The following is a 288,358-nucleotide window of genomic DNA, read 5'->3' on the forward strand; positions in this document are numbered from 1 at the left end:
AGGTGGAAAGATTTATCAGTAATTGGTTTCTTTATGTTTAATTAGTCAAAGCAGAATGTAGGGACTTGTTGTTTTTTTTAATTTCATTATTAGTTAGGGAACAGTACAGTTAGTTAGGGTCACTGTCACAATTGTCTGTCTTTTAGTGAGTAATTATCTTATAACTGTTTCTTCCATTTTAGAACAAAAAAAAGACATCCATGTCAAATGTAAAATCTTGCAGTGCAAGAAGAACCGAATGAATTAACAGTTATGTAACTAATAGAATAAACAACTGAAGCGTAACTGTGCACAGTTTAGGTAACTGTGGACAAATAATACAAATACGAAATGTAAATCATTCAGGAGGGTTCGATGACAAGAGAGGAATAGTAATATAAATAACTGAAGACATTGTTAAACAAAATTATGAATCTGAATCGATCTGTACAGGAAAGCTTTCCTTTTTCATATTATTTCTATTAAATGCTGAGTGTAATAAATCAAACAACGAGATGCATTCCTGTGTTTTCTAGTAGACTTCTCCTAACAGGTCGAGACAAGTTGCTCACATTGGAACGACGAACACAAAGAAGAGTGTGCCAAAGAACGAGATAACAGAACCAGAAATCAACACAAATTCCAGTATTATGACGCATACAACCACAAAACAGAGAGCCACAAAACACGAACTCCGTGGAGATTCTCCACGACAGAGGTAATCATTATAACAAATAATTCTTCATTTCCATTATAAAAAAATAATGCAATGTTGGTGCATAGTAACGGCTGACAGTCCTCAAGATTATAAGACAACAAACAGAGAACAGAACACCTTTCCTCAGTGACAAGTAGCAAGACCAGGGTTCGAAACCCTACAGCACTATAGTGTCGCCGAGAAACACAACAAGACTAAATACAAGCTATGGCCGAAGCCATTGAATGCAAACTAGTAGTCAGAGGAGCCAACCCTCGCATTTGCTAACCTATTGGCTGACTACATTAAAAGAACAGAGAGGAAAGACTACAGTCGGGGTATTCATAGCAGAGAACGAGCCTACCCGGTCCATTGACGGAGTCTGGGCCATGAATCGCTCCATAACCAAAACCCCAACCTGCAACAGTAGCAATAGAAGCCAGTCAGTGAACCTTTACCAGAAAACGAGGGCGTAAAACAATAGAATACAGTGGAGATGGAAGTGTTGATTGACTTACCAAGGGATAGTGAGCGCCGGTGGCTCAGGTTCGAACCTAGGTCGCGAATACAACAGAAACCCTGCTCACAAGGAGCAAAAACGTTAGCATCACTGAAGAAATTGAGCATATAAGTATAGCAAGGAGAAGAGAACTCACCTAGTTGAGAATCGGTCGAAACCAAGCCCAGGATCTGTCGTGAACGTGACCTGGAAACAAGAACATCGAATAGCAAGTTAAATCCGGAAAGCAACCACAGTGAACCAATATAAAGACAGTTGAAAGAAATGACAGAGACAGCAGCATCCATGGAGCAAAGTATTAACCAGGTAGAAGAAATTACAACCAGAGGCGGACAAGGCGCCATTCTACAACAAACCATCGTTGCACACAAACCCTCTTCGCAGACCAAACCCTCACTGTAATCACTATGCAGAGCAAGAAACAAAAGTGACCGAATGCCGAATGCCAAGGGTTTTGCCAAGTTCAACGAGCGGGAAACAAGAATCGAGGTGAGTACAGCTAAGTCGTCACATTAAGAGCTGCCATAAATGCTTCCAGCAAACGTCGAGAAATATCGGTTGATTAGTGTTTGATTAGTGTTTAATCATAAGGCAAATGATCCCGCATTATTGTTAATAACACATTGTTAATCATAACGCCGGAATAATATCAATAATAGTCATAAACCAAAGTACGGGCTGGTCCCATCAAAAATTGATTCAGACCCATGGTATTTATGTTGAATATGTTTTATTTAAATGAGGAATTAAACCATTCTAGATCTATCTTAACTCTAGACCTATCAAGCACCGAGAGGGATAAATAAAATCTCATGAGATGCAAACCTCTTTTAAAGTGAAAAGAGATTTCATTCCTCTTTGAGCTTCGTAGATCTAGAGTTAAGATGGCTCTAGGCCGGTTTAACTATTATCACGATGATATGTATGTTTGTTTTGAAAGAAGACTTCCAAAATTTTGATTAATTATCAATATTTTTTATGTAGATGATAAGGATTTGACCTCCACAAAATAATCCAAAATATTCTTAGTTAGTAGTCAACATCTAGAATATAAAGTTAAGGTTTATCTAAAAAATAGTGATGTCTTTTATGTCCATTTAGTTATGCCAATAGGTATAAGGGAATGTCTATTTTGGAATATGGCTTCCACAATTTTAATTTAATTATCAATAAATAATTATTAAGTAGATGATAGGGATTTATTTATCCACAAAGTAGTTATTTATTTTTTATTTTTTATTTTTTAATTAAATTGATTAATTAAAAAAAATGTCACATGAAGTGAGTTGTAGTTTTTTGGACATGTGGTATTGATAAGTCGCAATGATTGGCCATGTTTTTTTCCCCGAGGAAAAATCACAATTTTTTATTAATTGAGAAAATTACATGTTGTAGATACCAAACAGACATATGGAGAGAGTTGGTCATGGCTTTCAAAATAAATATATGTCTGTACAAAATTACCCAAGTGGGTATACAGTTAGCTGTTCAGAAATAGATGTATACAAAGATATATAGAGCATAATATAATATTCTGATAGTATCTGCAAAAAATAAGACTGTATTAGGGCCTATCAACCCCCTAAAAATTCTGTTCTATATATGGTCCTGGTAATGTTCAGCCTCCCTCTATTCTTGTATTAGCCATAAACCCCTAGGCTGAACCGTGACCTCCTTGGATAATTGGTCGACAGTCTGATTACATTCCCTGTAAATGTGATGACAAGAAATATAATCAAAATGTGATTTTAAAAGCATGACTTCATCTAATATATTCTTGAGTGAGTGTACATGACATGCATATGTGTTATTGAACCAGTTTATAATGATTTTGGGGTCCCAAAAAATCTGAAGGTGTCTGCAATCATGTTCCAATGCAAAATGAAGCAAATGTCTAAGAGTGATGAGTTCAACAAAGTTATTTGTGCCAGCCCCCAAGCCCATCTGGATGCGATAAAAGTGATTGTTAGATAGATGCAGTGATTCCCCCACCCCAAACACCCTGCCTCGCCCCACCCCGCCCCATATCCTTGTTCTTGTGCAAATCCATCTAAGTATGCCAAGGGTATTGCCCATGTTATTGTAAGAAAGACTATTTATAAATTAAAGTAAGAATACATTTCCATAGTTATATATATATATATATATATATATATAAGAATACATTTCCATAATTAAAGATGTTATTATATATATATATATATATATATTGAAAATAATACCAAGGAGAGGTGTTACTAGGCATTCATCATTTTTACCTTACTAGACACATGAATGAATTTTGTTTTGATGACATTTATGAGTTATATTAATGTCATGGGTGGAAGAGATACTTAAAAGTGGTGTACCGTGTACTTTCTCTAATATTAAAGTCACTTGTATTTTATAAAGTGGCCTTATGTGTAAAGTACATAGTTCACTTTTCTAATATTAAAGTGAGTTGAGAAAATCAGTTTATGAGAAAAATAAAAAAATATACAACTTGAAAAAGATACTAGGAGGGTTTTAAGTGATGGGGCCAATGTGTGAAGGGGGTCATTTGGGTAAAGTGATCTCAACTACACATCTTGAAATTTGGATATTTAATCTCAACCATTGAATCCTAGGGTTAGGGATTCAATCTTTTGAAAAAAACAAAAGGAGAAAAGAGAGGTTCATTCTTCACTTGACACTTGAGAGAGCAAGAAGAGAGGATAAAATGAGAACTTCAAGGATGGTTTACAGTAAGATATGGAGAGCACGAGTTTCTAGGAGGAGGTAGACATTGGAGACACACTTTTCGAGGAGACAAGCACATAAATCAAGGGGCCAATTAGCACAAAATTCGAGGCAAACAACAACACATAAATTGAGGGAAGAGGCACAAGTTTCAAGGCTCTTGTGCACAAATTTTGAGGACAGTTCCTACCTTGAATAAGCCCAAATTTTGAGGCAGACATTTTAAGTTTACTGCTACAGGGAGCGCAAATTTCCTGGAGGTTTCCTAGCATGAAAATCGAGGGACAACAATGACCTACAATACAGAAATTGAGGCACCTTCAGGCACTAATTTTGAGGCATTCACAACACATAAATTGAGGTCAAGTTTTCACTAATATCTAGGCAGATTCAAAATTGATATCGAGGCAAAATTTATGGGCCTGAAATTTGTAAAATATCGAAATTATTTCAGTGGGCACAAATTTCCAGAAATTGAATTTAATGCTTCAGCTGAAGGAGATAAGTATTGTGGTTATTTTTATGTACTTAGACTAATTTTCTCAAGCAATGAAATGATCCTTTGAAGACCGGTTTTTCCCAAAAGGTTGTGGGGTTTTTTCTGGGGTCACCTTGACCAAAAATAAGTGTCTCTCATGCTTGAATTCTTTCCTATATTTAGCTTTAATTTCAATTGATATGAAATGTGAAAAATAGTAGAACTACTCTTTGAATGTTTACAAATAATGCATTCTGAAATTTATATTAGCATGATAAAACATGTGAGTTGGGTCAAATGAACACATGCAAAATTGTAAACTAGGGATAGGGTTCAAATCATTAATTTTCTACATGGTATCAGATCTTAGTTGAGCCAAGTTGAGGCTAAGGTCTTCATTTTTAGTCAGCTGATAAAGAGGGCAACAAGCTACCAAAGTCTTCAAATAGTGAACCATACCTTTGAAACTTTGCCAAAAACCCAAAGACTTTAGCAATTCAAAGGGAGAAAGGTTCTAGATTCCAAATTTGCTTCATTTGGTTGGTTGTGGGGTCATGGATACTGGGTCGAGAGTAGAGGAAACATTGATGAGGGTTGAAAAATTTGGCCCATGGAAGGAGAAGATTATTCTTTTACTGGAGTAGATGGAAGTGTGGGATACTGTACAAGCACCGACTGGAATATGAGAATTATTTTGCTTCGATAAAAGGAGCATCATCAGATCCCTTCCTTTTCTCAACAATTTTGAATCTATAGTCTTTCCTATAATTCACTTCTTTTCCACTTCTCTAACATACCTTTACAACTTTTCCCTGAAATTTAGATCTTTCTTTAGATTTAGACCTCCCACTTAAGGACTTATTTATATTTATATTTATATTTAGGTATCATCCTCTTTTATACAAGTCACGTGTTTTCTATTTTTCCATGCTTTTCCATCTCATCTTATGTAATAATAAGGATGATACTATTTCATCAAAACTTAAAGTAGTTGCATTACTACCTATGTCAATAACTATACTATCCCACAAATCTTGTCAATAACATAACAAAATGTTGCACTTATCTTAATCTAAAATTTTAGTATGAACAACAAATAGTTGACATACCACAATATTGAACTCATTAAAATGCTCTATCATTGATCTCCATCTTTCATTCTTAGCTTATATAGTTTTTTCTACAAGAGTAATTTGTTCACCAGGGATTTAGACTAATACAAAGCCCTTAACTTGTTCCACAAAGTATTTGTTGTAGCTTTTCCTTAAGCATTCAATAATATTGAATATGAAAGAGACAATCATACTGTTATCTTTTCATTTTAATCTATCTTGGTCTAGTCTTCTGTGGACATCCCCATAGGTGCATTACCCAAATCCACAATGATCCACTAATCTTTGTCCACTAATAAATATTCAATTTTGAGCTTCCACAACATTTTTTTTTTTTTGTTGAACTTATTGAACTTTGTATTTAAGCTACTTGTCATTTCCTCTCACACACACATGTTAACATAGATATTTTACCATGTAAACCCAAATTGATAAAACTAGAAAGATTTTTTAATATATTCTTCTTTACAATATTAGAATAGAATATTTATATCTAGCAACATCCATAAATTACCACCAACCCATTTACTTTGGGTTAGAATATATTGATAGTTCCTTTACCAAAATTACAAACCATAGGCTAAACAACTAGCCACCACAAAACAATTAAAAGTGAAAATCATGTGTTGAAAACTACCAAAAACAAACACACAAAACTACCCAAAATCCTTTTCAAGGGTGCTTCCCTTGAATCCCATCATAAGGAGGCTTCGCCCCCACTTCCCCTTGACCCCATCGCTATGCCAAACACAACATACAATAAATAGAGATAATCACACAAAGAATATAACACATACCTAATACATGTGGCTTGATGTACACTTTCACATCCATTTAAAATAGACATTGTGGAGTAATCACATTGAAACTAAGTTTCTTTTTATCAAGTTCTTTTTCTACTCTTCTTTTTGGTTTTCACCACATATTTGTTTCCTAATCTAGATTCTAATTTAGAGCCACCAACCTCCCCAAAGCTCCTAACTCATTTTCTATAACAACCATGAGAGGTCATGTTGCAAGAGATATGGCGACTTTTTCTTCTAGCCAGGGAAAATTTTAAGGATGGAAATTTATCTAAAATTTTAGAAATTGTGGTGAATATTGCTAGTCCCTAATATGAAAACTATAAACTGTTTGACGATATTTTTATAAAAAATTCAAATTTCTAATAATCTTATATATTCTCTATAGATGTTTTGGTGATTTTTAGGGTATGATAATTTTATACTATAAAATTTAGGTGAATCATTTTTAGAAAAATGGAGATTGGTGGATCCTACGAATATTAGCCCAAAATTTTCCCTACTTCTGGCCTTCTAAACCTCTCTTCTATTAAATCCTGAAGGTTGTTACAAATGAACTCATTTTCCATTGCTAGGATTCTATGATTTCCTTCTTAAGTCATTTCCTCAACATTGTCACTTCCCATGAGAACCATAAACAAAGGTTGTTATACAAAAATTATATATATAATTCCATGGATACTCCACTAGAATAGCTCGTCATAATATATATTATGATATTCTGAAATATTTTATTATGTAGGTTTAATTCCTTAAAAATAAATTTATTATCAATAGCTTATTGCTCAAATTTATGAAAATAACTAAAACTAAAATATTTCAGAACAAGAAAATCAACAAACTGAACACACAAATTAACATCATATGTGACAATGGAAGCCTGATATAGGAGAAAACCTAGCTAGAAGGTGAGGTCTATTCTCTATTGTCTTTTCTTCACTTATGAAATGCAATTTCAAAGGAAAGGGAACTCACTACAGAGTTACCTTTGACACTATGGCCTATTTAGAGACTAAGTAATATTCTTCCTCCTCTACTATGCTCTCAAATCTCAGCCCTAAATGCTCTATTGAATTATAGAGCACGTACCACACTAAAAGAATGGAACCCCTTCTCCACCTAATGTCCTAGTATTTAACATAGCCTAACAATTTCCTAAGGTTATGTATTTTACATCCGTTGACTCTCAATTAGTGTTATGGATTTTTACCTTCTCGAATATTCTTGAAAATAACACCTGTCAAACCTGACACATGAGTAATTATGGTTAACATGCTATCTACTCCATACCATAGCGGTCAACAGGGAAGGTCAATTTATGGGGGGCGTAAATTTCAAATATGAACTTTGATGGAGATGATTTTCACACCATTGGGAAGATATTGATGTGCAAAATAACTTTGTGAGGTTTAGAGACATTCTTACAAATTTTTGATACCTAAAATTGCCATTTGATGCCTCAAACTATCTTTAGAAGGTTTCATACCTCAAACCTCCAAATTGGGACTTGCCATTAAAATGGGCCTTGTAAGCCAATTACTCTAGGTTTTCCCCTTAAAAAGTACCAAGATAGATAAAATATATAATGATCCATTCTAGATCAATTGCTAATAATTTGTACATTGTTCCACAATATGTAAGTGTACTACCATGTTATAAAAAAGGGACATTGTGGTAATTTTTGCTTATTGGAAAATGAATATAAAAAGATGAATAACATGAGCATGAGAAAGGTATGCAAGTGAGAATCCCCAGCTATGTGGGAAGAATTGAGAAGTGACTTGACACACAATGAGGTTGACTAATTTAAACTTTTCCTACATCTATAAAGACATGGTAGTGAAGAGAAAAATTAGAATACGTTATGACACGTGTTATGGTGTTCTAACCTAGTAAGTATGATGGAAAAATTATGGGATCTTGTCTATCAAGAAGATTGGTAGGGGAGTGCTTGTCGAGCACATAGAATAACAAGTTCTTTGTTGCTTATTAAGTGTTTCCTCCAAGTGTGCAAGAATTGTGTTTTTTTTTTTTTTCTAGTGCATAGGATAGGAGAGTGTAATGATGAGCGAGTTGCGGGCTTATGCTAGTGAGAGTGGACATTTCCCTTGTTAGTTCATATAATCAACTCAAGGTTGGAAATTGGACATAGCTTGCACATAGTTGTGGATAACCACTCCTCCATAGAAATTCCATATGTTTGAAAATTCCTTGCAAATAACATGTTGTACTTCACTTATAGTCATGAACACTTGGCAGTTATACCTTTAATTTATTATGCTCTAGCAAAGAATGTATTCAGTGTTCACCTCTATATCATGAATTTATAATTCTAAGTTAATACATTTTTAAATTGCATGCTTGGCTATACTTTCTAGGTGTACCAGGGCATATTAGTATAATAAGGGTGAACACTATGAATCCATGGAGAAGTAAAAACAAAATGATCAAGAATTTTCTATGCAACACTTTTGCGTATATATATAAAGTCATCTAATTAAGGACCCCTCTAAGGAATGAGAAATTATTTTCAAGTGGCATTTTGAGTTGCTTAAAAATGAAACTACCCATGTTTATTATGAATATTAAAAATTTAATAGATTTGTCTAAGTCCTATTCTATCTGAAGTAGAAAAATGCCATTCCATCTATATGTCCTTCCATTTCAATTGTAATGAAAGCACTAACATTGTCTTTTAGATAAAAAAGAATTATTAAATTTCCAAAGTGCTATTCAAACTCAGGAAGAAAATAATAATAATGAAAGAGCGCAAAAATCATAAAACTCGTATGTTTAATCGATGTGTTAAGACATATATACTAAATAATATTAAGTGATTAAATAAGTATATAGCTAAATGATTAGAAAGTGCTATTATCCACTCCATTGAAGAAAATGAAGCCATTAAATAAGTGTAGAGATATATGATTAGTAAAAAAAAAGTTATTAAAATAAATAAAGTGAATAAATAAATGATTAAGTGAATACAAATTTTTCTAAATATCATTTGTTGTATGATGAAAGATTAAAGAAAAACTTATGTCAATTGTTTTACTAGAAAAGTATAAATCACTACAATGAAATAACAAAGACAAAGAGGACCAAGATAAAAAAGAGAACTTAAAGATCAAATAAACCATACTATCTTTTATTTTCTAAATTCCTTTAATGAAAGTGAAAAGAGAAGTAAACAAAGGGAAATGCTATCAAAAAGAAAAGTCATCTACTTTTGATAAAAACATGCATACGAGGTAAATAGAGGTTTATTTGCTAAGAGCACGTAACTACCTATACAAATTAGCAATCTTTAAGCTTACAAGAAAACTCTTGTGGTGGAAGTATCACAAAAAGTAAAAAGTAAAAACTCTTGTGGTGGAAGTATCACAAAAAGTAAAAAGTAAAGAACACAAAATGGGAATTCACCCAAAAACTTGATATATCGTGTAAATAAATACATCAAAGTTGATGAAACTTTGGAAAGAAATACATCCATCTCCTACATCAAGGATGAAGAATGGAAGATTAAGCCCCTTTTGTTAAACTCATCCCAAAGACGGGCCCACTATATGTTTTTTCAAAACAGTTTTTGATAACGTGGCGGGCGCAGCTGAATACCGGACCCCAGCGATTTTGAAAACCGCTAGGCCCCCTGACTGCATTCAGCTTATGGGTTTAGTCCGATGCATGTGGGATAAATATCCCGGACCTGCCAAACAAGAAAACGCATGTGTCAAAGACGAGCGCCTCAGATCAACAGGGAACGAAGACATGAAATTTCTGTAATTAGAGGAGCTGGCAGAACACCTAGTAGCTACAGGATTCTAAGAGGTCATCTCCGATTTGAAGTCACGGCAGATCATTTCCAGATTTTCAGGGATTTAATCAAAATCTTCCGGTAGTATTTGAGCATTCAGGTATACGGGTTGCACAGTATTCAGCAGTTGTGAAAATTTTCCAGATCTGAAGGAAATCGTTTCTTTTTATTTCTTGATTTGCTATAATTAATTACAGATTTGTCTATTTTGAATTGATAGAATGAATCATCAACCAAAAAAACTAGTAATAGCTTAGGGATTGTAATATCTATAAATAAATAATATCATTTGTAATGTAAAAGGGTTAGCTTTGGGTTAAGGAATTTGTAATCTAATTCTCTGAGCTCTTTGTTTTTAGTAGATTGAATTAAAGAATTTTTGTTTCAGCACATGACAAAATTGTTTTCTTTGTGAGTATGCCTTTCTGTAATTGTTATAATATGTTTCACCTCAACATTGTTTAAATGGTATGGTATGAAATCCTGGAGAGGCTAAGTTGAGGGCCAGCTTCCTTTCATTCCTGGGAATTGTTATATTCAACACCGAGACTGAGTAGGAATAGGTTGTTTCTATTATTCCTGTGCATGGTTATATTCTTTCCCAAGTCTCATATAGTTAGTTCTGATATGTTCTGTTGTTGAGCCATTGAATGCCATTCCATGTGCTTTCTGATATGTTCTTTTGTTGAGCCATTGAATGCCATTCCATATGCTTTCTATGTGCTTTCTCTCTATATTAGATAGCATATTCAAGTTGGATTTGAAGTTGTATGACATATTCTTGTAGTCTTTTTTCATCATCATCATCCTCGGCTTATGGTATTGTTAGGGTTGAAAGCAGACTCTTTAGTTGAACTTCTAAAGGGATAGGGTTTCATATCTTGAAGCAACATGAGTTTGATTCATAGCCACTATCTCTCAACAAATCCATTCATTTGACGTCTTGGCACAGTGTCCTTGCCAGAGACTTTCTTCAAGGACCAACAAGATGATCTAGCGATCATGCTAGAGATTCTATGTAAGATATAAAGCCAATTTATTTTTATTTAGTCCTAGTATGCTTCCCCTAAATTAATTGAAAGTTTGAATGCTAAGCAAATTGATCATAAGAAGTTGTAGTTACACTTATAATCTATTGTCGTGAAGAAACATATAAATGAAATAGTGAATTCGATGTTCATTGGATACAATATATTAATCACCACTCATTAATTGAAGCCATAGGAATCAAGGTCAAAAGCTATAGAAAAATTTTGGCTGCAAAAATGATAAAAAAGATGTGATAAGTTTTCATGACATTCACAGGCTTATGTGACGGATAGGATTTATGCCATTAAAGAAGTGCTTTAGAAAGTGTTGACAATGAGTTGTATTGTGTTTTAAATCCTAGATATGAAACCCTTAGGCTTGAAGACCTCTCAATATTGCAAGAATTCAAGGGCATGTTTATAGAAGATGAGTAGAAGGAGCACTTACGACTTGTTTTAAAGATGTTTAGAAAACACATGTTACATGCAAAATTAAGCCAAAGTAAAATTTGTGAAAATTGTTGTAGTTAATATGATATTTATCCAATCTATCATTTTAAAGATTATTTATCTCAACAAAAATGTTTACTGTAAATACCGAATAAAAACACTAGTGCAATATTCACCAATTAAAATTTGTGGGAATTGAAAAAAACACACACATAAAAATAGGCACCAAGAATTTTGGAAAAATTGTCCTTGGAAAAATCTCAATGTGGAGAAAACTAGTTTTGCAGATGAGGGTTTTATTATTCTATAGAAAATATGTGATTGAAAATTATTACAACTACTTGTCGTAAACTGGCAAAGCTCCAGCAAATAATTTTCTCCAACTACTAAAACATCAAAAAATACTTAAAAGGAACTCGGCCTCCCTTTGTAAGATAACTTGACCTAGTCTAAGAAATTGCCATTCCTCTTGTGCAAGCATATGGACTCCACACATGTGGCCTCTGCTGAAGGAAATATGGCCTCACAACCCATGGAAAAATCTACCTCCTTTGGCAAACAACTAGCCCTAAACTATCAACCTTCCTTGGAAGAAATTCAACCCCAATAATAGTCTCACTCTCCCACATGTGTGAAATCTAGAAACTTGGCCCTCAAGAAAACCCTTGAGCACTAGAAGAATATACTAACCTCCTACAATCAAATCACACTAGTAATCTCTCCTCATCTGGATCTAAAAATTTAGAAGAGAATCGATGAAGAAATTCTCTAGAAATGCTTCTCACTCAATAATTGTTGAACCCTTGCTGGTGTCCCATGCTATTACTATGCTTCAAATTAGTCGTCATGATCTCCAATATGCCCATTGACTTCCTCTTACAATCTCGTTGAGAAATCAATGACCAATATTGTTAGGTCTCTATAATACTAGTGTACTCCCCTTATTGTTATCGTTAATGTAATCCCCTATTGTTATGATTGTGCCCATGTATGTTGCATATTGTTATTTTTGTGCCCCAAAGAAGCCCACTATTGCTATTGTTGTGCCCTTACGTTCTTATTATTATGTCGGCTCTTTTTATATTGTGACCCCTTAGACTCCTATATATACCAAGGAAGTCTTATCATTTGTATCATCCAAGAATTGTTCATTTTTGTGATGTAAATGAGGTTTCCCCCTCAAAGAGGTTATTTCTTAAGTCATTGATCTATCTTTTCTCCTATTTTATGAGCTAGTTGCATAACATTTGGTATCAAAGCTTTGGATTCTAGGGTTTCGCTGCTTCGAACACATCATCTTGGAATTTTTGCTATAATTTTTTTTTCTATGAGGCTTCAAAAGATAAAAATTTTGACCACATGGAATGGAAATCTTGGTGAACTTGTTGTAAAATTTTCAGATCTTGTAGAAGTTAGGGGTTTTGCAGGCTCCATAATTCAATCTCAAACATGTGACCTTAGGAAAATCGTTATAACTTTCTCTCCAAGCATCAGATTCAAGTTTTGTAAAAAGTGAATGAAAGTGCACAAGTTGTAGTCTTTCATGTATCATTTTTAGGTATGAAGTTCAAAACAGTGACACGTGGAATTTCATACAAGTTCATTCAACTGAACTAGTCTATAATCAGGTCATCATGGGAGATTGGGCATAACTCTTTCTTAAAGAATCCAATCTCAGTCTGACTTATGCGGTTCGAAGTAAGACTGAGAAGGTTACCATAGGACAAAGTTTCATACCTTGGAGATATGAAATTATAGAGATATGATGATTTCAATATTGTGCTCCTAAAAAGCAAGAAAAAGTTGTGTATTTCTTTATATTTTGAATAGCTTTTCTTTGAAAAATCAGTTTGAAGTGATTAAAAGGGCATATTGAAGTATAGATATCATTATTTAGTTCTACAATGCCTCTAAAACAAAATAATTATACACCCATTAAGCCTTCATGAAGATGTACTATGACATATGAAGAGGAAGAATTGCAACATGATATATCAAAATTACGGGACCAAGTGTAACAAATTTTGCTCTCACAAAGAGCAACCAAAGGTGAACTAAAAGGGGACATGGATGGATTAAAAGGGGACATGGATGGCTTAAAAGGGGACATGGATGGTTTAAAAGAAAAAATAAAAGGTTTGAAGGATGGTTTAAAAGTAAACATGGAAGCAATGATGAATGTCAAGATGGAAGGGTTGACAAAGTTGTTGCATGAAAGGCTTCCCAGTTGTGACAAGGTAATCTATGAAAATCATGATGAGGACAAAATGAATATGAATTATGATTTTAGAGCTCCAATGTTGGGTTTAAGATCCACCACATTCCAAATATCAATATGAGGAAGCTTGATGGCAAGGATATGAGTGGTGAAGTAAAATTATAAGTGTGGACACAATCAAATTCCTTTAGCCTGATAATGGGTCTAGCGACAACAGATACATTCTATGGAATATTTCCTTAGGTTAGAACCAATTAAGAGGACCTACCTCTTGGTACGCTTATCCCGTTTGATGATGTCTTTGCTTGCTCTCTCCAACTATCTCTCGCTTCCTTCTTCAAGCACCTGAAACAAGTAAACAACAACAAACAACAACCGTGATAATAGACAAATTGTAATTCAACCTACTTAACGAGTCAAGAAACATTAAGCCATGAATATGTAATATTACAAAACATGTAGGAAATCAATCGAGAGTTGCATATATTAATATCAAAGAGATATTACAACCATTGTCTTGATGTTGCGGTTCCCCTCTGACAAGACCAGGTTCCCACACACTTCTGCTAGCATTTCATGATGGCCTCAATCAAAAATAGTTTTAAGGCTCTTCCTTTTAGGCTTTACTCCAAACAAATCACACTTCTCCCTCACACAACTAGATAGCTACAACTTAGAATAGCTTGCTATTTACTCCAAACCAAAATAGCACTAGCACACCAACATTAACACTTCAACACTAGCTTGTGCTTGGGAAAAAGGGAGGTTTATGTAGCATGAATGGATGGGAGATGGATCCTCTTCTCATGGGAGAAAGTCTTATCCCTTGAGGTAGTTCCATCATTATAGGGGAAAGGAATCGAAATTGACATCCCCGACCCCATCTGGCCAAACCATTTACCAGACTTCTATTACGAAGCTTGTAGAGTTGGAAGCTTCGACTCTTTATTTAAAAAAATTTCCATAAGAGGATCGGCGTGACTGGAACAAAGCTCAGTCGCTCTAGTTGGCGCTAGGTTTAGTGTTAATCCCTGCATATCGGCGTGAGGAAGACAAGGGCCATTAGCGTCGTTCTTGTAAATTGGGCAAAACAGAAGTTTCAGGGGAAATGGTGCAAAAGGGAATTGTTCTGCTCATGAAGAGGGACACAATGGGAGTTTCTTAATGAATGGAAAGCATGTACGGTTCACTATAGATGTCCTCCAGGATCAAGGAACAGGGAGTACAAGGATAGTGACAAAATGTTGTGTAATAGATGCCCCCTAAAGCGTGAAGGCCGAACTAGAGTGAGGGATGAAATTCTTTATGAATCAGTGCAGGGAACCATAGTCTGCCGTTGGAAAACCTACAAGAAAGTACATATACATATACATAACTGAGAACTCTGTCAAATGATACATGAATCGTGGCATGGACGCAGCCATCCAGAGAATGATCATGTAAATGGATCCAAGTATGGGCGCAACCATCCGTCAAAGAGGATCATAATGAAACCAAGGTATGGTCGCAACCATCCAAAAATGAGAAGGATCACATATGATAACTCATGGTATGGTCGCAACCATCCATCTGAAAGAGACATGTATATCAACATAACCATGTCACATCACTTTGCAACCTGGACTTGTGTGAGCTGAGTCCAGGGTCTTGCGCTCCAACACGACCTGATCAAAGTACAAATTCTAACATTCGAATAGATGTGTTGACGTCAAACATGCTAGAAAGTCACTTGATTACCAGTTAATGATGTAAATTGTTAACAAGCGCAAGAGAAACCACCAATAATGACAATGGTCCTCAAGGTACTAGCAACACAATCCACGGAATGTGAATAGAGGAACTGAAGTCGAACACCCGTGAAATCACTCAATCGAAAGCCAATGATGTCGAGTGTGAAGAACTTGCTATTAGGGCATGCAATCTCTAAGGTACTGGAAGGGAGTCTCTTAGTCAACTTCTCAGATAATGAGCTGAAGTCGGCGGGAAATGACCGTGTTGAAGGAGGGCCATAATGTTTCCCACATCATCAACACGAGATGAAAGGATGCAAAATGATTGTGGATGATACAGAGAATCAAAGGTAAGCGTAGCTGCAGAAGGACAACCCTTGAACATATCGGCGACACGACTGTAAGTTTGGCAGCTTTCGGATCCATAGGATCAGTGGTCATGATGACGTGGTAGAGATCAAATGAAAGGCAAAAATGATTGACCCAACCCAGGAAGGTCAACGATACAAAGGAGGATATTCCAACCCAACATGAAGCAGAAAGTGTCATGTTCAAGAGTGAGTTGTCGACACAACTGATTAGATTTCCAAATTTTCCCCACCATTCCTCGTAGGTACCCCAATTATTTTTTAATCGCAAGCTTGAAGGGGATAGCATATGCTTGCACTATAAGTTCAATCTTCGGATGAATCTAACCTAGTAAGTTTAACGAGCCCTAGGAAGGATAAGCTCATGTTTGTCATGGTGATGAATCCGATGTTGTTTAACCTTTTAACGAGTCTGACAAAGTTGTAACTCAGTATCTTTTTCATGTTTAAAGAGCTTGAAAAAGACACGTAAAATAAAACTCCACATGGTCCCTTTTCGTACATTTGTGTCTCTCGAGCCCAAAAAGGTAGAAAATGATACTTGAGAGAACCACTTGACCTTTTTTGTAAATAGTGCATCCCAGTCTGGAAAAGGGGTAAACGTATACTGGGCACATGACGTTTCACATCTGTTAACGAGTTCAAAACGACAAGAGCTCGACTATCTTTTCACTTTTAAAGGGTCGGAAAAGAGCTTGAAAGCGGACCCCCCATTTTTATTCTCTTTAACGAGTCAAAAAGGGAAAAATACTCGGCAATCGTTTCATTTTTTTACGAGTCAGAAAAGAGCTCAAAGGTGACTCGTCCTAGAGGAATGAGTGGTATAAAGGGTAGCAACTGGTTCCGATAATGGTAGAACTGCTCAAAACATGTAATGGTTAAGAGGTTGGCTAATAAAAACTGCTCATTGTTGTGGTCCCTCAGGAAAGGAAAAACAACCAAGTGAAAGCATATGATCGTCCAAAGAGATGGTGGTGATGGAATGAAACAACCAAGGCTCATATAGTAGAAATTCGCTGAAAAACAATAATCACGAGACATAAATTGGGCATAGGTTCATTTTTACACAAGCTTGAACCATGGAGAACTCTGCTTGGATTCGGTTTCATGTTTACACAAGCTTGAAACGAAAAACTATGCTTGCTATAAGTTTGCATGCCCCCAGCATAATGAATCAATCAAGGTACATGCCCCCAAAGCTTCATTTTAGTCAACTAGATGGATGGAATGAAAGTTCAATTTCGAGATCTTGGAAAGACTCGACTAGGATTTTATGAGATATTAATCAAAGACTTGATTTGGAAAAGGGAGTTGCTTCATTTTTTAATGTGGTTGAAACAGTAAAAGAACTATCCTCAGACCCTTGTTTCATTTTTTAATGAGCTTGACACAGGACAAAGAACTATGCTCACAACTCCTTGTTTCATTTTTTAATGAGGTTGGCACAAGACTAGGAACTATCCTCACGACTCCTTATTTCATTTTTTAACGAGGTTGACACAGGAAAAAACTATCCTCACAATCTGATCATGGACCATACAAGAACATGGTTCCCAAAAGGTCTTCACTAGATGGAAGAACCATGCTCTGGGAAGAATACATGTCATTTGGTACCAAAGACAAATCGGGTTCCAATGCCCCCAATACACTACTATACCATCTGTGTGAAGCAGATGTGGAGACAGAACAGGTAGCCACATAATTGACCTATGGTGGCAAGGGTATTGCTTGCAAACAAGAGCTTATAAGGGACGATGGTTGCAAAGGAGGTGCTTGGTGACTAGTAAACAACAATTGGTCAATGGCAACTATTCTCCCTTCATGCGGAAAACAAACCACATAGAAAAGTGAAGAACAAGAGCTCCCATGACATAAACATAGTCGCGTAAGGAGAAGATTGAAATCTAACAGACCTTGGACTACCATCACGTCTATATAGATGATCTTTCCTCCCAAAGTAATAGGGAACTATGGAAGGACCCCTAAGGGTTGACTAGTTCCTCTGTTGAAAGCCAACAGATTTTGAGTGACAGGCACAATCTGTGGGGAACCCAAAGCTTTCCAAGTGGTATAAGACATGATGCTGGCAGACGCGCCTTCATCTAATATAGTGCCATGTACTACCATATGATAGGCTTGTACTGTGCTCTGGAAAGGCACATAAGATGGGAGGTGGAAAGTAGTCAATTGACTCTAATCAAAAGAAATGACAGAACTACTTGGTGGGGGTATCATATGATTGCCCCCATTCCCTACAGAAGAAGGAGAAGGACTCTCCTGAACAACTGGGATGGGAGGGTCACATTCATGAGAATCTGAGGAAACGAGAAGAACATGAGCAGTATGATCACCACTCTCTTCTGGAACAGAGTGATCAACTGAAGGCGGAGACAAGTCGACACTCTTTTTGACCAATGGTTGGTCGAGAACAGACACAAGAGAGTCATGTTCAGGAAGAGTAGGATGGGAAAGAGATGAATCCAAGTCAATATCTTTACCAACCGAGAGAGGGTTTGAAGAAAGCCTCTGATAACCAACAAGAAGTTGGGTTTGAGGAGCTGTAAGGTTTTCCAAAAGTTTGGAAGCTTTATCCATAAGAGGACAAAGGTGAAGAAGATGCTCTCCTTCACATAACCTACGGGGGAATCTAATCTTCCCTTTCTTCTTACCATTTCTAACCGAAGGTTCAACATCGACATGATCTCCAGAGGTCGATGGGGACGGTTGATCTAGATTTTGAGACCATACCTCTAAGACTCCGGGAATTCCAGGATAGTCTCGAAGGAGATGGTCACCCTTACACAGCCTACAAGGGAATTTTACCTTCCGCGAAGGATTAGAAGGTTTGTTGACGGGGGGGTGCATTTGGAGTAATAGTTGCACGGTTGGCCTCTCGCTTATTTGACTTCTTCTTCTTTGTCTTCTTCTTCTTCTTGTTAGCCTCCTGGTTATTGGATTTCAAACTTTCACCAAGCGAAGTAGAAGAGGAGGATGAAGAAATGGGGGAAGAAGGTGAGGGGTCAACCTTAGAATCATTGTGACATGATTCGAATGAAGGAGATGGCAGGGCAGGAGTTGGGACACTCGGGACCACCGAGGTCGAAAATAACTAGACAGGTAAACCAATGGTTAACGCAGGGAGGGACAACGTTGCCATATAAGGAGCATCAACATTTCCAAAAGAAGGAAAAGGACCAGGATTCCCATCCGAGGGGAACCCTTGAAAGGTAGACACTGGGAATGTTGCCATTCGAATCGACTCTCTAAAGAATCACTAAGGAAGATAACTTTAACCAGGAATATTTTGTGGGCAGTTAATTTTTAAGACACTGAAACAAAACTTTGCCTTTTCATATTTTAAGAGTCAAGAAAAGGACAAAAGGTGACTCTAGTCACTTTCAGAATTAACGAGCTTGAAAGGACAAGTGCTCGATGATCTTTTCAAATTTAAAGAGTCAGTAAAGATCAAAAATGACTACTCAGGGTACTCTAGGCATAAAGGATTACTAAGTAACCGTGAACTGCAGAATACCTCCTGGAAAGCCAAGAAGTATGGGCATGCAATCTCCCTAAATGTTGTGTTCGGTGTATCACATTTACAAGGCGGAAAACTCGGCTTCCTATGGATAAAGGATTGCAGACCTAGTGGGGTCTCCCTTTATATACACGACGGTACGGGGAACACAAATCCGTACTAGTGTTGTTTAATGCCGAAGCGAACGACGGCTACTAGGTTTAAAGGCGTCGGAACACGTCTCTAGCCTAGACCACTAAATGTGAGCGTTAAGTTTCGATGCTTCCTTAGGTTAATTCAATACATTTTAACGGTTGATCTTGAATTAGGTTTCAATTTCAAGGCCATACCATTGTCATCTGACAAAACTCCTACATGTAGCTATATGAGAAAAGAGATCTTTGTCTTCGATGAAAGTTAACACTAATTTGAGAGATAGCGAACACAAAACCAATGCAATAATCAAAGACTGAAATCTTTCACTAATATATGTCCTAAATGCACTTAATTTTCCCTTAACAACAAAATAAGTTCCATTTCATTTCCATACCTATGATGATGCAATTCTAGCTTCTCAATAACGCTACTAATGCAATATTTTCACTTAAGTAAACTAGAATGATGTTCTTCTTTTCATAAAATGCAAAATGAATCTTTCACATAAAGCACTTTAATGAAAATTTTCACAATTCCAAACAAACAAGCATCAATCAAATCCAAAGCATGATAAATGGAATTAAAAACAACTTCTTCCCTAAATCGAACAAAGCAAACCCATAAATGCTTCAATCGAGAAACCAAGAAATGTAATCTATGCTTGGAAAGAGAAAAGAGACACTCGAAATAAGAGAACAAACGAGACTCTTTCACTCATTCAATTGAAAACAAATCATCCTAGTCACTTCTGGGCGGAAGAAGAGAGTCGTAGGGTCAAGACACACTGGCACTGGAATGGGAGAAATTCTGATTTTTTTTAACCTCAAAGACCGGAGTAGCTTTTAGGCAAAAGTCGCGCTGATCGACCCGACCGACACGACTTTCAAGCTAAAAATAGCACTAATAAGCCTAATTGGCATGACTGTTTGGACAAAAATAGCGTTGATTGAGGGATTCAAAGAAAAAAAAAAAAGAACTTCACACAGGGCTAGACTTAACACATCATAGGTTGGGCTAAACCAAGCAAGCACACAAACCAAGCTAAATGAAGCTCTCTAGTCAGGGAGAAGACGATCTAAAAGGCTTATAAGGTCGAAATCATGAGAGAAAAACACACTGGCCAAGATTGGGGACAAACCCTAATCTTCACTTACAGGCATCGACGCGACTACCTAACTAACAACGAGCACCATAGGCTGGTTGATGCAACTGTTCCTCAGTAAATCGCGCTGATCAGCGTGACTATTAGTGGATTAAGCGTACTGATTGAGGGAGCCAAGAAAAAAATAAAAAACTTTGAAACAAGGACCAAATTTGCTACTATGAATTTCAAACTCAGGCCAGTAAGCAGGACAGAACCAAAGGAAAAAAGTGGAACTAGAAAATTTCACACAAAATCACGAAATCCAGGACAAACAAAAGGATTGGTTCCCCAGTGAAGTCGCCAATTTTTGGTGAAGTAAAATTATAAGTGCGGACACAAACAAATTCATGTAGCCCGATAATGGGTCTAGCCATAACAGATACATTCTTTGGAAGATTTCCTTATGTTAGAACCAATTAAGAGGGCCTTCCTCTTAGTACGCTTATCCCTTTTGATGATGTCCTTGAATGTTCGCTCCAACTATCTCTTGCTTCCTTCTTCAAGCACCTGAAACAATTAAACAACAACAAACAACAACCGTGATAATAGACAAATTGTAATTCAACCTACTTAATGAGTCAAGAAACATTAAGCCATGAATATGTAAGATTACAAAACATGTAGGAAATCAATCCATAGTTGCATATATTACTATCAAAGAGAGATTACAACCATTGTCTTGATGTTGCGGTTCTCCTATGACAAGACCAGGTTCCCACACACTTCTGCTATCATTCCATGATGGCCTCAATCAACAATAGTTTTAAGGCTCTTCCTTTTATGCTTCACTCCAAACCAAATCACACTTCTCCCTCACACAACTAGATAGCTACAACTTAGAATAACTTGTTGTTTACTCCAAACCAAAATAGCACTAGCACGCCAACATTAACACTTCAACACTAGCTTGTGCTTGGGAAAAGAGCGGTTTATATAGCATGAATGGATGGGAGATGGATACTCTTCTCATGGGATAAAGTTTTATTCCTTGAGATAGTTCCATCATTATAGGGGAAAGGAACCCAAATTGACATCCTCGACCCCATCCGGCCAAACCCTTTACCAGACTTCCATTATGAAGCTTCTAAAGCTGGAAGCTTCGGCTCTTTATTAAAAAAAATTCCATAAGAGGACCGGCACAACTGGAACAAAGCTCTATCACTCCATTCGGTGCTAGGGTTAGTGTTAATCCATGCATTTTTGTGTGAGGAAGACAAGGGCCGTTAGAGTCGGTCTTATAAATTGGGCAAAACAGAAGTTTCAAGGGAAATGCTACAAAAGGGAATTGTTCTGCTCATGAAGAGGGACATAGTGGGAGTTTCTTCACCAATGGAAAGCATGTAGGGTTCACTGTAGAGGTCCTTTAGGATCAACGAACGGGCAGTACAAGGACAGTGACAAAATGTTGTGTAACAATATGGTAACATGGATACTACAGATGGAGCAATATTTTGATCTCCATGATGTGCAACACACATAAAAGGTATGCATTACATATTTATATTGAGAACCCAATCAGTTTGTATGGTATCAATGGCTTTGTTCTCGTAAACCACTTGTCACTTATTCAACTTTTATAAAGTAAATGATAGCACATTATGAGGATACAAAGAGCAACAATTTCTTTAGCCAAAGAATAACATCCAACATGAGGTTTGCCTTTGGGAAGTTGATTCATTGGAGAACACATTCAAGGTGGAAAGAAAAGTTGAAAGAAAAATTATGACAACAAAGAATTCTACCACTCACAACTATAAATATGGAAGTGTTGTTTCTCCTATACTTCCACAACCTACATGGTTGACACCACAACAATTGGAGGAAAAAAGAGAAAAAGGGTCTTGTTATAATTGTGATATAAAATACACTAAAAGTCATAAGTGTGCTAAGAAGAAATTATTTTACATAGATTGTGAAGAGGAGGAAGAAAAGGAACAAGAAACAACAAAATATGAGGATATGCACCAAGAACCAACCCCGAAGAAAGAAGAAATGAATCCGACTATATCTTGTAAAGCATTGGCAAGAATTACCACTCCTCAAACTCTCAAGATAAAAGGATATATCAAGAAAAAAAGGTAATATTGTTCATTAATTTGGGTAGTACCCATAATTTTATTCATTATAAGATAGGCAAGGAATTGAATTTCTTCCTATATCCAACACTAGTGTGTCAAGTGATGGTTGAAAATGGAGGAACTATAAATTGCTTTGGAAAGTGCCATAATGTCAATCTAACCATGGGGGAATACGTATTGAATTGTCCAATGTTTTCCATTACAATGGGGGGTTTTGATGTTATACTAGGAGTCCAATGGTTACAATCTTTTGGGACGGTATATTTTAATTTTCAATAACTTTTCTTGAAATTTTTTTGGGAAGGAAAAGAAGTTGAATTAAGGGGTATTGCAGGGAAAATGGGAAAGATAATCAAATCTAATGGCATGAAAAAACTTCTAAAGAAAGAATAATGGGGCGTAATTACACAATAATGCTCACTAGAGGTTCAAACATTGAAATATTCTATTTCTCCAAATCTCCAAAATGCCTTGGACATTTATTCCAAGGTATTTGAGACTCCTAAAGGCCTCCCACCTATTCGTGATCATGATCATGGTATACATTTGATTCCAAGAAGTGTTCCTCCAAACATCAGGCCTTACATATATCCCTATTCCCAAAAGAGTGAAATTGAATGTATGATTATAGAAATGCTAGAGGCCAATATAATTCAACCTAGTCAAAATTCTTTCTCTGCTCCAACAATATTGGTGCAAAAGAAGGATGGATCATGGTGTATGTGTCTGGATTATAGGGAGCTCAACAAGCTCACTATTAAAGATAAATTTCCCATTCCTAATATTGATGAATTCTTAGATGAATTACATGGAGCAATTTAATTCACCAAGCTCGATCTTCATGCATGATATCATCAAATTAGAATGAAGACTAGAGACATTCCTAAAACAACATTCAGAACTCATGAGGGTCATTATGAATTTTTGGTCACACCTTTTGGCCTTACTAATGCGCCTTCCACATTTCAAGGTTTGATGAATTCCATTTTCGAATCCTTCCTTAGAAAATTTTTGTTAGTGTTTTTTGATGATATACTAATTTATAACAAGTCTTGGAAGGATCATGTTCAACATGTTGAGAGGGTGCTCAAACTATTGGAGGAGAAAAAATTATATGAAAAAACCTCCAAATGTTTCCTTGGAGTACAAGAGGTGGGATATTTGGGGCATATTGTATCTCATGAGGGTGTTAAGGTACACCCTAACAAAATTAATCCATTAAGGAATAGAAAATCCCCACAACCATGAAGCATCTTTGAGGATTTCTCGGTTTGACTGGGTATTATCGCAAATTTGTTAAGAATTATGGGATAATAACATCAAGTCTAACAACATTACTAAAGAAACATGCATTCTCTTGGAATCCAAAAGAAACTAAGGCCTTTGAACATCAATGTGTCAAGCATCGATCTTAGCTATGCTAGACTTCACAAAAACATTTATTGTGTAATGTGATGCCTCGAGAAATGAAAATGGTGTTGTCTTAATGCAAGAAGGAAGACCCATTTAGTTTGAAAGTCGTCCAATCAAAGGAAAGTATTTACATAAACCTATTTATGAGAAGGAAATGTTGGCAATACTACATGAACTAAAGCAATGGTGACCTTACCTAATGGGAAGACGCTTCAAGGTAAAAAAATATCATGATAATCTTAGATACTTTTTGGAACAAAGATTATCTTTAGAAGAGCAACAAAAATGGGTCACAAAGATGTTGGATTATGACTTTGAAATCATCTACAAAAAAGGGAATCAAAATGTTGTTGCAGATGCACTCTCAAGAAAGGATGAGGATGTGGAAGCATTGCTTTGTGTCATTTACATTATCCAACTTGTTTGGATAACCAAAGCAAGGGATGAATGGAAGAATGAGAGAGGTGTGGAAACTCATACAAAATTTACAACAATATCTCAGTGCATCTAATACATTTAGCTAGAAAAATGATTCATTGTGGTACAAAGATTGCTTATATCTTTGTAAGAATTCCCAACTCAAACAAAAGATTCTTTTGGAAATGCACACATCCTCATTAGGAGGGCACTCAATATTTTTAAAAACTTAGCACAAGGTCAAGAAGGCATTTTTTGGGGATGACCTTAAATCTAATATTCAGAAGTTTGTGGCAGAATTTTTAGTTTGCCAACAAAATAAAGTTGAGACAATTAAGGCCTCAAGTTTGTTACAACCTTTAGCCATTCCAAGTCAGCGTTGGGAGGAGGTCTCAATGGATTTTATCACAATTTTACTAAATAATGAAAGAGTGTCATGATGATGGTAGTTGGTAGACTTACCAAGTATGCACACTTTTGGGCATTATCTCATAATTTTAAAGCCAATATAGTTGCTAATGCATTTATGGAAAAAATTCAAAAGCTACATGGAAAACCAAATATTATTGTAAGTGACAGAGATCCCATTTTCACTAGAAATTTTTGGATGGAATTAATTTCTTGTTTTGGTACTCAATTAGCTCATAACTCATCTTATCATCCTTAATTTGACGAGCAATCTGAGATAGTGAACGCATGTTTGGAAGGATATCTTCATTACTTTTTATCCAATAAACAAACACAATGGGTCAAGTGGTTACCTCTATCTGAATGGTGGTATAACACTTCCTTCCATACTGCAGCAAAAATGACCCCATTTATAACACTTTATGGATATCATCCACCATCCATCACATCATATTTAAGAGAAAATTATGAGGTTCAAGTAGTGGAAGATTATATTGAGCATCAACAACAAGTTCTCCTACTCTTAAAGGATAACCTCACTCCCGCACAATATCAATTGAAACAACAAGCATATCAGTATCGCAATGAAATAAGTTTTAATGTAGGTGAATGGGTATTTTTATGGCTACAACCATACAAAAAAATGTACCTCAAGCAAGCTAAGAAAGATAATAAATTATCACCCAAGTACTATGGTCCTTACAAGGTGTTGCAAAAAATTGGTACCATGGCATACAAATCAGAGTTTCTCGCATCTTCTTGAGTACACCCAGTTTCCATGTTTCATACTTAAAGAAGGTTATCGGTGAGAAGCTCCCAATTCAAATAGTGTTTCCAGAACTTGACAAAGAAAGAAACGTCATATTTGACCCTGAAGCACTCATAGAAACAAGAACACGACAACTATGAAATAGATTAATTTCAGAGTATCTTATTAAGTTGAAGAACTTACCCGCTGAAGATTCCACATGGGAGGATGAAAATTTTATACAAAAACATCTAGAACTACTCAAACATTGAGGACAACACCTTTTTGAAGGAGAGGGGCATGTTAGGTCTCTATAATACCAATGTACTCCCCTTATTGTTATTGTTAGTGTAGCCCCCTATTGTTATGGTTGTGCCCATGTATCCCCCCTATTGTTATTGTTGTGCCCCATAGAAACCCACTATTGTTATTGTTGTGCCCTTACATTATTATTGTTATGTAGGCTCTGATTATATTGTGACCCCTTAGACTCCTATATATACCAAGAAGGTCTTACCATTTGTATCATCCAAGAATTGTTTATTTATGTGATGTAAAACAGGTTTCCCTTTCAAAGAGGTTATTTCTCAAGTCGTTGATCTATCTTTTCTCCTATTTTATGAGTTGGTTGCATAACAAAGATGTAATTATGATCGATGGCTAAGATCATTTTGACTCCATCAAATCGCTTTTCTAGAAGTCACTAGAGGGAAATTGACTTGTCATAATTAATACTAATTAATTAACTTGTTTTCCTAAGTTAGACATAGGAAAATAATTAAAAATTAGTTGATAATCTAATTAAGACATTTTCCCTTAGAAAAAATAAAATAGGCTTAGAGATAATTTATCCTCTTATGCTTTTAACCTCATTGACACCTCCTGAGACTAGAATACTTGTTTGAGCTACATAAACTAGCAAAATTTATCAAAACATTTTCCATAGTATGGAATTATTAGAGATGAAGAAAGCACATAAGTTAGTCGAAAAAGATAAATGCAATCATGGATTTCTCTTTTAGAATTATGTCATGTTATATCATAGGCATAAAGAACCCAATAATGATGGTAGACAAATAAAATGTAAGGAATGATATTTTAAAATCTAGTATAACAATATTTTAAAAAAATCTTTGAAATTTATTTATCTTGTAACAATATGTATTTAGAATATAGATTTATTTTAAATAGTTATAGATTCCAAAAATACTAAATGCCTTAATACTCCATAGATTTATTTTAGATAGTTATAGATTCCAAAAATACTAAATGCCTCAATACTCTATAGATTTAATTTTCCATAAATTTAATTTTCACTTGATTTATAAAACTAAATCAATAAAAATAGTAATAAAATTAAAATGCTAAAAATAGTAATAAAATTAAAAGTGCATTTTAAGATTCTCTATAATTTTTTATTTTACAAAATATACCGCATTTTTTATTAATTTGGAAATCAAAACACTATTAATTATAAAACGCAATTTAAACATTGTAATGAAAACTTGAATATACCATAAAAATTTGATTATTGAACACCAATATAAAAAAATTAAATCAAAACAATTACTGGCACATTTTAAAGACTCTAAGACTCCAGTATACTAGTGCACAAATTCTCAAATCAAAACAATAACTACAACTTGAAGATTTAATGAAATATCATTCACAATACTTTATCTTTACAGTGCAATCGATAATATTATAATGCATATTCACCAACTAAAATAAATTTCTTTAAAAATACCTAATTATCTTTTAAAAAATACATAAATGCAATGTAATGGTTAAAAAAATTATGAAAAAAACGCTAGATATCTCTTTATATATGTGTTCTGCGAGGTAATACATTTACGCACCAAATATAAAATCACATTTAAAATAAAATTGTAGTATACTTGTAATTAAAACTTAAGACTTGATTTTTTTTATCTGAAGGGAAATAATTATTTAAAAATAATAATTTGATAATTTTTTAAAATAAAAATATTATAATATATTCTCTTATTAATATTTTGAGTTTATCAAAATAATAATAATAATAAAATTATTATTATTATTAGTTAAGGTAAAATTGACTTAGAGTTATGGTACTCGTGTTGAATATGTTTTATTTAAAAAGGGAATTAAACCATTCTAGATCTATTTTAACTCGAGACCTACCAAGCACCGAGAGGGATAAATAAAATCCCTTGAGATGCAAAGCTTTTTTAGAGTGAAAAGAGATTTCATTCATCTTTCAGCTTCGTAGATCTAGAGTTAAGATGGCTCTAGGTTGGTTTAATTATTATCACGATGATATGTATGTTTGTTTTGAAAGAAGGCTTCCAAAATTTTGATTTAACTATCAATAATTTTTATGTAGATGATAGGTATTTGACCTCCACAAAATAATCCAAAATATTCTTAGTTAGTAGTCAACATCTAGAATATAAAGTTAAAATTTATCTAAAAAATAGTGATGTCTTTTATGTCCATTTAGTTATGCCAATAGGCATAAGGGCATGTCTATTTTGGAATATGGCTTCCACAATTTTAATTTAATTATCAATAAATAATTATTAAGTAGATGAAGGGGATTTATTTATCTACAAAGTAGTTATTTCTTTTTTACCTTTTTAATTAAATTGATTAATTAAAAAAATGTCATATGAAGTGAGTTATAGTTTTTTGGACATGTGGTATTGATAAGTCGCAACGATTGGCCATGTTATGGTAAGAAAGACTATTTATAAATTAAAGTGGAAATAAATTTTCATAGTTAAAGATCTTTTATATATATATATATATATATATATATATATATATATATATATCTTACCAAGGAGAGATGTTACTAGGAATTCATCCTTTTTACCTTAGTAGACACATTAATGACTTTTGTCTTGATGACATTTATGAGAGATACTTAAAAGTGGTGTACCAAGTACTTTTTCTAATATTAAAGTCACTTATACTTTATAAATTGACTTTATGTGTAAAATACATAGTTCACTTTTCTAATATTAAAGTGAGATGTGAAAATTAGTTTACGAGAAAAATAGAAAAAATATACAACTTGAAAAAGGTATTAGGAGGTTTTTAAGTAATGGGGCCAATGTGTGAAGGGGGTCATTTGGGAAAAGTGATCTCAACGACACATCTTGAAATTTGGAGATTAAATTTCAACCATTGAATCCTAGGGTTAAGGATTCAATCTTTTCAAAAAAACAAAGGGAGAAAAGAGAGACCCATTCTTCACTTGACACTTGAGAAAGCAAGAAGAGAGGATAAAATGAGAACTTCAAGGAAGGTTTGCAGTAAGAGAAGGAGGGCACGAGTTTCTAGGAGAAGGTAGACATTGGAGACACGATTTTCGAGGGGATAAGCATATAAATCAAGGGACAATTAGCACAAAATTTGAGGCAAACAACAACACATAAATCGAGGGAAGAGACATGAGTTTCAAGGTTCTTGTGCACAAATATCGAGGACAGTTCCTAACTTGATTAGGCCTGAATTTCGAGGCCTAGATTTTAGGTTTGCTGCTACAAGCAGTGCAAATTTCGAGGAGGTTCTTGGCATGAAAATCTAGGGACAACAATCACCTACAACGCAAAGATCGAGGCACCTTCAGGCACAAATTTTGAGGCATTCACAACACATAAATCGAGGTCGAGTTTGCACTGATATCTAGGCAGATTCAACATTGATATCAAGGTAGAATTTATTGGCATGAAATTTGTAAAATATCAAAATTATTTCACTAGGCACAAATTTCCAAAAATCGAATTTAATGCTTCCACTAAAGGAGATAAGTATTGTGGTTATTTTTTATGTACTTAGACTAATTTTCTCAAGCAATAAAATCAACCTTTGAAGACCGGTTTTTCCCAAAAGGATGTGGGGTTTTTTCCGAGGTCACCTTGACCAAAAATAAGTGTCTCTCATGCTTGAATGCTTGCCTAAATTTAGTTTTAATTTCAACTGATATGAAATGTGAAAAATAGTAGAAGTACTCTTTGAATGTTTACAAATAATGCATTCTGAAATTTATATTAGCATGACAAAACATGTGAGTTAGGTCAATGCAAAATTGTAAACTGGGGTTAGGGCATAGATCAGTAATTTTCTACATGGTATCAGATCTTAGTTGAGCCAAGTTGAGGCTAAGATCTTGATTTTCAGACAGCTAATAAAGAGGGAAACAAACTACCAAAGTTTTTAAACAGTGAACCATACCTTTGAAACTTTGCCAAAAACTCAAAGACTTTAGCAGTTCAGAGGGAGAGAGGTTCTAGCTTCCAGATTTGCTTCATTTGGTTGGTTGTGAGTTCATGGATACTGAGCTAGGAGTAGAGGAAATATTGATGGGGGTTGTAAACTTTGGCCCATGGAAGGAAAGGATTATGCTTTTACTGGAGGAGGTGGAAGTGTGGGATATTGTACAAGCAATTGTACAAGCACCCATTGATCCAACTCTATTGGTAGAGTTTACCAAGAAAAACGTGAAGGTAAAGAGGATCCATCTAGATTCCATCAAGGATCATTTGTTCCCTCATGTTTCAGGTATGAGATATGCATATAAGATGTGGGAGTCCTTGGTCTCTTTGCACCAGAGTTCGAATGAGAATAGGAAGATGTTGTTGAGACAAAAATTACGAACACCAAGAATGAAAATGTGACATCTTTCCTCACTAGAGTCTCACAAGTGAAAGATGAGTTAGTTTCTATTGGAGAGACTATTCTAGAGGAGTAGTTGGTACACATTTCTTTAGAGGGGTTCACTGAGAAATGGGATAGTTTTATCCATAGCTTGGTGGTTACAGGGCATTTTCTTGGTTGGAGAAGGATGTGGGGCGATTTCCTATAGGAGGAGATCAGGAGAAGCATGCGCAGTGGAAACAAGAGTGGTGGGAGAGGTGAGGAGGAGAATATTGCTCTTGCGGCAAAAGGAAAGAGGACAAAGAATATCAAGAAAGGGTATTCTAGTGGAGCAAAGTAGGATAAGGGGAAGAAGAAGGCTAAGGAGAAGGAAATGAGCAAAGTGAAATGTTTTGCTTGTGGGAAGATGGGTCACTATGCAGTTCAGTGTCCCAACAAGAAGGGTAAGAAGAAATAAGGAGTTGCAGCTACAACAAATTTGGATGAGTTTGTGGCTATGTTTGATTCAGAGTGTGCTTTGGTGGTGAGTTTAGACACTCATGTCACATCTTCCCGTGCATGGTTCATAGACAGTGGAGCATCCTGCCATATGATTGGAGTTAGAGAGCACTTCATGAGCCTTTTGGTGGATGGAATTGACTTAGAGGTTGTGCTTGGTGACAACTCCAAAGTCAAGGCAGAAGGTATGGGGACAATATCATTTCAAAGGGAGTCATTACCTCTTATGAAGGTGAATTTTTTTCTTTATGTTGTAGGGTAGGAGAAGAGTTTGATATCAGTTTCCATCTTGGAGGACAAGGGGTATGAGGTATTTTTCTAAAAGGGAGAAGTGGTGTTGTATCCTAGAGGATCCAGTATCGAGTCTGCTTGTGTGATTTGATCTCATAGTGGGAGACTATATAGACTCATGTTTCAGCCTCTTTGCGCTATGGTGTCACAGACCAGTAACAATGGTTTGTATGGGTTGTGGCATAGGAAGATAGCCCACTTGCACCATGGAGCTTTCAGGGTGTTTAGGGAGATGGTTACCAATTTGCCAAACTTCAACACTGGTCATCATGATGTGTGCAGGGGATGTGCTTTGGGAAAGTACACCAAGACATCTTTCCAAAGCAGTGACAACAAAGTTGCAGATGTCCTTGATTTGATTAATTCTGATGTATGTGGTCCTATGTCCCATATCTCATTGAGCAGATATGAGTAATATGTGACTTTCATTGAGGACCACTCCAAGTGGACTTGGATTTACTTTCTAAAGACCAAGGATGAGGTATTCTAGTGATTCCAAGAGTTTAAGGCTCTTGTGGAGAACCAGACAAGGAGTAAGATTAGACAATGGGGGTGAGTACACTTCCATAGAGATGAGAGACTTTTGTGGGAGCGTCGACATAAAGAGGGAGCTCATTGTGCCTTATAAACCTCAGCAGAATGGGGTGGAAAAGAGGAAGAATAAGACCATTGTGGGTGCAGCTAGAGCGACGTTGCATGATCAGAGTTTACCTTTCTTCTTGTGGGTTGATTTAGTTAACATTGTTGTTTATTTGCAGAAAAGGAGCCCACACAGAGTCTTGGGGAGAAATACTCCTTACGAGATATATACCATCAAGAAGTAGGAAGTTGGGCACATTAGGATATTTGTGTGCCTTACATATTCACATGTCTCTGAGGAGAAGAAGACGAAACTACAACCCACAACAAAGAGATGTATACTGATGGGTTACAGTGAGATCAATAGATCCTACTGCATATACCTTCCTTCATAGAGGAAGATTGTCTTGAGGCAGGATGTGATATTTGAGGAGGAGAGGGATTTGAGGAGGTATCGAGAGATTGATCAAGTAGAACAACAAAATTTTCAACAGGGGGCCACACCATAGGTTTCAGGAGCATCATGTGGTACATCAGGATCAGGAGGTTCACCTTCTTCAGGGGTGACAAGTCCAAAGAGCATAATTTTTCTTGGTACCCTATCACCTGGTGTAGGTTCATCAGGCACAATATCTTAGAGTTTAGGATCTCCTTTGGTTAATTCAAAGCCTTCCTTGTCGGGAGGAGAGGCACTAAATTAGTTTTTTCCCATACCTCCACAGGAGACTGCTGTAGGGAAGAGGAAGCCAAGATGGCTTCAGGAGACCCTAAATAAGGCTCAGGAGGTAGTGGTCAATGAGGGAGAGAAAATCACGAGAGAGGTTGGGTGGCTTCATTGCAGATGTTGTAGAGACAAAGCCAACTAGTTTTGAGGAGGTCGCTAGACATCAGATTTGGAGGGATTCCATGATGGAGGAGTATGCCTCTATCATGAAGAATGATGTCTGGGAGGTAGTACCACATCCTGATCAAAAGTCAGTTGTGACTTCCAAGTGGCTCTACAAGATCAAGCATGCTATAGATGGAAGCGTTGAGAAGTTCAAAGCTTTATTTGTGGCATGAGGGTTCTCACAGGTAGAGGGAGTTGACTATGAGGAGACCTTTGCATTGGTTGCTCATTATACTTCCATTAGAGTAGTGATATCTATAACAACTGAGATGGGATGGAGAATTCAACAGATGGATGTGAAAACTGCCTTTCTCAATGGTGTTATACAGGAGGAGGTGTACATTGAGCAGCCTGAGGGCTTTGAGTTGCATGGGAGTGAGTCTCATATGTGTAGGCTAAAAAAAGCCTTATATGGACTAAAGCAGGCACCAAGGGCATGGTATGAGAGGATAGATGCTTACTTGCAATAGATGGATTTTCAGAAGAGTGATGCAAATCCAAACTTATACATTATTTTGGTCGATGATGATCCACTCATTCTGGTACTGTATATGGATGGCTTGTTTATTACAAGGGAGGACAGTCACATCTAGCATTGCAAGAGAGATCTTGCTTTAGATTTTGATATGACTGATGTGGGATTGATGCATTACTTCTTGGGGATGGAGGCTTGGCATGAGGATGGGCATATCTTTGTGGGTCGGGGCAAGTATGCAGGAGATATCTTGACGAGATTTCATATGGATGGTTGTAGGCCTATGGCTACTCCTATGGTCTCCAATTAGAAGAAGTTGCATGATGTTGATTCCAAGCTAGTAGATCCAACCTTATATCATTAGTTGATTGATTCATTGATGTATATAGTCAATACTAGACCAAATATTTGTTTTGTAGTCAATAAATTGAGTTAGTTTATGATAGAACCCAAGAGAGTACACTGGGTGGCTGCAAAACATGTGTTGAGATACTTGCACACAATGGATTATGGGTTGGATTATGTTAGATGTGATGGGGTGAGATTGATCGGTTGCATGGACTTAGATTGGGCTGGCAGTGTCAATGACCAGAAGAGCACTTACTAATGTTGTTTATCATTGGGATCGACAGTTGTGTCATGGCTTAATAGGAAACAAAAATTAGTGGCATTGAGCAACACATAGGAAGAGTACATGGAATCTAGTCACGCGGGATGTGAGGCATTATGGCTTTGCAAGATGTTTCATGGACTATTTGGTCAGACACTAAGACCAACTACAATTTACTGTGACAACTAGAGTTGTATTAAACTCTTCGAGAATCTAGTGTTTCATGATTGGTAAAAAAATATAGAGATCAGATACCACTTCATCAGAGATTGGGTTCAGCGAGAGGATGTGAAGCTTGAGTATATATGATCAACGTGGATATTGGTGGACACCCACCTATTCCACTTGGACCCCCACCATTGTTTCTTTCAATTTTTCAGTTTCCTTAATTGTAGCATAGTTTACTATTTTTGGTAGTTTTTTGGGTCCTAAACTTCTAGAGCCATTTTGAGGCCCTAAATGATGTTTTTTTGGAAAATTATCAGTGGAAAATACAAATTTTCAAATTGATATTCATTATTAATAGTTGTATTCCTCAGATAGATCTTTCTAACAAGGTATCATACCTGTCAAACGAAGATCGTATACCAAAGCTACGACCCGGGGAAGTTGATGTACCAATTTACCCCAACGGGGCCCATAGTTTGGCGTTTCATCTTCGAGGGTTAGGTTTATGGATGTTTGGGGTTTTCCATTGTTTATCAATAATAAATAGGCCCTCAAGCCTAATTGTAACATAGTTGAGAGACATGTAGCTGCTACATCTCTTCTCAGAGATAAGCTACTATCGCTCGAGCTAGTCTTATTTTCATTCTGTTTGTAAGCATATTTCAGTATTTGATATTAATGAAATGAAGTGTTATTTCTGCTGCATCTTTGTATTTATGTTTATATCTATAATTTGTTGCATTCTTGTTTAAATTTGGATCAGTGGTATCAGAGCGGTCTGCTCTTTCTCTGTTTTTCTTTGCATGTCCCCAATGAGGTCGGGATATAAGGAGTTAGGGCTTGAACTGGTCGAACCTTTGCAAGACTAGCCTCGCAAATCCCGATGGCCTCCCATGGGGGAAGAAAAGAAATACGAGGGAGCAGGAGATCCTATCAAAATATTTCTTGAGGAGGCCCTCGAGAAACAAAGGAACGCGATGATGGATAACTTTGCCCAGATCCTTCAACGGTTGCCCACCAGTGGCGCATCCACATCCAACAACCACTTTGGAGGCGCCACTCCTTTTAAGGTACAAGTAAACTTTGACATTCCCATATTTGAGGGCCAAATAGATGCAAACACTGTAGATAAGTGGTTAAATCTACTAGAAGGATATTTTTCTGTTCATGATTTTTTCAGCCGGGAAAAGATTACTTTTGCATTTCTCAAAGCTTCCCCCCACGTCAAGGACTAGTGGGAAACCTATTGTGAGCAGAAGGATGAAAGTACGCCCTCATTTTTTTTTAGCTACATCCACTTGGAATTTGTTTCACGATGCCATCAAGGAGAAGTACTACCTTGTCGCGGCCTATGAGGATAAATACATAAATTGGGCCACGCTACGGTAGGGAAGGGACCAAGACGTTCTAGAGTTTACCAATGTTTTTCATACCCTTCGCATGAAGTTGGGTATCAAGGATTCTGAGAAATGTTTGGCACTCAAGTACCGTAGCTACCTACACAGGTACATCTAGGATGAGATGAAGTTCCTGGACATCTCCTCACTAGCAACAATGTACCAATACGCTGTCAAGATCAAGCAAAAGCTTAAATAGGAAAGAGAGACTTTGGATCTGTGAATCTGAAGCAAGGGAAAGGTGCCCCCAAACTACAGAACAAAGGACAAAGCCAAGGCAGGATGACCCAAAACAACCCGCCAAAGCTGCAAGAAAAGAACAACACCGCGAAGCTGAAGAAGGACACGAGAAAGTGGTGTGAGTTTCATAAGAGCTCCACTCACAACACAAGTGAGTGTTGGGCCAAGCTGTCATTGGTGCATGAGTTGAAGGCTTCTGAATCATATGCATGTTCTGACTCTAAGTCAGAAACCGACAAGAGGAATGAAAAAGGGAAGAAGAGTATCGATGTAGAGCCCAACGCCACCGTTTCCACCATGAAGATTCAAAAGGAGGAACTTGAAGATCCATAGGAGGAGGAGGGCCTCTTTCACTCCCAGATGTGGGTAAAGGGTTCCCCGTTACAATTCATTATTGACACTGGGAACCAAAATACCATCATTTTAGTAGAGGTTGTGAAGCGGTTGGGTTTACCGACCATAACACACCCACAATCATACACCATCGGGTGGTTTCACCAAGGATGGGATCTTCATGTTAGCCAACAGTGTTGCCTTCCACACAGCATCAAGCCCTTCACATATGAGGTATTATGTGACGTTGCTCCTCTTGATGTTTGTGATGTATTATTAGGCCAACCATACTTGTGGAAGAGACATGTTGTGTATGAGTCAAGGCCTCACGCTGTTATTGTTACCTTGGGAAATAAGTTGTAAAGGATACCAGAGGTAGCACCACCTACCACCATCTCTTTGGTTACTGCAAAAAAATGTAGTACGCTCATTTCTAAAACCAAGAAATTTGTTTTCCTAATGATACACCCTCAGGGAAAGAATAAGATGTTGGCCACGACCTCCAGATAGGGCCCCTCTGCATGAAAACAATAGATGGACAAGGTCATGGAGGAGTACGAGGACATTTTCACCTCTCCCGCAGGGGTGCCTCTATACTGTTAGGTCAAGCACTCCATCGATTTTACCCCAGGTGCGTCATTTCCCAATGGACCAATCTATCGACGCTCTGTTATGGAGAACAATGAAATCAAGACGCCAATTCAGGAGCTGTTCTAGAAAGGTCACGTCCGATTGATTTCATCACCCTGTGGGAGCCCGATCGTGTTGGTATAGAAGAAGGATGTGTTGGGTATGGAGCCTGATTATCTTCTTTATTTAGAGGTATCACCACATTTAACCCCAGTTCATAACCCGTAATATTTGTGCTGCAAGGGGGGTTCAGGGGGTGGGGGGCAGTTGCAATATTTGGGAGCCCCCCTGGCAGGGGATCGGGGGCGCCCCCGAAGCTAAAAATAGATGTAAAATTGCATTGTAAATGTTGTAATTTCGTAGTCAATCTCAGTTTTTCATTAGGTGGAGATCTGACGGTAGAAGTTATGTTTAATTTAGGGTTTTTTTCCTAGAAGGAAACCCCTCACTATATATGAGGGAATTGTATTGCGTCTATGTAGATTTGTATTCTGAGTGAGAAAGAGAGAGGAGATTGTGTGAGAGTGAAGATGAAATTACAGCAGATCTGTTGTAGGTTGTATCTCTTCAGTTTGTTGGATAATATAAAAGGAAGGACTGGCTATTTCCCGTGGACGTAGACCAAATTGGGTGAACCACATATATCTGTGTCTCTCTTGTTTTATGTGTTTTATGTGTTTATATGTTTGCAATATATTTTATGTGTTCCATTGCTCTGTAATATATAATTTTCTAACATGATGGGACTTGGAGACTTTGTATTGACTATCGAGCGTTGAACAAGATCATTGTCTGGAATAGGTACCCGATCCCACAAATTGATGACCTTTTGGACCAACTTAATGGGGCCAAATATTTTAGCAAGATCGACTTGAAGTCTAGATATCACTAGGTACCAATCGAACCCTCTGATGTGTGGAACACTGCCTTCAAAGCCAAGGAGGGCCTTTTCGAATGGCTGGTTATGCCTTTCGGGTTGACAAATGCTCCTACAACCTTCATGAGGTTGATGGATGACATCTTGTGGCCATTCACTAACTCATTTATATTGGTATACTTGGATGACATCCTGATATTTAGCCAGAGTTGGGAAGAGCACCTCCACCACATCTGACAGGTTCTGCAAACACAACGGCAACACAAGCTGTGTGCCAATTTGGAGAAATGAACTTTTAGCATGACCGAGGTTCAGTAGCTAGGATACATTATTAATGAACCGGGTGCATGTGGAACCAGCCAAGATACAAGTCATTTGGGATTGGCTAGCCCCAACCACTTTGATAGAGCTTCGCAGCTTTCTGTGTCTTACCAATTTCTACCGCAAGTTCCTGTTGGGGTTCTCTCATATCACTTGGCCCTTGAGTCAAGTCACCAAGGGAGGAGTGAAAGAATTTTTTTTTTGGTATGAATCTCAACAGAAGGAGTTTGCAGAATTGAAACATCGCCTCTGCTCTACACCAGTGCTCACATTACTAGACTTGCAACAACCATTTGAGATAGGGACAAATGCCTTTGACTATGCTATTGGGGCAACCCTTACTCAACAAGGGCATTCAGTGGCATATCACAGTGAGACACTTTCAGATACAGTCCGAAAGTATCCCACTTATGACAAAGAGATGTATTCCATTGTGCAGGCTTGTCGATAATGAAAGCGTTACATTTTGGGGATGGAAACAATCATCCACATAGACCACCGAACTCTGCAGTTCATAAAGATGTAAGGGAAGTTGCAAAATGATCGCCATCAGAAGTGGTCCACATACCTGTAACAGTTCCATTTGAATATCAAGTACAAGAAGGACAACACCAATAATGTTGCAGGTTGCCTCAACTGACCACCGATCATGGCGTTAACCACCGTGTTCAACTCTTATGGGCGCGAGACTTCTGATTAGCCACTTCTCTACAAAATCAACTCAAAATTTGGCCACAAATACTATACGCTCTTGGAGGGTCAATAAGTTCAAGATTTTCACCTCCAAGATGCACTGTTATGCCACCTGGGACACCTTTGTGTTCCTTCAAGCGAGGGTGCTAAGATGATTTGGGAAGCACACTACAGTCACATCGTTGGGCATTTCAGGGTCGAGAAAATAGTGGAAGTACTGCAGAAGTATTTCTATTGGCTGAATCTTCGACAGGATGTCGGGAAGTACATCAGATCCTGCACTACCTGCACCTTTGCCAAACCAACCATCAAGAAGCAAGACCTCTATACTCCACTTCCTACCCCTATTCGACCTTGGGAATCCATATCCATGGATTGTTGAAAATAGCAACTAGAAATGCTAAAAATAGAAGTGCTAAAAATAGCACTGTTATAAATAGCAGCGTGGTTACTAGTGCTAGATTGAGCAACAGGGAATGAAAAATGGAAGTGCTAAAAATAACATTCTATTTTTAGCAGTTCAAGATGGATTTCTATTTTAGTCAGTCCCTGGACTAAAAATAGGAAGTAAAATTCGAATTTGAACTTAACAGCTATTTGAAAATTAATTAACTAATTCTCCATGAGTTAATTAGTTGTGAAAAATCAAACATGAAGTCTATGTGAGGACATGCAACAACTTCTCTATTAATTGAGGAATTTATCCATCAGTTAAAGAGATAAGGATGAGTTCTAATTTGAGTAGTAATTAGTTGGCTCAATTAATTGAGTCAAGTCTAGTTATAATTGATTTAAACAATTTGTTTAAATTAAGTAAGTTCAATTAGTTAATGCTTGCTAGCATATAACTGCTGTACTTCAGATAACTGAAGATTCTCTCATGAATAACTCATGCATGTCAGTTCAGACAGAGACCCAGTTGAGATCAAAGAAGGGACAGTGTACTATCAGTTGGATGAATATTTTTCCTATAAAGGAATCTCATCCATGATGAGGATTTATCTCCTTTAGGACTGTGTAGTTGGATCAGAGGTTAGTGAGTGTGTGAAGAGGCCAATTCACACAAGTGGTTGCACTAGACCCCAATCAGAATTGCGCAAAGAAACATGAGGCTTGGAGGGCAGACCAGAGGTTAGATAGAGGCCTTTGATTGTCTATGAGCAACAAAGGTATTGCAGAGAGAGCAGGATAGCTTTTGAGCTGATTCTTTTTGTAATACTGGTGATATTTCCACTTGTATGATAATACAGAGTTGGGGTTTTAGGTTGAGGCTTTCCCTAGGTAAATTCTTCTGTGTTATGTGTGTTTCATTTCTCCATATCAGTTATATGTGTTCTTATTGATGTTGCTCATGTTCAATTAAGCTTCTGCTAAATTGGTTGTAGAAGTAGATCAAGTATTTTTCATTAGTATATTGCATTATCAGGTGATCTACATTGGGAATTTCTACATGGTATCAGAGCACAGGTAATCAAGGAAGAACAATATACAAGAAGGGAGAAGTTGAAATTTGTGATTCCTGAATATAGAAATTGAGTTCCTATCACATCTCTATTTCACCTATGGTGTTCAATGGTTTAAGACTCGAATATGCCCTTCATGGCAGTGCAAATTATATAGTGTGGAAGGATCGCATGGAAGCAGTACTAGAGGATAACAGTCTAAAGGAATTCATTGATCAAGAAGTCCCCAAGCCGACTGGTGCTGTTGAATTGGATGAATGGAAGAAATGTGTGGCTAGAGCAAGGAGAATCCTTTTGGAGGGAGTTCGACATCACATAGTCTTGAGTCTCCATGGGAAGGAGACAACATTTTCAATGTGGAAAACATTGAAAGATCTATATCAAAATAGCAGTGATCAGAGGAAGCTGGCACTGAAAGACAAGCTTTGAAAGATCAAGTGTGAAAAGGGCGACACGATCTCTATGTATCTAAACAAGCTCACCACATGTAGGGATGAGCTTGGAAGTGTAGGGATCATGACAACTGATGATGACATGGTGAGTCTTGCACTCCTCGGTCTTCCTAAGAGTTGGCATAGCTACCAGGACTCAGTTAATGGAAGAGAGAAACTGCCAGATTGGGAATGACTTTGGTCGGATTTGATGCAGGAGGAGATAAGAAGAAGCACCAGAGATGGTTCTTCATCCATGGAGGATGAAGAAAACTGTGCCTTAGCAAGTAAGGCGAAGAAGGGGAAGGAGAAGGATTCTCTTTCCCAATCTAGTTCTTCCCATGGAGGGAAGAAGTTTGACAAATCGAAAGTGCGATGCTTTCGTTGTCATGAGGTGGGCCATTTTGCTACAAATTGTCCACTGAGGAAATCCAAGAAGGGATTCATGGAAGGATCAGAAGGTAAGGCACCGGCCTCACAGTTTGAGTTGGATTTCACATTGTTCGCATGCATGGTTTCATCCATGGTGGGAAGTGGTTGGTTTCTTAATAGTGGAGCTTCTTTCCACATGGCCGACGATAAGAGTTTGTTCAGTACTTTGGAGGAGAAAGATCTCCAGATACTCATAGCGATGGGTAATGATGAAAAGTATAGTGTCTCAAGTGTAGGCACGATTATTTTTCAGAGGGAGCATGGAGCTCGCCTTACCTTGACTGATGTCAAGTATGTACCAGGACTGAAGAGAAACTTGGTGTCAATCACGATGCTGGAAAACAGAGGCTATGATTTAGTCTTTAGTAAGGGAAAGGTTTTCCTTAGACACATCATCACTAGACAGGTTAAGCAGATCGGTTCACGGGTCAAGAACCTGTATGTTCTTGAGGTTCAAGATGCATGCAAAGCCTTGAGGAGCAAGGCAACTGATGGAGAGTTGGTGGTTGAGAGAGAGAGTACATTACCTCTCAACGTGCAGCACCAGAAGAAGTCTCAGATGATTGTGGAGGAGCCACGATTGATGAAGCAGCTTCAAGAAGTTGTGGAGCAGCCACAACTAGAGAAGCTGAGAGGATATCGAGTAGAGACATCTACTCATGCAGAGATCTCCAGTAGGGGGAAACTTCAAGCCAGGTGGGCAGAGGGATCACATGCAGCCATACCTCTAGGTAGGAGGTGGGGCGATGTGGAGTGATCCTTAGGAGGAGGGGTAGGATCCTTGAGGTACCCAACCTCTTTGATTCGACTTTTCTACAGGAGCCCCGACGAGGTGTAGTAGGACTGACTGATTTTGTAGACACAGATGTGGATGGAGCGACAGATAGAGCTACAGTGCAGGAGTCCCAGGACTGTGTAGAGCTAGCAGGTTGCAACAATGCGAGAGGCACAGGAGTGTTGCACTAGTGCAGGATGGCACAGAGAGGTGTGCAACGATGTGAGATGCATGGAGTGATGCAACAACTCAGAGGTCAGAGAGGGAGCACTTGTCAGTAGCAGGTAGAGCTTCAGCATCAGAGTATGTTTCTAGCCCAGCAGAGAGGTCAGTGGAATATTTTTTGTTCCGAGAGTTGCTGGAGCAACCACACTTGGTAGAAGTGTTGCATGCAGAACATTCCAAAGGTACAGGATCAGGTTCGAGTTGAATGCCTTTCTTGTTGAGAGGGAGTGTTGAAAAGAGCAACAAGAAATGCTAACAATAGAACTGCTATAAATAGCAGCTTGGGTACTAGTGATGGATTGAGCAACAGGGAATGAAAAATCGAAGTGCTAAAAATAACATTCTAGTTTTAGCAGTTCAAGATGGATTCCTATTTTAGTCAGTCCCTGGACTAAAAATAGGAAGTAAAATTCGAATTTGAACTTAACAGCTGTTTGAAAATAAATCAATTAATTCTCCATGAGTTAATTAGTTGTGAAAAATCAAACATGAAGTCTATGTGAGGACATGTAATAGTTTCTCTATTAATTGAGGAATTTATCCATCAGTTAAAGAGATAAGGATGAGTTATAATTTGAGTAGTAATTAGTTGACTCAGTTAACTAAGTCAAGTCAAGTTATAATTGATTTAAAAAGTTTGCTTAAATTAAGTTCAATTAGTTAATGCATGCTAGCATATAACTGCTGTACTTCAGATAACTGAAGATTCTCTCATGAATAACTCATGCATGTCAATTCAGACAGAGACCCAGTTGAGATCAGAGAAGGGACAGTGTATTATCAGTTGGATGAATATTTTTCCTATAAAGGAAGCTCATCCATGATGAGGATTTATCTCCTTCAAGACTGCGTAGTTGGATCAGAGGTTAGTGAGTGTGTGAAAAGGCCAATTCACACAAGTGGCTGCACTGGACCCCAATTAGAATTGCGCAAAGAAATAGGAGGCTTGGAGGGCAGACTAGAGGTTATATATAGGCCTTTGACTGTCTATGAGCAGCAAAGGTATTGCAGAGAGAACATGATAGCTTTTGAGCTGAATCCTTTTGTAATACTGGCTATAATTCCACTTGTATGATAATACAAAGTTGGGGTTTTAGGCTGAGGCTTTCCTCGGGTAAATTCTTCTGTGTTATGTGTGTTTTATTTCTCCATATCAGTTATATGTGTTCTTATTGATGTTGCTCATGTTCGATTAAGCTTCCGCTAAATTGGTTATAAAAGTAGATCAAGTATTTTTCTTTAGTATATTACATTATCAGGTGATCTACAGTGGGAATTTCTACATGCATTACATGTCGGGCCTTCCTTCTACTAAGCATGGTAATGATTGTGTTTTTTTGGTCATCGACAGATTCTTGAAGATGGCCATTATGGCGGCCTGTAAGACAAATGTCATAGCAGAAGCCAGTGCTAAACTCTTCTTTGAACGAGTGTGGGTACACTTTGGGATCCCACAGTCTATCATCTCAGATTGAGACAACAGGTTCCTCTGTACATTTTGGTCTAGTCTCTGGTTGATGTTGGACACCAAGCTCACTAAGTCCACATCTTTCCATCCCCAAACTGATGGCCAGACCGAAGTCATCAACAGGATGACTGTACACATTTTGTGCATGTACAACTCAAAGCATCCATGCACATGGGATGAGAGCCTCCCCTATGTCCAACACAACTATAACGGTCTCTCCACAACTCGACTGGCCACAACCCTTTTCAGGTGGGCTTGGGATTCTAAACACTATGTCCCATTGATGTGGCCATAACATTTGCAGCTACTCAGGCAGATTTGGCTCATGTCCAGTCTGAAGCCGACAAGGCAAACAACTTCATTGATCACATTCACCACATCTTCCAACAAGTCCATGACATTCTGGAGAAATAAAATGCCAAGTACAAGCAGCGACATGATCAACATCGGGTGCCAAACAAGTTTCAGGTGGGTGACAAAGTCTAGTTGCATTTGTAGAAGGAATGCCTTACCGGAGCCTATCGGAAACTCAGACCACTCTAATATGGTCCTTACACGATTGCCAAGGTTGTGGCAATGAATTTGAGCTCAACATTTCCCCATTCCTTGGCCTGCACCCAATGTTCAATGTGGACCACCTTCGACCATACTTCCCACCATTGCTGGACACATCAGACATTGCAAAACAACTCACACCTACAGAGTTAAATCCAGACTACATGGAACAAGCCACAACTGATCGGATCATGGAAACTAAGATCAAGAACACCCGACAACAAAGAATCCAACTATATCGAGTTGTCAAAACGGGCCAACTCCTTCACTCGGGAAAGTGGCTCACCAGGGACCAAGTTCAACAGAAGTTTCCTCATCTCATGGAGGAACTCAACGTGATGGGGACTATTGCTTCCTAAGGGGGGAGGAATAATCTAGGCAGATATTGGTGGCCACCCACATATTCCACTTGGACCCCCACCATTGTTTCTTTTAGTTTTTCAGTTTCCTTAATTGTATCACAATTTACTATTTTTGGCAGTTTTTCAGGCCCTGAACTTCCAAAGCCGTTTTGAGGCCCTAAACGATGTTTTTTGGGAAAATCATAGTGAGAAAATAACAAATTTCAACTTGGTATTAGTTGTCAATAGTTGTAGTCCTTAGATATATCTTTCTAACAAGGTATCATACACGCCAAACAGAGATTGTATGCCAAAAGTACGATCCCGTGAAGTTGATGTACCAATTTACCCCAACGAGGCCCATAGTTTGGTGTTTCATCTTCGAGGGTTAGGTTTTTGGATGTTTGGGGTTTTCCATTGTTTCTCAATAATAAATAGGCCCTCAAGCCTCATTGTAGCATAGTTGAGAGACATGTAGCCGTCACATCTCTTCTAAGAAATAAGCTACCATCGCCCGAGCTAGTCTTATTTCCATTTTGCTGGTAAGCATATTTTAGTGTTTGATATTAATGAAATGAAGTGTTATTTCTGTTGCATCTTTGTATTTATGGTTATATCTATAATTTGTTACGTTCTTGTTTAAATCTAGATCAATATATCCATTGATGAGCAAGTAGTAGACATTCTTACCAAGTCTTTATCGAGAGGTAAGGATGTATTTTTCAGAGATAGGATGGGAGTGGTGAACAACACCTTCCTCAATAAGAGGGAGTGTTGACAACAATACCAAGGAGAGGTGTTACTAGACATTTATCCCTTTTACCCTAGTAGACACATCAGTGACTTTTGTCTTTATGACATTTATGAGTTATATTAATGTCAATGGTGGAAGAGATACTTAAAAGTGGTGTACCATGTGCATTTTCTAATATTAAAGTTACTTGTACATTATAAAGTGACTTTATGTGTAAAGTACATAGTTCACTTTTCTAATATGAAAGTGAGTTGATAAAATCACTTTATGAGAAAAATAGAAAAATGTATACGACTTGAAAAAGGTACTGGGAGGCTTTTAAGTAATGCAGCTGGTGTGTGAGGGGGGTTATTTGGTAAAAGTGATTTCAACCACGCATCTTGAAATTTGGAGATTAAATCTCAAACATCGAATCCTAGGGTTAGAGATTCAATATTTTCAAAAAACAAAAGAAGAAAATGGAGGCTCATTCTTCACTTGACACTTAAGAGAGCAAGAGGAGAGGAGAAAAGGAGAACTTGAAGGAGGGTTTGCAGCTAGAGAAGGAGAGAAAGAGTTTCTAGGAGGAGGCAGCGATTGGAGACATGATTTTCGAAGAGACAGGCACAAGTTTCGAGGCTCATGTGCAAGAATTTCGAGGACTATTCCTTCCTTGATTGGGCCTAAATTTTGAGGTAGAGATTTTGGGTTTGCTGCTACATGCAACATAGATTTTGAGGAGGTTTCATGGCACAAAAAATGAGGGACAACAGTCACCTCTAGTACAAAATCGAGGCACCTTCAGGCACGAATTTTGAGGCATTCATAACACAGAAATCAAGGTTGAGTTTGCACTGATATCTAGGCAGATTTGACACAGAGGCAAAATTTCTGGGCATGAAATTTGTCAAATCTGGAAATTATTTCAGTGGGCACAAATTTCTAGAAATTGAATTTAATGCTTCGGTTGAAGGAGATAAGTATTGTGGTTATTTTTTATGTACTTAGACTAATTTTCTCAAGCAATAAAATTGTCTTTTGAAGACGGGTTTTTCCCAAAACATTGTGGGGTATGGGTTGACTCAAATGAACAAATGCAAAATTGTAAACTTAAGTTAATAATAAAACATTAATAAAATAATTGTATTTAAATAATTTTTTAATAATAAAATGTTAATAAATTAATTATAATAACTTAACATACATACTCTAACCCTCTAATTTTAAACCAAAAACTTCTTAAAAAAAACACATAATCTAACTATTAAACTAACCCAAACTATATAACTCATTCATTAAATATGTTTAACTCATCCATTAATTTTAGTAGTTGTCTATAATGAGACTTTTTGGAAGCCTTTCCGGTGGGTTTTTCCTCAAAATCCAGTAGCAATTTATTGGAATCGCAAGTTTGATAGTTAGTTTTTGCACAATCAAAGCCTCCTGGGGTTTTCCAAGGTGCTGAATCCAAATATGAAGTTAAAAAACCATTTTAACTCCAACAAATCAAGATTTAACCTCAATTTCTTCCGCCTGATTCCGCCACCGAAATCTCAAAAAAATCACATTATAGACAACTCCTTAATTTTATTTATAATTAATAATAATAATAATAATTTAAATTTAAATTATATTTTATCTAATTTTTTTTATATGTTTGAACAAAGATATTAAACGAAAAGTTAACAGTTACATAATGACACAAAGGGGCCACGTATTTTGCAATTTGTGTTGAAGCTCTCCGATTTTTTCACGTGAATCTCTCTCCACCTCTTCTCGTGCAGACTGCTCTGCCGTTAACCGCTCTTCAAATATTTCTTCAACCATACGGAATTTTTGACGTGCAGACTGCTCGGCTTCCAACCGCTGTCCAATCTTCTGTTCAACCAAACGGAAATTTTCACGTGAATCTCTTTCAACTTGTTCTCGTGCACACTGCTCCGCTGCCAACCGCTGTTCAAATTTCTCCTCAACAAAAAATATTTTTTGTTCAATTTTCTGTTCAAGCGTACATATTTTTTCACGTGAATCTCTCTCGCCCTGTTCTCGTGCAGATTGCTCGGCTTCCAACCGCCCTCCAAATTTCTCTTCAACCTCCCGGTTTTTTTCACGTGAATTTCTATCAACCTGTTCTCGTGCACACTGCTCCGCTGCCCAGCGCTGTTCAAATTTCTCTTCAAACAAACGGAAAATTTCACGTGAATCTCTCTCAACCTGTTCTCGTGCACTCTGCTCGGCTGCCAACTGCCGTCCAAAGTTCTCTTCAAGCATGCACATTTTTTTACGTGAATCACTCTCAACCTGTTCTCGTGCAGACTGCTCGGCTTCCAACCGCCGTCCAAAGTTCTCTTCAACCTCCCGGATTTTCTCACGTGAATTTCTCTCAACCTCTTCTCGTGCAGATTGTTCAGCTGCCAACTGCCGCCCAAACTTCTCGTCAATCTCCCGGATTTTTTCATGTGAATCTCTCTGAACCTGTTCTCGCGCAGATTGCTCTGCTGCCAACTGCCGTCCAAAATTCTCTTCCACCTCCCGGAGTTTGTCACGTGAATCTCTCTCAACCTGTTCTCGTGCACACTGCTCCGCTGCCAACTGCCGTCCAAAGTTCTCTTCAAGCATGCACATTTTTTTACGTGAATCACTCTCAACCTGTTCTCGTGCAGACTGCTCGGCTTCCAACCGCCGTCCAAAGTTCTCTTCAACCTCCCGGATTTTCTCACGTGAATTTCTTTCAACCTCTTCTCGTGCAGATTGTTCAGCTGCCAACTGCCGCCCAAACTTCTCTTCAACCTCCCGGATTTTTTCATGTGAATCTCTCTGAACCTGTTCTCGCGCAGATTGCTCTGCTGCCAACTGCCGTCCAAAGTTCTCTTCCACCTCCCGGATTTTGTCACGTGAATCTCTCTCAACCTGTTCTCGTGCACACTGCTCCGTTGCCAACCGCTGTCCTAAGTTCTGTTCAAGCACACGGTTTTTTTCACGTGAATCTTTTTCAACCTGTTCTCGTGCAGACTGTTCGGCTGCCGAGCGCTGTTCAAATTTGTGTTCAAACATATAGATTTTTTGCTCTAATTTCTGTTCAAGGATACCCATTTTTTCACGTCCATCTTTCTCACCCTGTTCTCGTGCAGACTGCTCGGCTTCCAATCGCTGTCCAAAGTTGTGTTGAAGCATACGGATCTTTTCACGTGAATCTCTCTCAAACTGTTCGCGTGCAGACTTCTCGGTTGCCAACTGCTCTTCAAATTTCTGTTCCACCATACGCACTTCTCTTGCAGCCTGTAGACGCGCCAACCGCTGTTCAATTTCATCTGTAGGTAAACGCAAATTCTCCTCTACCTGATGAAACATGGTATTGTATGTTATATATTTAAAACCTGTTTTTAAAATGAAATCAAATTCCAGGGTTGATTTAAGAGAATACCAGTACAAAGTGAGGTTAGCTTTCAAAAGGAATCCGGATCCGTTACCATTTCTGGGGTTAAAAACACTTTAACCAGTCAAACATTCCATGGGTTTTTGAAATTGCACTGACACTTGTAAAATGCTCAAATTTAGTGGACCATAGATTATATTATGATCCAAGACTAATCTTAGGTCCCACGAACATGTGTACTTCATCACCTATTTTCATATGTACTGGGTTGAAAGTTACAGTCATAGTGTTCATATCACCAAAGCCTGCAGCTCACTAGTCATACTGATAAGATTACGAAACCTACATTAATACCTACATTAATATTTAGGGTCTTTGAGGCCGCAGCCATCTATCTCAAAACTCTAGTTGCCTTTAGCTGCACCAGCTGCGTTGAGTGAAATCTAATAAAGAGGGTGTCCTAAAGCCAATCAGTGTTTTTAACTACTAGGCACTTTAAATTCCATCAACACACGCATTTCTTATACAAAGATAAATCTGGGTAAATATTGACATATTCGGAGGGTAGAAGGTTTTATCACAAGATAGATATTTGAGTTATTAAATTTATATTTTTAAGATATTTGAGTTATTAAATTTATATTTTTAAATTAAAAAGTTTAATGTGTGGATAATAATATTTATATTTGAGAATGTAAATTTTTGTGATTTACAGTGGTTTGTTTGTTTGTTTGTTTTGTTTTTTTTTGGATTTTTTTTGTTGGAAAGTTATATTAAAAAATAAAAAATAATTAAAAGTAAAAAAGTTTAGACATTTATAACAAGTATGTAGTGAAAATTTTCATTTTTTTACCAACAAAAAAATTATTAATATAGATTTTTTCTTCCATCACTTTTGTTTGGATAAAAATTATGATTTTTGGATTATTAAAATGAGTACCAAATTAGTCTAGATGATAGGATATTGTGTTAATTGGATATTGTGCTAAATAGATTTGAAGAAGTAGCCATGACACAATATCAGAATAGTTAGCTCTTTGTATTCAACAAGAAGGATGATGCAGCGACATTGTTTCTCATTCAACAAAGTTTGGATGACAAGCTTGTTCCCAAAATTGTAGTAGCAATCAAGTCCAAAAAAGTTTTGGATATTCTAGAAATGACATATAGTAAGGGGTAAGCCACAATTATTAGCATCAAGCTTAGCCAAAAAAAACTATTGTAATAGGTAAAGTTGAAGATTTTGATATTTTTGAAGTAATTGGAGAAGCTATGGAAGAACCTATTGAATTATAAGAAAGTATACAACAAATTGAGGCTACAATTGGACTCAACACTACAAAGAAATTTGTTGAAGACTACAATTGGACTCAACACTACAGAAAAATTTGTTGAAGACTACAATTGCACTCAACAAAATTTGTTGAAGACTACAATTAGACTCAACACTACAGAAAAGTTTGTTGAAGACTACAATTGCACTCAACACTATAGAGAAATTTGTTGAAGAAATTGTAGAAGAGAGAGGTGATGTTGTATGAGATGCAAAGTATGCTCATGGTGAAGAAAGTGAAGGTTACTATACAGATACAAATGTGGAATATGAAATTAAAGTTAAAGATAAAATTGAAACCAAATTTGTAACAATGACAACATGTGAGAAATTAGTTATGAAAGTTGAATTTGATTATGAAGCTGAATTAACATTTAGGAGTGGTTTGCAAAGACAAAGTATGATGGAGATGAAAGTAAATATGGAAAAATTGTTGTCACTGAAGTAGAAGAAGAAACAAAAAAAAATAAAGGCAGCCATAAGCCTTGTTGAAGTTAATAAACATAAAAAAAATAAAGGCATCCATAAGCCTCGTTGAAGTTATTGCAATAGTAAAAGGGAAGACAAGAAAATGAAGATATTGTTTTTGATGACTAATAGAGAAGTTCAATCAATAGTAGCTCAGGTACAAGAAAAATCAAGTAGAGATCAGGTACAAGAAAAATCAAGTAGAGATGAGAGTGAAGATGCAGAAATATTAGAGAAGAAGAGTAAGAATGAAACTATGCAAGGAAAAAAAACTTGTAGTGAGAAGTTAGTTTTGAAAGCTGAATTTGATTTTGAAGCTGAATTAACATTTAGGAATGATTTGAAAAGACAAAGTATGATAGAGATGAAAATAAATATGGAAAAATTGTTACCAGTAAAGAAAAAAATAAAATAAAGGTTAATAGAAAGGTTCAATCAATGGTAGCTTACAAGAAAAACCAAATAAAGATGACACTGAAGATGCTGAAATAATAGAGAAGAAGAGTAAGAATGAAACTAAAGAAGAAGGAAAAGTACATAAAATATAAAATTTGAAATAAAAGGAAAAAAAACTTGTACATGCACTCCCATGTAGAAGTAAAACAAGTTTTAAAATTAGACTTAAATATTCTAAGCCTAGCCAAGGCTCCAAACACAGTAATAGTGGTGGCAATTAAGGGAAAGTGTGAGGAAGTCTTGGAATTTGTTAATCTAGATTACTCATAGTTTATAGTACTGTACATGGAGTAGTTGGGGCCATTAAGGGAAAGTGTGGGGAAGTCTTGGAATGTGCTAGTCTTAATCTCTCCCAAATTGCTCATAGTTTATAGTACTTCATATAGTTTAAACATAAGAAAAAATTAGCATGCTTGCTAGAGCTAAAATTAACATAGCGATTATCAACATTTTAAAATCTTTATACATAATATTTTCCCCTAAGATTATGTGTCTATTTGTTCTTCCATTATCAAGCAATTCAAAGTAATTTGAATTTGAAAATCGCAGCTCTAATATATGTTACTATAAAAATTTATTTATAAATGTTTAATCTCTTTTCAACTAACAAATAAATAATTTATGATACAGAAATTAACTACCTCTAAAGCCAGCTCAATCTAAGAGATTGTTAAAGCTTTATTACTTGCAAGAGAAAACTGAAAAAGAAATAAAAGAAATACCATAACAAGTTGCACACAATTTTTAAATATTTAAAAAAAAAAATCACAAATAACATAGCTACATTTTTTTTAAGTAGTAAAAATTTAATTTTTTTTTTTCCCAAATAACAGAGCTTTCGATCGGAATGTTCTGGTAATGGAACAGTGAAGGCATAAAACAAACATATCTTCATAAAAGCAATGACTATACACCCACTGTATCCGACACAAAACTCATAGACCCTACATAGTCTAAATAAAATAATACGCAAAGATGCTGGCAACCATAAGAATAGGATGTTGAAGATTATGAAGAAAACAAATTTATGTGTTATTTGTTCTATGATTTTGCTTTTTTAATTAAAATTGGGTTTAATACAATTGGGTCCCCACTACATGGCATTTATTAGTCTGCCCATTTATTCGGGATCTCTATGGGGTGCCCACTACATGGCATTTATTAGGGATCTCTATGGGGTGCCCACTACATGGCATTTACCCGTCTGCCACAAATTATGAAATGAACAAGGTTACGAATAAAATGATTACCATTTTTGACCATTTCTGAATCTGTTCAGCATGTGTGTTTTCCATATTTTCCAGTAAAATTTGCATTTCTTTCTTCGAATATCCACCCGACTCGATATCCTTGCGCATCCTTGACCATTCCTGTACAAATAAAGCAAAATTAGCAAAGATATGTTTACATATATATATATATATATTTATTTCCAGTATTCCGAAACGTGCAGACATACCTGAGCTTCACAGAACATGACATTAGAAAAAGGACGTCCTCCATTTTGAGCAATTATATTGTCTATCTGCTTCAGCAATTCCGTTACTTGTTCTTCTTTCACCGATTGTGATCTGGTTCTATTATCGAAAAGGACCTTTCTATTATTGCACTGCCGTACAAGATTCTGCAAGGTTCAGATATATAAAGTTTAAACAGGTCATCTTAATGGCTAATATATGAAATCCAAGTAAATCGGTTGGGAATTCGAAAACATATAAAAGAAGAGAACTATGTTCCAATTTATCGAAGAACCATATTCCAAGTTATCGATAATAATTCTTGCTGGTTCATTTACTCAAATTTCCATTCAAAGCAAAGAATAATAATTTATTAGTGTAGATTCAACTCAATCATAGATTTATTAAACCCAAAAAGATTAAATCTCTTCATGGTAAATCCGGAAAAAAAAGTTTACCTATAAAGAAATTTGATAAAAGTAAACATAGAACAGATTGCATCTCTTGACATATTATTCTTGATTTTTTTTTTATTTTTTTAAGGAAAATTAAATCTCTTGAATTATAATTCTTGAATTTTTTTATTATATATTTTTATCAGAAAAGTTTAAATCTATTGACTTATAATTTTTGAAAAAAAGTTTTTATATATATATATATATATATTTTTATTATTTAAATGATATTTTTGCATGTACAGTATGATCTATTGTAATATTTTTAGTGGAAATGTATAATGCTAAACAGAATAAACATCACAGAAATATATACAAAAACTTACAACATATTTAACAACAAAAAATTTCCATGAAGTGTGGTGCGATTTCAATAATAAATAAGAGGGTACAATGTGGTGATAGAAATAATGCACCTGGGCTTGCTAAGGCAAGCTACCTAAGTCCAAATGAACAATAAGAAATCCCTCTCAAATCTGTTGTTGCTCTCTCTTGACTTTGCATTGAAATTGCCTAGAAAATATGTTGTTGGCTGCAAAGAACTGCTGCTAGGGCCTCCTCGGGTGCTCAAAATAAATTAACCCTGGGTTCTCCACCAATAACCCACAAAAACCCATGAAGGAATTAACCAAATGTTAACTTTGGAATTTTGGCCCCCTCTAGCTCATAGCTAAGCTGGGACCCCTGTTTGACCCCTCAAATTTGCCCAAAAAATTCTGCTAAATTAATCTTGGCCTCTCCCTAATAAACCCAGAAAAACCCAGAAAGGGTTTGTCCTAGTTTTGACGCTCCAAAATTGACCCTCAAATGCTTGGCCCTCCTCCACAAGCAGAAGATGTAACTTGTAGCAAATGTTGTGTTTATTGCTCCACCAAAATGATGGAAAAGCCCCCAAAACACTTCCCTGGACTTAACCTCAAGTTTTGGCTACTAACTCCCTTCAGTCCATAGCCTCCAAGTGTGTCTCCTCCAAGAGCTACGTAGTCCCTGTATTGTTGTTGCAAATTCTCTCCACAAACTCGCACTCCCTACTGTTGGTACGAACTGGTATAGGTAGGACTCCCTCCTTGGGCTGGCACTCAAATTCTACTGAAGCAAGGGTTGAGATCTCCGCTCGGAGACACACATGTGCTAAACAACATTGTAGACTTGCCTTCAGCTCAAGCGTGTTATGTCAAAGACATAATTTCTGAATAGATGAATCAATGACCAAAATGACAGCCTCTTAGTCTATTTATCAAAGAGCCTCCAAGATGCCCATGTGGGCTCAACTCGACTTTTCCCACTAAGTTCGCTCTAATGAGAGTGTCTTCCACATGTGGGCCACAATTTTCCATGGGGTGGCCCCCACACTCCACTAAAGCCGCAATATTTCCCTTTCTTCCTAGTGTTTGGGCTTCTACTTAATCCCAAAATTCATGTGGGACCTCTGAACCCACATCTCCTAAGTGCAAACATGAAATAAGACAAAATTGGACAAGATCGATATTTCCCTTAGCAATATTGCTAAGTGGGAATATCACAATTCTCCCCGCTAAAACATTGCTTGTCCTCAACCAACTACTGAGCAATGCTCTCTCTGGAATCTAGTTGTTACTCCCCATTATCACTGCAAAAATGTGCTAGGGTCCTAGATGTGCCACTGATTCATCCCTGACCTTTTCACTGTCCTGAAATGAAAGAATCCCTCAATACTAGGATCCCAAGCCATCCTGTCCCACATGAAGCTCTCCTCACTCAACTCACTATCTTATCCGGTATAAGTATCAGAAGTCCCTTGTATATCATCAATGAGTAGGGGATCATGATAATGTGGCACTATGCACAACTCCTCGTGAAGTTTTCCTACCCCGTAGGCCATCCCATGCACTCCAAGAGTATACTCTCGAAGATACCACCTAATCCATGCAGAGATAACATTTCACGCACGTGAGCTTCTCCTGATATCATCCTGCTGGCCCACCTGCCATGCCAATGAAGTCCCCCATGCCATCAGCGAGTCATCAAAGCCCAATGGAAGATTTGAATGATATTCCCCTGTAGAAATCAGCTCATCCCTAAGGGTAGATGTATTTCCAAGTCCTATGATGCTCAGATCCCATGCTAGTCTCAAAAGGGTGCCACTATGTTATCGTTGCACAACTATGATCATGGCAGTCTACCCCTCATGCTCAAGTTGTATCCACCTCTCCTCATACCTGATGAATAAACATCTATGGAGTCCCAATGCAGCTAGACCAAGCACCTATATGATGTCACCTACCACGCATCCAACACTCACCCTGATCCATCGAGACAACAAGGAAAACCAACCTTGTCATGCAATCAAGGCCTCAACGCTCCCCCACATGTCAATCCAAGGGTGAGATGGGTTATCCCCCATCACGATCCCACTCACCAGGAAGCAAAGTGTCAAATTGACCAACCAAACCCTTGAATCCCACAACCAGAACGACTGCGGCATATTTCTGACAGCTGATGGAACCAACCTGCACCACATCTCAGGTCCCTGTGTGCAATCAATATATGAACTCCATACATCACAAACCAATCTGGTGTGTGCGACATAGCCCTGCGCTGGCCATACCACACAGTGGGATCTGTTGTCCTACCTCCTAAAAGTGCTCCCCAATACTGCTTGGAGTCTAAAATTCCACTTGTAAGAAAGGTCCACCGACTGTTGTAGATGTTCCAGCGACACCTCGGAATGTCTCACCAAAAGGGGATCATGTATCACCCTGAGTGTCGGCTCAAGGGTGGTGCAAGTGCTACCTCTATAGGAGATCAGACTACCCCCCAGCCTACATTACCAACTCGTGTCCTGACCATATGCCACAACTAGAAATCCTCTCTCCTAATGCATTGTGTCCCACCCCACTGTCTCAGATGAACCTCATGGGTCTTGTTGCTCGTGATGAGAGCATAAGGAGATGATATACAAGTCCACTGTGTTAGTGTGCAATGCTGGAGAGTGATAAATGGAAGCTCACGGTTGACCCTGTGATCAGATTTCTCTCCAACTCTGAGTGTGCCAAACCCAATGGTGTGCCTGATGCCCTTGTCAGGATATTTCTCTAGCTGCAACACTTTGACAAATTGTTGTGCATCATCTTGCTCAACTGCACACAAGTATGTACCCCTACACACCTTAGCATAGCACTGAACTCTGTGGCACAACTCCATGAACCCATGGATACCATTACTCAATGCCATGCCCCCATGTACCATAGAGAATCCCATATGTGCCCATGCAACCACCATGCCACTAGTACACATACCACGAAGTGATCTACACCTCCTCATCTGCCCTGGTAATCTTGAGCGGCTTAACTCCACACTTGCTGGAGGGGATATCTCTACTGTGTCGATCCTCGGTGACTCCTATTCCCAATACCCAATGGGAGAACATGGTCTCCATACAATGCCTGGTTCGGTGGCCTACCCATGCCACCTCCTCCCACCAACTCCTGCTAGAGAATGCTAATCATCTTGTGACCCCATGTGCAACGAACATGCCAATACAATCCATGGAGCGTGCTCACAAACTGTTGGTCTGCTAATGTCGAATGGAATTCCCCTCAAGAATGTATGTTCTCAGTCACTGGGTTGACTACCTCATCAATGCCATAGCCATCCTACATGTCTGATATCAGATAGGGAGCTCCACCTGGATCCCAATGCCAACCTGGGCCTCCAATGCCCTCAGTGTCTAAGAGCTACCACTAAGCTTTACTGCAGACTATGTCCATCTCCATGAGACCAGTCCACTCCACCGGGTACCAAATCAGAATCTCTCTCCATCCAACCCCGAGAGAGGGATCGAATGCACGAACTCTCACACATAGAACAAGCTCGACACATGAATGTTTCCCCTTGTGCAACCCCTATCGTCTCATCCCTCTATCTAGTTCAACACATGAGATCTGACTAGGTAGCTCTGTCTCCCTCTCTCTAATGGGAAAAGGTGACCTAATAATAGTGTTGCTAACTTGGTCATCCTCTATGGTATGTCTAGACAACTCCACGTTTCTCAATCCAATGCACAGGGGTGGGATGATAGCGTCGTAGATCCTGTCAGTGTGCCTCTGAAGCGAACTGTGCTGAAATCCCAACATGTGGTTTCTGTGCTACCCCTCATCAATGGCTAAACCAAAGGCTGGTTGCACATCCTCTTCATGGGCTCGACATGAGCCTCCAAATGCTCCTCCATAGACAACCCAACCTGGAAGACATGCTCATCAGTGAGTTGTAGGTGGCTGTCATTCTAAAGCTCTGTCATAGACCAAGATGCCTCATCAATGGATACCTCATCAATGGATGTGTGTGAAATTCCCTGCTCCAATCTATCTAATGGGGCTACCAAAGGAAACTCTAACAAGGGTGTCTCCTGCATCACACTAGGTGTATCCTCGTGCTCCTCCTATGTGCCATTAGCCTCATGCTCAACCGGATGGAACGTATCTAGATAAAATCCCTCCTCCAGGAGTATGTTCTCTCTCATCTCGTCACTACCTCTGCCTCCCATCTTCGTCTATGTAGTATTGCCACTAGCGTCTCATTCAATAATCATGCTCATCTTATTTCCTTCATCTGTGGGTTGACAACTATTGTTTCTTCATGCTATCTTTGTTGAAAACCACTCTTTGAGAAGCCCTGCCAGTCTCTTGATGCTCCTAGTAACATTTTTAAATTTCTCCTGCTGAGACATTTTTTGCATAAGTTCAATCCGGAGAATAATGTGGGACCAGTGTTTTAGCCTCTGGAATTCTAGTCCACAATAACACTTGAGAATTTGTGTGAATTAGACCCACAACTGAACCAAATCATGTTCTGATACCACTGTAATATTCTTAATGGAAATATATAATGTTAAACAAAGCAAACATAGCAGAAACACATACAAAATTTACAGCACATTTAACAACCAGAAATCTCCATGAACTACACCAATATGAGCCATTTTATTAATAAATAAGAGGGTACAATGTGGTGCTGCAAAGAGTTCACCTAGGCTTGCTCAAAGAAAGCTAGCTAAGTCCAAATTAACAATAAGAAATCCCTCTCAAATTAGTTGATGCTCTCTCCTGGCTGTGCGTCGAAACTACCCAGAAAATATGTTGATGGTTACAAAAAACTACTACTAGGGCCTCCTCAGGCGCTCAGAAAATTCCGAGAAATTAACCACAAGTTCTCCACCAATAACCTACAAAAACCCACAAAGGAATTGATCAAATGTTGAACTTGGAATTTCAACCCAATTTTCCCCTAGCTTCTCTAGCTACTAGCTGAGTTGGGACCCCTCTTTGACCCGTCAAATTTTCCTAGAAAATTCTACCAAATTAATCTTAGCCTCTCCTCAATAAACCCAGAAAAACCCAGAAAGGGTGTGTCCTAGTTTTGATGCTCCAAAATTGACCCCCAAATTCTTGGCCCTCCTCCATAAGCAGAAGATGTAACCTGTAGAAAATGTTGCATTTTCTGCTCTGCAAAAAAGCTGGAAAGCCCCCATAACACTTCCTCGGACTTCACCTCAAGTTTTAGCCCCTAACTCCCTTCACTCCACAACCTTCAAGCGTGCCTCCTCCAAGAGCTGTGTTGTCCGTATATTGTTGCTACCAATTCTCTCCACAAACTCGCACTCTGTGTTGCTGGTACGAAATTGTATAGGTAGGACTCCCTCCTTGGGTTGAAACTTGAAGTCCACCAAAGAAAGTGTTGAGATCTCCACTTCTAGACACTAGTGTGCTAAAAAACACCGCATACCTGGCTTCAGCTCAAGCATGATATGTCAAAGACACTATTTATGAATAGATGAATCAATGACCAAAATGAGTGCCTCTTGCTTTATTTATCAAAGAGCCTCCAAGTTGCCCATGTGGACCCAACTCGACTTTCCCCACTAATCTAATTTAGAATATTATTTTGCAGTGCTAAGATCTTCCTTAGGTTATAAACAAAATGCTTTCATTGTGTTTAAGGATTCATCAATTTTTGCAAGGGAAATGAAGAGTTTTTATGTTAATTTTATGAGCAATTTAACATAAATAAAAAACTGAACAACAATATAAACATGTGCAAAACATCATCAAAAACACATTACAACAAGCACATGATAAAGGAGTTCACCCCTCTTGGGTTACGTCTCCTTAGTCCAGCATCCAATGGCTTGGGCCTCTCTATTATGCTTAAAGTGTAAAAATTTGTGTTTACAATGCTCAAATGCTTCTGAAACCTACTCTAATCAGTCCAGAATATCCAAAAATGGATATCTAGCCTCTTTTTGCAACCAATTTTGTGGAAAAATGAAGATGTTAGGACTTCCCCTTGTTTTCCCACTATTAGTTCCACAAATTGCTCCAAACCTGGCATGATCCTATAAATTAGCTCCAAAAATCTTCTAACTAGGCGAAAATTTCGCTGCGCGACTGGGCCATTATCTGCCAGCACCAACTGTCTTATCACAAATTGCAATCGGCAGTCCTGCAGGCTTATGGTCTGTGAACAAGGTAGGCAATGTACGATTGCGATATGATGGACCTGATGGACCATTAAAATGCAGCCTATAGTCCCATCGCATTTGAGAAACCTATTGCATTTTGCCATCGGCAAAGAACCAATGACAATCATAAAGCGGGACTCTTCACCGTGTTGCGATTTGCGATTGCGAAATCGCATCGCAACCCAAACCTGTAGGGGCCGATTCTATAGTGCCATGCGAGATGTGAGATTGCATTGCAACTTAGTACCTACCAAGGGCTGATTCTGTAACCCCTCCCTTCGCTGATGTGTGATTGTGATCCATCGCATCGTGCCTCTGACCGATTCTTGATTGCCTTCTCGCTTGCCTTATCGCATCGCAACCCTTCCCTGCTCAGGGGGCAATTTTTAACACAGACCTGCCTGCAATTGAAATTTTTGACATGCAGGGGCCAATGGCAGCTTGCCATTTGGCACCTCCTCATTCGCTAGAGGACCTTGCCACATCATCCAATCCTGCCATGCGAGCAAGTCAAACCTGAACTTTGACTTGCTATAACTTCTGCATACAATCTCAGATTTGAGTGTCGTTCATACCGTTGGAATCAGAATGACGAGCTCTTCGATCTAAACCTAAGTTTATCAATGTTATGACACTTTGATTTTCAAGCTTAATTTTGAGCACCTAATCACTCCTCTCCACTAGAAGCCTTTTGGACCCCAAAAGGATCACTTTCAATTGTTTAGCAGGTGATGGTATAGTTATCTCACCTTTCCAACCTCTATCCATTTGGCTTTTAAAGGAATTGTACCCTCGAGCCCCACTCGAAGATGATAGACACTTCCCCTTTTTGTTGTCCTTATTCTTCTATCAAGTATAGTGTCTTGCTGAAGCACATCAAGGAATTATGGAGAAAAGTCTTGAATAGATGGAATTTGAGTATTCTCTCCTTGATATTCAATCAAAGGAGGTTCATACAACCTTAAATTCTCAACATTAATAACAACATAAATTTTCATATATAAAGGCAAATCCAACCTGAAGGCATTATTACCAATCTTTTCGAAAATTTTGAATGGACTATATCTATTTGGTTTGAGATTTTTACCTTCTCCTTGGAGCCTCTCTTTGTTAATGTGAATCCAAACTTCATCACCAAAATGGAACTTATGATCTTGATGATGCTTGTCGTGCCTTTCTTTGTACTTGCCTTGGATTTTCTCAAGCTGTTCTTGAACCTTTTGGTGTACTAATTGTATTTGTTCAATGAACTTTCTTGCTTTGTCTATGTCGCTATGACCTTCAATAGAAACATCTTTGCCAAAAATAAAATCCAAAGGAGATTTAGGCAAGTATCCCATGCATGCCTCAAATGGCGAAGTTTGAGTGGAAGAGTGCTTGGCTTGATTGTAAGCATGCTGAATATAATGCAACTATTCATCCCACAACTTAGGATGCTTGCTACAATACCCATGTAGAAGATGTATCATTGTTCTGTTCACTACCTCTGTTTGACCATCTGTTTGTGGATGAAAGGTTGTACTCTTTTTTGATTTGGTGTCCATGAATCCCCACAAGTTTGACCAAAAAGTCCCCACAAAGCGAGAATCTTGATCACTAACAATGGATGTGGGCAATCCAAAATTCACTCAAACATTCTGAAAGAATAACTGAGCAATTTGTTTCATTGTAACTTGGTTTTTACATGGAATCAAAATACACATTTTTCTGAACCTATCCACAACTACATACAAATAATCATGACCTCTTTTTGACAATGGAAGACCTCCTACAAAATCCATAGAAACACTCTCCCATGGTCGTGAAGGAATCAGAAGTGGTGTGTACAATCCTAACTTCCTATTACTAGGCTTACTGATTGCACATAATGAACATCCTTTAGTAAAATGAGACACCATTTCAAGCATACGAGGCCAATAACAATACCTCTGTAGATGTGCCACCATCTTACTTACACCGAAATGACCAACAATAAGAGAAGTATGTGCCTCTCTTATGATGTTAACTCTTTCTCCCTGCGGAATACAAAGCTTGCCAAGATGGTACAACAAGTTATCATGCAAATGATAATCCAATTCCTCTACTTGGTTACCTTGACTCAAGCTTGCATAAACATCTTGAAATTCATTATCTAATGCATATTGCTCAATATAAATTTCATGTAAAACATAATTATTCTTGAGTAAAGTAGCTGCACTAACAATCAGCCTAGAAAGCATATCAACAACTTTATTGTAGATACCTTTCTTATACTTGATTACCAAGTGGAATTGTTGAAGGAAACCCATCCATCAAAAGTGCCTTGATTGTTGCAACTTTGATTGAGATTGCAAGTATTGTAATGGTTGATGATCAGTGTGAATGACTATTTCCTTACCCATTAGGTAGTGTTTCCATTTTTTCACACTTTGCACCAATGCATACAATTCCTTGTCATATGTAGGATAGTTAATCACTGCACCATTAAAATTTTCTGAATGAAAATAGATAGGCTTACCATGTTGCATGAGGACTACACCCATAGCGTAGTCACTAGCATATGTCTGAATCTCAAATGACTGTCTCAAGTCTGGAAGTGCGAGTATGGGAGTTGTATTGATATTTTCCTTCAACGCATCAAAGGCCTTTTGCTATTTGCCTCCCCACTGAAAAACCTTTTTCACGCTTGTCAACGCATGCAAAGGAGTTGCTATAAGAGAAAAAATAGAAATGAATTTCCTCCAATATTGGGTTGCTCCCAGAAAACTTCTTACCTCTGTAACTGTCTTGGGCCTTGGCCAATTTACAATGACATCAACCTTGGAGGGATCTATTTTCAACTCACCTCCTCCAACAATATGACCCAAGTAAACTAAAGAAGTCTTTCCAAACTTGCACTTTGACATCTTAAGATACAACTGTTATTTTTTCAAGACATCAAGTACTTTTCTTACATGCATGACATGTTCAACACGAGATTTACTGAAAATTAAGATGTCATCTAAGTAGACTATGAAAAATTCATCAAGAAATGATCTCAACACATCATTCATCACACACATGAATGTAGCAGGAGCATTACATAAACCAAACGACATAACTAGCCATTCAAACAAACCCTGTTTTGTTTTGAATGTTGTCTTCCAAATGTCTCCTTCAGCTATTCTAATTTGATGGTAGCCACTTCTTAAGTCCAGCTTAGTAAAATACTTTTCATCTTTCAATTGATCCAGTAAATCATCTATTATGGGCAGTGGGTAACGATTCTTTACCGTAATTTTGTTTAATGCACGAAAGTCCACACACATGCGCCATGTTCCATCCTTCTTTGGCACCAAGATAGTAGGTGAACCACAAGGAAAGGAAGATGGTCTGATGATCCCTTTATTCAACAACTCTTGGATTTGTGTCTTAATTTCTGTGCTTTCTATCATTGACATTGTGTACATGCCAATGTTAGGAAGTGGACAATCTTGCTGTAACTATATCTCATGTTGGATTCCTCTCTTGGGTGGTAATCCCTTTGGTTCCTAAAACATTTAATCATATTGGTTAACTACGTCAACCAATTCAGATTTCAAATTTGAATCACAACCTTTAAAAGCTTCATTATCAATATCATTTTTGGGTTTGATCATGAGAAGCACAAAATTCTTGCTCGAATTCACCAGTCTTTTCATCTTCCCTGCATTAATAAGAGAAAGATTTATTTTATTGTTGTGATCTCTCACAATATATTCTACTCCATTTTTTAATAAATGATATTTATTTTCATGTCGATGGAAGATAGAGTTTATGTCATAAAGGTACGGGCTACCCAAAACGATGCCACAGATATATAACGGCACAACGTCAAGCTCCACTTCATCTATGCATTTTCAGTGATAACGAATTTCAGTGTACACTTTCTCGTAACCTGCAATTGCACATTGTCACATACCCATCTAAGTGGATACGGTTTATGATGTGGAACAATTTCCAGATTTAAACTCTTTACAATGTTTTCAGATATAAGATTGGCTTGAGAGCCACTATTGAACAACATATCAATCTTGTTATGTTTCGATATCACCCTGATGTGAAACAATTCTATTCTCCTCTTTTCATTTGGAGTTTTATTTTGCGAGTCTAAAGAACTAGTGATGGCAATGGATTCTTTTCCTTTTAACCCCATGGCTGTGATTTTAGTTTCATCGCCCGAATCGGATCCCAAATCCTGTTGAGTAGTTGCAGTTGTCTTTTGTTTTCTAGGCTTGTTGTTGTTTCTTTTTGGTCTCATTTCGGGATGAAGCTTCTAATAATAAATTTCATCATGACCCTCTCTTGAACAATTTTTGCATGTAATTTTCTCTCCTTTTTTGATAGACACATTTTTCTTTGTCTTCCCTTTGAAAGCCTTTTCTTTTCCCTTACTCTTAAATGGCTTTCTACTACATTCTTCTGAAGTGTTTTTCCCTCTTTCCTGAAGATGAGTGGCTTGCACACAAACATCATCTAGATTACTGGGATTAAACATTAAGATAGTGTGCATAAGATAACTGTGTAAACCCCCTATGTACTTCAGCAAAGTGTCCCGTGAACGCAAATCTACAGCTAACATCAGAGACCTTTTTCTGAATTCTTGTGTGTAATCTTGCACATTTTGACCTTTAAGATGTCTAAAGTTATGCCAATTTATGGTGGCTTTATGCATATAAGCTAGAGGGTAGAATTGTCTTTTAATTCCAGCAATGAAATCATTCCAAGAAATTGAGATCTTACCGTGTTTTTTAATCTCCTCTTGGGTCTTTGATTCCCACCATACTAGTGTTGCACCCTCCATTATCAAGGAAGCTAACTGTATCTTTATGTCATCCTCTTGAAGGTTTTGAATCCTGCAATAGAAATCCAACTAATGAATCCAATTATCAAGCTTCTTTGCATTCACTTCACCATTATACATGGGCAACTCGAATTTAACATCAAGTTTAAAAAAAAGTGATTTACCAGTTCCTTTTGAAGAATGATGATGAGTATGAGTAAGGGTTGTATTAGTGGAAGAGTGTGAAGTTGCTTGTGAAGAAGAAGATGAAGAAGATGGTGGAGAGGGTGGAGATTTGTCTCCATTCTCATTACCTCATTTTCCATTACCTCCTCTTGAAGAGCCTTCTCCTTTGGGAGGTTTGGAACATTCCCCTTGCAGCCTAGTATTCCTCTCTTCATAAAGGACCTTCACCATCTCTGTCATATCAAAGAAAGCCTTTCTGAAGGTCTTCTCATCTTCTGTCATGTTTGTAGGTTCTCCTTCGTGAGACATGATCTTTGGAGTGTCAACTGCAACTTGAGGATGAACTGGTGTTGGAGATTTTGGCAACCTTGCTCTTCTTCCCCTTGACCCAATTTCAAGGCTTCCAACTAGCTTTCCTTCACCTCTTTTGAGTGTTAAGCTTGTAAGCATGACATAAACTTGCAAACAATTAATTCCTTCTTTCAGCAAGCAAACCTAGTGCTTTGATACCAAATTGATATGATTTAGAATATTAGTTTGCAGTGCTAAGATATTCCTCAGATTATAAGAAAAATGCTTTCATTGTGCTTAAGGATTCATCAATTTTTGCAAGTGAAATGAAGAGATTCTATGTTAATTTTATGAGAAATTTAACAGAAATTAGAAATTGAAAAACAACATAAGCATGCACAGAACATCATAAAAAATACATTACAACAAGCACATGATAAAGGAGTTCACCCCTCTTGGGGTACGTCTCCTTGGTCCAGCTTCCAATGGCTTGGGCCTCTCTATTATCCTCAAAAGTGTAAAAATTTGTGTTTACAATTCTCAAATTCTTCTAAAACTTGCTCTAATTAGTCCAGAATATCTAAAAATGGCTACCTAGCCTCTTTTTGCAACCAATTTGGTGGAAAACTGAAGAAGTTATGACTTCCCCTTATTTTACCACTATTCGTTCCATAAATTAGTTTGAACCTGACATGATCCTACAAATTAGCTCTGAAAATCCACTAATTGGGCGAAAATTTCATCATGCTGTTACACAGTAATTTGTCACCATTGGTCACCGTCCCTGTTACCCCTTTCCCGTACTTTAGAGGACTCATTCTGGGACCTGTGAGCAGTGACATAACTTAAAAACACTTGCATTATGTTCCCCTGAGTATGGACTTCATGTGCCCTGAAGACACCTCCTGCAAAATATCCCTGAAAAGTGCCCTTTTTCCATTAGCGCAGGTCCACAATGTACTACCCGCGCCAATGAATGAGATCCTCAAAAGAAGGTGCGACCATTGGCGCTCTGTCTTAGAATAACACCCGCGCCAACCAAGTTTGGAAAAGATTTTTAACAAACGCGCGCCCAGATGTTTTTTCCTTTCAAGTCATGGAGTCTTTTGAGGATAAAGCTCATCTTCTAGATGTCGAGAGTCATCATCTATCCTTTACATCTATCCACAGCGACTTTTTGGAGATAATGCCAATCCACAATGGGTGTCCTGATGCATTGTATCTTCCTCCCCTTCTCCATCTATAAAAGTCTGTCCTCATGCATTTGACAAGCTAGTTTTGGAGTGATGCTAGTTGTGATAACGCTTGTCTTGAGTGATAGTAAGAGTCTTGGAGCATAGGGAGGTTATGCTGCCGGAAGTCTGAGAGAGAGAAGGTCTATTGCAAGACATGTATAGCTGCTCGCCCAGCCAGAGGAGAGATTCAACGTCAGAACTTTGGTTGTATCTTTCTCTGTTGATTATTCATTAATGAACGACTATCATTATGGTTCCGATCTTATTGTTCGCTATGATAATGTTTGATCTATATCCTTTCTGACTGATATATAGTTGTATTTAGTGGATTTTATGCTTGTATTCGCTTCGTTCTTTGCATGTGCAGGTATCCATTCATGGAGATCATGAGGATCGTGACCTGCCGGAGCAAGGGAACGGGAGTATCAACTCTTCTACGACACTAGCGTTGGACTCCAGGTTGGTTCTCATAATCCACTTTCAGTTTGCAACTAGGAACTTGCATGGTAGCGTGAATTGATTGTTGCTAGACCCATTTTGGGCTAGTGGGATCGCCTCTGTCCACAGAGGGGATTTACCTGTAGCAACAATTTGGCGACTCCACTGGGGAAGCTATTTGTTGTTTGATTCATAAACCTTGGACGGAGCCTGAAGTACGACCAGGCAGCCTTCGAAACGCTATTGCTTTGCATTAGCGAAGTAGATCAACGCCACTTCAGTCAATCTCCAGTTTGGTTTATGAACCGAACAGCTTGGAGTTTGTCATGCACCTTGATCTCTCTTGTTTGCTTGCTTAGATGAGTTTTCTGAGCTGGATTTTTATGCTTGGTCTGCCTGTCTGTATATTTGATCTGTCTGGTTTCTGTTAGTCAAGCCGTGAACTGTTGGTTTTTATTTTTTTAGTCGGCAAATTTGATTAGCGCGACTTTTTCCCTGACAGTCGCGCCAATTGGCGCCATTTTCCAGTGTACAGCTCGCGCCAATGCTCAATTAGCACAATTTTCTTCCTGACAGTCGCGCCAACCCTGTGAACTTGTTCATTTTGCTTGTTTACAGCCTCCCAAGCTTGGGTTTCCTGTTTTGTTCAATCATCTAAATGTATCATAGTCTTTTTGACTGGTTTTGAGTCTTTTTCTGGCAAATTATTAATTTGATTTCCTTTGATCATTACTTGGAGGTTTGTCTCGATCTTTTCACAATTTTGCATCTTTTTGCTTTTGTTTTTGCAAAAAAATTTCCCCCTCATTCGCCGGGGGGGGGGGGCTAAATTGTGTATGAGTGTTAATCGCCTTTGAGTGTTTTTAGTTTATGATCTTTGGAACTCTCACCCGTTTTTCTTGGTTTGCACTTGATTGGTTCTTAGATTACATTAGAATCATCGTGTGTTTGAGAATTCTTTTGCATAGATCACACTTGCATGATTAGAATTCTCATTTTCAGGATATGAATGAAAAGTGTGCATAGATTACATTTGCATACTTTGGGTGTTTGCCAGTTTCTGTTTCGGTCTTCTCTTGACCCAGTTAACTTTTTGGATACTCTTTTGCATCTGTTTGGTGGTTGTTGAAGCTTGTTTTTGGGTTATTCGAGCAATTTAGTTATTTTTGCTTGATTTCCATATGGCTTCGTTTTGAGCCTAGATCACATGGCTCATTGAGATTTTGGAGTTTTTCTTGGTTTGAAGGATTGCCTTTCTTTTCAAAGACTTGATTGTGTCCATTGAGTGAAATTTGCTTTTTTGCTCTCTGTTATCGTATCTCTCAAAATTTACTTAGTGCATTTTGCCAATAAAAGAAAAACGAACAATCTCTTTTGCGTTATATTAGTTAATGGAAATTAAAGTTTTTCCTTGTTGTTAGTGATTAATGACTTTAAAGAAAAGTTTCTTTTATTGCCATTAGCTGCATTAGAGTTATCATTGTTTGTTTTATGATCATTTTGTTCGATTGAAAGATCTCAACTCTCTCGTAGTTAGCATTCATCGAATGAAATGATATATTTTGGCATATAGTTTGCATCTAGGAAATTTTGAGATATTACATACGGTAAGGCCTGAAAATCGAAACCTAATCAAAGATCAACCATAAAATGAACTGAATGAATCTAACAACGCATTGGAACTTAACACATACATTCTAGAGGTCTAGGCTAGAGACGTGGTACGGATTTGTGCTCCCACGTACCGTCGAGTATATGTGGAGACCCCACTAGGTTATCATCCTTTATCCACAGGAAGCCGTGTCTGCCGCCTTACAAGCCGTAATGCACTGAACACAGCATTCGGGAAGATTGACTGCCGTATGGGAAGTCCTTGGTTTTCATCTGATTGCCAAGGTGTATAAGCAGTTTTACGGATTGTTTGGTAAACCCTTTGCCTAGAGTCTCTAGAGTAGTCACTTTTGATCCTTTTCGGACTCCTTAAAAAAAAAGGTGCCAGTGAGCGTCTTGTCACTTCGTGCTCATTAAACATTCGAAGGAGACTAGAGTCACCTTTTTGTCCTTTTCTCGACTCTTAAAACATGAAAAGGTCAAGTTCAGTTCCTTTGTCTTAAAATTTATTCGGCCACGATACACATTTACCTGGTTAGATCTTATTTGCATTAGCTTGAGTAGGGTTCTTTCTCGTTTTCAATGGCAACCTTCTCCGAGTCTACCGGCCAAGGTGTTCCCCCAGATGGAAACCCTAGTTTATTTCCTTCTTTTGGAAATGCCGGTGCTCCGTATATGGCAACTTTGTCTTTGCTTGGGTTAACCATCGGTTTGCCCGTATGGTTGTTTTCAACCTCGGTGGTCCCGAGTGTGATGACTCCTGTTCCACCGTCTCCTCCACCCGAACAACATCATGTTGATTCCAAGGTGGACCTCTCCCCTTCTTCGCCTATTTCTGCGTCCTCATCTTCTACTTCGCCTGGCGAAAGTCTGGAATCAAGTAACCAGGTGGCTAAGAAGAAGAAGAAGAAGACAAAGAAGAAGAAGACTCCTAAGTGAGAGGTTAAAAGTACAACTCAAGTCGAGCCACCTTCTGCTCCTCCGCAGAAGGTCAAATTTCCTTGTAAGTTGTGCAAGGAGGACCATCTTCTTCACGATTGTCCTGGCATTCCCAAGGTCTTAGAAGTATGGTCTCGCGATCCGGCTCGCCCCTCATCGTCCTCTGAAGCTCACGGCGATGCTACACTATCAGTTGGAAGTGTTAAGGGAAAAGGGAAGATTCGAAGCCCCTGTAGACTTTGTGAAGGCAATCATCCCCTTCACCTTTGTCCGCTCATGGATAAAGCCTCTGTTGTCTTGGAAAGTCTTACAGCTTCCTCACCCCAACTTCCCATTGGTTATCAACGTCTCTCTGTAGCCGCAGATCGTTGCCCTGCTGACAAAGAGATCGACCAAGATTCCTCTCTTGTCCAGCCTCCTCTTCCTGAACCTGGCTCGGCCAAGCCTGTTCCAGACCAACCATTGGTCGGAAGGAGTGTCGACTCGAGTTCACCACTCGATCACTCTGTTCTTCTCGTCTCCTCAGATTCTCCTGAGTCCGGAAATGACTCTCCTATCCCAACTGCTCCCGAGAGTCCTGCTTCGGTTCCTTTAGAGCAGGGGGGCAATCATACGATTCCCCCACCAAGTAGTTCAGTCGTTTCCTTCGACTGGAGTCGTTTCCTTCGACTGGAGTCGTTTGACTACCTTCCACCTCCCATCCCATGTGTCTTTCTGGGTCACGGTACACGCCTATGATAAGGCAATACCTAGCACTGTTTTGGATGAGGGTGCATCTGTTAGTCTTATGCCTGCCACTACTTGGCAAGCTTTGGGTTCCCCACAGCTTGTGCCAGTCGCATCGAATCTGACGGCTTTTGACGGAAGAACTAGTCAACCATTAGGGATCCTTCCAAAGTTCCCTATTACTTTAGGAGGCAAAACCGTCTATATAGACGTATCGGTTACCCCAGGTGCTTTAGATTTCAGTCTTCTCCTTGGCCGTGACTATGTTTATGCCATGGGGGCCTTTGTCTCTTCACTTTTCCGTGTGGTTTGCTTTCCACACGATGGAAGAATTGTGACTATCGATCAATTATCGTTTGTTCGTCCCCGGGTGCCTCTTGCGCAGTTGTCATCCCCTCCTGGTTTTCATCCACCAGTTGCATCTGCCCCACCACAGATCAACTACGTGGCCACTTATCCTGTGCCTGTATCCAGTGATGCCGCCGTCCTGCATAGTGTCTTGGGGGCATTGGGTCCTGACTTCCGAGATGTTGTCCTTCCACCGGGAGTGGCACTCTTGGTAGCCCCGACTTCCTATTCATTATGATGAAGTTCAGTTGGAGCATAGTTCCTTTCCTGTGTCAAGCTCCTTAAAAAACGACACTAGGTTTGGTCGGAGCATAGTTCATTGTCCTATGTCAAGCTCCTTAAAAAATGAAACAACTCCCTTTCCAAATCGAGTCTTTTGATTAAGATCTCGTAAAATACAAGTCGAGTCTTTCACAGATCTCGAGAGTGAACCTTCATTCCATCCACCTTGTTGAATGCAATGAAGCTTGGGGGGCATGTACCTCGATTTGCGTTATCATGCTGGGGGCATGCAAAATTATAACAAGCATAAATTTTCGTTTCAAGCTTGTGTAAACATGAAACCGAATCCAAGCAGAGTTCTTCATGGTTCAAACTTGTGTAAAAATGAACCCATATCTGATTTACATCTTGTGACTGCTGCCTATCTGCGAAATTCTGCTAGATGAGCCTTGGTTGTTTCTTTCCATCGCCACCATCTCTTTGGTCGATCATATGCTCTCACTTGATTGTTTATCCTTTCTTGAGGAACCGCAGCGATGAGTGGTTTTATTAGCCAACCTCTTAACTATTATATGTTTTGAGCAGTTCCACCATTTCCGGAACCAGTTGCTACCTTTTATACCACTCGTTCCTCTAGGACGAGTCTCCTTTTAAGCTCTTTTCTGACTCGTAAAAAATGAAAAGATTGCCGAGTATTTTTCCCTTTTTGACTCGTTAAAGAGAATAAAAATGGAGGTCCGCTTTCAGCTCTTTTTTGACCGTTTAAAGACGAAACGATTGCTGAGTTACTCCTCTTGACTCGTTAAACGTTAATAAGAGGCAGTCGTTTTAAGTTCTTTTTGTCGACCATTAAAACATAAAAAGATTACCTGGTTTTTGTCGTTTCAGACTCGTTAATGGTTACGAAACGACGTGGTTTTGATTGCTTTTTTACTTTTTCAGGTCGAAATCACTATTTATGAAAAGTACTCCTCGATCGTAATGGTCGGGCGGTTCTTTCGAGCATTGTTTTATACTTTTTCGAGCTCGAGAGACACAACTTTACGAAAAAGGACACCCCTGGAGTTTCCTTTTCTGTTGTCTTTTCAAACTCTCTAAACATGAAAAGATGCCGAGTTCTTCCTTTGTCAGACTCATTAAAACCTGATGACATCGGATTTTTTCGAAATGACACACCACAAGCATATGTTATCCCCATCAAGCTTGTTAAAAATAATTGGGGTACTCGCCAGAAATGGTGGGGGAAAAAAGGAACCATAATTATTGTCGTGTCGGCAGTATGTCGCTCTTGAACATGGCACTTGTCTGCTTTCGTGTCTGGGTGGGGATATCTCATCTCATTTTTCACTTGCCTTCGTGGATTTGGGTAATCCTGTTTGACCTCTCATCTGCTCATTGCCTCGTCACCATGACCTCTGATCCATTGATGTCAAATACTGCCAATTCCACTGTCGTGCCGCCAATATGTTCAAGAGAAGTTGACCTCTGCAAAGAAACAACCTCCCTCTGATAGCTCATATAATCCTGATTCACAACATTATCTCTCTGTCTCGTGTCGATGATGTGGGAAACATTATGGCCCACCTTTGATCAAGGTCACTTCCTGTCGACTTCAGCTTATTATCCAGGAAGCTGATCTAGAGACTCCCTTTCGGTGCCTTGGAGCCTGCATGCCTCAATGGCAGGTTCTTCGTGTTCGACGTGAGGTTTTCATCATTGGCCTCCGATCGAATGATTCTACGGGTGTTCGACGCCAGATCACTAATTCGCACGCCGTAGATTGTACCTATAGTACCTTGAGGGCCATTGTCATTATTGGTGGTACCTCTCGCGTCTGTTAACAGTTTTCAATATTGACTGGTAATCAGACGATGTTCATGCATGTTCGACTTCAGCTCATATATTCGCATGCTTGAACTTGTACTTTTGTTCGGGTCGAGATGGAGCACAAGACCCTGGATTTTGTCTATTGTAATCCAGGCGTGATTCTTGTTACATGACTCATTCACTGGATGGCTGCGACCATACCTGAGTCTATTCATTGATCCTAACCAGATGGCTGCACCCATACTATGGATCTAGATTATTATGTACTCTCTTATGGATGGCTACGACCATACCACATATATCATGTACTTGAGCTATCAGTTGTATCTCTCAATGCAGATTCTCGGCGGCAGCTACATGTGTTCTTGTAAAGCATTTCACCCCTCTCTCTCTCGGGCCTCATGCTTTAGGGGGAATCTGTTACACAGTAATTTGTCACCATTGGTCACCGTCCCTGTTACCCCTTTCCCGTACTTTAGAGGACTCATTCCGGGACCTGTGAGCAGTGACATAACTTAAAAACACTTGCATTATGTTCCCCTGAGTATGGACTTCATGTGCCCTGAAGACACCTCCTGCAAAATATCCCTGAAAAGTGCCCTTTTTCCATTAGCGCGGGTCCACAATGTACTACCCGCGCCAATGAATGAGATCCTCAAAAGAAGGTGCGACCATTGGCGCTCTGTCTTAGAATAACACCCGCGCCAACCAAGTTTGGAAAAGATTTTTAACAAACGCGCGCCCAAATGTTTTTTCCTTTCAAGTCATGGAGTCTTTTGAGGATAAAGCTCATCTTCTAGATGTCGAGAGTCATCATCTATCCTTTACATCTATCCACAGCGACTTTTTGGAGATAATGCCAATCCACAATGGGTGTCCTGATGCATTGTATCTTCCTCCCCTTCTCCATCTATAAAAGTCTATCCTCATGCATTTGACAAGCTAGTTTGGGAGTGATGCTAGTTGTGATAACGCTTGTCTTGAGTGATAGTAAGAGTCTTGGAGCATAGGGAGGTTATGCTTCCGGAAGTCTAAGAGAGAGAAGGTCTATTGCAAGACATGTATAGCTGCTCGCCCAGCCAGAGGAGAGATTCAACGTCAGAACTTTGGTTGTATCTTTCTCTGTTGATTATTCATTAATGAACGACTATCATTATGGTTCCGATCTTATTGTTCGCTATGATAATGTTTGATCTATATCCTTTCTGACTGATATATAGTTGTATTTAGTGGATTTTATGCTTGTATTCGCTTCGTTATTTGCATGTGCAGGTATCCATTCACGGAGATCGTGAGGATCGTGACCTGCCGGAGCAAGGGGAATGGGAGTATCAACTCTTCTACGACACTAGCGTTGGACTCCAGGTTGGTTCTCATAATCCACTTTCAGTTTGCAACTAGGAACTTGCATGGTAGCGTGAATTGATTGTTGCTAGACCCATTTTGGGCTAGTGGGATCGCCTCTGTCCGCAGAGGGGATTTACCTCTCCAACAGTGCGGTGGGCCATAATCTGTCGGCACCAACTGTCTAATCACAAACCGCAATCGGCGGAGTCTTGCGGGCTTATGGTTTGTGAAAAAGGCAGGAAATGTGCGATTGCAATATGGCAGACCTGACAAACCATTAAACAACAGCCTATAGTTTCATCGCATCCGAGGAACCTATCGCATTTCACCATCAGTGGAGAACTAACAACAATCATAAAGCGGGACTCTACACCGTGTTGTGATTTGGGATTGCAATATCGTGTCGCATCCCAAACTTGCCGAGGTCAATTTTGTAGTGTCTTGCGAGATGTACGATCACATTGCAACCCGGTACCTACCAGGGGCCGATTCTGTAACACCTCCCTTCACCGATGTTTAATTGCAATCCATCACATCGTGTCTCCAACCGATTCTTGAATGTCTTCCTGCCTACCTTATCGCATCGCAACCCTTCCCTGCTCGAGGGCCGATTTTTAACGCCGACCTGCCTGCGATTGCGATTTACGACATGAGGGGGTCAATGGTAACTTCCCACTTGGCACTTCCTCATTCGCTGAAGGACCTTGCCACAACATCTAATCCTGCTATGCGAGCAATTCAAACCTTAAGTTTGACTTGCTATAACTTCTGCATACGAGCTCGGCTTTGAGTGTCGTTCACACCGTTGGAATTAGAATGACGAGCTCTTTGATTTGAAGCTAAGTTTATTAAGATTCTAACACTTTTATTTTTGAGCCTGATTTTGAGCACCTGATCACCCACCAACTTCGCTCCAATGAGAGTGTCTTCCACATGTGGGCCATAATTTTCCATGGGGTGACCCCCATGCTCCACTAAAGCCGCAATATTTCCCTTCCTTCCTAATGTTTGGGCCCCTACTTAATCCCAAATTTCATGTGGGACCTCTGAACCCACATCTCCTAAGTGCAAACATGAAATAAGATAAAATTAGGCAAGATTGATATTTCCCTTAGAAATATTGCTAAGTGGGAATATCACATCTATGTTAACTCCAACTATATTAAGTGCTAAGAGGGATGCAATTTCTTCCTTTTTAAAGTATAAAACTTGTAGAAATGCTTGTACCGCCAGGGATTTGATCTCTCCATGTTTTTGATAGATCCTTGGTTAACATGGATGTATGTATGTTATTTATATATGCCATGTGTCAACTCTATGCTAAGCATGAAAGGATACACATCTACTTCATCTTGAGAAACAAACTAATAAAATGTTTTAACCATAGTTTTTTCATTTTCTTTATACAATATAGACATAGTCTCTCTCTCTCTGTAAATACATAGATATTTACATTGAATTACTTAGGTTATTAATATATTTTTTTAAATATTACATGTGAACAAATTAAAAAGCACACGTATTAATGGAATACATTACACATATCAACATCTTGAGCAACACACTAATAAAATATTTTAACCATTAAATTTTTTAAATTTTCATTTCTTTGTTATGTAATATTTTTTTAAAATTTTACATGTGAACTCCATATTAACCACTCAAGAAATTACCAAATCCCCTTCATACACTAAATTAGAAAGCTCCTATCAATGGAATAAGAGTTCTCTCTCTCTCTCTCTCTCTCTCTCTCTCTTATTAATATTTTTTTTAAATTCCACATCTCGACGACTTTCTTTATTTGGATATTGAAATATTTTATTACAGTAACACACACATAAATATATATTAGGTGTCATGAATAGGGTCACTTATATCCTAATTTTCCATTGTTAACCATAAATGAAACTCTTGAATCAAACTAATGATGGATTTATTATGGTTGAATGTAACTGCGCAAACCTAAACCCCCCCGTAACATTAAAATTCTTTACAGAAGAAAGGAGTGGAAGCGATTAGATGCAGGCTAGAAAATATTCTAAGCAACCATTTGACATTCAGATGAAATATCCATTAGGTTCCCCCTCCTCCTCTCATGTTCCCTTGTCCTCTACAACTATCTAGATGCCCTCACGTTTAACCCCTTCTTCCTCCATCCTGTATCCCATTCACTCTTTAATCAAATCACTCTCCCCCCATCCTTCTCCATGATGTGCTTGAACGAGCCAATTCTCTCCCAGATCAAGCCAAGGACATGGATTTTGATGCACTTAATCTATGAAAAATAGTGAAGGCATGGAAAATTAAAGACCCTTTCATCCTCCAAGAGCACCAAGTCTACTTATTGGGTTGAGCTTATTTAAAGTTTAAACATGTTGCATCTAGATCAAACTTGGGCACCAAAATAAATGGGCCTTTGGGGGTCCAAACACATTTGTTAGAAGATACAGTAAATCCACATAGGGAGGAGAAGAAATGAGGCCACAAGAGTAATTTGCAATTTTTGGATGAATTGGGAGTCACACTGGTTAATTTGGGGTGAGTCATGGTTATCACATAAGCATTTCTTGGATCCAAAAGGTCTCAACCATGAAAATAATTTCTTGGAATATGAGGGGACATAACAAAAAATGAGATAAAAGGCTCCTAAGAGGTAAATAGTTTGGGGAAAAAACATCCATAATGATGATCCATGAAACAAAAATACCAAGTGAGGTTTTGTCTAGAATAACTAGTAATTGGAGATGAAAATGTCAATTAGTGGCAATAGATGCCTAGGGGTAATTTGCGGGCTTCGCCATTATTTGGGATGATCAATATATTTGAGTCACCAGCCTATATGCCTTATTTTTCATTCAGATCTTATAGTTCCCGATAGTCAATTTTGGTGAATATTACCATCTCTCCAATGTTTATGGTCCTAATATCCCAAATGATAAACCATTACTCCTGAAATAAATTTTCCAAATTAACAACATTATCTCTCCCTATCCATGGAGTATTGGGGGATATTTCAATATCATCAAGTCACTTTCTGAGAAGAAGGGTGGAATATGGAGACTAGAGATAGATGAAACACTATTTCAGGAAGCAATTAAATCATCTTATCTCATTGAGGTGGGAACAAACAATGGCATTTATACCTAGAATAACCAATGAGGAGGTCAACAACAGGTTGCATCAAAGTTGGATCAATTCTTAATTTATAAGAATAATATGACCCGGGACATGTTCATTGATTCCTGTATCCCCCACTTCCATGGGTTGGATTATTGGTCCATATGCCTTAACTGTAGAAAATCCTGTAGATTCAAAAGCTCATGCAATTTACTAAAGCACAAGACAAGAGTCTACTTATCCTTTCAACCAACGGAAGCCATTAGATTGATGAAAACAAGATGAACAAGAAGAAGATAAATCAATGGCACATAACACAATAATTTTATCTAGGGAAAGCCATTTCTTAAAACCTCGCCTATCTGTATTGCATTAATCATAAATGTGAGTGAAGATACAAAGCTTGTTCTCACTAGAACAATTTTGCACAAGTATGCTCAACTCTCAATGCAGAAGCTAACTCAAGCCTTAGCCTATTCTGTAGCTCTCCAAGACCCTATTCCCTTGCGCAAATCCTATGGCTGAATAGCCCATATTAATGGGAATCCAGTGCTTCCAAAAATGCGCAATCCAATCTAGGTTGACTTCCTGATTGCATGCATGATCTATACAACTCACAAAATCATACAACTGATAGTACACTATCCCTGCACTCTAGTCTCAACTGGGTCTTTCTCAGAACTGACATGCATGAGTTTTTGATGAGGGAATCTTCAGTTAACTGGAGTGACACTTGTAGATGCACTAGTGCACCAACTGACTGTTAAATCTCTATTAGTTCCACAAACAATTTGGAACTAATTTAACTGAACATAACGTAGTAAACCGAGTTATCTAATTACAACTCACAATCAAACTCATCCTGAACCCCTAAAAATTAGGGAGAACATATACATGACTTTAGAAAGACTTCCAACTCGAAATTCCTAAGATAATTAAGTTAATTAAACTTAATTAACTATTTGCAAGTTTCTAAGAGAATATAATTCTATTTTAATTCACATTCTAAATTCAAGGACAAATTTAAATTGGAATTTCTTGTTGCCATTTCTCAACACTCCCTCTCAACAAGAAATGGATTATCTGCTACCTCGATCTTGTCTCTGTGAAACTCAAATTTACATCTTGACAATGCCTTTGTCAAAATGTCAGCATCTTTCTCCTCCATGGGAATGTACTCTAACAACATGATCCACCTTAATACACAATCTCTGAGATGATGATATCGGATATCAATGTGCTTGGACCTATCACGAGAAAATGGATTTTTAGAGAGTTTTCTACAACTCTGATTATCGCAGTAAATCATTTTTGGATCCATCTACTGACCAAACAGACCAACCAGGATCTTCCTCATCCAGATGGCCTCACATGCTACCTTACTTGCAGTCATGTACTCTGCCTCTGCCGAACTAGGTGTAACCAATCTCTATTTCCTGCTGTACCAAGAAACTGTCGCTGACCCAATACTAAAAATCCCTCCTGATGTGCTTTTCTGGTCAGATGGAATCCTTGCCCAATCTGCATCCGTGAATCCTTGGAGCTTCACTTCCCTCTATCCATCTATACCATAATCCATACTGAGAGGTGCCCCTGAGGTATTTCAACACTTTCTTTGTCGCCTTCCAATACAACTTGGTAGGCTTAATCATCGCTTGACTAAGCTAGTTAATTACATAACACATATCCGGTTGTGTGTTCACCAAGCACACGAGTGAACCCATAAGTTTCCTATAAATAGTAGCATCCACTACTTCCCTTGAAGTAGCATCCTCCTTTGTCCAACTACGAGCTAGAGGAGTCTCCATAGGCTTGCATCTCTCCATCTGAAACCTCTTGAGTATCTCGTTGGCATACTTGCCTTGAGACACAAACAACTCCCCATCACCCTACCATACTTCCATGCCCATAAAGTAATGCATGAGTCCCAAGTCCTTCATCTCAAAATCTCTTGCAAGGTCCTCCTTGCAAGATTTGATCAACTAATTATCACTTGTCAATATGAGATCATCAACATAAAGTACAATGATCAACAATTTACCTTCCACCACTATGTGGTACAGGTTTGCATCGCAACCTGGTGAAGTAGCTATCTATCTTGGTGTACCAAACATGAGGTTCTTGCTTCAGACCATACAATTCTCTCTTGAGCCAGCACACATGCGACTCACGGTCAAAGGTTTCAAAACCTTCAAGCTGCTCTATGTACACCTCTTCCTCAATCATGCCATTAAGGAAGGTTTTCTGCACATCCATCTGATGTATCTTCCAACCCATCTTTTTTGATAGTGCCAATATAGATCTAATTGACGAGTACCTTGCAACAGGAGCAATGGTCTCATCATAGTCAATCCCCTCTACCTGTGAAAAGCCACAGGCCACAAATCTAGCCTTATGCTTCTCCACAATACCATCTGCAACTTTCTTTACCTTGTAAAGCCAACTAGAGCTCACCACAGACTTATCCTATAGTCTTGGTACCACATCCCAAACACTCTGACGAACTATGGAGTCATACTCCTCCACCATGGAATCAACCCAAACCGGTTGCTAGACCACTTCCTTAAAGGAAGATGGTTCTATCACAACACATTCACCCATAAGATCCATGTATCCAATGTACCTCTTAGGTGACCTCCTCTACTTGTGCTAGGAAGTGGGTGCTCCCACATTCTCCCGTGCATCATCCAACAATCTGTCAGCCTCTCTGGTGCGCTTTCTTCCCTCTCTGGAAGAATTTGCTTGAGTGGATATCTCCACTCCCAGATTCTCTGCATGTGGCTGCTCCACATCAATTTGAGTCTCCTCAATCTTAGGAACCAAAATTTCATCAACTGCATGTAGTTGTATCTCCCTCTCAAGGGAAACTCGCATGACCTTCTCCCCATCAAATCTGACATCCCTATGAACTACTATGATCCTGTTGGTCAGAAACTACACCCAATAGTTGTGAGGTGTATCCGTGTAACCCACAAATATCCCCAACTTCATTGTCAGCTCAAGCTTCTTTTGTGCATCTTTGGTCACATGGCAATATACCGATGACCCAAAAATCTTGAAGTGACCAACATCTGGCCTCTTACCAGAATAAGCCTCCTCTAGTGTCTTCATCCCAAGTATCTGATGTGGGCCATGGTTTTGAACATAAACCGCTGTGTTGCATGCCTCAACCCACAAGTGTAGTGGTAGACCCTGATCATGCAACATCGCCCTCATTGCCCCTACTATGCTTCTGTTCTTCCTCTTGGCCACCCCATTCTGCTGAGGGTTATGGGGTGTCGTCAACTCTCGTTTAATCCCTTCTATTGCACAAACATGGTGACCGATACTAACTTCTACTTCAACTCAGGTACATACATAACATTCGTCAAGGCGAGAGGAGAACCATGCTCCCTCTGAAAAGTAACGTGCCCAATCCTGTAACACTATACCTCCCATCGTCACCCATCTCGATATGCATCTGGAGATCTTTCTCCTCCAAGACACGGAAAAGCGCCTTGTCACTAGTGATGTGGAATGAGGCTCCACTATCAAGGTATCATACACTACCCATCATTGATGACACCATGCATGCAATGAGAGTAAAGTCCAATTCGAATTGAGAGCCCAAAGCCTCACCCGTCGCTCCTCCTAAGGAATTCTTCTTGGACTTCTTAAGTAGAAAATTTGTAGCAAAATGGCCTAGCTCGTGACAATGAAAGCACTTAACTTTATTTACGTATTTCTTCTTACCTCCATGATAAGAATCCTATTTGGAATGGGAAGCTTTCCCTTTCCCCTTATTCACCTTAATCGCTAAGGCACAGTTCTCTTCATCATCAATATTTGATGAAGATCCATCCCTTGTGTTCCTCTAAATCTCCTCCTGCATCAAATCCGACCACAATCATTCCCAATTTGGTAGCTTCTCCCAACCATTGATAGAGTCCTGATAATTTATGCCAACTCTTTGGGAGTCCTACAAGAGCAAGACTCACCATGTCATCCTCGAAAACCGTGATTCCAACACTTCTAAGTTCATCATGACACTGAGTGAACTTGGTCAAGTATTTTGGAATAGTCTCACCTTTCTCCGTTTTGATTTTTCATTTGTCCTTCAATGCTAATTTCCTTTGGTCACTATTGTTCTGATACAAGTCTGTCAATGCTTTCCACATAGCATACAGAGTTTCCTTGCAATGGAGACTCGAGAGTTTCCTTAAAGCCATTATCCTCTAGCACAGCCTCCATCCTGTCCCTCTAGGCTATAAAATTCGAGCTTCCTTCCAAGGCATACTCGAGCCACAAACCGTAGAATGCCATCGGCCGATCTTGAAGTATGTATTGCAAATTCGATTTTCACCTGTAGCCCAAAACTCAAAACTTTGAAATCTCCTCTAGTATAGTGTCTTCATGATTCGATACCATGTAGAAAATCTTGTAGATTCACAAGCTCATGCAATTTACTAAATTACAGGACAATAATCTACTTCTACTTTCAATGAGTGGAAGCTAATAGATTGATGAAAACAATATGAACGAGAAGAAGATAAATCAATGGCGCATAACACAATAAGTTTATCTGGGGAAATCCACTACTAAAAACCCCGCATATATGTATTCCATTAATCATAAATATGAGTGAAGATACAAATCTTATTCTCACTAGATCAATTCTGCACAAGTATGCTCAACTCTTAGCTCACAAGCTAGCTCAAGCCAAATCCTTAGCCTATTCTGCAGCTCTCTAAGTCCCTATTTCCTTGAGAAATTCCTATGGTTGAATAACCCATATTAATGGGAATCCAGTGCTTCCAAAACTTTGCAGTCCAATATAGGTTGAATTCTTGATTGCATGCATGATCTATACAACCCAGTAAATCATAAAACTGATAGTACACTGTCCTTGCACTCTACTCTCAATTGGGTCTTTCTCAGAATTGACATGCATGAGTTTCTGATGAGGGAATCTTCAGTTAACTTGAGTGACATTTGTGGATGCACTAGTGCACCAACTGACTGTTAACTCTCTATTAGTTCCACAAATAGTTTGGAACTAATTTAACTGAACATAACTCAGAAAATTGAGTTATCTAATTACAACTCACAATTAAACTCATCTTGGACCCCTAAAACTTAGGGAGAATATATACATGACTTTAGAATGTAGGAATTTATAGGGTAAGTTCCTTAGATAGAACACCAAAGGACACCACTCATAAATAGATCACAAATCAATACACCAATATTCTTGACGTGGTTAAAACCCTCAAAGAGGGAACTAGTCCGCGGCTTGAGCCAACGCGGCCACTTCAAGCAATTTATTAATAAAAGAAAGAAAATTTACATAAGCTTCTCTCATGAACGGTCACCCTACAAATGACCCTCCATGCTCTTTAAATAGAGATCATGGACCAATCAGGTGTTAAGCCACGGATCAAGTGTCGGTAATACCAAGGAGAGAATGAACCATCAGATCACTTCATGTCTAGAACATATCGTGATCGTCAGATTGTAAGCTACAAAAATACATAGTAAAGAAACACACGTTACCTATCTCTACAGTAGACCAAGTTATACTTAACTATTTCCTATGTGTCGGAATATCCTAACATCCCCCCTTAAGAACAACTTGGGATAGGATTGAAGGATGTACAAATATGACATAATAGGAGAAGGAAGGAGGCATTAAAGCCTATCCCCCCTTAGTGACAACTTCCTGAACTCCAACCATAAATCGAAGTTTAGTAAACTTTGCCTTTGTGAGAGCCTTTGTAAATATGTCTGCAAATTGATCATCGGTTGAACAATATTGCACTTCAAGAACATGGTCATGAATGAGATTTCTAATGAAGTGCATGTGTAGTTCAATGTGTTTGTTGTGCTGATGTTGGACTGGATCTTTGCATAGTTGAATGGCACTTTGATTATCACACCAAAGTGTAGTCGGATGTTGCTGCTGAAAGCCAAACTATGACAGGATATAAAGAAGCCATAGGGCTTCCTTACTAGCTTCTATGGTGCCACGATACTCTGCTTCTACTGAAGAAAGAGAAATGGCACTTTGTTTCTTGCAAGCCCATGTAATAGGTCCAGAACCAAGAGTGAAGACATAACCTGCAGTAGAGTTCTGATCATCAGGGTCACCAGCCCAATCAGAATAAATGAAACCAATAAATAGAGGAGATGCTTCTGCACTGTAGTGAATCCCAAACTAAAATGTACCTCGAACATAACGAAGTATTCTTTTAGCTTCTTTCCAATGACTTTCATGTGGTTTTTTCATAAACCGAGCAATAAGGCCAACGGCAAAGGAAAGGTTAGGACGGGTATGGGTCAGATACAAAAGTTTTCCTACAAGCTGGCAATATAAGGTAGCATCAACTTCAGGGGAAGTACAAGTGACTGAAATTTTGGCTCCAGACTAAAAGGGAGAAGGGGCTGGCTTACAGTCTTCCATGTGAAAGTGGTGTAGAAGATCACAGGCATACTTGGATCGGGAAATGGAAATACCTTCCTTGGATTGCAAGACTTGAAGACCAATAAAATAATGCAAGTGTCCTAAGTCTGTCATTTCAAACTTCTTTTTAAGGCTGGACTTCACTTGGTTTATAAGGTTGGGATCACTACTAGTAAGGATAAGATCATCAACATAAAGAACAAGAATGATAAGGGACATACCCACTTTCTTGGTGCCGATAGTATTGTCAGAAGGACACCTAGAAAAGCTAGTATCTAAAAGAAAGCTATCCATTTTGGCATACCAAGCACGAGGGGCTTGCTTGAGACCATAAAGGGATTTCTTAAGCCGACATACAAGGCTGGAGTTTGTTCTTATAAAGCCAGGAGGTTTTTCCATATCGATTTCTTTGTGCAATTCCCCATGCAAGAAGGTAGATTTAACATCCATCTTATGGGCTTCCCATTTGAAATTGGCAGCAAGGGAAAGAACAAGGTGGATAGAGTTCATTTTGGCAACAGGGGAGAAGGTTTCAGTATAGTTAATGCCTTAAACTTGTGAAAAACCTTAGCAACAAGATGAGATTTATGTTTATCATTTTTTCCATTTGGTCCAAACTTGGTTCTGTAAACCCATTTGCATCTAACAAGTTTTCGTCCCTTTGGAAGAGGAACTAGATCCCATGTATCATTTTCCAATAATGAACGATATTACTCATTCATAGCTGCATCCCAATCTAGATGGCCTGAAGCTTCTACAAAGGTGTTAGGATCATAATTCGTTGAAGCTTGAGCCAGTAAAGAAGAGGCTCTATCGAACTGAGAATGTGTACATCGCTGATTTGTAGGATCACCTGCTACATCTCGAGTAGCACAGACCCATTTTGGAAGCTGAGGAACTGAAGGAGCATCCTGAGAAGGTGGGGGAGGATTGTCATCATCGTTGTCATCATCTTAAAAAGAAATATTTCAGAAGTATAAGGGATAGAGAGAGGTGGCACATCCACCAAACTAGGCTCGTAGGCCGATATATTTTCAATAAACTTTACATCTCTTCTAATTATAACATTTTTGGACTTAAGTGGAATAAGTCTATATCCTTTGACATCTTCAGAATATCCAATAAAAATAAAATTTTCGCTCTTAGGTTCTAAAGCTTTATGTTTCTCATCTGGAATATGGGCCCATGCTTCACTTCCAAATACATGAAAGTGACTTACATCTAGTTTAATTGAGCTCCATGCTTCTTCTATAGTGATATTCTTTAAAACCTTAGTAGGAGTGCGATTTACTATGTAATTTGCACAATTAATTGCTTTTTCCCAAAAATTAAGACTAAGTCCTTTAGATTGAAGCATACAATTAGCCATTTCCTAGAAGGTGTGATTCTTCCTTTCAGCTACATCATTTTGTTGTGGAGTATATGGAACAGTGTGTTGCATTTGAATTCTATGCTCAGTGCAAAAGTTGATGAATTTGTTGTTAACATATTCTCCGCCATTATCAGATCTTAGCTTAAGAATTTGATGTCTAGATTGTTTCTTAACAAAGGTTTTAAAGGCCAAGAACATGTTAAATACTTCACTCTTGAGTTTTAAGAAGTATACCCAAGTTTGTTTGGAGAAATCATCAATGAAAGTTAAGAAATACTTGTAGCCAGAGAATGAAACAACTGGAAGTGGACCACATAAATCACTATGCACACTCTGTAAAGGGGCTGAGGCGTGCCAAGAGGCACATTTTTCAAAACTATCCCGATGATGTTTTCCGAGTACACATCTAGAACAAACACCATCTCTGCAAGATACCATAGGAAGATCTGTCACCATATTTTCTTTACATAGATTTTGAAGGGAGTGATAGTTTAAATGCCCAAATCACTCATGCCAAAGTTTTCTCACTTCATCATTATGGGCAAGAAATATCGAGGGAAGAGTTGATGACCCAAAGTTGTTAAACTTATACAACCTTGTAGAATCATCAACAATGCCAGTAGCTAAAATCTATCTAGGATCTCTTAGGTCCTTAATTACAACATCATGAGGTGAGAATTCAACGATTTTACCTTCACCTAAATGAGTTATCTTGATATACAGATAGAAGGTTGCAGGATAAGGTTGGAACACATAATACATCATTAATTTGACCATTGTCCAGATGGATAGTTCCAGTCCCTCCAACACTAAGAGATCTATCATCACCAACATATATATTTTTGGTGTTACAATCATTTAGAGAAGAAAACATGGCTTAGTTTTTGGCCATGTGATAAGAAGCTCCAGAATCAATGAGCCACTCATGAGAATGAGAAGAGGAAGATACATTTAGTGCATAACCAGACCAAGATGCTTGACAACCACATGCATAAAGTTAAATTCCTGAAGATGAAGTTGAAGTTGAAGAGTGCTCCAAATGGATGTTATGTTTCTTCCTTATTGCTTCCAAGGATTCCATCTTCTTAAAGAATTTGGATTCGAAGTGGCCATGTCGATTACAAAAGTTGCAATGTCTATCAGTCTTCTTCCCTTTGCTTTTATTTGCCTTATCATTTTGTTGAATTGATTTTTCATTTTGGGAATGAAATTGCTTAGGACCCTTGTTTGGTTTAGGACCATCCTTTTTAGGATACTACTTCTTAGGATTCTTTGAATTTGGTTGATGTTGGGCAGCTAAGGCTTTCTTAGAAGAGTTTCCAAGATTAAGAAGACCAAGATGTAAGAGTTTTTCTTGTTCTCTTATTAAAAAATCACAAAAGACATCAAAAGAGGGGGACTTGTAGTCTTGTCCTTGAGAAATAAAGGCTTCTCTAATAGAATGGAAGGTGGAAACAAACACAGAGTAGGCTGGTCCCAACTTAGTAAGAATGGAATAGATAAGGCTACCATCTTATTTCTTAACCTTAACACCTTCCAAGAGAAGTCTAAGGGTCTTGAACTTGGACAAAAAATCTTCAATGGAAGAAAAGTTATTGGGGTCCAACATAAGCAACTCATTTTCGAGTTGATGGGCTCTAATTTCATTTTTAATTCCAAAAAATTTAGTGAGCTGTTTCATTGCTTCATTAGAGGTATGAAGTTTTGCGATATGGAATCTAAGGTCTAGAGAAATAGACATCCCTATCAACCCACATGCTTGATCTTGCCTATTTTCCTATTTGGCTGCCTTATCTTCATCTTTAGGTTTAGTTTCTTGGCCTAAGGCTATTTTGTAAAGACCTCTACTTCTAAGTAAATCCACAACGTAGGACCATCATTGGAAGTAGTTGGTGCTGTCAAGAATAACTTGGCATGAACTTTCCATTTTAACAGAAACTGAAGCTGTAGATACTGAAACAAAGTGTTCCAATGGAAAGATATCGAAAAATTAAGTAGATTAAAAAAATGGCTCTGAAAACGGCTTCCGAATGAAGAAGTTATGACTTTTTTATGAAACGTTGTTGAATGATGCCGACGAAGTGCGTGAATGTGCGGAAGTGAATGATAATGTTATATTTTAAACTACACCCCACCCGTCCCCTTTCCAAAGTTAATCTAATTAGCTCATTTAAAAAAAATATTTTATGTGACCCACTTTTATAAATAAGTGAAAGTCACTTTTACAATGGCACGTTATGAGCTACCCACTAAATTGCAACTTAAATAAAAGATAAAGAGACTTTAGAATTATAAGTGAATAATTTTTCATAATGGGTGAGAACACTTTTACATAAAGTAATTTTAAAACATAAGTTACATGTGTTTTTTGAAAAAGTAACTCAACAAAAAGAAAGACTTGAACTCAAGACCTCTATTCTCATAAAGTAACTTTGGACCAAGTGAGCAAGTTTAAAAGGTTAGAAAATTTTGGAAAAGAGGAAGGTGTCTTTTTTGGTTTTATTTATTTTTAGTCATTGCAACTTCAGGGTGTGTGCTTATTTGAAAAAACTCTTTTTGTCTACAAAACAAAAAACCACACAACCTAACATGGACATACAAAAAAAAACCAAACCTTATGGCTTGAAGTTAGCTTTCGCCAGAAACTAAATATTTTCCTCAATGTTTCTGGTTTTCCGAGATCACATTAAGGCACACGGGAAAAGAGCATACACATGAGAAAAATCCTTCCTTTCTATTTCTAATTTGCCCAGATCACACAGAGTCGCGGGGAAAAGAGCATATGTAGAAATAAAAGGTATAAATTCGGTAATATAAAGCTGAGAGATAAATAAACCGAAATAAACAGAGAGATAAATAACTAGAACTGCAAATAAAGACTGTATACCTCCAGATCTTAAAAATGACGTAGCTAGGGCTACCAGAAAACTTTTTGCGTGAAATGAAAGGGTTCCTCACTAGAACAGATTCTCCTAACACAATAGAGCAGTCCTCTCGACTCGAAAGTGGTCAGAAATAGTAGATCTAGGAAACGACAGTCGGATGCAGTTGTACTGGCTTCAGATTTGGATCACCAATGGATGCAACCCTCAAATAGCTTTGATACCATGTAGGAATTTACAGGGTAAGTTCCTCAGATAGAACACCAAAGGACACCGCTCACAAACAGATCACAGATCAATACACCAGTATTCTTGACGTGGTTAAAACCCTCAAAGAGGGAAACAATCCACAACCTGAGCCAACACGACCACTTCAGGCAATTTATTAATAAAATAAGGAAAATTTACATAAGCTTCTCTCATGAACGGTCACCCTACAAATGACCCTACACGCTCTTTAAATAGAGATCATGGACCAATTGGGTGTTAAGTCACAGATCAAGTGTCGGTAATACCGAGGAGAGAATGAACCGTCAGATCACTTCATGTCTAGAACATATCATGACCATCAGATTGTAAGTTACAAAAGTACATAATAAAGAAACACTTTACCTAACTCTACACTAGACCAAGTTATACTTAACTATTTCCTATGTGTTGGAATATCCTAACATAGAAAGACTTCCAACTCGAAATTCTTAAGCTAATTAAGTTAATTAGACTTAATTAACTATTTACAAGTTTCTATGAGAATACAATTCTATTTTAATTCACAGTTTAAATTCAAGGACAAATTTAAACTCAAATTTCTTGTTGCCATTTCTCAACATTAACATTGATTTAAGACCTAGAATTGAAATCGTCCATTTAGGTTTAAGAAAGTTGGCTTTTTCATCCCAAATTCCACTTAAATATCCAACAATGGTGGGAGGCGCTATGGAAAATAGATGGATCAACAATGTTCTCTGTGTATGAAAGAATTAAACACATTGAGTAGAAAATAAAAGGTTGGAAAGAGGGATAGTTAGACAACATTCTGGAGGAAAAAAACAAATTAGAACATAAAATGGTGGAGATCCAATGGGAAGTTATATTATACTATAGATATAAGAACCTAATTAAGGTCAAGGCATAAAATTTCAAGAATTGAAGGAATAAAAAAACTAAGAAGAAATTTTGTTGAAACAAAAGTCTTGCATCCAGTGGTTCAAGGAGGGGGGAAATATAACTTTCTTCCATAAGTCAATTCTACAACATAGGCACCATAACAAGATATCTTTGTTGAAAGGTTCGAAAGGAAGAAAATTAGAAACCCATTAGGATATTTTCAAGGACTGGTTCAATTTTTCCAAAATATTCTTTCTGAGCCTATACTTGACAGAATGAGGGAAATCCAACAAATAACTAGATATAGTTCACAACTAAACATAACGATGCACTACTCAAAGAGATACGCTATGAGGAAGTTGAAATGATAATCAGAGATATGTCCCATAATAAAGATCCAGGGCCAGATGGATTCACTGTGGCATTTTTCAATGTTGTCGGCCAATTGTAGGAGATGATGTTTGGAGAGAAATGGAGGAATCTAGACAATCTAGGTCTATACTCTGAGTGTTGGGATTCCACCTTCATAACATTTGTGCCTATTACCCACCATTTTGTGGGTGATATCCCTAGGAGAATTTTTTTCTCCGAAATTGTCCTCAGCCAGTAGCTAACAACCCCTTACAGCCACCAGCTAGCTCATTATGCATTTTCTCTTCCACCTAAGCCAACCATGTGCTCCCTTGACCATTTGCCATGATCATATGTTTGAAGGTGGGCCTCCCGAACCTAAAGGTATGCTTTGTCATTTGGGAATTGAGTATTGTAGTTTTCTTATAATGAACACTTCTGGGCATGGATTAATGGGGGGATTCGGCAGAAAGAATGGGTTAGGTCTGTGCCCTTTTCCCCTAGCCCCATTTTGGATATTAACCTTGCATCTGAGTCCCATGGGATCTCTTTTACTGACCATTTGGTTTTAGGGATGGTATTTCATGAGAAACCTCGATTTTGATTGCATGTTCCTGCTCCCTTTTCCACTTATATTACCCTCTTTCCACACATCATTACCCCATTAATAATTTCTCCCACCCGGGTCCACATTCCTCCACTAGGTCCACATAGGGTTAGCTTTCCCCTTCCCCTTGCCCACACCTCGGGTCATGGCCTGAAATGAAACCCGAAGGTTGATGCAGCTAAAAAGGAATATAAAATTAGATTTTTCCACATTCAACAAGAAAATGTAGCACAAAATGCAAAATATGGTTGAGACAAACACATTTAGCACGTGGGAAAAATCCAATACATGAGCTCTACCCCATCATCATGGCCATCAACTTGGCTCCTATAGGTTCTATGAACCCCTTTCATCATATAGGAACCCATGATTGTCCCAACCCCTGGTGGGAAATGAACTACCCTAGCTTTAAAGGAGGTATTCATTGCTATATCTTATACATCATGCTCTTACCCCTTGAGCTCCGAGCAATTAATAAAAAAAAATCATAAAAAGGAGAAAGAAATATAAAGAAGGGTGGAAAAATCAAGGTTGGGGCCTCATGTACCACGATTTCTCCCTCCTATACATTATAAACCCAAGTGTGGGCTTCCTTTTTATTAGCTACCCTTGTACCCCAGCGTGTGACCTAGGGCTACCCCTTCTCATCCCCCTACTTCATTCACCTATCTGTCACATGCCACCACCTTTTGAAGGATGTACCTTGAATATATTATCCCCATTAACAGTAGAAACCACCTAATAGGATTCTTGGTTAACCCATTTGGAGTTTAAGAGAAATTGGCACATCTCGAAGCCCACTATGGAAGGGTAGGCCATTATGAAGTCCCCACTTGTGGTCCATGCTTAGTAAGCTCATTTACTTGATTTCTCTAATGACTTGTTGTATAGGAAGGCTAGGGGACACATTGGATCTTATGCAAGATTGTAGATGGTCTCTGTATTGGGCTTGCTCTCCCTATACGGGGTCCTAACCCTTTAGAGGGCTACATTGGCACATGTAGGGTGTGCGTTAAGATCCATGGGCCTCCACAGTAGTAGAAAATATTCCATGGATCATCAAAGCTATTCAGAGATTGTTTGTCGTTCACTTATTGGATGATGAAGATGCACTTGATCCATCATGCCCATTTGGCCTTTGATTTTCACCATACACTTGGAAGATGATCCAGGACTTGCACGATGATGTGGAATCACCTACACCATCATCTTATCCCTTATAGGTGATCTACATGCATCTTCGATTTGTTTGGAGACCCATGGGAACACTTGTGTGCCCCCACATGCCATCCATAGGTTATTACAAGGGGCCAACCCCTTTTCCACTGCTTTTGAGGGTCCTACTCTTCATTATGGCACCCATGGACCTCATTAGGCCTCTTAGAGGGCCCTACAATATGCATGGATTATTATTTGACCTCGTAAGAGGCTTATTCTTTCATTTATGAGCTAGTTTGGTGGGTTTGTCACCAAAAGTTGAATTATTAGAACATTATTTTATTTTTGGGGCTCATGTAGGCCAGGGAGGCTAATTAGAACTCCTAATTAGTGTATAAATACAAGTGATATGAGTTCGTTTTCTCGTAATCACTTTGGATTGGATCTTTTCTCTCTCTTGAGAATTTCACACTTTTCTAGAGGATGAATTGGAGCTTTATGGATGAATTTTGATGTGTGGATATTGGTATATCGTCTCTTGGAGCTTCTATTTTTTCAATTGTGGATGGTTGGATATATTCTATTACATGCAAGTACATGATTTTAATGTTATTCTGGTTTTAATTTTTCATATACATTAGACTGAGATTTTTGTTATTTATGGGGCTAATCGCTGCATGCATTTCTTGCTTAAAAGTGTGGAATTTTGTCTCTATTATAACATATCTCAATGTATGGGTCATCTAATGTGAACGAAATCTCATAGGGGTAATTCTTCAAAGTATAATTGATCTTGATAAGCCATTTCCTTTTCACATCAAAGTATAATTGATCTTGATAAGCCATTTCCTTTTCACATCGAAGTATAAAAGCTTCAAGATTGTTTCTCCTTGACCTAGAAGGCTAGTGAAGTGGTTTTGAAGCCTCCTTGACCGGGAATCAAATATCCTCACTCATATTCATCATATACTTCATTCTCCCAAAATTAAGGCACTTATCTAGTAAGAGGTGGTCACCTAAAAACATATATTTTTCTCTAAGTCTAGCCAAGTTGGGTCACCTAGGGCATTGTTTCCCTGACAAACTAACCATCCAAAAAGTTTGATCTGTGGGGCCTCCTGAACTGGTGTTTTCTCAAGTCATCCTCCAAATTTTAGTCCATTCCAATAGTGGATTTGTGAGAAAAGACAAGCCCTAGCTTCGGGATCAAACTTTGGCCTAACATCCCCAAAGGATAGTACCTTATTGGATCAATTCAAACCTTTAAGTGGATACTCTTTCTTTGATCCATTTCCATACCTTGTCTAGGTTAAGGATAATCATTGGTTTCCATACTCTTCTCCCCTACCCTAGACTGGGTCCACTTGGTCTTGTGTGGTCTCGTTCCTTTGAAAAGAAAATTTTTCAAGAACCATCAGGGATATCAATTTCATATAAGGATTTTAGGGATTGGAAAATTACTTCGACTCAATGTATTCACTGCATGGAATATTTCCAGACTGGTGTTCACTAATAAAATCATAGCCCCAATCAATTGTCTATACTTAGATTTATTCACCAAATCGGGTCCAACAACTTCTCCAAATAACTTCTTGAAATTCATTTCCATTGGTGTGGGTAGGGACTTGCATTATTTCATTCCAAATTTCTCCAAAAAAATTCATGACATATTTTCCTTCTGAAAGGAAAATCTCACCAAGCCTTTGCCACACTTTAAGGCCTAGAAAGTAGTGCATGAGTCCAAGGTCCTTCATCTCAAATTCAGAGGATAACTCCCTGTTAAACTTGATCATCAGAGGCTCACTACCTGTTGATAATAGATAGTCAACACAAAAAAAAAAATCCATGACATACCTTGGACTACCTTGAAGTAGAGGTTTGGATTAACATTGCTTCTTGTGGGAATGCCATGCTTGGGGGCTTGCTTCAAGCCATATAATGCCATCTTCAACTTGAAAACATGTGTCTTTCGATCCTCTACTTAAAATCCCTCTGATTGTTGAACATACACTTCTTCTTCTAACATGCCATGGAGGAATGTTGTCTTCACATTCATCTGATGAAGGGTCCATCCTTGACTTGCGGCAAGAGAAAATGTCGAATGAATGGTTGTATATCGAGCTATAGGTGCAAATATATCATCATAATCTTCTCCCTCTTTTTGGGAGAATCATCGAACCACAAACCTTGCCTTATATTTCTCAATGCTACCATCAACTCCATGCTTGATCTTGAATAACCACCTTGAAATCACAAAGTATTTTCCTTTCGGTGTCAGCATGACATCCCATATGTAACCATTCACTATTGATTCATATTATTTGGCCAGAACATCCTTCCATACTCGTTCCTTCAAAACTTATTCAAAGATGGGAGGTTCGGCTTGAATCATACTGCTCATAGTTGCAACATATCCTTGGTATCTGCATGGATTCTTTATTTCTCTAAATGATCTTCAAATGACAACATGAATATCATCATCTTGTAATGTGTCACAAAGTGAAAGTGGCCTCTTGTTTGCAGGAGGTTCACATGGAGGAGGATTTAGGGGATCCATGGGCTCCATGGAATCATCAACAATGCTTGTATTAGATTCAGGCATGGAAGGACCATCTAAAATATCCATATCTTCATTCTTCTTTTCAGGAGGAGGAGGCAAAGGAAGGTCCCTTTCTTTCCCAAGGGCATCATCTTCGTCAAACATTACATCCCTGCTAATTTCAACCTTCCTTTGACAAGGAATATATATTCTAAAATCTTTAGAATTTTCACAATATCCAACAAATGTACTTTTTCTTCTTGTGGTTTCCAAATTGTTTCTTTTATCCTTCGACACATGGAAATATATAGGGAAACCCAATATATAGAGATGGAAAACATCGAGCTTGACACCTGTAAACATTCCTTCGGGGGTCTTTTTGTCCAATTCTTGATGAGGCACCCTGTTTTGAACATATACAATAGCATTCATTACTTATCCCCAAAGGAAATTCAACAAGTTTTGGTCATGGAGCATGGCATGAGCATGTTCTATAATAGACCTGTTCTTTCTTTCAACTACTGCATTTTTTTTGGGATTATAGGGCACAATTTTCTCTTTCTTGATACCTTCCTTGCAACAATAATCAATGAATTAATTTGAAATGTACTCTCTACCATTGTTAGACATGAAGGTCTTAATTTTATTCCCTATTTGATTTTCAACCAAAGCTTTGAACTCCTTGAACATTTCAAAGGCTTCATCTTTGTGCTTCAAATATTATATCCATGTCTTCCTTGAGAAATCATCAATGAAGGTGATATCGTAAATATGGCCACCAATAGAATGCATGAGCATCATACCACATATGTCGAAATGAATAAGGTGGAGCATGTCATTCGTCTTGTTCTCTCTAGAGGGGAATGGTCCCCTTGTCTTCTTTCCACTGGCACAACCTGAACACACTCCATCATGTTGGGCTTGAACATTGTGAATACCATCGACCAATTTCTTCAATTTCAGAAGAACATCATAATATAAATGGACAAATATTCGGTGCTATAGCTCACATAGGTGATTAGTATCATGAAACAATGCTAGAAGAGGTAATCTCGATCCCAATGTGAATGAATCTGTCATAGGTGATCCAACAGGCCAAGTAAGAAACTTTCCCTTGATGAAGGAAACCCTCTTCCCTTTGTCTTCCAAAGCAGATATCGATACAAAATTATTCTTCAATCATGGCACATACATCACATCATGGAGAAAAATAGATTCCTCAAAATCCAAATGAAATTTGACAAATCCAAAGCCTTTAATGAGATGAGTGGAGATATATCGAAGAATAATTTTCAAATTTGACTCCCTTTCTACCAAATTAGGGAGAACTTCCTTATACCTAGAGAAGTGATGAGTGGCCCCACTATCAACCAACCAACTTTCCCACAAATCTAGAGGAGAAGAGCTAGTGAAAGTAGAAATAATAATTTATTCAGATTTATTTCCAACATTACTTTCATACCTAAAGTATCTTGACTTCTTTTGAGGATGACGATCTTCTTCACGATCAATTGGAGCATCTCTTCTTCTTCTTTCATCTCTTCCATTTTGTTCATTCCTTTATTCATCTCTTCTGCTTTGATCATCAAACTTGTTGTTTTTTCTTCTAGTGTTGTAGTGTGGACCATTGTTCTTCTTGGGGCAATCTTGAGCATACTGAACTTTCTTGTGAAAACTATAAAAATCAATGTAAGATGATTCTTTGTCATTCCTTATATTTGTATTTTGAGGAGTTTTTGTTGAATTTGAGGGACCTCCTTTTTCTTTCTTCTTCTTGTTTTGAGTGACGAATGCAGCGAGATCTCCCTCGTCATTCTTTTGAATCCTTCATCCTTGATTCTTATTGAGTGAGCTTTCCAACAATCTCATCAAATGATGGGAAGGTATTGTTGTTGCTTATAGTAGCAATGAAGGTTTCCCAAATGGGAGGGAGACCTCTAAGAGTTACAATCACCAATTACCTTCCAGGCACACTTTCTCCAACTCTTTGCAATTGATCTATAAGATGAGATATATTCATAATGTAGGATTGCACAATATTTTCTTTTTCATATTCATTTCTTTGAGTTGATATTTCAAGGAGATGGTTTCATTCAAATTTTTGATACATGTCGACTATCTTATTATACATTGTTAGGATATTCCGACACATAGGAAATAGTTAAGTATAACTTGGTCTAGTATAGAGTTAGATAAAGTGTGTTTCCTTACTATGTACATTTTGTAACTTACAATCCGACGGTCACGATATGTAGTGATCCGACGGTTCATTCTCTCCTCGGTATTACCGACACTTGATCCGTGGCTTAACACCCAATTGGTCCATGATCTCTATTTAAAGAGCATGGAGGGTCATTTGTAGAGTAACCTGTCCATGAGAGAAGCATATGTAAATTTTCATTCTTTTATTAATAAATTGCCTGAAGTGGCCGCGTTGGCTCAGGCCGTGGACTGTTTCCCTCTTTGAGGGTTAAAACCACGTCAAAATACTGGTGTATTGATCTGTGATCTATTTGTGAGCGGTGTCCTTTGGTGTTCTGTCTGAGGAACTTACCCTGTAAATTCCTACATGGTATCAGAGCTATTTGAGGGCCGCGTCCGTTGGTGATCCAAATCTGAAGCCGGTAGAACTGCATCCGACTGTCATTTCCTAGATCTACTGTTTCTGACTACTTTCGGGCTGAGAGGACTGCTCTATTGTGTTGGGAGCATCTGTTCCAGTGAGGAACCCCTTTTGTTTCATGCGAAAAGGTTTCCGGTAGCCCTAGCTACGTCATTTTTAAGATCTGGAGGTATACAACGTTTATTTGCAGTTTATAGTTATTTTCTCTCTGTTTATTTCGGTTTCGGTTTATTTAACTTTTTTTTATTACCGGATCTGAACCTTTCATTTCTGCGTATGCTCTTTGCCCCGCGACTGTGTGCGATCTGGGCAAATTAGAAACAAAAAGGAAGGATTTTTTTTCATGCGTATGCTCTTTTCCGCTACGCCTTAGTGTGATCTCGGAAAATCAGAAACATTGAGGAAAATATTTAGTTTCCGGCTAAAGCTAAGTTCGAGCCGTAAGGTTTGTTTTTTTTTTTTTGTATGTCCGTGTTGGGTTTTGTGTTTTTTGTTTTGTAGGGAAAAAGAGCTTTCTCAAAGCAAGCACGCAACCCAAAGCTTCAACCCCTCTCTCTCTCTCTCTCAAACTTTTTATATAGCTCACTTGGTCCAAAGCTAATTTATGAGAGTAGAGGTCTTGAGTTCAAATGTCCTTTTTGTGGGGGCGTTTTTTTTTTTTTTTTTTTTCATTTCCGCACATTCCCGCACTTCGTCGGCATCTTCACCAACTTTTCTTCAAAAAGCCATAACTTCTTCATCCGGAAGCCGTTTTCAGAGCCGTTTTTTTTTATCCAACCTAATTTTTCGAGATCTTTCCATTGGAACACTTAGTTTTAGAATATTTAGCTTCAGTTTCCGTTAAAATGGAAAGTCCATACCAAGTTATTCTTGACAGCACCAACTACTTCCAATGGTTGTCCTACATTGAGGATTTACTTAGAAGTAAAGGTCTCTACAGAATAGCCATAGGCCAAGAAACCAAACCGAAATATGAAGATAAGGCAGCCAAATGGGAAAATAGGCAAGATCAAGCATGAAGGTTGATAGGGATGTCTATTTCTCCAGATTTTAGATTCCATATTGCAGAACTTGATACTCCTGATGAAGCAATGAAACAGATCAATAGAGTTTTTGGAATTAAAAATGAACTTAGAGCCCATCAACTTGAAAATGAGTTGCTTACATTGGACCCCAATAATTTTTCTTGCATTGAAGATTTCTTGTCCAAATTCAAGACCCTTAGATATCTCTTGGAAGGTGTTAAGGTTAAGAAACAAGAGAGTAACCTTATCTATTCCATCCTTACTAAGTTGGGACTAGCCTACTCTGTGTTTGTTTCCACCTTCCATTCTACAAGAGAAGCCTTCATTTCTCAAGGACAAGATTACAAGTCCCCTTCCTTTGATTCTTTTTGTGATTCTTTAATAAGAGAACAAGAAAAACTCTTACACCTTGGTCTTCTTAATCTTGGAAACTCTTCCAAGAAAGTGTTAGCCGCTCAGCAGTAACCAAATTCAAAGAATCCTAAGAAGTCATATCCTAAAAGGAATGGTCCTAAACCAAACAAGGGTCCTAAGCAATTTCAGCCTCAAAATGAAAAATCATTTCAGCAAAATGATAAGACAAATAAAAACAAAGGGAAGAAGACTGATAGACATTGCAACTTTTGTAATCGAGATGGCCACTTAGAATCCAAATGCTTTAAGAAGATGGAAGCCTTGGAAGCAGCAATGAAGACGCATAACATCCATTTGGAGCACTCTTCAACTTCAACTTCATCTTCGGGAATGGCACTTTCTGCATGTGGTTGTCAATCATCTTAGTCTGGTTATGCACTAAATGTATCTTCTTCTTCTCATTCTCATGAGTGGCTCATTGATTCTGGAGCTTCTTATCACATGGCCAAAAACAAAGCCATGTTTTCTTCTTTAAATGATTGTAACACCAAAAATATATATGTTGGTGATGATAGATCTCTTAATGTTGTAGGGACTGGAACTGTTCATCTAGACAATGGTCAATTTAATGATGTATTATGTGTTCCAACCTTATCCTGCAACCTTCTATCTGTATATCAGATAATTCATTCAGGTGAAGGTAAAATCATTGAATTTTCACCTCACGATGTTGTAATTAAGGACCTAAGAGATCCTAGACAGATTTTAGCTACTGGCATTGCTGATGATTCTACAAGGTTGTATAAGTTTCACAACTTTGGGTCATCAAATCTTCCCTCGGTATTTGTTGCTCATAACGATGAAGTGAGCAAACTTTGGCATGAGCAATTTGGTCACTTAAACTATCGCTCCCTTCAGAATCTATGTAAAGAAAATATGGTGACAGGTCTTCCAATGGTATCTTGCAGAGATGGTGTTTGTTCTGGATGTGTGCTCGGAAAACATCATCGGGACAGTTTTGAAAAACGTGTCTCTTGGCACGCCTCAGCCCCTTTACATCTTGTGCATAGTGATTTATGTGGTCCACTTCCAGTTGTTTCATTCTCTGGCTGCAAGTATTTCTTAACTTTCATTTGATGATTTCTCCAGACGCACTTGGGTATACGTCTTAAAACTCAAGAGTGAAGTATTTAACATATTTTTGGCCTTCAAGGCCTTTGTTGAAAAACAATATGGACATCAAATTCTTAAGCTAAGATCTGATAATGGCGGAGAATATGTTAACAACAAATTCATCAACTTTTGCACTGAGAATGGAATTCAAATGCAACATACTGTTCCATATACTCCACAACAAAATGGTGTAGCTGAAAGGAAGAATCTCACCTTAAAGGAAATGGCTAAGTGTATGCTTCAATCTAAAGGACTTAGTCTTAATTATTGGGCAGAAGCAATTAACTGTGCAAATTACATAATAAATCGCACTCCTACTAAGGTTTTAAAGAATATCACTCCAGAAGAAGCATGGAGCTCAATTAAACCAGATGTAAGTCACTTTCGTGTTTTTGGAAGTGAAGCATGGGCCCATATTCCAGATGAGAAACATAAAGCTTTAGAACCTAAGAGTAAAAAGTGTATTTTTGTTGGATATTCTGAAGATGTCAAAGGATATAGACTTATTCCACTTAAGTCCAAAAATGTTATCATTAGAAGAGATGTAAAATTTGTTGAAAATATATCGGCCTGCGAGCCTAGTTCGGCGGATGTGCCACCTCTCCCTATCTCTTCTACTTTTGAAAATATTTCTTCTTCAGATGATGAAAGCGAGGATGAAAATCCTCCCCCACCTTCTCAGGATCCTCCTTCAGCTCTTCAGCTTCCAAAATGGGTCTGTGATATTCGGGATGCAGCAGGTGATCTTGTCGGTGATCCTACAGATCAGCGACATACACGTTCTTAGTTTGATAGAGCCTCTTCTTTACTGGCTCAAGATTCAGTGAATTATGATCCTGACACCTTTGCAGAAGCGTCAGGCCATCCAGATTGGGAAGCAGCTATGAATGAAGAATATCATTCATTATTGGCAAATGATACATGGGATCTTGTTCCTCTACCAAAGGGACGAAAACTTGTTAGATGCAAATGGGTTTACAAAACCAAGTATGGACCAGATGGGAAAGTTGATAAACATAAAGCTCGTCATGCTGCTAAGGGTTTTTCACAAGTTGAAGACATTGACTACACTGAAACCTTCTCCCCTGTTGCCAAAATGAACTCTATCCGCCTTGTTCTTTCCCTTGTTGCCTCTTTCAAATGGGAAGTCCATCAGATGGATGTTAAATCTGCCTTCTTGCATGGGGACTTGCATGAAGAAATCTATATGGAACAACCTATTGACTTTATACAAACAGACTCCAGCCTTGTATGTCGACTTAAGAAATCCCTTTATGGTCTCAAGCAAGCTCCTCGGGCTTGGTATGCCAAAATGGATAGCTTTCTTTTAGAATCTGGCTTTTCTAGGTGTCATTCTGATAATACTGTCTACACCAAGAAAGTGGGAAAGTCTCTTATCATTCTTGTTCTTTATGTTGATGATCTTATCCTTACTGGTAGTGATCCCAACCTTATAAACCATGTGAAGTCCAGCCTTAAAAGGAAGTTTGAAATGACAGACTTAGGACACTTACATTATTTTCTTGGTCTTCAAGTCTTGCAATCCAAGGAAGGTATTTCCCTTTCCCAGTCCAAGTATGCCTGTGATATTCTATGCCATTTTCACATGGAAGACTGTAAGCCAGCCCCTTCTCCCTTTTAGTCTGGAGTCAAACTTTCAGTCACTTGTACTTCTCCTGAAGTTGATGCTACCTTATACCGTCAACTTGTAGGAAAACTTTTGTATCTAACCCATACTCGTCCTGACCTTTCCTTTGCTGTTGGCCTTGTTGCTCGGTTTATGCAAAACCCACATGAAAGTCATTGGAAAGAAACTAAAAGAATACTTCGTTATGTTCGAGGTACAGTTCAATTTGGGATTCATTACAGTGCCGAAGCAGCTCCTCTATTGGTTGGTTTCACTGATTTTGATTGGGCTGGTGACCCTGATGATCAGAAGTCTACTGCCGGTTATGTGTTTACTCTTGGTTCAGGACCTATTACATGGGCTTGCAAGAAACAAGGTGCCATTTCTCTTTCTTCAGTAGAAGCAAAGTATTGTGGTGCTGTAGAAGCTAGTAAGGAAGCCTTGTGGCTTCGTCAGATCCTGTCAGAGTTTTGCTTTCAGCAGCAACATCCGACTACACTTTGGTGTGATAATCAAAGTGCCATTCAACTATGCAAAGATCTAGTCCAACATCAGCGCAACAAACACATTGAACTGCACATGCACTTCATCAGAAAGCTCATTCACGACCATGTTCTTGAAGTGCAATATTGTTCAACAAATGATCAAGTTGCAGAAATATTTACAAAGGCTCTCACAGAGGCGAAGTTCACTAAACTTCGATTTATGGTTGGAGTTCAGGAAGTTGTCACTAAGGGGGGATAGGCTCTAGTGCCTCCTTCCTTCTCCTATTGTGTCATATTTGTAAATCCTTCAATCCTATCCCAAGTTGTTCTTAAGGGGGATGTTAGGATATTCCGACACATAGGAAATAGTTAAGTATAACTTGGTCTAGTATAGAGTTAGGTAAAGTGTGTTTCTTTACTATTTACATTTTGTAACTTACAATCCGACGGTCACGATATGTAGTGATCCGACGGTTCATTCTCTCCTTGGTATTACCGACACTTGATCTGTGGCTTAACACCTGATTGGTCCATGATCTCTATTTAAAGAGCATGGAGGGTCATTTGTAGAGTAATCCATCCATGAGAGAAGCATATGTAAATTTTCATTCTTTTGTGAATAAATTGCTTGAAGTGGCCGCGTTGGCTCAGGTCGTGGACTGTTTCCCTCTTTGAGGGTTTTAACCACGTCAAAAAACTGGTGTATTGATCTGTGATCTATTTGTGAGTGGTGTCCTTTGGTGTTTTGTCTGAGGAACTTACCCTGTAAATTCCTACATACATTTCCTTAGACTTCCTCAAATTTCGAACATATGCAAGTAAACTATCTTGTAAACTCTCAATTATAGTTTCTTTGCTTTTAACTCACATTTCTTGTACCTTTTATTGGTAGCAGCGGAAGCATTCTCCAAAGGCTCAGGTAATTTTCCTCGAATGTATTCCAAAACATCATTGTTATCAACTATGATATCCAACCTGATCTTCAATGTAGCAAAGTTAAATCAGTCACCCAACTTCTCATGTTCCTTAAAGAAAGGGAAGACATATTGGCTTGATTAGATAGGCTCCTTCAACTTTCCAAAGATGATTGCTTCAATTCCTGTCTCCTTTTGGGCTTGTCCTTCACCTTATCTATGAAACCATGTTAAATTTCGCATTGCTCTATGTTGTTTCAATTGATTTATCCCAATTCAATTCTTCAATTAACAATATTTTCAATAACAATTAATGTTAGCATGTGCAATCAAATATTTAAAATACCTTTGCAAGTGAATGATGGATAAAAGGATTCGTAAAAACAAATGATGCACAAAAGGACTTGTAAGAGGTCGTAGTAATAACTAAATCCTACAACACTAAAATAGGTAATTGGAATGCATGGAGTGTTAAGTATTTTGTTCTCTGGAGTATGAGACCTTGATTAAACATAGAGACAATTGAAAAGAAAAAGGGAAGTCCTGCAAAGAATTTTAAAATTTTCCTCTCTGTAACTCAAAAGTATCCCGACAAAGGAACCTCAAAAGTTTTGAGAGCTATGAAAAATTGAGCTAATTCGGGGCAAAGGTAAGAAATGTAACCCAACATTTGATCAAGGAAATCGTTTTATAACCCATTTCTGAAAAATATGATTTGAAATTTGAAAAGAGAAATTGGTGGAGAGGTTGATAGCTAAAATCCTGGGGGAGAATCTGGTCAAAACGGCAAATGCATCTCCTTGTAAGTTTGGTAAGTATTCATCAATCCCAATAAAATCTAGTAATTGAAGTCCGAGAATCTAAGGATTTTATTTAAAAAAACCCTAATCTGGAACATGTGAGCAATAAAAATATGGTCACATGTGAGTTGTCAAAAACCTGTGCAGTAAAAAATAGAAGAAATCAAACCAACTGCTAGGGGAGGTAACGTTTAGTCCAACGCTCAATGTTAAGGCTCAGAATCAATAGGAAGAATAAAATTTCAAAATAACAAGGAAATCCCGTAAATTTCGAAGCCTTTTAAAAGTTTGAGTTGAGTTAGGATCGAATTAGTGGGTCAATCAGTTGGAATGGAGTTAATCGACAGTGCAGGCAATTAAAAAAAACCAAATCGAAGCTCTAGCTTCCATGAGTCTCATTTAAAATGTGGCATGGAATTTCAAAAGTATTAGGCACAGTGAGCCAGACAGGGTGTAATATGTAGATAAAACCCATGATTTCAAGAGAAATGTTTAGAGAGATTGAAGAATGCCAGAAGCACATTTCAAAAGTGTTAGACGCAGTGATAAGAGTCTGTTCTTGTGGGTATGCAGGGTGATAAGGTACATCCAAATGCAGTGGTTCAACTGTCCATTCCAAGATCTAAATTGAAATAATACTACACTAGACAACAGAGGCATAAAATTTTTGTTGTTTCTCTTCAGAAGAGTCTGTTCTTGTGGGTATGCAGGGTGATAAGGTACATCCAAATGTAGTGATTCAACTGTCCATTCCAAGATCTAAATTGAAATAATACTACACTAGACAACAGAGGCATAAAATTTTTGTTGTTTCTCTTCATAAATATCAAAGTCCTAGTAAGTAAATCATTTACTTTCCTTGGAAAACCATTTTTTCAACAAAATTTCTCTGATATGCAAACACAAAATGCATTTTCTCTGATATTTAAACACATATTGCAATCAAAAGTTTTTTTTTCTCTTCTTAAGAGAATCATTGTTTTTTTCATGAAATTATTTACTAGTGAGGGGTATTTACAGTGGTACAGAGAGAAAAAAGAGAGAAACCATAGTCATCACAACCCACAAATGGAACACAGGATAGAACCAAAAGGGTTTCAATTTGAAAAATGGACGAAGGAGACTGTAGAAAAACTATACCAAGCAGGTTTACTTGAATTTCTCAGGAATTTTGATGGTTATAATGCTAAGGTGACAGAGGCATTTATATCAAATTATCATGATGAAAAAACCACTGTAGGAGATGTCATTATCCCAATCATAGAAAAATATCTTGCTCATGCTACAAATCTACCATTAATAGGAGAGAAATATCACAAGGGGCAACATTTCAAGGAAAATGGTTGGAATTATTTTCTAGAGAGACCAAGAAAAGGAACATTTGATAGATCAAAAGGAATTCCAAGAGAATGGCTCAAGGAACCATGGGCTGAATTAACCCTCATTATTCAAAAATATTTCACTTGTGATGGTAGATATAGTGTAGTACATTTGTATCACATAAGGCTTCTCCAACACATCAAAGGGGATAGTAAAATAAATCTTCCTTATTTCTTTTCAAAAAGTTTATTGAAAATGATTGATGGAGCCAAGAACATGAGTGAAAAGAAGGAGATCAACCATTATCATCATGGGTTGATCAAGGTTCTTATTGAACATCAATTAAGAAATAGAGAGGAGACTTGGAAAATTTTTCTTGAGAGAAACAATTTTGTGGAATTTCAGGAAGAGGAGGAGCTACTTAAAGATGTGGGAGCCTTTGAATAGTTACACCTTTCTAAAGAAATCATGCAGTCACCATCATACCCAATGACAAGATCGAAAAATAAACAGGAAGGGATAAGTATTGAAAGAGAGAAATCCTTCACATCCTTTCCTAGAAATTCAAGGAAAAGAGTGTCAGAAGAAATTTCTAAAGAGGACCAAAACATTGTTGAAGTAGAAATCCTAGAAGAACTTCCTTTTGATAATACTCAGTAGTTACATCATGATCTCAGTGAAAAATTAGAAAAACAAGCATAGGCAAAATTCACAAAAATAGAGAAAGATCCTTGGTATGGAAATAGTGAAAAAGAGGAGTCATCTTTTTATTCAACCCATGGAAAGAGGACCAAGGAAATCGAAAAGATGTCAAAAGAGACTCATGGAGAAACATCAAGGAGTCATAAGGAGGAGGATGCCAAAGCAAATGAGTTAGAAACGTTGAAGTCAAGGCTTCAAGTAACTGAAATCATGGAAAGACATTTGAAAAAAGAGAATGAGATGTACAAGGAACATAATAACAAAATTGTTAAGGAAAACAAGCAACTCAAGAAGAAAGAAAAAAAATTGGAAACTCAAAACCTCCTTATTTCTAAACAAGCATTCAGATGTCTAAAAGAAAAGAAGAATTGGCAATACAAGTATGAGAAACAAAAAGTAAAGAGTGAAATTTATGAAGAAGGAATTTATATACTCCTACATGCAGCTTAGATTGAAGCATGTACCTCAGCAGGAAGATCAACAGGTAGATCAACAGGCAGATCAACAGAGAGATCAATAGGAAGGAGAAGAAGGGCTAAGAGGTCTAGAAAAGCATGAGGACATGCTTTCAAATCAACAAGGGGGAGTGTTAGCTCTGGATTTTGACCCTTTCCAACCATACGTACTCCATCATTTTTCCATCCTTTATCACTATATTTAGATCATATTTGTTACATTTTTCCTCTTTTTGCACACCAAGGTAAATTAATCATGTCTTTTGATTTTTAGAGTTTTTAGTAAAAATTGAGCATTAAAATTTATTTTTGGCAGAAACATAATTTCCGGTAATGGTTCCATTGAAGTCGTATGTGCAGGACACTTGGGCATAGACTGAAGGTATATTTGAAAAATACAGGAAACAAGGATGGAGGGACATCTATTGGCTCACTCCAGATCAGTTAGGACAAGCTTGGTCAAATTTGACCAGTCACACAGGAAATCCCCTGATTCAAGGGACAATTTTGGGATTTTACCTTATTTTGTGTAACAAAGGGATACGCTTGATATTATGAGTTGGAATAGGATTCTTGTTAGATGTTACAAAATTTTAGCTAAATATTGTTACATTCTTAGCCTATTTAAGCAAAGCTACCAAGAAACTATGAACATAGATTATGATTATTATTTTCTGAATACAATTGGAGATTTGCCTTCTATTTCTTGTGCATTCATTGCTATGTGATGTGAATGGTGATTTTCCATAGCTGATTATGTTAAAGTGTACCAGGAAAAGGTGGAGGGCCCACATTCTAAGCTAAGTACACTATTGTTAAATTATGTGCATAATTGTATGTTAGCATTTCTATTTTCTTTGTTAATGTTGTGGATATTTCTTACTAATTTTCTTGCCTTGGTTATTGAGATAGTCAAATAATTTCCCTCAATTGATTAGCTTCAATAAGGAAGGACAAAACAGGTCTCTAAGTTAGAACCTCCTCTTTGTTAGCTATATTAGATTGAAATCAACCTTTGAGCATCCATTTCTTCTTTCCTTCACACATTAGATGTTTTATGCTTTAGTAACTTAGATGGTGAAATTGGTCTTGTTGAATGAATAGAATGATAAGGAAGGAAAACCAGGACCTCTGAGACAAGACCCTCTTCTTTGTTAACTGAAATTGAATAAGATCATTATTCACTTATTTCTTTCTTCACATTCAAAATTTCATACTTATAGTTTTTTTTTTATATTTGTAATATGAATTTCCATTCTTTTAAATATATAATCAACTATTTCTTAAACTAGTTAGATCTAAGGTCCATATACTTTGGGTGTGTTTCTAATTTTACCAACCCGAATTGATATTAAAATACATGCTCTAATTCATCTCCATAAATTAGGCTGACAATTAATATTTCCAATCATCAAAAGTGATTGAAGATAGAACAATAAATGCAATGACAAAGGAGACAATCAACACATCAACAAGAGACACCAAATTTGGTTAAAGAATAGGGAAAAAACCCCACAAGGGGGAAAACCCTTTCAAAAATTCTTCTTCTATTAGATTGTCATAAAATGTTCAACAAAGAGTACAATGAGACCAATTCAAAATCATCCAACAAAATTAACCCAATGATATTTAGAAATATGTTTCCAGCATCAATCTAGATCAAAGACAACTTTTCCTATTTGCAGTCAACAATTGTCGATTACAGTCAGTTGTAGTCAAATGTCAAACTTTAGCCCTAGAGCCCAACCACATGGAGGAAGAAAGATACATGTGGCTGAGAGCTTCTAACTACACCCTTGTGCTTGCAAGCCTGTGGTTACAACCAAAAATTGCTTTTGACAAGCCTGCGGTCGTGACCCAAAACCCTATAACACGTGAGATTCAGACCCTATATTTTCAGACCTGTACGAACCACTTTCCTTGACCCAGCTTGAGACCTGTGCAGAACAATCAATGAAGAAGAGAAGAATATGATGCTTGGTGATGTCCAAATTAGCTTGAGGTCACTTGTATTTATAGGCTTCCAAGGGTGACAAATTTCCTGTTAGGGTCGACTTGTCCAAATGTGCATATGTGGGATTTTCTTCATAAGTACACTTTCCCTTGTCCAAATTGAGCTCTTCAATAGTAAAAATTGGTCCCCTAGAAAAGGTTAATCTAGTCCCATGGTTGGAATTTGTCACTGAGCTACCAAATTAACACTGAATTGTTCCCTACCTTCTCAAACTTGCATTATGTGTGGTTACCTGCTTGCTAGGTTGTCTCTTGTAGCAAAAGAGGGACTCCTGTAGCACTTTGAAACCAACCTTCCAAAAATGATCAATTTTACAATAGATTCTTGATTTGTCTTTTATATATTACAACACTCTTGGAACTGTGATAATGGAACTTGGAGGTAGAGAGAACTTGTAGATGAGTTGATTATTTTTTTAATAAATCTACTTTTTCTGCGAATTTGGGTTTACAATTACAATTTACTTTAGTAGTGTGTTTTCCTTTCCTTGCAAGATAACATAGAGGTGTGAAAGTGTTCTTTCATTTAATTATAGATAGATTAGAGGCGTGTCTTCCTCACGTCTTCCTTGATTGAAAGTAGCCTATATTTGTGTGTTATTTCCATTTCAACAAGTTATTTCTTGCAATTACAAATTTCCTTTAGCATAGATTAGTCAACTTGGTATTTGTAAATATATCTTTCATTTCCATATTTCCACGTACATTAATCAACAAGAGAAAGAGATAGTGCATGATGCACATATAATTCCATCCCTTCTTAAGTTTTTATGAACCCCAGGTTGGAAATTAAAAAATGGGAACTTTGGGAGTTGTAGCACTGTTGTTGGAATACTAAGGGCCATCCCTTTTTTGTGTTATTTTTGCAGAGGTGTCAAACCATGTACTACCTTTTTCTTTATTTTTTTTGATATTTATTTCATTTAGTCTCTTGAAAAAACAAAAAGACACATTAACATATTCCTAAAAAAGAAAAAGAAAAGATGACATTCTCTTCTTTTATGCCTTGAATAATTAGGGACATAATAATAAAATTCTTACCAAAAATCCCCACCTCCACTAGAATCCAACCCTTTTTACCTGACTTTGAGCCTCCTACCTTGTCCGTAGGGAACTTTGAGTCCATTTTTGGTGAGAAAGAGAGGATTTTTGAGGAGATTGTAGAAGAAGAAAGATCTTCACACCCCACCAACATTATGGTTGAAGTTAGATAACCAGAAGTATTCACATTTCCCATTTGAGAAATAGATGGAGAGGCTAAAATGAAAAATATTAATCGATTTGTCCTCCCACACCTCCATGATTTGATTATAGAGGACCTGGACACATTCACCTTTGAGTTTATTGTAGTATGCATGAACCATGACTATACAATCGATGAATAGAAGGTCAAATTGTCCCCTTCCACTCTTAAGGATGTATCCCTTCAATGGTTCATGATACCAAAAGGAGAAAACATCACCACATGCAAAAAAATGCAACAATCCTTCAACAACAAGTACTAGTATTACTCCAGAGCAAGGGATACTATAGATTAGATACTTAGAATGATCAAAGGAGGCAACAAGTCTCTGGAATATTTTGAGGAAATGTTCCAGTTGAGTTATTAAAGGGCACAAAACTGCATTTTGGATATGAAATCCTTGAAGCTAGTTATATTGTGAGGAGTCAGGGAAAAAATAATGGAAATACTCAACCTATTGGCCAATGGAGACATATAACAACTCACTAATGATCATATAAAGAAGGTATTCAAAAATCATTCGAGGGATACTAGAAAAAGAAGTAGAGAAAACAAAAGCTTGGTAATCCTTCTTCCTCCTTCTTGAATACTAAAAATGAGACAGGAGGTATGTTAGAGGACATGAAGAACAAAAAATTACATACCTTTTCCATGGATATCGACACCTTACATATCAAAAGAAAACAGGAGGAAGCAAAAAAGGCATTATCCATATTTTACCCTCAATGTACTAAAAGATATCCTAGGAATGAATTTCCTCTAAATATCAAATTAATATGCTCTATATGTGAGGAGAACCATTCCACAGATAATTGTACAAATTTTCTAGGTTTGAAGGTTGTGTACTAGGGAGCAAAAGGGAGCATGGAGCAACTATTATCTTTCAATCAAAATAAGCCAGAAGCCCATAGGAAATTCCAACAAGGTATAAAATTCCCCTCTCCTTTCAATGCTAATTATGATGCTCATTATTAACCTTAGTTCCCTCCAAACTCTTCAACTTGGCATATGCCCACTCCTTGGACATATCCTCCTCAAAATTTTACTCCTCCCTTCTAGACATCTCCTACTCAACATCCTCAATGTTGAAATATGTCACACAGATGGAGGCCTTAGGTGGTCCAACAACCTACCTTGAAGCCTCGTCCTTAGAAACCACAAGCAACCAAAAAATTCCTCCAAATAAACGACAAATTCTTTCCCAACCAAATCCAAATCCTAATAATAGGTAGGCTCAACTAGTCTATAGTGGAGAAACCACCTACAAAACTTATGTTGTATAAATATAGGAAATGAACCTTAGGTCTAGGAAGGTCCTTCTAGATGTTCATTGACGTTTCTCCAATAGACAAGAAGGAGAAGGAGGATTTTGTATCTTAAGTCACCTCAGTAAAATGTCCCTATATTGAAAAATTGACAACGCACAAAGCACATGCCCCAGAAGAAGCTAAACTTTTGGGAGAACTTAAGAACTTGTATGTCAAAATCCCTCTCTTTCAAGCCATCAAAGATGTTCTTATCTATAACAAGTTCTTGAAAGAGGAATCTCTCAAAAGTTCTAGGAGAAATATAAGGGATGCCCCTATTATTAATGCCATAGAGAAGTTGTCAATATTATACTTGGGAGAGTAATCATCCCCGAGTACCTAAATCCTAGAATCCCAGTAGTATATGTGCATATCAATGAGATTGAAGTTAAAATCACTCTCATTCACCTAGGACATACAATAAAATTCATGATCGAGGAAACCATTCTCAAACTTAAAATCCAAGGATCTCTATGAAAGACCTCTATTATGCTACAACTTATCAATATATCCATAGTATTACCCGAAGATATCATAGAATATGTAATGGTGTCTATTGATTCCTAGGAGTATCCCATTGAATTCCTTATCCTTTAGCCCAAGACCAAGTTTAATGGTTATCCACTCACCTTAGGAAAACCATAGTTAGCCACTCTTGATGCATACGTTAGTTGTAGGGATAGGAACATTACCATCACCAATGGGAAATCAATAAAACAACTTGTATTATATCCATAAACTCAGCCTCTTGTTGAGAATGAATTTCCTACATAGGTATAGGAAGAAGAAGAAGATGGGGATTTTTTCCTCTCATCATCCTACCTTGGATGTACATTGGAAACAAGCACTGGAAGTAGGAAATTCCATGAAGATAATCTAATTGATACATTTTTGAAAAACCAATATCCTACATGGGATGTTGAAGGATGGTTTACATCCTAATATTTGGGATGAACAAAAACACTATGTGCAACATTCCGACAACCATGCTGCCCACATTATTCCATGCAAAAATCTCAAGTTGAAATTTGTTGAAGGTACCATCATAAGTCTCCTTTGGATTTTATTTTAGGAAATATATCGTGGTAGATGGACATACTGATTTAGACAAAGCTATGAATTTTATTCAAAAAATCTAAATCGTGTATAAAGAAGTACATGAACATCTAGAGAAGATCCAATCCAAGTATAAGTTGAGGCATGATAAACATTGGATGGATCATTAATTTCAAGTTGGTGATCAAGTTTGGTTAAACATCAAAAAGGAAATATTTAAAGGTGAATGTAAGAAACTTAAGCCAATAAGTATGGTCCACTTATAGTTTTGGAGAATATTGGTATTAACACTTTCCAATTATATTCTCCATCATATATGAAAATATATTCAGTTGTAAATTTTGAGAACTTGAAGTTGTATGAACCTCCTAGCATCATGGATTAAGATGAGAGTGGTTAAGTTCCTTCAAATATATTACCTGATAGGAAGATTAGAAATTCATGTAGTGGGGATGTGGAGTATCTCTGAGTTGGTCTTAAAAGGGTACGTTTAAGAGACGAATAGTGGATAGAGATTGGGAAAGTGAGGGAGTTGTACCTCTTAGTGCTCAAACTAGCAGGGGACCTAAAGGGGGTCCCTAAAGGGAAAATTATAGGCCAAGGGAAACAAATGGAGACTTATCCCACTATCACATAAGCTAAGGCTCCCTTCTATTTACAGGCTTTCACCGATGGGAGTTGACCCAATATATTATGGAGTCATCAATGAAGGATAATTCAATGAAATGATGTGGGGTGACCCTGATAATTTCTTTCCTAGAAGAGTTAGAAAGATAAGGCTTGCTTGCTTTCTAAGGGAGGTACAACATCTTCTAGGGAAAGGAAGGGAGGATTTGAGGGTTAGTTTTATGGGATATGACTTGTGAAGGAGTTACCCAATTCCTAAAATTCTTATTGAAATTCTAATAAGAGGGAAACCTACACTTGGGCTTATAATGTATACAAGGGAGAAATCGTGGTACATGAGGTGACTTGACCTTTATTTTTCCACCCTTATTTATATGTTTTTTCCCCAACATGTGACCCAGGGCCACCCCTTCTCATACCCTACTTCATTCAACTATATGTCACATGCCACCACCTTTTGAAGGATGTACCCTAACTATATCATCCCCTTTAGAAGTAGAAACCACTTAATAGGATTATTGGTTAACCCCATTTGGAGTTTAGGAGACATTGGCACATCCCGAAGCCCATTATGGAAAGGCATGACATTATGAAGTCCCCACCTATGGTCCATGATTTGGAAAGCTATTTTACTTGATTTCTCTAATGACTTGTTGTATTGGAAGGCTAGGGGACACATTGGATCTTATGCAGGATTGTAGATGGTCTCCATTTTGGGTGTGGTCTCCCTATAGGGGGTCCTAATCCTTCAGAGGGTTACATTTTAGCTTGTAGGGTGTGTTGGAAGCCATGGGTCTCCACAATAGTAGAAAACACTCCATGGATCCCCATAGCCATTTAGATATTTCTCGTCGTTCACTTATTAGACGAGGGAGATGCACCTGATCCATCATGCCCAAATGGCCCCATATTTGCACCATACACTTGGCAAATGATCCAGGACTTTCACGATGATGTGGCATCACCTACACCATCATCCTAGCCTTTGCAGGCAGTCTACAAGCATCTTAGATTTATTTGGAGACCCATGAGGACACTTGTGTGCCCCCACATGTCATTTGGAGCACCATAGGTTATTATAAGGGGCCACCCCCTTGTCCACTACTTTTGAGGGTCCTGCTCTTCATTGTGGCACTCATGGGCCTCATTAGGCCTCTTAGAGGGTCCTATGACATGCACATATTATTATTTGACCTATTCAGAGGCTTACTTTTTCATTTATAAGCTAGGTTGGTGGGCTTGTCATCAAAAGTTGAATTATTAGAACATTATTTTATTTTTGGGGTTATGTAGGCCAAGGAGGCTAATTCAAAATCCTAAGTTGAATATAGGTACAAGTGAGATGAAATCAGTTTCTCATCATCAGTTTGTTTTTTATCATTTCATTCTCTTGAGATTTTCACACTTTTTCTAGAGAATGAATTGGAGCTTTCTAGATGAATTTTGATGTGTGGAGATTGGTTTATTTTCCCTTGGAGCTTCTCTCTTGTCAATTGTGAATGGTTGGATATGCTCTGTTACATGTAAGTACATGATTTTTAATTTTATTCTTCTTTAATTTTTTCATATATGTTGGACTGGGATTTTCACTATTCTAGGGCTAATTGCTACATGCATTTACTGCTTAAAATTGTGAAATTTGTCATTATTATAACATCTCCCAATGTATGGGCCATGTAATATGAGAAAAATATCCTAGGGTTAATTCTATCAAATAATTTGACCTTGATGAGCCATTTCCTTTGCACATCGAAGTATAAAAGTTGCAAGGTTTCTTCTCCTTGACCTAGAAGGCTAGTGAAGCAATATTGAGGCCTCCTTGACAATGAATCAAGAAATCCTACTCATATTTATCATAGACTCCATTATCCAAAAGATTAAGGCACTGGTCTACTAAGGGTGGTTACTAAAAATCACATTCTTTCACCTCCTTCCAGGTCTAACCAAGTTGGGGTACACAAGGCATCAATTTCCCAAAACGTTATCCCTCCAAAAAGTTCAATCTCCCAGGGTCTCCTGTGCTGGTGTTTCCTCAAGCTCTCCTCCAATTTTGAAGCCATTCCAATGGTGGAGTGGGGAGAAAATCCAATCCCTAGCTTTGAGATCAAATGTTCCCTAGCATCCCAAGGCTATCACCTCATAAGGCCAAACCAACACCTTCAAGTGAAAATTCTTTCTTTGATCCTTCCCCCACCTTATCTAGGGTAAGAATATCTTTGGTTTCTACATTGTTTCCTCATACCCTAGATTGGGTCCACTTTGCCCCGTGTGGTTCGTTCCTTTGAAAATATCATTCCTCAAAAACCATCTGGGATACCAATTACAATAACGATTTTAGGGATTGGGAAATTCCTTCACAAGTCATATCCCATCAAACCAACCCTTAAATCCCCCTTCCTCTCTCTAGAAGACATTGCACTTTTCTTAGAAGGAAAGCAAGCCTTATCTTTCTAAATCTTCTAGGAAAGGGATTCTTTGGGTCACTCAACATCATTCATTGACTTATCCTTCATTGGTGACTCCATAATATATCGTGTCTCCTACCATCGATGAAAGTACGTAGATACAAGGGAGCCTTAGCTAAGGTGACAGTGGGCTGAGTCTCCATTTTTTGCCCTTGGCATAGCATTTTCCCTTTAAGGATCCCCTTTAGGTCCCCTACTAGTTTGAGTGGTAACAATACCCAAACTTATTTTTTAAGTAAACCAATGTTTTGGTGGTCCAAAATATTCATGTGGGAAGGATTGATCTAGATGGCTCATCAAAATCGAAAAAGAATTGATGTCTTCAAATTTTGACTCAATTGTATCCATGTCGAAGAGCTCATTAAGATCTTTTGAGTGATGCTTGAATGAGGTCAAATGCATGTTGCATTATAAAGTTATGGCGTTATGAAGTTTTTGAGATACAAGTAAAAGTCTATAGGGATTCCATGTGGCAACACCATAAGAGGACACTTGGCCACACCAACGGAGGACATTTGGAAACACCACAAGAGGAAACATGGCATTATGAGCCATATGGGTGAGTTGATAAACCCATGTGAAATGGTGCTAAAAATGGAGTGATATGGCAGGATGACATGGTAGGTTTGATTCAGTAGGTTGATTGTATATGATGTGGGTCAATTAAAAGCCACCACATGGTAGGCTCCAATTTTCCAGGAAGGTTTAAGCAATGGTTTTGAAAAGGCTAGTTTGGGAACAGATCGAACCCCAACCTTCTAAGCACAAGTACAACAATTCACTGTTATTCCAACTAGTGTGGTTATTATGGATTGGAACAAATTATTATTTAAAGTTTATTAAAATGTTCATTGTGTATAAATTTCATTTGTGGGGATCGACCCCATATCCTCCATTGACATCCCAAGCTATGTATACCAATGCAATAACCATTGTTTGTTGGTAGTTGGAGTAACATGACCATATTTAACATCTCAAATTTATTCAATGATCAAATTTGAAAGGTTTACAAGGTTGAACCTGTGACGTCCCTGATAACAAAACAACAGTCCAACCATTGTTCCAATAAGATTGTTTGTATAGGTTGACAATATATTTTCTTTTAAAGTATAATTACATTGAATACTGAAATATCCAAACAATCCATAGGCTTGACCTTGGGACCTCATGTTTATTAAAAAAGTACTTTCACCACTGCGCTAAGGGTTTAACATGTATATAGACTATGAATCATAGTTGTTGTAAGTTGTGTATTACTCTATGTACATTGGAAAAAGAGTGGTTTTGGAGCCCTATTTTGGTTGCCCGAGAGCAAGTGATTTTCTATAAACCACCATCTCCATAGCAGGTTGGTGGATGAGTTTTGTTGTAGGTTGAGTACTTGGTGAAATAAACTTAATTCTTTGCATCACTTAATAGAGAAATCACTTATTGGAAGTTGGCTCGGAGATGTATCTCACACTATGTGAACTCCATTGACAACTTGAGTTATTATTTTCTCTCTATTTTTTGATATTTATTTCCTCAATTCACTTTTTTCATGCACTTGTTAAGTTAACTCACACCTAAAATAACTGTAAATAAAGTCATATATTTTGGACCAATCTATCTCGTCAATCCTTTCATGAACATCACTTCTTAAATTTAGATCCACCTAATCATTCATTTGAATAGATTTCATCCTAACAGTCAAACCCATGGCTCCTCTTAGAGTCCTCACTATAATTATATCTAATCCTAAAAGAATGAATAAACATCCCATTTGTGGAATTGGTACCACCTTATCTACGGTAAAAATACTCTTCCCACCACCAAGTCATAGTGATCCAAATGCATAATGGTGAAGCTCATTCTTCCATGCCAATCACCAGTATAAATGAGAACATCATCATCTGTCCCAATCACATGCATCTCTCTAGAATTAACAACCTTGAAATATGGCTAGGCTAGCTTGAATTTCAATCCAAGATGTTTAGTCACATCATCTCTCATGAAGTTATGCATAGCCTCACTATCAATCATAGCCTCCATATGAATACCATCAATATCAATACTCACAATTTTTAGTCAAGTCCTCCCCTGATCATGTTTTGTGGTAGCCTCGTTCATAGAATCTACTCCCAAAAGCTACAGTAATCCAGTTGTTGATGCTTCCTCATTTCCAAAATAGTTACATTCTAATTCAATGAGAAATTATTTTCCAAATTCTACTTTGCACATATTCAACATGAGTGGTTTCTTCACCATTGTGTTATGTGTCTTCTTTGTTTCATCCTCCTTAGAAGAATTTTCCTTTCGTCGGTCATTGTTCTTCTTTCCCTTATCACAATGACCACCTTCCCAGTATTTAATTCTAGACTTTCCTTCTTTCTGAAAATACAAAAGTTTATCTTCTACAATGATAACTTCAACAAGTGTTTCAAATACTCTACCCACTCAACTCAGTCTATTACCATCATTGCAATCGATTGATGAAATGGTACAACTAATTTTAATCTAACATCTGTATGATCTCCAACACTAGGCCTAAAAATTCCTTAATGTATGACTAGACCCTCCATGTATGCTTTAAGTACATAAGGTTATTCCTAACAATCCATGTTTGGTTCCCTAGAACAAACTATATATACAAAACTAACTTATCTCTTCCCATTTAGAAATATTTTCCGTGGTACAACCAAATTCCAAGTCCTCCACTCAGGTCCTTCACCATAACTTTGTTGTCTCTATCAAATAAATAAAAGCTATATTAACCTTAGCCTCATCTAACAACCCACTCATTTGATCTAGGTGTTTCTCCACAATACAAAAAAAAATTACAAGTCGACTTGCAAGTCCGATATTATGTCATTTATTTGTAAACATAATTTATAGAAACTATTTTAGAAGACAAATATTTTTTCATGAAAATGCCATAGACTAAACTTTCATAAGAAAAGTGAAACTAACCTGAAGAATAGGTGAGTTATCACGCAAGTATTCCTCTAATGTGTGTTCATTATCCTCCAACTCATCACCACCAGTAAAAACAACCACAATATAGTCGATAATTTTCTCACCAAAAATCTTTTTCAAGGTCTCTAAAGTAGCTGCCTCTTCTGTAGAAAATCGATTTTTAATAGAATGTATTAAAAGAACCCCATGGAGTCCCTCTTTTGCAAGGTAGATACATTTGACGATTTCTCGGTTGAGAAATTCTTGTGCGACATTAATCTCAAAGAAACCTGCAATAGAAATCTTATTAACTTAGTTTATTACAATTTCTCAATATTTTATTCACTAAGACAACATATTTGTGGTCCAAAGCCCAAAATAAAAAATCAAATCATGCACATAAACACATCCTAAATAAAACACCCATAAAAGGAACCAGAATACCACACATTTGAAAGATAATAAAAATTAGCCAATAAAGAGAATCTAAAATTTTATTTGTGATACAATGATCTTAGCATGGGAAGTGATGGAGTGTACTATCAAAGCTAAGTTTCCTAAAGAATCACATTGACAAAGTTTATACTTATATTGATTTCTCATTGTTTATCAATACCTAAATCAAACATGATTAGGATTTGGTCCAAGGTATGCATTTGGATGGTAAGCACTCTCTTCTATTATACCTCCACCTTTGTGTGGGTTAAAAAGTCCTCATCTTTCATTATTATTTTTAATCAATGTTTAGGATTTGGTTCAAGGCGTATATTTGGATAGTAAACAATCTATTTCATTTTACCTCTGCCATTGTGTGGGTAAATAAATAACTCCTTGTCTTTGCCCATTCCTTTTAATCAATGAGGGTGTTCTTTGGTACTATATCATTATGTGTTGATAACATATTCCTTGAGATATTTGTTCAAACACACTCACATGTAAGAATAGTAAAGGGTGCAAGGATAATAAAGGAGTCTTTATTTCTTAATAGCTCAAAATTGATGAACAACCATTTTGTAGATGACTCATTTTCTTTTCTTTATTATGAAGAGGAATTAATGGATGCTGTTAGAGACATTTGGGTATTTTTTTGCAAATCTTATGGTGCACTTGTTAGTGATCATGAAACCAAAAATTGGTTGGTTGGCCTTCATGATAACCAGGGTTGGAATTGCCTAGCATAGTTTTTTTATACATCTAACAATTATAGTGAGCCATCTTAACATCTTTTTGGCATAGGAGTTTCTTTGCTTCCCATGTGAAATTGGTGTTTGCAATGTTTATGATGGAATCTTCTCTCGTAGCATAATAAATACCTCCCATTTGTTTAGAAGTTGATTATGGTGGGTAAGCTACTCTAGGCCTCCCATATATATTATATCCCCTACTAGTTATCTATCAAATATAACTTCCACAGGTTAGTGAAACTCTTGTAGTTGTATTTTTGGGCCATGTATGATAGGGCTCAAGGGTTATTGATGGTGACATGTCATGTTTATATTATTCTCAAGGATGAGAGAGGTGTTGGTTTGTTTGATGTGGCAACTCGAGGGGGTATTATTGTAGCTAAATGGGTTGATACTTGTAGGGCTCTGCCCCATGGCAAGTCCTACTAAGACACAAGTTACACATTGTGCAATGTCTTGGCAAGGTTCATGGATCTTTTAGATATGCGGTGTCATTTTAGTATCATAACATTTTAAATTTGTAGGAACTTCTTTTTATGAGTATATGTCCCCTAGAGAATGGTATTAGGTTTGGTGAGGTGGTAGATATTGAGTAGTTTTGTGGGGTGGGATTTGGCTATAAAACCTATTTGGCATTGGAAATTGTAGGGAACTTGTATTATGTGTCTTCCCTACTTGAATTTTTTTCATTGAACAAGAAGAGAATGTTGTTCTAGTGGGATTTGTGGAATGCCAATACTAGCTCTTGAAAGAATTGGTGATCCCTATCTTGTGAGTATGCCCTTTTCTATTTTTTTCATCTTGCCATCATAGAGATAACTAGTTTCATCCAACAAAAGGATTTTTGTAAAATGAATATTGACATGCAAAAACCTATTCAGTGTGATTGGGAGAGTTATGGTAAAAGCTTGGTTTAGTAAAATTCTCTCTAGTTGTACTCAATATTGCAGTAGTATCATAAGTTTGGTCTAGTTCTTAGTACTAGGTGGGGATCATTCTATGGTAAGGATTGATGGATTCAATGGTTTTACAATGTATTATTATTGTGGGTATCTTACAAACTATGATTGTTGGTTTGGCTAGTAATTTATTAGGTCCTTCTCTCACATAGCTCAACTAACTAAGAGTGGTGTCTTTGATCATCCTTGCCCATATTGACTTAAGTTGGAAATGGTGAAGCATTTATTATGGGGTTATCATTTTGAAAGGCCTTTTTGGGATTATGTTCAAATAGAACATGTAACTATTCTTCAAAGGGTAGCTAAATTGAGTGATTTGAAATATTTAGTCCACTCATCTTTTTATGACATATGGAGTTGCTTAAGAATTTCATTATGTCTAATATTTTCAAGCGTTAGTGTAAATGTTTTTTTGATAATGACTCTTTATCTACCTTTTGTCAAACATAGAGAGAGGAGGTACATACGAAGTTGGTGGAAAAATCTATACTATTCATCAACAATGTCAAATTGTTAGATCCTTTTGTCTATTCAAATTTCATTTATATTCTTGTTGCTTTGAGGAAGAAAATGTAAATACCATTATATATATATTGTTTTTATATATTTTTTTCCTATACATATGCAACTATATTTATGTCATCCATGATGAATTTCTTAAAGGGATAAGGAGGGACCAAATGGATGCTAGAGAGAGAACCTTGTTCAAGAAAATCAAGAGATCCACAAGAAGCGAGCTTCTAGTAGAAATCCTTGTCAGAAATGAAAGAAGTGGAGTCGCCACTTAAACATGAATCTAGCTCTAAGATCCAAAAGGCAAAAATAGTTAGATATAAGAGAGGGCTTCTTGTCTGAGAAATAATAAATGAAAGAAGTGGAATCGCCACCCAAACAAGAAACGAACCGAAATTTCCAGGTGTTAAAAGTGCAGATGAAATGATTAATGAGATTACGAAAGATAAGGCGATGAAAAGATCAATGATGCTAGGAAATGTTGTGCTGATGGGATAAGAAATGATGAAAGATCACATGATTAGAAAAATGTCATGAGAAAACCAAGGATAGAAAAAATCTATCCCCAGAAACAACACCAAAAAATGTTGTGCCAGATGACGGGCTAATGAATGATGGAAAAGATGAGATGATTAAAATGATGTTGAGGAAACCAAGGACAGAAAAACTCTATCCCTGACAACGATGCCAAAAAATGTTGGTGTTGCTGGCTAAAATGAATGATAGAAAGATGAAAGATGAATGTCATAAAGCCTAGGCCTAATAAATTGGTCCTCGGCAATGGTGCCAAAAAATGTTGTGATGCTTGACGGGCTAATGAATGGCAGAAATGATGAGATGATTAAAATGATGTCGAGGAAGCCAAGGGAAAAAAAAACTCTATCCTCGGAAACGATGCCAAAAAATGTTGTCGCACAAAGTGTCTAGGCACCCCGACAACGCTCAGAGTAAGGGTTGCCACTCTAATCCTTACTCACTCCGTTTAGACTCTCTCCTAGACAAGTCAAAGGGGGTAGTCCCTAAGGGAAATGGATTAGGGTTGCTTGTGGATCACATGCTCTAGGAGACTTCAATATGGAAAACCTCATGAATTTAAGACAAATTTTGGTTAAATTGAGATGAATAGATTAAACACAAGGCAAAACCACATCATACAAATGATTATAGACCAGTGCCTTATATTTGATTAACCATAGATCAAGCAAAAAAAAAGTTATCCAAAGCAATTTACAAATGTGACGAATAACGACAACCATGAACAATTAAATGTAAATGCTTAAAACTGGAATAAATCTAGCAATTAAATCCCATGAAAACTTATGAAAAAGAAATGCTAAACAATGATTCTAGATTAAAAATGACCTTCTTCAATAACCTAGATCTAGAATTAATTAACTTTTTCCTATAGCCAATACAATTTAAAACATTTATTGCACCTTGACCATGGAAGAATCAGGAAAATTTAAGATTGTGCACTTAGAACCAAAAAAATACCAAGGAAAATTAAATTAGCATCTTAATTATTCCTTAGAAAAATTGAAGAAGTAAAATAAATAAAAATGGTTAATAAATTAAAATTTTAATGGGCCACAGACCACATTAAAATTTTTAATGTATGCACAAATCCCTTTACTTTAATTCCTTAGTCACCAGAATTTAAACTTTTTTAGATTTTTTAAATGTTTTTAAATTTTTTAGATTTTTTAGATTTTAGAATTTTGTATAGAAAAAATAAAAATAAAAATCGAATGTCACCAAAAAGAACTTTTTTTTTTTCTAAATGTTTTAGATTTTCTTAAAAATGAAATAAAAATAAATAAATCAAATTAAAACCCAAAGAAATGAAAATTAACCAAATCTAAAAAATAAAAATAAATCAAACCTAAATCATAACAATACAAAGTTAAAAAACAAAAACAAAATCGAAGCAATTTGAAACTAACCCTAACCAAAATACTAAAACAAAAATATAAACAAATGAAACTTAATAAATAAAAAAAAAAAATTGAATGCGTCTTGTAGGTGAGTTCGACGACAACAACAAAGGAGGAGACGGAGCAATGAGGAAAGGGATCTGCAAGGATTGTTTCAGGTATGGCAGTAGAGGAGTGCGATGACTTGGCAATGGCAAGAGAAATTGATAAGAGGACGACGATGGGAGCCATGAGGAAGGGTTGCGAGTGAAGGAGAGGGATCCGAGGGTAAGGTAATGAAGAAATGGAGCAGTTGAATGGAGCTGCAGTAGTGTTGGAATGAGAGGGCGAGCTGGATGGAAGGAAAGCTGCGGACATGTAGCACGCAGGTGGACAGATGCAGGAGGGAAGATATGAAGGTTGCATGGAGGGAAGAAGACTACATGTGAAGTCAGTGAGGAGAGGGATGAGAATGGGTAGGTTAGCGATGGACATCGAAGGAGGATACACGAATCTAGACAGCAAGTTGCAGGCAGAGGTTGGAAACAGAGGAGGGAGCTGACAGATTCGTGGAGAATGCAGGCAACAACAAAAGGATGTGGGCCTTAAAAAAAATCAAAATTTTTCTGCAGCAAAGAAATTAAAAAACCCTAGGTAGTAGACAGGTAGCCAAAGAACTGAAGAAAAATTTCCAGATTAAGATGTTATACTTGCTTAAGAATTACCAGTGAAACCATTAAAAAAATTTAAATTATTTCCAGATTTAAAATTAAAAAACCCTTGGACTGTAAAAATCTGGATAATAATATCCCTGCAAAATGATGTTGATGAAACCCCAGAGATCCAGATCTTACCCTCCAGGTCCTAGATCTGGAATCTACACAGTTTCCTTCCTCAGATCTATAGCTGCAAGTCAGCAAAAAAACACCCAAACGATATATACAATGATAAAACTAAAACCCAGAAAAACCCAAGTCAAAAAACCAAAAATAATTACAATTTTGTGCACAAGAATGGAAGATCTATCAGATCTAGGGAGTGTGAGTCCAACTCCACTCCCAAATCTGATAATCTAAGGCTCTCAATAGCAAGATTGATCAATTTCGCACATAAAAAATTAAATTTTTATTTTTTAAAGGAGGTGCTTAGCTCAAAACCCTTCATGCATCACTAATAAAAATATTATGATAAGCCCAGAATCAAATTAAGTTGGGTTCTTAAGAAAACACGGATTGGGAGTTGGCTGGTCCAACTGAAAACTTCTTCGAACGCTCGATGATCTAAAAATCAAGATTTTATGCAAAACTCAATCCAGCCATCAAAATAGAGCGAGAAAATGATAAGAAAATTCAGATAAATAGAGATACTTGCTATTACATTCAAAATTTAAATTATCACTTAAACCCTAACCACTGAGAAAGATACCTGTACTCAAATCAGTCTTTAGAAGCTATCATTAATGGCTAAAAAAAATTACGCATGAAAACGATACATCTTATAGTATTTCCATGAAGAGTAACATCGACGAAAATTAACACACGACTCAAAGGTCGGATGAATTGACTAACGAATGACTTCCTATTTAAAGATAAATCCTCCAACGACTAGTTCGAGTGATCCTCATCAAAGAAATCTCGACTGTTGATGAGGATCAAAATCTATTTTAATCTCATCCGTCGAAATTTTAAACTCTTGAGGAAAATCAAAATTTTCAATTAAATGCATTTTAATTAATTCAAAAATTAAATTTTTGAATTAATTTCCTCTAAATTTTGACTTTGACTTAACCCCAAAGATCAAAGGCTCAAAATTTATCAAAATAATTAATTTACCTTAGTCCCTAGAGCTCTTAAAATTTAATTTTTAAGGACCAACGAATTTTGTCTTTTGAGAATTTAAATTTACCTAGGACCTAGAAGTAATTAAATTTCTGGCTTAGGATTTTAATTAATTTTTGGCTAGAAAATTTAATTAATTAACCTATGAGGGGATAAATTATTTTTCCCACCCTCAAGACACTTTACATCGTGATTTTCATATTTTTTACATCTCAAGGGGGAAATCTCATTTGTAATAGACCCTGACAGACTACCCATTTTTGCGACACGAATATAACCCAACAGACTAAGCAATTTGTAATAAAATAACCTAACCAAATAGTTTAGGATTATTCCCAAATCACTTTTACATAGACTCGATCTAGAACACTAGGACTCACCTATGATCCTAGTGACAAAATCCATTTCGGCTTTGGGGTATGACTGAAGGAAAACTCTGTTGACCATTCGAGAATGGATCGGTGAGACAAAAAACCTCCTGAAATGTAGATCGTCACCAAAAACGTAGGTTTACCTAGGCAATTAGATACACGACACAGATCTGCTCAGATTATTTACATTATACACATGCAAAAAGGGTTTACATAACATCTTGGAAGTGATACTGATGATGATAGTTGTACGACATGAACACATCAATCAGGCGTTATCCCTTTTGTGAAAAAAGGGGGTGTGCTGCTATGGGTCGTTGACATGTAGTGGTTAACACCTCCTAAGCCCATTTAATCCAAGTGTTGAACCTAGGCAATTTGTTTCCAAATCTAATTATTTCTAAGCCCATCTAGGTCCAATGTTAACAATGTTTTGATACTACTATGTAATGCTCCTCCCACCCCCTTGGACTTCCCAAGCTTAGTGGGAGGTGTTACCTTCAATCAAACCAAAATCCATGGTCTCATTATGAATGTGGGGTTACAAATTCCTTCCCACCCAAAGTGTGAAAAAATCACTTTTAGATAAAACCATCATGTTTAGCTCTTCAAAAGCTTTCGACCATATAAACTTTATCTTAATTTGGTCTCTAGATTGGAAGTTATTCCCATTTGAAGTTTGGGCTTCGTAACCCTTATCAAATTAGCAAGGACTTTCCATGTGGCATCCACATGGCATTTATTCCTCACATGAAGCCCACTGTGGTACTCACCATGGCATAACATCTTAATGCCACTTCACTAAAAACTCCAAGGCATGCCAACATTTACTTATATCAATTGACAGGGATGATCACAATCCCACAACTTCTGTCTACCACACACCCGTGGTAGAAATGCACCACAAACACCTCCCTAGTCTTGAGTTTGATTTTGATGTGGAATCCAACCATGTGTGCTCCCTCATCAACACCATGTAGCATCACCACTCTAGGTGGCACCACAACCCACCACCATATGTCATTTACGCCATGTTAGAATTGGCTTTCACACCATCCACTTCCATAATGTCTTATTCATGTTATGTTGACATTAGGGTGATGTCAACTAGCCACATGGCATATTTTAATGGTGCCACATGTCATTCAAAAAATTGCCAGTGGGTCATCCAAAAGTGCCATATATACCTACCACATGTCACACTAGCAATGTGCCATGTCAGCAACCTTGCCATGTCACTAGTGCATTCCATTCATGTCTTGCATGGCATACACCACTTCATCTTAATTCACGGGTTCCACTAGGTCCTAAATCTCCATGCAAAATGACACTTTCTCATTTAATGGAAGAGAGGACAATTTATCTCACCGTTCATAAATAGCACCATCTCACTCATGAGGGATGATACTGTTGTCTTTCCTCCATGGCATGAATTTTTTTTTTTGGTGGTAGGTAATAGAAATTTTCCCATTCCATGTGTTCTATTGATCATGACCACTTCATTGATAAGTCCCTTAGCAATCTTGGTATGGCATGACATGAATATCCACAACAAGTGGCATTAAGTTTTCTCTTTCTGTGCCCTTGTTGACCCACAGATTTGTCATTAAATGACAATTTTTCCCCTCCTCAAGTGACACATATCCATTCCCTGGGATGTAAATATATCTAGAAACATATGTACATTTCTCAGCCTCCATGGCTTAGAATCTATTACAAGCCTTACTAGGGCTCAGCCTTCCCAAGCACAAGGCCATTGATTGACATCAACCAGAATTAGAAGTATGAAGGACTCCAATGGATTAAAAATGCAATCTTAGTGATTAAAAATGTTCAATGCCATTATTATTATAGGGATGAATCCCTCATTACCTCACTAACATATTAGGTGTTAAAGATATCCACAATAGTGAAATAAAACTATCAGTGTGCCTAACAATATGCATTATCGAATTCATTGATATAGAGTGCCACATACACATCAACCATAGAATTCCACCAGTCTACACAACATCTATCCATAATATTCATGCATATCACCAATAGAAATCGCACACAACAATAAACAACAATGAACAACTAAACTCAACAAATACTCATACATACTAGGTAAGTAACCATGCATTCAGGAGATTATTAATAGTCATAGGGATCTATAAATCCCTCTCAAATAATGAGAAAAATCGCACATACATCTCATTAAAAGAATCCAAGAATAACACCATTCATTCATATGTAATACTGATACATTCATTGTTATAATCCCATAATGAAATCATTCAACATTTATAATGCAATAGAAGTACAAGTAGTTATATTTATTTGTATAGATTAATGATTGGAAAATGAGGGAGGTACAATTTTACACCCAACTGTATGCTAGTTGCACGACAATGTTTCTTGTAACTAACTACCCACAAGCGAGATTCAAAGTTTGAGGAGCGAGTGCTTAAGGGAATTTAAATTGATGCTAATCAATATGATCACATAGGAATCTAAAGACCACCCTGTCTCTGCCCACTTAGTTCAAGATTGTATCTCCCCATGTCTCCACTTATTTAACCAAGAATCCAAAGAAAATTAATGTTGATATGCTAAGTGCACAGATATTAGAGACATAGAGATTTCCCTCTACTAACCAGGAATCTAGAGCACACAAAGTTTCCACTTATTCAACTTGGCAGGGTTCTAGAATACTCGGTGCCTCCACCTGCTTCTTTCTCTTCAACCATGCTTCCCAACATTCTCATTCTCTAGCACCAATTATTGTTCCAACATTCTTCTTTTGTCTAATGAGTCCACTCACAACCCTCATATGCCTAACCCAACATACAAGCACCTACACACCCATGTCTATGATTCTCTCCAATATCAACCATGCTTGTTCCCAACATTCTCTACTCTTAATCCTCTTCCTCCTTGTCTATCTGAATGCTTACTACCTATTCTCTTCCATCAGTTCTATTTCCCCCAATGACCCCCTCGCGACCTCTTTCATATTAACCAAATAACATAACCCATGAGGAAACATAGGTGGTGTGGGATTTTCCTACATTCAGGAATCCCATACTCCACCTCTCTTCCTTCCATGCAGGCCATTAAAACCAGTAAGAAAAACTAGTTACTATTAAATCACAACATGAGTTAACCAATTACCAAGAAAATCCTCTCCCCAAACTATAAATGTGTTTCCACTTCTCACAGAAAATCATTATATTTACATTTCCACAATATTTTCATGGATTTCAAATTCATAACGATAATTACAAGAAGGGTAGCCAAAAAGGGCTATTACAAAAACCATGCCCGTGCTCATCATGTTCAACTCGCTACATGTTGTTGTTCAACTATGTCCTTTTATGCTTAAATGGCAATGGACGATAGACATTTTGGATGCTTAGCCCTTGAACACATGAGACCCTAGGCTAGAACTAAGGTATAAAACCTTAAAGTTCTTATCAGGTGACCATCGCTCACTTCCAGAGTTTGCATATAGCCATTGATATCTAACCAGTGATGGATGATAGGTGATTAATAGACATTAAATACTAGGAAAATTTCCATTTGTCACCTACTATCTACTACTTCCAACACTATTTCTTACCACTAGATCACTTTCTCCTTTGTTGATAGGTTGATGGGAGATGGGCGGTGGTGTTAATTTGGTGAGGAGAGGCGCATGCTTGAACCATGAGCAACTAGAAGCTTGACTCATCTTCAACTGAATATTTCTTCTCATCCCTTAGGATTTAGATCAAGTGCCAAATACTATTGGAATTATGTTGAAAAGGGCTATTCAACCAAGCACTTTTCATGTGCTTTAGAGAAAATCACCTATAGAAAAAATTCCTTCACGGATAGGCTACACACCAATGACCAAGGAATCATATAATTAGCACATTGTTAATAGAGATAACCAATATAGTAATGCCAAAAAACCCCAAAAAACTCCTAAACATGACATCATTTGACATCAATGAATGGAATTTATGGCAATGACAACAATAGCCAAGATGCTCAATAGTTCATCTTAATATATTTGGATTTGTGTTTAGGAGTCCCTATATGTACATTTTGGATGTAATATTTATGTTTAGAGAAAACAAGTATCACCTCATCAAGGATAGAAAATCCTTCATCATCAATGCATATGAAGGAAAGTCTAAAATTTCACTAATAAGTGCCAAACAAGGGAATAAAATAATTAGCTTTAGAAATAATTATGTTTTACTATTTTTATGAGAAACTGAGTATGTACAAAAATCAATTAGGGCAAAGACATCCTTAGAGGGGTGAAAAATGAATAAAGATATAAATTGGAAGAGTTGTTAAAGGAATACAAAGGAGTGTTGTAGGAGATTAAATGGGTGCCACCCACGAGGAAGTAGAGCATGAGATCCAATTGTTTTCAAAATTTCCATTTCCAAACATTATATTTTATAGGAATTCCATTCTAGAAGCATACGAGGTGAAGAAGCAATTGCAACAAATTTAGGAGTAGGGTGTTATTTGACCAAGTACCTCACCATGTGCATCACCCATCATTATTGTCCCTAATAAGGATTGGACTTGGTGATTTTTCATTGATTACAATAAATTAAACAAAACTACACTCAAGAATAGGTACCCCCTACCCAATATCGATGATCTATTGGACTAGTTGTAATAATAAAAGTACTTCACTAGGTTGGATTTCAAATCAAGGTATCATTAGATTCAATTCAAAGAAGAATAGACATAGAAGACTACTTTCAAAACCAAACTTAAGGTTTGTATGAGTTGTTAGTCATGCCATTTGGTCTATGCAATGCACCATATAATTCATGAGATTAATAAATGATATACTAAACCCATATCTCGATTCATTTGTAATTGTTTATTTGGATGATATAGTGGTAAACCAATGGTAAACAATGTTACTTTGGAGGAGCACTTCTTTCATTGGATGTAAGTGTAAGAGACATTAAGGAAGCACTAGCTACTGGAGAATCTCAAGAAGTGTGATTTTTTGTAGTAGTATTTGGTTTACTTAGGTATGTGATTGGTGGAGGGGATCTCAAGATAGATAATTTCAATATGGAGATCATCATTAAGTGACCTTTTCCTACCAATGTTTTTCGTTCCACTAGAAAAGTACCTAAGAAAATTCAATATTCATATTCACTAGTAGTCACACCACACAATGCCACAGTAGTAAGTGATACGAGTTTCTAGGTGTGGAAGGGTTGGTAGAAGGCCTTTGAGAATTTGAACAAGAAAATCATTCAAGGGTTGATTCTTACATTATCAAACTTGCAACATCCCTTTGAAGTAGAGATGGATGCTAGTGGATATGCTACGAGAGAAATCTTAATGCAAGGAGGATGATCTATATGCTACCATTTTGAAGTGATTCATGGAGCAATTCTCAACTACCCTACCTATGATAAGGTTTTATATTCCTTGGTACAAGTTGTTAAGAAGTGTAAACATTATTTGATGGAAAATGATATAGTGGACCACGCTTATCACTAGCCACTACAATACCTATAGGCCTATAAATTACAACAAACCAGGAAATAGAATTGTATGAGTTTTTAAAAGTAGCTTCATGTCATGATTAAGTACAAGAAGGGCAACACAAACAAGTTTGTCAACATGCTTTCAAGTCCATTGAAATCAAGAATTGTAGCTTTAGGGAGTCTAATGCCCATGGACCCTTTTACCCATTATACACACATAGAGAAAATGTAGAAGATGAGGACTTCAAGGAGGTGTTTTAGCAATTGCAGAGTTAGATTCATGTATACAGTGGAGATAACATATTTGAATATCATATATATAATGGGTTACTCTATGGGTTAGGCAAGTAATGTGCTCCTAAAGATAATTGACTATAGAAAATCAAAGAGGCTCACACTTTCAATGTTGTATGGAATTTTAGTGTACAGAAAATAGTGGTAAACTTACAAAGGTATATATATAGGCCTATAATGCAAGAAGATGCATCTAGGTTCACAAGAGGATTTATGCTTTGTTGTACTATCATGCCCAATAATAGGAAACAAGGTTTAAACCATCACTTACCTGTGTCAGCTCGTCCTTGTAAAAGCATTTCTATGGACATTATGGGAGCTTTATCAACAAATAGGAAGGGACATGACTACCTATTCATGGTATAATTTAATAAGTTCAACAAAATGTGCATTCGCATGCCCTGTAAAAAGATCATTAGTGAAAAAGAAGCAACAAAATAGTTCTTTGGATGGGTCAGAGTACACATTGGGATACGAAGGAGCATTGTTTCAAATAGGGGAACTAGGTTTAACTGTGTAATTTTAACTACAATTTGGTAGAATATGGATAGAAAGTTGAAGAGGTCTACAACATTCCATACATAGACAAATGGGGAAAAAAAGTAGTCAACTAGAATCTGGTGTAGTTTTTGAGGAATCACAATTAGAACCATTTGAGGTCTTTGGAAGAAAATATGGTATCTATGTGACACTCTTGTATTAGATAAATCCACACTTCTATTGGTAAGTCTCCATTTGAAACTCATTTTGGATACTTTCCACCTTCACCTTTGGATATTGCATATGGACAACGAGGAAGAGTGAGAGAGGATCTCATAGGGTATGCCTTAAGGGCAGAGAAATTTATTGAGAAGATGAGGTAGATCCATTTACAAGTACATGAGACATTACAAACTTTACAAGAAAAGTACAAGCCTAGGAATGATCAACAAAGCATAAAGAATTTATTTGAAATGGAAGACATAGTATGATTACTATTGAATAAGAAGAGGCTACAAGGTCCTAGTAAGAAATTATCAATCTATGAGATGGTCCTTTCCTATATTAGAAAAGGCGGGAGATAATGAATATAGACTCAGTATACCTCCATATATGTGCATTTACTTAGTGGTGAATGTGAAAAGTCTAAAATTCTATGAGTCATCCATGCTAGATTAGGACAAGGAGAAGTGTAGAAATTCCTTGTAGATTCAAACTTCTTTGTGATATGCTAAAACAAAAGACTTGAATCTACTCTACTCATCATCAGAAACAAAAAATTGATCAAGAAATCACAACATAAACATGAGACGAGATTCAATCAAATATGCTCAGAGATTTATCTAAGGGGAAAGCTTGTTTCTCAAAACCACTTCCTATTTGTAGTGCATTAGATTAGAAAATAGAGAAGAAATACAATTCTTATTTGACCCTGAATAATCTATGCACAAGTATAATCTATCTCACTGCCTCACAAGTTTACTTTGGCCAATACTTAGCCAATTATGCTGCTTGCCAAGCTCCTATTTCCTTGCGTTATTTCCTTGGGAATTAGCCCCCTATTTATTAGGGAAATTCCCAATTAGAATTACACAATCCATGTAGGCCCTTCTTTGACTGAATGCACCACCTATACAACTCGGAAAATTATACAACTAATAGTAAACTTCCTTTAAATGCCAATCTCAACTAGGTAACTCAAATTTAATGCATGCATGAGTTAATTATGGCTAATTTATCAGTTAACTGGTTGAACACTGAAGTTGCACCCGACTGCTAGACATCCTACTAGTTCCTCCAAGAGTTGGAACTATTTTAACTAACATTAACTAAGTTTAGTTGAATTAAATTATTACAACTCAAATTAAACTCACCCTAGGCTCCTAAAATTTAGGAACTACTCTACACGACTCAAGTTAGGTCCTCAAGTTGAATTAACTGAGTCAACTAAGTGAAATTAACTTAGTTAACTCATTCTTGTTGTCTTGTGATGTGGAATTGCAATTTGCTCCTAATTTAATTCAAGAGAAAATTAAATTAGGATTTTCTGTTGCTATTTTCAACACTCCCTCTCAACAAGAAAGGGATTATAATATACCCCAATCCTGTCTCTATGGAACTCAAATTTTTGTCTTGACAATGCCTTTGTCAAAATATCTGCACCCCTTTCCTCCGTAGGAATGTATTCCAACAACATGATTCTCCTTTGCACACAATCTCGTAGATGGTGATACTAGATGTCGACATTCTTGGAAGGATCATGAAAAAATATATTCTTAGAGAGCCTGATAAAACTTTGGTTGTCACTGCAAATCAATGTAGAATCCACCATCTAACCAAATAACCCAACAAGAATCTTCCTCATATAGATAGCTTCACAAGCTTCTTGACTAGCAACCATGTACTCTGCTTTTGTTGAACTGAGTGCAACTGATCTCTACTTCATATTGTACCAAGAAATTACTACTAGCCCAATACTAAAGATGCATCTTGATGTGCTCTTCCTTTATGATGGAAAACCTGCCCAATATGCATCTTTGAAGCCTTGAAGCTTCACTCCCTCTTTTCGTCTGTACCAAAGACCATACTAAGTAGTGCCTCTGAGGTATCTCAACACATGTTTGGATTCCTTCCAATACATTTTGGTTGGATTAACTATTTCTTGACTAAGCTGGTTAACTACATAACACATGTATGGTCGTGTGTTCACCAAATACATAAGTGAACCCACAAGCTGCCTGTAAATAGTGGCCTCCACCTCCTCTTCTGAAGTGGCATCCTCTTTCCTCCAACTGTCTACTAGAGGAGTGTCCATGGGTTTTCTACTCTTCATGCAAAACCTATTCAGTATCTCATTTGCATACTTTCCTTGAGAGACAAATAGTTCCCCATCTCCTTGCCATACTTCCAAGCCGAGGAAATAATGCATGAGTCCCATGTCCTTCATCTTGAATTCTCTTGTAAGATCCTCTTTGCAAGACTTTATCTTGGTGTACCAAACATGGGGTGCTTGTTTCAATCCATACAATGCTCGCTTAAGTATGCACACATGCAAATCTCTATCAAATTTCTCAAATCCTTCTAGTTGCTCAATGTACACCTCATCCTCAATTTCTCCATTGAGGAATGTTGTCTTCGCATCCATCTAATGGGTCTTCCAACCCATCTACGCTGGAAGTGCTAGAATTGATCTAATAGAAGAGTACCTTGCTATTAGAGCAAAGGTCTCCTTGTAATCAATTCCCTCCACCTAAGAGAAACCCTTGGCCACAAATTTGGCCTTGTGTTTCTTGATGCTTGCATTTGCTTCTTGATTCACCCTATAGACCCACCTTGAACCTACAACTAACTTGTTCTCTAGTCTTGGGACAACTTCCCAAACATTGTTTCTCACTATGGAATCATATTCCTCTACCATGGCATCAACCCATAATTGATTTTGCACTACTTCCTCGAATGAGGATGGTTCTATCTCAACTAGCTCACTCGTTAGAGCTACGTACCCAATGTATCGATCTGGTGACCTACTATGCCTACGATGTGATTTGGGTGCTCCCACATTGTTTCTAGCATAATGAAATAATATGTCATATTCCTTGGTGCACTTCCTTCCATCTATGGATGTCTCTACATGAGTGGGTGCTTCCACTCTCTGCTCCTCTACTTGTGGTTGCTACACAACATCTTGAGGTTCTTCCTTTAGAGCCAAAAGCTCCTCATCTGCATGCAACTGAATCTCCCTCGCAAGGGACATCTCATGGCATTCTATTCATCGAACTTCACATCTCTACGAACAATTGTCATCCTGTGAGATCAAAGGTACACTCGATAGTTATGAGGTGTATCAGTGTACCCCACAAATTGTAGGTTTTAACCCCGTACAGAAATTACCTGCATACGAATTCTAAAACACAGAAAATAAACAATGCAAGAGCATAACACATAAAACATATATACACATAGATTTTCCCCTGGATCCCAAAACTAGGGCTACCAGTTTGATTTTTCATTATGTTCCTTTCAATGTTACAATACATATTTATACATGCCGAAGCATCCAATACCATGGACCGAAAACCATCGCATCCAAAACCATGGACCGAAAACCATTGCATCCAAAACCATGTGCGACAAATCATGCACAAAACCATAGGTAGGTCTGCCCAACCTAATATATAGTGGGATTACCTGCACCCCTCAAACCCCGGACCCCATAGAGTGGGGTTACCTGCACCCCTTAAACTCCCCGTGACTCCCCCCGCTACGCAATCGGTGCAATAAAGGTGGGGCTCCGCCCCCCTTCTAACCCCCCTTGTTAATTATGTGGGCTAGTCATGGAAAGAATATAACACAACCCAACACAAATATGTCCAACTCAGATGTCGCTCTATCTTTTTCCTTACATCCTTGGAAACATGATAGTAAAATAATGAACCAAATATATGAAGTTTGACACGTTTGGTTTCTTCCATGAAAAAACTTCTTCTAGTGTACTCATCCTGAGAATCCGATGAGGACTCATGTTCTATACACATACTGTTGTGTTGCACGCTTCATCCCATAAGTGCAACGATAGGCCCTGATCATGCAAGATCACCCGTGAAGCTCCCACAATACTTATATTCTTCCTCTCAACCACCCCATTCTAATGTGGGTTATTGGGTGCTATTAACTCATGTCGAATGACTTCTATTGAAAAAAAACTATTGAACTCATTCGACACATATTCAGCACCATTATCGCTCCTGAGAGCTTTCACTTTCCTACTAGTGTCTTTCTCAACAAGTACTTTAAATTCACAAAAATTGTAGAATGTCTAGTCTTTCTTATACATCAATAAAATCCAGTTCTTACGTCAGAAATCATCTACAAATATAACATAATAACTCTTCCAAGTTATTCTTGCGCTCTACTATCCTTATCATGAAAGGTGGCTTTGTTGTACTTCCATAGTATACACCCTTTGCATGTATCTCATTGCTCTAGTATACTATTGGGAAATCCTGTAGAAATCTGTTGCATGATCTTCAAGGCTCCATGGTGCAAATGGCCAAGTATCCTATGCCATAATTCAACAATGTCTCGGCTCTACACCTTCTCTGCTTTTGTGCTCAAGGCAGGAAAATCTTGTACATCCAATTCGTAGACGTTCTTCACTTGAACCTCAATCCGTTTCACTTGTCTTGTGGAAATATATCTAAGGAAAGCCTTTCCTTTGCTAAATATCACATTGTAGCCACGGTCTTCCAACATAGAAACTGAAACTAAATTCTTCTTCAAACCTAGAACATACATGACATCTTTTAATGTGAGAGGAGAACCAAACTCCCTTTGAAAAGTAACTGTACTGATACCGGTCATGTTATACCTTCCATCATCTCCCATCTTGATGTGCATAAAAAATTATTTGTTGTTAGTCATATGGAATGAGGCTCCACTATCCATATACCACACACTACCCATCACCAATGTCACCATGCATGCAATGAGTGTGAAATCTAACTCGAATTGTGAAGCTAGAGCTTCACCTACCGGTCCTCTTAAGGGCTTCTTGCCAACATTCTTGTGTGGACACTTCATGGCATAGTTTCCTAGCTCATGACAGTGAAAACATTTAATCTTCGTCATGTCTTTCTTCTTGCCCACTTGACCAAAATCTCCTTTGGATTGGGATTTCTTCCCTTTCCCTTTATTTTCCTTTCTAGCCAAGGCATAGTTCTCCTCATCATCATTCTTGGATGAGGTTCCATCTCTGGTGTTGTTCCTTATCTCTTCTTGCACCAAGTCAGACCACAATTGCTCCCAATTTAATAGCTTCTCCCTCCCATTTACTGAATCCTAGTAGTTGTGCCATCTCTTGCGAAGGCCTAGAAGTGCTAGTCTTACCAAATCATCTTCAACAACTGTAATATCAACACTCCCAAGTTCATCTTGACATTGGGTGAACCTGCTCAAGTATTGTGGTATTGTGTCACCCTTCAGTGCTAACTTCATTTAGTCACTGTTGTTCTGAAACAAGTCTATCAAGGCTTGCAACATTGCATATGGGGTATCCTTCCCATGGAAATCCAAGACAATATGATTTCGAACTCCTTCTAGTATGATCCTCCTTGCCTTTTCCACACATTTCTTCCACTATGGCAGATCTTGAGCATCGGTTGTTAGAGGCTTAGGAATATCATTATCTATGAATTCCTTTAGCCCGTTATCTTACAACATTGCCTCCACCATGTCCTTCCAAGCAATATAATTCGAGCTACCCTCAAGGGCATACTTGAGTCTTAATCCATAGAATGACATCCTGTTGGCTCTGAAGAATAATACTACAAATTTGATTTACCTGTAAAGAAAAAATCAAATTCTTCTCTTCTATTATGATTCTTGCTCTAATACCATGTAGAAATTTCGTGTAGATTTAAACAAATTATGTAATATGCTAAAACAAAATACTTGAATCTACTCTACTCATCAACAGAAACAAATAATCGAACCAGAAATCACAACATAAACATGAGACAAGGTTCAATCACATATGCTCAGATATTTATCTAAGGGGAAAGCTTACTGCTCAAAACCCCTTCTTATATGTATTGCATTAGATCAGAAAATAGAGAAGAAATGTGATGCTTGTTCAAGCCTAAACAATCTCTACACAAGTATAATCTATATCACCACCTCACAAGTTGACTCTAGCCAATTCTGCTACCTACCAAGATCTTATTTCCCTACGTTGTTTCCTTGGTAATTAACCCCCTATTAATTAGGGAAATTCCCGATTAGAATTGAGCAATCCTTGCTAGATGCACCACCTGTGCAACTCAAAATATTATACAACTGATAGAACACTTCCCTTGAACTCCATTCTCAACTAGGTAACTCGAATTTCATGCATGCATGAGTTAATTATGGTTGATTTATCACTTAACTGGTTGAACACTGAAGCTGCACTCCACTGTTAGACCTCCTACTAGTTCCTCCAATAGTTGGAACTAGTTTAACTGACATTAATTGAGTTTAACTGAATTAAATTATTATAGCTCAAATTAAACTCATCCTAGGCTCTTAAAATTTAGGAACCACTCTACATGACTCAACTTAGGCCCTCAACTCAAATTAACTGAGCCAAATAAAAGACATGGGTAGCATGACCTTTAGAAAATTGGGTTAAAAGGACAACTTCCATGAAAGGCTCAAATGTACTCTACGGAGAAGATAAAGGAAAAAATTCCTCACCTCATTCAATAAAATGTTTTGAGAACCAAAATCTTCCCAATGTGGGGAGATATGATCTAGATTGGATTATTATATCATTTATCATCCATCTCAGTGCTTTTAAGATAGAAAATTTAGAAGAATCATCTTATATGAGAGTTTTAATGGAAAGACTCAATTTGGAGAATTGGGGTCAAAAACCTTCTAGGACCACTTCGAGGCATTAAATGATGTTTTTTGGGAATAAAAAACTATATTGTAAGTGTGTAACCCATGGCACTATTCTACACTTGAATACCTTTCCAACGATACAAGAATCATGCCAATTAGAATTCAAATCCAAAAGTTATGCCTCTCAAAAGTTGACCTATTGTGATTAACCACCGTAAGTTGAGAGGATTCCACATTAGGCCGCACTACTCATGGGAAAGGTGATATCCACATGGGAACTATGAAAAAGACCCTAGAGTGGTCAAATTATAAGTTATGTTTGGGGTTGAATGGATCAAATTTAATCCCTAGTTAGCCAGTGGGATGAGTTATAACTGAGCCACTAGGAGGAAAAGGGGTTCCATTCTATTCGAGTGCATTTTGTTTCATAGCACAATAAAGTAGGAAAGTGTGGATAGAGCCGGAGCATAACATGGGGGGCTTATGCCTTGTGTTTTCTAGCAACCCACAGATAGAGAGTGCCTTCTCATTTGTACTTGCAAAATTTCCATTCCAAACAAAAGAGAGAAGAGAAGCCCTACCTTCAAGCTACATTATCTCCCAAAAGGGTTTCCCATATCATATCTTGGTGTTCATTGTGATTCGGGTGTGTTTGTATTTCATTGTTCTCTATTGTTTGCATTTTATCTATTTCTGGCATTAGGAGAAAAATAATAAGTGATAAATCCAAAAGTCTAAGGAAAAATTAGCCTTGTAGCTAGATTTCATATTTTAGTATTTTTGTATCAGATATGTTATGACAAATAGTCTAGTGGAATATCCAAGATAGTTTACAATTCACTCCGCAACGTAATAAAGGTGGCCTTTAGTAGAGGTATAAAACAAGGACCCATTCAAGCATGTTGGCACGTCAAACGTATAAAGGATGGCTCAAGTTGTCACTAAATTGACATAGTTGAATGTAGTATACATCCTATTACCTCCCACATTTAAATTTCAAATGTTACAAATTTCGACCTATAATCGTCAAGGCACTTAGAAATATTCCCAATATCACTATAATGAAACATTTTTTTCAATTTAGGCCATCTCTTTTTTGGTGTAATTGGGTGGGGGGCTAGAAAATATTGTTCTTGGTGGTTTTATTAAAACAAGATAGATGGAAGAATTTTGTAATACCAATGTCTATCTAATTGGGCTATGGGTTCTGTAGTCAAGAACGATGAACATGAGGGTTTGAACACGATTAAGATCCACTTTCTTAAAATGAGAAAATGAATGGTCTAACTATGGTTTTGCAACAAGAAGAAAAACAATGATGCTACTAGTCTATAGCCATAGATCAACTTGAGAAAACATAGCTGAAAAATAAATCTAGGAGTAAGCCATAATGCGAGGGATCAAATATATGGATAAAACTTTTAGGAAAGTGCATAAAATAGGGTAGAAGCAACACAAAGTGAGGCACCATTATCCAAGAAATATGATTACCACAAAACAACCACAATACTTGATAGTAGGCACAAACTTTCATTGCAAATTGTAATTACTCTAGAAAAAACATCCAAGAAAATACCTCAAGTAATGGTGAAAAAGGTAATGGAGCTTCTTATTCACTTTGATATGATCACAAAAGATAGAAGTATTGAATGTAACAACCAACAAACCATAAAACATGCAATGGAGAGAATAGTAGCATTAGCGCAACACATCCCCTAGAGACAAAAGATGCTCCCACACAAGTGTGCTATAGAGAGAACATAATTATAACAATGGAGATCATATGAAAGCAACAACATTATAGCGATTCAAAAGTATCATCGAGCACAAGAGACAACCCATGACCTATTTAGAACAACAAAGATATACATGTTTCAAATTTTAGGTTTATGTGATTCATCTTGATTTTTGAATTGCTTTTCTATCACATAATCACTCTTTTTAGTGGACATTTTGAACCAACTACTTTAGTTGACTTTTTCTACCAAAAAATCTATTTACACACAATTCAAAAAATAAAACATTCCCCAAAATATAAATGTTATAATTTTTTAAACTAATTTTACATTTCTGTATTCAAGCTTCTATGATCCATAATGAATTAAACAAAGTAGAAATCACATGAGAGAATTTTTTGGCCAACAAGTTTCAAACCAACAAGTGTGGTTCATCATGAGGGCCAGAGGAAGAGGCAGACAATGGCAAAGGCTTAAATAGAGAGCAATGTAGAGACGTAATTTCAAGTAACGGCTATATTTGAACAATAAATTAATAAGCTACTATCATAGTTTAAATATTATTTTTCAAAAACTAGCCGTTTAATATAGTTGTTACATATTAATATTTTAATAAATTAATAAACTAATATTATTATTTAAATATTATTTTTCAAAAACTAGTGATATTTGGTTTTAATAAATTAATTTAAATATTTTTTTCAAAAACTAGCCATTACTTAATAATATTTGTTTTTAATATATTAATAAATTAATATTATAATCTAAACATTATTGTTCAAATATAGGGGTCACTTGAAATTATGTTTCTACATTGCTCTCTATTTAAGCCTTTGCCATGGTTTGCCTCTTCATGTGATTTATCTTTAATATTTTTTTTATTTTTCTAGCCCTATGATATGCAACTATGCAACTTTTTCTTCCTTGTGTTCTAAACTTTATAATTCACATACTTTTTTCTTTCTTCTTCTTCAACTTCAACTTTTATCTTGAATATTTCTTTATTTTCTTTATCTAATTTTTTCCAACACTTGTACCTCAACAATATGGAAAACAATATCTTTGTTTTCTTTTCTATCCTCTTTCATTGTTTCAACAACTTTAACAATTTTGTTGACTTTCTTTATGTTGTTTATTTATCTATCTATAATTTTGTGTTATTTGTGAGAAGAGATCACAAGTAATCACAAATCATGAAATTTTTTTATTTTTTATTACTTTCTAAATGTTCATATGAAATCAAAAGAAAAGAAAAATAATCAAAATGTTCAATTATTAAAACTTTTCAAAACCAAGAAAAACCAGATTGGAGAAAAAAATAGTTTGAAGATGTTTTAAAGATTGTCTTCTGCATCGATCACACATAAATATTTTAAAAAAATAATCTAGCCTTTTTTAGAAATTGTCTTCTGGATCGATCACATAAATAATTTTGACATAAAGATTTCTTAATTTAATAATTAACCCAGGGTCGAAACGCATTGAATAATAAAGAAATAAGATACTCATACTCACTCGGCGTGTCGATGACATTCAATTTTCTGCCATCATTCGTCGTGCCTTGTTCTAATTGGCAAGTGCCTGTAACCGGGACAGATCTGGAAAGAGACTTAAAGGCTCTGCGGCCAAGGATGGAATTAGCAGTTGCACTTTTACCATTGCCCGTCTTCCCCACCAACACCAGATTGATCACCCCACTAGTAGGTGTTCCCTTTGCTTCCATTCTATCCTCTGAACGTTGCAAGGAATAATAGGTGCGGAAATGTGCTTCAGCTACCAATGAAATCTGGTAAATGTGAGAACTATTAATAGGCGAACAAAATTGGTGTGGAGTTAAAGCACCGCCTCTTAACTCAAAATACAAGGCAGTGAATCACTTTGTTGCCAACCCGCCGTTCATAACATTCCAGATTCTGAGTCACTTTGCAGCGGGATGGCCCTTCATAACTTTCCACATTCCTTAACTCATTACCACGTAGTGTCTTACTTTGTAGCGCAATCACGCAACGAATCACTTTGTATGTACTCAGTTTACAAATGCACAACAAAATGAATCGGCTACGAGTTAAAAGTGTTTTAAGGTGATGTGAATATTATATTTTGAAAAAATCGTTGCAAATCAAATTTGAAAATAATTATTAGAAAATCATTGTTTTTATAAATAAACGAGACCACACAAAATATAAATAGCAAATTCGAAATATAAAAATTTAGGTCATGAGGCCATATAAATTTACTATTTGAATATTTTTAAATAAAAAACAAAATTTTAAAATTCCAAGTTAATGTTTACCATCATCGTAATTATGCATTGGGTAAAACTTTAGATTGTTTAGTTAATATAATTAAATTTTATGTGATGTTGTTTTTTACTTATGATCTAAATAATGCTTTTTACATCTTTTTACATCTTTTTATGTGTGTCTATTTAATGGGTTAGTTTAATCAATGCAAATGGATTGTTTCAAAGTAGAGCTCACTACTAAGTCTCTATTTTCTAGTCTAAATGAGCCTTTCTAGGTTATCAACCATTAGTTGAGCCCCCTTCCATTTGGATATTCTAGGGAAGAGTTGGGGACCTTGGAAACTTTTCCTCATTGTGGGTGAGAGAGAGAGAGAGAGAAAGCTCAATCTATTAAACCATGTGACTAATGTGTGTGTTAGGTCTTAGCCTCCCTAATGATCCCCTAAGTCGATAGATAGGTTACTATGTATTACTATGTATTGAGGCCATCATTTATGAATAAGGTCAATGCAATAATGTGAAAACAAATACTGTAAGGCTTATTGGAACATTTTCCCTACTAGAAAGTTCTTTCTCTAGAAAATTCTTAGGAGGTAGAAAGCCCTATATAAATATGTAGAATCATTACAAAAGATGTCTTAGAAATCATTTATTATCTTAAGTTTACTCTATTAGAGGTCCCCCCATTGAAGAGGCAAGTGAACATTGGTTCTATATCAACAAATATATAATATTTTGGGTCTTATTGTCTCTTGTGTTTGAACATCTATCTTTTTTCAACAATATTTTTTACTAATAAATGCAATTTCTTCTTTCAATATTGATAGTTTGAACATAACAAGTAGTGCCAAAGCACTTTTCTAAGCACAATTTTAAAGTAATTCTTTTTCAATTTAGAGATGTGATCTAGAATTTATAGATAACATAGTGATATAACATTCAATGGGTAAACTTGCAATAAAGGAATCATACATACATGAAATAAAGGAGGCTTCACCTAGTTGGAAACCTTTGTAACCCTTATTGGTCCTCCTTCGAGTACTACCACATTAGAAAACATCTATCTATAGAATTTTGCTTCCATGTACCCTTAGATATATTGGAAGTCATGAAGGTGTCTTAAATCTAGCTCTAGATTAATTACTCAACCACCATACTGTTACAACGGAACCAAGAACAACACTTATGAAAATTACTCTCTAGTACCTCAGTAAGTGTGTAGTTTCTCTAAGGCTCTAGTGGAACCTCCTTGGTTACAACGTTGAGATATTAGATCCAATACATTGTTGGACCCTACATAGATATGAGAGAGTTATGGCACAAGGAACTCCCTTTTCCTTAGAACCCTTGAAGCACTACTCTTCAATATAATCCTAGAAACTTATAAAACAAGAGGCTATCTTGAAAAATTGAATATTCTACCACTGTGAACCCTTATTCTTGGCACTTTTCATGAAAAATCCTACATAGAGTACCATACTAATAATTTCAATATTTTGTTAAAACAATATTATTTATGTGGGAGCAATTCCACAAGAGTAAAGAAAAAGAAAGGATATAAAGTGGTTTTTTTGAAACCCTTATTTGAGACCTATCTCAATGGACTCATTTTTTTGCACTAATCCTCTTGGTACCTCTCTCTCTCCCTCTCTCCCTCTCTCTCTCTCATTATTATTATTATTATTATTATTTTTTCTCGTTATCACTCTATTTCTTATTACCCATCTCAATAGCCTCAGCAAGTAGCGTTGTTCACATTGGTACCAATTTTTAGTAATCCTTTTCTTGTTTGGACTCTTTCATCCCCTTACCTCACACCTATTTTACTATCCCTAGCTAGTAGTTATGCTCATATTGGTACTAGCCTCTAGTGAAAAAAAATATTGTGCACCCCATCTGAATGGCTACTTGAACCCATGATTATAGTACATACATTGCTAAAATGGAAATTATATGTGATGAGTTGTAAAACGAAATAGATAAGAACAAGTTTTCTATAAAGAAAAACTTTCCTACAATTAATGCCAAGCTTAATAAACTAGAATCCCTCCTTCACAAGTTGTGTCAACTTATAACTCGATTGAAGGAATAATCATTCCTCCTCGGGGGAGTTGAATTATCCATTTCTACGGGGCCTCACTCCAATCATTTATTCATGATATGTACCCCCCCTAAAGTTGATATGAGTAAATCTAATGGTTCAATGAAACAAAGAGTGGGTATCTTATATTTAGATATTGAGTGATAGAAATAGTGGCAATGGTGTCAAAATCCCCACAAAGCTTATATTTCTTGGAATTAATTTGTAATAGATATGTATGAACATTTTGAACCTAACACTCACCATTTGGGCTTCTTGACCAAACTTAAAAACTTAGATACTGTTGAAGAGTTCAATACCTTCTTCTGAGAATCCTTTATTAATGTATTCAAGGAAGAGATATATGTTCAACCCTTCATGGCTTATCCTAATACTTGAATTGAAGCCACTCAATAAGATAGGGAAGAACAACATGTTGTTACTTCCCAAATAATAAACATAATAAATATAAATATAAAAAATATAAAACATCCTTTAATCTCAGTCCCCAACCCGCTAATCGCTCTTCTCCCTCTCCTCTTCTCAAGGACCACAAATTAACTCATGCAAAAGTGGCAAAGTCTCAAGTTAAGGGTCTCTACTATAATTGTGATGAAAATATTTTCCCAAGCACATATGTAAGGAGTAGAAACTACTTATGGACATTTTAGAGGACATTCCTAAGGATGGCACTTATGCTATCCCTCAAGAACCTTTGCCTCTTCCAATTGACGACTTCTTTGTGATTAATAGGACATGGAATACCAAATTTCCCTACATGTTTTGACTAGTATTTATGCTCCCAAAACCATTAAATTGATTGGATAATTCAAGCATTGTAAAATCTCTTTTAATTATTTAAATTAATAGTGGTAGTACCCATAACTTTATTCTCCATCTACTAGCCTTGATGACACATTGTTATATCCATGCAGTGAGTCACTTTTGTATAATGTTTGCTAATGGAGGTTCTATCAAAATGTGGGGGTTGTTGTGAAAATGTGTGCCTTCACATTGGTGATTGATGAACACGAGTATTGCAACAACAATGTTGCAACTCCTCAGGCTACCAACTTTACTTCATCAACCAGGGGTTCGTACAAACTTGGAGGTGAAAATGATGTATACACAGTAGATGCAATGGTCTACTCTTGTCACTTTTTAACTGAGGTGATAGACCACTAGGGTTTTTAAAACTAGTCTTCTATTGACTAGAAGGAGTCTCACTAGCAAATGACAAAGGGAAAATTATTCTTAATGCAAGAAGAGAATGCTCCTACTCTAGGAAATGAAAGTGCTGAATTGGAAGGTGCTATAAAGTGACATGAAATCATCTAGCTAAGAATCTACACATTTTTCTTGCAAAAGAGAGCTAACTTAACCTTGTATATAACATCTAGTTATCTGGACTAACTGAGCATGGAATTTTATCTAAGAACTTATGTGACTACTGCGTGCATGTGCTAACTTAGAAATTGCAGAAAAAGCCTTTTTGATTTTTAGTTTTATGAATGCAAATACTAATTTAACCAATTTTTTCTTTGGCAAGGGAGGCATGTATGGGGAAACAAGTCTGGAATGGAGTCAAGGATATGGAAGCCAAGTGGAGGCCTAACTTGAACTAGATGACCATTTCTGCTCAATTCAGGCTTAAAACAGGCTGCTACATGGGTTTCCTGTAGTACTATAAGATGTCCTGGTTTTACTATAGGATGCCATTTTTTACTACGGGAAATAGGCCGAAAGCTTATAAGGAGGTAGGAAAGGTAGAATGAAGTGTGGTAAAGGTGTCTGATGGGGAAATAAGGCATAGAGGAGGTGCCCACTACCCAAGGCTCAGTCCAAGGCTTCAAGATGGTTGGACTTGCTCAAGGAAAGTGTCCACTTTGCTTACAAAACTAGAATTTGGATTAGGGTTTGATGGAATTTTGCAGCGTAGGTAGAATGAAGTGAGTTCTCCTTGTAGATCAAAAGCTCTTGCAACAACATACACTATTTTCTTCATTTATGCACAACTTCATTTATACATGGAAAAGATGAGTTGAATGTAGGAAAGACATAGTTATTAATAACTCATGGCTAAGTTTATGAATGGAAGTGCTTCTAAACCATAGAAAACTCAAGAGATGAAAATGACAATTGGATATACTTCTAAGAAATTTAGAGACAATGATCTATTCAACAAGAAACCCTAAGTTATGCACTGATCACACAATAAATATGTTTTTGGGTGGTGTGAATGGAACCCTCAACCTATTATCCCATAAGGGGGATAAGGCAAAGGCTACTATCATAAGATTTTCTGAAGTGTTTTGCTATCACTACTGTACCACTGATCTATCTATCCACAAATGGAATCAAACTCAGTAATCATCCAAATACTTGTAGATTAAACAAAACGAAAATCACTTTAGTAGCTAACTATGAATGTAATTTGAGCATACATGTACAGAAAGAGGAACCTCTACTGCTAGGGTTGGGCCCTAACCCAAGAGCTTTAGCCCTTTAATTCAACTCAGTGTTGGATCAAGGGAATGCTTTTCATTTTCATTAAAATATCAAAAATACATAAGAGTTATCAGCCATAATGTCTTCGCTCGAAAATGCTTCTTGGCTACAACAAAACAAGTCGAATCCTAATGAGGCTATAGGACTTCTTATTTAAACAAGTGAAGCTACCAATAAATTCCTTAAATTTAGGGAGGTGTGGCTCTCAACTTGAGATCAACTTATCTTCAACTATCATTGGCTTGGCTGCCAATGACCTCGGTGGCTTGGCTGCTTGTAACTTCGAGATGATGAGATCTGGTGGAGGAATCTTCAAGTGAGTGAGGAGTTAAGGAGGGAGATCCAATCTCCTAAAATCCCTCTTTCTTCTACTTTGAGTTCCTACACTTAAATCAGCCAAAATTGCTCCAAATCCTGCAATTAATGCACATTAGGCCACATGACATAACATCTCATCTTTACCCTTCTCACTAAGAAAAATATAACAAGACATGTAAAGATATGTGAGAAAAGTTGATTTTAATAAGTTGGAGAGTGGAATCAAGGTCCATATAATTTACCTATTTATGAGCCTCATTAGTCATTATCCATGAAATCCGATGTGTTTTTATTAAAATGGGAGATTGTGACATTGTTTTGGGTGTTGGACGTCTATGGAAACTTGGTCCCACCACCATGGATTTCAGGGTGTTATACATGAGCATTCAATAGGTAGGGAATAATTCTACACTTTCCAAGAAATCATTATAGAATCTCCAAAGATCATCAACTCACCCACATGGAATGGTTCTCACACAATGTTGATGGTTGCAAAAGTGGCATGGGGTGTGAATGAAAGCACACATGTAGGAATCTATTTGCATTCTTAGAAATGCACTTACTTAATCCTACTAATTTGTAAATTAGAGTGGATATTCCACTACATATTTCATTAGAACAATTATGATACGATAAACTAAAATATATATTATGAAGGTCAAATTCCTTTCAAAACTAGATTTGTAATTACTAATTTTATGCTTATGCATGTAATAGATAAAATGTGAAAAATAAATAACAACAAATACAATGGCACACCAACCACAATGAACATAAATATTATCTTTAGGAAGTCCTTATGAGAGAAAACCCAATTAGAACATGAGGTTTCTTCTCTCTCTCTTATCCAATATAGAAATAATGTAAGTACAAAGGAGAAGGCACTCTCTATGGAGTTACTTAAAACATGTGGCCTATTATGTTGTTAAGAAAAACTAAACCCATATATTATTATCTCTCAATCACATTCCCATTTGCTCTTCTCTACTTTGGAATAATATAAAAATGAATAGATTTGAACCTCTTCTCCTCCTAATGCCTAGCTTTTAACATAATCAATAGCTAACTAAGGATTAGGTTTGACTCCAACTCTTAACTAGAGTTACGACTTTGAACCTTTTAGAGTCTTATTCATAGTCCACTCATGAACATGTTAATTTTTACCACTGTTCTATGCTATTTCAATTAATTTATCCCAATTCAATTCTCCAATTACCAATATTTCATCAATCAATAACATGATCAATTATCAACAGTAATTAAAGATAAAACAATAAATGAAATGACAATAGGAGATAATCAACAAGAGAAACTAGATTTGGTCAAGACCAAGGAAAAACCCCACAAGGGGGAAATCCTTTTAAAATTATTCTTCCATTAGATTGTCATAAAATATTAAGCAGAGAGTACAATGAGCCTATACAACAATAGCCATGAACATCAACCAAACAATATCAAAATAAGATCCCAACAAAAATACTGAGATGAGTCAATCTATGGTCAACTGCAGTCAATTTCCAATTGAAGCCCTAGATCCCAACCAGATGGAGGGAGTGTTTTGTGTGTGACTGAGATGCTCCAACTGCAAAAGTGATCCTAGATGACCACAGTTATAACCAAAAATTCCCTGAGACAACCTTGGGACTAGAAACCAAAAACCCTAATCACATGTGTAGACTTTGAACCCTGCAATTTTAGACCTGTACGAACCGAATTCCACGAATTCACTTCAGACCTGTGTGAAACAATCCAAAGAAGAAAGAGGAAGATGTTTGATGATGATGTCCAAATGAGGTTGAGGTCACTTGTATTTATAGGATTCCAAGGGTGTCGAATTTCACTTTAGGGCTGACCTGAATTTTTGTGCATATGTGGGCTTCACTTCAAAAATACACTTTCCCTTGTCCAAATCTAGTGCTTCAAAGGTAAAAATTGGTCCTCTCAAAAATAGGAATCTAGTCCCATTATTGGAATTTGTCATTGAGCTGCTAAATTAACACTCACCCTCAACTAGGGAGAAATTCCAATTGCATCATGTACCCATCAAAATATCCTATCTTCAGTCTCTGCTCAACTCTATATGTTGAAGCATTCTCGAATCTAAAGAAGAAAAAGCATCGGGGAGCTAAAGCTACCACCCTCTCGGGACAATGAGGAAGTTCCTATGGGACACTCTCACCTCATTTCTATGACAATGGGGAAGGTCCTATGGGACACTCTCACCCCAAGTCATCTCATAGGGGAGCAAACATCGTCCACCCTATATTAAGCAATATATGACATCTCATCCAACATATTTCCTCCTAATGTTCCCAACAATTACCATCAAGAGTCATGTGGTATAAAACTTGCATCATAATCGAGTTTGGGTGAGATACCCGACTTACCAATGGTAAGGATCATACACCCCCAAGCTTTCTCAACTCATTGGACAGATGAGAAGCTATAATCCCAACAAGCCTAGCTTATGGGTATGATGCCAACTCAGGTATACTCTACTAGAAAAATATAGGGGAGTAATGTCTTCAACCCTATGGGTGATAGATAGGGGTGATACCCTATTGTCTAGAGATCTCTTAACCCTAAGAGTTCTATATATCAATTCCTCTCCCTAGGAGCTCAGACAACGGGGAAGAGCTAGCTTAGTGTCATCAATCAGTGGTGCCCCTTATCAGGAGGGGTTACAACTGTCAGTCCAAGCTACTCTCTGAAGACCAAGAACTTCCCTTTTGGAAAATCCTTTGTAATAATATCTACAATCTACTTATCTATCAATATGTTATGGAGTCTAACATCTCCTCTTTGCACCATGTCTCAAATGTAATGATATCAAATCTCTATGTTATTGGACTTGTCATAAAACTTGAGATTCTTTGCCAATTGGATCCCAATATTATTTCCTCAATATATTAGTGTAGTGTCCAGAACATGCTCAAATAGCTCTCCAAAGAGCTTCCTCAACCAAACTACTTCACAGCTAGCCATTCTAGCGACAATGTATTCTACCTCGAAGGTACTCAAAGCTACAGAATTATGTTTCCTGCTTATCCAATATATCATGGTGGATTCAAGGCTAAAACAACATCTAGATGTGGTTCCTGTCAATGATGTTTCGTACCCAATTAACTCCGGCAGACTATCGCAGACCAAAGGTGATCGATCCATAAAAATATCTCAAAATGTGTTTGGCAGCAATCTAATGTGCATGGTGAGGCTTGGTCATGAATTGACTCAATGTGTTCACTGCATATGATATATCCGAATGAGTGTTCACTAAGAACATCAGAGCCCCAATCAACTATATATACTCGGAGGATTTTCCAAATCGGGTCTTGCAACTTCTTCACATAGTTTCTTGAAATTCATTTCCATTGGCATGGTCATGGACTTGAATTATGTCATTCCAAATGTCTCTGAAAGCTTCATGACATATTTTCCTTACAAAAGGAAAATCTCACTAGGCCTTTTCCACAACTCAAGGCCTAGGAAGAATTACATGAGTCTGAGGTCCTTCATCTTGGATTTAGAGGCTAGCTCCCTTTTACACTTGATCGTCAGGGTCCCACTACCTGTTAAGAATAGATCATCAACATATAAAATCAAAATCGATGGCATACCTTGGACTACCTTGAAGAAGAGGTTGGGATTGACATTGCTTCTTATGAATCCTAGCTTCACTAAGTAAATGGATATGTGAGCGTACCATGCTCTAGGGTCTTGCCTCAAACCATACAATTTCTTCTTCAACCTGCAAACATGTTTAGTCTTTTACATCAAATCTTTGTGGTTTCTCAATGTAAACTTCTTCCTGTAACATTCCATGAAGTAATGTTGTCTTCATGTCCATCTGATGAAGGGTCCATCCTTCACTTGCAACAAGGGAAACTATCGAATGAATGGTGGTGTATTGAGCCATAGGAGAAAATATATCATCATAATATTCTCCATCTATCTGGGAGAATCCTCAGGCCACGAACCTCACCTTATTTTTCTCAATGCTTCCATCAACCCCATGTTTGATCTTGAACAACCATTTTGAAGTCGCCACATATTTTCCCTTCGGTCTTGGCACAACATCCCATACGTCATTCTTCATAATTTATTCATATTCGTTGGTCATAACATCTTTCCAAACTTGTTCTTTCACAACTTCTTGAAAGGTATTAGGCTCAACTTGAATCATATTTCTCATAGATACAACATATACTTGGTACCTACATGGCTTCTTTCTTTCTCTAAAAGACCTTCTGACAGGAATGTGTTTCTTGGTATCCTATAACATGTCATGAAGCTAAAGTGGCCTCTTACTATCTGGGGGATCACATGGAGGAGGATCCAAGGGGTCCATGGGTTCCATGGGATCATCAACAATGTCTCTCTCAAATTCAAGCATGAAAGGACCTTCTAAAATATCCATATCATCAATCTTCTTCTCAGAAGGAGGAGGCAAAGGAAGGTCCCTTGCTTTCCCAAGGGAAACATCCTCATAAAATGTTACATCATTGCTAATTTCACCCTTCCTTTGATCAGGAATATATATTCTAAATGATTTAGAATATTCACAATATCCAATAGGTGTATGTTGGCATCTAAATTTGACTGTCCATTCCACTTCAAATTCATCTTTTAACCATCATTCTTGGCCATTTAACCTTTATTATTCAACAATACTCCTTAGAAACTAAGTCATATGTTGTCATTTTCATTATTTTAAGCTTGGGATTAATATTTGAAATTTTTATATTTAAATGACATTTTTCAGAAAAATCACACGAAGTTGTAACAACCTGTGATTGCTTTATTGATTGACATGTTGTAGCACAGGTGGGAAAATTCAAAGACCATGGGCATAAAGTACAATGTACAAGGATGGTGAAACAACTATTCATTTTTAGTTTTGGAGAAAACAAGTGTCCAGTCAAAGCTGGTCAAACTTAGCCACTTCATCACTTTTTCTTGATTTTTGTGCACAAGATATTTTCCAATTTTAGAATTTTTGCATAAATGGAGGAACAGACCTAAATTCGACCTCCCTGGGATGTAATTAATAGAATATTGTTATTATTAGATGGAGAAACAACAGTTTCTTTTGTTAGAGGATTCACAATAAATAATCCATATGGGAAAACTATGTTTTAGAATGGTTTTTATGAACATATGAGAAGACAACTTGTGTATATTTGATTCCAGACTTAATACAAACTTCTTCAGCAATTTTATGTCTCAAGATTTAGTAGCTACACTCTTCTGAATCATCTCTTAGTGTGCTTGTGGAGTGCTGAAGGGCCCTCATCACTTTGCTGGTACACTTTATCTTTACTCTGTTTTTCTTACTAGCTGCAAATTCGAATTTAGTAGTTAATCATTTCATGTTCAGAGTTAAAGTTATGTTAGCAGAATTATCAGTTAAAGAGAACTTGAATTTGTTGTGAAGAGATAGCCTTGTAAGAGGATTCAACTAATCTTGATCTTGGAATTGATATTTAAACACTGCTGACATTCAACTTCCAGATTTGTTTGTTAGCTTTAATTGTGAAGAATAGTTCTAGTTTTATTTCTGAAGTGATTTAAGAATGGAGTTTTAACACTGCTTATCTTATTCACTGTGTGATTTAAATTGAAATTACTTTGGACTGTTGTGATTGTACAAATTCTTTGAAGCAATATTCTTGTAAGAGAATGTAGGATTACAGTCAATCATCAACACTCTGCTTTTGTTAGTTTGCAACTAGAATTCCATAGGATTTGTTTCTCTTAGATTGATGTTTAAATGATTTAAAAGGATAATAAAGGATCTTTTGTAGAAAGCACTGTTAATTTAGTCCATTAGGTAGCCATTAGAATTTTAGAGCCTTCTAGATCTATATATTTTAGGTAAGCACCTCTAAGTGTACTTTCCTGGGTTGATAAAAGAATTAAGAGCTTAACTTGCCTTGGTAAGTTGGGACCAAACATTTTGGCGTCGTTGCCGGGGAGGTGCAACTGGAAAGACTAATTTTTTTTTTTTTTTTTTTTTTAAATCAACAAAACAACAAAAACATAGAATTAAATTTAAATTTCAGTCATACTTATTTATGTCTAGGTTTAGGGATGAAAAAGGCAGATTTAAAAGAAACCCCCCAATAACTAATCCACCATTAGGAGCAAAGTCATTAGAAAGGATTGAATACACAACTCCAACAGGAAAGGTTACAACAACACAACTTGAAGAAAAAGTGAAATCAGGCCAAAGACTCACCCTTATTGAAAGACAAATTCTAATAGCCCACGAATCAAAGAGAAGAAATCTACTTGAAACTTCTACAGTAGTGAAATCTGAAGGGAGTAGCACAAAAATCCAACAGCCTAGTCCTGAAGAAATTTTTCTTCAAGAACTAAAACAAGAAGAAGAGGCAGAAACCTTAGATAAATCACAAATTACGATGGCTGAAGAGGGAGGAGGATCTAGAGGACCTACACCTAAACAACTGAGAGAATATGAGAGACAAATGGAAGAAAGGAGAAGAAGAAGGGAGAATGAAGCAAAACAAAACAATGATACTCTATTTGGAGGAAATCAAAATCTGCTAGAAACAGAGGAATCCACATTTAAATTTCCAATTCAAGATAGAGGAGAGCAAATGGATGAGGAAATTAAAATGAAAAACATACCACCATCTGTACTACCAAATTTTTATGGGATGGCATCTGAAGACCCAGACTCATTTTTATTCGAATTTGACATAGTATGCCGAACCTATGGATATACCGATGATGCTCATAGACTTCGCCTCTTTCCTGATACCTTAAAAGCAACAGCACTTAGGTGGTTTATGGGATTAGGTGAACATTCAATCACTAGTTGGGATGATATGAGAAAATTATTTTTGAAAAAGTATCAACCTTATTTTCGATCAAAAGATTCTAAAGATGATATCTTTGCAATGACTCAACAAGAGGACGAGACCTTAGAGGAGTACTTAGAAAGATTCTCATACAATCTACAAAAGTCAAAACATAGGACTATGTCAATTGAGCTTATTCGAACAATCTTTCTTAAAGGCATCCGGGATGAGTATTTAGATGTTCTTAATCTCATGCGTAAAGGGGATGTTTCCAACTTACCTTTTGAGGAGATTGCCGAATTATGCCAAAAGTACTCTAGGAGTAGGACAAGAAGTAAAAGAGCCATGACATCAAAAATCACAAAATCTGCTACAGGAAACATAACTAGAGCTGAACTAGGCAACTTATTTGAGGACTTCAAAATATACCTTATGAGTAATTTGGGAAACCAAATAGATACATTGAAAACAAAGAAAAGACAAGATGAACAAGAACTAGAATTATCTATATACTATCCCAAATGCAAGAAGAAACATGCTTTGAAAGAATGTCCCTTAGACAATGTGCAAATTTGTGGGTTTTGTATAGACAACCATGACACTAAAAACTGTACAAAAATGAAAATTTTGCAGAGTTACAATTTGGAAGCTAGTGCAGAAATGGAAAACATGTATTTCATGGGAGCTAGAAGACCATGGCAACCAAGACCCCCAGGTATGTATCAAAATCCAAATGTAGCAAATTATAACATGCCTGTTCAAAACTCTTGGAATGTTCCTATGCCATGGAAAAACTGGCCTAACCAACAACAGCAAACATTCCCACAACAAGGATGGAGAGGATATTCTTTTCCTCAACAATTTGCTCAACAACAATCCCAGCCATATCAACAAACATTTGCTCAACCATATTCCCAACATTATCAGTCACAATATTCTCAGCCATACCCACAACAATACCCTCCGCAACCAGTACCTTATCAACAACAAAATCCTCAACAAGCATTACCTGCTCCCCCACAAATAACTTCACCTCAACTACAACTACCATCCAACCAACCACCTCGACCCACACAGTTACCAGCTCAGCCCATAGCTAACCCAAACAACCGAATAGACAGACCAACTTATAGCGTAGATGAGGGACCTTCATACCCAACTCTACCACTGCAAAACATCGAACTAAGGTCAGGTCGGACATTGCATAAGGAACCATCCCCTGCTCAAACGCAGTTATAACAAGAAAAACAAAAAGAGGAAGAAGAAAATCAACAACGTAGTAAACAAACTGAACCAATACAAAACAATTTGGAACAAAACCAACAAATCAAAACATTCCAACCACCTCCATTTCCAGAAAGATTACATCAACCAAGACCATCCACACCATTGCCACAATTTGATGTTCTTGATGAATTGAGGAATGTATATATCAAAATGCCATTACTCCAGGCAATCAAGGATATCCCGATTTATACCAAAGCAATCAAAGAACTGTGTCTCAAGAAACCTGCAAAGAAAAGATTTGACCCAAAAACAATACATGTCATAGGTAACTTAGCAGGCTTAATGTCAAATATTATTTCAATGGAGAAATATGTCGATCTAGGCATACCAAGAGTCACGGCCATTATCAATAAAATTTCAATTCCAAACACCTTGATAGATTTAGGAGCTGCAATAAACGTTATGACATTAGACACAATGAAAACTTTGCAGCTAACAAAATTGCAGACAACCCCAATTGTTTTGGAATTAGCTGATCATTCTAAAGTCATTCCTGAAGGAGTGCTAGAGGATATAACTGTTTCACTAGATTCTTGGGAGTATCCAATCGATTTCTTGGTACTCTAGCCCAAATCAAACTTAGGAGGATATCCAATTATACTTGGCAGACCCTGGTTGGCAACTACTGATGCATTTATTGGATGTAGATCCAGTAATATGATCATTTCTAGAGGGATAGAATGAAAACAACTTACCTTGTACCCATCAGCACAAGCCCCATCTGTAACACATAACTTATGGCTTGATGACAAGTACAATGATCAGGAAGAAATATACTCTATGCTAAGCATAAACCAAATGTATGATATTGAGGAAAACAAAAATGCAAATTTAGTGGAAATGTTTATTTCCCAACCTGAGATTTCAGAAGAGTTGAGAAATGAACAATACATTACTGCAGATTATATGTTAGCACAGAGTTTTCAAGAAACATGTACGATGTACTCATTGAAAGCAATATTTGATGAAATTTTTCCAATCAATTCCATTACAAATACACAAAGCAAGATAATAGAAATTAGTCCTGGAAAAACATTGAACATTGGGGCATTTCTAGAGACATCTCAAGAACAAAAATTGATTCATTTATTGAACAACTACCAAAAAGAATTTGGTTGGGACTACATGGATATGCAAGAAATTCACCCAGAAACCTGCACTCACCACATTTATACGGACACTAGCATTCAGCCACAAAGGAGAATGAACCTTATGCTTAAAGAAATTGTCAGAGATGAATTGTAGAAGTTATTAAAAGTAAAATTCATATATCCCATTTCTGACAGCCAATGGGTATCACCACTAGTAATAGTACCCAAGAAAAATGGTAAATGGTGAGTTTGTGTTGACTATAGAGAGCTAAATAAAGCCACCCTTAAAGACTATTTCCCATTGCCATTTATTGACCAGGTATTGGATACTTTAGCTGGGAAAAAGTCATTTTCCTTTTTAGATGGTTTTAGCGGATACAACTAGATCAACATAGCCTCAGGAGACCAAGATAAAATGACATTTACCTGTCCTTGGGGAACATATGCTTACAATGTGTTACCATTTGGCCTATGTAATGCTCCAGCAACATTTCAGAGAGCAGTATTAGCTATTTTTGCAGATTTGGTCCATGAATGTGTTGAGGTATATATGGACGATTTTTCAGTATATGGTGACTCCTTTGACCACTCTTTGCAAAATCTTGAAAAAGTTTTACAACGATGTATAGAAACAAATTTGTCCTTAAGCAACGAAAAATGTTATATGATGGTGAATGAAGGAATAGTCTTAGGACATCATATCTCATCCAAAGGAATTGAAGTAGATCAAACCAAAATACAAATCATTGTTGAATTGCCAATTCCAACAAATCAAAAAGATGTAAGAAGTTTTCTTGGTTATGCAAGCTATTATAGGTGATTTATTGCAAATTTTAGTAAGATAGCTTTGCCTTTATTTACACTTCTTGCCAAGGATGTAACTTTTGATTGGAATGGTAATTTTCAAATTGCTTTTGATAAGCTCAAAGAAAAATTATCCACTGCTCCAGTTTTGAGAGGACCTAATTGGACACTACCTTTTCATATCTCAACTGATGCATCTGACACTGCAGTGGGGGCTTCATTAGGCCAAAAAGAAGATGGTTCAACATATGCCATCTATTTTATTAGCAAGAATTTGACCCCTGCAGAATTTAATTACACAGTTACAGAAAAGGAAATGCTCGCAATAATACATGCAGTGAACAAATTTCGCCACTACATAACCAGATATGAAGTCCTAGTTCACACTGATCACTCCGCCATTCGATATTTAATGAACAAACCTATTACTAATGGCAGGATCACCAGGTGGTTACTCTTATTGCAGGAATTCAATATCACCATACTGGATAGACTTGGGAAACAAAATCAGGTAGCAGACTACTTTTCTAGACTTCAAAATCCAGGTGAAGCTGTCCAAGTTGAAGACTCATTTCCTGATGAGCATTTGTTTTCAATTTCAGTTTCAACACCATGGTATGCTGATTTAGCTAACTACTTGTCCACAGGAAAAGTACCACCATCATTCAGCTCAAAGGAAAAGAAAAGGCTGATCAAACAAAGCGCAAGATACTCATGGATTAATGGCAATTTATTTTACACTGGTTATGACATGATTATTAGGAGATGCATTAGAGAGGATGAAATAATTGATGTACTAACCTCTTGCCATGATCAACCTTGTGGTGGCCATTTTGCAGCAAAGAGGACAACGCACAAAATTCTTAGCCTTGGCTATTATTGGCCATCAATTTTTAAAGACACAAAGAAGTATGTAAGAAGTTGTGACAGCTGCCAGCGCATGGGACGACCAACTACCTTTGATGAAATGCCACTTCAGCCACAAGTGCATCTAGAGCCATTTGAAAAATAGGCTCTTGATTTTATCGGTCCCATCAATCCACCGTCCAAAGGTAAGAAATACATTCTTGTGTGTACCGACTATGTCACTAAATGGGCTGAAGCAAAGGTACTTGTAAGAGCAACTGAACAAACAGTGGTAAATTTCCTATTTGAAGAAATTTTTGTTAGATATGGAGTGCCTAGAGAGATAGTCACAGACCAAGGAACTCAATTCACATCAAGACTGGTTCAAGAAATAACAGAGAAGTACCAAATCAAGCATAGAAGAAGCGCGCCCTATCATCCACAAGCCAATGGCCAAGTAGAGTCTACAAACAAAACACTAGAAGGCATCATGACAAAAACAGTGGCCACAAATAGGAAGAATTGGGCGGACAAACTCAATGAAGCACTTTGGGCATATAGGATTACTTGGAAAGATACAACAGGGTTCTCACCCTACCAGCTAGTCTATGGTAAGGAGGTAATGCTGCCAATAGAATTCCAAATACACACATATCAATTGGCCGCAGACCTAGGGATGGACCTTTCAGAAGCTCAACAAGAAAGGATCATGCAGTTAAATCAGCTTGATGAAATGAGACAAGAGGCCATGCAAAGGACAGCAATGATTCAGTAGCAAAGAAGACAATGGCATGAAAAAATGATTAAGAAGAAAGAATTTCAAATTGGCGACTGGGCATTGCTCTTCGATTCCAAATTTAAGGATCATAAGGCTAAATTCACTACTCACTGGATGGGGCCTTATGAAATCCTTGAAATCTTCGAGAATGGATCAGTCAAAGTCACATCAATAGACCAAGAAGGATAGACATATCTTGTCACTGCACACAAGCTCCGAATTTACCATAAGCCTGTTAATAGAGAAGATTTTATGAGAACTGTTTCACAGGAAAAGGAGGTACAGCTGCTACAGCAGTCAACTTTAATATCAAAACCTTAATTTGTTTTGATTTCAGAATAAAAAACAAAAATAAAAAACAGCAAAAAAACATTAAAAAAAAACATAGAAAAAACACAACAAAAATAATAATGTTTAGCTATGAAAACCAGATAAGGCATAGTCTAAACATGAATTCCTGTGAGAAAACCAAGAAATTGGCTTGCAAGAATTCTTAGTTTTTAAATTTTGAGTACAAGGATCAAAAAGGAAAAGTCATTTTAAATCAAAAGAGCAAAGGACCATGACTTGAGGACAAGTCAAACCATCAGTTGGGGAGAAGGAAGCCTGAACTTGTTCATGCTTTCCTATTTTCCTATCTTAAGCAGAAAAAGGTTTGTCTTCATTTTTAGTAAGATTATCAGAACATATCTCAGCAAGGGACCTGTTATCATTCAATTCTTCAGAATGGACCTGTTTATCATTCAATTCTCAGTAAGGGACCTGTTATCATTCAAATCTCAGAAGGGACCAGTTATCATTGATTCTTCAGAAGGGACCTGTTATCATTCAACTCTCAGCAAGAGACCTGCATTCATAACTTCTCAGAAAAGACCTGTTCAGAAGAAAACTTGTCATCATTTTAAGGTAAACGTTCTGTTTTGAGTACATTTTTCCAATGGGATCTGTTCAAAGGGAAATTACATCAGCAACAAGAAAGATTACATTCAAGATGAAGAAAATCACAAAGAAGAGGCCAGCAACAAGAAATTTAAGAAAAGACTGGAACTTTAAGCAGACATTTTATGGACAACATTACATTTTTCCAAATAGCAAGCTCCAACACAGAGATATTAAAGGGCTGTAAGAATTGTCATTTTAAGTATTTAATTTCTTTTATTAAATTCAAATTTTTGATGATGAAATATGATAATTATTGATTTTAGTTTCTAAATACCTAGCCTATCCTATATCATTCATTCTTTTATCCTAATTCCTACCTTTTTACCTACACCCTGTAACCATAACCATTGCTCAAATTAGAATTGAGCAACACATATCCCTATTTGTATATATCCCTATTTTCACCTTGTATATATATTCCTTAATCTAATCAACCCATAGTCATGAATACCAACATACCTATCCAAACTAAGAACTGATTGCATACTCAAGAATTGAATTTTAAAAAAGCTCAAGTCATAAAATAGAGGATTGCCACAGTGCAGGTCATGAAGGATTTACGAATTTGTATGGTTTTCAACCTACAAATTTCGATTTTAAAAAATCATGAAATAACTAAGGGTAAGTGCTCAAAAAATTTGCAGTCCAATTAGCAAGTCATCATAATTTGAAGACTGTAAAACAAAACATCATAGCAACTTACGCTACCAGGACTTCATAGCTATCATAGCCATTTATGTTGTTAGGACTACATACCCATCATAGTAATTTACGCTACCAGGACTTTGAAAACATCATAAACACCTGCGTGCAAGTCATTTCACTGCTGCCAGGATTCCAGAGACATCATTAAAAACCCTTGAGACAAGTTGCATGGAGAAACTTGGGATTTAAGACATAAACAGGCCGTAGAAAACGCATTTCTTGAAGGATTAAATGCTAGAAGGAAGCAAAACGCATTTCCTGAAGGATTAAATGCTAGAAGGAAGAAAAACGCATTTCCTGAAGGATTAAATACTGGAAGGAAGAAAAACGCATTTCCTGTAGAAAATGCCTGTCCTGAAGGATTAAATGCTGATTTTATAAAGCAAACATACGTGTAAGAAGGCACGGCATTTACCAGAATTAAATTGAGAGAGATTTCGAATGTATTGGCAGCATCCTCCAAGAGTATACATACAAATCGGGCCCAGGTAGTTGATTTACCATAAACTCTGGTAAAATTTTTTGTTTTACAGCAAGAAGGACTGCAGTCATTTTTTTTTACAGTATGGTAGAATTTTTTTTACAAACTGTAAATTCCTTTCAAACACAGGATAGCAGGACATAGTTTTCCCTTTTCTCTTATTGCAAATCAGGCAGAACCATTGCAATTTGACCATTCTAGATATCATAAAGACTGTGTAGAAATACTTAGGACAAAATGTTGGCTGCCATTTTTAGAAAAACACAGTGGGCATAACAAGCAAACAACAAAATAATTTTCTTCTTCATTCAATGGGGAGAAGGAAGTTGTAGGCAACCTGTCATTTAGGGTCTCGGAGGACACCATTGTTCAAGCAATTGCTATAAGCCCAGAAGGAGAAAATTACTTTAAAACCAAACAATTTAAGGAGAAAACATGGGCACCTTTTATATCCAGGTCAAGATTATTAGCAGTTGATTGGAAATCAGGGATCCCTAGAAGCTGGTTAATCCATCCATGGGATGAGATGGTTTATATAATTCAAAAATTTATAACTTGTGAAGGTAGATTCTGTGTTGTATTCCTCTATCATATTAAGTTGTTGATGCATCTGAGAGGAGATTGTACTATAAGTCTGCCCTATTTTCTTTTACAAAGCTTGACAAAAATGTCTAAGACTATGCATAAGCAAAGGAAGAATAAGGATACAAGTTTACATCATTTTGGCTTGATAAAAATTCTGATTGAAGCTGAATTACAAAAGATAGGTATAACATGGGAAAAATTCTTAATCACTAATGAATTTGTCACTGATGAGGAACAGAGAGAGTCACAAGAAGGACAACAGAATTTACAGGAGCAACAACATGTAGAACCAGTGATTGATGTAGATGCCATATAGGAAATTTTTTCAGAATTTAAACAAAGCAATTCCATTCCATCCACTAGCAGTGTCAAGACAAGAAGGATGGTGAGAGAAGATGCTGAAAAAGCCAACCAAGACAAAAATTTTACTCCTTACACAAGAAAATCCAGGAAAAGAAAGTTTGGCTAGCAAAGGAAAGTTTTGGAGGATGATGTCCTACAAAAAGCACAATATGACTATGTACAGGGATTGGAAGACAAAGACAAAGAAACAGAGCAATAGAAGCAACAGGTTTCAGGTAAAAAGAAAAGAAGATTGGAGAAAAAGGTTGAGAGGTTACAACAAGAGCTCAAGGAATCAGAAGTATTATAAAGAGTAATAAAAGCAGAAAATGAGGCACTTAAAATACAAAGCAAAAAGCTCCAAGCAGAGAATGAAAAACTAAAGAAGAAAGTTAAGAAACTCTCAACCTATAAAATACAAATTTGTAGAAAGGCCTACAAACTTTACAAATAGAAGAAAGAAATTAAGACCAAGTATCAAATCTTGAAAACAGAACATGAAGCACAAATGAAGATAAATGCTCTACTTGAAGCAGCAGAGGTAGAGGCAGTAGAGGCAAAGGCAGTAGCAGAAGACAACACTTGATAGGTTAGGACTTGGTTGCATGAGGACATGCAAATTCTTAGGTTTGGGAGGATGTTGGTATCTAAATTTGACTATCCATTCCACTTCAAATTCATCTTTTAACAATAACTCTGGGACATTTAACCTTTATTATTCAACAATAATCCTTAGAAACTAAGTCATATGTTGTCATTTTCATTATTTTAAGCTTGGGATTAATATTTGAAATTTTTATATTTAAATGACATTTTTCAGAAAAATCACAGGAAGTTGTAACAACCTGTGATTGCTTTATTGATTGACATGTTGCAGCACAGGTGGGCAAATTCGAAGACCATGGGCATAAAGTAAAATGTAAAAGGATGGTGAAATAGCTATTCATTTTTAGTTTTGGAGAAAACAAGTGTCCAGTCAAAGCTGGTCAAACTCAGCCACTTCATCACTTTTTCCTGATTTTTGTGCACAAAATATTTTCCAGTTTTAGAATTTTTGCATAAATGGAGGAACAAACCTAAATTTGACCTCTTTGGGATGTAATTAATAGAATATTGTTAGTATTAGATGGAGAAACAATAGTTTCTTTTGTTAGAGGATTCACGATAAATAACCCATATGGGAAAACTATGTTTTAGAATGTTTTTTATGAACATATGAGAAGACAGCTTGTGTATATTTGATTCCAGACTTAATACAAACTTCTTCAGCAATTTTATGTTTCAAGATTTAGTAGCTACACTCTTCTAAATCATCTCTTAGTGTGCTTGTGGAGTGCTGAAGGGCCCTCATCACTTTGCTGGTACACTTTATCTTTACTCTATTTTTCTTACTAGCTGCAAATTCGAATTTAGCAGTTAATCATTTCATGTTCAGAGTTAAAGTTATGTTAGCAGAATTATCAGTTAAAGAGAACTTGAATTTGTTGTGAAGAGATAGCCTTGTAAGAGGATTCAACTAATCTTGATCTTGGAATTGATATTTAAACACTGCTGACATTCAACTTCCAGATTTGTTTGTTAGCTTTAATTGTGAAGAATAGTTCTAGTTTTATTTCTGAAGTGATTTAAGAATGGAGTTTTAAAATTCAATTTTCAGTTTGGTAAATGATTCTTGTAAGAGATCTAACTGATATTGGTTTATAACGCTGCTTATCTTATTCACTGTGTGATTTAAATTGAAATTACTTTGGACTATTGTGATTGTACAAATTCTTTGAAGCAATATTCTTGTAAGAGAATGTAGGATTACAATCAATCATCAACACTTTGCTTTTGTTAGTTTGCAACTAGAATTCCATAGGATTTGTTTCTCTTAGATTGATGTTTAAATGATTTAAAAAGGATAATAAAGGATCTTTTGTAGAAAGCATTGTTAATTTATTCCATTAGGTATCCATTAGAATTTTAGAGCCTTCTAGATCTATATATTTTAGGTAAGCAACTCTAAGTGTACTTTCTGGGTTGATAAAAGAATTAAGAGCTTAACTTGCCTTGGTAAGTTGGGACCAAATAGTGTACCTTTTCTTCTCGTGGCTTCTAACTTGTTTATTTTGTCTTTTGGCACATGGAAATACATGGGGTAGTCAAATATACGAAGGTGACCAACATTGGGCTTGATACCTATGAAGACTTCTTTGGGAGTCTTGTTGTCCAATGCTCGATGAGGAAACCTATTTTGAACATATAATGTATCCTTAATTGCTTCTCCCCAAAGATACTTAGGAAAATTTTGTGGGAAGCTTCTATAATAGACATGGTCTTTCTTTCAACTACTCCATTTTGTTTGAGATTCTAGGGCACAATAATTTCTTTCTTAATGGCTTCCTTCTTGCAGAGATCTATGAATTCATTTGAAATGTACTCTCTGCCATTGTCAGACCTTAAGATATTCATTTTCTTCCTTGATTGAATTTCAACCAAAGATTTGAATTCCTTGAACATTTTGAAGGCTTCATCCTTATGCTTCAAGTAACATATCCAAGTCTTCCTTGAGAAATCGTCAATAAAGGTAATGTAGCAAAGCTGGCCACCAAGAGAATGTACTAGCATTAGACCACATATGTCAAGATGAATGAGTTGGAGGATGTTATTTGTCTTGTTCTTGATAGAGGGGAATGGCCCCCTTGTTTTCTTTGCACTAGCACAACTTGGACATACTCCATCATGTTGGGCTCAAGCATTAGGGATCCCAGTGATCAATTTCTTTAATTTTGGTAGAGGATCATAATGTAGATGGGCTAATCTTCGGTTCCAAAACTCATTTTTATGATTAGTATCATGGAACAATGATAAAAGAGGTGTTCTAGTGACTCGATAGAGTTCTTTAAATATCGATCCCAACGTGAAATAATCTCCCATAGAGGATCCAATAGGCCAAGTAAGTATGTTTCCTTTGATGAAGGCAACTCTCATTCCTTTATCTTCCAAAGTAGATATAGAAACCAAATTATTATTCAATCCTGACACATACATCACATCATGCAACAACACAAATTCCCCATAATTCAAATGAAATTTAATGGACCCAAAGCCTTTGACGGGATGAGTGGAGTTGTCTCCAAGAATAATTTTCGAACTAGACTCCCTCTCCACCAAACTAGATAGCACTTATTTATGCCGACAGAAATAATGAGAGGCCCCACTATCAACCAACCAACTATCCCAAGCATCTGGAGTAGAGGAACTAGAAAGTGCAATGCTAAGGATATATTCAGATTGATTTGTAACATTACTTTCATACCTGGTATTTCTTGACTTCTTTTGAGGATGGTGGTCCACTTCATGATCACTTGGAGCATCTATTCTTCTTCTATGATCTCTTCCATTATGATAATTTCTTCGAGTATCTCTTCTTCTTCAATTATTGAACCTATTGCTGTTGCTTTTAGTGTTGTATTATGGATCATTAGTCTTCTCAGGGCAATCTCGAGCATAATGTCCTTTCTTGTCACAATTGTAGCAATCAATGTGTGATGTTTCTCTTTCATACCTTCTATTTAATTTCGAGGAGGAGGCTTTCTTGAACTTGACAGACCTCCTTTTACTTTCTTCTTCTTTTTATGAGTGATGAAACAATGTGTTGTCCTTATTCATGCTTTGTAACCTGCCTCTTGAGATCATCCTTGATTCTTCTTGAGTGAGCTTTCCAATGATATCATCGAATGTCAGGAAGATATTTTTATTTCTTACAGATATAATGAAGGTTTCCCAAATAGGAGGGAGACCTCTAAGGGTTACCATCACTAGATCCTTGTCAGGCACAATTTCACCAACTCTCTGCAATTGATCTCTAAAATGAGATATCCTCATAATGTAGGATTTCACAAACTCTCCTTTATTCATTTTCATATCTTTGAGTTGACCCTTCAAGGGGATGATCTCATTCAAATTGTTGATTTCATACATGCTGGCCAACTTGTCATACATGTCCTTAGACTTATTCAAATTCCCAACATAAGCAAGTAAATGATCTTTAAGCCATCAACTATAATTTTCTTTGCTTTAACTCACCTTTCTTAAACTTGTCCTTGGAAGCAACAAAAACAATTTTCGGGAGCTCAGGAACCTTTACTTGAATGTATTCCAACATTCATTGTTTGTCGATATGATTTCCAACCTGATCTTCCATGCACCAAAATTGGATGAGTCTCCCAGCTTCTCATTTTCCTTGAAGAAAGAGGTAGACATATTGAATTGATTAGATGAGCTCCTACAACTTTCCACAGATGATTTCTTCAATTCTTGTCTCCTTTGGGCTTTGTCCTTCACCTTAGCTTTGATACCATGTTAATTTTTACCACTGTTCTATGTTATTTCAATTACTTTAGCCCAATTCAATTCTTCAATTAGAAATATTTCATGAATAGATAACATTATCAATCATCAATAGTAATTGAAGTTAAAATAATAAATGCAATTAAAATAGGAGACAATCAACACATCAACAAGAGACACTAGATTTGGTCAATGACCAGGGAAAAACCCCACAAGGGTGAAAACCCTTTTAAAATCCTTCTTCTATTAGATTTTCATAAAAATTTTAGCAGAGAGTATAATGAGACCATACAACAATATCCAAAAATATCAACAAAATAATATCAAAATAAGATCCCAACAACAATACTGATTTGAGTCAATCTGCGGTGAATTATGACCAAATGTCAAACTAAAACCCTAGATCAAAATCAGATGGAAGGAGAGTTATGTGTGTGATTGAGATGCTCCAGCTGCATGGATGAGCTAGTGTACATGTTGTTATAACCAAAAATTCCCTGAAATGACCCTACGGTTGGAAAACAAAAACCCTGATCACACATGGAAGCTTCGGACCTTGCAATTTCAGACATGTACAAACCAAATTCCATGAAGCACCTCAAACCCATGAAAAACAATCCAAAGAAGAAAAAGGAAGATGCTTGATGATTATGTCCAAATCAGGTTGAGGTCACTTATATTTATAGGCTTCCTAGGGTGTCCAGTTTCACTTGAGGGCCAACTTGACATTTTGTGCATATGTGGGATTCATTTCAAAAATGCACTTTCCCTTGTCCAAATAAAATGCTTCAAAGGTCAAAATTGGTCCTCTCGAAAAGAGGAATCTAGTCCCATGGTTGGAATTTTTCATCGAGCTTCCAAAATAACATAATATAACTAATGGAATCAACAATAGAGGCTAACGTGGCATCCTCTTGAACCATGGTGGTTAATCATGATTAATTAAATTGTGCGAGGCATAAATTTTTCATCCAAACTCTGATTGGAATTATTTTCACATCATTGGAAGTGTCTCTTTTTATATAACATTTATGGGTTCATACACTTTAGTGAGGGATTCTTAACCCAAAAAACATTGTTTAATGTCTCAAAATGAACCTGAAATGTTTCAAACCTTAATTCTTAAAATAGGGTCTCACCAATTAAAATAACCTTGCAAGCTAATTTCTCCAATTTTCCACTCTAAAACCATCAAAATGGATGAAAAAGAATATAATGATCCAATTTGGATCATATCTCCCAATTTTTTGAGGATTTTGGTTCCCAATTTTTTTTACTAGATGAGGTGAGGGATTTTTTCGTCTACCTTCTCCCAAGAGTACCATTTTAATCTTCTTGGAAATTTTCTTTTCAATATAATAAAAAAATGGTCATTCTTCCATATATTGTAGTTCTAGACATATTATTCAAAATTATGTCCTCTACCAACTTTTCTGGAGCATCTAGTGCTATGACCTTTATGTAAGTTAGGACCTACTACTCCTTCTGATCCAACATGGAAGGTTCATAGAGTTTGAGATTCTCTACATTCACCTCTAAGTAAATCCACATGCATGAGGGTAGATTGAGTCTATCAGAATTATCTCCCACCTTTTCTTGTATCTAAAAGGAACTATATTGCAGACCATTGCTTCTTAAATTCACCTTATAGTCTTTCCTTGTTGAAATTTTGACTGATTTCATTACTTAAATATTCAACATTAAATTCTACACCAAGATCTTCATAAACTTAGTGATACTACAATACATGGGCATAGGTCATATTATTAATGGGTGTCTACTATGTTATTGCAAGAAGAAAAACCAATTAGAATTGAAGTCAAAACCACAAGGAAATCATTCTCAAGACAATAAGATCAAAGAAGGTAATTATGAAGCTCAAGAGATAGTTTCTGAGTGTTCTTATCTCATTATAAGCAATTCTTAAATCCCCATATTTAGAAGAACCCAACTCGATGTAATGGAAAGGGAAGAGGGTATAGGTCCTAAGAGATGTCTTACTAACTAGGTAATTAATGCAAAGTCCTTTCATAGATTGCACTACTTTCTATCAATAAATAGCTAACTCATCTAATAGGGAGAAGTTATATTAGAATTTATGTTAACCCTTCAGGTAGCTACATCTTTCAAACAAAACCAATAAATGTAAAGAAAAATAAAAGGAAGGAGTCCAAAAATCTCTTGAGATTGTTCGGGTTTCCTACAAGGCCCTTATTGTTATAGACATTTTTGTGCCTCGCAGCATGGAGCATGAAAAGTCAATAAGTACAGGGATCCTTAGTCCCTAAACATGTTGTTCTTACCCCTAGAAGAACAAGGTCAGCAAACCACAGCACTTCCCATCAGTTCTCCACCTGAAAACACTCAAAAACAGGCTTATTTTGGATCATGTCAGCGGCTCCACTGAGCATCTGCGCTGGAATGCAACTGCTCCTCCTTGTACCTGCGCTGAAAGTCAAATCTAATGAAGGCTACCTGCGCTGGGCGAGATTGGCCAAGTGGCACAGTCATTCTGCAAGGTTTCAATTGCCTAGGAAGCTTCCAAACTGACACTTGGTTTAAGGGATTCGCCCTGTGATGAGTAAGAGGTACTTGATCTCCATGTGTAAGCAAGGATCTCCAAGTGGACTCAAGAACTGAAGTTTAACTGAAGAGGGAGAGGACACAAGGCAGCTTTATGTCAGTCTCAAGCTGACTCATCCTTTCTTCTTCTTTCCTATATATAGAGCTCTTCTATGAGGTCTAAGGAGGCTGGAATTTTGTGCAAAGCAAGGAGGTGCTGTTGGTTTACAGTTAGAGCTATTGGGTGATTGCTTTTTATAGAGGTGAAGAGGAGACTTCTTGCTGCTGGGGAGGTGCTGCTGGATTGGAGCCATTGATGGTTGTAACCTTCTCAGAACCTTGTTACTTTTATCAATAAAGCTTTGAATGTTCTCCTATATACTTGTATTGCATTGATGTATTGTATTTACTTGTATATTTGATTCACTCTAATCCATGCATCAGTTATGAGTACATGTATCTTGTAGTTTGCTTCTCTCGTTTGTGCAGGATCTGTGTGTAGCTGGACTGGTAAAGAGAGCAAGGAGCTGGGAACAAGAGACAAAGAGAGAGGATAAGGATTGACAAAGCGAAAGACACCAGGTTGGTTAATCTTTTCTTCCTTCTCTCTGTACTTTCATAAAGGAAAATATCAAAGCTTTACTTTCAGTTGTTGCTAAAGACTGTCACCTTTAGAGTAGGGATAGGGTCATCCGAGTCGGATACTTTTCCCCACAACAAACTGGCGACCATACTGGGGAAACTAGTATCTTGTTGGTTTATTGTGTTTCTTGCTATTCATCTCATAAACAAGGAGAGCACCAAATCGAACTGCAATTGAGTCCTTCAATTGCAAAGTAGAGGGCTGCTGCTCTGGCTCAGTTTCTGAGCAAGTTTATGATTTGAAGAGCTGATCCACAAGGACTCTTGTGCTCTTTGTGATAGCTTTTCATCCTCTTGATCATCCCTTAGCTTGTATTTGACCTATAGCTTTTTATTTCAACAAAAACAGTGAATTTTTGAGCTTTTTATGACCCGGAAACCCTTGTAAACGCAACTCTCGTGTCTCAGTGCAGGCTGTCCAAAGGCAGTCTGCATTTCAGCGCAGGTACTCCCTTCGGGAACTGCGCTGAGAGTCAGTTTGACAGACCAGAGCCTGCGCTGAACCAGTTAGGCTATGTCTTCCTGAGGTTTCCCACTGAGTCTTGGCCCTGTTTTCACTGTTATTTTGCTGCTGATTGCTTGTCATTTGTACTTGCTGTAAACCAACTTTCCTTGACATCATTCCGCCTCTGTTATATAACGAAATTGTACTTGTTCTTTGTATTTCTTACTCATTTACAATTTCCCATAACGAAAAGTAAACTAGTCATGCTTTTGGCCTCTTAGATCTGAACCTGTGTCAGGCATTTTTGCTGGTCTAAAGAGTTAGCTTGCTTGCTGTCCATAGCTGATTAGTCATTTTACTTTCGTTAGTATGGTTTGATTTCATGTATTTCCAGTGATTAAGCAAGTGAATCTTAAGGTGTCTTTTGATTTTGGACAAACTTGTTTACTTTCACTTTAAATCGAAATCAAAGTTATATAACCACTTTCTTTTTGTATCCATCCACATTAAGAAAGGGAAAAGAAAATACATGCATTGTGCATTTTGCATTTGACTGTGTGCTTGACGATTTAGGAAAAAGTGCATTAGTTTGTGCTGTATGAACTGTGTGAAAAGATATGCCTTTCTTCTCCCTCAGTAGTTAAGATTTTCATCAGTCAAAAAGATTTGAAAAAAGTTTGCTTCTCATCTTAGATTGCATTTAGGAATTTGTTGCATACATCTCGTGGTGATCCTTAAAGGCAAACTGATAAGCAAGATCAACATTAAAATAAATCCAATTTACATAACAACGCTTTGTAACATAACGCAAACATCTAGAGGTCTAGGTAGAGACGTGTTCCGGCGTCGTTAAACATAGTGACTGTCGATCTCTACGAAGGTGGGTGATTCCTCCTGAGAGTCGGTGGCGCTAATACGGACTTGTGCTCCCACGTACCGTCGCGTATATATTGGGAGACCCCTATAGTAACAAAGCCTTTATCCTTAGGAAGCCGTGTCGGCCGCCCTACTGATCGCAATGCAGTGAACACAGCATTCACGAAGATTGACCACACGTACCGTAAAACGTATTCCGTGGTTTTGCGAAAGGTTTGGCACACCCTCTGCCTAGATCTCCAGAGCAGTTTCTTTTGGCCTTTTTCAAACTCTATAACTGAAAAAGTCCATCCGAGCATTTGTCACTTCGGGCTCGTTAAAACATCGAAGGAGACTAGAGTCATCTTTAGCTTTTTCTCGACTCTTTAAAACTGAAAAAGCAAGTTGTGTCTAAAGCGTCGTTATAAAATTTATTTTAAGCGGAATAATCATCACCCTTCCCTCGTTGATCTTCGAAGTTAGTCCACCACAAGTGGAAGTTCCTGTAGAATCGCTAAGAAATCTTTTGGATAGACTAGATATGTCTGAACAACCTTCGACATCTAGGACTGTGTCGTCCGACACAGCTGCAGCAGAGCCTCCTGCTGCTACTCCAATGATGTTCGCTGGTATACCATCTGTCCCGGCAAATTGTCAACAACAAGCCGGAGTCCAATCAGGGACAACGACATGGTTAGTTCCTATTTCTTCATCCGGATTATCATTTGGTATTTCTTATGTTGAAACTCGCCAAATTGATCCATTTGGAGGTCAATCTGGGCAATCGATCCCCTTGAGTTCCGGATTGATACCATATGGGGGGCAGTATGCCCTTTCATTACCTCCTCCGGGAGGATGCCCATCTGTGAGTTCACAACAAAGTTCAGGTCAAACTGGAATTACATCCAGCGGTTGGGTACCAATACTGCCTCAACAACCAGGAGTTGTATATTCTATGCAACCAGTCCGCCCTGTGTCGAATGTTGCCACTATACCTGGTATGGTGATTGCGTCGCAAGTACAAGCGCTGCCTACTGTATGTCAACCCCAAGTTTCTCAGGTTGCCATACAACAGCCTCTTATCTCGACATCTCAATCGCAACCTCAGGTCAGTGCCTCCTTATCTGGAGCGACTCAGGATCAAACAAATACTGTGACTCCTCATCTTGGTCAATCATCTAGTATTGGGCGTCAACAAATGATCCAACAACCAGAGCTGGTTAGAACTCAACAACTGCAATTCCAGCAATCATATCAAGGACCTGAGCAACAAGTCTTTGTAAGTAATGGACAACCATACTATAATGGTTATACCCATCAACCTTGTCAAAGTTGCCAACATTATGCTGGTATGCAAAGACCCACTGCTCAGGCGATTCCGTCTTATCCTGGATATGCTTCGCCTAACCTGAATCAACAGTTGCCCTTTGTAGCAACTCTAGAATTACCAGATCTAAACCGGCTGACGAATGATCCAATTGCTTATGCCCCTTGGTGGCCAGCGATTCCACACAAACTTCCATCAGACATTCCTAAATTTAATGGAAATCCAGGTGAAGACCCATCGAATCACGTGATGACATTCCATCTATGGTGTTCATCAAACACCCTGAATGATGATTCGATAAGACTTCGCCTTTTTCAGAGGACGTTAACGGGTCCAGCGGCAAAATGGTATATTGAATTGCCTAGAGCTTCGTTCGACAACTTCAGTACCTTAGCTACAACTTTTTTAACCCATTTTCAATTACCGATAAGGTATGAAACGGGAACAGAACTCCTTACCAACTTCAAACAGACAACGGCCACTCATATATCTGATCATATACACGAATGGCGATGTCGTCGTAGGATGGTAAAAACATATGTTCCTGATCAGCTATTAGCTGAATGGTTTATAAAGTCATTACTTCCGGCCATAACGGAAGATGTGGCCAAGGGGGAGTCGTAACAGAAGAGCAAGTTATAGCTCGTGCGCAATATCTAGACTTGGTTTATACTCAGTCTGGCACGCTCTACGACAAAATACCTGACGCCCCTAGACCGGAATTCTCAATTCCTCCTCCTCCTAAATCAAACAATGACTCTCACGCCGGCGATGACGTGATTGGCAAGCACACAATTTACAGTCAAAATGCAAATGAAAAACTTCTTGCCTCAGAAGTAAATGCCATGTCGACCGACAATGGCAAACAGCTGAAGCAACCAGGGGGCAAGAAGAAAAAGACAGGAAGAAAAAGGAAACCCCCGGCAGGGTGTCATATATGCGATGAGGATCATTGGACGAAATATTGTCCACATATAGCTGAAGTTAAGAAACTCTTCAAGAGTTCAAAAACCCCAGCAGTATTGACTGATCCGTTTCCTAATCCAAGTCAAAATCTGGTTGCTAATCAAAATGCTTCCGGATCCCAAGTGCTTATGTTGTCTACCTCGAAGCAACAGAATAATGCTTTGACAAGGAGTAAAGATTATGGGAATCCAAAACTGTCGAACAACAAGGTTAATGAACGACCTAGTAGTTCAACAACAACATTGACCGAAGTTGTGCCACCCATCGTTCCTGTGCCAATGATAAAGTCGCCAAAGGGAGTAGTACACAAATCGACATTTAATCCTCGTGCCAAAGGAGCACAGAATTATAATATAGTAAAGGACCTGTCCCAATCGCCGTCCACTATGTCGACACTTGAAGTACCACAAAATTGCCCCTCCCAAGAGCAAGCTTTATTATCAGCAATAGGTAGGATTGGCCCAATGGATTCCAATCTTGTGGCCTTTGATCATAAAGGATATGACCCTCAGTTACCAGCTCAACTAGCTTTCCTTATTCAAGTGAAAGCCCTCAACAAAACTGTTCATCGAACAATTATTGATGAGGGGGCATCTACATGTCTTATGTCGATGAGTTGCTGGAAAGATTTAGGCTCACCACCCTTGTCGAAATCGTCAACGACGTTAAAAGCATTTGATGGACGATCATACACTCCATACGGAATTTTAAGTAACTTGCAAGTTGAATTGGAGGGCAAAACAGTAGGAATTGATGTTGAAGTAATTGATGGAAACCTCGATTACAACATCCTACTAGGAAGGCCTTGGATCTATGCCATGGCCGCGGTTGTGTCGACCTACTTCAGGAAGATTGCATTTCCCTTCCAAGAAGGAATTACAATCGTCGACCAACAAACTTTTCTCCCCAACAGTTCACAAGTTACAGGAAGCATTCCAATGATCCATGGAAGGAATCATTTGCTTCAAAATATCGGAATAGGTCTCCTAAAAGACCCTGCCTTAATGGGTACTTTCGCCCTACCGCCTCCAAGTAATCTGGCGGGAGTGGCCACGGTGGAAACCTACAAAATGAAATCTAATTCAATCTTCTGGTTGGATTCGGAAGATTCCTAAATATTTTGTCGGCTCCAAGGACAATTCTTATCTCGCATCAACCTCGTTAAAAAATGAAACAAGGAGTTATGAGGATAGTTCTTTTACTATGTCAACCTCATTAAAAAATGAAACAAATCCCCTTTTCAAAATTCAAAGGTAAACCTTCATTCCAATCACCAAGTTGAATGCAATGAAGCTTGGGGGGCACCCTCCTTTGACATGCGTTATTATGATGCTGGGGGCATGCAAGATTCGAGCAGTTTTTGTGCAAAGTTCATGCCCGTTAAAAAATAAACATAATTTGTGAGCAATCTTTCCCTAGCAGTTCAAGCTCATCCAAAAAATGAACCGGTAAACAACCTCGAGAAATGTAACCTTTGAAAGCCATATTAAAAGCCCTTGGTCGTGTTTATATGCCATCACCTCCATCCGTTCATTTGGCCAATCGTTCACCTCCATATGTTTGTTTACCCATTTTGAGGAACAGTTGCGAAGAGTGATTTCACTTAGCCATCCTTGTGACACTGCCGTGATTGGAGATTTCCAACCTGTACCTGGAATCTGCTGCTATCCCTGTTCATCACTCGTTCCTCAAAAGACGAGTCTTCTTTGAGCTCTTTTCACTGACTCGTAAAATATGAAAAGTTTGCCGAGTTTTGGCCTTCCAGCTCGTTAAAGCGACCGGAAAGCTATCCCTCCTCTAGATTTTAATCTTTTTTGGACCTGAGGGATTATTGCACAAAAAGATCGAGCGCTTGTCTTGTTCGGCTCGTTAAAAGTACTGAACACTCATCCCTTCTGTATTGTTTTATACTTTTTCGGACTTAAGGGATTAGATGACGAAAAAGGAATTATGGAGTTAACTTTCTGTACCTTTTCAGACTCTCTAAAAATGAAAAGGACCGAGTTTTCCTTGTCGTTAGACTCGTTAAAATGATTAAATAGCGACAAACTTGTCTTTAGACGAGAACGAGTTTCCCTATTGCTAAGCTCGTTAAATCATAGCGATGGGCTTGCCCAAAGGGCAGGTTATAGAACAAGCATATGTTATCCTCCTCAAGCTTGACAAAAATAAAGAGGTACTGGTCAGAAATGACTGGGGAAAAATTGGGAGAACATCAAAGCTTAATGGTAGCAAGTCGCTCTTGAACATGACACTTTTCTTCCGTACCACATCGGGTTGGGTTGTTTCATTCACCGGTCTCATCACCATGGTCTTCGCCAAACCATCCACATTTTGGGGTAATGCTATCGATCCATCGCATCAGTGTCGTTATATGTTCAAGAGAGGTCATTCTGAAAGTGTTAACCGTGTCCCATCCACTGCCATACATTATCCTTCATCCATTCATGATCGCCACCCTGAATCATATGTCACAGTTTGTTTTCACCTCCACTAAAATCATTAGCTCCGTTCCGTGTCATTGATGTGGGATTCATTAAGGCCCTCCTTTGACGGATCGCTTCTTGTCGACTTCAGCTCATTATCCAAGAAGTTGATCTAGGAACAACCCCATCAGTACTTTGAAGCTTGCATGCCTCAATGGCAAGTTTCTCACTTCCGGCGACAGGTATACATCAATGACCTTCGACCAGAAGATTTTGCGTGGCGTTCGACGCCAAGTCCTTTATTCATGCCACGTGAATTGTACTGCAGTACCTTGAGGGTCATTATCATTATCGGTGATTCCTCTCGCGCTTGTTAACGATTTTCATCATTGACCGGTAATCAAGCGATGTCTTTCCATGATTCGACTTCAGTGCAATTCTCACATGGATCGACTTGTACTTAGAGTGAAGATCGAGCGAGTTTGAAGACCCCGGATCTAGTTTCATCCATCCAGGCTGCGATACATATTCAGGAAATATAAAAGCATTTGTCATGTACATCATTGCAGCAGATGATCATCCTACTCAAAGGATGATAATTTCAGCAGAAAATTATCAGTCTACCATCAGACGATCGTCTGTTCTATGTACCAAAATGTATTTATAAAGCTGAGCATGGGAATGCCCGCCTCAGCTAGATCATGAAAACAGAATGAAAAATAATGTATTGTATTGTATTGTATTACAGGGCACTCCTCAGCACTGGAATGAACTTCGGACCCTCTAGATAAAGCATTTCACTCGATAAATGGCCTCATACTTTAGGGGGCAACTGTTATAGACATTTTTGTGCCTCGCAGCATGGAGCATGAAAAGTCAATAATTACAGGGATCCTCAGTCCCTAAACATGTTGTTCTTACCCCTAGAAGAACAAGGTCAGCAAACCACAGCACTTCCCATCAGTTCTCCACCTGAAAACACTCAAAAACAGGCTTATTTTGGATCATGTCAGCTGCTCCACTGAGCATCTGCGCTGGAATGCAACTGCTCCTCCTTGTACCTGCGCTGAAAGTCAAATCTAATGAAGGCTACCTGCGCTGGGCGAGATTGGCCAAGTGGCACAGTCATTCTGCAAGGTGTCAATTGCCCAGGAAGCTTCCAAACTGACACTTGGTTCAAGGGATTTGCCCTGTGATGAGTAAGAGGTACTTGATCTCCATGTGTAAGCAAGGATCTCCAAGTGGACTCAAGAACTGAAGTTTAACTGAAGAGGGAGAGGACACAAGGCAGCTTTATGTCAGTCTCAAGCTGACTCATCCTTTCTTCTTCTTTCCTATATATAGAGCTCTTCTATGAGGTCTAAGGAGGCTGGAATTTTGTGCAAAGCAAGGAGGTGCTGTTGGTTTACAGTTAGAGCTATTGGGTGATTGCTTTTTATAGAGGTGAAGAGGAGACTTCTTGCTGCTGGGGAGGTGCTGCTGGATTGGAGCCATTGATGGTTGTAACCTTCTCAGAACCCTGTTACTTTTATCAATAAAGCTTTGAATGTTCTCCTATATACTTGTATTGCATTGATGTATTGTATTTACTTGTATATTTGATTCACTCTAATCCATGCATCAGTTATGAGTACATGTATCTTGTAGTTTGCTTCTCTCGTTTGTGCATGATCTGTGTGTAGCTGGACCGGTAAAGAGAGCAAGGAGCTGGGAACAAGAGACAAAGAGAGAGGATAAGGATTGACAAAGCGAAAGACACCAGGTTGGTTAATCTTTTCTTCCTTCTCTCTGTACTTTCATAAAGGAAAATATCAAAGCTTTACTTTCAGTTGTTGCTAAAGACTATCACCTTTAGAGTAGGGATAGGGTCATCCGAGTCGGATACTTTTCCCCACAACACTTATTTCACATGACATACATATGTCACACTGGTTGAACCAAACATTAGACAACCAAGAGGTTTAGAATGCTTGAAATTTCCCTTAAGTGCTTGGATTTCATACTCTATTATATTAGATCAAGGAGAGGTAAACTAAAAACAAAGCAAAGTGATAATGATATTGTGCAAAATTTCAAATCATAGGTAGGCTAATGCTTTGGTTACAAAGCTTACAATTATAGGAGCATAGTTATGGGTATGAATTTTTTGTTTACATAGAAAAAGAGTATGACATCCACAGTTTAATATTTCTCTCATTGTAAATACTTGTAATTATTTAAAAAAATTCTAAGAGAACAAGGGACATGGATTTCATTGCTTGAGGAAAGCGACTACTAGATCTTGGTTGGCTGAATGGTTTTAAGTGGGTTGATTGTGCCATGAATTAACTAAAAAGAGGATATGATAGGCCCAATTGTCCTTTACCCCAATAAGAAGCAAGAAAAGGACAAAAAATTAAAGGCAACATAGGTTGTGTTGTCCTAAGGGGTTGACTAACATTGAGCTAGAAAAAGATAGATGATTAATTTGTTAAGGAAAAGAAGAGGATTTTTTCTCATGACACATGCACATGCATACATTCATGTATGGAAAAATAATATCTCATTATTCTCTTTCATGTAAAAATAGTGGAAGAGAAACACACAAAGAACACTATTGTAAGAAAAACCCCTCCAAAGGTCGAGGTGAAAGCGCAAAGAATGAAACAATCAAAATTCATTGTTGTTAAGCTCTAGAGAGATTAAAAACCAGCTGAAGAACCCTCATAAAGTATTGTTGGATGAACTAATTATAGAGAGAAGTGGATTTCCTGTAAGGCTAAAGAATCCATTGGAAGCTTGTGGATTGATGAACCTACTAGATTCATAAGAGTCACTCAGATCGTTATGAGGGCTGATGAAGCACCAAGAGTTGACTTGGGCTAAATCTCTAGTGCTAGACTCACTAATGAACCATCTATATTATGACTTATTTACCCATGAGTAGTTTGTCTAATGATGAGCCTTCCCTTATTGTGGAATATCTTCTCTTAAAAGTGAATTAAAACTCTTTGTACTATGGTATCCTGACATGGATGTTCATAATGTTTGATAAGTTTGAAAAGACTGAGTGGAAGCCTATGTAGTTGGTGAATGAAGGTAGAGTGGCCTTGTGACATCTTGTTTCAGTTTTTTTATTGGTTGAATTTTTCCCTCGAGAGCACTGCACCTCAAGCTTTGGAATATAGCTCGTGGGTGATGACTACAACTAACAGTGGTTGTAGCTTGTATATGGTTGGGTGGAGAGTTGAAGTCTCGATCTTAGTTGCCTTTTTATTTGGATGTATAAGATAAGTATCAACTTATGCTTCTTATATTTGAATGATATGTATAGGTTATTGTATTGTTTGCATGCTTATGCAATTAATCAGGAATGTGGATTCCTATGTGGAAGTGGATTGTTGATTATTTGTGTAAATTTGTGAGGAATGGTTGAATTCTTGTACATGTTAGAGAGTTTGAATCTAAATTAATTTGAGTCATGAGGAGATGGTAAATCTCTGTGTTTATTCCCCTAACTTGATGAATGTGTTGGTTAACATGTAATTCTGTTGATTTCATTAATTGCTTTATGTATGTGAGTTGTGTTGCATGGAAAGAAATGCTTGATTATGTTTTCGTGGGAAACTGGATTGATTTCATTGTGATTCTAAGAAGTGCACTTAAATGCATGTTCTCTATGTAATTTTTACCAGGAATGTTAATGGTCGAGTTTATACACATTCTAGTTGATTTTGAGAGTGAGAATATCATGTAAGTTAGCGAAGTGCATATAATGTGTCTGAACATATTGATTCATGGTCTCCATGGCCATGGTGCACTGGAAGATAGGTGAAAGATATTAAATATTCATCCTCAATCTCATGAAGTTCAAGTATAACTAGGTAGTTGAGTAGTGAAGGATTTGGGTTTGGATGATTTCAAAAGGGAATAAAAAATATTTCCAAGTATAAAAGAATTGCAAATATAACTTAAAGTTACCTGTGGGACTCGTTGGGTTGGGGGGGATCAGGAAAGTTGGTTAAAAAGGTCAAACTTAGGATGAGTTCGTGCTTGAACAAAGGTGTGTAGGGTGACTAGTTGGGTAGTCGTGCTAGTTAGGAGTCAAGCCATTCAAGGTACAATACCTAGTAGGTCCCAAAGGTATGGTGAGGTGGGACCTCAAGGCTCAGGGTCGGGTTGGTCTGCCAGGTCATGGTCTGAGCCCTAGTTAGATTTAAGTTTTATGGACTCGCAGTTTAGGCCAACTTTTGACTACCTTGAGGATCATGTGTATCTATGCAGGGTTGTCCATGATAATAGAGTGACCACACAAGGCGCCACATTGATTATTACATGATTTCCATGTGGGAACCTATTAGGTCCCTATAATACTAGTGATTCCCCCATTACTATTGTCATTATATCCCTTATTGTTATTGTTGTGCCCTGATTGTCCCCATATTGTTATTATTGTGCCCCATAGAATCCCACTATTGTTATTTCTGTGCCTTTATATTATTATTGTTAGGTTGGCTTGGTTATATTATGACCCCTTAGACTCTTATATATAGAAAGGAGGTTTTGTCATTTGTATTATCCAAGAATTGTTCATTTGTGTAATGTAAAGGAGGTTTCCCCCTCGAAGAGGCTGAATTCTAAGGTGTTAATCTATCTTTTTATGATCCGGATTTAAACAGGAACGCAATAAAATACAGAGATAACCATAAAAACAGATATGCAGCGGAAATAATACCTCAATTCATTACTGTAAAATACTGAAATATGCTTACAAACAGAAATGGAAATAAACCAGCTAGGGCGATGGTAGCTTATCTCTGAGAAGAGATGTGGTGGCTACATGCCTCTGAATTGTCTTACAATGAGGCTCGGAGGCCTATTTATTGTTGAGAAACAATGGAAAACCCTTCACATTCCAAAACCTGACCCTAGAAGATGAAACGCCAAATTGTGGGCCCCTTTTTTGGGTAAGTTGGTACATCAACTTCCTGGGGTCGCGAATTGGTCGTACTATCTCCGTTTGACATGCATGATAGCCCGTTGGAAAGATCTCTCCGAGGACTACAACATAAAAGATGATTTTTATCATAAAAATCAATGGCAGTAGATTTCCCAAAAAACGTTGTTTAGGGCCTCAAAACGGCTCCAGAAGTTTAGGACCCGAAAAACTGCTAAAAATAGTAAACTGTGCTATAATTAAGGAAACTGAAAAAACTGTAAGAAGCACTAGAGGGGATCCAAGTGGAATTAACGGGTGGCCACCAATATCCACCTAGATCATTCCTCCCCCCTTAGGAAGAATTGGTCCCCATTGCGTTGAGTTCCTCCATGAGATGAGGGAACTTCTGCTGCACTTGGTCCCTGGTGAGCCACTTGCCCTGGTGAAGGAGTTGTCCTGCTTTGACAACTCGAGACAGTTGGATATTCTGCTGGCGAGTGTGCTTGATCTGTGTGTCCATGATCCGATCAGTTGCAAATTGTTCCATGCAAGCTGGATTTAACTCTGTGGGTGTGAGTTGTTCTGCAATGTCGGACGTGTCTAGTAATGGTGGAAAGTATGGCCGAAGGTGGTCGACATTGAACACTGGGTGCAGGCCAAGGAATGGGGGAATGCTAAGCTCAAATGCATTGTCTCCCATAGCCCTGGTAATGGTGTAAGGGCCATATCGGAGTGGTCTGAGTTTCCGATAAGCTCCGGTAAGGCGTTCCTTTTGCAAATGCAACCAGACTTTGTCGCCCACTTGAAACTTGTGTGGCACCCGATGTTGATCATGTCGCTGCTTGTACTTGGCATTTGATTTCTCCAGAATGTCATGGACCTGCTGGCGAATATGTTGGATGTGCTCAATGAAGCTGTTTGCCTTATCTGTTTCGGACTGGACATGAGCAGAATCTGCGTGAGTAGCTGCAAATGGCATGGCCACATCGATGGGACATAGTGGCTGGAATCCCAATCCCACCTGGAAAGGGTTGTGGCCAGTCGAGCTGTGGAGAGCCCGGTTGTAGCTGTGCTGAACATAGGGGAGGCTCTCGTCCCATGTGCGTGGATGCTTTGAGTTGTACATGCGTAGAATGTGTACGATCATCCTGTTGACGACCTCAGTCTGGCCATCAGTTTGAGGATGGAAGGCTGTGGACTTAGTGAGTTTGGTGTCCAGCATCGACCAGAGGCTAGACCAAAATACACTGAGGAACCTGCTGTCCCGATCTGAAATGATAGACTGTGGGATCCCAAAGTGTACCCATACTCGTTCAAAGAAGAGTTTAGCAGTGGCTTCTGTTGTGATATTCTTCTTGCAGGCCGCCATAATGGCCATCTTCGAGAACCTGTCGATGACCACAAAAACACAGTCATTTCCATGCTTAGTGGAAGGGAGGCCTGACATGTAATCCATGGAGATGGATTCCTAAGGTCGACTAGGGGTAGGTAGCGGGGTATAGAGGCCTTGCTTCTTGATGGTCGGTTTGGCAATGGCGCAAGCAGTGCATGACCTGATGTACTTCCCGACATCCTGTCGAAGATTCAGCCAATAGAAATATTTCTGCAGTACTGCCACGGTTTTTTTCGACCCCAAAATGCCCAACGGCCCGACTGTAGTGTGCTTCCCAGATCATCTTGGCACGCTCGCTTGAAGGAACACAAAGGTGACCCAGGTGGCATAACAGGTCGTCCTGGAGGTGAAAATCTGGAACATGCTGACCCTCCAAGAGTGTCTGGTATGTGTGGCCGAATTCCGGGTCGCTTTTGTAGAGCAGTGGCCAATCAGAAGTCTCGTGCCCACAAGAGTTGAGCACGGTGGTTAACGCCATGATCGGTGGTCGACTGAGGCAATCTGCAACATTATTGGTGCTGCCCTTCTTATACTTGATATTCAAATGGAACTGTTGCAGGTATGTGGACCACTTCTGATGGCGATCATTCTGCAATTTCCCTTGGGTCTGTATGAACTGCAGGGGTCGGTGGTCCGTGTGGATGACCGTTTCCTTCCCCAAAATGTAATGCTTCCATTGTCGGCAGGCCTGCACAATGGAATACATCTCTTTGTCATAAGTGTGATACTTCCGGATTGTGTCTGAAAGTGTCTCACTGTGATATGCCACTGGATGCCCATGTTGAGTAAGGACTGCCCCAATAGCATAGTCAGAGGCATCTGTCTCGACCTCAAATGGTTGTTGCAAGTCTGGTAATGCAAGAACTGGTGTTGTGCAGAGTCGATCTTTCAACTCTGTGAATGCCTTCTGTTGAGATTCAGACCAAATTTTTTTTGCTTTAGCTCCTCCCTTGGTGACCTGACTCAATGGCCAAGTGATATGAGAAAATCCCAACACAAACCTGCGGTAGAAGTTGGCAAGGCCTAGAAAGCTGCGAAGCTCTGTCAGAGTGGTTGGAGATGGCCAATCCCGAATGACTTGGATCTTGGCTGGATCCACATGCACCCCCCGTTCATCAATAATGTATCCCAGATACTGAACCTGGGTCATGCCAAAAGTGCATTTCTCCAAATTGGCACATAACTTGTGTTGTCGCAGTGTTTGGAGAACCTGTTGGATGTGGTGGAGGTGCTCTTCCCAAGTCTTGCTAAAGATCAAGATGTCATCCAAGTATACCACTACAAATGAGTTGGTGAATGGCCACAAGATGTCGCCCATTAGCCTCATGAAGGTTGTAGGAGCATTCTTCAATCCGAAAGGCATAACCAACCATTCAAAAAGGCCCTCCTTAGCTTTGAAGGCAGTCTTCCACACATCGGAGGGTTCGATTGGTACCTGGTGATATCCTGACTTCAAATCGATCTTGCTGAAATATTTTTCCCCCTTTAGTTGGTCCAGGAGGTCATCAATCCGTGGGATTGGGTACCTATTACGGACACTGATCTTGTTCAGTGCCCGATAGTCAATACAGAGTCTCCAAGTCCCATCCTTCTTTTGTACCAGCACGATCGGGCTCCCACAGGGCGATGAACTCGGACGGATGTGACCTTTTTGCAACAGCTTCTGAATCTGCCTCTTGATTTCATTGTTCTCCACAACAGAGCGCCGATAGATTGGTCCATTGGGCAGCGGCGAACCTAGGGTCAGATCAATGGAGTGCTTGACCTGACAGTGCAGAGGAACCCCTGCGGGGGAGGTGAAGATGTCCTCATACTCCTCCATGACCTTGTCCATCTGTAGTTGTCGTGCGAAGGGGTGTTGTGGGGAAAAGTATCCGACTCGGATGACCCTATCCCTACTCTAAAGGTGACAGTCTTTAGCAACAACTAAAAGTAAAGCTTTAATGTTTTCCTTTATGAAAGTACAGAGAGAAGGAAGAAAAGATTAACCAACCGGTGTCTTTCGCTTTTGTCGATCCTTATCCTCTCTCTTTGTCTCTGGTTCCCAGCTCCTTGCTCCCTTTGCCGGCCCAGCTACACACAGATCCTGCACAACAGAGAGAAGAAAGCTACAAGATACATGTACTCATAACTGATGCATGGATTAGAGTGAATCAAATATACAAGTAAATACAATACATCAATGCAATACAAGTATATAGGAGAACATTCAAAGCTTTATTGATAAAAGTAACAGGGTTCTGAGAAGGTTACAACCATCAATGGCTCCAATCCAGCAGCACCTCCCCAGCAGCAAGAAGTCTCCTCTTCACCTCTAGAAAAACAATCACCCAATAGCTCTAACTGTAAACCAACAGCACCTCCTTGCTTTACACAAAATTCTAGCCTCCTTAGACCTCATAGAAGAGCTCTATATATAGGAAAGAAGAAGAAAGGATGAGTCAGCTTGAGACTGACATAAAGCTGCCTTGTGTCCTCTCCCTCTTCAGTTAAACTTCAGTTCTTGAGTCCACTTGGAGATCCTTGCTTACACATGGAGATCAAGTACCTCTTACTCATCACAGGGCGAATCCCTTGAACCAAGTGTCAGTTTGGAAGCTTCCTGGGCAATTGACACCTTGCAGAATGACTGTGCCACTTGGCCAATCTCGCCCAGCGCAGGTAGCCTTCATTAGATTTGACTTTCAGCGCAGGTACAAGGAGGAGCAGTTGCATTCCAGCGCAGATGCTCAGTGGAGCAGCTGACATGATCCAAAATAAGCCTGGTTTTGAGTGTTTTCAGGTGGAGAACTGATGGGAAGTGCTGTGGTTTGCTGCCCTTGTTCTTCTAGGGGTAAGAACAACATGTTTAGGGACTGAGGATCCCTGTAATTATTGACATTTCATGCTCCATGCTGCGAGGCACAAAAATGTCTATAACAGTTGCCCCCTAAAGTATGAGGCCGTTTATCGGGTGAAATGCTTTATCTAGAGGGTCCGAAGTTCATTCCAGTGCTGAGGAGTGCCCTGTAATACAATACAATACAATACATTATTTTTCATTCTGTTTTCATGATCTAGCTGAGGCGGGCATTCCCATGCTCAGCTTTATAAATGCATTTTGGTACATAGAACAGACGATCGTCTGATGGTAGACTGATAATTTTCTGCTGAAATTATCATCCTTTGAGTAGGATGATCATCTGCTGCAATGATGTACATGACAAATGCTTTTATATTTCCTGAATATGTATCGCAGCCCGGATGGATGAAACTAGATCCGGGGTCTTCAAACTCGCTCGATCTTCACTCTAAGTACAAGTCGATCCATGTGAGAATTGCACTGAAGTCGAATCATGGAAAGACATCGCTTGATTACCGGTCAATGATGAAAACCGTTAACAAGCGCGAGAGGAATCACCGATAATGATAATGACCCTCAAGGTACTGCAGTACAATTCACGTGGCGTGAATAAAGGACTTGGCGTCGAACGCCACGCAAAATCTTCTGGTCGAAGGTCATTGATGTATACCTGTCGCCGGAAGTGAGAAACTTGCCATTGAGGCATGCAAGCTTCAAAGTACTGATGGGGTTGTTCCTAGATCAACTTCTTGGATAATGAGCTGAAGTCGACAAGAAGCGATCCGTCAAAGGAGGGCCTTAATGAATCCCACATCAATGACACAGAACGGAGCTAATGATTTTAGTGGAGGTGAAAACAAACTGTGACATATGATTCAGGGTGGCGATCATGAATGGATGAAGGATAATGTATGGCAGTGGATGGGACACGGTTAACACTTTCAGAATGACCTCTCTTGAACATATAACGACACTGATGCGATGGATCGGTAGCATTACCCCAAAATGTGGATGGTTTGGCGAAGACCATGGTGATGAGACCGGTGAATGAAACAACCCAACCCGATGTGGTACGGAAGAAAAGTGTCATGTTCAAGAGCGACTTGCTACCATTAAGCTTTGATGTTCTCCCAATTTTTCCCCAGTCATTTCTGACCAGTACCTCTTTATTTTTGTCAAGCTTGAGGAGGATAACATATGCTTGTTCTATAACCTGCCCTTCGGGCAAGCCCATCGCTATGATTTAACGAGCTTAGCGATAGGGAAACTCGTTCTCGTCTAAAGACAAGTTTGTCGCTATTTAATCATTTTAACGAGTCTAACGACAAGGAAAACTCGGTCCTTTTCATTTTTAGAGAGTCTGAAAAGGTACAGAAAGTTAACTCCATAATTCCTTTTTCGTCATCTAATCCCTTAAGTCCGAAAAAGTATAAAACAATACAGAAGGGATGAGTGTTCAGTACTTTTAACGAGCCGAACAAGACAAGCGCTCGATCTTTTTGTGCAATAATCCCTCAGGTCCAAAAAAGATTAAAATCTAGAGGAGGGATAGCTTTCCGGTCGCTTTAACGAGCTGGAAGGCCAAAACTCGACAAACTTTTCATATTTTACGAGTCAGTGAAAAGAGCTCAAAGAAGACTCGTCTTTTGAGGAACGAGTGATGAACAGGGATAGCAACAGATTCCAGGTACAGGTTGGAAATCTCCAATCACGGCAGTGTCACAAGGATGGCTAAGTGAAATCACTCTTCGCAGCTGTTCCTCAAAATGGGTAAACAAACATATGGAGGTGAACGATTGGCCAAATGAACGGATGGAGGTGATGGCATATAAACACGACCAAGGGCTTTTAATATGGCTTTCAAAGGTTACATTTCTCGAGGTTGTTTACCGGTTCATTTTTTGGATGAGCTTGAACTGCTAGGGAAAGATTGCTCACAAATTATGTTTATTTTTTAACGGGCATGAACTTTGCACAAAAACTGCTCGAATCTTGCATGCCCCCAGCATCATAATAACGCATGTCAAAGGAGGGTGCCCCCCAAGCTTCATTGCATTCAACTTGGTGATTGGAATGAAGGTTTACCTTTGAATTTTGAAAAGGGGATTTGTTTCATTTTTTAATGAGGTTGACATAGTAAAAGAACTATCCTCATAACTCCTTGTTTCATTTTTTAACGAGGTTGATGCGAGATAAGAACTGTCCTCGGAGCCGACAAAATATTTAGGAATCTTCCGAATCCAACCAGAAGATTGGATTAGATTTCATTTTGTAGGTTTCCACCGTGGCCACTCCCGCCAGATTACTTGGAGGCGGTAGGGCGAAAGTACCCATTAAGGCAGGGTCTTTTAGGAGACCTATTCCGATATTTTGAAGCAAATGATTCCTTCCATGGATCATTGGAATGCTTCCTGTAACTTGTGAACTGTTGGGGAGAAAAGTTTGTTGGTCGACGATTGTAATTCCTTCTTGGAAGGGAAATGCAATCTTCCTGAAGTAGGTCGACACAACCGCGGCCATGGCATAGATCCAGGGCCTTCCTAGTAGGATGTTGTAATCGAGGTTTCCATCAATTACTTCAACATCAATTCCTACTGTTTTGCCCCCCAGTTCAACTTGCAAGTTACTTAAAATCCCGTATGGAGTGTATGATCCTCCATCAAATGCTTTTAACATCGTTGACGATTTCGACAAGGGTGGTGAGCCTAAATCTTTCCAGCAACTCATCGACATAAGACATGTAGATGCCCCCTCATCAATAATTGTTCGATGAACAGTTTTGTTGAGGGCTTTCACTTGAATAAGGAAAGCTAGTTGAGCTGGTAACTGAGGGTCATATCCTTTATGATCAAAGGCCACAAGATTGGAATCCATTGGGCCAATCCCACCTATTGCTGATAATAAAGCTTGCTCTTGGGAGGGGCAATTTTGTGGTACTTCAAGTGTCGACATAGTGGACGGCGATTGGGCCAGGTCCTTTACTATATTATAATTCTGTGCTCCTTTGGCACGAGGATTAAATGTCGATTTGTGTACTACTCCCTTTGGCGACTTTATCATTGGCACAGGAACGATGGGTGGCACAACTTCGGTCAAAGTTGTTGTTGAACTACTAGGTCGTTCATTAACCTTGTTGTTCGACAGTTTTGGATTCCCGTAATCTTTACTCCTTGTCAAAGCATTATTCTGTTGCTTCGAGGTAGACAACATAAGCACTTGGGATCCGGAAGCATTTTGATTAGGAACCAGATTTTGACTTGGATTAGGAAACGGATCAGTCAATACTGCTGGGGTTTTTGAACTCTTGAAGAGTTTCTTAACTTCAGCTATATGTGGACAATATTTCGTCCAATGATCCTCATCGCATATATGACACCCTGCCGGGGGTTTCCTTTTTCTTCCTGTCTTTTTCTTCTTGCCCCCTGGTTGCTTCAGCTGTTTGCCATTGTCGGTCGACATGGCATTTACTTCTGAGGCAAGAAGTTTTTCATTTGCATTTTGACTGTAAATTTTGTGCTTGCCAATCACGTCATCGCCGGCGTGAGAGTCATTGTTTGATTTAGGAGGAGGAGGAATTGAGAATTCCGGTCTAGGGGCGTCAGGTATTTTGTCGTAGAGCGTGCCAGACTGAGTATAAACCAAGTCTAGATATTGCGCACGAGCTATAACTTGCTCTTCTGTTACGACTCCCCCCTTGGCCACATCTTCCGTTATGGCCGGAAGTAATGACTTTATAAACCATTCAGCTAATAGCTGATCGAGAACATATGTTTTTACCATCCTACGACGACGTCGCCATTCGTGTATATGATCAGATATATGAGTGGCCGTTGTCTGTTTGAAGTTGGTAAGGAGTTCTGTTCCCATTTCATACCTTATCGGTAATTGAAAATGGGTTAAAAAAGTTGTAGCTAAGGTACTGAAGTTGTCGAACGAAGCTCTAGGCAATTCAATATACCATTTTGCCGCTGGACCCGTTAACGTCCTCTGAAAAAGGCGAAGTCTTATCGAATCATCATTCAGGGTGTTTGATGAACACCATAGATGGAATGTCATCACGTGATTCGATGGGTCTTCACCTGGATTTCCATTAAATTTAGGAATGTCTGATGGAAGTTTGTGTGGAATCGTTGGCCACCAAGGGGCATAAGCAATTGGATCATTCGTCAGCCGGTTTAGATCTGGTAATTCTAGAGTTGCTACAAAGGGCAACTGTTGATTCAGGTTAGGCGAAGCATATCCAGGATAAGACGGAATCGCCTGAGCAGTGGGTCTTTGCATACCAGCATAATGTTGGCAACTTTGACAAGGTTGATGGGTATAACCATTATAGTATGGTTGTCCATTACTTACAAAGACTTGTTGCTCAGGTCCTTGATATGATTGCTGGAATTGCAGTTGTTGAGTTCTAACCAGCTCTGGTTGTTGGATCATTTGTTGACGCCCAATACTAGATGATTGACCAAGATGAGGAGTCACAGTATTTGTTTGATCCTGAGTCGCTCCAGATAAGGAGGCACTGACCTGAGGTTGCGATTGAGATGTCGAGATAAGAGGCTGTTGTATGGCAACCTGAGAAACTTGGGGTTGACATACAGTAGGCAGCGCTTGTACTTGCGACGCAATCACCATACCAGGTATAGTGGCAACATTCGACACAGGGCGGACTAGTTGCATAGAATATACAACTCCTGGTTGTTGAGGCAGTATTGGTACCCAACCGCTGGATGTAATTCCAGTTTGACCTGAACTTTGTTGTGAACTCACGGATGGGCATCCTCCCGAAGGAGGTAATGAAAGGGCATACTGCCCCCCATATGGTATCAATCCGGAACTCAAGGGGATCGATTGCCCAGATTGACCTCCAAATGGATCAATTTGGCGAGTTTCAACATAAGAAATACCAGATGATAATCCGGATGAAGAAATAGGAACTAACCATGTCGTTGTCCCTGATTGGACTCCGGCTTGTTGTTGACAATTTGCCGGGACAGATGGTATACCAGCGAACATCATTGGAGTAGCAGCAGGAGGCTCTGCTGCAGCTGTGTCGGACGACACAGTCCTAGATGTCGACGGTTGTTCAGACATATCTAGTCTATCCAAAAGATTTCTTAGCGATTCTACAGGAACTTCCACTTGTGGTGGACTAACTTCGAAGATCAATGAGGGAAGGGTGATGATTATTCCGCTTAAAATAAATTTTATAACGACGCTTTAGACACAACTTGCTTTTTCAGTTTTAAAGAGTCGAGAAAAAGCTAAAGATGACTCTAGTCTCCTTCGATGTTTTAACGAGCCCGAAGTGACAAATGCTCGGATGGACTTTTTCAGTTATAGAGTTTGAAAAAGGCCAAAAGAAACTGCTCTGGAGATCTAGGCAGAGGGTGTGCCAAACCTTTCGCAAAACCACGGAATACGTTTTACGGTACGTGTGGTCAATCTTCGTGAATGCTGTGTTCACTGCATTGCGATCAGTAGGGCGGCCGACACGGCTTCCTAAGGATAAAGGCTTTGTTCCTATAGGGGTCTCCCAATATATACGCGACGGTACGTGGGAGTACAAGTCCGTATTAGCGCCACCGACTCTCAGGAGGAATCACCCACCTTCGTAGAGATCGACAGTCACTATGTTTAACGACGCCGGAACACGTCTCTACCTAGACCTCTAGATGTTTGCGTTATGTTACAAAGCATTGTTATGTAAATTGGATTTATTTTAATGTTGATCTTGCTTATCAGTTTGCCTTTAAGGATCACCACGAGATGTATGCAACAAATTCCTAAATGCAATCTAAGATGAGAAGCAAACTTTTTTCAAATATTTTTGACTGATGAAAATCTTAACTACTGAGGGAGAAGAAAGGCATATCTTTTCACACAGTTCATACAGCACAAACTAATGCACTTTTTCCTAAATCGTCAAGCACACAGTCAAATGCAAAATGCACAATGCATGTATTTTCTTTTCCCTTTCTTAATGTGGATGGATACAAAAAGAAAGTGGTTATATAACTTTGATTTCGATTTAAAGTGAAAGTAAACAAGTTTGTCCAAAATCAAAAGACACCTTAAGATTCACTTGCTTAATCACTGGAAATACATGAAATCAAACCATACTAACGAAAGTAAAATGACTAATCAGCTATGGACAGCAAGAAAGCTAACTCTTTAGACCAACAAAAATGCCTGACACAGGTTCAGATCTAAGAGGCCAAAAGCATGACTAGTTTACTTTTCGTTATGGGAAATTGTAAATGAGTAAGAAATACAAAGAACAAGTACAATTTCGTTATATAACAGAGGCGGAATGATGTCAAGGAAAGTTGGTTTACAGCAAGTACAAATGACAAGCAATCAGCAGCAAAATAACAGTGAAAACAGGGCCAAGACTCAGTGGGAAACCTCAGGAAGACATAGCCTAACTGGTTCAGCGCAGGCTCTGGTCTGTCAAACTGACTCTCAGCGCAGTTCCCGAAGGGAGTACCTGCGCTGAAATGCAGACTGCCTTTGGACAGCCTGCACTGAGACACGAGAGTTGCGTTTACAAGGGTTTCCGGGTCATAAAAAGCTCAAAAATTCACTGTTTTTGCTGAAATAAAAAGCTATAGGTCAAATACAAGCTAAGGGATGATCAAGAGGATGAAAAGCTATCACAAAGAGCACAAGAGTCCTTGTGGATCAGCTCTTCAAATCAAAAACTTGCTCAGAAACTGAGCCAGAGCAGCAGCCCTCTACTTTGCAATTGAAGGACTCAATTGCAGTTCGATTTGGTGCTCTCCTTGTTTATGAGATGAATAGCAAGAAACACAATAAACCAACAAGATACTAGTTTCCCCAGCGGAGTCGCCAGTTTGTTGTGGGGAAAAGTATCCGACTCGGATGACCCTATCCCTACTCTAAAGGTGACAGTCTTTAGCAACAACTGAAAGTAAAGCTTTAATGTTTTCCTTTATGAAAGTACAGAGAGAAGGAAGAAAAGATTAACCAACCGGTGTCTTTCGCTTTTGTCGATCCTTATCCTCTCTCTTTGTCTCTGGTTCCCAGCTCCTTGCTCCCTTTGCCGACCCAGCTACACACAGATCCTGCACAACAGAGAGAAGAAAGCTACAAGATACATGTACTCATAACTGATGCATGGATTAGAGTGAATCAAATATACAAGTAAATACAATACATCAATGCAATACAAGTATATAGGAGAACATTCAAAGCTTTATTGATAAAAGTAACAGGGTTCTGAGAAGGTTACAACCATCAATGGCTCCAATCCAGCAGCACCTCCCTAGCAGCAAGAAGTCTCCTCTTCACCTCTAGAAAAACAATCACCCAATAGCTCTAACTGTAAACCAACAGCACCTCCTTGCTTTACACAAAATTCCAGCCTCCTTAGACCTCATAGAAGAGCTCTATATATAGGAAAGAAGAAGAAAGGATGAGTCAACTTGAGACTGACATAAAGCTGCCTTGTGTCCTCTCCCTCTTCAGTTAAACTTTAGTTCTTGAGTCCACTTGGAGATCCTTGCTTACACATGGAGATCAAGTACCTCTTACTCATCACAGGGCGAATCCCTTGAACCAAGTGTCAGTTTGGAAGCTTCCTGGGCAATTGACACCTTGCAGAATGACTGTGCCACTTGGCCAATCTCGCCCAGCGCAGGTAGCCTTCATTAGATTTGACTTTCAGCGCAGGTACAAGGAGGAGCAGTTGCATTCCAGCGCAGATGCTCAGTGGAGCAGCTGACATGATCCAAAATAAGCCTGTTTTTGAGTGTTTTCAGGTGGAGAACTGATGGGAAGTGCTGTGGTTTGCTGACCTTGTTCTTCTAGGGGTAAGAACAACATGTTTAGGGACTGAGGATCCCTGTAATTATTGACATTTCATGCTCCATGCTGCGAGGCACAAAAATGTCTATAACAAGGGGCCCTGTCTAGAGGTCGTGACCGCCGTCTTCTTCTTTTCTTGAGGGCGTATCATCAGGAAAACAAACTTCCTGGTTTTGGAAATGAGCTTACTGCATTGTTTTGCAGTAACCAAAGAGATGGCGGTAGGCGGTGCTACCTCTGGTATCCTGTACAACTTACTTCCAAAAGTAACAATAACAACACGGGGCCTTGACTCATACATAGCATGTCGCTTCCACAAGTATGGTTGTCCTAATAACACATCACAAACTTCAAGGGGAGCAATGTCACACAATACCTCATCCGTGAAGGGCTTGATGTTGTATGGAAGGCGACACTGTTGGCTCACGCGAAGATCTCGTCCTTGGTGCAACCACCCAATGGTGTATGGTTGTGGATGTGTTGTGGTCGGTAAGCCCAGCCGTTTCACGACCTCTGCTGAAATGAGGTTCTTTTGGCTCCCACTGTCGACAATGAACTGTAGCGGGGAGCCCTTTACCCACATCTGGGAGTGGAAGAGACACTCCTCCTCTAGATCTTCAGGTTCCTCCTTCTGGATCTTCGTGGTGGCAACGGTGGCGTTGGGCTCCGCATCGATAATCTGCTTCCCTTTGTCATTCCCCTTATCGGGTTCTGACTCAGAGTCAGAACATGCATCTGATTCTGAAACCTTTAGCTCAGCCACCAGTGACTGCTTGGCCCGACACTCACTTGTGTTGTGAGTGGAGCTCTTATGGAACTCACACCACTTTCCGGTGTCCTTTTTCGGCTTCGCGGCGCTGTTCTTTGCTTGCAGCTTTGGCGGGTTGTCTTGGGCCGCTCTGCCTTGGCTTTGTCCTTTGTTTTGCAGTTTTGGGGCACCTTTCCCTTGTTTCAGATTCGCAGACCCAAAGTCTCGCTTCTTCTGTTTAAAATTTTGCTCGACCTTGACGGCATATCGGTATGCCGTGCCGAGCGAGGAGATGTTCAGGATTTCTATTTCTTCTTGGATGTACTTGTGCAGGTAGCCACGGTATTTGAGTACCAAATGCTGCTCTGTATCCTTGATACCCAACTTTGTGCGAAGGGTATGGAAAATATTGGTAAACTCTGGTACGTCTTGGTCCCTTCCCTGCCGTAGCGTGGTCCACTTTATGTATTGATCCTCATAGCTTCCGATAGGGTAGTACTGCTCCTTGATGGCATCTAGGAATGAATCCCAAGTCGGTGCGACTGAAAATAGTGAGCTTGTACTTTCATCCTTCTACTCGCAGTAGGTTTCCCACCAATCCTTGACGTGGAGGGCTGCTTTGAGAAGAGCGAAAATAATCTTTTCCTGACTGGAAAAATCATGAACAGAAAAATAACCCTCTAGCACATTTAACCATTTATCGACGGCATCTGCGTCTATCTGACCCTCAAATATGGGGATTTCAAAATTAACTTGTACCTTAAATGTTGTGGCGTTTCCAGAGTTGCTGTTGGAAGCCGCTGCGTCGCCCCTGGGTAGCCGCTGAAGGATTTGGGCAAAGTTGTCCATCATCACGTTCCTTTGTCACTCGAGGGCTTCTTCGAGCAAGATTTTGATAGGATCTCCTGCACCCTCGTCTTTCTTTTCATCCGCCATGGGAGGCCGTCGGGATTTGTGAGGCTAGTCTTGCAAAGGTTCGACCAGTTCAAGCCCTAACTCCTTATATCCCGACCTCGTTGGGGACATGCAAAGAAAAACAGAGAAGAAAAACAGACCACTCTGATACCACTGATCTGGATTTAAACAGGAACGCAATAAAATACAGAGATAACCATAAAAACAGATATGCAGCGGAAATAATACCTCAATTCATTACTGTAAAATACTGAAATATGCTTACAAACAGAAATGGAAATAAACTAGCTAGGGCGATGGTAGCTTATATCTGAGAAGAGATGTGGTGGCTACATGCCTCTGAACTATCTTACAATGAGGCTCGGAGGCCTATTTATTGTTGAGAAACAATGGAAAACCATTCACATTCCAAAACCTAACCCTAGAAGATGAAACGCCAAATTGTGGGCCCCGTTTTTGGGTAAGTTGGTACATCAACTTCCCGGGGTCGCGAATTGGTCGTACTATCTCCATTTGACATGCATGATAGCCCGTTGGAAAGATCTCTCCGAGGACTACGACGGAAAAAATGATTTTTATCAAAAAAATCACTGGCGGTAGATTTCCCAAAAAACGTCGTTTAGGGCCTCAAAACGGCTCCGGAAGTTTAGGACCCGAAAAACTACTAAAAATAGTAAACTGTGCTATAATTAAGGAAACTGAAAAAACTGTAGGAAGCACTAGAGGGGATCCAAGTGGAATTAACGGGTGGCCACCAATATCCACCTAGATCATTTTATCTTTTTGTCAGCTGGTTTCCTAACATTTGGTATCAGAGCTTTGGATTATAGGGTTTCGCTGCTCCAAATAGGTCATTGTGGAATTTTCGCTATAACTTTTTTCTGTGACGTTTCAGAAGCTAAAAAAAAAATCATTTGAGACGAAATCATGATGAACCTTGGGTTCGAATGTCAGAGCTTGCCTCGGTATATTTTCAGAGATAGGATTTGAGGAAGTTAGGGTTTTTGCAAGCTCTAGAATTTAAGCTAAAACAAGACATCATGGGATTTTCGCTATAACTCTTTCGCTACGAAGTTTCAAAAGCTAAAACAAAAGCCCATTTGATAAGAAATCATTCTGAACCTCGGCTCTAAGTTTTAGATCCTGTATCGCTATATTTTTGGAGATATAGTGTTTGGTCAATTTAGAGTGTCCTAAATTGCTATATTAATTGTCAATCCGGGAGTCGTAAACTGTTGAAGTGTGGTGCACTATATGTGAAAGATAACCAATTTCTTACTTTTTGTCGTTTTTGATTTTCTTTTTTATTTTGTTTTGGGGGTTTTTATCTTCGTTTATCTCCTAATGTGAAATGGAAATTCTAAAAGACAAGTATGGATATAAATGTTCGAGGCAATTATGTCCTTTATAATGGTTTCCAAAACTTCAAACTTTAGAAGATCTTAGAACATGCTAATGATGAAATTAATTCCTAAAAGAAAATGAAAATGTGCCACTATTCTAATCAAACAAACAGTGAACTATTGATCATGAAACCATTATCCCTACTATTGTCTAAATACAAAAGAAATGAATTAAGCAACTGTACTCAAAGAAATCCAAAAATTGCAAGTAAAGTAAAGCTAAAATCAAATTACATGAATTCATATTCTGACCCCTCGCCAGTTAGTCTCGCTATGGCTTTCAGAGGTAATCATCAACAACCTGAGCAATCTGATATCTAATTGTAGAAAAATAAACTTAAAATCAAATCACATCAATTCATAGTCTAACCCCTCGCCAGTTAGTCTCGCTATGGCTTTCAGAGGTAATCATGAACAACTTGAGCAATTTGATATCTAATTGCAGAGAAATAAAACTAATATCAAATTACAGACTCATACTTCAATCCCTCGCCATTAGTCTCGCTATGGCTTTCAGAGGTAACTGACAATGATATGAGCAATTTAATATCTAAGCTAACTAATAAAGCCAATGAACAAAACTAAAATAAACAAAACATAACTGAAATTAAAAGCTAAGAAAAGTAAGTCAGCAGAAAGACTGATTCCATGTCATTAGTCACAGTGAAAACTATATGCAAATGCCCAGGTTGCCTACTGTAATATGGAACATACACACTGATCAACGTTAACATCAATGTAAAGCATGTAAAATTATAAACAAAGATGAAATGTTAGTACCATAGGAAATGCAATATACATAAGTGAATAACTATGGCATAATAAATATAAAGAAACACAGCATGAAACTGTACAGTAATAAGAAACAAAACCTCGGTGTGTGTAGGGGCCCTCTGCACAACCTTGGGCAACAAAAATCAACCAAGAATTATGCTCAGAAACAGAGTCTTCTCATATATTCAGAACACAGTCACAACAACGAAACAATGTCACGGCACAGTGGGATTTTTAACAGCAAAATTACATTTCAAAAGACTAACTACTATGCGTATAGAGACGCATTATTTATAGCAAAAGTTTACATAATTGTTTTCCTAAAAACTGCGCTGACAGAGGACACGTGAACGACAGCGTCCACGGATCTAGCATCATGGCTACCGAGATGATGCAATCTAATGAAAGCGGCTTGTTGGATTTACATCGTGGGCAACCTACAGGTGTCAGCATGCCTCCAGAAATCTAGAAACGGCCACGAAGATCTTTCATGTTCTTGGAAACAGAGTCCTATTGCCGTAGGAATCTTCTGTTTGACCACTGCTTGACCACCGTTGACCATGGCCTCCTCTGATGAATCTGACTGAGCCAATAGGACTCGGTCCATGTCCACGTCATTTTCAACTTGCCCATGTGGCTCGATTTTCCTGAAGACACCTGCAATATAGACTTTAACAACAACGGCTGCAGAAAGTTGAAGTAGCTGCGGAAAGTGATAGGATTCCGCAGCTCAATGAGCAAAAATGTAATTCAAACAGTAGACACAGAACATAGTTAAAAACCAATTTAAGTTCCCTTTTATGATTAATATGCAATGATGTTGATAGCTTAGGAGGTCTAGGTGAATGGAAAAAGTCTAGGAAAGTGTATAGGAAAGATGCAAGTTCAGGGCTCAACATACCCCCACTGTGAAGGTGTTGCATGTCCCCATGCAACCAAAATTTTGACCATCCTCTCTTCAATCCATATGCTCTGACACCTCTGCCAGCACATCCAGCCCTCTTCTCCTCTTCCATGGTACTACTACCATCCTAGGCTTCCTCATCAAGCATCTGAATTTGAGGTTGATAAGTGCTTTGTTCAACCTCTTGCATTTCTTCTTCAATTTCCTGTTCTTTTTCTGCCACAGCCCCAGATGTAACATAGTGTTGTCATGAATGATCTTGTCCAATATACTTTGCTCCTTTAATGCTTCATTTTCATTTTTAATATGTTTATTTAAAACCTCCAATTCAAAGACTTCTTGTTTCAACGATTGGACTAGAGCTTCTTGTGCTGTGTGAGGCTGAGTGGATGAAGTGCTTGGGCTTGTGGCTATATTTTCCAAGGATTTTAGATAATCATACATCTCTTGCTGATTCAGGTCTATCTCAGGTGTAGTTTTCCTTGGGCTGACCCCAAAATCCTGTTGAGAAGCACTGATTTCCAAATCTGGCCGAGAAGGACTCATGACAAAATTTGGCTGTGGAATGGAAGTATGGTGTGGGCTACAGTTAGGAGAGGTTGCTGGAGGATGCTCCGGTGTTTCCCCTCCCAAGTCAATAAAGTGGGGTCCTTTGGTTTGCACTATCCTTAATTTCCCTTTTAGCCTGGAGCTTCTTCTTACATTCTGTGGACTAGTATCTTTTTCCTCCCTACTCTGTTTTTCTTTTCCTTTCTTCTTGGCTGCAGCTGACTGTTCCTAAAGGTGAACTAGTCTTTCAGACAATACTTGATGGTCTTCCTCTGAGGAAGGTTCTAGGGTTTGATGCACAGCCTCAATGCTTCTTTTCTCTTTTGATTTTGTTGGCTTCTTACCCTCAATCTTTTCATTCTTTCTTTTAGATAGTCTTTCTGCTCTACTAGTTTCTTCAACTATGTTAGTAGGAGTACTTTGAATTTTATCACTTGTTCTCTTTCTTCTATTTCTTCTTGATGTACTGCTTTCAAGGGCCTCTTGTGGATCTTGAAAGAAATTTCTGACTAGGAACTGCTCCCATGTGTCCTTCTTTTCTTTCAATTGTTTTTCTATCAAGATTTTCACAAGGCCATGGTGATACAAGTGTGGTTCTACATCCCCCAGATTCTTTTGGACGGTTACAAACATCTTTTTCAAACTGTTCAGTAAAAATTATGGCAGATTGAGGGTTTGGTTTTCTAGGAACTTCATCAACAACCGGGTGTGATACATATACATTGATCCAAAACGTCCCTCACAGGTGATGAACTTTTGAATAATCAACAATAAACTGGCCCACTTCTCTTCTAAAGCATGGATAGGGATTCCTTGTTTAAAAATAGTTATGTCCATACCTGGATTTCGTAGGATAACCCTCCAAGCCTTCTCGTCAAAGCTCTTGTTCTTGAACCAGTGTTCACCCTCATGCGGCAGTTCTGTAGCAGCTGCTATGGATGCCTCGGTGATTGTAAACTTGAGGTCTCCCACTTCCACGTCTAGGCTGTTAAAAGACCTCGCAAAAGTCTTTGTAATCTCCTTGTTGTAGCCCTTGAATTTTTGAATAAACCGTAGCCACCTTGCCTTTTTCAATATGTTTTTCACTTGCGGGTATCCTTCCAAAAACTTGGGCCCTTCCGGTTCTGCCCTCAACAACAGACCCATCCTTCCTTCTGCCTTTAAAATTCGTCTGCGTGAGTAAGGGTTTTAGCGGAGGTAGACGGCTGGGTTATGGTGATGAACAGGGTTTATGGAGAAGAAAACAGTGACTGTAAATGGAAAACAGAGAACAGGTAGCGGAAGTGAATTCACGGAATGGAGCGGAGACTGATATGAACAAGGTGGAAATGCAACCGTGGCTTCAATAAAATAGTAGGGAAGTAAAGTGAACCTGGCAGAATTTTAAACTGAATGGTTGCGGAGTGGACGTAAACACGTTTATGAAATGGCTGCGGAATTTGTGTGGCGGAGAGAAGCCGTGATCAAATCAACCACGTCCCATGATTACAGGTGGAGTACCAAAGTACAGCCGAACACGAGTTAAAACCGGAGGCTTGATCATGAGGCCGTTTGCAAATAAATGCAAGGATTGTGGGGGAATCGTATAGAGATCGTGGAATGGTTATGGAGTTATCAACGCCAATCATTGCATATAATGGAGCTATGGTTTTATAACTATGTAAAAATGTGCTTTGAACGCTATTTGAAATAAATTTCTACTCATACCTTGGAATTCTTGCCATTTTTGCTATTAATATTTGATCAGCTGCTCCTTGTTGATGCTTTAAGTGCCTCATGTCTTCATAATATGTCCTCGGTCATACCTACATTTGATTTCATGATTATTGAACTAACATCTGACTGTCAGTTTTGAAAAACAGAGTGATAGTTGCGGAAACTGGTTTCAGCTGCAGAAATTGACACATCAATCATTTGATTGAATGGAGATGGATAGACGATAACTAAATGAATGAAAATGGTCATGAAAAAAAACTTTTATTGGCGGAATGAAATGAAATGGATGAAATGGAGTTAAATGAAATGAAGTGGAGTGGAATGAAGTGGAGTGTCACAAAACTGTGAAATGAAAGAGAGATTTTTTTTTTTTTGGAAAATATAGGGTGTCAGGAGTTCCTGATCTTCGCCCTGTATTTTCTGTATAAGACTGTGAATCAGTGATTGGTTTTTAGGCTTATACACACAATTTTTTTTTTTTTTTTTTTTTTATAGAAACAGAAAGGAACAAAGGCTAGACTGGTGGAGAAGAAGGATTCTTCTTCACCATCCTTATTGCAGAACTATCTTGAAACATTTTGACAAATTCCTCTTTTGAGAGTGGCTTATGATAGATCTTTAATCTGTGGCCATTCACAATAAGAGGAGTTTGATATTCATCAGTGGTTTTGATTCTTACCGCTCCATTGCTAAAGATTTTGTCAATCTCATATGGCCCAAGCCAATGAGTCTGAAATTTTCCTTTAAAATCTTTAAACTTGGAATCAAATAGCAATGCCCAATCTCCTTCTTGAAACTTTTTCTCTTTTATGTATTTGTCATGTCACTTAGCTCTTTGATATTGAACTAGATCAGTTCCTAGAATTTCCTCTTGTCTGATCTCATCTAGCTCATTCAACTGCTCCATTTTGTTCTTTTGGGATTCTGATAGATCCATCCCCAACTGAACTGCCATCTTGAAAGTTTTGACTTGGAACTCAATGGGGAGCAGGATTTCTTTCCCATATACTAGTTATAGGGAGAATGTCCTATTGTATTTCTCCATGTAGTTCTATAGGCCCATAAGGCTTCAGGAAGCTTTTCTGCCCAATCTCTTCTGTGTAGATGAATAGTTTTGGTGATGATGCCTTCAATAACCTTATTTGTAGACTCCACTTGGCCATTTGCTTGCGGATGGTAAGGAGTAGATTTTCTGTGCTTGATTTTGTATTCTTCCATTAGATTCTCCACCAGGTTGGATGTGAATTGGCTTCCCTGATCAGTGACAATCTCTCTTGGAACACCAAAGCGAGTAAAAATATCCTGATAAAGAAAATTAACAACTGAATTTTCAGTAGTAGATAATAATGCTTTGGCTTCTACCCATTTAGTGACATAATCAGTACATACCAATATATACTTTTTTTGTTTAGATGGTGGGTTAATAGGTCCAATGAAATCTAAAGCCCATTTTTCAAAGGGTTCGATGAGTACCTGTGGCTGCAATGGAATTTCATTTGAAAGGGTAGGTTTCCCTACTCTTTGGCAGCTGTCACACCTTTTGACATACTACTTTGCATCTTTGAAAAGGGATGGCCAATAATATCCTAAAGAGAGGATTTTATAGGCTGTCCTTCTATCAGAAAAGTGTCCGCCGCATGGTTCATCATGACATTCTTTGAGGATATCAGACATTTCATCTTCCCTAACACATCTTCTAATCACAAGATCTGGCCCTATTTTAAACAATTCGTTAGAAATCCATGAATATTTTGAACTCTCCTGAATAATCTTTCTTCTTTCACCAGGAAATAAATGTGGAGGCAGTTTCCCTGTAACCAAATAGTTAGCTATATCTGCATACCAAGGAGTCTTAGTAGTTACTGCAAATAAATATTCATCAGGAAACTTGTCCTCTACAGGAGAATCTTCTTTAGTATTCTGAATCCTAGACAAGAAATCAGCTACTGTATTTTGTTTCCCTGGTCTATCCAACATAGTAATATTGAATTCTTGTAAAAGTAAGAGCCACCTTGTAACTCTGCCATTAGTAATAGGTTTGTTCATTAGATATCGAATCACAAAATGATCAGTATGAATAAAAGTTTCATAGCCTGTTTTATAATGTATAAACTTATTGATTGCATGAACAACAGCTAAGAACTCTTTTTCAGTCACAGTATAGTTCAACTCAGTGGGAGTCAAATTTTTACTATTATAGTAAATGGAATAGGGAACTAAATCCTTTTGACCCAACACAGTCCCTAGAGCTGTATCTGAAGCATCTATAGAAATATGGAAAGGAAGTTTCCAATTTGGCCCTCTCAAGATGGGTGCTTCAGATATTCTTGTTTTCAAAGTTTCAAATGTTGATTGACAATCAGGATCCCATTTGAATTCACAGTCTTTTGTAAGCAATTTGAAGAGTGGAGATGCTATTTTAGTGAAGTTCTCTATAAATCTTCTATAGTACCCAGTAAATCCCATAAAACGTCTAACATCTTTTTGACAATTTGGAATAGGAAACTTGGAGATGACTTCAACTTTTGATCTATCAACTTTAATCCCATCCCCTGAAATGTGATGTCCCAAAACAATACCTTCAGTAAACATCATAAAGCATTTTTCATGACTTAATGAAAGGTTTGTTTCTTTACATCTTATAAGGACTTTTTACAAATTCTCTAACGCCTCTTCAAACGAATTACCATAAACTGTAAAATCATCCATATAAACCTCTACACAATCATGGATTAGATCAGAAAAGATTCCTAGTACTTCTCTTTGGAATGTTGCGGGTGCGTTACATAATCCAAAAGGAAGCACTTGATAAGCAAAAGTTCCCCATGGACAGGTAAATGTGATCTTATCTTGATCTTCAGGTGCTACCTGAATTTGATTATAGCCACTAAAACCATCCAGAAATGAAAAGTACTTTTTGCCTGCTAATGTATCTAATACTTGATCGATAAAGGGCAAAGGAAAGTGATCCTTCAAAGTTGCTTTATTCAATTCCCTGTAATCAATGCATACCCTCCATTTACCATTCTTTTTAGGTACTATAACCAAAGGAGAAACCCATCGTCTATCTGAAATTGGATAAATGAAGTTTACATTGAGTAGTTTTTAGAGCTCTTCTTTCACTATCTCCCTAAGGTTTGGATTCATCCTTCTCTGAGGTTTTCTGATTGGTCTATTGTTTTCCTCGATGTAGATGTGATGAATGAAAGTCTTAGGGTCAATACCTTTCATATCAGTATACTCCCATGCAAATGCAGTAGAATGTTTTTGCAAGATTTTCGTTAGCTCTTCCTGTTGTGACTTTTCCAAATTTTTATTGATATTCAATGTTTTACCTAGAAAAATCTCAATGTCAGAACTACCGAACTCTTCCATAGAGTAAAGAGACATTTGTCTTGATGATAAATACTCAATGTCAGAATCTAACTGAAATTGTGTGTGGTCATATTCTGAAGATGTTTCAAAGTTTTCTAATGTGTTCAGAATTTGACTATCTTCACTGATTTCAGAAATGGTAAAGATAGGTTGTCTAGTGTCCTCATCATCGACCCATTCATTATCTCCTACTTCTGCAATTGCTTTTGCTGGAGGATACAAATTGAATTTCTTTTTCGAACTACCATAAGAAATGTACATATCCCCAGATCTAGAACTAATGAAAGAATTAGCTGTAGCTAGCCAAGGTCTTCCTAAGATGAGTGGGTGCCCTCCTAAATTACTCTTGGGAGTCAAAATCATAAAATCTACTGGATATTCCCAAGAATCTAAGGAGACTGAAATATCTTCTAATACACCATCTGGTTTGATTATTGATCTATCTGCAAGTTGCAGTAAGGTAGGTGTAAAAAGAAGATTAGGAAGTTTTAGCTGTTCCATAGTCTGTCTACTCATAATGTTGATAATGAACCCTAAGTCAATCAAAGTGTTTGGAATTTCTATCCCATTTATATGTGTCTTGACAACTGAACTATCGGGATCTACATACTTCTGCATGGTAATTTTTCCCATCATGATATTTGCAATTTTTCCTACCAGGTGGATTCTTCTTTATCTCTTGGTTTCCTTCCTGGTCTTTTGAGACTCAACTCCTTTATTGTTTTTTCTAGAATAGGAATCTCTCTAATGGCTTGTAGCAAGGGAATCTTGATACAGACATTCTTTAATTCATCTAGGAAATCATAGTTAGGCAAAAAGATTTGTTTTTCCACCCCTCTGTCGACTTGTAATCTTTCAGGGAAAGGAGGTGTGGATGAAGATGCAGGTTGCTCAACTATAGGAGTTGTGGGGGTTGACTCTTTTTCTTTTTCTTTTTGAATGGTTGGGTTTTGAAGAGATGCTTCTTCAGAACCTTTATTGGATTTAAGAGAATCCTCCTCAGAGGTATCTTGCTTTTGAACATCTATAGAAGGTTTTTCTAAAACTCTACTAGACTTGAGTTGTACATCATTAAGAAGAACAATCATATAGGTAGGAAATTGTTGTCCTTTTACCATGTAAGCATCCTGAGGATTTTTGTTATTAGGATTTGGCAATGGCTGGGCTGGTAGTTGATTTGTCTTTTGTTGGAACAGAAGCAAGAGTTGGGAATTTGGATTTTGTTGAGAAGGCTGTTGTTGTTGTGGAAATGGCAATGAAATTTGTGGGTTTTGATTTGGAAGTTGTGGAGCTTGTTGATTTTGAAAATATGGAGGATATTGATAAAATTGAGCAAATCTCCCATAAGGATTTTGCCTACCTTGTACCCATGATTGATATGGATTTTGAGGTTGGGACCAAGGTTGTTGCTAAGGATTCCAATTTAGCGGGGGTTGAAAGTTCATAGGTTTGTTAAACCCTTGATTTTGTTGCCCCTGCCAAGGTCTTCTTGAAACAAAACAGAGAGATTCTACTGAATTTGGATCTTCTTGAAAGACAGCTTTGAGCGCAGGAATTGAAGGACAATCCTTGGTCTCATGGCTTTCCAAGCAAATCATACAAGTTTCTACAACTTTTGCATCCAAGGGGCATTCCCTTAGAGCATGTTTCTTCCTACATTTTGGACAAAAGATGGCCAAGGCTTTAGCTTCTGCTTTCTGCTTGTTTTGTATTTTAAGGGTGTCTAGTTGTTCACTAAGGCTCCCTAGAATATCAGTTTTGAACTCATCAAGCATATTGCCAATCTCTGCCCTACTTACTGATCCAGTTGCAGATTTGTTTGCTCTAATAAGAGAAGGATCTCTAGGCCCTTTTCCCGTTTTAGATTTTCCCCTTGAGAGATGGACACATAGTTTTGCTATGTCACGAAGTGGAAGTTGAGAAATATCTCCCTTTCCCATCATGTTTAAAATATCTATCCATTCATCTCTAATGGCTTTTAATAGAAGGGCTTTCAAGGTCTTCTCATCTAAGTTACTCATTTTTTCTCTTTTTAAGTTGTATTGAAATCTTTCAAGTAAATCCTCCAAGTTTTCATCTTCTTTTTGCACCATTTTGAATACCTCATTCTTATGGTTGGTGGGCATGCAATAGTGCAGGTATCTATCCAAAAATGTTTGTTTCATATCATTCCAAGTCCTAATAGATTGAGTGACTAATCCCATGAACCATTTCAAAGCAGCTCCCTTCAATGTTGAAGGAAACAATTTGAGTTTTTGAGAGTCTTCCATATAGTCATAAGTTCGGCACACGACTTCAAACTCAAATAGAAATGTTTCAGGATCCTCACTTCGCAACCCATAAAAGTTTGGGAGGACAGATGGTGAGATGTTTTTCGTTGTTGTATGAGATTCCTCATCAACTATAGGAAATCCAAATGAGTTATCTCCATCCCTATTTTCCCCATTGTTACCTCTACCTCCTCCATTGTTTCCTCCTCCTCTACCTCTACCTCTACCTCCTCCTCTAAATCTGTTTGCTACTTCCTCTGTCATGATAGTTTCCTCAGAGTTTTCAGAGTCCTCTGGTTCTTCTATTAATGGTGAATGAGGAGGAATTTCTCCCTCTTCTTCTTCAGGTGATTCTACTTCTTTGATTACAATATGTTCCCCTGTAGAAGTGAATAAAGGTTCTTTCCCTAGGTCAGATTTGATGGATAGTGTGGGAGAGTCTCCTAATTCAGCTGCTGCCCCTTGAATTCCAGGAATCCTAAGGCTGGGAGTGTGAGTTGGAGATGATGGAGGTGTATCTTGTCTATGCCTTGAAGTAGATGGAGTTGTAAAAATTGAACTCTTGGCCCTAGCTATAAACCTTCCCCTAGAATCTCTTGCTCTATGCATGTCATTTTTATTTTTGTATTTTCAAGTCGGGCTAATAATTCTCTTTCTGATCTTCTAGATCACACTAAGTGCAAGAAGAGAGCATACTCAAGAAATTATCGAACTAATAACTCTCTTTTCTAATCCTCCAGATCACACTAGGTGCAAGAGGAGAGCATACTTTGAGAAGTTATCAATTTTTCCCTTCTTTGAATATATATATATATATATATATATATTTTAAGAAATTGGCTACCTAGTTACACTTCCCTAGCAATGGCGCCAAAATGTTTGGTCAATTTAGAGTGTCCTAAATTGATATATTAATTGTCAATCCGGGAGTCGTAAACTGTTGAATTGTGGCGCACTATATGTGCAAGATAACCTATTTCTTACTTTTTGTCGTTTTTGATTTTTTTTTTTAAATTTTGTTTTGGGGGTTTTTATCTTCGTTTATCTCCTAATGTGAAATTGAAATTCTAAAAGACAAGTATGGATATAAATGTTCAAGGCAATTATGTCCTTTATAATGGTTTCCAAAACTTCAAACTTCAAAAGATCTTAGAACATGCTAATGATGAAATTAATTCCTAAAAGAAAATGAAAATATGCCACTATTCTAATCAAACAAACAGTGAACTATTGATCATGAAACCATTATCCCTGCTGCTGTCTAAATACAAAAGAAATGAATTAAGCAACTGTACTCAAAGAAATCAAAAAATTGCAAGTAAAGTAAAGCTAAAATCAAATTACATGAATTCATATTCTGACCCCTCGCCAGTTAGTCTCGCTATGGCTTTCGGAGGTAATCATCAACAACCTAAGCAATCTGATATTTAATTGCAAAAAAGTAAACTTAAAATCAAATCAAATCAATTCATAGTCTGACCCCTCGCTAGTTAGTCTCGCTATGGCTTTCGGAGGTAATCATCAACAACTTGAGCAATCTGATATCTAATTGCAGAGAAATAAAACTAATATCAAATTACACACGCATACTTCAATCCCTCGCCATTAGTCTCTTTATGGATTTCGAAGGTAACTGACAATGATATGAGCAATTTAATATCTAAGCTAACTAATAAAGGCAATGAACAAAACTAAAATAAACAAAACAGAACTGAAATTAAAAGCTAAGAAAAGTAAGTTAGCAAAAAGACTGATTCCATGTCATTAGTCATTGTGAAAACTATAAGCAAATGCCCGGGTTGCCTACTGTAATCTGGAACTACACACTGATCAACGTTAACAACAATGTAAAGCATGTAAAATTATAAACAAAGATGAAACGTTAGTACCATAGGAAATGCAATATACATAAGTGAATAACTATGGCATAATAAATATAAAGAAACACAACATGAAACTGTACAGTAATAAGAAACAAAACCTCGGCGTGTGCAGGGGCCCTCTGCACAACCTCGGGCAATAGCTATCAACCAAGAATTATGCTCAGAAACAGAGTCTTCTCATATATTCAGAACGCAGTCACAACAACGAAACAATGTCACGACACAATGGGCTTTTTAACAACAAAATTACATTTCAAAAGACTAACTACTATGCGTATAGAGATGCATTATTTATAGCAAAAGTTTACATAACTGTTTTCCTAAAAACTGCGCTGACAGAGGACACGTGAACGACAGCGTCCACGGATCTAGCATCATGGCTGTCGAGATGATGCAATCTAATGAAAGCGGCTTGTTGGATTTACATTGTGGGCAGCCTATAGGTGTCAGCGTGCCTCCAGAAATCTAGAAACGACCACGAAGATCTTTCACGTGCTTGGAAACAGAGTCCTGTTGCTGTAGGACTCTTCTGTTTGACCACCGCTTGACCACCGTTGACCATGGCCTCCTCTGATGAATCCGATTGAGCCAATAGGACTTGTTCCATGTCCACGTCATTTTCAACTTGCCCATGTGGCTCAATTTTTTGAATACACCTGCAATATAGACTTTAACAAAAACGGCTGCGGAAAGTTGAGGCAGCTGTGGAAAGTGACAGGATTCCGCAGCTCAATGAGCAAAAATCTAATTCAAACAGCAGACACAAAACATAGTTAAAAGCCACTTTAAGTTCCCTTTTATGATTAATATGAAATGATGTTGATATCTTAGGAGGTCTAGGTGAATGGAAAAAGTCTAGGAAAGTGTATAGGAAAGATGCAAGTTCAAGGCTCAACATATAGTCTGAGGAAGTTAGGGTTTTTACAGACCCCCGAATTACATTCCAAATAGTTCACCATGGGAAAATCATCATAACTGTCTCTCTGAGCATCGGATTGAAATTTTGTAAGAAGTTATAGAAAGAGGACGGACTGTAGTTTCTGGTATACATTTTTCATATCCAAAGGTCGAAACAGTGACACGTGGCATGTCGTACAAGTTCGCTCTACTGAACTAGTCTATAATCAGGTCACTGTGGGAGATTTGGTATAACTCTTCCTTGGAGAATCCAATTTGGATCAGACTGGTGGCATTGGAAAGAAGACACAGAGGGCTACTTCAGGTCATGATTTCAGAACTAGGAGATCCAAAATTACAGAGGTACATCAGATTCAATATTGAGCTCCTACAAGTGAAAAAAGGTGTGTATTTTTTAAAATTTTTGCATAAGCTTGGTTTGAAAAATTAGTTTGAAGGAATTCAAAAGGCATAGTGAAGCATTATTATTGGTAATTGATGCCCCGAAGAAAGAAAATGGAAACACCTAGTAAGCAACCTGAAAGCGCATGACTCATGAAGAAGAGGAAGAAATGCAACATGATATATCAATATTACGAAACCAAGTGCAACAAATTTCACTTGCACAAAAGGTAACATAAAATAAGATGGATGGTTTAAAGAAATACGTAGAAGCTAAGATGGATGGCATGGAAGCTAAGATGGATGGTGTGGAAACTAAGATTGACAATTTGAAGGCAAATTTGAAGATAGGCATGGAAGATTTGAAGACAGATTTGACAAAGTTTCTACAAAAAATGCTTACTAATGGTGAAAGGGTAGTAAAGGAAACTCATGATGAGAACAAAATAAATGTTAATCATGATTTCATAGAATCTAACATTGGATCGAAGGACCACCATGTTCCAAAGATCGATATGAGGAAGTTTGATGGAAAGAATCCCAGAACATGGATACTACAGATGGAGCAATTTTTTGATCTCCATAATGTGCAAAACACACAAAAGGTATGCATTGCAACTTTATATTTGGAATCAAATCAGTTTGTATGGTATCGATGGCTTTGCTCCCATAATTAAATTGTCACTTCGGTTATTTTTACGGATGAAATGATAGCACATTATGAGGATACAAAAAGAAGCACTTTTTTTAGCCAATCGATGAATCTCAAACAAAAGGGTTCAATGATGGAGCACATTGAGGACTTCCAAAAATTGAATAAAAGGGTAAAAGATATTCTAGAGGAGGATAGGATTGATATGTTCATAGGGACTTTAAAATATAAAATCCAACATGATGTTAGCCTTTGGGAATCAGATTCATTGGAGAAGGCATTCAGGTTGGCAAGAAAAATGGAAAGCAAAATTATGGCAACAAGGAAGCCTACCACTGACAATCATAACGATGGAAGTGTTGCTTCCCCTAGCCATCCACAACCTACAAGTTTGACGCCACAACAATTGGAAGAAAAAAGAGCAAAAGGGTTTTATTACAGTTGTGATAGAAAATACACTAAAGGTCATAAGTGTGCTGAGAAGAAATTATTTTACATAGATTGTGAAGAGGAGGAAGAAAAGGAACAAGAAATGTCAAAAGAAGAGGATATACACCAGGAAAAAACCCTAGAAAAAGAAGAAATGAATCCAACCATATCTTGTAATGCATTGGCTAGAATTACCACTCCTCAAACTATCAAGATAGAAGGGCATATCAAGAAGAAAAAGGTAATAGTGTTGATTGATTCGGGAAGTACCCATAATTTTATTCATTATAAGATAGCCAAAGAATTGAATTGCTTCCTATATCCAGCACCAGAGTGTCAAGTGATGGTTGCAAGTGGAGGAACCATAAATTGCTCAAGAAAGTGCCATAATATCAAGCTATCCATGGGAGAATATGTATTGAATAGCTCAATGCTTTCCATTCCAATGGGTGGTGTTGATGTTGTACTAGGAGTCCAATGGCTACAATCCTTGGGTAGAATAACTTTTAATTTTCAAGAACTTTTCATGAAATTCTCTTCTAAAGGAAAGGAAATTGAATTAAGGGGTATCACAGGGAAACCAGGAAAGATAATCAGCTCTAATGGAATGACAAAGCTTCTAAAGAAAGAACAACGAGGCATAATTGCACAATTATGTTCACTAGAGGTTCCCACATCGAAATCACACATTTCTCCAGATCTCCAAAAATTCTTGGACAATCATTCCAAGGTATTTGAGACTCCCAAAGGCCTCCCACCTATTCACGATCATGATCATGCTATCAATTTGATTCCAGGAAGTGTTCCTCCAAACATCAGGCCTTACAGATATCCCTATGTCCAAAAGAGTGAAATTGAACATATGGTTGCAGAAATGCTAGAGGTTGGTATAATTCAACCTAGTCAAAGTTCTTTCTCTGCTCCAATAGTATTTGTTCATAAGAAGGATGGATCATGGCGCATGTGTCCAGATTATAGGGAGCTCAACAAGCTCACTATTAAAGATAAATTTCCCATTCTTGTCATTGATGAATTATTGGATGAATTGCATGGATCAATTTACTTCACCAAGTTGTATCTTCGTTCAGGATATCATCAAATCAGAATGAAGAGTGAAGACATTCCAAAAACAACATTTAGAACTCATGAGGGTCATTATGAATTTTTGGTCATGCCTTTTGGCCTTACTAATGTACCTTCTACATTTCAAGGTTTGATGAATTCCATTTTCAAACCCTTACTTAGAAAATTTGTGTTAGAATTTTTTGATGATATACTAATCTACAACAAGTCTTGGAAGGATCATGTCCAACATGTTGACATGGTACTCAAACTATTGGAGGAGAAACAATTATGTGAAAAAATGTCCAAATGTTTCTTTGGAGTACAAGAGGTGGAATATCTGGGTCATATTTTATCTCATGAAGGTGTTAAGGTGGACCCTAGCAAAGTTAAAACCATTAAGGAATGGAAAATCCCCACATCCATAAAGCATCTACTAGGATTTCTCAGGTTGACAGGGTATTATCGCAAGTTTGTTAAGAATTATGGGAGAATAGTAGCACCTATAACAACATTATTGAAGAAAGAAGCATTCTCATGGACTCTAGAAGCAACGAAGGCCTTTGAACATCTTAAAGAGGCAATTTGCCAAGCACGAGTCTTAGCTACACCAGACTCACAAAAACCTTTATTGTGGAATGTGATGCCTCAGGAAATGGAACTGGTGTTGTTTTGATGCAAGAACAAAGACCAATTGCTTTTGAAAGTCATCCAATTAAAGGAAAGTATTTACACAAAGCTATTTATGAGAAGGAAATGCTGGCAATACTACATGCACTTAAGAAATGGCAACCATACCTAATAGGAAGACACTTCAAGGTAAAAACATATCATGATAGTTTTAAATACTTTTTGGAACAAATATTATCTTCAGAAGAGTAGCAAAAATGGGTCACAAAGATGTTGGGCTATGACTTTGAAATCATCTACAAAAAAGGGAAGCAAAATATTGTGGCAGATGCACTCTCAAGAAAAGATGAGGATGTGGAAGCATTTCTTTGCGGCATTTGTATTATCCAACTAGATTGGATAAATGAAGCAAGGGATGAATGGAAGAATGACAAGGAAGTGGGCGCTCATTTAAAAGATACAACAAGATCCCAGTACATCTGATACATTTAGCTGGAAAAATGATTCGTTATGGTACAAGGATCGGTTATACCTATGTAAGAATTCCCAACTCAAACAAAATATTCTTAGGGAATTGCACACCTCTCCCTTAGGAGGGCACTCAGGATTTCTAAAAACCTACCACAGGGTTAAGAAGGATTTTTTTTTGGGATGGCCTTAAATCGGATATTCAAAAGTTTGTGGCAGAATGTTTGGTTTGCCAACAAAATAAAGTTGAAACAATTAAGACCCCAGGACTATTACAACCCTTATCCATTCCAAGCCAATGTTGGGAGGAGGTTTCAATGGATTTTATCACAGGTTTACCCAAGTCTGAAGGAAAAAGTGTTATCATGGTGGTAGTTGATAGACTTACCAAGTATGCACACTTTTGTGCATTATATCATCCATTTAAAGGAAGTACAGTTTCTACTGCATTTATGGAAACAATTCAAAAGCTATATGGAAACCCAAAGATTATTGTAAGCGACAGAGATCCCATTTTCACTGGAAATTTTTGGACAGATTTATTTTCTTGTCTTGGGACTCAGTTAGCTCATAGCTCATCTTATCATCCTCAATCTGATGGGCAAACTGAGATAGTAAATAGATGTTTGGAAGGATATCTTCATTTCTTTGTATCTGATAAACAGAGACAATGGGTCAAATGGTTTCCTTTGGCTGAATGGTGGTATAACACTTCCTTCCATACTGCAACAAAAATGACCCCATTTATGGCACTTTATGGATATCATCCACCATCCATCACATCATATTTAAGAGAAAATTCTAAGGTTCAAGCAGTGGAAGATCACATCGAGCATCAGCAACAAGTTCTCCAACTCTTAAAGGATAACCTTACCTTGGCACAGAATAGAATGGAACAACAGGTAGATCAACATCGCAGTGAAATAAGTTTTGATGTAGGTGACTCGGTATTCCTACGGCTTCAACCATATAAAAAAATGTCCCTCAAGCAAGCTAAGAAGGATGATAAATTATCACCAAAATATTATGGTCTGTACAAGGTGTTGCAAAAGATGGGTACTATGGCATACAAATTGGAACTTCCTACAGCTTCCTGAGTGCACCCAGTTTTCCATGTTTCATGGTTAAAGAAGGTTATAGGTGACAGGATTCCATTTCAAACAATATTGCAAGAACTTGATGAGGAAGGAAAAATCATATTGGAACCTGAAGCAGTCAAAGAAACAAGAACTCGATAGCTACGAAATAGATCAATTTCAAAGTATCTAATCAAGTGGAAGAACTTACCTGTTGAAGATTCCACATGGGAGGATGAGAATTTTATATAGAGGCACCCAAAACTACTCAAGCGTTGAGGACAACACTTTTTTGAAGGAGAGGGGCATGTTAGATCCCTATAATACTAGTGATTCCCCCATTACTATTGTCATTATATCCCTTATTGTTATTGTTGTGCCCCTATTGTCCCCATATTGCTATTATTATGCCCCATAGAATCCCACTATTATTATTTTTGTGCCTTTATATTATTATTGTTAGGTTGGCTTGGTTATATTGTGACCCCTTAGACTCCTATATTTAAAAAGGAGGTTTTGTCATTTGTATCATCCAAGAATTATTCATTTGTGTAATGTAAAGGAGGTTTCCCCCACGAAGACGCTGAATTCTAAGGCGTTGATCTATCTTTTTATCTTTTTGTGAGCTGGTTTCCTAACAAAACCATTGATGATGTGGCAGGTTTATAATGGGCCTATATTTGGATGGCCATATATATCAATCCGTAAGTCAAATTGAGGATAATTTTATATCATTAGAAATGTCTCGATGAGACGAATGCAATGATGGTATCCATTTTAAGTTATGATGGAGTCAAAAAATATATAAAAAAATTATACCCCATTTCCATAAATAAATCATGGAGATAAGGTCATCATAGTAACTACCTCCTTCTACCCTGAGTTTGGGCTAGGGATAGTAGGGGGTACATTACAAAGGGTTAATATTATAAACTTGCAAACATCAAACATGTTAATATGCAATCACATGATATTATAACCATTTAAAACAATGTGATACAGAGGATATAAACATAAGTGTTAAAATTTCCAACTTGAGCCAACAAAACACAGTAGAGAGTATTGAGTGTTACCATGCATTGGTCTATGTACAAAATGTATAATAAGGAAGAAACGGTTGGTTTGTGGGGGCATACTGTTGTTGGGAAAAGTATCTATTCAGAATGCCCCTATCCCACTCTAAGGTGTGATAGTGCCTTAGCAACAAACAAGGAAAACTACTTGAGTATTCTTCTTTATGAAATGTAAATGAGGAGAAAGGATGTAACTAACCTGTGTCTTTCGCTAGGTTGTTGATCCAATCGCTCCTCTCTTCAATAGCTCCCAGCTCCCTGCTCCCTTACCAGCCCAGCTTCACCGAATTCCTGCAAGATCACAAGAGAGAGAAACTACACGAAGATATAGATATACATTCATAAAAAGCTCAGGATCAGATTAAGCTAAACATGCAAATATAACAAAACATCATTGATACACAGCATGTAGGAGAAACTCAAATAATTTTATTGATATGATAAGAAAGTCCAAGAGGAGATACAACCAAGTGAGTCCCGATCCAGCATCTACCTCCCAGCAAAGGAATCCCTTCCTCTCCTCCAACAAAGCATAAATCACCCAATGTACTAATCTCAATCTCAAACCAATAGCAATTCTCTGCAAAGCACAAAATTCCAGCCTTTGGATCTCTGGGATGAGGGATCCATATATAGATGTAAGAAGAGAGGATGAGTCAGCTTATGTTTTGACTTGTGGCTTCTCTCTGTCAGTTCTTGCTTCCACTTGGAGACTGAGAGCCTCTTACTCATCACTTGGTCGAATTCAGTGAGGCAAGTGTCATTGGAGAAGATTCTGGAAGCTTCCATGGTCTTTCCACCTCGTTGAATGACTCTGCCACTTGTCATTTCCCGCTCAACGCACCTGGGTAGTGCATTCAAGTGCGTTGCAACGCACCTAGCCAGTGCATTTGGGTGCTTTGCAACGCAGGCAGCTAGTGGAGCTTCTGAATTGATCCTGATTTGACTAGTTCTGAGTGGTTTTTGGTGGAGAACTTCTGGGAGAAGCTGTCATTGGTTGACCTTGTTCCTTTAGGAGCTGTAAGAAGATCTTTAGGGACTTTGGATCCCTTGGATTATGGACATTTCATGCTCAAAGCTATAAGGCACAAAAATGTCTATAACAGTTGCCCCCTAAAGTATGAGGCCGTTTATCGGGTGAAATGCTTTATTAGGAGGATCTGAAGTTCATTCAATGCTGGGAGGAGACCTGTAATAAGATACAATACAATACATTATTTTTCATACTGTTTTCATGATCTAGCTGAGGCGGGCATTCCCATGCTCAGCTTTATAAATTCATTTTTATGTACATAGGACAGACAATCGTCTGATGGTAGACTGATGATTCTGATGAAATCATCATCCTTTTGGTAGGATGATTATCTGTTCTGCAATGCTGTACATGTCAATGTCTTTATTTTTCCTGAATATATATCGCAGCCCGGATGGATGAAACTAGATCCGGGGTCTTCAATCTCGTCTGATCTTCACTCTAAGTACAAGTCGATCCATGTGAGAAATGTTCTGAAGTCGAACATGGAAAGACATCGCTTGATTACCAGTCAATGATGTAAACTGTTAACAAGCGCGAGAGGAATCACCGATAATGATAATGACCCTCAAGGTACTGCAGTACAATTCACGTGGTGTGAATAAAGGACTTGGCGTCGAACACCATGCAAAATCTTTCGGTCGAAGGTCATTGATGTATACCTATCGTCGGAAGTGAGAAACTTGCCATTGAGGCATGCAAGCTTCAAAGTACTGAAGGGGGTGTTCGTAGATCAACTTCTTGGATAATGAGCTGATGTCGACAAGAAGCGATCCGTCAAAGGAGGGCCTTGATGTATCCCACATCAGTGACATGGAACGGAGCAAATGATTTTGATGGAGGTGAAAACGATCTGATGATATATGGTTCAGGGTGGCAGTCATGAAAGAATGAAGTATAATGTATGGTAGTGGATGGGACACGGTTGACTTCTCTGGATGACTTCTCTTGAACATATCGGTGACACTTATATGATGGATTGGTAGCATTTACCCCAAAGGTGGATGGTATGGCGAGACCATGGTGATGTGACCGGTGAATGAAAAAACCTAACCCGACTCAGGCACGGAGTGGAAGTGTCATGTTCAAGAGTGACTTGCTACCAATAAAGGTTCTTTGAGTTTCTTCCCAATTTTTCCCCAGTCATTGCTAACCAGTACCTCTTTATTTTTGTCAAGCTTGAGGAGGATAACATATGCTTGTTATATAATTTTCCCTTCGGGCAAACCCATCGCTATGTTTTAACGAGCCTAGCGATAGTGAAACTCGTTCTCGTCTAAAGACAAGTTTTTCGCTATTTAATGTTTTTAACGAGTCTAACGACAAAGATAACTCGGTCCTTTTCATTTTTAGAGAGTCTGAAAAGGTACATAAAGTTAACTCCGGAGTTCCTTTTTCGTCATCTAATCCCTTAAGTCTGAAAAAGTATAAAACAATACAGAAGGGATGAATTTTCGATAGTTTTAACGAGCCGAACAAAACAAGCGCTCGATCTTTTTGTGCAATAATCCCTCAGGTCCAAAAAGATTAAAATCTAGAGGAGGGATAGCACTTCCGGTCGCTTTAACGAGCTGGAAGGCCAAAACTCGGCAATCATTCATATTTTACGAGTCAGATGAAAAGAGCTTAAAGAAGACTCGTCTTTTGAGGAACGAGTGATAAAATGGGTAGCAGCTGATTCCAGGTAAGGGTTGGAATTTTCCAAGCACGACAGTGTCACAAGGATGGCTAGTGAAATCACTCTTCGCAGCTATTCCTCAAAATGGGTAAACAATCAAATGGAGGTGAATGATCGGCCAATGGAAAAGTGGAGGTGACGGTGCAAAAACGACCAAGGCTTTAATGGCTGATAATGTTACATTCACGGTGGCTATTTACCGGAGGATAGTTCATTTTTTAACGAGCTTAAACGCGGGTTGAAACACTTGCTCGATCTTATGTTTATTTTTTAACGAGCATGAACTATGTGCTAAAACTGCTCGATTAATCCAGTCATATGATAAAAATGTCTCATTTAAGATGCCATTTTTTATGGAGCTTGCGCCTTACAAAGCTATGCCCCGCATCCTTTCGTTATGCAAGTTCGGAAACGACTAATCCTACGAGTTTAAAGGGTTAGACCTACGGGTTTAAAGGGAGGACCTAAAAATTTAAAAAATAAATAGCCGCCCCTTGCTTGCACTCCAAAAAGTTTGCATGCCCCCAGGTATAAAACAGAGTTTCAAAGTTACCCCTACTTTAGTCCGATAAAACATTTGTTTTAGCGAGAGAGGCCTACCTCTTACAGGTCACCCAAAGATTGTTCCATTAATCTTTCAAACAAAACACTTCTTCGGCGATGTCTACCGAGATAAACAAAGGTGAGCGACGATGGCCACCAACTCACATGACTTTGACAAAAGAATCTTATTCTAGAAAACAACCCCTCTTCCAATCACGGACGGGGTACGGACTAGTCATATTCTCCCGCGGAAACCTACTCTATACCCAAAGTTTTCCTGCCGAAGCAGACCAGGACGCATGCCCCCTGGGTTCCAGTCATATCCTTCCGAATTACTCGCGCTCATCAGGAGGACGGACCGTGGGTTGAGACATTTCTTGCGCGAAGAGACCATTTATGGATGGTATATGACTATTTGCGATGCGTGATCCCAGAAATGAAAGCTGGTCTACGAGCTTGACCACTATTCCTTCGTGCGGAAAACACATTACTCTAAAGAGTGAGGAGACGATGGCTCCCATGCAATAAATATAGTCTCGTCCAAGGAGTAGGTTATAATCCAAGGGTCCTTGAACGACCATCACGTTCATTTGAACGGTCTTCCCTTTCAATGTTATGGGCACATTGGGGAGGATCCCTAAAGGTCGACTGGTTCCTTTATCAAAGCCTGTTAGATTTCTCATTTCAGGCAGAAGCGATGGCAAACCAAGTGCTTTCCAAGCAATAGAGGAAAGGATACTCACAGATGCCCCCTCATCAATGATGGTGCCAGCCATGACCATTCTGTATATTTGGACGACAATTCTGAATGGTATGCTTGCAGGTAAACGGGGTCTGCCCAGTTGATTCCAGTCGAAGGAGACAATTAGGTTGCTTGGAGGTGGGACCGAATAGACGGCCGGGTACGACTCTGACGAACTTCCTTCCTGCGATAAAGGGATGGGTGGGTTGCCCCCATGTTCGTCGGAGTCTGTGTTGATGAAGAGAATTTGGACGGTGTCATCCTTATTCTCCTCAGTGATTGTATCATTCGAAGATAAAACCTCTGAAGGCAAGACCGGGTCAACTTCCGCCTCGACCTTTTGACTTTCGTCGGGTATGGATTCAACTGGTTCATCTTCAATGACCGGTGCTTCAGCTGACCACTTGAGCGGGCCAGCTGGATTTTCAACTAACGAAGGACTCAGCAAGAGTTTTTTATATCCAGGAGGAAGTCGTAACGGTGAAACCGGACGATCATCCAAAACTCTTTTAGCTTCGTCTAAGAAGGGACAACGGTGGATGGCGTGATTGCCTTCGCACAGTCTACAGGGAGATCTAGCTCTCCCTTTTTGTCCTGGGACTTCACTTTCGCTAGTTGACGGTGTGCATTCAACATGGCTATCAGAGGTTGACGCCACCAGATTGTGCAAACGGGGAGACCAGTCCCTTAGTATCCGAGGGATGCAGGGACAATCTCTGTGAAAGTGGTCTCCCTTGCAAATGACACATGGCGATTTAGGCCTGGTCAGTGCAGTGTGTGGATTTTCGTTAGACGACACTCGTTTGCCCCCAGTCGCTTTTGGCTCCTTCTTCTTCTTCTCTTTCTTCTTCTTTTCCTTCTTCTCCTTAGGAACTTGACTTTTGGCTTTGCTAGCCCCATCAAGCGAAGAGGAAGGAGGAGAGGAAGAATTATAGGAAGTAGAAGGCTAGTGGGTAACTCTGGATTGGTCTAACTGCTGATTCGACTGTTCAGGAATAGTGGTGTTCTGAACGACATTGGTTGAGAAGAGCCAGACCGGCAAGCCAATTGTCAGTCCTGGAAGCGACAATGTGGCCATATGGGGCGCACCAACATCTTCCCAAGAGGAGAAGGGACTAGGATTTCCACCAAGGGGAATTACTTGGTTGGTAGGCTCCATTTTCCCAACCTAAAGATCAACGCAGGAAAAAGGGTATGAATATTCCGTTTAAAATAAATTTTAGCGACGCTTGGACACAACTTGCTTTTTCAATTTTAAAGAGTCGAGAAAAAGCAAAAGATGACTCTAGTCTCCTTCGATTTTTAATGAGCCTGAAGTGACAAGTGCTCAGATGGACCTTTTCCGTTAAGGAGTCTGAAAAGGAACGAAAGGGACTGCTCTGGAGTTCTAGGTAGAGGGTGTTCCAAACCAATTGCAAAACCGCAGAATACTTTTTAGGGTACGGGCGGTCAATCTTCCCGAATGCTGTGTTCAGTGCATTGCGATCAGTAGGGCGGCCGACATGGCTTCCTATGGATAAAGGTTTTATGCCTATAGGGGTCTCCCAATATATACTCGACGGTACGTGGGAGCACAATCCGTACTGGCACTTATTGTCTCTAGCCTAGACCTCTATGTTGTGCGTTAAGTTCCAATGCGTTGTTAAGTTCATTCAATTTATTTTAGGTTGATCTTTCTTAGAAGTTTTCCTTTTTGGATCACCAAGAGATGTATATACAATTCCTAAATGCAGTCTAAAGATGATAAGCAAGCATTTATCTCTTTTCAACAATGAAAATCCTAGCTACAAGGGGAAAAGAAAGACACAAACTTTTCTCAAAGAGCATAGAGCACACTGTAAATGCACTTTTCCTAAATCAAAGCATGCAAACTGTCAAAATGCAAATGCACAAATGCATGTATTTGTTTTCACTTTCTTAATATTGATGCCTAAAAAGAAAGCTGTTGTACAAATTTGAATTCGATTTCAAGTGAAAACACAAACAAGACGATTACGACACTTTATGATTTTGAAGTAAACACTTGTTTCGACACTAGAAATAGAGAAATTCAAACCAAAAGACAAAAGTAAAAGCGCAATCAACTGTCAACAACAAACAAACTTTCTCCTAAGATCAAAACGACACTTACGACAGGTCTAGATCTAAGGGTGACAATATGACTAGTTTACTTTTGTAATGGGAAACTGCAAATGATGTAACAAATACACAAAAACAAATACAGTTTCTTTTATACAACTGAGGCAGAATTAAGGCAAAGAAAAGGGGTTTTCAGATAGGTACACACACTGATAACAGGCTGCAAAAATCAGAGATAAAACTGAACACAAGGATGCAAAGAACCATAGCTGCACAGGGCAAAGGCTGATCAGCGCACCTGTTGCACAGAGAAACTGAATTGTAGCGCAGGTAGCCCTCTCGGGACCTGCGTTGAAATGCAGAGTCTCTTCACAGATCCTGCACTGAAGCAGAAACGAGAATTGTCTCTGGGTTCTGGGTCGCGGTTTGCAGTTTGATCTAAGGTTTTTGGCCGGATAAAAGCTATCAATAAGGTACAATTAGAAGGATGATTTAAAGGAGGACTAAGAGATATCACAAAGGGCAGTTAGAGCATTTGTGGATCAGCTGTTCAGATCATAAACAGGCCCAGTGAATGGACTAGAGTGGCAGATCTCTACTTTGCATTTGTAAATGGCAAATGCAGTTCGATTCGCCACTCCTAAGTTTATGTGAAGAACAACAATAGAAACACAAATAAACTAACTAGATACGTTCCCCAGCAGAGTCGCCAATTTGTTGTTGGGAAAAGTATCTATTCAGAACGCCCCTATCCCACTCTAAGGTGTGATAGTGTCTTAGCAACAAACAAGGAAAACTACTTGAGTATTCTTCTTTATGAAATGTAAATGAGGAGAAAGGATGTAACTAACCTGTGTCTTTCGCTAGGTTGTTGATCTAATCACTCCTCTCTTCAATAGCTCCCAGCTCCCTGCTCCCTTACCGGCCCAGCTTCACCGAATTCCTGCAAGATCACAAGAGAGAGAAACTACACGAAGATATAGATATACATTCATAAAAAGCTCACGATCAGATTAAGCTAAACATGCAAATATAACAAAACATCATTGATACACAGCATGTAGGAGAAACTCAAATAATTTTATTGATATGATAAGAAAGTCCAAGAGGAGATACAACCAAGTGAGTCCTGATCCAGCATCTACCTCCCAGCAAAGGAATCCCTTCCTCTCCTCCAACAAAGCATAAATGACCCAATGTACTAATCTCAATCTCAAACCAACAACAATTCTCTGCAAAGTAGAAAATTCCAGCCTCTGGATCTCTGGGATGAGGGATCCATATATAGATGTAAGAAGAGAGGATGAGTCAGCTTATGTTTTGACTTGTGGCTTCTCTCTGTCAGTTCTTGCTTCCACTTGGAGATTGAGAGCCTCTTACTCATCACTTGGTCGAATTCAGTGAGGCAAGTGTCATTGGAGAAGATTCTGGAAGCTTCCATGGTCTTTCCACCTCGTTGAACGACTCTGCCACTTGTCATTTCCCGCTCAACGCACTTGGGTAGTGCATTCAAGTGCGTTGCAACGCACCTAGCCAGTGCATTTGGGTGCTTTGCAACGCAGGCAGCTAGTGGAGCTTCTGAATTGATCCTGATTTGGCTAGTTCTGAGTGGTTTTTGGTGGAGAACTTCTGGGAGAAGCTGTCATTGGTTGACCTTGTTCCTTTAGGAGCTGTAAGAACATCTTTAGGGACTTTGGATCCCTTGGATTATGGACATTTCATGCTCAAAGCTGTAAGGCACAAAAATGTCTATAACACATACCAACCAACTACATTTCCTTCAAACATAATCTCACACCACACGTGGAGTTATAAAATGAGCATAATCAAAGATGGTTGTAAATGACACTATACTATATTCACTATTTCATAAGTTACACATCAAATTAGAGCTACATGAAAACCTAATTATTGGATCAATTGATATGAAGTTTACAAATTAAGGTCTTACTAAGTGATCTCTCCTCCTCTATGCAATGCACAAAGGGAAAAATATATAAACTTTACACATGAAAATAATGAGTAGTAAAATCCATAGAATCCCTTGCCTTGAATGTGGATTACTTTTCCAAATCACAATAAAAACTAGGAAGGCAAATCCAAATGCATTCCCATCCATTCTTGGCTTGAACCCAACCCATCAAACTACAACTAATTATGTCTGTGGAAATTTTGGAAAATTATTTTATGTAGGCCCAATCATTCTTTGTACATCCAAAATTTGGGATATGAAAAGGTGGTCAATAGTCTCTTTTTGGCTTTGGCATAGAGAACACTAGGATGAGCCTTGGAAACCTTTCTTGATCAAATTGTCCTAGGTGATGATGCAATGTTTGGTGAGGAGCCATGACAAGGTTTTAACTTTGGGTTAGGTGTTCAAGTGCCAAAGTTTGTTCTAGAAGGGATCTAGGTCTAGGAGATTCATGCAAGTTAAGAGGTTGTAGGCTTCCTTGACTGAGAACCTTCCATTGTTTTGGTAACCTTAGAAAAGCATGTCACTTCCTTATTTGGATGTGATGGATGTTTTAAAGAGCTCTTGTTGAAGGACAAATCTGTTAGATTCAATGTTTTCCTACTCACAGAGGATGTCTCAAACCTAATTGCATTAGAAGTTATCATTGGGTTTCGACCAAAACTGGTGACTTTTTGTTCGGGTAGTGTTGAGGGCATGAGCTTGACTAAATGGGGCAGGAAGGGAATTTTCTAGATGTGGTTATTTATTCCATGATTCATTCCAAAAATTTGTTGTTTGTCCATATCTGACCTCGCAAAACCAGTGCGTTTGGATCATAGATATATTATGGCTCATCAAGTTCTAGATGAGTGAACAAGGGGGGTGTGTGGTGAGATGTATGAGGCCCTACGAGAATTCTTTCTGGGCATATTTGGAATGCCAATTCCATTCCCATGGTTCCTTTTTGTACTTTATCCATTTCCACCATATCTTGCTTCTCAAGGCTTTGTTGGTTGCTTCAGGATGACAAAGACCTAGTCTGCCATGGGTCTTTGTGAGGCAGAGAGTTTGCCACTTTGCCATAGGCCATTTTTTCTTCAGATCTTCTCCTCCCTAAAAGAATAAGTGTTGGATATTCCTGATGCTTTTAAGAACCCATTTAGGAGTTGCTAAAATTGAAAACAAGTATATAGGCATTGCTTGTAAGATAAATTTGAGGAGGATCAATATACTGGTTATGTTGAGAGCTTGGAATTTCCAACAGTTGAGTTTGGAATAAATATTGTCAAGGAGGTCAGGCCAGGAGGAATTCTTAATGGCAGAGTCTGTGAGTGGGGCTCCCAAGTATTTGGATGTTGGGGTAGGGATTGTGAAGCCAAGGATGCACTAGATGTTCCTTTGGGTTATGATGGGAGTGTTGAAGAAGAATATTTAGAATTTTCTAAGTTGATGGATGTTCCTAAGGAAAGGGAGAAGAGATCAAGGATAGATTTGGCTGCTCTAGCCTGTTAGAATGAGGAATGATTCATAAGGAGGATATCATTCACAAACTGTTGATGGGTGTGAGTCGTGTTGTTGTGGAGAGAGATACCCTTCATGGAACCTGCATGCTTGGTGTTCTTTATGGATCGATCGAGTCCTTCATCCATGAGAATGAAGAGGAAGGGGGACAGGTGATCTCCTTATCTAGTGCCTCTAAAGGGGAGGAATGTTTCAGTGGGTGAACCATTTGTGGCATAAACTCTTAATTATTGATTCTAACATGCAAAAAAATGGAGTATGTGAGAAATATCAATAATTTACCTTGTGAAATTTTCCTAGTGACTTTTCCTTGTAATGACATGAGGAAGGGACATTACTTAGTCAAAATTGGAAATTTGCGAGGTGAAAGAGGGTAGAATGGAAGCAAAAGGACCACATAAATTCTAATCCCTAACATCCTCCCATTCCTAAGTTCTTGTGTGTCCTCACACAATAAAGAACACAATGTAAACTTTAGCATGATCCTAATCAACACTGGGTGTAGATGATCAAAACACAAAACTGAGAATTTTTTTCATAATATGTTGATCAAATGGGTGCTAATGAAAATATTTACATTGGGCCCGTTACTCTTGTTTTCAACCTTGAGTTTATTCTATAATTCCTTATTGTTTATATGAAAATAGTAATTTTTATTGCACCATTTCTTGGCCAACTTATACATATTTTTATTCTTCACTACCAACTTATCAATCTCCTCTTGTAATTGGTCACTTTTGTTCTTGGGAATAGAATTTCATCTTAACATCTTAGTCCAAGACATTGAATTCTTAAATTATTTCCTTTAACTTTTTAATTTTCTTTCTTTTCTTTTTGAGTTATGGTTGTGGAGGTTTCACTTGGGAAAATTAAGGAAGTAGTGGGTTTTTCAGGTTCATAATAATCAACTGTGTTTTCAAATTATTTAGGAGTGGATGGACCAACAATGTCATAGAAGTGAAAATTGGAAACTTTGGGGTTGCAATTCTTAGTTTTGAGTCTCTTGGATTAAGAAGTCACATGTTCCTTTTGTTTGATGTGGCTAAATACAGTAGGTGTATGATCAAAGGTAGCCTCTTTAGAAAGCTTAGGAGGGTGCTGAGGTGGTTTGTTTACAGGCTTGAGGAGGAAGAGACGGTGAATTATCCTCAAGGTTTTCAACAAGGGGAAATGAGGCTTCTTCACTTTCCTATGATAATCCTCTATTGGACATGCTTCTCATCACTCTCCCTGTGGAAACATATTGCTTCTTTACCTTTTTGATTTTCATGGGGTTTTCTCCAAAATATTCAACTTCACAAAAATTCCCATCACTATTATTATTTTCCTTGTGATAAATAATTTTTTCATTATCATCCTCTTCAGGAATTCCTTTCATTGGTCTTTTGGGCGCTTTACTATGAAATTATTGAGGTTGGGCACTGAATTTATTCCTAGCACGGAAGGATTACCATATATATTCTCTTCTTCAGAGTTATTCCACAATTATATTTTTTACTTAAACATGGTTATAAATCCTATTACTTATGTTTTTGTGGTTTTCTTGACCCTCTTCACCATGTGACCTAACATTTTATATAAATAAAACAAGAAAATCACAATTTCACTAGCTTCAAAGTGAAGCAACATTTTCATATGATACTAAAAAGTGGTGGCATACTTTCCCTCACATGTGATGTATCTTTTATGAAAAATGAGATATTCAACCATTTATCTATAATACATGACCTTGGGACACCTTTTACTCAATCAGGGTTCAAATATTTTGAGCATCCAAATAATGTCCAAACTCCATTCTTGACTTAATAGTTTTTGAACCATTGGTTACCCATTTTTTGGAGTCTAGTGGCTTGGGCCACTAACTCCTCTCATATCATCATCACAAGATCACCGCATCAAGAAATATGGCCATCGAAACCCTGTGCAAATGCCTAAGTTGTCATTGTCATATCCAAATAACTTTTTAATAAATGGGAGTCACCCCCTCGCATTATACTTTTGATGAGAATGGATCCTATCTCATAACTCCCAAATTTCCCATATTTCTTTAATGGAGTGAATGCAAGGGTTCTCTTCCTCTCAGTATTCTACTAGAAGCCTAGAAGTGGGATTACAAGTTTGAATTTCGAATGTGAAATTTTGTTTGACTAAGGGAGCTCGTTCCAATGTGTGATGCTTGGAAAAGTCATGGAGAGGCATATCACTGAATGATTACACATGTAGGTAATGATTATTAATTATTATTGTCCATGATTGTCCATAGAATTTGGAATGAAGTGTGAGTTAATAAAGGAAAATCACATGTTCAATTATAACCAAGTTTTTATTGGATATTAATTCCATGCTTTAATAAAATAAACGAACTTAAATCAAGTTAGCTCATATTGGGTTTTAATTTATGCACTGAAATATATTGCAAGAAAAAGACTCGAAATGAAATTGAGACATATGTACCATGAAAGTGTTGAGGATGAAAACAATATTGAAACACTAAGGTTGTTATTGAGATGTTGAGATTTTTGATTACTTAGAATTGTTAGACAGTGTTGGTGACGTTATTGGAAAAGAAGGCTGATTATTTTTTTGAATTTTGAAACCAAAGTAGACCATTTCTAATGAAGACCTGAAGGATAAAATAAGAAGAGGAAGGCCTTGAAAACATCCACTCAATTTGAAATTGGTATGCTACACGTTATATTGTAACTATCATGTATTCCTATAACAAAGGTTACAAGATTTTGCATTAGTTTCAAAAAAGCCTACAAGTGTATAAAAAGTCTTTTGATGCTTCCCATTATGTTTGCTAAGACCAATAACCTACAAATTATAAATCTGAAGACGCTAAAACATTGTCAGTGATTCGAAAGTATCACTAACTAGACTTTAAGAATAAAAATCAATGTTGGAGGAAAGGAATGAAATCTTGTGTCTTTGTTGTAATCCTCTAATTAGAAAAATTATAAGCATTGAATATAAGTGCTTAAGTTTTTATTTGACCCCTTTTTACAAATTTAATAAAGGAAATCTTGATGAAGAAATAACTAATCCATGAAAATAATTGCAACAAAGGTGGTTGTTAGTTGGCCTTATAATATCAACATAAATAGTTGTCTCAAGCTCTATAACAAGGAGGATTTTCATGAACCTACTTTATCATTAACTCAAATATTATTGTTAGAGAAATTAGAGACATATACAAATCCATCCTTTTGAAACAAAATTGTTATGACTAAAATTATAGCTAGAAACTACCCCTTTATTAGAAGATTTTTGGAGGAATATTTTCCCACCAATTACCTAATTTTTAAGAAAATTTGTTGTCCAACTGTGTTATATGCTAGTTTTCAAAATTGGACTCTTATATATATATCAAGGAAGAGAGAGAGAATCAAGAAGAAATTATCGCAAGATTAGAATCCCCACTACCCACTATATCCATCTCACCCTACTTTGATACATGTTAAATAAAGTCTTCTCAACTAAGATATATATATATATATATAGATATATATATATATATACACACACACACCAAGGAAGAGAGAGAGAATCAAGAAGAAATTATAGCAAGATTAGAATCCCCACTACCCACTATCTCCATCTCACCCTACTTTGATACATGTTAAATAAAGTCTTCTCAACTAAGATATATACATATACACCAAGGAAGAGAGAGAGAATCAAGAAGAAATTATAGCAAGCTTAGAATCCCCACTACCCACTATCTCCATCTCACACTACTTTGATACATGTTGAATAAAGTCTTCTCAACTAAGAGACTTTTGATATATATTCAATTTATGTCGATTAATAAGAAAAGAGATTCCTTCTCCATCAATTGTTTTGATTCTAACTAAACCATTATCAAAATTTCAATCAATTACTTATATGCTTAACCAATGTGTAGTGAACATTCCTTTAAAATATTTGAATTTTGAGTTGAAAAGGAGAGCCCAATCACCTATTTTTAAGTGATTTTTCTAGATAAACTTATGATGCCATTTACTCCTCTAATTCTAGGTGAGATACTGTGTTGAATTTATTCCCTAACCATCTCATTCAAATCATTTAGGTGAGCTATTCTCTATTGTTGGGATTCTAAAATATTCATCCCCAATTGAACTATGCTCCTAAATGTCTTCACCTGGAATTCTATTGTAAGAAGAACCTGCTTTCCATGCACCAAATCATATGGTGTGAATCTCGTAGTGTTCCTCCATGTGGTCATGTAGGCCTAAAATGCCTTGGGAAGATGATCTTCCAATATTTATGATGCATCTATATGGTCTTGGTCAATATTTCATCAAGGGCCTTATTGGTTTAATCCACCTACCTGTTGGCTTTTGGATGGTATGGATAATATTTTTGATTATTGATGTTGTATTGCATGGTGATGTCTTCCATCAATTTTAATGTAAACTTATTTCCTTGATCTATCACAATTTCTCATAGCATTCCAAAATAGGTAGAAACATATTTAAATATACATTCAGCAACAATTTGTTCAACAACATGGAAAGAGCTTTAGCCCATACACATTTAATGACATAATCAATGTAAAGTAAAATGTACCCTTCCTTTTTTTGTTGGATCAATGGGTCCTACAAAGTATAGAGCCTATTTTTCTAAAGGATCAATAAGTATATATGGTTTAATATGCATATCATTAGAATGCACTGGGAAAACAATTCATTGACAATTGTCTCATAATTGAACATATTCTTTGGCATCCTTGAAGAGAGTAAGATAATAGTATCCTAATCAAAGAGATTTATATGTTGTTCTTATGTCAATGGAATTTCCTCTCCATGGTTTTTCACGACATGCCTTTAGAATGTTGAAATTCTCATCCTCACATACACATGTTTTTATGATCATATCAAGTATTGTGTGGAAGATATGTCCTCCAACCTAGGAGTAGGAGGCAATGACTTTGGTGACTCTTTGTTTTTCTTTTAACAATAAGTGTTATGGTAACTTTATCATGGTTAAATAAATTTATAATCTCAAACCGAAGGGTTTTTTTTGGACACAACTAAAAAATGTTCATCAGGATCGTCATAATCTAAATGAGTTTCTAATCCTTAACTATGAATCCTAGAAAGAAAATCTATTACTAAATTGGAGTTTCCAGGCCTATCCAAAATAGTAATATTAAACTCCTATAACATCAATATCCAATAGGAATTATACCATTATTGGTAGGTTTTTCCATAAAATATCATATGGATGAATGGTTGGTATGAATGAAAACCTCACACTACGTGATATAATACCTGAATTTGTTGATTGCATTTTATGATTGCTAAATATTTTTTCTCCATGAATACCTAATTCAATTCAATAGGTATTGGATTCTTACTAATAAAATAAATAAAATAATAAAGGTGGTTTTCCTATTGTCACTAAGCTACTCTAATGGTTGTATCTAAGGAATCCATGGAAATATGGAATGGAAGATACCAATTAGGTCCCCTCAAAATGGGTTCCTTTTTAAGCTCGTCTTATAACCCTTTGAAAGAAATTTGACAATGTTTATTCCAACAACAATTGGCATCCTTAGTACACAATTAAAAATAGGAAAATATAATTTTGTAAATATTTGTAGGAATTTCCTATAAACTAGCATGATATAAAAAGTTTTGCACCTCCTTTGGATATTTTGGAACTAGTACCTTAATAATAACTTTTGTATTTGTGGGATCAACCTATATCCTTGCATTGGATATAAGGTTTCCAAGATAAATCCTAATAGTTTGCATCATTTGAAACTTTACATTGCTCAAAGCAAGGTTAACTTCTTGACACCTAATAAAAATCTTTTCAAGATTCTTTAATTCTTCATCCAAAGAGTTACCATACATAGAAAAATTATCCATATAAATTTCAACATAATCATGAATATGATTAGAAAAAATGGATAAAACTTCACTTTGAACGGTGGCAAGCACATTTCCCAACCCAAAGGGTAGCACTAGGTAAGAAAAGTAGTATTATCCTAAGCTTTTGGAGTTACCTATATTTGGTTGTAACCATTTAAATTTTCAAGATATTAGAAGAACTTCTTACCAGTGAGAGTTTCCAAAACTTAATTGATAAAGGGAAAGGGAAAATAGTATTTTAAAGTGGACTTATTAAGTTGTCTATAGTAAATGAAAATTTACCACTTACCATTCTTTCTAGGTACTATCAGTAGCAGTGAGACCTACTGGCTATCTTAAGTAGGGTAAATAAATTTGGCATTCTTATGTCCCTATAATACTAGTGATTCCCCCATTACTATTTTCATTGTAGCCCTTATTTTTATTGTTTTTCCCCTATTGTCCCCATATTGTTATTATTGTGCCACATAGAAGCCCACTATTGTTATTATTGTTCCCTTATATTATTATTGTTATGTCGACTTTGATTATATTGTGACCCCTTAGACTCCTATATATAGAAACGAGGTTTTGTCATTTGTATAATCCAAGAATTGTTCATTTGTGTAACGTAAAGGAGGTTTCCCCCTCAAAGAGGATGATTTTTAAGTCGTTGATCTATCTTTTCTATCTTTCTGTGAGCTGGTTTCATAACATTTGGTATTAGAGGTTTGGATTCTAGGGTTTCGTTGCTCTAAAAAGGCCATCGTGGAATTTTCACTATAAATGTTTCTCTACAAAGTTTTTGAAGCTAAAAAAAACCTCATTTGAGTTGTAATCATTTTGAACCTTGGGTCTAAATTTCAGATTTTGTCTTGCTATATTTTTGGAGATATGATGTGAGGAAGTTAGGGTTTTTGCAAGCTCCCAAATTACATCCCAAACAGGTGACCTAGGGAATATCGTCATAACTGTCTCTCTGAGCATCAGATTGAAATTACATAAAATGTTACAAAAAGAGGATGGCCTTTAGTTTTCTGTGTATCTGTTTCAGGTCCTAAGGTCAAAACAGGGACACGTGGCACTTCATACAAGTTCACTCTACTAAACTAGTGTATAATTAGGTCATCGTGTGAGAATTGGTATAACTCTTCCTTGGACATTGATCATACTTGTAGGGTTGGAAAGAGGACTCAGAGGGATACCATAACAAGAAATTTCAGACCTTGGAGATCCCAAATTACAGAGATACAACATATTTAATATCGATCTCCTACAAAGTGAAGAAAGGTTTATAGTTTTTTTAAATTTTTTGCATAAGTTTGGTTGAAAAATTAGTTTGAAGGAATTCAAAAGGCATAGTGAAGCATTATTATCATTAATTGATGCCTTGAAGAAAGAAAATGGAAACAACTAGTAAGAAACCTGAAAGCTCTAGCATGACCAATGAAGAAGAGGAAGAAATGCAACATGATATATCAAAATTATGAGACCAAGTGCAACAAAATTCACTCTAAAAAAAAGTAATAGAAGCTAAGATGGATGGCATGGAAGCTAAGATGGATGGTTTAAAGAAATGCATGGAAGCTAAGATGTGTGGTTTAAATAAAGGCATGGAAGCTAAGATGGATGGTTTAAAGAAATGTGTGGAAGCTAAGATGGATGGTTTAAAGAAAGGCATGGAAGCTAAGATGAATGACGTGGAAGCTAAGACGAATGATCTAGAAGCTAAGATGGATGGTATAGAAGAAACACTTAAAGGAAACATGGAAGATTTGAAGACAGATTTGACAAAGTTGCTACAAGAAATGCTTACTAATTGCGAAAGGGTAGTAAAGGAAACTCATGATGAGAACAAAAGAAATATTAATCATGATTTCATAGACTCAAACGTTGGATTGAAGACCCACCATGTTCCCAAGATCAATATGAGGAATTTTGATGGCAAGGATCCCGTAACATGGATACTGCAGATGGAGCAATATTTCGATCTCCATAATGTGCAAAACACACAAAAAGTATGCATTGCAACTTTATATTTGGAACCAAATCAGTTTGTATGGTATCGATGGCTTTGCTCTTGTAAACAAATTGTCACTTGGGCAATTTTTACGGAAGAAATGATAGCACATTATGAGGATACAGAAAGAAACACTTTTTGTAGTCAATTGATAAATCTCAAACAAAAGGGTTTAATGATGGAGCACATTGAGGACTTCCAAAAATTGAATATAAGGGTAAAAGATATTCTAGAGGAGCATAGGATTGGTGTGTTCATAGGGACTTTAAATGATAACATCCAACATGAGGTTCGCCTTTGGGAACCTATTATCGGGAAAACTAGTGTCCATTTAGAGCTGCTAGTCCTACTAAGATGGGTAGCTATCTTAGAAACGAACAAACTAAAGTCACTTGTGTTTTCCTTTATGAGAGATAGATGAGAAAGAAGTAGAGAGTACCAAACTCAGTCTTTCGCTTGGCTCCTTGCTTGTTTCCTTTCCCCTTCGACAGAAATCCACCACTCTTTCCTCACTTGTCCTGCTTCAAAGAACACTTATGGAGTCAAAGAAACATGATACCATCAAAGCATAGAGATCTATAACCATAAACAATATAGGATCAGATATATATTAACCATACAAATGCATATATAAAGACAAGATTCAAAGATACACAAACATATGGAGGAAAACTCAAATAGCTTTATTGATAGAAGTAGTAGAAGAAAGGATTACAACCCATTGGTCTGACCCAACGCCATCCTCCCAGCATGAAAGCCCTCTTCACCTCAGGAAAAGATTAGATCACCCAGCAATGTTGCACAAAGAAACCAACAACACTTCATTACCAAAATACAAAATTCCAACCTCCTGGATCTCTAGGATGAGGTATCCATATATAGATGTTTGCAGGTGGGTGAGTCAGCTTCTAGGATTTTGATTAGTTTCCTCTCTCTGAGATTCATGATTCATGATCTCTTACTCATCCCTGGGTGAATTCAGAGAGGCAAGTGTCAAATGGGTAGTTTCTAGAAGATTCTTTGGGTTTCCACCTAGCCAACTTCCTCTGCCATTTTTCTGCTCTCACTCATCGCACCCCATAGAAGGGATTTTCAGTATGCATCACACTTTTTGCATGTGGCAGGTGAGATGCATCGCACCCTTAGCACTGAGCAGTCTGTATGGTCCAGTTTTGACCACTCTGAGTAGTTTTTCAGGGAGAACTTCTGGGAGATGATGTAATCAGCTGACCTTGCTCCTTTAGGGTATGAAACAACACTTTTAGGGACTTAGAAGCCCTTGGTTTATGGACATATGTGATTGGGGTTGCAGTGCCCAAATATGTCTATAATAGTTGCCCCCTAAAGCATGAGGTCGTAAATCCTTTTGATGTCGGGTGAAATGCTTTATCATGAGGATCCGAGGTTTTTCGAACTCGAAGGAAACCTATAATAAGATACAATAAGATACATTATCTTCATAATATTTTCATGATATAGCTGAGGCGAGCATTCCCATTCTCAGCTTTATAAATTCATTTTCATGTACATAGGACAGACAACTGTTTGTGTGGCAGATTGATGATTCTGGTAGAGCCATCATCCTTTAGCTTGGATGATTATCTATGCAACAATGATGTACATTTGATGTCTTTATTTTCCTGAATATATCGCAGCCCGGATGGATGAAACTAGATCCGGGGTCTTCAAAACTCGTTCAATCTTCACCCGAAGTACAAGTCAAGCCATGTGAAAAGATGTTCTGAAGTCGAACATGAAAAGACATTGCCTGATTACTAACCAATGATGTAAGCTGTTAACAAGCGGAAGAGGAATCACCGATAATGATAATGACCCTCAAGGTACTATAGTACAATTCACGTGGTGTGAATACATGAGTCGATGTCGAACACCACGCAAAATCTTTCGGTCAAAGGCCATTAATGTAAACCTGTTGCCGGAAGTGAGAAACTTGCCATTGAGGCATGCAAGCTTCAATGTATTGAAAGGGTTGTTCCTAGGTTAACTCCTTGGATAATGAGCTGATGTCAACAAGAAGTGACCCATCATAGGAGGGCATTGATGAATCCCACATCTATGACACAGAACAGAGCAAATGATTTTGTGGAGGTGAAAACGATCTGATGATATAGGGCTCAGGGTGGCAGTCATGAATGAATGAAGCGTAAAGGTATTGCAACAGATGAGACACAAGCTGGGTCGGTGAATTCTCTGGGTGACTTCTCTTGAACTTATCGGCGACACTGAAATGGATTGGTAGCATTAACCCCAAAAAATGGATGTTACGGTGGACCAATGGTGATATGACCGGTGAACGGAATAACCCAACCCAACTCAATCATGGTGACAAAGTGAAAGTGTCATGTTCAAGAGCGACAAGTTTCTTCAAGTTTTCTTCCCAATTTTTCCCAGACATTTTTGATCAGTACCTCTTTATTTTTGTCAAGCTTGAGGAGGATAACATATGCTTGTTCTATATTTTTCCCTTCGGGAAAACCCATCGCTATGTTTTAATGAGCCTAGCAAGAGTGAAACTCGTTCTTGTCTGCATGGACAAGTTTTTCGCTATTTATTTTAACGAGTTTAACGACAAAGATAACTCAGTCCTTTTTCAATTTTAGAGAGTCTGAAAAGGGACAAAAAGGAAAATTTAGTATTCCTTTTTCGTAATGTAATCCCTTAAGTCCGAAAAAGTGTAAAATAATACAGAAGGGATGACTTTTTGATAGTTTTAACGAGCCGAACAAGACAAGCGCTCGATCTTTTTGTGTAATGATCCCTCAGGTCCAAAAAGATTAAAATCTAGAGGAGGGATAGCACTTTCGATCGATTTAACAAGCTGGAGAGGCCAATTGCTCGGCAACCTTTTCATATTTTACGAGTCAGATGAAAAGAGCTTAAAGAAGACTCAATTTTTTGAGGAACGAGTGATGATTTTGGATAGCAGCTGGTTCCAGGTAAGGTTTGGAACTTTTCAATCATGACAGTGTAAAGAAGGTGGCTAATAGGATCACTCGTTGCAGCTGTTCCTCAAAAGGGGTAAATAATCAAATGGAGGCATATGATTGGCTAAAAAAGAGTGGAGGTGATGGTAAGAACATGACCAAGGCTCAAAAGTTGATAATAATGTGATCGCAATGGTTATTTACCGACAGTGGGTTCATTTTTTAATGAGCTTAAACTCTGGTGGAACATATGCTTATTGCTAGGTTTATTTTTTAACGAGCTTGAACTTCGTGTAAAACTGCTCGTGCCAGTCGTATAATAAGGATGTCTCATCAATAGGTTCATTTTTTAGGGAGCTTTCTCCATTCGAAACTTTGCTCCGGATCCTTTTGTATACAAGCTAGGAATGACCAACTACTGTCCTAGGGGTTAAAGAACTACCAAGGTTAGGTAGGATAGTTTCTCGGTGAGAAACACATCCTTTACTTTGCATTTGCAAAGGTGAATGGATGATCAGACCAATCACCTAACTTAAGCAGTTTGAAGTTAGTAGAAACTACGGGGCTTAGAGTTACGCTGATCACTTTTCACTTGCGTACAAAAGGTTTGCATGCCCCCAGGTATAACGAAGTAGAGTTTCCAGGTTACCATTCAATTTGTAGACAAAACACATCCTTGGCTCGGTTGGGAAAGGTATACCTTGTCACGGAGGAATCTTATTCCAGTCTAATCCCATTTTCCTAAACGGACGGGTGTGTCAGACTAGTCATATTCCTACGCGGAAACCCACCTTATAACTAGGGTTTTCCTACCGAAGCAGACCAGGATACATGCCCCCTGGGTTTCAGTCACAATCACCGAATCACTCGCTCTCATCAAGTGGACGAACTAGAGATTGATGAGACATTCCTTGCGCAAAAAGACCAGTTAGGGATGGCATTTAACTATTAGCTATGTGTGAGCCGAGAAATGAAAGCTGGTCTATGAGATGGACCACTCTGCCTTCATGCGGAAAACACATCACTCGAAAGAGTGAGGAGACAATGGCTCCCATGCTATAAATGTAGTCACGCCCAAGGAGTAGTTGGTAATCTAAAGGTCCTTGGACTACCATTACGTTCAGGTAGACAGTTTTCCTTCTCAAAGTTATAGGAAAACTTGGAAGGATCCGTAATGGTCGACTGGTTCCTTTGTCGAAGCCTATCAGATTTCGCATCTCAGGCAAAAGCAATGGTGAACCAAGCGCTTTCCAAGCAGTTGAGGAAAGGATACTCACAAAATCCCCTTTATCTATTATGGTACTGACCATGACCATTCTGTAAGCTTGTACTATGATTCAGAATGGTACATTAGATGGTAGATGGGGTCTGCCTAGTAGATTCTAGTCGAAGGAAACGACTAGGTTGCTTGGAGGTGGGGCTGAATAAACAGCCAGATACGTCTCCGATGAACTTCCTTCCTGCGGTAAAGGAACGGGTAGATTGCCCCCATGTTCATCGAATTCTGTGTTTACGAAAAGAATTTGAACGGTGTCGTTCTCATTCTCTTTGGTGACTATATCATCTAATGGTAAACCTTCTGAAAACAAGACTGGGTCGACTGCTGTCTCGACCTATTGACTTTGGTCCGGTGTGGACTCAGAGGGTTTATCTTCAATGATAGATGCTTCGACCGACCACAAAGGTGTGTCAGTTGGATTTTCAACTAGTGATGGAATCGGCAAGAGTTTCTTATATCCAAGAGGAAGCCGTGGCGGTGAAGTAGGACTGTTATCCAAGACTCTTTTAGCTTCGTCTAGGAAGGGACAACGATGGATGGCATGATCGCCTTTACACAATCTACAAGGAATTTTAGATCTTCCTTTCTGTCCAATGAGTTTGTTTTCACTAGTTGACGGTGTACTCTCAACATGATCGTCAGAGGTTGAGGACACCGGATTGTGTAAATGGGGAGACTAGTCCCTTAAGATCCGTGGGATGCAAGGACAATCTCAATGATAGTCGTCCCCTTTGCAAATGACACATGGAGATTTAGGTTTGGATGGTGCATTGTGTGGATTTTTGCTAGACGATGCTTGGTTGCCCCCTTTTGCCGTTGGCTTCTTCTTCTTCTTCTCCTTCCCTTTCTTCTTCTTCTCAGTTACTTGGTCCTTACCTTTACTAGCTTCACCAAGTGAAGAGGAAGAAGGAGAGGGAGAAACAAATGAAGTAGAAGGTTGGGGGGTAACTCTAGTATCATCTCGTTGCTGATTTGATTGCTTAGGAATCATGGTGCTTTGAACGACAGAGGTCGAGAAAATCCATACCGGTAGGCCAATTGTCAGTCCTGGAAAGGACAATGTGGCCATATGAGGTGCACCAACATCTCCCCAAGAGGAGAAAGGACTAGGATTTCCCCCAAGTGGAAATCCTTGGTTGGTGGACTCCATTTTCTCAACCTAAGCTCAACGAGGGAATAGGGATGTTATTCCGATTAAAATAAATTTTATGATGCTTTGACAAAACTTGCTTTTTCAATTTTTAAGAGTCGAGAAAAAGCTAAAGATGACTCTAGTCACCTTCGACTTTTAATGAGCTTGAAGTGACAAGCTCTCAGATGGACCTTTTCTTTTAAGGAGTCTGAAAAGGAATGAAAGAGATTACTCGAAAATAGTGGAATCGAATATCAAAAAGAGGAGAATTCTTTTCTTTGACTGCAAATGACACTTGCGACACTTCCAAATCAAAAGACGATAGTTCGATTAAGCTACTTTTTTGTAAAGGAGAACTGTAAATGGAAAAAAATACATAAAAACATTCACAATTCTTTGTACAATGGAGGCTGAATAATGCAAAGGAAGGGAGTTTCAATAGTGGTATACTGATCACAGATAGCAAAACTCCTGAATAAAGCTGAAGACAATGAAGAAAAAACCAAAATCTGGAAGCAGAGACAGTCTTATCTGATCATCGCACCTGTAACACAGGGAAACAGGGATGCATCTCACCTACTGCACACGGGAGGTGTGATGCATCCAGACTGTCAAAAGGAGACAGTGCGATGGTCCAGGGACGAGACTTTCACTTGGTTTTTGGTCACAGTTCGCAGCTTAGTTCAGGGATTTAGGCTGAGCTAATGATAGTTAGTAAATACAAAGTACAGGGGCTGATCTAATGAGGTTACTTGAGCCACCACCAGGGAAATTAGGATGTTTGCAAATCAGTTGTTCAGTTTATAAATAAAACTCAGAGATGGACTGAAGCAACATTGATCTACTTTGCAGTCGCATAGAAAAAGCAGTTCGAAGGCTAGCTGGCTTGACTTCAGGCTCCGTCTGTAGTTTATAAAGAAAACAAATATAAACAAGAAAATAAGTTATTTGTTCCCCAGCGGAGTCGCCATTTTGTGATCGGGAAAACTAGTGTCCATTCAGAGCTGCTAGTCCCACTAAGACGGGTAGCTATCTTAGAAACAAACAAACTAAAGTCACTTTTGTTTTCCTTTATGATAGATAGATGAGAAAGAAGTAGAGAGTACCAACCTCAGTCTTTCGCTTGGCTCCTTGCTTGTTTCCTTTCCCCTTCGACAGAAATCCACCACTCTTTCCTCACTTGTCCCACTTCAAAGAACACCTGTGGAGTCAAAGTAGCATGATACCATCAAAGCATAGAGATATATAACCATAAACAATATAGGATCAAATATATATTAACCATACAAATTCATATATCAAGACAAGATTCAATGATACACAAACATATGGAGGAAAACTCAAATATCTTTATTGATAGAAGTAGTAGAAGAGAGGATTACAACCCATTGGTTTGACCCAATGCCATCCTCCCAGCATGAAAGCCCTCTTCACCTCATGAAAAGCTTAGATCACCCAATAATGTTACACAGAGAAACCAACATCACTTCCTTACCAAAATACAAAATTCCAACCTCCTAGATCTCTAGGATGAGGGATCCATATATAGATGTTTGTAGGTGGGTGAGTCAGCTTCTGGGATTTTGATTAGTGTCCTCTCTCTAATAGTTCTTGGTTCCACTTGGAGATTCATGATCTCTTACTCATCCTTGGGCGAATTCAGAGAGGCAAGTGTCAAATGGGCAGTTTCTAGAAGATTCTCTGGGTTTCCACATAGCCAACTATCTCTGCCATTTGTTTGCTCTCGCTCATCGCACCCCACAGAATGGCTTTTCAGTATGCATCACACTTTTTGCATGTGGCAGGTGAGATGCATCGCACCCTTAGCACTGAGCAGTCTGTATGGTCCAGTTTTGACCAGTTCTGAGTAGTTTTTCAGGGAGAACTTCTTGGAGATGATGTAATCAGTTGACCTTGCTCCTTTAGGTTATGAAACAAAACTTTCAAGGAATTAGAAACCCTTGGTTTATGGACATATGTGATTGGGGTTGCAGTGCCCAAATATGTCTATAACAGTTGCCCCCTAAAGCATGAGGTCGTAAATCCTTTTGATGTTGGGTGAAATGCTTTATCATGAGGATCCGAGGTTTTTCGAACTGGAAGGAAACCTGTAATAAGATACAATACGATACATTATCTTCATAATATTTTCATGATATAGCTGAGGTGGGCATTCCAATGCTCAGCTTTATAAATTCATTTTCATGTACATAGGACAGAAAACCGTCTGTGTGGCAGATTGATGATTCTGGTAGAGCCATCATCCTTTAGCTTGGATGATTATCTATGCAGCAATGATGTACATTTGATGTCTTTATTTTCCTGAATATATCGCAGCCCGGATGGATGAAACTAGCCCGGATGGTTGCAGTGCCCAAATATGTCTATAACAGAACCTGATTCATTGGAGAAGGCATTTAGGTTAGCTAGAAAATTGGAAAGTAAAATTATGGAAACAAGGAAGCATACCACTCACAACTATAAAGATTAGAGTGTTGTTGCCCATAGCCTTCCACAACCTATAAGGTTGACACCACAAAAATTGGAAGAAAAAAGAGACAAAGGGCTTTGTTACAGTTGTGATAGCAAATACACTAAAGGTCATAAGTGTGCTGAGAAGAAATTATTTTACATATATTGTGAAGAGGAGGAAGAGAAGGAACAAGAAACATTAAAAGAAGAGGATATGCACTAGGAACAAACCCTAGAGAAAGAAGAAATGAATACGACAATATCTTGTAATGGATTGGCCGGAATTACCACTCCTGAAATTATCAAGATAGAAGGACATATCAAGAAGAAAAAGGTAATAGTGTTGATTGATTTGGGAAGTACACATAATTCTATTCATTGTAAGATAGCCAAGGAATTGAATTACTTCCTATATCCAGCACCTGAATGCCAAGTGATAGTTACAAGTGGAGGTACCATAAATTTCTCTAGAAAGTGCCATAATATCAAGCTATCCATGGGAGAATATGTATTGAATAGCCCAATGATTTCCATTCCAGTGGGTGGTTCTGATGTTGTACTAGGAGTCCAATGGCTACAATCCTTGGGTACAATGGAATTTTGATCAGAAGGAAAGGAAGTTGAATTAAGGGGTATTGCAGGGAAACCAGGAAAGATAATAAGATCTAACAGAATGAAAAAGCTTCTAAAGAAAGAAGAATCAAGCGTAATTGCACAATTACATTCGCTAGATGTTCCCACATCGAAATCATTTATTTTCTAGATCTCCAAAAAGTCTTGGAAAATCATTCCAAGGTATTTGAGACTTCCAAAGGCCTCCCACCTATTCATTATCATGATCATGCTATTCATTTGATTCCAGGAATTGTTCCTCCAAACATGAGGCCTTATAGATATCCCTATGCCCAAAAGAGTGAAATTAAACGTACGGTTGAAAAAATGTTGGAGGATGGTATAATTCAACCTAGTCAAAGTTCTTTCTCTACTCTAGTAGTATTGGTGCACAAGATGGATGGATCATGGTGCATGTGTCCGGATTATAGGGAGCTCAGTAAGCTCACTATTAAAGATAAATTTCCCATTCTTGTCATTGATGAATTATTGGATCAATTTACTTCACCAAGTTGGATCTTTGTTTAGGATATCATCAAATCAGAATGAAGACTGGAGACATTTCAAAAACAACATTTAGAACTCATGAGGGTCATTATGAATTTTTGGTCATGCATTTTGGCCTTACCAATGCACCATCTACATTTCAAGGTTTGTTGAATTCCATTTTCAAATCATTCCTTATAAAATTTGTGTTATTATTTTTTGATGATATACTAATCTACAACAAGTCTTGGAAGGATCATGTTCAACATGTTGAAAGGGCGCTCAAACTATTGGAGGAGAAACAATTATATGAAAAAATCTCCAAATGTTCTTTGGAGTACAAGAGGTGGAATATCTGGGTCATATTTTATCTCATGAAGGTGTTAAGGTAGACCCTAGCAAAATTAAAGCCATTAAGGAATGGAAAATACCCACATCCATTAAGCATTTGTGAGGATTTCTTGGGTTGAAAAGGTATTATTGCAAGTTTGCTAAGAATTATGTGAGAATAGCAACACCTCTAACAACATTATTGAAGAAAGATGAATTTTCATGGACTCCAGAAGCAACGAAGGCCTATGAACATCTTAAAGAGGAAATGTGCCAAGCACCAGTCTTAGCTACAATGAACTTCACCAAAACCTTTATTGTGGAATGTGATGCCTCAAGAAATGGAATTGGTGTTTTTTTAATGCAAGAAGAAAGACCCATTTCTTTTGAAAGTTATCTAATCAAAGGAAAGTATTTACACAAAGCTATTTATGAGAAGGAAATGTTGGAAATACTACATGCACTTAAGAAATGGTGACCCTACCTAAATGAAGACACTTCAAGGTTAAAACAGATCATGATAGTCTTAAATACTTTTTAAAAAAAAGGTTATCTTCAGAAGAGAAGAAAAAATCAGTCACAAAGATGTTGGGTTATGATTTTGAAATTATCTACAAAAAAGGGAAGAAAAATGTTGTGGCATATGCACTCTCAAGAAAGGATGAGGATGTGGAAGCATTGCTTTGCGCCATTTCCATTATCCAACCAGATTGGATAAATGAAGCAAGGGATGAATCGAAGAAAGACGAAGAAGTGTGGGCACTCATTCAAAAGCTACAATAAGATCCCAGTACATCTGCAACATTTAACTGGAAGGATGATTCGTTATGGTACAAATATCTCTTATGTCTATGTAAGAATTCCCAACTCAAATGAAATATTTTTATGGAATTGCACACCTCTCCCTTAGGAGGGCACTCACGATTTTTAAAAACTTACCACAAGGTTAAGAAGGAATTATTTTGGGATGGCCTTAAATTGTATATTCAAAAGTTTGTGGCAGAATTTTTGGTTTGCCAAAAAAATAAAGTTAAAGCAATTAAGACCCAAAGTCTATTACAACCTTTATCGATTCCAAGCCAACGTTGGGAAGAGGTTTCAATGGATTTTATCAAAGGTTTACCCAAGTCCGAAGGAAAGAGTGTCATCATGGTGGTAGTTGACAAACTTACCAAGTATACACACTTTTGTGCATTATCTCATCCGTTTAAAGCAAATATAGTTTCTACTGCATTTATGGAAACAATTCAAAAGCTACATGGAAACCCAAAGATTATTGTAAGCGACAGAGATCCCATTTTGATTGGATATTTTTGGACATAATTATTTTCTTGTCTCAGTACTCAGTTAGCTCATAGCTCATCTTATCATCCTCAATATGATGGGAAAACTGAGATAGTAAACAAATGTTTGGAAGAATATCTTCATTGCTTTGTATCTGATAAACAGACACAATGGGTCAAATGGTTGCTTCTGGCTGAATGGTGGTATAACACTTCCTTCCATACTGTAGCAAAAATGACCCCATTTATGGCACTTTGTGGATATCATCCACCATCCATCACATTATATTTGAGAAAAAAGTCTAAGGTTCAAGCAATGGAAGATCTCATCGAGCATCAACAACAAGTTCTCCAACTCTTAAAGGATAAACTCACTTTGGCACAGAGTAGAATGAAACAACAGGTAGATCAACATCGCAACGAAATAAGTTTTGATGTAGGTGACTGGGTATTCCTATGGCTACAACCATCTAAACAAATGTTCGTCAAGCAAGCTAAGAAGGATAATAAATTATCAGCAAATTATTATGGTCTGTACAAGGTGTTGAAAAATATTGGTACTATGGCATACAAATTGGAGCTTCTTGAGTTCACCCACTTTTCCATGTTTAATGCTTAAAGAAGGTTATAGGTGACAAGCTCCCAGTTTAAACAATATTGCTAGAACTTGATGAGGAAGGAAAATTCATATTGGAACCTGAAGCAATCACAGAAACAATAACTTGACAACTACGAAATCGATCCATTTCGGAGTATCTCATAAAGTGGAAGAACTTACCTGCTAAAGATTCCACATGGGAGGATGAGAATTTTATACAGAAGCATCCATAACTACTCAAGCATTGAGGACAACACTTTTTCAAAGGAGAGGGGCATGTTAGGTCCCTATAATACTAGTGATTCCCCCATTACTATTGTCATTGTAGCCCTTATTGTTATTTTTGTGCCCCTATTGTCCCCATATTATTATTATTGTGCCCCATAGAAGCCCACTATTTTTATTATTGTGCCCTTATATTATTATTGTGATGTCAGTTTTGATTATATTGTGACCCTTTAGACTCCTATATATAGAAAGGAGTTTTTTTCATTTGTACCATCCAATAATTGTTCATTTGTGTAATGTAAAAGAGGTTTCGCCCTCGAAGAGGCTAATTTTTAAGTCGTTGATCTATCTTTTCTATATTTTTATGAGCTGGTTTCATAATAGACATCTAATAGCTTTTATAACCCCTCCCTAACTATTTACTTTAAGATTGGGTTCATCCATATTTGAGGTTGTCAAATGAGGTGGTAATCTTCCTAATTATAAATATGATATGCACATGTATTAGGATGTATTCACTTCATGTCATGATAACTCCATGGAATAATTTTGTAACATATTGGTTAATTGTCTCTACTGGGATTCGTTAGCTTTTGAACTTATATGCAATGTTTTAGGTCAACTAATTTCTTCATGAATAATACAATATTTTGGGATGATTGTGGTTGTTACAATCATTGGTAATGATGATGGATCATGTGGAGCATAATGCTCTCAAAAATTTGAGCTAAAGATGAAACCAAGAGAGGTAAAATTTGGTAAAGGTTTCAAATGGAAAATAAAGTTTTGGATCTAATTTTCTTCTGTGTACTTTAAATTGTACAATTTGATCCATTGTAAATCTATGCTCAATTTTTTCTACATCACTATCAATGTTTTCAAGCTATGATGTCTCTTCATTATTAGTCTTTGCGGGTGGATACAAAATTACATTTTTCACATAATCCCCATGAGAAATAAGAATATTCCCAAATCGATAGCCAATAAATGCATTTGTGGTATCCATTCATGGTGTACCAAATATCATAGGATGTACCCCCATAATAAATTTAGGTTGTAACATCATAAATTCCATAGGGTACTCCAATAAATCCAGGGGAAAAATGATGTCATATAACACACCCTAAGATTTGATTTTTTATATCTATTAGCTAGCTCTAGGATAGTGAGTGTTGGATAGAGATTAAGAAATTGTAATTGTTCCATGATATTATTAGTCGTTATTTAAATGGTTGGTCCTCCTAGGTTAATTAGAACATTTGGAACGAAGATTCCATTGAAATGGAATGAAACAATGGGACTGCCAAGATCTATGCAATTTTCTATAAAGGGTTATCCTAACATTAGGTTTCCTATTTTTCCAATGAATTGGATGGTTTTTTCTTCTACTCTTTGCCTTCCTAGTTTCTTCAATAAAATCTCCATGATAGGCCCTAGCATAGATGGGGATATCCCTAATGTCTTGTAATAAGAAAAAATTGATGCAAACATTCTTTAATTCTATTGTTAATTCATGTTTAGAACATTCAATGGCCTTTTTGAAGTTGAGCCTCTTTGGATAAGGAGGAAAACTAGATGACTAGGGAGGGTATGGGGTTGAGGGATATGATTTGTTCAATCATTATTTATTTGTTTGGGGGTCTCCTCATTTTCTTGTTTTTTAGTAATTACAAGGGAATTTTTTATTAAGAACCCTTCCTAACCTGATATGTACTGCAACTGTACATGGGTGATTAAATAGATAGGAAAGGGACGTAACAAATCATTATAAGTACACTGAGTTACTTTATTATTTGGTTTAGTAAATGGATGGGTAGTTAATTGAGTTGGATTTGGGGGTAAATTTGGAGGTAATTGTAGTAGTTGGAGTTTTGAAAGTGGTGGTAGTTGAGCCATTGGTTGGGTTGCTTCTTGTGAGGGGTGTGTTTGTTGGTGCAATGGTGGAGGTGGCTAGAAAAATAATGTTGTTGAGACTATATATGATACTAATAGGTAGTTGGGTTCTCATCACCCTTGTTTCCAAAGATAGTTTGGAACTAGATATGGTGGGAATTTTTGCTAAAATAAATTAGAATTGGGAAAATCAAATGGATACAACTAGCTAAAGTAATAAGGAAATTGTGATATAGGATCATAAGATATACCTGAGCTTCTCAGCTTCCAAGGTCTCCTTGATTCTAATGCACATAGTTTTTAGTTGTTTGGTCTTATCCTTGGTACATTTCCTTCACACTAGGTAAAGAGGGGAACTCCTCCATTGTATTTTTACTTGTACATATAATACAAACATTAAGATATTTATAAAGGACATTATTTAAGTGGATGCTTCTTTCTAAATTTAGGAAAAGAATAGAAAGTCCTAAGTTTTCATCGTCCTATTTCTCTTTAGGTTTTAGGGTATCTTCATACATATTAAGAGTACCAACAAAAACTTTTGAAATTTTCTAATAAAAGTCCTAGTTCTGCTCTAGTTACACCATTGATGTTGATTTGGTAACTTTTGGAAAAAGTGGCTCAAATTACCTTTACTAGATCAATATTGTCTCCTTGAATATATTCTACAAAGTTCATTAATTTCTTTAAAGGTTAGTTGTAACACATCTCCATCTCCCATCAAGTTAATAAGGTTAATAGATTCATCAAAAAAACCTCTTAAGAAGATGGGCATAGTAGTGTCTCGGTCAATCTTATTATTTCTAGACATTTAGATATTATATAAAAATATTTCAAAGAAATCCTCTATACTTTCATCACATTTTTGTACCATTTAAAAAAATTCTTCCCTTATGTTATGAAACCAACTCACAAAAAGATAGAAAAGATAGATGAATGCCTTAGAAATAAGCCTCTTCGAGGGGGCAACCTCCTTTACATTACACAAATTAACAATTCTTGGATGATACAAATGACAAGACCTTCTTTCTATATATAGGAGTCTAAGGGGTCATAATATAATCAGAGCCAACATAACAATAATAACAATAGTTGGCTTCTATGGGAACAATAATAACAATATGGGGACTACATGGGCACAACAATATAATAAGGGGGTTGTACTAATAACAATAAGGGGTTACACTAGTAGTATAGGGACCTAACATGCCCCTCTCCTTCAACAAGTGTTGTCCTCAACGCTTGAGTAGTTCTTGATGCTTCTATATAAAATTATTGTCCTCCCATGTGGAATCTTCAAAAGGTAAGTTCTTCCACTTGATGAGATACTTTGAAATTGATCAATTTCGTAGCTGTCGGGTTCTTTCTTCTATGACTGCTCCAGGCTCCAATATGATTTTTCCTTCCTCGTCAAGTTCTGGCAATATTGTTTGAACTGGTATCTTCTGCAACTTTTGAATGAGTGGCCACACTTCTTCATCCTTCTTCCGTTCATCCCTTGCTTCATTTATCCAATATGGTTGGATAATAGAAATAGCACAAAACAATGCTTCCACATCCTCATTCTTTCTTGAGAGTGCATCTGCAACAACATTTTGCTTCCCTTTTTTGTAGATGATTTCAAAGTCATAACCCAACATATTTGTGACCCATTTTTTATGTTCTTCTAAAGATAATCTTTGTTCTAAAAAGTATTTAATACTATCATGATCCATTTTTACCTTGAAGTGTCTTCCCATTAGGTAAGGTCACCATTCCTTAAGTGCATGTAGTATTGCCAACATTTCCTTCTCATAAATAGCTTGCTTGAGATGTAGCTGTAAAAATACCCAATCGCCTACATCAAAAATTCTTTCACTGTGATGTTGATCTACCCGTTGTTTCATTCGATTCTGCACCAAAGTGGTGTTATCCTTTAAAAGTTGGAGAACTTGTTGTTAATGCTCAATGCGATCTTTGACTGCTTGAATATTTTCCTTCTTGATATGTCCTTCTATCTTGAGACTTTGAGGAGTCGTAATTTCTTCCAATGCATTACAAGATATGGCTGGATTCATTTCTTGATGTTTGATGTGATCTTTCACTTCTTGAACATTTTTCTTCTTTATATGTCCTTCTATCTTGATAGTTTTAGGAGTGGTAACTCCGGCCAATGCATTACAAGATATGGTCAGATTCATTTCTTCTTTCTCAATCTGATCTTTCACTTCTTGAACCTTTTTCTTCTTAATATGTCTTTCTATCTTGCGAGTTTGAGGAGTGTTAATTCTTGCCAATGCTTTATAAGATATGGTCTGATTCATTTCTTCTTTCTTTGGGGTCGGTTCCTGGTGTATATCCTCTTCTTTTGATGTTTCTTGATCCTTTTCTTCCTCCTCTTAATAATCTATGTAAAATAATTTCTTCTCAACACACTTATGACCTTTAGTGTATTTGCTATCACAATTGTAACAAAGCCCTTTTTCTCTTTTTTCTTCCAATTATTTTAGTGTAAACCTTATAAGTTGTGGAAGGATAAGAGAAAAAACAATTCCATAATTACAGTTGTGAGTGGTGGGATTCCTTGTTTCCATAATTTCGCTTTCAATTTTTCTTGCCAACCTGAATGCCGTCTCCAATGAATCAGGTTCCCAAAGACGAGCCTCATGGTGAATGTTATCCTTTAAAGTCCCTATGAAGACATCAATCCTTTGCTTCTCTGGAATATCATTTACCCTTATATTCAATTTTTGAAAGTTCTCAATGTGCTCTACCATTGAACCCTTTTGTTTGAGATTTATTAATTGGCTAAAGAATGTGTTACTCTTTGTATCCTCATAATATGCTATCATTTCTTCTGCGAAAATTGACCAAGTGACAAGTGCTTTATGAGAAAAAATCCCTTTATACCATAAAAATTGATTTGGTTCTAAATATAAGATGCAATATGTACCTTTGTAACAATTGAACCTCATGTAGATCAAAATATTGCTCCATCTGTAGTATCCAATTTACCGGATCCTTGCCATCAAACTTCCTCATATCGCCTTTTCTTGATTTTAGGAGCTCGATCTTGAAACGACTGTAACTTTGTAATTTTGGATCTTCCCATTCTGAAATCACGACCTCTTTCCAATGCCATCAAACTGATTGAAATTGGATTCTCCAAGAAAGCATTATACACAATCTCCCAAGATTTCCTGATTATATACCTTTTTAGAAGAGTGCAGTTGTATGAAGTGCCACGTGTCACTAGTTTGACCTTCAGATCTGAAAAATACATACTGAAAACTAACATCTGTCCTCTTTCTATAACTTCTTACAAAATTTCACTCTGATGTTCAGAGAGATAGTTATGACGATTTTCCCCAGCTCACCTGTTTAGGATGTAATTCGGGCGTCTTACAAAACCATAACTTCCTCACATAATATATCCGCAAATATAGTGAAACAAGATCTGAAATTTAGATCTGAGGTTTAGATTAATTTCTTCTCAAATGGGTTTTTGTTTTAGCTTCTGAAACTTTGTATCAACAAATTGATAGCAAAAATTCCACGATGACCTGTTTTAGATGAAATTCTGGAGCTTGCAAAAACCCTAATTTCCTCAGATCATATCTCCAAAAATATAGAGAAACAAGGTCTGAAATTCGGACCTGAGGTTCAATGAGATTTCATCTCAAATGGGTTTTTTTTAGCTTCTAAAATGTTGCAGAAAAACAGTGATAGCGAAAATGCCACGATGACCTGTTTGGAGCAGTGAAACCCTAGAATCCAAAGCTCTGATACCAAATGTTATGAAACCAACTCACAAAAAGATAGAAAAGATAGATGAACGCCTTAGAAATCAGCCTCTTCAAGGGGGCAACCTCCTTTACATTACAAAAATGAACAATTCTTGGATGATACAAATGACAAGGCCTCCTTTCTATATATAGGAGTCTCAGGGGTCATAATATAATCGGAGCCGACATAACAATAATAATGTAAGGGCACAGTAATAACAATAGTGGGCTTCTATGGGGAACAATAATAACAATATGGGGACTAAATGGGCACAACAATATAATAAGGGGGTTGTACTAATAACAATAAGGGGTTACACTAGTAGTATAGGGACCTAACACCTTAAGTCTCTAGCTTTACAATAATCATGATATTTCCTAAGGAAAACTTTGGTCATTTCACCCAAGGCCAACTTTTATCTCTCCCAATCCAACATGAACTAGGGAAAGGCTAAATTCTCGAGTGTAGTAGGAAATAATTTAATTTTTTGTGCATCATTAGAATAATAATAGCTTTGAAATAATATATCACATTCAAATAGAAATTCATAAGGGTCATTCGTAACCATACCATGGAAGTCGAGAAAAATTGATGGAGGAATATTCCTCATTTGAACATTTGCAAGAGAATCGATGATGTGGAATCCAGATGTTACCTCCTCACCCTCTAATATATTAAAGTGGATTTCTCCTTCTTCTTCTTCCATGTTTTCCCTCCATTCTAGTTGTACTCCATGTTTGGTGGAGGAGTATCTATATATCTAGTTAGGTTGGAGCTTTCTTCAATCCTTGGCTCAATTATTGTTGCTTCCACTATAGATCCTATTCAAATGTTTACAAGTTCCATTGTTCTTCTTGTTTTAATACTTTTGGTTCTTGGGTTGTCTGGCTCCATGGGGATTTCACTCAATGAACCTCTAAAAGATCACGTGTGTTCATGGCATACTAAGAAATACCCTTAATTTGACCACTTATTATAAAATACCTCTAAAAATCACATTATTTGACCCCATACCAATACAAACTCAATACACCTTCCCAGTTTAAAAAACCACTACTTTCACTATATATTGTAGGTATGCATTTTTTCATTAACATTTTTTATACCGCTTTATAATTTTTCATTAACTTTTAGGTCCATTTTTTATACACGTCAATATAAAAACCCTTTATCGCTTATTATATGTTCAATATATTATGTCATTTTTACCTCAATATATATTCCCCAATATGAAAACACAAGGTATGGTATTTCTCCCCCAGTGAAGCTCACATGCATGGCTCCCACGTTGGACTTGTTAACAATGTTTTAACTATTTTCCTCTAAGCCCTTAAGCTGCTCCTCCAAACTATTTGTCTTTAGACCTTTGAGTTGCTTTCTCTGAATGTTAGATTTATCACCAAAGTCCTTCCTACTTGTCTTCCTTTAGATTTACCTACCAGCAAGTTAGAATTCAAAGGGATATGCTTATTTGTTTTCTCTTGACTTGTAAATATACCTCTATTATCTCTAACTTTCTCTGTATTCCTAAAGTCCTAACATTGCTTCAAAAACAAGAAAAATAATTCTTTGGATCTAGAGTGATAGTATCAAAAACATTTCACAAACAATAGATCATAAGGTTAAATCTAAATTAAATGCAAATGAACCACCAATGCACCAATATCCTTAGTATCTCCTTGCAAATGGTGCCAAAAATGTCGATTAATTTAATTACTTAAATATTCCACACTAAATTATCGAGTAGTATGTTTGTAAACTTCGAGATGCTACACTAATGTGGAGAGATTATATTATCGATAAGTGTCTACTCTATTTCTGCAAGAAGAAAAACCAATCAAAACTAAAATCAAAGCCAAAGTTAACTTATTATTTTGCCAACAAGGTCAAGGACGGTAATTATTTTTCACACAAATTAAGTAGAGTATTCCTATATTGTTATAAAGAACACTTAAATCCCTATCTTTAAAATATACCAATTCACTTTGGTTACATGAGTAAAGGTTATAGATCCTAAGATATGTCTTGATGTCTAGGGAATCAATGCATAGTCCTTTAAGAAGTTTCATTACTTGCTATGACTAAACAGGGAAATTATGCAACGGGGAGAAGATGTAATTCCATATCAACCCTTCAGGTAGCTATCTCTTTCAAAAAAAACCAAGTAATGTAAATAATAGGGAAAGGAAAGAGTCCTATAATCTACTAAGATTGTTGGGGTTTCCTATAGAGACCTAATTTGACATGACATCGGTCTCTCACACTGGTTGAACGAAACAATTAGAAAACTAAGAGGGTTAGAATGCCTAGAATTTGCCTTTAACACTTAGATTTCACATGTTGGAATATGATATCAAGGAGAGGAAATCTAAGAAAAAATAAAAGTGATAACTAAACTATGCAAAAGATCCAACCCTCATCTACCCATGCATGGTAGAGGTAGGCTAGTGCTCTAGTTACAGAGCTTGTGATTACATGCTAGTTATGGGTATGAATACTTTGTTTATATAGGTAAAGAGTCAATATTATAAACATACAAATGTTAAACATGTTAACATTAAATAACATGAGATTATAATGATATAAAACATGTTTCACAATATATACATGTAAGTGTGAAAATTACTAACTTGAACTAACAAAAGGGAGTAGAAACCATAGAGTGTTACCACACTTGGATATATACATAACATATAATATAAGGTAGAAATGGATCAGAAGGTGGTCCCTTCCCAACCAAATATGTCACCTACTCTATACATTACATTACATTATATTATATTCACTGTTTTCGAAGTTACATATCAAATTAGAGTTTCATGCAATCCCAATAATCAGATTCATATATCAATACGAAGTTTAAAAATTAAGGTCTTACAAAATAATATCTCCTCCTTTTTGTGATGCATATAGGGAACAATATATAAATTTTACATAAGAAAAGATCAAGCATACCATTCGATAGATCCCCCTTCCTTGTATATGGAACACTTCACCAAATTTCAAAAAAAAATCTTAAGAAAGGACAAATCGAATGGATTCCCATCCATTCCTAGCTCAAATCCAACCCATCAAAGTGAAACCAATTTCCCCTATGTGATTTTCTATGAATTATTTTATTCGGACCTAATCATTTTATGTAAATCCCAAATTTGAGGCTTGGTAAAATGGAAGCTTGAATGGTTGCTAGCACACCCCACATTGACCCTCATCTGATGAACACCGGGGCATGTTGAGGATGCTAAGATAAAAACCCATATTTCCATTTCTTTCTTGGATATGTGCAGCCATTATAAACATGGAGGTGGGTTACCAAAGCACTAGGTGGTTACAAGATCTACTTAAAACCTTCATTAGTGGCATAAAGTCTTAATTAGTCCTTCTAAAACACCAAAAAAATGGAATATATGATAACTATCAATAATTTACCTTGTGATATTTTCCTTGTAATAACACGAGGAAGGGACATTACTTAGTAAAAAATGGGTTTTTTTGAGTTCAAAGAGGGTGGGCTTGAAGTAAAAAACCACATCAATTTCAAGCCCTAACATAAACTATAGCCATACTTTTTTTTCCCACTTTAAATGACTTATCTATTCCATTCTATGTTGATCATGCTTGGACTTGCACTTTTCCTATGACTTCATCAATATCTATTGTACTTACAAATGCATCTAGCTAATCTTCTCAATAAATTTTTTCTTCTCTTAGTGCATCCCTATGTTTTTCCATATTTTTGTGGATGGAACATTGCAGAAATATTTAAACTTTTTTACATATTCTCCCATAATGTAGTCAAAAACACATTGAAGATATTGGTGTTGCCTTATGAAATGGTAATAATTGGTATCCCAAAGCGCATCTAGACCTATTCAAAGAACATGTTCATTTATTCTTTCCATTTGATGGTTTTTTTATAGTGCATGAGAATTCACACCTTGCTAAACCCATCAACTACCAGAAATAGGTTGTTGTGTCCCTTCTTGGTTGTTGGTAAACCTCTCACAAAGTCCATGGAAATTTTCCCCTAAGGATGAGTGGATATAATGAGGTATGGTACATAACCTATTTCCTTTTACTAGGCTTGATAGTATAACAAAGTACACATACTCTAATGAACCTTACTACATATACTTATATTCTATGCTAGTACATATACCTATGTAAGTTGGAAATTATCTTCCCTACACGAAAATTCTTTATATCTTTGGAGATGTGAGCCTCTCTAATTAGTTGTATTCACTCAACTTTAGGAATAGAAATATTTTAAAACATGTAGAGTATCCCACCATCATCGGAATGACTCTAAATTTGTAATTGTTGAAACACCTCGTTGAATTCCAGATCCTCTGTATGAATCATGGGTGAAAGACTCCATGTGAATTAGAGTTCCCAAAGATATATTTTTTTATGTGAGTGGCATTGAAGCATGTTGTCTAACTCATTTGGGTTTCCCTTCTTATACTTGATAACTAAATGAAACTTTGGTAAGGACCCAAACCACTTGTATTGTTTGGTCTGGTATAGCTTACTTTTTGCTTGTAGGTACTATAATGAGTAGTGATTTGTGTGGGTGATGGTCTCCTTTCCCATCAAATAGAATTTCCACTCTTTGAGAGTTTTTACCTTGGCATAGAGCTCTTTTTCATAGGTAGTGTATTTTATAACTTCCTAATGAAACATTTTAGAATGGTATCACATAGACCTTCCTCCCTACATCAATACTTCTCCCATGACATACTCACTAGCATCCCTCTCCACTTCAAAGTTCTTCTACAACTTTGGAAATATGAGAACTAGTTCTTGACTAAATTTATTTGTCAAATATTCAAAGGCCTTCTAATTCCCCTTCCCCCACTATAATATGTTGTCACTCACTATTATAACATGAAGTGGTGCAACTACTACCAAAAATGAAGATATGAATTTCCTTCGATATTGTGGACTCCAATGAAACTCATAACATTAGAGATAATAGTTAATATGTAAAATATGTAACTCTAATTTGATATGTAATATGTAACTCTAATTTGATAATTTTAGGCATAAGAGATAATAGGAGTTACATAATTTGGTGGTAAAATATGTTATTATTAGATTTAGATGCCTAAAATCTCACTTTAGGTCTTGATATTCAATTTTCTCCCTTGATTATGGCTAGTGCCCTGTTATGCTCCTATACCAATAGGTGTCATATTTCATGATTGACTTGATAAGCTCTGTAATATGTTCATACCTTTTCTTGTTGCAAAGGTTTTCCATATTTTCAAAAAATCAAAAAATTTAAAAAATGTAAAGAGGATATACCCTAAAAGAAAAATCAAAGGGTGAAAAGAATAAAAATGGTCAAAAAATGAGAAGAAATGAACCCCAAACAAAAATAGACCAGGAAAGTGTGCAAATTCAAATGCCACTACTTTTTCATTTCTTGTAGTAAGCAATTATGTGCAACTTGTTAAACTCATGCCACAATTGATGAAGAGTCAAACAACTTAAACTTGGCTCATTCATATTTGAATTTCATGCTTTAGAGATAGAGAATAAAAATCTGACCAAACAGTGTAATCTTGGCAGATAAGTAGATAGGTAGAGTAAATAAAAAGGAGCTCAACATTTTAATCTGAGTCCTTGGATGTAATAAGGGTAGACTTAGGTAGGCTTGCTAGGTAAAGAAAAAGAAGATTGATAATGGTTTGCCAGTCTAATTGCACCCAAATAAAGAAGAAAAAATGTCAGGCTAAAGTAGGTAGGGTAGGTAGATGGTGTTGCAGAATGACACTTGTGATGGATAAAGTCCCTAAATGTGTTAAATTTTACTTTTATCACAAGTGCAAGACAGGTATTACACTTGAAGCAGTTCAAGCAAAACAAGATCAAATAACTAACTTCCATTCACATTTTTCCCTAAATATTTCACTAACTCCCCCTGAAGTATTAAGGTTTTTGAAAATTAAAGGGGCTCAGAGCATTTCTCTGACTTTTGGAGGGATCGGACCCTCGGCCGAATGATTTAAGAGCCTAAGTACTTAGAATCATCCATTAATCATTTATTTCATTTCATAAAGTTTTCCTTAAGTAAATTCCTACTTTACTTAGGAAAATACATAATATCACCTGAAAACCCCTTTTTCCCACTTTAACCTAAGTTTTAATGCAAATTTCTAACATTTTAGCTTGGCATTTTTCACTTCATAGTCATATTAACGATTAACACACAGAGTATATAACTCCCAAATAAATTTTAACCCTTCCCGTATTATTTAATTATATATAGACCCCCAAAGCATTATATATTCTCACCCCGGTTAAATATAACCATAAACACTATTTAACAGGGATTAATAGATTTATCCGAAATTTATTAATAACCTTCCCTGCCACACGACAACGGGATTAATTAACCCTCTCGGTTAATTAATAACAACCCCTCGACCAATCACACTACCCCTGATACGATTAAAACATTGTTTATTGTGTCGGGCCTGCCACAACTAAATCCTCGCTGTATCCATCGCCCGTCCACCATCCGATCATCCCTTCATCATCCAGCGATTGATGATGATATCGCGCCCCCCTGGTGACTGTGCTTTAACTCGCGATCACCAGGCGGTTTTCCACCCGTACCTCCGCCATGCATCGCGCTATCCATATGCTCACTCGGCCCAGGCCAAAACCGCCCAGCGTCAAAAGTGGTGCGATACAAACCACTTTACACCCTCCACATAGCAACAAAATGTCACATCTCGCTTACATCATACACTCGATAAATCTAAAAAAGACCCGCCAACCTTATTTTTGTTAAATAAAACGAGTAAAATGTCATTTTCACTGTCATTCGCTGCAAACTGTGCTCCCATGCAAAACAACATCCTAGTCGTCTGTTCAAGCTTTCAGACCACCACCTGGTTAAGAACCTTGCAGCGACACCACCCACAACCTGTCATATTTCCATCTTGCCACGGTTCACCATCTTGATACAGATATTTATCCAAGCTGCGCTGAAACCTTGTAATTTGGGTTTTTTACTTAAAATTCTACAAGAAACAACCAAATTCAGGTCTATTCCACGTTTGTATTGGCCATACAAAGCTCCCAGCCTATTGTCTTGCTTATTTTTCACTAAATTTCCCCAATTCCATCTTTGAATTCACAAGAACCAAATATGGAAACCCCTGTAGCCCTGAATGTCGCACCCATGAACGCTCCTCACAAAGACTTAGATTATCTACCACTGGCCGATAAAGACTTTCAGATAAAGGACCTATCTGGTGATGGTAACCATCTTAAGTTTTTCTGCCAAATCAGAGATAGTTACCTGAATAATTCTGACATTTTTGGACTGTGGGAATCTAACCTTCCCATGTATTTTCTCTCCTCAGTCCATGTTTTCCCAGAGATAATTCATCATTGCTGTGCTAATTATGATCCCAACCAGAGAGCTGTCATGTCCCCATACCAAACTGTCCTTTTTCCCATAACAGCTAAGTCCATCAATGAAATGTTGCAATTCCACTCCAGTCAGCCCCTCACTCCTCTCTCCATGGGATATTTACTTGAAAAAGCATCTCAGTTGTCCCAATCCGAAATCAACCATATTGCTCAGACCTTCATTCAACCAAAGTACCAGCCCAAAGGTCCACCTCCTTATATGCATACTTTCGTCACTGAAACTAGAAGACTCATTATTGATATGATAGCCCTGATTATGGGGTTTAATTCTAGTGAATATGTGGATGATATCACCCTGGTCTTATTATCAATCTTTACTCCAGGACAACCCCCTGCTGTCAAATATGACTATGCTACCTATATTGCCAACAAGATCCATGATCAATTCCTGAATTTGGAAAGGGAAGGAGTCTTCAAGTATACCTCTTTCATATACCATCTTATGTTATATCACCAGTGAAATAAATTTCCATTCCCTATCAAGGAACTGGACACCAAAGGAAATCCTAGGTCTGTCAACTTTTGGAGTTAATTCTTTCATGATACCATTGAGACCCCTTACACTTATAATGAGTTCATTGACTTATTTGTACATCCAGCAACCTTTCTGTTGATAGGAGTTTCCCCTCCTAGGATTAATGGTGACATGAAAAAATTCTCCAGCTCTCCAAGAAGTGCAGGATAGGTGGCTAGTACCTATATCAAAATCACACTGAAATCAGGATGTATGGGTGTGAACTTAGTCCTTTTAAGTTACCCAAGTATGTTCCCATGAGACTATTTGCATTGGAGTATTTCAGGCAGATTATAAATGTAGACCTAGTCCATTTTTATAGTGCAAAGAAGAAAGCTCAGCTAAGAATTAAGAACCAGCTATGCCCTTTTGTCATCAACTCTAGGGATGCATGGATAGCAGCAGAAAAGATTTTAGAAGACCACCTTATATTAAGAAAAAGTCTAAGGTTGGTACCATATGACCCCAATAGTTTTATATGTGACAGAAGGACAAAGAAAAGGCTATCAGTTTATATACATCATAGGATCCCAGAAATTGAGCAGTTTGCTAACTTGGATGAATGGATAGAGGGAACCCTAGTAGAAGAGGTTAGTGAGCAAGTCAATATGGAAAATACTATAAGAGAACTTGAGAAAACCCTTGACTTTGATTATTTTGGGCAGGTACCATTCAAATTATCAACAACTAGTACATCCACTGCTAGTACTTCTCAACAACCTCCACAGGAAGTCAACTTACCAGCCACAGGATCATCAAAGGGTAAGGAAATAGATACCACAGAACAACCTATAATGACAGATCAGCCTGAAGTTTCTAGAGAACAGGGTCAAGCACCAACTCCTCCAGCTCAGACCAAAGTGGTAGGAAGTCCAATGTTGCAAACTCCTCTAAATGAGGAAAGAAATAAGAAGAGAGATAGGGAAGCCACTCCCCGCACTAGTGGACCTACAGGATAGTCTAGGACAAAGAGGAAAAGATTGAATCCTCTGTCAGAAGAGGAAATTATTGAAGAAACTACAGACAGTCAAGGAGTAGAAATGGTAGTTAGCCAGCAGACTTCCCCAGTGGGAGGAACATCCACTAGCTCACAGAGGCAGGAGCTAGACAAACAACATAGTGCAGAAGTGTCCTCCACCCAACCACAAAGTAAAGAGGCCTTAGATATCAAGAAGACATTTACAGAAATAAAAGCCAAAAATGATTCAGTAAGACTCCAAATTTACAATCAATATCTAAAAATGGCCCTCACAAATCAGTAGAGATTGATGCCAGCTTATGATATTCAAGGAGTGAAGATGATAATGAGCCATTTCAAGCCAAAAGTTTAGTAGCCTCAAACAGCAGCAGACTATATCAGGACAAATATGGAAGTCTTGGAAAAGGATATTCATCCTTTGGATCAGATTGAACTTCACAAGCAAACTAGAGAAATGGTATACTCAACCTTAACTAGTAAAGCATTGATGACTCATAGGCTACAAAATTCATTGGATAATACCACTGCCCAGTTAAACTTGGAGAAAGCCTCTTCCTTGGCCAAGGATAATAGGATAAAATAATTAGAAGAAATCATTATTGGATTGGGACATGATCCCAAAAATGTGAAAGGTGTTGAAGCATTAATCAAGAAGAAGGAAAAAGACATTGTTGCCCTGAGAAAATAGCTAAAGCTACCTCCTTCAAGGCACCCACAGACTACTGAGGTTATAAAGAAAAAATCTGATGAAGAGATGATGGATCTCCTTTTGAAACTTAATGAAAGATTGAATGATACAGAACAGGCATTAGAAAAGGCACTAAAGGACAGTCAAGGAGAGTCGACCTCTTAGCCTCCTGATGGAATCCCCATAGTCTAAACAACAATCCCTTCTACACTTGGAACAACATTGGCTCCAAACGTCCCAGCAGCAACAACAGAGGTAATCATAGGTACATCAATAGCGGGAGCAGCACCAGGCAACAATACTAATTTGAGCATAGAAGAATTGATAAAGGCCATGGAAGACATGAGATTACAAGTTACAGAATTGAAACAGGTAAAAGAGAAATTGGCTAAGGCAGAAAGAAATTATGATATTTCCAAAATAATGTTGGAAATAATACTGAGAGGGGGGGTGAATCAGTATTATCTAGCAATTTAATAAATCTTCCTTATTTGATCTTTGAATTATTTTTGCATGTCAGTACCATAAAATAATGAGCATGAACAAGGAAAACAGATAGTCACACCAAAGAACACAAGATGTAAGGTGGAAACCCAATGTGGGTGAAAACCACCTGCTGCAATATGTCTCTATCTTCTTTCAAATTAGAAACTCCTTTTACAATGATTTTGTACTGGTGTAGTCCTTTACCAGTACGCAGGCTGCAACCTGCAGAGAGCTACAACTCTCTCTTGTTTTCCAGTCTTCTCCTGGAAATGAGCTACAACCCCCTACTTCTTTTCATAAAGCATCAAATGATCATCAAGTACATAACAGTTACAGTCCACTACAATTATCAGATCAGTAATAACAGAACAAACCCAGAACACCTTATCAACAGAGAAATTCAATCAACAGAACATCTTAAGACAGAGACGCAGTTTTCCCTTCTGTGGCCTGCGACCAGACGCAGTTAACCTTCTGCTCTCCTGCGTCCACACGCAGAGATCCTTCTGCTGCGCTGCGTTCCCACGCACTGTTCCTTCAACTGAACTGCGTCCTGTTGCTGCAGGGACGAACCCAGAAACACTGTCGCGCCGCGTTCTTTTGCTGCAGGGACGCACCCAGAAATACTATCGCGCCGCGTCTTTTTGCTCCGAGACGCACCTGATCCTGATTATGCTCCGCGTCCCCATGCAGTGCGCCTGTTACTGTACTGCGTCCCAGACGCACCTGAATCTTGCTTTGCCCTGCGTCCCCACGCAGGTCTCTTCTTACTGCACTGCATCCCGGCGCACTTGCCTTTCACTGGACCTGCGTACCTTCGGGTATGAATGATTTCAAGACTTTAAGAGTAACCCAAACAGTCAGATCTACAGATCTGATCATGCGCCAAAGAGATCTCAGTCTTTCAGAAGATTCGCCTTTTTAGATCTAGACCAGATCTAGCCTCATAAGATATTCAACCAAAGACTTGCCCAAACCAAATGATCTCCTTTGCTTTATATAGGCAAGCTCCTCCTCAAATCATGGAACAATACCACGAGCCGACACCATAATAACACAATACCGTCGGCTAGATACCAAGAGTAAAACACAAGAAACCCCCACGTGACCTTGAAATGTGTGCACTGGGTGGACGCACCTCCTGAACGGCTGGCCTGCGTCTCTGGACGCGGCCTCTGCATGGTGTACCTGCGGGTACGCATCTTCTGAACTGATTTCCTGCGTCCTTCTTTATTTTTAATAAAAAGAGAGCCTTGCCAGGGGAGTTGCCATCAAGTACAACATCTGTAACATATATAGCCATTCCTGAAACATAATGCCAACAATCTCCCCCTTTGGACTTGATGGCAACCTCACAAACTTTGCTTCATTCTCCCCCTTTGACATCAAGGGCAAAGGGTATGCTCCCCCTACGATCATGCTCCCCCTGAACCAGATCTGCAACAAAGAACCATAATCCTCCATGAAAGAGATAGAGACATATTGCAGCTATTTCCAAGATCCATAATGCCAACAATGCATTATATGCTCCCCCTGAACCTGTACCATCAATCAGATGATGCATCAACAATAAGATGATGCATCAACAACCCCCAGCTTTTGCCTGAGGTATTCAAAAGTGTCCCTGGGCAATGGTTTGGTGAGAATATCAGCAACTTGTTCCTTAGAAGGAACACACTCCAACTTGACCTTCTGTTCAAGCACTTGTTCCCGGAGAAAATGATACTTGATTGGTATGTGCTTGGTTTTTGAATGCATAACCGGATTCTTTGAGATGCTGATTGCACTTGTGTTATCACATAAGATGGGGATAGGTGGTGTACAAGTGATTTGAAAATCCTGCAAAGTCTGCACCATCCAAAGAAGTTGGGTGCAACAAGATGCAGCAGCAACATATTCCGCTTCAGCTGTAGACAAGGCAATCGAACTCTGTTTCTTGCTGAACCAAGATACCAGTCTGGAACCCATAAAGAACGCACCACCACTTGTGCTTTTCCTGTCATCCACGCTTCCGGCCCAATCTGCATCTGTATAAGCATGAAGAGTAAGATCTGTATCTCTAGGATACCATAAGCCATAATTTTGAGTCCCTTGAAGATATTTGAAAATTCTCTTCACTGCCTGAAGATGAGTCTCCTTCGGATTTGCCTGAAATCTTCCAACTATTCCAACTGCATGCATGATGTCTGGTCGGGTACCTTTCAAATATAGTAAACTTCCAATCATAGATCTGTAGGTTGGTTGATGTACTGTTGCAGATTCATCATTTGCACTGAGACTACATCCTGTGACCATAGGTGTACATACTGGTTTTGCATCTTCCATGCCATATTTCTTCAAAATCTGTTTGAGATACTTGGTTTGAGATAAAAAGATTCCTCCTTCCTTTTGTTGGATTTGCAAACCAAGGAAATATGTCAGTTCTCCTAACAAGGACATTTCAAATTCTTTCTGCATGACCGAGGCAAAGCTTTGACTCATGGCTTCTTCATTGCTGCCAAAAATAATGTCATCTACATACACAACAAGTATTAGCAATTTGTCATTTTCAACTTTTATATAAAGATTTCTATCTGCTGAACCTTTTGAAAAACCATGTTGTTGAAGATATTTGTCCAAACGGTAGTACCAAGCCCTTGGAGCTTGTTTGAGACCATAGAGAGCCTTTTTCAATCTGCATACAAGATTTGGATCATTTCCAAGAATGAACCCATCTGGCTGTTCAATGTACACTTCTTCTTCCAAGTCTCCATTCAGAAAGGCTGATTTCACGTCCATTTGAAATACTTTGAAGTTTTGAAATCTTGAGAGAGCAAGGAACATTCGGATGGCCTCAAGTCTTGCAACAGGAGCAAAGGTTTCTTCAAAGTCTATTCCTTCTTGCTGCGCATACCCTTTACAAACAAGTCTGGCTTTGTTTCTAATTACTTCTCCATTTTCATTCAATTTATTTTTGAAGACCCATTTTGTTCCGATAACATTCTTATCCTTTGGTCTAGGAACCAGCTCCCAAGTGTTGTTCTTTTCGATTTGCTCAAGTTCTTCATCCATTTCTTTCACCCAACATTCATCTTTGCATGCTTCTTTCACATTTTGTGGTTCAGTAGAGGAGAGTAATGCCAAATAGCTTGAGGCTTCTGCAACTGTTCTTCTTGTTTGTACACCTGCTTCTTTCTGCCCCACAATCTGAGATTCTGGATGATTCTTCTGAACATATCTGGATGGAGTCTTTTCTTCTATTCTTGTTTGCTCCTCTGGCTCTTCTTGAGGTTCTTCTTCTTCATCATTCTGTCTTTGAGGGTGGCCTTCATCTTCTTCGATGTCTTCATGATGGACTTGCCTAGGAATGTATCCCTTCTCATCAACTACTACATCAATGCTGTCAACAATTCTGCCAAGTCTTTTATTGTAGCACTTGTATGCTTTGCTATATGGAGAGTAACCAAGAAGAATGCCTTCATCTACCCTAGGTTCAAGTTTGCCAAGCTGCTCATCAGTATTCTTGATATAGCATTTGCTCCCAAAGATTTTGAAGTGCTTTACCGAAGGAGTCCTGCCACTCCAAAGCTCATGAGGAGTTTGAGTGCTATTCACCCGGACATTTGTCTTGTTGAGAATAACAACCGCAGCATGTGCAGCTTCACCCCAGAAAGTTGCGGGAGTTCCTGATTCATCAAGCATAGCACGAGCCATTTGTTGGATTGTTCTGTTCATTCTTTCAACAACTCCATTTTGCTGAGGAGTTCTAGCTGTAGAGAATTCTCTCCTTATCCCATGTTCATCACAGAAATCGAAAAATTCATTTGAAGTAAATTCCCCACCTCTGTCGGATCTGAGGCACTTAACTTTGTGACCTGATTCATTTTCAACCAAGGCTTTGAAGGATTTGAATTTTTCGAATGCTTCATCTTTGTGCTTCATAAGTCCTAACCAGACAAACCTGGAGAAATCGTCAATAAATAATATCAAGTATTCCTCTCCTCTAGGTGTTCTTTTCCTGAATGGACCACATGTATCTGTATGTACTAGCTCAAGAGGCATGCTAGCTGATCCTTCTTTCTCTGGAAAGTTAGTTCTGGTTTGTTTTCCAAACTGACATGATTTGCATATGGTGTTGTCAGGAATTTTGATATCTGGAAGATCGCGAACTGCCTGATATTTTCATGCTTTCCTTATTTGTGAGAAGCTTAGATGTCCCAACCTTCGATGCCATAACCAGTGCTCTTCATCCTTGCTTAGATAGCATTGTTGTTGTCCTTCTTCAAATATGTACAGATTATTTGGAGTTCTTTTGCCTTTGAGCACTGTTTTACCTGTATCAAGATCACGAACAAGACATCCATTCGATCTGAATATAACCTCGGTTCTTTGATCACACATCTGACTGACACTTAGAAGATTATGCTTCAGTCCATCAACGTACAAAACATTTCCAGCCTTGACCTTTTCTTTTAACTGAGCAATGCCTTTTCCTTTTATAGTTGCAGGAGTATCATTTCCAAAAGAGACTTTCTTTCCCTTTTCTAGAGTAGAATAAGATTCAAGTTTTTCTTTATCACCTGTCATATGCTTCGAACATCCACTGTCAATGTACCATAGATTTTCCTGTCCCTCTGCATAAAAAGCTATCCCACATCTTTCTGTTTGAGGTTCCTTTATTCTCCATGTTTTGGTGCTTGAGGCTTGTTCCTTTTTCTGCTGAAACCTGCTCCTGCATTCAGAGTCTTCATGACCAAAGTTATTTCCAATAGAACATTCAACTTCATTTTCAAGAACCGAAAAGTTGTTATAGGTCCTTTTTGTAATCCCTGTCATACTTCTTTGTTTTTGAGCTTCCCTAGTCATGATTGTTTTATATGCAACACATTGAGCTGCTTTGTGACCAAAGTTATGGCAATAAAAGCATTGTCCATTGAAGAAACTTTTGCGGTTATCAAATCTACCGGCCAAATGATTGTAATTTCTATTGTCATCCATTCTTGAACCAAATTGAGAAGATTTTACCTGTGGCTGGTTGTAGCTTTTGTTCACCCTTAAGATGGATTGCCCCTGATAGTTTCTGTTTGTAATTCGTCCCTGCTTTACCTGATGATCTTCATTTTGCTTTTGCTCATTTCTTCTTGCTGCATCAAGATAACTTTTTGAGGTGGATGCTTGAGAAGTTTCTCCATTATAGCCCAGACCTGTCTTGTTTAGAGGAGATCGCTGCACATTGATAATCTCATCCAAAGTTTTAGATCCTTTGACAAACTTGAGATTAATAGCTTTTGTTTTCTCAATCTCTTTTCTAAGACCAACAATTTCACCTTCTAATTTTTCAAGATGTTTTTCCTTTTCATCAATTTGAAATTGTAGAGTATCAATGATCATGTTCTTTTCTTCTATACATCTCTTGAGTCTAGTAATTTCATCATAAAGGTTATCCACATCTACAGCATCCATATAATCATCATCTTCAAATGCCATTAACAACTTATATTCATTACCTTGTTCATCTTCATCACTGTTTGATAGACCATCACTATCTTCATGAGTGTAGTAGCTTTTCTTATTTGCGTTCTGTTTCTTGTTCCATCTAGCAGGTTCCTTTCCTTTATCCTTATAAGGGCATTTTGCAGCATAATGACCTACTCTTCCACAAGCAAAGCATTTAAAAGGTAACTTACCTCTGAACCTTCCAGAACCCCTTTGAAGATTTCTGACAAAATTTGATTCTTCTTCCTCTTCTTCTGGGATGTGGCTTGCTTCATAATAATCTCCTTTGCCTGATGCCTTGAAAGCAGCTTCTTTTCTGTCTGAAGGACCTCCCTTTCTCATTTCATAAGCAGTTAGAATTCCATGTAGCTGAGACATAGTAAGAATTCGTAGATTTTCCTTTTCTTCTATAGCAGATACTTTAGATTCAAACTTGGGAGACAAAGATCTTAGAACCTTTTCAACCACTATAGCCTCTCTTATTTCTTCACCCAAATTTTTCATACAATTAACAATCTCAACTACCCGAAGAAAATAGTTAGCCACACTTTCATCATTATACATCTTGAGAGTCTCATACTGAATCCTGGGAGTTTGAAGTTTAGCACGCTTTACCTGTTCATCTCCTTCATAGCTTGTGACAATTTTGTCCCATATTTCTTTTGTGGATTTGTAGTGCATTACCTTCATGAATTTCGTTTTGGATATACATCCTAACAGAGTACTGACTGCTTTTGCATTTGTTTCATACTTCTTTTTCTCAGCTGGATCTGTAGGAGTAGCTGAAGGAAAAGCATAGCCTGTTTCTACAATGTCCCAAACTTCTGTACCAAGAGATTGAAGATATGCAGTAACTCTTACCTTCCAATAATTGAAGTTTGTCCCATCAAAAACTGGTGGCCTGATTGATGCTTCTCTCTCGTAGTTGCTCATGATGAACGATCTACCTTCAAGAGATCAAGCTTCTCTGAAGGACCTGCTCTGATACCAATTGTTGGAAATAATACTGAGAGGGGGGGTGAATCAGTATTATCTAGCAATTTAATAAATCTTCCTTATTTGATCTTTGAATTATTTTTGCATGTCAGTACCATAAAATAATGAGCATGAACAAGGAAAACAGATAGTCACACCAAAGAACAAAAGATGTAAGGTGGAAACCCAATGTGGGTGAAAACCATCTGCTGCAATATGTCTCTATCTTCTTTCAAATTAGAAACTCCTTTTACAATGATTTTGTACTGGTGCAGTCCTTTACCAGTACGCAGGCTGCAACCTGCAGAGAGCTACAACTCTCTCTTGTTTTCCAGTCTTCTCCTGGAAAGGAGCTACAACCCCCTACTTCTTTTCATAAAGCATCAAATGATCATCAAGTACATAACAGTTACAGTCCACTACAGTTATCAGATCAGTAATAACAGAACAAACCCAGAACACCTTATCAACAGAGAAATTCAATCAACAGAACATCTTAAGACAGAGACGCAGTTTTCCCTTCTGTGGCCTGCGACCAGACGCAGTTAACCTTCTGCTCTCCTGCGTCCACACGCAGAGATCCTTCTGCTGCGCTGCGTTCCCACGCACTGTTCCTTCAACTGAACTGCGTCCTGTTGCTGCAGGGACGCACCCAGAAACACTGTCGCGCTGCGTTCTTTTGCTGCAGGGACGCACCCGGAAATACTATCGCGCCGCGTCTTTTTGCTCCGAGACGCACCTGATCCTTATTATGCTCCGCGTCCCCACGCAATGCGCCTGTTACTGTACTGCATCCCAGACGCACCTGAATCTTGCTTTGCCCTGCATCCCCACGCAGGTCTCTTCTTACTGCACTGCGTCCCGGCGCACTTGCCTTTCACTGGACCTGCGTACCTTCGGGTATGAATGATTTCAAGACTTTAAGAGTAACCCAAACAGTCAGATCTACAGATCTGATCATGCGCCAAAGAGATCTCAGTCTTTCAGAAGATTCGCCTTTTTAGATCTAGACCAGATCTAGCCTCATAATATATTCAACCAAAGACTTGCCCAAACCAAATGATCTCCTTTTCTTTATATAGGCAAGCTCCTCCTCAAATCATGGAACAATACCACGAGCCGACACCATAATAACACAATACCGTCGGCTAGATACCAAGAGTAAAACACAAGAAACCCCCACGTGACCTTGAAATGTGTGCACTGGGTGGACGCACCTCCTGAATGGCTGGCCTGCGTCTCTGGATGCGGCCTCTGCATGGTGTACCTGCGGGTACGCATCTTCTGAACTGATTTCCTGCGTCCTTCTTTATTTTTAATAAAAAGAGAGCCTTGCTAGGGGAGTTGCCATCAAGTACAACATCTGTAACATATATAGCCATTTCTAAAACATAATGCCAACAAATAATGATAGATTAATGAAGCATATTGATTATATAGACAAATTGAATAAGTATGCTGGAAATCAAGCTAGTTCATCAACAACTGCATCAGGAATAAAAGCACTCCGCATAGGCCAAGTTCTCTATGATAGCTTAGAGAACTTATTTTATATTGAGCATGAGGTAAAACACTTGTTCCAACTCTAGCCTAACTTTTTCAGATATACAAAAACTGATGAGACTCTGAGGAAGCTTTAGAAACACAGATTTCCAGAGCAGAAATGGTGGGAAGATATGTTGGAAATTTTGTAAATTTACTCTTGGTAAAATGTAAATTTTGAGCTTTTACCATAGCAAGATGAACAAAGATGAAAAGGGGTCAAACAGGTCGAAGTGTATCGGAACAGGTAAAGAGTATCAATCAAAACAGAGTAGCTAGCACAGAGTTACTAGAGAAGATAGCAGCAAGCCAAATAAAAGGGCGTGCCTCCAGCACATTTAGCAAGGAAAGGAAGAGCACAACATCAGTTTACCTTTCTCCTATCTTCGAGACTAGTTGTCTCTATTTTCTTGTAAAATATGATTAGTCACCCTAGAATCTATGTCACTCTGTTATGAGATATTTTTTGTACAAATACCCCCTCAATTGGAGTATTGTGGGTGGATTCAGAGACATTACTGTAATATTGATTTTTTGGAATAAAGTGTTGTTGGACTCAACTTTTGTATGGCTTGCTGGACAAAGAATTAATGCAAGGGACTTTTCTCATAATTCTTGAATCAAACACCGGATCAATAAGTCCCCTATAACTTGTGTTTTAAAGTTTTCCTTGTTTATAATATCATCTATGTTTCACATCTGAATGATAAATGAAAAAGAGTAACTCAGAATATGCTTAATTGCACTATGTTTTCAGTCATTATTATTCTCTATGTTTTCTTCTGAATTAGTATAAACAGTGAATTCTTAATTGCTCATGTTTTCTATTTCCTTCATTTTAAACATTTAATAAAGAATTCTTAATTTTTATTTATGGATGGTTAGTCATGTTCTGCTCTCTTAAAGTATGTTGAAGGATTCTTAACTGCCCTTTAACCCTTTAAGCTCATACCATTTTTAAGTCTCTATTTGCTCCTTGTTTGATTATCTTGCTTTGTGAAACCATCCTTTGTTAAGAAACCAAGTCTAGTTAAGCCATCTTCTTTGACTCCATTCGCCCAATGGCCTAAGCTAGTCAATCTTACCCTCTGTTATTGAATCTCATCACCCAAACTCAAACAAAACTCCTAAACTTCATAATTAGCCTAACATCTTTCAAAACAAAGCTAAATTATAAAGAGAGAGCCCTCTCTGGATATAGATTGGCTAGATTCTGTATCTAAAAGATTGGTTTGTGGTTACCTCGGACCCCTTTCCCCTTCTTACAACTTCAGGGAAAATCTGAGTGATAACATAGTGGCGACCATACTGGGGACTTGAACAAATTATTTGTCACTATTGTTTACTTTATAAGATACAGACGGAGCCTGAAGTTAGCTAGGTAGCCTTTGAAATGCTCTTTCTTTGAAATTGTAGAAGTAAATGAATGCTACTTCAGTCTATCTCCGGTCTAGTTTATAGATTGGACATCTGGTTCCAAATACTTGATTAGTCCCTTTTATTAAATAATTCTTTAAGAAAGTTTAAATCCTATATCTAAAACCTCTTAAAAAGACTGTTGAAGTTGTATTATCAACCCATTTACAGAAAAAAACCAAAACTATACCTAGAAACCTGGCTTCAGGAAGGATTCATTACACCAGATGTAATCCTGATCCAAATCCACCACCTGTGTTTGAAAATCCTAATCTGATTCCTAGCATTCTTAGGAGACAAGAGAGCCAAGAAAATTCTGCTAGTTCTCGGCCTCTATATAGATCAAGATCCTGTCCTGTAAAGTGGATTTACCTTGAGGATGAACCTTTTGATGAGTGGTTTGAAACCTCTTTATTTGTAACCTTTTCGGAATCAGAGTTAGCCCACACTGTTCATGATCCAATATTATTGAAAAGTTACAACTTGAAGTTGTAACGTCACATCTTGATAGACATTTGTAGAACTCCATCCAATCTGAGCTTGCCTTTGAAAGAACACCAAACCTTGTCTTTGAGGTTTCTGCGAGTTTCATTATTGCTTAGATTATCTTCTGGATCCATCGCATAAGGATTCTTTTTGTGATCACTACAGCCTCTCCAAGTTCACCATCAATGCCTCAAACGTCACAGCCTCAAGTTACCCCTTCCACCCCTCCATCCATAACTCATATTCCCATTGTTATCCCTACCACACCAGTTGTTACATCTATTCCTATAGCCATGGTAAACAGATATACTCCTTTGCACTTACCTGCCAATCTAGGGGCTATGCCCCAAGACTATCAAAGTAAAATCACTCCTTTTGATGGCACTAGCACATACACTGCTCAACAACATACTAAAAAAATGATTGACTACTTTGAAATATATGAGGTTGATGCTGATGATGTTAGAATGAGAGTATTTGTTCAAAGTTTGACTGGAGATGTTAGAACTTGGTTTAGAGCCCTCCCTGCAAACAATATCAATGACCTACAAGCTCTTTATCAGACATTCTTGAATAGATGGGAAAAGAAAAAAGATCCTCTCCATATTTTATCAGAATATGAAAGCCTGAAAAGAGGTACACAAGAAACAGTGTAGGATTATTGCACTAGGTTCAATAATGTTTACAATGCTATCCCTCAAAATCTTAGGCCTCCTCCAGATTTGGCATTGATCAAAGTCCCTGATGGGTTTGATTCTGATATGGCATACCAACTTAGGGAAAGAGCTCCTCAAACCTTAGAAGAGATGCAAAGTATAGCTGTCAGTGTTGAAGCCAACCTGATATCTAAACGAGCTAGAGCTAGAGCTGAATGGAAGATAGCTTTGAAAGAAGAACCTTCGGCCTTTGAACAGAAATTAGATGCTATTATTAAAGGAATGGATAGGCTTGGTAATAGAGTAGAAACAATTGAGAGAAAATCCCCATGGGATGGTCAACCAAGCAATACTGGGAGAAATCCAAATTTCAGGAAGAACCAGAACCCGAATATTGGAAAGACTGGGCCTGACCAAAATATTAGACCCCCATTCCAGGAAAATTATGCTGAAACCTCAACTTCTGATGAACCAATAGAAAACACTCAAATCAATATGATGGGACTCAACAATGAACAACAAGTTTTCTTGACCCAAGAGGATCAAGAAGCTCACATGCTTAAACAATTCCAATAACTTGAGGAGCAGAAGGATTGATGTTCCTGAGACCAAAAGATAGAAAGATACAAAGCAACCTAACAAAGGTAAGATCAATACCCCCCCCCATACATATTCTTTCCAGAACAAATCCTAATCCAAATAACCCAATTATTGAAGATGTATCCGGTAATCAACCAAATAACAGACAATCTTCCACCTCCATTCCTTCCAAAGGAAACGTGGAAGAGCCTCTAGAAATTGATTTGGAAACAACTTCAACTAATAAACCTACTCTTGAAAAGGAGAAAGACACTAAAAATGCAACAGAAAAAGAGAATCTAGCTGTCAGAAATACAAGAACTCAGTCTGAAAAACCTTTTAATCTTGAGGCTGAAGTAGGCAAATTAAAAATCGTTGTTCCTTTATCTGAACTAGCTAAACATGATGTCTACAGAAGCCAAATCAGTAGATCACTCAAAATTTCTGTGAATGAAGATTCAGTAATTTTTTTTGATGACCAACCTGAGTTGATTTTTGGCCCTGAAGTAAATGGAAAATCACTAGATGGAGGAGTCCCTCCTTTCTATGTAAGTTTGAACATACATGATAAAATACTTCATAATGCCATGTTTGATTTTGGTGCTTCCCATAACTTAATGCCTAAACCTGTAATGGAGAAACTAGACCTAGACATCACCATGCCATATAAAGACCTCTTCTCTTTTGATTCAAGTCAAGTTAGATGTTTAGGTTTAATCAAAGACTTGTGTGTATCACTCGTTCAATACCCTGCCAAGACCATTTTAATGGACATAGTAGTAGCTGATATTCCACCAAAGTATGGCATGCTATTATCTAGATCTTGGGGTGTAAAGCTCCAAGGATCTCTACAATTGGACATGTCATATGCTACTATTTCAGTATTTGGACAACCTAAGAAGTTATACAGAGAAACTTTAATGAAATATGTGGTAAGTAGTCAAGAGAAACCTCAAAATTTCCCTATCTACTCATTACATTCAGATATGGATTCTTTCATTCTCTATAATGCTGAAATTGATCCCTCAAATGAATCAAATGTTTTGGCAGAGGAACCAGAAAAATTTACAAATGAAAAGTCTAGTGTTCAAATCCAGGAAATTTCTGAAAACAATGATACATCAGATACTCAAGAGGAACCAGAAGAAACTAAAAAACCAGATCTCCCTATTAAACAGATTCCTGAGACTCCTGATACCAATTATGAACATGAAATTCTTTGGTACTTAGAATTTGATGGCTCAGTTAACAAATTAGGAGTAGGAGCAGGAATTTGGGTGCACAATCTTGAAAATGATCATGCTGAAGGCCATGCCTACATATTAAACTTTAGATGCACCAATAATATGGCAGAATATGAAGCCCTATTGCTAGGTCTTAAACTTGTTAAGAAATTAGGGGCAATTAGGGTATCTGTCTTAGGAGATTCTGATTTAATCATTCAACATATTAATGGGAAGTTTCTAACAAATGATCCAAGATTGAGATATTATAGAGGAATGGTAATAGAGATTCTTAATACACTTTTAGAGACTCAACTTACTAAAATCCCAAGAAAACAATATTTGCATGCTCATAGTCTGGAAACATTGGCCAGCACATGTAAATTACCATTTGAACCAAATCATCAGTTCACAGCTGAGATTAGACACAGACTAGCCATACCTAACAATGTAAAGAACTGGCAAGTGTTTGACAATGATAAGCAGATTAACAATTTCTTAACCTTAGAGGAATAATTTTCTAGTATTAACATAGATGTAGATACAATTAGTGAGTTTGATCAAACAAATAAGATTGAAACAAACATTTCAGCAGAAAGTGCAACTCAATTGCTTCACCCAACAAAATTTACCAACAAAGAAATCCATGATCTTAAAGAAATGGATATTGATGAGATTATTTAAGGAGAATATGAAGTCATCAATTTAAAAGACAATCATTTGCCTAAAGGATTAACTCCTTTGGAAGATCTCTTTGATTTCAATGACATTCCAAATAAACCCAAAATGGAACCCTTAAAAGCTGACCTTGAAGATCATAACTTGGGAACTAAAGAAAAACCAAAAATGGTGAAATTATCTAAATCCTTGCCCCCTGACCAAAAACTCAAATATGTTGAACTAATGAAGGAATTCCAGGATGTTTTTGCCTGGAGTTATGAAGACCTGAAATCATATGATACCTCTATAATTCAGCATACAATACCTCTAAAGGAAGATAAAAAACCATTTAAACAAAATCTCCGAAGAATTAACCTTGTCTTGCTTCCTTTAATTGAAAAAGAAATCAAATGAATGTATGAAGCAGGGATAATTGCTCCTATCAGGTTTTCAGAGTGGGTGTCTAATTTAGTACCTACTAGGAAGAAAACTAAAGAAATTAGATTGTGTGTTGATTTAAGGAATGTAAATAAGGTTTCTTTAAAGGAAAATTACCCTTTACCTAAGATGGATCATATATTACAAAGGGTAGTAGGTGCTTCCAGGATTTCACTGTTAGATGGTTTCTCAGGCTATAACCAGATTCTGGTTCATCCTGATGACCAGGAAAAAACTGCTTTTACAACACCATGGGGTACATTCAAATATGTCAAAATGCCATTTGGACTTAAGAATGTAGGGGCAACCTTCCAAAGAGCAATGGATATAGCATTTGCAAAAGAAATTCATGATTTCTTGGTTATATATCTAGATGACTTGACTGTCTTTTCTAAATCAGATCAACAACATTTGGATCATCTAAAACAAGTATTTTTGAAATGCAGAAAATATGGAATTTATTTAAATCCTAAAAAGTCCTTGTTTGGTCTAGAGGAAGGAAAACTCTTGGGCCATATCATCTCCAAAGATGGAATCAGAATTGATCCTACTAGAATAGAAGCTATTCTGCAAATACCCCACCCTAGAAATGTCAAAGAACTTCAAGCTTTCCTAGGAAAGATTAACTTTCTAAGAAGATTTATATCAAACTTAGCTGAATTGATTAGATTTCTTAATAATATGTTAAGGAAGGATGAAAGTATTAGATGGACAGTTGAAGCCAAGCAAGCCTTTGAAGAAATTAAAATGGCTTTGACTAAAACACTGGTCTTAACGAGTCCAAAGTTTGATAGAGACTTCATAATATTTTCATTTGCATCAGAACACACCATAGCAGTTGTTTTACTACAAAAGGATGATCAAGGATGTGAAAAACCCATAGCCTTCTTTAGTAAAGCACTTAGGGATGCACCACTAAAATACAAAATCATGGAAAAGCAAGCTTTTGCACTTGTGAAAGCTATTAAAGACTTTAGAGTCTATATATTGTACTCTCATGTAATAGCTTATGTACCAAATCCTGTTGTCAAAGACATCTTGACCCAAGATGGATTTGAGGGCAAGAGAGGTAAATGGATAGCTACTATATTAGAGTATGATATTGAAATAAAACCTAAAAAGCTTATAAAAGGACAGGATTGGCCAAACTCATGACTGAAACAAATTGTCAAGCCTTGGATATTAATGAACTGGATAATGAATAGGAGATGGCGACTCCACAAATCAGCCAGGCCTTTTTAGAATCACATTGTTATGCTGATATAATATATGTACTATTAAACATGTAGACTCCTCCAGGGTTATCCATAACAAATAAAAGGTTTTTAAAGATGAAAGCTTCAAAATTTTGTATTTTAGATAATGCTCTCTTTTGGAAAAATCATGAAGGTATTCTATTGAATTGTGTAATAAAAGAAGAAGCTGACAAAGTTCTCAAGGAATTTCATGTAGGGGACTATGGTAGACACCTTTACTGGAAATCAACTGCAGACAAAATCCTAAGGGTTGGATTTTATTGGCCAACCTTGTTCGCTGATGTAAAGAAATTTGTCACTGCTTGCCATAAATGCCAAATTTTTAAAGGCAAGAGGAAACTGTTACCCTTACCCCTGAGACCAATTTGCACTAAAAAACCCTTCCAGCAATGGGGTCTGGACTTCATTAGAGAAATCCACCCTCCCTCTTCTGGGCAACATAAATGGATTCTAACTGCCACAGACTATTTCACCAAATGGATAGAAGCCATTCCTTCTAGACAAGCCAATGACACAGTAATTATAGGATTCCTTGAGACCAATATATTTTCTAGATTTGGTTGTCCTGAAAAGATCATAACTGATAATGTTGCTGCCTTCAAATCCAAGAAAACGATAAGTTTCTGTAATAAATACCATATCACTTTAGGCCATTCCATGGCCTATTACCCTCAAGGTAATGTTCTAGCTGAGTCCTCCAATAAGAGCCTAATTAATATCATTAAGAAATTATTGGAAGAGAACAAGAAAAATCGGCACAAGAAACTTACTAATGCACTATGGGCAGACAGACTCACAAGAAAGAAATCCATTGGAACTAGTCCTTATGAACTAGTCTATGGTATGGAGGCTGTATTTCCTTTATCTTTAGGAGTTCCTATAATAAAACTACTTCAGGAAACTCAAGCAAAAACCAATGATATTCAAAGGAGAATAAATCAGACCATCCATTTGCAGCAGACCAGAGAAGAAGTGTATCAAAGATCCCAAATTTTACAAGAGAAACTTAAGAAAATTTTTGATAAAAGAACCAAGGCAGAGAATTTCTACCTTGGAGACAAAGTTTTAAGATGGGATTCCAGGAGAGAGGACAAAGGAAAGCATGGGAAGTTTGACTTCCTATGGAAAGGACCTTTTATTATCCAGGCCTTGCAAGGGAACAATACTTACTTTCTGAAGAACTTGGATGGTACAAAAACAAAAGAATGGCTAGTTAATGGTCGGATGTTGAAACATTACTTTGATCCAACTTTATAATGTATTCTTATTTTAACATGTACATACTATATCCTTGGTACTGTCATAGTTTGGATTGGATGGTAACTTGTTGAAATTGAAGCCTGAAGAGAAGGCTCTAAGCTTGACAAGTGTTATTGTCATACATATAATAAAGCAACCAGCAGAAGGAGATTTCAAAGCACAGTCAAAGTCATTCAAAAGGCCATCTGACCTACTATTCTTGACTTTCCACCAGGAAAAGACATTCCCAAGTGGAGCCAGTGTTATGCTCCTATACCAATAGGTGTCATATTTCATGATGGACTTGATAAGCTCTGTAATATGTTCATACCTTTTCTTGTTGCAAAGGTTTTCTATATTTTCAAAAAATCAAAAAATTTAAAAAATGTAAAGAGGGTATACCCTAAAAGAAAAATCAAAGGGTAAAAAGAATAAAAATGGTCAAAAAATGAGAAGAAATGAACCCCAAACAAAAATAGACCAGAAAAGTGTGCAAATTCAAATGCCACTACTTTTTCATTTTTTGTAATAAGCAATTGTGTGCAACTTGTTAGACTCATGCCACAATTGATGAAGAGTCAAACAGCTTAAACTTGGCTCATTTATATTTGAATTTCATTCTTTAGAGATAGAAAATAAAAATCTGACCAAACAGTGTAATCTTGGCAGATAAGTAGATAGGTAGAGTAAATAAAAAAGAGCTCAACAGTTTAATCTGAGTCCTTGGATGTAATAAGGGCAGACTTAGGTAGGCTTGCTATGTAAAGAAAAAGAAGATTGATAAGGGTTTGCCAGTCTAAGTGCACCCAAATAAAGAAGAAAAAATGTCAGGCTAAAGTAGGTAGGGTAGGTAGAGGGTGTTGCAGAATGACACTTGTGATGGATAAAGTCCCTAAATGTGTTAATTTTTACTTTTATCACAAGTGCAAGGCAGAAATTACACTTGATGCAGTTCAAGCAAGACAAGAACAAATAACTAACTTCCATTCACATTTTTCCCTAAAGATTTCACTAACTCCCCCTGAAGTATTAAGGTTTTTGAAAATTAAAGGGGGTCAGAGCATTTCTTTGACTTTTGGAGGGATCGGACCCTCGGCTGTATGATTTAAGAGCCTAAGTACTTAGAATCATCCATTAATCATTTATTTCATTTCATAAAGTTTTCCTTAAGTAAATTCCTACTTTACTTAGGAAAATACACAATATCACCTGAAAGCCCCTTTCTCCCACTTTAGCCTAAGTTTTAATACAAATTTCTAACATTTTAGCTTTGCGTTTTTCACTTCATAGTCATATTAACGATTAACACACATAGTATATAACTCCCAAATAAATTTTAACCCTTCCCGTATTATTTAATTATATATACACCCCCAAAGTATTATATATTCCCACCCCGATTAAATATAACCATAAACACTGTTTAATAAGGATTAATAGATTTATCGGAAATTTCTTAATAACCTTCCCCATTGCATGACAACGAGATTAATTAACCCTCTAGGTTAATTAATAACCACCCCTCGACCAATCACACTACCCCCGATATGATTAAAACATTGTTTATTGTGTCGGGTCCGCCGTAGTTAAATCCCCGCCGTATCCATCGCCCGTCCGCCGTTCAATCAGCCCTTCACCATCCAACGGTTGACGATGATATCGCACCCCCCTGGTGACCGTGCTTTAACTTGTGATCACCAGGTGGTTTTCCACCCATACCTCCGCCACGCGTTGCGCTATCCATATGCTCGCTCGCCCCCGGCCCAAAACTGTCCAGCCTCAAAAGCGGTGCGAGACAAACCGCTTTCCACCCTCCACATAGCAACAAAATGTCACATCCTGCTTACGTCATACACCCGATAAATCCAAAAAAGGCCCGCCAACCTTATTTTTGTTAAATAAAATGAATGAAATGTCATTTTCACTGTCATTCGCTGCAAACTGTGTTCCCATGCAAAACAATGTCCCATTCGTCTGTTCGAGATTTCAGACCACCACCTGGTTAAGAACCTTGCAGTGACGCCGTCCGAGACCCTGTCATCCTTCCATCTTGCCACGGTTCACCATCTTGATACAGGTATTTATCCAAGCTGCGCTGAAACCCTGTAATTTGGTTTTTACTTAAAATTCTGCAAGAAACAACCAAATTCAGGTCTATTCCACATTTTTATTTGCCATGCAAAGCTCCCAGCCTACTGTCTTGCCTATTTTTCACTGAATTTCCCCAATTCCATCCTTGAATCCACAAGAACCAAATATGGAAACCCCTGTATCCCTAAATGTCACACCCATGAACGCTCCTCACAAAGACTTAGATTATCTACCACTGGCCGATAAATACTTTCAGATAAAGGACCTATCTGGTGATGGTAACCATCTTAAGTTTTTCTGCCAAATCAGAGATAGTTACCTGAATAATTCTGACATTTTTGGACTATGGGAATCTAACATTCCCATGTATTTTTTCCCCCCAGTCCATGTTTTCCCAGAGATAATTCATCATTGCTATGCTAATTATGATCCCAAACAGAGAGCTGTCATGTCCCCATACCAAATTGTCCTTTTTCCCATAACAGCTAAGTCCATCAATGAAATGTTGCAATTCCACTCCAGTCAGCCCCTCACTCCTCTCTCCATGGGATATTTACTTGAAAAAGCATCTCAGTTGTCCCAATCTGAAATCAATCGTATTGCTCAGACCTTTATGCAACCAAAGTACCAGCCCAAAGGTCCACCTCCTTATCTGCAAACTTTCTTCACTGACACTGGAAGACTCATTATTGATATGATAGCCCTGATTATGAGGTTTAATTCTAGTGAATATGTGGATGATATCACCCTGGTCTTATTATCAATCTTTACTCCAGGATAGCCCCCTGCTATCAAATATGACTATGCTACCTATATTGCCAACAAGATCCATGATCAATTCCTGAATTTGGAAAGGGAAGGAGTCTTCAAGTATACCTCTTTCATATACCATCTTATGTTATATCACCAGTCAGATAACTTTCCATTCCCTATCAAGAAACTGGACACCAAAGGAAATCATAGGTCTGTCATCTTTTGGAGTTCAGTTTTTCATGATACCATTGAGACCCCTTACACTTATAATGAGTTCATTGACTTATTTGTATATCCAGCAACCTCTCTGTTTATAGGAGTTTCCCCTCCTAGGATTAATGGTGACATGAAGAAAATTCTCCAGCTCTCCAAGCAGTACAGGATAGGTGACTGGTACCTATATCAAAATCACACTGAAATCAGGATGTATGGGTGTGAACTTAGTCCTTTTAAGTTACCCAAGTATGTTCCCATGAGACTATTTGCATTGGAGTATTTCAGGCAGATTATAAATGCAGACTTAGTCCATTTTTGTAGTGCAAAGAAGAAAGCTCAGCTAAGAATTAAGAACCAGCTAGGCCCTTTTGTCATCAACTCTAGGGATGCATGGATAGCAGCTGAAAATATTTTAGAAGACCACCTTAGATTAAGAAAAAGTTTCAGGTGGGTACCATATGACCCCAACAGTTTTATATGTGATAGAAGGACAAAAAATAGGCTATCAGTTTATATACATCATAGGATCCCAGAAATTGAGCAGTTTGCTAACTTGGATGAATGGATAGAGGGAACCTTAGTAGAAGAGGTTAGTGAGCAAGTCAATATGGAAAATGCTATAAGAGAACTTGAGAAAACCCTTGACTTGGATTCTTTTGGGCAGGTACCATTCAAATTATCAACAACTAGTACATCCACTACTGGTACTTCTCAACAACCTCCACAGGAAGTCAACTTACCAGCCATAGGATCATCCAAGGGTAAGGAAATAGATACCACAGAACAACCTATAATGACAAATCAGCCTGAAGTTTCCAGAGAACAGGGTCAAGCACCAACTCCTCCAGCTCAGACCAAAGTGGTAGGAAGTCCAATGTTGCAAACTCCTCTAAATGAGGAAAGAAATAAGAAGAGAGATAGGGAAGCCACTCCCCCCACCATTGGACCTACAGGACAGCCTAGGACAAAGAGGCAAAGTTTGAATCCTCTGTCAGAAGAGGAAATTATTGAAGAAACTACAGACAATCAAGGAGTAGAAAGGGTAGTTAGCCAGCAGACTTCCCCAGTGGGAGGAACATCCACTAGTTCACAGAGGCAGGAGCTAGACAGACAACATAGTGCAGAAGTGTCCTCCACTCGACCACAAAGTAAAGAGGCCTTAGATATCAAGAAGACATTTACAGAAATAAAAGCAAAAAATGATCCAGTGAGACTGAAAATTTACAATCAATATCTGAAAATGGTCCCCACAAACTGGCAGAGATTGATGTCAGCTTATGACATTCAAGGAGGGAAGATGATAATGAGCCATTTCAAGCCAAATGTTCAGAAGCCTCAAATAGCAGCAGACTATATCAAGACAAATCTGGAAGTCTTGGCAAAGGATATTCATCTTTTGGATTAGATTGAACTTCACAAGCAAACTGGAGAAATGGTATACTCAACCTTAACCAGTAAAGCATTGATGGCTCACAGGCTGTAAAATTCTTTGGATAATACCACTGCCAAGTTAAACTTGGAGAAAGCCTCTTCCTTGGCCAAGGATAATAGGATAAAATCATTAGAAGAAATCATTATTGGATTGGGATATGATCCCAAAGATGTGAAAGGTGTTGAAGCATTAATCAAGAAGAAGGAAGAAGACATTGCTGCCCTGAGAAAACAGCTAAAGCTACCTCTTTCAAAGCACCCACAAACTGCTGAGGTTATAAAGTAGAAATCTAATGAAGAGATGATGGATCTCCTTTTGAAACTTAATAAAAGATTGAATGATACAGCACAGGCATTAGAAAAGGCACTAAAGGACAGGCAGGGAGAGTCGGCCTCTCAGCCTCCTGATGTAATCCCCATAGTCTCAATAGCAGTCCATTCTACACTTGGAACAACATTGGTTCCAAACATCCCAGCAGCCATAGCAGAGGTAATCACAGGTACATCAATAGCAGGAGCAACACCAGGCAGCAGTACTAATTTGAGCACAGAAGAATTGATAAAGGCCATGGAAGACATGAGATTACAAGTTACAGAATTGAAACAGGTAAAAGAGCAATTGGCTAAGGTAGAAAGAAATTATGATATTTCCAAAATAAGTGTTGTGGAAAAGAAAAGGGAGATTAAAGCCTTAGAAAGTAGAGTAAAAACATTAGAACAAGAGCTCACTTTTGACAAGCCCCTGGCAGAAATCAACAAAATCCTTTGGGCCAACATCATTCAATCTATAAATGATGTGTGGCCATCTATCCAAGTGATCTATGAACATATTGATTTAGTGAAAACAACTTAGGGAGCAATTTAGCAAACAAAAGCATAGTTAGGAAAAATTCCAGATGAAGCCAACCGGCTTATACATTTTTTGAATAACAGAAATAAAGAACAACTGGAAGAACTTGGCATCCCAGACAAGGCAGACACCATTCTGAAAATCAAGAGGGTGCTAACCAAGAGAACTTTGATGCAGAATTGAGAGAGAAGATGCCAAGATATGCAGGTGGAAATCAATTCTTTTATGGAGAAGTTCACAGTTTTGCAGAGTAAAGGGCTACCAAGTCCTTTGGTCATTAATGACAGATTAATGAAGCATATTGATTATGTAGACAAATTGAATAAGTATGCTGGCAATCAAGCTAGTTCATCAACAAGTGCATCAGGAATAAAAGCACTCCCCACAGGCCGAGTTCTCTATGATAGCTTAGAGAACTTATTTTATATTGAGCATGAGGTAAAACACTTGTTCCAACTCCAGCCTAACTTTTTCAGATATATAGAAACTGATGAGACTCTGAGGAAGCTTCAGAAACACAGATTGCTAGAGCAAAAATGGTGGGAAGATATGTTGGAAATTTTGTAAATTTACTCTTGGTAAAATGTAAATTTTGAGATTTTACCATAGCAAGATGAACAAAGATGAAAAGGGGTCAAACAGGTTGAAGTGTATCAGAACAGGTAAAGAGTATCAATCAAAACAGAGTAGCCAACACAGAGTTACTAGAGAAGACAACAGCAAGCCAAATAAAAGGGCTTGCTTCCCGCACATTCAACAAGGAAAGGAACATCACAACATCAGTTTACCTTTCTCCTATCTTCGAGACTAGTTGTCTCTATTTTCTTGTAAAATATGATTAGTCACCCTAGAATCTATGTCATTCTGTTATGAGATATTTTTTGTACAAATACCCCCTCAATTGGAGTATTGTGGGTGGATTCAGAGACATTACTGTAATATTGATTTTTTGGAATAAAGTGTTGTTGGACTCAACTTTTGTATGGTTTGCTGGACAAAGAATTAATGCAAGGGACTTTTCTCATAATTCTTGAATCAAACACTAGATCAATAAGTCCCCTATACCTTGTGTTTTAAAGTTTTCCTTGTTTATAATATCATCTATGTTTCACATCTGAATGATAAATGAAAAAGAGTAACTCAGAATATGTTTAATTGCACTCCGTTTTCAATCGTTATTATTCTCTATGTTTTCCTCTGAATTAGTATAAACAGTGAGTTCTTAATTGCTCTTGTTTTCTATTTCTTTCATTTTAATCATTTAATAAAGAATTCTTAATTACTCTTTATGGATGGCTAGTCATGTTTTTCTCTCTTAAAGTATGTTGAAGGATTCTTAACTGCCCTTTAACCCTTTAAGCTCATCTCATTTTTAAGTCTCTATTTGCTCCTTGTTTGATTATCTTGCTCTGTGAAACCATCCTTTGTTAAGAAACCAAGTCCATTTAAGCCATCTTCTTTGACTCCATTCGCCCAATGGCCTAAGCTGGTCAGTCTTACCCTCTGCTATTGAATCTCACCACCCAAACTCAAACAAAACTCCTAAACTTCATAACTAGCCTAACATCTTTAAAAACAAAGCTAAATTATAAAGAGAGAGCCCTCTCTAGATACAAATTGGCTAGATTCTATATCTAAAAGATTGGTTTGTGGTTACCTCGGACTCCTTTCCCCTTCTTACAACTTCAGGGAAAATCTGAGTGATAGCATGCCCCATCATCAATACTTGGTGCTCAAAAATTTATAATGGTGTCCATATTGCAACTTGAATGAAAAATATCCCAAAGAGATCATATATGAAAGTTTTAGAACTTATTGATGGTTCTTAAGCCTTTGGAGCTACCTTTTATGACTAACGAGGAAGTGTCATCACTTGACCTTGGTCCAAGTCTTAAGAGCGATACTTACTTGTCCAAAAATCGTAATGGTTCCAATATACCCCTACAAGGTAAAGAATACAATTGAAAAGTCACGCATGTGGGTTCAAGGTGTTATTTGTGGCTCAATATTTTATGTGGATTAAAGGTATTATTTGTGGTCCCAGATGCATAATATCAAGTTGTTGTTTCTTGTCCTATCCTAGAGTTTTAGATGTTAGTGCCACTAGATGATTTTAAGTAGGAGGTATGTGTCCTATAGTTCAATATGTGTTATATTCTTTGTACAATTGGTGCCACATGTTTGACTGAGAATTATATTTTGGATGGAGTTAGTAAGAAGAAAGGAAACCTAAATAATACTTTCAACGAAATACAAGTTAAAGCACCATATGGAAATACTTTAAGCAAGAGATACAAATAATATCATAGTAGATTAGAAAGTGAACATGAACCTCAAATAAAGAGTGATGTGAAACTTTAATTAAGATGCATGCATAAATGAGTGTGCAAGTTACCAATTGTAAATTAGTTCGCAATTAATAACCATCATGAAATAACATATATAAATAAACAAACAATCTCAAGTAAGATATAGGTTTCCAATTAATGACACCTTTCAACACACGAACAACAATCACGTACCATTAAAATGAAACAAGAATAGTCTTAAAATGTTCAACAATACATGAAAGAAATTCTTTCCTCAACCCAAAAGAGCTTCTCAATATTGGTGTTGAAATATCCCATGCATTATTACACAAAGTATCCAAGAGACGCACTAGTGGGAATGTAAAATTGTCACTTTACCTTCACAAGAGATGTACAAGCTTTCCCTTTCGAAGTTCTATTTGTCTAAAATTAAAAGCCCTTTCTAACTAACCATGAGGGTATATTTGTACAATTTTAGGTGACCTTTCACCTTCCGTGACTTTTCAAATACCCTCATGAATTTTCAACTTCTTTCATGATTTTTCAACCTCTTTTTACATCTCATTTGTATTTTTCTTTTAATTCTAATTTTACTTTATTACATAATTACATGAAAATTCAAAATAATAAAATAAACATATTTCATGGTGATAATTCCAAAATAGCCAAAGACATGATTTGAAATTGAAATTCTTGAGTCAGATAGGTATGTCATGCTATGTAATTGGAAATTATGGATAATACATTGCTTGATATTAGGATCTCATAGGTGATCTCACATTCAAAAGAATTGGGCACTTCTATTTTCATGGCTTCTTCTACTCAATGGAATACCATGGAGAAAATTTTATGTAACTTTGTTGGTTCCACCACGTGTTCCACAATATCTTTCTTGATTGGATTTAGATAATTTTGAGTGATGCCCAACCTGAGTGTATCTATAAATTCCTGAATTTATTGTTGGATGTCCTATTTTGGTATTAATTCCCCATGTGTTACGATGGAGAATATTTTGTGGGACCTGATCAAAACTGCTATCATGATGTGAAATTTCCAATAATTTGTCATTTCCCAACCACATCTTTCCCTAGTTTTTCATGGGCTTGGTTGATCAATATGATTTATGCTGTGTCGCTTTCCTTGGCCATTTCATCCTTTACTGGTAAATTAGCTAGGGCATTAGGGTATTTTGTCTCCCACTCATACATTATGTCCTTGATAGTTAAATTTTCCTTGAACACTGTTCCTTTTTTCTTGAGTTCATTTTGTATGGCCATGAGTGAGGAGGCTACCTTCTAAAGCATTATCAACTCTTTGTACAACTATTTCATGATGTCTTTTAGCATTGTTTTCCTCTAGTTCTTCTGCACATAATTAATTTTCATGGGAGCTTGAGGCTCATAAATTTTGATTCCCTTTTCGAAGGATCTCATTCTCGTGTTTTGAATTAGTCATATTATTTTCCAGTTCTTTGACCTTATTTAGCAAACACTCGGTATTTATTTCAATAGTGGTGAAGAAGGTTTTTATTTAATAGACAATTGCTAAAGGATTGTACATAGTATCTATCATTACATCTCTCTCGATATTCACTAATATTGGATTTGGTATCTTTTGAGCTAATAACTTGTTCCTTTCTTTAACAATTCTACTCGACCCATGATCAAATATGAAACTTGCAAGGTTTAAAAATTGATTCCCTTCACTAGCTAAAATTTCCATCTCTTCGAGTGGCAAGTGTCCTTCGGTAAGTGGCATGGAAATTGGGGTAGTGGGATTGACATCTATGTTGGTCACTATTACTTGGGATTCTTTCTTAGCCTAATCCTTGTTGCCTGATTTCTTCCTATGCTTGTTTACCAGTTGGCTCTTTTTCTAGTATTTCTACTTCTGTTTTCTTGCTTCCCCTTCATGTTTTCTATTTTATTCCTCCTACCTCATATTTTATTCTTCTTGCCTCATCCAATATTCATCTAATTATTTTCTTATTTCTTCCTCATCTTCTTCTTTTTTTCCTCTTCTTGTGTCCTCCTCTCTTCAAGTTTCTTCCTTTTCTTTTCTTCATTCTTGGATTCTTATTCTGCCTTCAGATTTTTATATCTCTCTTTATTTGTTGCCTCTTTCTCCCTTTCTCTCTTTTGGCCACTTTATTGTCTTGGGAATCTGTGCCTTTAGATGATTACCCATTTGTAGGTTCTGCACCATTTTTTGGTTGATAACTAACAACTCCCTTCTTATGGGCATCCACAACCACTGCAGAAATTTTTCTTTTATTTTCTTCTTCCTTAGCAATGCTAGGTGTTTATGGTCATTTTTATTTTAGTTTCTTACAATGAATTGAAACAATGCCTCTAGAATCATACTTGTGGAAGCTAATCTTAAAAAACCTTAAGCATTCTAAATCATTGGCCTCTACTTTTTCTTCTTTGTAAATTTTGACACAATATGTGCCTACATAAATCGATAAAGAGGTCCATGGTTCCTTCATTACATGCACTACCATGCCTCCCAACCCTATTATTACCTGGTATTATACCTCCTGCAAGATTACTTTATTTTTGAAAAATAGAGAAAGTTGATGTAGAGGTCCACAAGATCAAAATACTCTAATGTAGGTAGAGTCTGTCGTATAAACCAATCAACGATATCATGCAATGATTCCCTTATTCGGTTCAACATAAAGGGTGATCCAAAATGAAAGAGAATGTGATAGAAGGGTGAAATGAATCCTTCAGTTATTTTATGGTACATTTTCCTATAACCAATATCCCATAAGTTCTTCTAGTAGATATGTATAGGCGATATTTCTAGAGCCAAAGCCCAACTCCATCCTAATACCTCAAATTGACACCTCAAGCATATGGAATATAGCAAGTATGATGCCATGTATGTTAGGTGTAAATGTAAAAAATATACTTTTAGATGGTTAGTGATATTTCTGGCTAATAAGAAGAAAAAGGTAGAAAAAAAATACTAAAACTTTGCAATCTTCAGCTTCAACCCTTAGATCTGCAAAAAATGTCAGAAACTTGCAAGAGTGGCTAAAGACATCCAAAGATATATATATACATATATGCTAAAATCACAGATACAACACCCAATGGAAAGGAATAAATTTTATTATTAAAGTTCTCTTGAGGAGAAAAACATTTACATGAGTCCTTGAAGTCCTCCTACGTGGGAGGTTTCTTTTGATATCCCTATGATTTAGCTATTTCCCTCTCTCTTGGATGTAGAAGAAGATAATTAAATTTGAACTCACAGATGGGAGCTCAAAATTAAGACTAATTGAGTAACAATGATGATAATGGTCACGCTTAGAAAGTCAGGAAGTCCTAGGATACATCTAAATTGTGTCAAACGATAAAATATTATTAGACCAAATCAAGATCTAAACATTATGAGTATGTTATTATATATAAGAGAGGAAAATGTTAATGAAATGGTCAATATTTATTAAGTGAACTAACTCAAAAAATAATGATTAATTGAGTTAATTAAGAAAACTCGTTAAAATAGTTAATAAACAAAAATGATTTATTAATCACTTGAAGGATATATGGTCAAGGTAAGTTAGAAATAATTTCTAAATAGTTATTTAATAATGATTTCATAAGAGGTATATGTAATGATTAAGGAATAATAAATAAATAATGGTTTATTTAATTAGTATTGGGTAATGTGGTCAAAATGGGTTAGAAAGAGTTAATAAATGGTCATTTAATAATTATTTCAAGGGAGATAAGTTAAATGATTAAGGAATGATAAATAAATAATGATTTATTTAATTATTCCTATGGATGAGTGAAAATATTAGTTATTTTCATAAAATGGGTAAATATGAAAATAACATGAAATTAATTAAATTGGTTTTTTTGGTTATTTTCAAGTTGGTAAACAAAATTAATTTAGGAGAAATTGTTCTCTAAGTTAGCTCCTAAGGCGAAAGTAGGTTTTAAATGTGTAAAATCCATACGACATGGTGTATTCCAATAATCCTAGTGGAAAATGGCTAGGTGATCATTTTTTATGTGATAACAGAGTCCCCCCTAATGTATGAGTGTTATGAGCACATCATATGACTAGAATACATTGTAGGTTCACTTTCACTAGACATCGAAGGGGGATTCAAGAGAGAGAGAGAGAGAGAGAGAGAGACTATAACACATGGAAGAGGAATAACTGAAAGAGGTGAGACCTCCTTGTCAGAAATAAGTCTTCGTTATGGTGTGTACATTAGCTCAGTGAGGTGAGGGAGGCATTCCCATAATTGTCGAGATAACATAGTATAAATAATAGTAGTGCACCCAACAATGTGGGTCTAAGAAAAATAATACATGATACATGATATTCTGGCATCAATGGATTAAAAAATGATACAAGGATACAAAGAGACCTATATACATGTAGTTGCATTACAAAGGCGGGAACTAGAACAATGAATGTTGTTGAAAAGAGTACATAGGACCAAATTCCCCCAATCTTATTAGAGGGAGAGATCACAACCAAAGAAGACCTACTAAATAAGAAATTTCTCTCAAGATATGAATGAGCCAACTTAAGTAGGGACTCATGTGGTGGGATCTACAATCGGTGGAAACTGAGCAAGTTAAATAAACTAAACTGCATTTGAGGTTATATCAAGAAAAATAATGGCCGAACATGTGGGGGATACCTAAAGTACCACCCCCTCATGAGGTTTGAAACATATCACACATGCCCAGTAAATGTTAGGAAAATCTAATAGAGCATTGAACCATCAAGTGTGAGATTCTCCATTGTGCAATAAGAAGCTAGAGTTGAACACACAAGAAACAACCAAGTCAAAGGGAAATGATGGTTCTGTTTTCTTGATTTGAGGTACCAAAGAATGAAGAAGCTATGTCCATGTTTCAATACCCTCTAGGCCACTCTCCTAGAGTAAATATGCTGAATTCAACAAGAGAGGGATTTCCAAAGTTGAGGCAATGAGGAGTCCTCAACAAAAGCATGATGAACATAGCAATGTGACTGACAAAGATTGGCATTAGGGAGGATGATGGAAAATGAATGGATTGGTGGGCTTATGAATTCCCTTTTTAGAACATAACATGCAAGGTTGACCTAGAAATAACTGATATTATTCTGAAGGGGATGGCTGATTACTCCAATGAGGGGTTTTCAAAGACAGATTAGGATGTCCAAGGACCAAAATCCAAATCTTGAAAATATAAGATTAATGCAACACATAGAGAGAATGATATACTGTAACAAAACTCAATGAGGTGTTGAAAAAACTCCATGGGATATAAGTGTGAATTATCTCGGATGCTTTGGACAAGGGTGACTTAATGAAGTTACCACTAACTGAACCAAGTACAAGGGGTACAATGCCCTTTCGGCATAAACCATGAGGTTTTAAGGGGGGGAGTCTAGGGGAACATGATTTGAGATCATAAGAATGAGAAGTGCACTTGATGTTAGATTTGGTTATGAAAACAAAATAGTTTCCTGAAGTGAAGGGGATTGAACAACATGGGCACCAAAATTCAAATGGGAAATGGTGCTAGAGTGCTCATTTAAGGTAGGCTCTAACACTCGATAGATGGAAAATGCAAGAGATGGGTGGGCTTATCTACCTACCGAAGCATGGGGTTCCCTAAGGAAATATCCATTGAATGATAAGAAAATACAATGAATAGGATGGTGTCACTGATATGCAAAATTTTATACGGAATGGACCTAAATAAAACCCTAAATACATTATTAAAGTGGTTAATCATGATGAAAACTAACACATAAATCAACAAGTGCAAGGAAAAAACGATGTTAGTTCATGAGCGATAAATATGAAGAGATTTGATTTTAATAAGGGGGAACTTGACACCTTGTGGAAAAAATGGCTTCTTGATGGAGTATCAAATTGAAAAATGTTGATGCAATGGTGTAAAAAGGGCCAAATGGGCCATGTAGACATCCCTTAATGCTTCTTGGAAGGATGGTTCTTGGTGAAGAATCAAGGTAAGAAACGAGTACGGGAATGAACTAACGGTGGTTTAGAGTCATCCCCACCCACAATGTCAATCAAGGGGGATCGAATTGTAAGTTTGACATCGCATAGAGTATAATGTTTGAATATATGTATCAATCATCTATTATATGTGAAATATAGATGGCTCGCTAGAGAGGCCAGAGGACGAACTACCCAAAATATGAAGGGATAATTGTAAATACCTAGATCATTGAGACCTAGGTTGAGACTGATGATAATCATGTGATATGGTATCCAAGGGGGTCATCATGCCCCCAAGCATTAGATACTACCCCCAACATATAATGATGGAGGTTACTGATCAGGAATGCAAAGGTGGGAATGATTCACCAGCTGGATGTGGATGTACCATGCTATGGACATGCCAAATGCATTCAGAATGGCAGATTCCAAGTACTTATATGGATGTACATAATTTGGTTATGTGATTTATTGTGTGGTCACCATTTTCTACTATGATTGTATTCTTATAAGAAGAAGGGATGGATTTAGTGGGAGAATAAATGGTGGAGTGCCAATCTCACTTAGGACTACATATGTAAGTCAAATGGACTAAATGTCTAGGTTCACAAATATGATGTTATCATTCCAAGGAGTGGCTTAGGATATAATGAACTGATAATGAAATTGGGGATGAAGAACAAAATTGTCTAAGGGATTGGGTTATTGAGCTAAAATGTAGGAATGATTAAATGGGTCACCCCATAGGTGACTTGGAGTGATATGGGACTTTATAACATCTTTAGGATGGTGAAGAATAATGGTACTAGAGTCTAAACAATAAGATTAAATATGAGGGTTGGGGAGAATTACTTCATCTAGACCCTCAAATATGGATGTCCCCTTACCCAAACATTATGTGTCAATGTAATCACCAAAAGGTGGACGTGGTTTGGATTTTTGGGTTCAAAATAAGGGGTTATTGAAACAATCATCATCATGGAAGACATTGTCCACATATGAAACATCTTTTAGTGGAGACAGATGATAAGTGGATGCAAGGTCCACTAATGTTAAGATTGAGGTAACTTAAAAAGGCGAATCTAAATAAATTCACTCAGACACTCCAAAGAGGTTTGAAGAAGTTGATCCCTTAGATGATGAAAAGTAAAGGATGGGCATGGAATTATGTGGCATTTCAACATTAGGCAGAGGAATCATGATGGTCTATTGAGTATCCTCTTTCCCTAGTGGTAAATTGGTACCGTGGGCCATAGGTAGATAAGGGGAAGGACCACTATGACAACTATCCATCTCAGGAAGAATGGTATGGGAATCACCAAAATGGTGGAGATGATGACAACAGTGATAATAATTGCCATACATATCGCACAAGGGGAAGGGGTGATTCGTGACTAAAGAGTTTTTATTTTTGGATGATTAAGGTAAGTTGACTTGTACCTGTATGACATTTGGGTTTGGCTAAAATGGTCCTTAATAATCACACTCTTCAAATAGAAAAGATTAGGGAAATTGTTAGCGGCATGGCCATGGATATCACATAAAGTGCTTGGAGGAGTAGGCTTCAGTGCTACAGAAGAAGTGGCTGCCACTTGGGTTTCCTTATCTTTTCCCCTCCTTTTTTGAGATTTTCTCCCCTCACTAGGTTCTTTCGCAATAGGAGTATATTCCTATTAAGGTTGCAGTGAAATTGAAGTAGTGGTGGGGTTAATTAGAATTAGTTGTACCGAAAATGAAGCCACATAATATTTGAGCTGATCAAGAGGGGTGTTTTGAGGAGGATCAATGTAGCAGATTGGGATCCCCAATGTAAAGTTGGGAAAAATTAGAATAGACATCATTGGGATGGAGGCTATTCCTAGTGGTGGGAACAAGAAAGGAATTTTTCCATATGGCCAGTGTCTGGGAGGAACTCTTCTTGAGGAACCAATTGAGTTTGCAGTAACAGGTTGTTATTGAGCTTACTGTTGGGAAGGGGTACCAAGCTGCTAAGTGGTCCATGACACTTGAAGCATACCAAAATTTGAAGAGCTAGGCTTAGTAGGAATATTCAGTGGGCCATAATAAGCCCCAAGGGATTAGGAATATTCATAGACCCTTTGTATTGATTTCAATCAAGTAAGGCATGGAATTATTTCCCACCATTGAAAAAATGATGTTTTGAGGTGATGTATTACACTGAGGATCATAGTATGTTAACTAATCGATGGTAACAATCTTCTTTTTATGAGGGAATCTTAGGGTACTAAAGATGGAAGAAGCTACCACTTTCATAGCGTACACTAAACTATGGTTGAGTAATATTTCATAATCGAGAGGTGCATTGATTACTTCAACATGAACAATGACCTACCTACCAGCAACAATGACATGAAAATTTGGTATAGAATGACAAGTTGTGAAGCGCAAGCATCATATGCATGGAGGGTGATAGTTGATGGTGAATGTTTGGGAGAGCCAAGCTTCTTCCAGAGATTATTGGACATCACATAGGTGGATGTTCCTTTGTTGATGATACACGACTAGACAATGATGTTCTTGATGGAGACTAGTATCTTAAAGGCAACAGAAGGTGGAAGACAAGGATAATTTTATTTTTCAACATTGAAGATGCTCATGCAATTATCTTAAAGATCCATAGTGCCAAAAGCATAGATTAGAGCCTTTCATTGTGATGGGAACATCTGGAAGACTTCCATCATTGACATGGTAGCACAATGCTATGCCAAATATGGGCACTTGGTAATAAGTATGGGCGTTGAGTAATTGGCAACATTTCAATGTAACATGCCTTAGTGATTCTTAAAGGGAACTCCACCTTAGGTAGAGGGATATATAAGATATCATTAGGTGATGAAAGAAGATCTTTGGATTCTTTTGGTTACATCTCTATGAATGAATTCTCAGGAGGTGAATCATATTGCCATGACCAAGTTTAAAGGTTGAATTCTTTGGAGTTCATTATGAGAAATTGGTAAGACTTGTTCCCTCATTGATGAGAAGGAGGAACTGGATGATTTTTGTCATCTTGGCTGGCCACATATCCTTGGTGAGGGGAAGGGTTTAATCTAAGCAATGCAAACTACAAAGAGGGATGGGCAGATGGAGGTATAAGTTGCTTCCCTCTAGAGGTATCTTCTTGGAGGGGACACTCATGAGTATAATGTCCATAAGTAATACATAATACTCAATGTTTGTTTGTTTGAAATGACTTGTTCTACCTGGGTTGTGTTCCCTATTTCTTGATTTCAATATTAGACTGATCGCCCTTATTGGTAGTAGGATGGAAACCTAGGTTGCCTTGATTACCCTTAGATGATTGGTTTTGGTTACCCCTCCCATTATTGTTCCTTTTGGGGTTAGGGGAGGGGAAAAATTAT

At 37.7% G+C, this 288,358-nt stretch overlaps 1 protein-coding gene across 1 annotated transcript; it reads right to left on the reverse strand.

Moving 5' to 3' along the window:
- Window positions 1-981: 981 nt before the first annotated feature.
- On the reverse strand, window positions 982-138,969 carry LOC149180724 (uncharacterized). Its single transcript, XM_089413970.1, has 7 exons — window positions 138,737-138,969; window positions 115,566-115,840; window positions 51,954-52,118; window positions 51,745-51,864; window positions 46,555-48,200; window positions 1,195-1,382; window positions 982-1,094 (listed from the first exon to the last, which is right to left on the reverse strand). The coding sequence occupies exons 1-7, from the start codon at window positions 138,942-138,944 to the stop codon at window positions 982-984; spliced, it is 2,715 nt and encodes a 904-aa protein (XP_089270096.1). The 5' UTR covers window positions 138,945-138,969.
- Window positions 138,970-288,358: the final 149,389 nt, after the last annotated feature.

This window comes from Pinus tabuliformis, chromosome 3_2, assembly GCF_031772625.1.
Source record: "Pinus tabuliformis cultivar Carrire ecotype Pingquan chromosome 3_2, CPIR1, whole genome shotgun sequence".
In the NCBI taxonomy this organism is placed as follows: Eukaryota; Viridiplantae; Streptophyta; class Pinopsida; order Pinales; family Pinaceae; genus Pinus; species Pinus tabuliformis.

Bases quoted from the DNA above. Each gene is read 5' to 3' on its own strand.
- LOC149180724 (XM_089413970.1), bottom strand. From the start codon at position 138,944: ATGGAAGCAAAGGGAACACCTACTAGTGGGGTGATCAATCTGGTGTTG. The intron at 48,201-51,744 runs GTAATCATTTTA...ATGTTTCATCAG, and splicing joins TTCAGAAATGGTCAAAAATG to GTAGAGGAGAATTTGCGTTT. The intron at 1,383-46,554 runs GTAACTGTTAAC...TCTTGTTTCCAG, and splicing joins TGGCCCCTTTGTGTCATTAT to GTCACGTTCACGACAGATCC.